The sequence below is a fragment of the Zootoca vivipara genome, chromosome 11 (genome assembly GCF_963506605.1).
Source record: "Zootoca vivipara chromosome 11, rZooViv1.1, whole genome shotgun sequence".
Taxonomy (NCBI): domain Eukaryota; kingdom Metazoa; phylum Chordata; class Lepidosauria; order Squamata; family Lacertidae; genus Zootoca; species Zootoca vivipara.
In genome coordinates, this window is record NC_083286.1 from 63,125,150 (window position 1) to 63,407,899 (window position 282,750).

Below are 282,750 nucleotides of genomic sequence, written 5' to 3' on the forward strand. Positions count from 1 at the left end.
GCATCCTGCCACCTCCTGAGGGAGCTTAGCAACCATCTGCACTGCAGCCTTATTCCTCCATGTGTGTGCCTGGTCCTCCCTTTTAAAGCCATCTCAGCTGGGGATCGTTGCCACAGCCAGTGGCAGCAATTTTGTAAGCTACCTGTGTTCCGTGTGAAGAAGTCTGCTGTCGCCTGGCGAGTCATTCCCTCGGCACTTGTCCCCAGCTTCCTCACCGGGGGTGCAGGGGTGGGATCCTGCTGCCTGCCTCCTGGTGGTTTCTTGGCAATTGCTCCTTGCTAGGTCAAAGTGTTGGTTTTCAGGAATTGGCCGGGTGCCTTGTCTATGCAACGGCTGCCAAGAGACTTCCTTCTTGTCATGAAATTCCACTCAATATTGATCCAGAGCAGATTCCAACATATAGTTAGCAGAGTGAAAACTTAAAGATGTTGCAGGATTCCAAAAAAAAAAAAAAAAAGACCAGAGGCAATTAATATTTCCTCCAGCAGAACTTTACTGCTCCTGAAGGCAAATGAGCATCATGTTCACAAATCCAATACATTCAGGATTGGCCCTGTCCATAAAAATCCAGTTGCAGCACGTAAATAAAATTTACAAACTTGTAATAAGACTAAACCTTAACACTACAGTATACAGAACTCTGTATTCTCTGAAGGAATAACCCAAACTTCAGGAACCTGCTTGTTTCTTTCATGTGGAGAAGCTTCCAGAACTCTCTTGAATTAAGTAGAATAGGAAAGATCTCTACACACCAGATCAATACTTTCTGCACTACGAAATGCAAACACTTCTTTCAGGGGGCCAGGAGATGCAGGGCCGAACCCTGAGGGAGGAGGGGTCGGTCTAGCTGAGCTTTAAAAAGAAAGATCCTGGAGGACTTAGTCCTGTGACAAAGAAAGCAAAATCTGTATTGCTGGCACCAGTGGGGAAAATAGTGTGTTTAGTGTGTCTGGTTTTTCTGAATGGGAGGCTTGAGAGGAGCTGTGAGAGCCCCACACACACACACACTCAGGGGGGGAATTCAGCAGACACGGGGCAGACTGGATATTCTCACCTGCTGAGCATGTCATGAATTTCAGAGGAAGCTCAAGACCATTTAAGGTGCTAGCATCTTCCATCAAAAGCAGGATTCTTGCATAGATGGACTACTTTTGGAGCATCTCTGATTGAGTTCAGGCTGAACCACTTTATTATTTAAACAGCACAATTTAAAATAATGTGGTGCTTTAGAGAGTAACAGCCAAAGAAAAACAAGAGAAGCCTCGCGGTGTGATTTCTGTCTGGAGGCAGACTTGAAGGTCGCCACAAAGAGGCCAGGAGAACCTTTCTTGCCTTGACAGGCAGCTCTCCGGGAGCCGTGTGGGCGGCTGGGCTTCGGTCTATTCTTGCTGGCTACACCAGAGAGCCGCCGCTTGCCCACCTCTTCCTGTGGGAGTGCTGATCGACTTCTGCAATGCTGCCTCCTCCCTGTTGCCTTGCAGTCAGGAAAGAAGCTAAGGAGGTGAAGTTTTCTCCAGTTGGAGGAACTGAGAGCCTCTCTTGGTGAGTGCCTGGATCTCCGGGGGGCTGAGCTGTTCCTTGGACAGTAACATTCAATGCAGAGGACTCCTGTCTCCAACAGAAGGTGGTCAGCTCTTCTCCACCTGTTTAGAAGCCAGAAGGAACAGAGCGTTCTGAAACCGATTAACTATTTCAGCCTCTTTCAAGATGCCCAGATGTAGCATTTCCACTGCCTTTCTGTTGCGAAGGAGGCCACAGGATGAGATGTCCTGGAAACTTAATTGCCTTGAAGCATGAACACTCAGAGCATCAGTTTGTGTAGACAGAAGCAATGTGGTTGAGCTCAGGCTCTCGGTTGCTTTGGAGCAAGGCAAGAGAAGTTGGCTGGAGGTTTTCCGGAGACATTGGGAAGAAAAAGCTGCTGGTGGTGAAAGACTCCTACCATGACAGCCGGGAAGGTTACAGGCCCTTGTCGCCCATGAAGGGGGAGCAGGAAAAAACTTAAAACATGTAGCAGAGTTTCCAAAGGCAATAGTACTTCATCCAGCAGCGCTTTTACTGATACTGAAGGGAAATGAGCATAATGGTCACAAATCCAAAACATTCAGGATTGGCACAGTCCATAAAAATCCAGTTGCAGCACGTAAATAAAACCTACAAACTTGTAATAAGACTAAACCTTAACACTACAGAACAAAGAAAAGAGAAAGTGAGCGAGAGCCAGGCTCCTCCTGGCCTGACTAGAATAGTATGACCTTGACAAAAAGGACAACAAAACCAGTTTAAACCAGCTGTACTCAGCTTCCCAGAAGAAATACAAGCCAAACAACAGAAACCTTCCTGTTTCTTTCACGTAGAAAGAAACCTCCTAGAGTCCTCGTCAATTTATCAGAATAGGAAAGATCTCTACACATCAGATCAATACTTTCTGTACTAAGAAATGCAAACCCAGATGAAGGTGTGCAGGTAGTGGAACAGGTGAGGATGGGGTTGCAAACCATTCCCTCCAGGGATCCTGTGCTGGCTCTGGCACCTCTTAAGCCCTCTGCATTGCAGGGGAGTTGGGTGAAACGACCCTTTGGGTCTCTTCCAACTTTACAATCCACATTGCTTGCTGTGACTGAGCTGCACATGCCGCCGTTCATCTCGCCCACTCTCTGCAATATTTGCAAATTCTCCGAGTGCAAGCCAAATGCTTGCAGGGGGCTTTGGGGGGCTGAGCCTACGTGTCACAGATACCAGCTGGGGCTGCAAAAGGCTGTGAGCTGCTGCCGCCTCGCTGCTGCCAGGGGCACTGCAAAATGGCAATGGCTTCTGCAACACCTCCTGCCTATTTCTCCTCCCACCCCCCAATCCACCCCCGCCTGGGGCCCTGTTTTTAGAACACCAGGATTTCCCCACCAGCTCTTGCTTCTGCCTGGCCTTGCAGTTCTCCAAAGTTTTGATGTGCTCACTTCCTCTCCGAAACGTGTGATCTGTTTCCCACAAGTCCAATACGATGCAATGGCAAAGAACCTTCCCATTTCTCAATTCCCTCTCCAGATATCAACAGCCTGCCTGAAGCAGCCGTTTGAGAGAAACAGATCTCTTTTTATTGATTCCAGACGGACAGATTCTGGGGCACTTGGCAGCAAGAGCAGTGTGTGAAACACGATTAACTCTGGCTGTGCCCTCATAAGAACATAAGGAGCCTTTACTTACAGGATCTAGAAGCGGCTATTACAGCAACAAAATGAAGGCAGGGCTATAACTGTTGTCTAAGTTGCAAAAGGACAAAATGTAAGTTCACAAATGGCGTCTGAGCTGCAGAGATCGGGCCTGTCCATGCAGTCAGCTTGAAAGCATGGCGAAGAAAGACAAACAAAGTCATCTCACAGAGTTCTCTCTAGAAAATGTGACAGGAAAGCTCTGTGAGCCTCAGACCCTTCATGTTCCCATCTGCCAAAGCATGACATGTTGGTTTGAGTGCAATAATGCCCCTCCAGTATTCTGAAGCATCGCTGTGGAGTTAGAGCAGAACCCTCCTGGCTAGTAGCCATCGAGGGCCCTCTCCTCCTCCGTGAATTTGTCAATCCCTCTTTTGAAGCCACCCAAGTTGTTGGCCAACCCTTCCTGCAGTGGGAGGGAGTTCCATAGTTTAACCCTGCGAAGAAGGACTTTCTCCAGACACTTCCACATGCTACTCCTATCCAGGCTTAAGGAAGCTCATGACACGTGGAAGCTTGCTGCTTTACCAGCCCCCTCCTCTGGACCGGCCCTCCTTTTCGTCCACTGGCTTTTGGCAGAGGATCCGATGAATGCACTCTGGTGCTCGCCCCAGCTCAGCCCCTCTCACTTGCGCACCCAGCCGCCAAGAGGGGTGTGAGCTTTTCCCAGGGCTGCAGCCGAGGGACCTCTGAGCAACAGCCCTCGGCTCAGTGGCAAGTCCAACGATCAAAGGCCTCTATTTGCTCAGTGCTGCTCTGTGCCATCTCCCGCCCTCAGGTGCAGGAAGTTGGTGAATCCTCCCCGCTCTCTCTGCCGCCAAGGTGCTCCTGAGCTGTGCTGCTGCTGCCAGGATCACGGCAGGCACTACTGGGGTCTCCTGGGCAGGGTTGCTGTGCACTTGGGGGCATTAACGGATTCTCAACAGGACTTCCGGCTGCACCCATTGGGAGCTGCATGCATGCCTGAGTTTCAAAGGAATGGTTATATGGTTGCAGCCAGGAATCGTCTTGTGCTTTTCTGTCGGACGACTACGGAGGAAAACAGAAGTGCCTGTGAGCCGCCAGGTAAGTCTGGTCCCCTGATGGCCTCTGGAGGGGGAGGGGGCCTCAGTGCCCATTGGCCTGTCCTGGCCACCCAATAATCCCCTGTTCTTCTTTCTCACCTGGAGCCTCCCCTGATGGTGTGCGGACTCACACGCCAGGCTGGTTCAGGGGCTCATTCAGCTCCTCTTTACACATTGCAGGGTTCACACCTGGCCTTGCAACAGGTGCAGGGGCCGGTCCCCAGCACCCACTAAGCCTGGATTCCCTCACTTTTCTTCTCCCTTCCCCTGCAACAAGTAGAAAAAGATGGTGAAAGGGAATAAGAAGGCGAAGACAGTTGAGGTTTGTTCCCTCAGGCCTTCTGATCAAATGAGCAAAGGAGGAAGCGAGGAGGGTCAGTGGGGCATCATTTGTCTTCCATCCGTTGCAAAGACCCTCCTATTCCCAGGCCAGTGAGGCTTGGCACCATTCCCCCCCCCCCCATGGCTTCCTTTTCTTTATTGAACATGATGTTTACATTCCATCTTTGCATTGAACAAGACAATAAAAAGGTTGAATTCATTTCAACAAAAATAACAACACTGGAACCACACCAGCAGCAAATAAAAGCAGCAGAAGGAATCTGCCCCCAAACCCGAGGTGCAATAAAGATAACTCCCACTAAAGATAAAAATCAAGTAGCAGCATAAAACAGGGCTGGTTTATGGTTCAAGGCATGTGTAAAAAAAATGGTGCTCATACCCCGGCACCTGAAACTAAGCAGAGCGGGTGGCAGGTGAACTTTTCTGGTGAAGGTGTCACCACAGAAAAGCCCCTGCGTTGGCTTGAGACCAGCCGCTCCACTGTGGGTGGGGTTTGCAAAGAAAGGAGTCCGCTGCCAATGGCCTCAACCTCCAGGAAGGTTCCTATGGGAGCAGGTGGTTGGTCTCATTACCAGGATGGCCTAAGCCAGCTCTTTCCATTGTGCCTGGAAGCACAGCTCTCAGGCTGACGGAGCGTCATTCATGCGATGCACCACAGCTCTGAGCTTCTGCAGCCAACACCGCCTCTGGCTGGTGAACTGTTGCGCTGCTGCACCCTGTGGGCGTCCGCCCTGCGCTTGAGGTTTCTTCTGGAGCTGAGCTTGTGACCAAGGTGGTTTTCTTGCCAGTTCCACTTTGTAGGAGCTCCCTGCTTTTGCTCCTGCTACTCCTCTTCCTCCTTTGTTACGCAAAGCTTCACAAGGACGGAGGAGCCCCCATCTCCCCCACCCCCTGCTCTTCAGCTCCGAAGGCTCGTGACCAGTTCCAGGCAACTGTCTCTCCTACATCTTGCTCCCGTTTTTCAGAGCTGCTTCTTTCTCCGCAGGAGCACCATCTCTTTGATTTATGCCTCCTTTATCTCCTGCCACTCTTCCAGGAAGCTCAAGGTGGTGGGCCTGGCTCTTGCCCTCACCATTATCACACACACACACACACACCCCCGCAGGGTAGGCAGTGACTGGCCTAAAGGCCACCCGGTGAGCTTCATGGCTGAGTGAGGATTTGAACCCAGCTCTCCCAGGTCCTAGTCTGACACTCTCCCTCCTGCACCACACTGGCCCTCGTCTTACAGATTCTTCTAGCGAAGGCTTCCTAGGGACTCAGGCAAGGGCCTCCTTTGTCCTCACAGGTGATGGCATTTGCCAGCTTAAAAGTTTCCTGGCCCCCAAGTGACCCTGGCAGAATACGATGCCAACACTCCGCTGCTCAACCCTCCTGACCCTCCTGAGTGGCGCACAAAGCCAGATTGAATGACAAGGCTGAAACTCTTCCAGTAGTGGAATTGGGTTGCCTTTGGGGCTCTCGCTCTCTCCCAGGCACCGGAATATTGCCTGGTGCTGACTTATGGGGGGTCTGAGGTGTGCAGGAGATCGTGGGGAGCCTCAGGCTATGAAGGAAGCCAGACGAAGGGGAGCGCAAGCAGCTCAAGCCTAGCCCTGAAGCCGACCGGGTGCTGCTTAGAGCATGTAATCGGGCCTCTCCCCCCCTCCCATGCGGCAGTGACACAGGCTGTGAAGAAGGCTCCTTCCGCACCTGGCATGGCACCTCCTGGTGGTCAATGGGTGCAAAAGGCACCTGGCGCCTGGCTAATTTTGAACACTGGGGGAGAGCTCCCTGCGCCCTCCCTGCCTCGCCATTGATCTGAGAGGGAAGGGTGGGCCGGGAGGAGCCTCTGGTCTGGCCAGGGATTTGAGCTTGGCCTCCAGTTCCCCCCCCCCCTTGCTCCTCTTCCATGCGCCCAAATGCCACCTGGGAATAAGGTTCAAACGCAGGTATCCTGTAGGGCAGGGCTGGGGAACTTTTTCAGCTAGGGGGCCACATTTGCTTCTGGGCAACCTTCTAGGGTCCAGGTGAAAAGCGAGTGTAAAAATGAACATGGATTTTACTCTCACACAATAGGCTTATTCCAATTCACATTTGCGTCTCTCTCCTCCTCCTGGCAATCTCTAGGCAGCAAACACACTCGAGGAGGGTGCCAAGCAGGGCTGGTGTGGCATGGGAATCCCAAGGGCCAGAGAGCAATGCCTTGAGGGCCACACTGAGTTCTCATCCTTGCCCTAGAGGAGCCTGAGGAGAGGACACGACTCCTGCATTTTTGCATCATTCCAGAAAACACCTAACTGGGCTGGAGGAAGGAGGCCAGTTCCCGTCTGGCAAGAGGGAAGAGGCAGGGCTGCCTGGGGGCTGTGCCACCCATCCTGCACACGCTGCCAGCAGGCATCCTGGCTCCACCTGCTGCTTCCACAGAGCTCTTGATTATCCGCGCTGCTTTAACAAGCTCCACTGTGCTGTTCTTGTCTCTCAGGCTTGAGTAGCCGTGATGATATTCCCTCGCGAGGCTCCCCTGAGGATCGCCAGAAAATGTGCTTTGGCAGGCTGGGCTGCATCTTGGCTCCTCTGTCATCTCAGGGAGCCCAGCAGGTGCCTCCAATAAAGCGATGGAGGGGGCTGGTCTGGGGGGGGATTTTTCCCAGGCTCCTCGTGAGGCTTCAGGGGTGCCAGGGAGAAGCCTAGCCCAGCAGCAAGACCCAGGGGAGGGAGACAGGCAGCCAGACCCAGCACAGGGCATAAGGAGAGTCGGCTGCATCACACCAACGGCCACTCAGTCCAGCATCCTGTTCTCACAGGGCCAAGCAGATGCCTCAATAGGAAACCCATGGGCAGGATCTGAGCCCAAGAGCAACTCCCCTTCCTACATTTTCAGAAGCATTTCTGCCTCCAGCTACGGAGGCGAAACAGAGCCATCCTGGCTAAGAGCCATTGATCGCCTTCTCCTCTTCCTATTTTAAGGCCGCCTGAGTTTGTGGCCATCTCTGCCTCCTGCGGCAAAGCCTCCAACATTTCTCCAATGAAATTAGGGACGTCCCATTCCATAATGATGATTGGGGCCGCCTTAAACATATCCGGCGCTGTGGTGCAAAGCTCCCTCCGGCGGTGCCCCCCGTTTCCCAGAGTTTTTTTAGGAAGGACGGTGCTGCCGGCGGGGCTGAAGGAGGGAGGCAGTGGCTGGAGGACAGCTCCTCCGGCAGGAAAGAGGTGGAGGCTGGACACGGCACCTCCCGGCTCAGCTGGCTGCTTCATGCCACGGTGGCCACGGCAGACAGAGGCTCCAGGTGTGGCGCTGCTTTGGCGCGGCATGGCGGAGGCGGGTGATGGCAGCAAGCTGATACTGGGGGACGCCGCGTCCAGCCTCCGCCTCTTCCTTGGGCGCCCTTCAGAACTTGGCGCCCTAGCGCCCTGTGCCACTAGCCTCTATGGGTAAGACGCCCCTGATGATGATTTTACTCTTTAAACCCCACATATCTTACTGGGTTGCCCCATCCACTCTGGGCAGCTTCCAACATATATATATATATATATATATATATATATATATATATATATATATATAAAATTAACAATTAAAAAAAACCTTCCCTTGCCTTCCAGCGGCTCGGGGGCCAAATAACTCCATACCCTCCAACATTTCTCCAATGAAAATAGGGACATCCTAAGAAAAAGCAGGACATTCTGGGCTCAAATCAGAAACCGGGACGGCTTCTCTAAATCAGGGACACCCCTAGAAAATAGGGACCCTGGGAGGGTCTGCTGCGGGAGGGAGTTTCGCAGTTTATCCATGCTGAATTTCCAAACCTTCCGCTTCATCGGAAGCCCTCGAGTTGTAGTGTTAGGAGAGGTGGAGAAGGTTTCTCTGTCCCCTTTCTCAAGGCCAGTCTTCAATATATAAACTTCCATCATGTCGCCTTTCCGCCTTTTCTCTAAACAGAAAAGTCCCAGATGCTGCCCCTTTTCCATTTGGGGAGCCTCTCCATCCCCTGGCTCATTTCAGTGGCTCTTTTCAGAAGGGGGCAGTTGCTTCCCAGAGTGGCGGCTGGCTCGTTTGGATGCCCTTCCTGCTCCCCACACCTTGGCATCAGCTCCCTCTTGGTCCTTCTGCTCCAGGCTCCTGGCCTGCAGGGTCTCTGCCTCTGCCTCAAAGCCTGCTGGCTGCTTTAAGGAAACAAGCACCCTTTCCCTATCTACAGGAAGCGGCGGGGGGGGGGGGCTGACAGAAGCCTTTGGGCCTGAGGCCAAGACCACAAAGTGGAGCAAAGAGGAGGAGGAAACGGCAGAGCCCAACTCCTCTGCTTGGGACCTGGAAGAGCTGGCCAGGCTTTGCCTGGCTCTGAGCCCCTCCAATTGGCAGGTCTTGGGGGTGCCTCCTGTTCCCCATAGCTGTGCCCCCCTCTGCTCCCCTCCCCATAACTGGCTCCACGCTGCGCAGAGTCGGGGTTGGACTAGGGAGGGGTGAAGCGGCTGACACATCTGGAACTTGGAAAGGGCCCATGGAGGCGGAGGAAGTGAGCAGCCCGGCTGCAGGGAGGCGACGCCTTGCAGGGTAAGATGGGAGCTCCTGGGGCGACTTGTTTGCCTTCCTGTCAGCCCCAGATGTGACCCAGCTGCTGTCTGAGAAGAGGAGGAGGAGGAGGAGTCGCTGCTTGGGCAACTCTCTTCCCACGCCTACTTTCCAGGAGAGAAAGTCAGAGCCTGAGCAAATCTGGGAGCTTTGCTGGGGGGCCAGACTGCGGAGCTGTGTCCCCTGCTTCCTTTGCAGAAGCCCCTCTCTGCTCTGGGGCAAAGGAAATGCCACGGGGCATGTTTGGGCTCCTGCAGAGGGTTTTGGCGTCAAGGCAAAGGAGCAGCAGGGAAGCCCATCCTCCGGCGGAGAGCAGGGTATGTTGGTCCAAGGCAGGCTGGAGGCGCAGCCAGGTTCCTGGCCTGGGTTCAGCTGGGCGCGTGGTGGCAGCGAGGCCCCTCCTGAGCCCTTGGGAGGTTTCCTTGCTTGGAACTGCAAAGGAGTTTTTACAAGCAGGATCCACTGACAGTCTAGCGCTGATGTCACAGAAATGTGAGTTGGGCTTTTGCTGGCTGTCGTGGGTGCCGCTCTGCTCCCCTTGATTTTGCTCTTGCTAAGTGGCCAGGATCCTGGATCGTCCCTGGCATGAAGAGCAGGGGGAGGGTGGAGGAGGGAGACGGCCGAATGGAACGGAGGGAGACATTTGGGGAGCCTTGTGGGGGCCCTGGATCAGGAGGCCTGCCTGGGGGGGATACCCTGGGGTCGGGACAAAGGTCCTGGACGAAGGTTCCACTTGGCAGTTCCAGACAGCAAGGGGAGCTACCCCCCCTTCCCAAATTACACTTCTAGGTTGACAAGGCAGTGGAGCTTTGGCCAAGTTGGGGAAGAGAAATGTGGCTAAAAGCTCAAAGCTGGGGGACTGGATAAAAGGCAGAGCCTTGCTTTAATCCCAGGCCTCCTCAGATCAGACATTTTTGTGTGTGTGTGTGTTTCTTTTTTCTGCACCTGCCTCCTGGCTAGTGAAGCCAAGTCCGCTCGTTTCAGTCATTTGCCTTTGATCTGACGGACTGACGATGCGAGTTTGCATGTTAGCCAAATGCTTTACTATTTCTGGGACCGCAAGGGGGAATCATCGAGTCATAGAGTCGAAAGGGACCTCTGAGGGTCATCTAGCCCAACTGCCTGCAATGCAGGAAACGTCCCTGACAGGTGACCTCTACCTAAAAACTTCCAAGGAAGGAGAGTCCGCCCCCTTTCACCGTCAAACAGAAAGTTACTCGGAATGCAGGAGGCAACTTCCTATCAAATAGGCAAAAGCTCCTGGTTGGAAGGGAGAGCCTTTCTCCTCTCTCTGGCAGCCACATGGCAGAACCAAAATAGCCTCTCCAAGTCAGAAAGTGAAGGGGACTCATTTTCTCTCTCGACTCCTTTCCCTTTTGCACTGTCTGATGATTCCCAGGCAGCCCAAAGCAACGCTTGTCGCCTCCTCCTTCCAGGCTTATTATTCCTTGACGGCTTCCTGCTTGTGGGATGATGGAAGCTGTTCCCAAGAAGGCTCACCTGGTGCTTTCGTTATATGTCTTTTAAGGCACCAGGCAAAGACTTCCCTCTATATCCTGGCCTTTGGCCTTTAACTCTCTGTGGCCTTTTAGAAGTGGGTGGGATGTTAAGTCGCTTTGGGTTGCCCTGGGCGAGATGAACAAATTTAAAGAATAATATTTGTTGGCATTTGCCTGTCTTGAAAGACAATGGAGTGCACCTCTGGGGGTGAAGTCAAACCGCTGTGCTGGCAGCACTGGAGTGACCTCCTTGGGGTGCAAGCCCGGGCAGTGTGTCTGGAGGTCCTGGGGCTGCCCAGATGACAAGACTCCCCCCCCCTTGGCCTCCCTCATATGGTCCAAAGAAAAGCAGAGGAAGATGTTGGGCACTAGCTTGGCTGTCAGAGTGGCCAGAAGGAGGCATTCAAGGCACCATCCAACCACCTTAGGGATGCTGCTCCAGATTTGTGTTGGGCTTGCCCCTGAAGCCTTTCTTCTGAAGAAATCCCACAAGGCAGCAGAGGTTTAGGGTCAGAAATGTCCCTGCCTAAAGAAGTGTAACGTGTATCATTTCTCTGGCAGAGATCCCCACAGCTCTAAGCAGCCGGTAGGTCCTGCTTATACAGCCTCCACTCCTACTTATTTTTTAATTGACCTGGATTTCTGGCCTGCTGGGTTTTGGTTCTGCCAAAATTATAGTCTTACCGCAGCAAGCAGAACAGAATATTTGCTGGAGCTGCCGGTGTTCGAAATGCTTGGAAGGACATCTTGGAAAGTGCATGAGAGTCTCCTTTCGGCAAAATGATGTGCAAAACGGAAAATTAAAAATAGATTGGGTGACGCGGCCAAAGCTGGAGCCGACCCTGGACAGTGGTGCAATCTCCAAAAAAGGAGACATTCCACGATGCTCCCAGGCAGATGTCGCTCAACTAGATAATTTATTATTTCTTCATCCTAATACGTATGAGAGATGCAGCAAGGCTATACCAAGGAATGAAACAATTTATCAAAACATTTCAAATGGAGTATTTTTTTTATTTTAAAAAAACCACTGACAGAAGTAGAATCTCTCATTTACTCTATCGAGCATCACAAAAACCGTTCCTGTTCATCGCAGAGACCGTTAACCATTTCCCTCTGAGCTGCTGACTGACTGAGCTCACTTGGGGAATGGCTTGGGCTGGTTTGTGTGAATAAAGGGAATGAGTTTTGTTCTTTGGAATGGAAGATTTAAAATGTAGTTTGGCTCTTAAGCAAATGGATTGTTTTTACACTGCCCAAAGCAGTGGACAAGCCCAAAGCAGTGGACGTCTCATAAAGATATCTAAAATATACCTCCTCTTAATTCAACTACCAATCAAAACTAATCTTCAGACTAAAGACATTTGCTTTGCTTTTCTCTCTTGCAAGAGGCCTTTTTAGTTCAGGGTGTCCTCTCAGGCAATACTTTTCAAATCAACTATACACTGCTAGCCCCCCCCCCCCCGGGTAGCAGGGCATTACCCATTGTGAGAGGCTGTGCAGTCTTTTGTAAGACTTGGGCTTCTTTTCTGATATGCACAAGGCACAACCAAAACTGTTGCCCCTCCCAGCTCATCTCCAACACTCTCAATGCTGCGAGGCTCCTCAGCCCCCCCCTCTCTGCCCCTTTCTTCTAAGAGTCCAGTTTTCTAGGGCTTAAAGCCTGGCTTGATTTTTAATATGCTAAATCCAGTGTCTGGTACCCAGGAATTGGGGGGGGGGTGTCCAAGCAAATTCATAGCAATATTTTTAGCAGGCCTTGGGAAATAGTACTGGCTGCATCCCTCTTGCTACTGTCGGGGGTCAAGGACCAGCTCTCCCCGGGCATCCTTGCACTCTTGCCCTGCTGTTGAAGGTGTGTGTCCTAGCCTGCTTCCCATCATGTGTCCGGAATGTGGTTTGCAATCCCTTCCAGAAGCAGAGCAAAGCAAGACCTTCTGGACAGGTCTGGTGCCGGCCTCTTCACGGTCTCTGGGGGCTTCCCTCCCTCCCTGCTGGAGCTGAGCAGGGCTAGCTAGTTGCCACCACGTCCTCAAGCGCCATTAACGGCAACATCGCGGCCGTTGTGCAAATCTGTTTCAGGCCCCAGCTGCCTATTCTTCCCCCTCTCTCTGTTTCTGCAGAGGAACAATCCCTGCGCACTGGAGGGGAACAGTATGGCCTTTAATTGCTGGGCTCTCCTGTTACTGCAGGCGGTTGTCTCGGAAGGGGTGGCAGACGCCTGGTTGTCTCTGGTTACTTGGCACCTCTCTGGGCAGGTAACAGTATAACAGAGTTAAAACACTAGACGAAGACCTGTAGCTGGAGGGAGGGCGGCTCTTGCAGCCTGGGGCAGGGAGACAGAAGGCTTTGCCCCTGCCCTGGTCCAAAGAACCCTCCCCACCAAGGCTGTTTGCCCCAGGATGGAGGCTAGATCCCATTTGCCTTTAAACTGTTGATGAGGAAGCCTCAGTTTAGCTCTGTCTCCTCCCCCCTCCTCTTGCTGTCTCTGTATCTGAGGGTTGCCTGGTCCATGGGGCCAGATGAGGGGCCCCTGCCCCCCCTTATGGCAGGGGCAAGGAGGGTGGGGGTGGAAGACTAAGAGGAAAGGAGGGGAAGGGAGAGGAGAGGGGCAAAGAATGACTAGCAGCACACATCCCGCCTGGCCTGATGTGGCTGCTTGGTGTTCCTTGAGGGCTAGTAGCTTGCAAGGCAGACTGGACTCCCTCAGAAAGGGTGGGTTCTCCTTCCACTGGAGGATTTCAAGCAGAGGTTGGGTGGTCGTCTGTCAGGGATGCTTGAGCTGAGATTCCTGCCTTGCACGGGGTTGGGCTAGATTGGGGTCCCTTCCAACTCTGCAATTCAAGGATTTCAGGTGCTGCTCAGGAGACTCCTGGCAACCTGAGATTTGGCTTCTCCCTGTGATCTGCAGATGGAGCTCTTCCTTGCAACAGCTGCTTGCCTTGTGGACCACCGACCTCCCTGTTTCCCCCTGGGGGGCAACGGCCTTTCGCCTCTTTCAACTCCCTGAGGATCTCAGGCAGGCATGTGGGGCCGGGTGCTGCTGCAGGAGTTGCAGGGGGCCTTCAGGTGGACTGGGCGCAGGCAGGGTGCTGGCAGCTGCCTCTGCTGCTCCCCTGCTGCTTTCTGGTCCTTCTCCACGAGGAGCTCCCTTGAAACTCCAGCAACAGGCAAAACAATGGGGGCGGCTTCTCTTAGCACCATATTATTGCTTGGAAGGCTTGGAGGGCAGTTGCCTCTCGACCTGTTCACTTTCTTTTATTCATAAAATTTATACACTGTTTGTTTAAAAAAACAACCTCAAATTAGTTTATGAAAAAGACAAAACGCTCAAATTATCATAAGAAGAATTGGCAACAACGATTTCAGACTTCTGAAAAGTTAAAGCAGCAATAGACTAAAAGCAGGTTAAGAATTAGAATCATAGAATCATAGAGTTGGAGGAGACCACAAGGGCCATCCAGTCCAACCCCCTGCTAAGCAGGAAACACCACCAAAGCATTCTTGACAGATGGCTGTCAAGCCTCTGCTTAAAGGCCTCCAAAGAAGGAGACTCCACCACACTCATTGGTAGCAAATTCCACTGCCGAACAGCTCTTACTGTCAGGAAGTTCTTCCTAATGTTTAGGTGGAATCTTACCGCACCAGCCGCACCGGAATTGCCCCGGCCTTCTGAATATCTCAACAGGCTTGCCTAAGCAAACATGTCAAAAAGGGTTCAGTGAAGGCACCGGCTTGATTTCGCTGGGCAGGGAGTTCCTCCATGTTGTTCTCGCCCTCATACTGCTGCTCTGCCCTTTTGGGGAGGTCGGGAGGGTGTCGCTTTGCCCCTCCTGCCTCTCCACGCTGAACACCTGGGCAGGAGGACAGGTGAGCGACGGGCCCCCAGGTGGGCTGCAGCACACAGCCACCTGCTGCAAGGCAAAGTGAGGAGCACAGGTGAGCGGCAGCGAGACGGCCGCCCTCCTCCTCGTGGTGCTGTAACCGTACCTGCCCCTTGAACTGTGTCTGCTTCCTCGGAAACAGGGCTGAGCCGCCTGGCCGGAGAGGCACTGGCGCCCTCGGAGTCAAGGTCCTCCTTTCTCTCCCTCTCCAGGAACTCCAGAGCAGACTGCTGAAAGGACCTGCTGGGATGCCGCTCTTCGGATTGGGGCCTGGCCAGAAGAAGCGGCTGGAAGGTAAGCAAGCTGGACTCTTGCGGTGGACACAGTTCCCTGGCTCTTGCCCGATGCCCTGCAAACTCAGCTGCTGCCTGGCACTCCATCCATCCACCTGCCGGGCGTCTGGTTACAGTTCCCTGGCTGGAGCGCGGAGCCCAGGCCATGTGCAAAGGAGACTGGTTAGGCAGCCCCTTCCCACAAGGAGTGGGGGGGGGCAGGGGGGTTTCTCTCCTGAAGAGATCAGATTTGTGGGTCACAGAGATGTACACGGAACACCGGGCTTGGTCCAGTCGCTTTGGCCTGGGGAAAGAGCTCCTTGCAATTCATGGAATCGTGGAATTGTCGCGTTGGAAGGGATCCTGAGGGTCATCTAGTCCAACCCCCTGCAATGCAGGAATCTGTCCAGACTCCTGTTCTCACGGTGGCCAGCCAGAGGCTCCAATGGGGCACCCCCAAGCAGCCCCTCCTGTAGCTTCCAGCAACTGGGATCCAGAAGCAGGGCTGCCTCTCACTATCAGTGCCTGATTAAACCCTGTGGAGGCCCCTAGGAAGTTAAAATCCCAGGGACCCCCTCCCAAATGATCTCCTCATCTTTAAAATTTTCTTTCAAGACCAAACAATATTGTTTTGATCCGTTGCCGTGGGGCACATCAGCCGGGGCCTCCTCTGCCTGTTTAGTAATCCGGCAGAGCTGAGCCGCCCTGAGAGTGGCCTTGAGTGTGGAAGTGCTGGCTCCGTTCCTGTCCTTCCCTCCGCCCTCCCCGTGTGATGGGGCAGCTTCTGCATGAGCCCAGCAGCCTCCTTGCTGCAGAGGTTTTCTCTTCAGGCTGGGGGGGGGGCAGCAGGAGCCCTGGCCTCCCTGAAGCCCTCGGGCGCTTTGCCGTTCTCCCTCGTGCAGGGAAGCGGGAAGTGGAAGGAGGTTTGTGGCCCAGCCAGAGAGCCTGGCCTCTTTCCCCTTTCACCTCTCACTTCTCCTCTGGCTCTTCAGGGTGGGGAAGTGCAAGGATCACATCCGAGAGGGTGGCTGGACCTTTGGGAAGCGAAGGAGGAGAATCTCTCCCCAGGGCTGCTCTGTGGCTTTGAGGAAAGTGGCTTTCTTGAACTCCGGCAGTGCATTTTAGTTTTTGTGTGTTGGGAGGGGGGGGTGCGGAGGCTGAATTTCTCGTTTTGTGCTCCATGGGCAGCTTAAGCAAGAAGAGAGGAAATTGTGCAACCTAATGCCAGATCATTGCCTGCTGATTCCTCCTCTGGAAGCCTTTGACTTGTCCACGCAACCCCCCCCCCTTCGCTCGCCCTCGCCCTGGCCAAGACGTGCCCCGTTTGGAGATTGGTCTGCCCCTTTCATGCAGGAGGGAAAGTGGGGCTCGGTTGCTCCTGCGAGGCTTATTTCTCGCCCACCCCTCATCTCAAACTTATTTCTTGCAGGAGAGCAGCCCAATAGGAAACCACAACAGCCATCAGTTGCGGGGGGGGGGGGAGTCAAGGCTGCCCACTGATCTTTATTCCGAGGAAAGCTTACCTATATTTCTTTGTGCTGTGGTTTAAAACCGTTTAAACACAAGCAGTTGAGAGCACACATGAACCAGACCTCAAATGGCTTTCAAAACACCCTTATTATGTAACAGTGGCGCTATGGCTAGGTCCCCTGTCTTGCAAGCCCTCTTTTGGGTCCTTCCTTTCTTCCTCTTCCTCTTCCTCCTCCCTCCAACCTCTCCTGGTCTCCCTCTCCTTCCAACTGTCACCAACTGACTTTCCCTTTCTTAGAACTTTCCCAGCGCTCTCTTCCTCAGACCCCTCACCCACATCCTGTCAACTCAGGAGAGGGTGCCTGGCACCCATTCTCCCACAACCCCCACCCCCACCCGCTGGCTGTGGCTGGAGGGAGTGGCTGGGCTGGGCTGAGCTGCCCTCCTAGCGCTGCTGCCAGGCCTACCTGGGGAAACCTCAAATAAATGTATGTTTACGATTTAGGGGGGCTGCGTATGACAGCGTCTGGGGACCCCGGATCTGGGGGATTCGGAGCTGATTCAGCCAGGAGGAAAGATGAGAAGAGCAAATATCCAGAAGGAAAGCGCAGGATGTCAGAGCTGAAGTAGGTCCCCCTCCTCTCACCCTTCCGAAACAATTCCCTCTTTTGAAAAGATCAGAAACCCAAATGCTGCAAAGGATGGGGTGGGGGGTGGAAGCCTCAGGCCAGGCTGGTGGAAAACAGGTTTGGGGTGGGCCTGAGCTCAGCGGGAGTTTGAGCTTTGCATGAAGGGAGGTCCTGGGTTCAGCCAGGAGCATCTTCAGGAAGGGCTTGGAAAGACCCAGGCTGAGACCCTGCCAGGCAGCGGGTGCAGAAGATGGGCTGGCAGCAGCTTCCTCTGCTCCTGGGGTGGGCTAGCAGCTTCCAGAAAAGATCTTCCCTGAGTTCTGGCTCCAAGGAGATGCTGTGAGTTATGAGAAAGAGGCCGAAGTGTGCCTTGTTGTAGCTCCTGAATCGGGAAGCCTCAGGGGGACAGAATCTGAGGCAGAACCACACCAGTCTCTCTGAGGTCCAGCAGCCCAACTAGGGAAGGACCTGCCCAAGGCTGCATGGGGGCTGTGCTGGGCCACATCTGGGGCTCCTTTGGCCTCTGTGACGTGGTGGCCGTAGCATGTGGTGATGGGTCAAGCAGCACACACAGAAGAGCTGAGCCCTGGCTTGCAGCCGAGGAAAGATGAGACTGTAAGAAGAGTCTGTGGACCCGGCCAGTGACCCATCTAGCCTAGCATCCTGTTCTAGATGCCTCTTTGGGAAGCCTGCAAGCAGAATTCAAGCAGAAAAGCCCTCTCTTCTCCTGCCATTTCCAGCAACTGGTATTCTGAAAAAGCATTGCTGCCTCTGATTGTGGAGGCAGAGAAGAGTCACCCTGGCTAGGAGCCATTAATAGCCCTTCTTCAGCTGCCTTGCAAAGACCAAGGTTGGGGGGGGGCTGGCTTCCAGTATAGCAAAGCCCCTTCAGGAGCCCCCTCACCTTTCCTTTTTCTGGCCTTGTTGCTTTGGCGTAGCTGCAAACACATCAATTTATTCCCACATTTGGAGCTGGAAGACGAAAAGGGGCTTGTCCGCTTCCTGGCTGGCCCCCAGCTTGGCCCTCTCTTCCTTGACCGTTTCCTGCTTTTCTTTGCACTTCATGGGAAAAGGTGGACAGAGCAAAGGCTTTCAAAGAGAACAAAGGCCAGCAGAGACATTTACTGGAAAGTCCAAGGATTCCGGTGGAAGATGGAAAACCCCACTTGGCCCTTGTCCAACATAGGAGGAGGAGGAGGAGGAGGAGGAGGGGGAGGAGGAGGAGGAGGAGGAGGAGGAGGAGGAGGAGGAGGAGGAGGAGGAGGAGGAGTCGCTCTCTGTTCCCTTGAGGGCGTGCAAGGAGCAGCCGGTCCCTCCTGGAGGCAGAACGGATAGCAGAAGAGCCTCTTAGCACCACCGCCTTCCTCCTGTCCTCTTTCAGATATGGATATTTAGGAGGGGACTGAGCCTCTTATGGGAACAAGGTGCTGTGGAACTCTGCAAAAGGAGTTTGGATTCTCCTTTGGAGAGATGAACGTGTTGCTTCCCCACCCAACAGCTCTTTGTGTGGATCTAAGCAGGAGAAGAGAAAGCCAAGACCAGCCTGGGGAGGGGGGCGCCTGGGAGCTTCCTCTCAAGGCACCTTTTCTGCTTCCTAGATGAACCCCCCAACCTCGTTCCCTCCAGATGTTCTGGACTCTTCAGGGAGCCTTGGTCAGGCTGGCTGAGACTGAGAGAAGCAGAGTCCAGAACATCTGGAAGGCACCAGCTTGGCCAAGGCTGACCAGAAGCCTGCAGGGGCCGGAGGGGCTGTTTGCATGGCATTTGGGCTTCCAGGAGGAAGGGAAGCAGCTGCTGGTTTTGCTTTCTGCCACAGGAGTGGCAAAGGGCAGAAGAGGAGGAAACTGGAGGGGGAGGAGGGGGAGGAGGAGATGTGCTTCCATAGAAGTGCAGGTGGCGTGGCAGTTGGGGGATGGCAGGGCAGATATTTGAAATCTCACTTTGAAGTAAATCACAGAGAAGCAGGAAATTCCCATGGCCCACCTGCATAAATATTTGCTCAGGGCATGAGAGTGACCCTTCTCCCCCCCCCCCGAGTGAAATGGAATATTTTGTCCTGGGAAAGGGAGGCATTCCCTGGTGGCTCAGATAGAATAAATCTAGTTGCAGCAGCAGCATCAACAGAAAGGCCTCTCCACCCCCCACCCCCCCCAACCCTGCCTCTGTCCTCTGAACTTCTGTGTGGAGCCTCAGGGGCTCGTGGGACTTGTGTGCCATTGGTCTCTTGGGCCAGTGGCTGGAAGGTCTCCTGAGTCCAGCTTTGATGAGGCTCGCCTGGACCAATCCCCATGCTTTGCTCGCAGGAAATCTGCTCCATCCCTTTCCCACTTCCAGAATCATGATGATGGCAAAAGAAGAGATTCCAGGAAAAGTCTGGAGATCATTTCTGGCACACCTTGAGACTTCACCTGCTCCAATTGCAGCAGCTGGTCTAAGAGCTCCAGGGCTTCAGGAGGTCGCCCTCTGCTTTGGCATGGGTGGTGTCGACGGGCACAAGACCTTGGGCTGCCTAGCTGGACCTCTCGCCTTTATACCAGGAGCACCCCTCCTGCCGGGACTTAGCACTTCAGCCTCAAAGGTGCCCTGGAGCTACTCCAAAGGAAAAGCCCACCTGCCTGCAGTTACCTGGCTAGTCGTCTGTGGTCCATCTCTGGCCTCAAAGTGGGTGGGGAAAACACAAATGGCAGATCCCACCCAGCAAGCCACCTTCTATGGAGTCTTGGCCCTGCTCCATCTGACTTGGGAGTGTCTCTGCTGACTGACAGCAGCTGTCAAAGACCTGGGTCGCAGGAAGATCCTTTGGGCAGCCCTACACCACCAGACCTTTTCGATGGGGCTGAATCTGGGACACTGTGCATGCAAAGGGCAAAGGATCCAAGCCCCCCCATCACCCCCAACTCCCAAAGCCTTCTCCTGAGTCCAACCATCAAGTCTGGCATCCTCTGCTCCAAGCCCCAACCAGTATGGCTAGTTGTGAACAGTCCGATGGCACCTGAAGAGCGTCACCTTGGCTATCCTGGCACAAGGGGGTCCTTCCAAGCCCTGCTCCCCAAGACCCCTTTATTAGTAAGGGTGGGGGCTGCACTTGGGACCTAGTGCAGGCAGAAGAGGTTGTCTGTCCCAAAGTCACAGGCTTTTCTGCCTTGAGGTGTGACATCCCTTACCTGAATCACCTGCGGCAGGTGACTTGCTTGTGGCCTCTGCTGGGCTGCTCTCACGGGGAGGGTCCTTCTTGGGTTTGACCTCCCAGTAGGCAGGGAGGTGGGGGGGCACAGTCCCTCCTCTTTATCATTCTGGGGGACCCATCAACTTCCCAGGTAGTTGGCGGGAGTTAGAACCGGGTAGAGGACTTGCAGTAATGTGACCACAATTTTTGCGTGTGAGTGAGTGAATGGATAACGCTTCTGCTGCCCCCTCCTCTCTGCAGGGGACCTCTAGCTCCTTAGTAAGCGAGAGACACCTGCCAATCAATCCCGCCCACAGCGCCATGGAGTTCTCTTGCCTGGACTGATTTCTTCAAAATGGGGTAGATTCTTCCCGCGGTGCCACCAGATGCTGCATTCATGAGTGAGAACGGTGTCCGCCGTCAATATCACCGTTTAGATGCCCTCCTTTCCTGGTCCTCGACAGGTGCGGATAAATAACAGCATTTCTTCTTAGCCCTAAAGTAGACTTGAGTTGGGGCCCCATAGCACCAGCTCACTAACCAGAGGGGTCTGGGATTTGCTGAGGGCGCTGAGAACTGTAGCTCCCTGAGGAGGTCAGCTGCAGCTCCCAGGATTTTGGGGGGGAGGCTAAGCGCTTTAAGTTTGCTCTGCATAGATGGTGTGGCTGTGACTGGCGTCTGCCTGTTTGCTTGACTGACAGTAGCACTTCTCCCAAGTCTCCTAAATGGCACAAAGGGGGTGGAGCGTGAGAGAGTTGTCCCTTTTTATTTATGCCTTTGCTCGTTTCCATTTCTTCCTACTCTTCATTTCTCCACTAAAGTCCATTCAGGGTGGCTTGCAATGAAACATCAGATTGTGAGAAATAATTATAATTATAATTATTTATACCCCACCTTTTTCCCTAATAAGGACTCAAGGCGGCTTAGAGATAAAAATCACAAACACAAAACAGCAAAAGCCAACCACCCCCTGTGGATGACATGGACACTGGCCAGTAGGGCCCTAAGACACACAACCCTCTTCCACACAGTACTTGCAACCTCAATGGCTTTGCTTGCCGGGAGAAAGACCCCCCCACCCCCATTTCCCTAGGGGCTCCTAGGGAGCACCAAGACATTGCGACCCCCAGCAGCCAAGGTGCTTGGTGGATCATGCTTAGCAATTCGGTCCTCCCTCTGGATTCCTTGCACAAAAGCCCTGCTGTCTGGGGAAGCCCTAGGGCAGGCTCTGGCTCCCGTTATCTCTCTTGCTGTTTAATCATTGACCCTCTCGCTGAGGTCAGGCAGCCTTTCTTGGCCCCTGTGCTCTGGAGAAAGCCTCTCTGGATTCCTGCGGATGAATCCAGCCATTATCCGCCAGACTAGAAATGGCTCTGAGGTCTCTGGAGTCCCACCACCTCTCGGGAAGGAGGGCCAAGACTGTGGCTGAGCGGCCAGACCTTGTCCTTTTGGGTGAGTGGGCTGGGGGAGGGGGCCAGGCCTCACAGGCTGCTGGGCTGAAGTGGGGCTGCCCCCAGATCCTTGACTTTGAACCCAGGTGTCCGCCGTGACACTGGTGATGGAGCGAGGAAGAGGGTGTCCCAGGGTGCCTTATCTCTCGCAGCGGAATAAACAAAGCCTGCATTGGAGGAGGTTGGACTAGACGCAACATTTTACCTCCCGGTGAGCATCCTTGAGCACTCATTCCATAGTGTAAGAACAGGATAGATATCTTAAACATATTGTTGTGATAGGACTGGTGTCACAACTCTCCCACCGGCACCTGTGCTATTTTAAGAAGCTCTGGGAAATTAAGAGTTTCATCTCCTCCTTTAGGGATTGCGAGGCTGCTGTGGGAGCATCTTTTGAGAATATGGCTTTTGAAAAGTTTCTGAAGATCTGTGGCCGAAAGAAGGGGGTTCATGCCACCTGCACATAACTTGCTTGCAGAGTGGAGGCGCAATGGCGCAAGTGCTTGCATGCGCCTGTGATCATATGTGCGTTGCGCGCTGCACCAATCTCTGAATGGTGGGGGATTCCAGGGGTTCCAAGCACCGACCCAGAGTTTGCGTTTGCATTTGGGAATGAGGCACAGTGAAGACACAATGGTGTCTTTATGATTGATGGTTTGTTGACTCATCCATGCCACCTGAGCCTGTGAAAGAGAGTTCACAGCACTGAAACCCCAAAAGAGTCTTGCTGCTTCTCCCAGAGATGCAGCCTTGAATTCAAGCATTAGGTCACATCACTCAGTTCAACTCTAAACTCTGGCATTTGTCCTCCTCCTTACCTGTGGGTTAGTTAGCAGGTGGGCCCCACCCATTTGCTGTCTCCAAATGTGATGGCTAAAGACCTGGATGGCTTTAAAAGAGGATTAGACAAATTTGTGGAGGAGGGCTCCTAGCCTTGACAGCTGTGCTCTGCCTCCACACTTGGGGACAGTAATTCTTCTGAATCCTGCTTGCTGGAAACCTCAGGAGCAAAGAGGGTTCTTGTGCTCCAATCCTGCTGGTGGGTTTCCCATTAGACATTGGCTGGCCAGCTGTCATGGATGCTTCAGCTGAGATTCCTGCATTGCAGGCAGTTGGACTAGATGATCCTAGGGGGCCCGTACAACTCTGCAGTTCTTAGATTCAATGACCTCTGGTTGGCCACTGTAAGAACAGGATTCTAGACATCATCATCATCATCATCATCATTTTATTTATACCCCGCCCTTCCCAGTCAAGACTGGGCTCAGGGCGGCTAACTACAAGTATATCAAAGCAAGCATAAAAGAAACAATTCAATTAAAATGCAGATTAAATATAATGTTAAAATTCAATTTTAAAATTAGGAATCTACAAGTGCAACCTCATTTAAATATCTGTAGGATAAAGCCTTAGGGGAGGGTAACACCGGGGTCAGACTCAGTCAGTCCAAGTGGGCCCCCTTTGGCCTGATCCTGCAGGCTCTTCTTACATTCTACGTTGAGGGAGCCAGCTTGGAGTGGATCACAACCGCAGTGGCAACCCTGTGCTGGAGTTGGGTGGGGAGAAGGTTTCGCTGTACTAGGCAGGCCCAACTCAGCCCTGGGCAATTTCCTCCTTTCTTGCACCAGGTGGGCTGTGGTTGCAATCCGTCACACCACAACCCTTGCTGCTGACTTTATGCCCCATTGAGTTTGTATGTTCAGGCAGCAGGAAGTGCCCCCCCCGGCTCCTAGCCCAGATGTCCCACCCACTGTCCAGATGTTGCTCTGTGGCATCTTTCCCAAATCTCACTGCCTGGGGCAGCGGAGAGAAAGGACTCCAGTTTCTGCCGGAGAATCTTGTTTATTTTCCACATTGTGAAATCGGAGGTTGGATGAGTCATTCCCTCCAGTGTACTTTAAAAAAAAACCCAAAAACCCCACTCTTTCCCCACCTCCCTGCCTTTCCTCCCAAATATGTGGGTTGATGTGCATCCCCCGACCCAGCCATGAGTTTCAGTGGGGAATTCAAATCTGGGTCTTCTTGATCTGACAGTCGGGGTGCCTCCTCCTCCTCCTCCTCCTCCTCCTCCTGCCCCATTTCTTAAATGCGAGGGGCAGAGAGACATCCTTTGCAAACCCATTAACTCTGAACCCCAAAATGTGGGATCCTCTCCAAACCTGTGCCTAAGTTTTGTCAGGGTTTGGTTTTTTTTTTTTGCATTTTTCAGTGAAAACTCAATTTCAAACATGGGGTTTGTACTGACCATTAACTACGAACCCCAAACTGCCTGCTCTCAGGCAGCCTATTGGCCATGGGAGATAAATGCCAGGGGGCTCCGCTGGGGCATGGATCCAGATCATAGATTCACCCCAAGAAGGGTGAGCAGTGGTTTTTGGCTGCCACCCTGCAAGTCAGAATCCTCTCCTGGCTTCCCGGCAGCCATTCATACATGAGGCTGCTGGAGTGGAGCCTTTTCTACGGTCCTTGTTGGGAGAGGCAGGCTGGATGGCAGGCAGGTGGCTGGTGCTTTGAGGCATTGACCTCTCCTGGGTCACGAGGTCCACTGTTGACTCTTGGCAGCTTCATGACTCTTGGCTCTGTGGGCAGAAGAATCCTGGGCAGCGATGAAGGTCTGGAAGCCAAGCCTTAGGAGGAACAGTTGAAGGAGTTTAGCCCGTAGAAGGGAGAGCCCTCTGCAAATATCTCCAGGGATGGAGCAAGCTTGTTTTCTGCTGGTCCAGTGTGTAGAACCTGAACTAAGGGGTTCAAATGGCAAGACAGGAGATTCTGACTCCTTCACAGGAGGTTCTGTAGCAGAGGTTGGGTGTCCACCTGTCGGGGTTTTCTTCAACTGTGATTCCTGCATTGCAGGACTAGATGACCTTTGGGGCCTCTTCCAACTCTTCAGTTCTGTGCTGGGTGCCAGAAATCTCCCTGCTCTGCTTTTCTGCCTTCACCCTCCCTGGGGTTCAAGAGCTGCCATGCAGAGGACCCTTCCAGGTTCTCAACACTTTGTGGGTGGGATTCCATCACAGGCTGACAAATTCAGGTTTCTGTCCTCAGCGTTGATTGGTGCTCTTTGGTTCCTCCTCCTTGAGGAAGAGTCCAGAATAGACTGGGAGGGGTAAACAGCAGCAGAAAAGGGGGGGAGGATGGAGGATCAGAAGACGCCCAATGGAACGAGCCCTGATGGCTGCATGCTGCTTCCAGGATCAGAGACAGGATGATGTCTCTGTAGACCAGAGGCTTAGAATGTCGCAGTTGCACCTGGTCCTGCGTTTGAGCTGCCTGTCTGGTTGGCTACTGTGAGAAACAGGTCTCTGGACAGGATGGGCCCCCACATCCAGAGTTTTTCTCATGAGAGGGAGCTAAGATCCTGAGAGTTGTCGCTTGTCCCATTTTATGACTCCTATCTCATCTTCACTCCGCCTTTATCTCCTCCACCCTGAACCTTTGTCCCAGGCGACACACTTGGGTTTGCACAGACCTTATCAGTTCTTAGCCAGGTGTCGGTGGTGCTGGCTCCAGGCAGGTGGCTTGTAAAGCAGGAAGAGGAAGAGTGTTCCTGGGTGTGCATCCCACCTCTAGTCGGGCCCCAGTGGCTGCAGGACCCACAGGCACACCTTGGGGAGGGAGAACATGAGAAGAGCCAGAGGCCCAGCTAGTCTAGCCTCCAGTTCTGCCTGTGGGAAACCAGCAAGCAGGAGTCGAGCACAAGAGAAACGCTCCCCTCCGGTGGCTTCCAGCAACGGGGATTCAGAAGCATTGTCCAGCTGCAGGCACAGGGGAGCTGTTGCAGCTCATAGCCACACTTGTGTTTAAGAACGCGGATAAACAGGTTTTTAAACAGAGCTGGGCCGCCCACTGCCAGGGATTCTCTAGCTGTCATCCCTGTCATTCTAGCTGTCATTGGGACTAGATGACCAAAAGGGTCCCTTCCTGCTCCACAGTTCTATGATTTTCGTGTATCTCCAACAACAACAACAACAACAACAACAACAACAACATTTATACCCCGCCCATCTGGTTGGGTTTCCCCAGCCACTCTAGGCGGCTTCCAGCAAAATATTAAAATAATATAAATAAATAAAAATTCATCAAATATCAAAAGCTTCCCTAAACAAGGCTGCCTTCAGATGTCTTCTAAAAGTCTAGTCGTTGTTTATTTCATTGACATCTGATGGGAGGGCGTTCCACAGGGCAGGCGCCACTACAGAGAAGGCCCTCCCTCTGCCTGGTTCCCTGTAATTTCTTGCAGGGAGGGAACCGCCAGAAGACCCTCGGGAGATGGACACCCCAGTGTCTGGAGTGGAGACGCTCCTTCAGGTATACTGGACCGAGGCCGTTTAGGGCTTTAAAGGTCAGCACCAACACTTTGAATTATGCCTGGAAACGTACTGGGAGCCAATGTAGATCTATGTGTTCTCGACTGCCACTCCCAGTCACCAGTCTAGCTGCCGCATTCTGGATTAGTTGCAGTTTCCGGGTCACCTTCAAAGGTAGCCCCACATAGAGCACATCTCCAAGCAGTGTACAAGTCCCATTTTGTGTCCCTCTGTCCTCCCCCCCCCTGTCTAACTTCTTCTCTCTCCTCCACAGAGCATGAGAGGCACCTTCGCGCCAACGATCGAGCCTTCAACCTCCAGTTTGAATATGCCGTAAGTAACTGGGCGCCAGCAGCTGCATATTCTAGCCAAGCTCAAGCCAAACGGTCGCAGAGCAAGAGCGGCTGCCTGTTTAGAGCTGCCACTTGGAGAGTGTGGGGAGCAGGGATCCTGAGCTCAGGGGGGTTGCTTTGCCGGTGGGGGGGGGCAGCACCTTGGAGTTGCCAGGCACTGGAGTTTTGCACACTGTCAGTTGGAGAGTTGGACTAGGACCTGAGAGACCAGGGTTCAAATCTCCCCACTTGGCCATGATGCTCCCTGAGTGATCCCTCCTGGGGGCGGCTGACGTCTGACCAGCTGGAGCGTCTGGGCGCTTGGATGGCATCTGGGTGTGTTTGTTTTGCTGCGGCTCTTCCAGCTGGCCACGGGGTCTTGCAACCTGCAAAAGTCAGGAAGTCAAGCAAAGCGCCCACTAAACAGATGTTTGCAGGGAGCGGGAAAGGGGGGCAGCCAGAGCATTGCTGAGCTCCGGACAGGACTGCCGGCACCATGGCACTGGGCTTGTCTTCCCAATTGCAGCCCCCCAATGAAGTGCGGGGAGCATTTTCTGGGGGGGGGAAGTGGAGGGGCAGAGGCAAAACTGTTCGGACTTGTGCTTTCTAGGTGCAGGACAAGCAGAAATGTGGGTGAGCCCTCTGTGGAAGCAAAGAGCCCCACTTCACCCCCACAGATGGAGACAGTCTCTGGGGTGTTCTGGATGTGCCCCATGGACAGCCCTTGCGACGCTGGCAATGGCTCACCCCGCGGCTCATGCAGAGTGATACTTGGCAAACCAGTCCCCTTCCGCCTTGTGAGGCATTTTCCTGCCGCAGAGCCTCAGGGCCAGGGAAACCTCCGTTTCCCATGTGAACCTGTCACAGGACTGTCCCTTTTTGTTCCTGCATTAGCTGAGCAGAAGGCTCTGCAGGAGCGAGGAGGAAGGAGGCGTGAGGGAGGAAGCCAAGAAGCCTGACAGCCTTCGCTGAGGACACACACAAAGACATGCCACCTTTTCTGAATCTCACGTTGTCAGTTGCCCTGAGATCCGCCAAGCCTCCTCTCCCTTCCCAAAATAGCGCTGTGGATTCCCACTCCTTGCTGCTAACTGACACCTGAAGCTGCTCCCTTGTGCAGGAAGGCTTGAGTGAGAACAGGAGCCCCCACGCTGGTGAGCAGCCCAGGGGGGCAAAGGCCTGGCAGGAAGAAAGGAAGAAGGTGTGATCGCATTGCAGGCCTGGAAGAAGGAGGAGGAGGAGGAGGAGGAGGAGGAGGAGGAGGAGGAGGAGGAGGAGGAGGAGGAGGAGGAGGAGGAGGAGGGAACAGAACGCAAGACCCTCAGAAGAGCCCTTCTGAATCAGGCCACACAAGAGCCATCTCGCCCCAGCATCCCGTTTTCACTGCTGCCAACCACATTGCCTGTGAGAAGCCCACAAGCAGGGCATGAGCACAAGAGCTCTCTGCCCACCAGCAGCTCCCAGTAGCTGGCATTCGGGGGAAGAATGCCTCTGGCACCGAGAGCCTTTCTCTCCGTGAATTTGCCCAGTCCTTTTATGGGCAGCTTAGGGGGCGGCCATCTACTGAGCCGGCTCTGTGGTCACTCCTCTGTCCAAGGCTGACCGTGTCCAGGCATGGGGCTGGCTGTCTCTGGGGCCAGGAACCCTGATCCAGATCAGGAGACCCACACCTGAGTCCCTCGAGGGATCAGGAGCTGGGATCAGTTTGGGATTTGCATCCCAGGTGCCATTTGTAGGCGCATCCATGTTCCGGACGGGCGTCCCAGGGAAATGGGTTCAGTCCAGCTTCCTGCCTGCACTTTGGACCACCTTATTTAGATTTATGTTCCACCTTTCTGCCCAGTGGCGCCCGAGGCCACCATCCCCGAGGGCTGATGAAGAAGGCCAACTTTGCTCACAGATCTCCTTAGCTGGGTGGAGGAGGAGGGAAACCTGGTCCCTACCCCCCCCTTCTCTCTCTCTCTCTCTCTCTCTGTTTCTGCATATCCGTGCTTGCCGTTTTTGCCCTTTACCAATTGTGGGTTGCATCCTGCTAGGCCCGACCCTGGCATATGATGGGTCAGAACTCTGACCTGGAACAAGGCAGCTTTTAGTATTCCAAAAGGAAAGGGAGAAACCAAATACAGAACAATTAGAGCAGTGAGTGTGGCAGAGAAGGAAGTTGGAGGGAGAGAGGCTCTCTTGGAGAAAAGAAGGGGCCGCTTTGGGGCATCTACAAATGTGACTTATTTTGGAAGCAAAAGCTGCTTTCTGGAAGGGCGCCCTATCTGCTGAAGATGGGCGTATCTCTGAACAAGTGGCTTCCACAGTCTTTTAAAGCAGAGCTTGGCCGGCCGTCTGTCAGGGGTTCTTAAGCTGCGGCTCCTACATTACAGGGGGTTGGACTAGAGGGCGTTTGGGCATCCCTTCCAACTCCACAATTCTAGGATTCTGTGATTTTCCTCCCACTAGAGCCAGTTGGTCAAGGTGGTGGACCCTGGGGCAGAGAGAGAGTCCAGGGCCTTGCATCTCCTGCTTCCCTTTCCCCTTTTCTGCAGGCAACTTCCCAGAAGCTCCTCTGAGGTTAAGGGGGGCTAGGAGCAGAACAATGGGTGGGGGCTGCCTGTCTGGACAGCTTGCGTGTCTGGAGGTGGCCAGGCTGAGGAGGAGGAGAGCAAATGACTTGGAGGAGGAAACGGGCTGGCCGGCAGCCCGGCCTTGGCTGTCAACCAGCGCAGCTGCCCAGGGTGGAGGAAAGAGAACCGGGCGCCTCTCCTGGGGGCAGAGAAAGCACTGATGGGCACAGCAGCCGCAGCTCAGATTGGCTGGCCCTGCCTTGACTGGATGCTCAGGGGCTGGGGATCCTGGCTTGGCCACTGAGCGCTTCCTGGAGAAGGACCAGGTCATAGAATCCTAGAATGGTAGAGATGGAAGAGACTCTGAGGGTCATCCAGTCCAACCCCTGCAAGGCAGGAACATGCAGCTGCCCCATGGGGGGGGGTTGAACCTGCCGCCTTGGTGTTATCAGTAGCGCCAGGCTCTAACCAGCTGCGCTATCATGCAAGCGTCAAGGTTGGCAAGCAGGCAGCTGGGCCAAGGAAGGCAGAAGAGCTCAGGATAGCAGGAGACTCGTGCAGGTGACTCAGTGTGATGGCCTGGGACTCTGGCCGGAGCAATCACAGCCTGTACTGGACCCTCTGCCTGGGTCATCGGCTGAACCAAGTTTGGGGCCTGGTCCTGAGGAGCCGCAGTCCGCTCAACGTCCTCTGCAGCAAGCATCAGCTGAGCTGAGTCTGGGGCCTGATCCTGCCCTGGTTCCAGATGCAGAGGATACCCCGTTGCCACCGGCTGGGTCTTCACTGACATCTGGCCCACTGCTGGCTGGGGCTGAGGTGGCTCCTGGGTCCGGTAACCCACCGGCGTCTTCTGAGCTGCAGAGACTCAGGGCTGATAGAAGCAGGGACCTGAGTACTCGCGGGAGGAGTGCTCGCCTCCAGGCAAGGCGAGGAAGTGAGTTGCCAGGGGATCGAGGCCATCCGTTACCCTGTTCTAGATAAACGCGGCCAAACCCCGCCCCAGGTTTCAGGAGCAAGATTGTTGGTTGCTAGTTCCTGCCTTCGACCTGCCTTGCTTTCCTGCCCGTGCTTCTGATCTGCCTTAGTTCCTGACCTACGTACCTGTTCCTGACCTCACCTGACACCCTGCCCTGCTCCCAGCTTCGGCTACTTTGGACTGTCTCAACCTTGAACCTTTGGACCGGACTTTGACTATGCCTCTTGGGTAACCCTAGGGACCAGCACAATCAGCATCTTTCCTGCCCCAATGGGGAGCAGGGCCATAACCCTCCCGTGCTGATTCTCCCCAGCCACAGGTTTCCAGAGCTAGACTGCCTCTGAACATGGAAGCTCCACTAAAGCTGTTATGACCAGAACCCGCAGCCCGATCTATCTATCCTAAGCAGTTCCCAGGCATAGATCTAGGCCCATGGGCCCCTTGGCTGCTCTTATGAGTCCTGCCTTATGCAGCCGTGGACTTTGGCAGCATGGGAAGAATCCAGTCACCCACCCCTGGATGGGGGATTCAAATGACCAGAAAGGAGATTCTAAACAGAGCTTGGATGAGCGCCTATTGGAGATTCTCTTGCTGTGATTTCTGCATTGCAGGGGGTTGGACTAGATGACCCTTGGTGTTCCTTCCAACTGCACTTCTGTGATTCTATGACATGATGAAGGGCCTCCTACCAAGGCTCACAGATGCAGCCCTCTTGGGACCCCCAGGATGTGGTTTTGTGAAATGGAGACCCCCTGGGAGGAGGAAGTTCCTGCAAGTCCAGGCCAGGTGCGGCTGCTTGTCTTGAGCCCCCAGCAGGATGCCCAAGCCAGTTGCGAGCTGGCATATCACAGCTGACATGGCAGGGAAGCAGGGCTGCAGCCTCTGCCTGCCAGTTCACCCAGAGGTGAATGAGATGCCTTTCCGTGTCGCTCTCACTGACCTCCCAGTAAAGGTCAGGGAGGGCAGTCTGGAAACCAAGCTTTTTGAGAGATGGTTGGAGGAGCTGGGAATGCTTGGCCTGGAGAAGAGAAGACTGATATCTGATATGTTTCAATATCTCAAGGGCTGTCACATGGAAGAGGGAGCAAGCTTGCTTTCTGCTTCTCTGGAGGGTAGGACTCAAACCCATGGCTTCAAGTTACAAGAAAGGAGACTCTGAATAAACATCAGGAATAACTTTCTGATGTCAAGAGCTGTTTAACAGTGGCACAGAGTCCCTCGTGAGGTTACGGACTCTCCTTCCTTGGAGGTTTTTAAGCAGAGGTTGGATGGCCACCTGTCAGGGATGCTTCAGCTGAGTCTCCTGCATTGCAGGGGGTTGGACTAGATGACCCCCGGGGGTCCTTCCCAACTCTCTACAATTCTATGGTGCTATGATTCTCCAGCAGAGTGCTTACACAGGGCAGAGGGGGGTCTCCTTGGGAAGGGAATGTTTCTGTTGCAACTTCACGCAATGGTAGCAATCATGTGGGGGAGGATTCTGGCAGGCGCAGCACGGAAAGTGCTTAATGATGAGCATGTGTCAAGTGCTAATCACCCACTCATCTTCTCTCTGCCACAGTCAGACACAGCCTGTTAAACACAGCGGGAGGACCCAAAACTCTTCCGAAGGAGGTGGAGGCAATGCTCTCCGCTGCAATCTCCACCGTCTCCTAATGACTATATCACCAAAGGCGGCAAGAGCAGGGGGTGCTGAGCCGGTGCAGCTGCTCTCTGGGGCATCTCCCCAAATTTAGGAAGCTCTCTTGCAGCCTGAGCAGCCAAGGGAGAAGCCCAGAACTTGATGGCACCAACTAAGCCCCCAGTTCAGCATCGCCCTGCATGTGAAAGAGTTTGGGCGAGCATTTCTGTGTCTAGAGGCACTCTAGAAATGCGTCTCTCTGCATTTTTTGCAAGCAATTAATCCTGCATCCTATTTATGTATCCGGGAGGACGTTCAGAAACTTTGCAGAATTGGGCATGTGTGAGCTGAGCCTTCTTCCAGAGCTGCTGGGTTTGGCTCAGTTCAGCTAACAAGCTTGGGGTTGGGGGTCCTCCTCCTCCTTTGCCTTCCAGTCCTGGATGCCACAGGATTTAAGTTCAAAAAGAAGGGTATTGACAAGTTGGAAGGGGTGCGGAGGACGGCGATCAAGATGATCAAGAGTTTGGAAGCCCAGCCTTATGAGGAGCGGTTGAGGAATATTTAGCCTAGATATTTAGCCTGGAAAAGAGGAGACCGAGAGGTGATATGAGAGATATCTCAGGGGCTGTCACACAGGAGATGGAGCAAGCTTGTTACCTGCTCCAGAGGGGAGGGCCCAAACCAATTCAAAGCTCAAGAAAGGAGATTCTGACTTAACATTAGCAAGAACTTCCTGATAGGAAGAGCCATTTGACCTCCCTCAGAAGTTGACCTCACTGGAAGTTTTAAAGCAGAGGATGGGTGGCAGTTTGTCAGGGATGCTTTAGCTGCGATTCCTGCACTGCTGGAGGTGGGACTAGATGGCCCCTGGGGGTCCCTTCCAACTCTACAATTCTATGCATCTATATGACCGTGGAGCTCATGGCCCTGACTAGCCACGTCAGGCCCTCGCTCTGCTGCATCCTGAGCTGTCCCTGGTTGGTGCTGCGTCCCACTGGCCCAATCCTGAGGCTCTGTGAGGGTTCGGTGCACCTTCCCGGATCAGGAGATTAAGAGGCGCTTCCGTGCGGAGAGCAGAGATGCAACATTTAACTGCCCCCCCAGGAGGCCCCTAAATGGAACTGCAGAAGTTCCTCTGAGGGAAGGTTGAGCTTCCAAAAAAGCAGCTCCCTGTAAAGTGATGAGGGGTTCTTTTTTTGCACTTTCATGGGGCCAAGAAGGAAACGAGGTTGTTGGATCTGAAAGCGAGGCCCCCATTCTGTCTGCCTCTGTCTGGGGAGCCCCTGATTCCTCGCACCCTCTTCTGAGCCACCAGGTGTCAGGGACGGATGTGCTGAGGTGGGCTGCACTAAGGAGGAATGGTGGGAGCCTCCCTCTCCCCCTGCTCCTGATCAGGATCCTGAATCTTCCCAGGAGCAGGATGACAGTGTAGATTTGGAACAGTGGTTTGCAGAGGGACATAGCTCAGAAGGCAGAAGCTGGGAAATACTGGGTGGGGAGCAACTAGGAGACAAAACACTGGGGGGGGAGTTAACAGACTCCCTTTCGCTGGAGTTCATCCACTCAGCCCAAGGTCAAGCAGAACAGATAAGGTGGCAGAACAGAAAGGACAGTGGTTGCGAGATCAGGTTGCAAGACACGGAAGTGATGTGGGTGATTGGGGGGGAAGCACCTTCATTCCTAGAAATGAATTCTTTGTTCTCTCTCTATGATTATTACAATTTCTAACTGGTAAGAGACTCCTTTCACTTTGTTCTGCTTATCTACTGCCGGGGGTGGGGGGGTGGGGAAGCTGATTCCCCAAAGCTCTTTGTATGTCACGTTAGCTGAGGAAGACTCTGTTTCTCCTGAGGCAGCAAGGAAACTCTTGGGGTGGGGGCAAAGGCCAGGGACAGTGAGGGGCTTCTGCTGACTCACTTTCTCCATTGCTGTGGGGATGAAATGGAGACCCTGCCCCCCATTCCCCCCACCCTTTGTGGTGTCTAGCAGAATTCTCCTCGGTTCCTCCTGCTTCCCCCCCCCATGTTGTCACCTTCTCCCACCCCCACTGCCAGTGGCTCCCAAAGTGCGTGGTACCACCCCAGGGGTTGGAGGATTACCTGGGGGGCGCAAAGAGTCAGGGGAGGCAGGGAGGGCGACGGAGGTGTAAATGACGAGTAGACTTTGCAAAGCTGGTAGCACTGGATCAAGTTTGATACTTTCGTTGGAATAATTAAACCAAATGGTTTTATTGGGATTTTGAATGAATGTGCAATGGATCACTACTCTTTTGAATTTTATTGCTTTATTATCTTTCTGAGTGAGTCGTGGAAGCTGCTGTTCTGAATAATGTTTTTGATAGGTCATGGTGGGGCACAGGGGATGGGTTGATGGAATGGGGGTGGAGTTTGGGGACCTCTTTGCAGCACCCTTGTAGATCAGGCTCTGGACAAGAAGGTTGAGGTGGGTGGGTGAGCCTGGGACCAGGGGGCTGCCTTAGGAGGGTGGTGGGTTGCTGGCGTGCCGCCCTCCTTGTCTGCTGCCAAGGGGTGGGGAGTGGAGCGGGGGCCCCTTTCTCTCCTGGCCTCAATCCCTGCCTTTTCTTCCTACAGAGAAACTCCATCCAAACCTCCAAGTACAATGTCTTCACCTTCCTGCCTCTCAACCTGTTTGAGCAGTTCCAGCGTGTGGCCAACGCTTACTTCCTCTTCCTCCTCATCCTGCAGGTAGGAGTTCCCCAGCTCCTCCTCCTGTCTCTTCCCTCACTGACAGGCAGTGTGCTGAGCCGCTGGCAGGGGAGCGGGGTAAAGCCAGCTGGCGACCCTTTTAATGAACACTTTATAGAGCCCCTCCCAAGGGGGCAGACACTCCCTCCTTGGAGATTTTTGGGGCAGAGGCTGGATGGCCATCTGTCAGGGAATCTTGATCTTTGATTCCTGCATGGCTGGGGGTTGGATTCGATGGCCCTCGGAGCTTCCTTCCAGCCCCGCAATTCTAGGACGACTCTGTCATGGAATTCTACTCAATCCAGAGCAGATTCCAATATATAGTGAGCAGAGGAAAAACTTAAACACGTTGCAGGATTCCCAAAAAGTAGACCAGAGGCAATTGTATTGCATGCAGCAGAGCTTTCCTGCTACTGAAGGCAAATGAGCAGAATGGTCAAATCCCATCCATTCAGGATTGGCATTGTCCATAAGAAGTCCAGTTGCAGCAGACTTCACTTAAACTTACAATAACTTATAATAAGTCTAAACCTTAACACTATATACAGAACCCAGGAAAAGAGACAGAAAGAGGAAGTGAAACCCTTGCCTTGCCCCTTCCGGTCTTATTTTTATAGTCAACATGACCTTGACAGAAAAGAAAGGAATTTAAACCAGTTGTACTCCGCTTCCCAGAAGGAATAACCCAAACACCATGAACCTTCTGCTTGTTTCTTTTACGCAGAGAATTAAGTAGAATAGGAAAGATCTCTACATACCAGATCAATTCTTTCTGCACTAAGAGATGCAAGCTGACAGGCTCTGCCTCTTCTTCCCCCCTGCAGCTCATCCCTGAGATTTCTTCCCTCTCCTGGTTCACCACGGTGGTCCCCCTCATCTTGGTGCTGGCCGTGTCGGCAGCAAAGGACGCCATCGATGACGTGGTAAGATTTTTGAGCCTCCCATGAAGAGCTTGCCCTGTGGCCAACCCCCTTGGGAGCAAGCACCCAGCTTCCTCCTTGCGCCCGGTGGCCGTTCAGCAGTCAACGTGATGTGGAACCGGGAGGGGCTGTTTGGCAAGCGTGCTCTCTGCGGGGAGAGCCCACGGTCTGTCCTGCAAAGTGACATGACTCCCCGTGTGACTGATGGTCCACGTCTCCACGCCATGCAAGAGGAAGGGGGAACAAATCCCTTGGGAAATCCCGACACCCGGTGTCTCTGAAATGGAAAGGCAAAAAGCTGCAAGGATCCAGGAGACCCAGGCCAGACCACCTGGAGGCCATGAGGGGCTTGCAGGGGGGGTTGGTCCCAAGGGGGGGGGGTCCAGACCACCCCAGACCTGCAACCACGTGACTACCCCTCACTGGAGGTTTCTAAGCAGATGGTTGGATGGTCACCTGTCAGCTGTGATTCCTGCATTGCAGGAGGTTGGACTAGAAGACCCTTGTGTGTCCCTTCCAACTCTACAGTTCTATGATTCTCTGTGGCAATAAGCTAGTGAGACTAAACACTGGGTTGCTACTTCCTTGGCCGCCGCCCCTGCTCTCTTTTAGCTGCTGTCTCTGTTTTAACCTCCCTTCTTTAATTGCTTGTTGTGACGTCCCATCGCTGGCTGCCTCGCAAATCAGTCTGCTTACAAGATCAGATAGACATGGTTTAAATGAGAAAGCAGAGCCCAGGTGCTGTGCTCAGGAAGGCCTTACTTTCGGGTTTTTGGCGTTTGGGAACCAAGGCGTTTGAGTACCAAGGTACCACTGTAATTATTTGTACCCTGCGCATCTGACTGGGTTCCTCCAGCAACTCCAGCATAGTATACAAAAACATAATAAAACATAAGGAGGCAACACTGAAGTCTAGAATAAGCTCCCAGAGGGAGAGAGGCTAACTTCTGACTCCCTGTTTTGAGTTCAGGTTCCATCTTTGCCTTCCATGTTTTCTTTCCAGAATCGACATGCAAACGACAAGCAAGTCAACAACCGTCCTGTCAAGGTGCTGATGAATGGCAGGTGAGTAGGGCTCTCTCCCCTTGTGACGGCCTCCTAAGGCTGCCTTCATCTTTGCAGGACAACGTACAGTTCATCCATGGTCCATTCCCCCCCCAGGAAAACTGCTCTTTAGCGCTCTATTGGAACAAATGGCAATTCAGTTTTTTTCCGTTTGCTCTGATTTACCACTAACGAACAGATTTTCTGTTATGTCTTGAGCTTGGATCCCAGAACAACAACAACAACAATTTATTATTTATACCCCGCCCATCTGGCTGGGTTTCCCCAGACACTCTGAGTGGCTTCCAACAGAAAAATGAAATAAAATAATCTATTAAACATTAAAAAGCTTCCCTAAACAGGGCTGCCTTCAGATGTCTTCTAAAAGTCTGGTAGTTGTTTTTCTCTTTGACATCTGATGGGAAGGCGTTCCACAGGGCGGGCCCCACTACCGAGAAGGCCCTCTGCCTAGTTTCCTGAAACGAGGGAACCACCAGAAGGCCCTCGGAGTTGGACCTCAGTGTCCAAGCAGAACGATGGGGGTGGAGACGCTCCTTCAGGTATACTGGACCGAGGCCATTGAGGGCTTTCAAGGTCAGCACCAACACTTTGAATTGTGCTTGGAAACGAACTGGGAGCAAATGTAGATCTATCAAGACTGGTGTTATGTGGTCTTAGCGGCCGCTCCCAGTCACCAGTCTAGCTGCCGCATTCTGGATTAGTCGTAGTTTCCGGGTCACCTTCAAAGGTAGCCCCACGTAGAGCACATTGCAGTAGTCCAAGCGGGAGATAACTAGAGCATGCACCACTCTGGAGAGACAGTCTGCAGGCAGGTAGGGTCTCAACCTGCGTACCAGATGGAGCTGGTAGACAGCTGCCCTGGACACAGAATTGACCTGCTCCTCAATGGACAGCTGTGAGTCCAAAATGACTCCCAGGCTGCGCACCTGGTCCTTCAGACGCACAGTTACCCCATTCAGAACCAGGGAATCCTCCACACCTGCCCGCCTCCTGTCCCCCACAAACAGTACTTCTGTCTTGTCATGATTCAACCTCAATCTGTTAGCCGCCATCCATCCTCCAACCGCCTCCAGACACTCACACAGGACCTTCACCGCCTTCACTGGTTCTGATTTGAAAGAGAGGTAGAGCTGGGTATCATCCGCATACTGATGAACACCCAGCGGTGTTCAGATACTGATGATCTCTCCCAGCGGCTGCATGTAGATGTTAAAAAGCATGGGGGAGAGGACAGAACCCTGAAGCACCCCACAAGTGAGAGCCTAGGGGTCTGAACACTCATCCCCCACCACCACTTTCTGAACACGGCCCAGGAGGAAGGAGCGGGACCACTGTATGAGATTGCCCCCAGCTCCCAACCCCTCTAGACGGTCCAGAAGGATGTTATGGTCGATGGTGTCAAAAGCCGCTGAGAGATCCAGCAGAACTAGGAAATAGCTCTCACCTTTGTCCTTAGCCCGCTGGAGATCAACAACCAGTGTGACCAAGGCAGTTTCAGTCCTATGAATAGGCAGGTAGGATTGTAGAATGCAGTAACTTGATTGGCCCATAGGAGCTGTCCAATCCAGGAGGGGAGTTTGAATCAGCCTATCCCGTGTGACTGATGGTGTCAAAAAAGTATATATAGCCTGGGGGTCTGGGCAGGGCAGCACCAATTCTTACAGGATGACTGACTGTTTTCACTGTGAGTTGAAATAAACACAAGGAAACCGGTGGCTCTACCCTGAGTTTATTTCATTTTCCCTGGAAAAGGAGCAGGGCAAGGGGGAAACCGCTCAGACACAATCTTTCTAGGACAAGTGGAACTGTGGATTAGGCAAGGGACTTGGGTTCAAGTGCAACGGAAAGTGTGTTTGGAAGGTAGCCATGCCCCCTTGCTCCTTCTCCTCTCCCCCCCCCCAAAAAAAAATCCCTGAGCTGGGACCTCAGATCCAAGAAACCCTTTGAGAAAGGCTCCTTTCTGGAAGCCAGATGAGCCCAGCTCCCTTCTGGATGGAGCCAGACTTTCCTTGCCTTTGCTTGCAGCATCACAATCGTGCCCTGGGGTCTGCAGCAGCCATGGCCGCTTAGGGATCCTGGGGGCTTTGCTCTGAAGGTCTAGGCGGCCTCTGTGACGGTGGGGGGGGGGGCTGCTTCATTCTCTTTCCCCAGGCAGAGGAAGCAAAGGCAGAGGATGGGGGTGCAGAGCATGCAGCCCCCCCTTAAGCCACCAGGGAAGGGGGCAAAGCGGCTTGATTCGCTTGCGGGTGTGTCTGTCAACCCCACTGCAAAGCCAGGCCCGCCCCATGGCTGAAGGGCTCATTGTGGGGGCTCTTTTCTCATTACTCTCGTCTTCACCTTCCGTCTATCTTTCCAACAGATTTATTCGTAATCGGCTTATGCGACACATTTTCTCTGATATCCCACCTTCCCTTGAAATTTAAACTGAGGCACCGCGGAGAATTAAGAGCATCAGAGTCCATCAAATGCTAAATAGCCTTTTCAGAATTTGCTAATATAAGAGGCAGGATAAAACAGACGACATTTTTCCCTGATGTTTTAGTGCTTTTACTGATAATTTTATTGTTTCATTCTCTTTGTAAACCACTTTGAGGGTTTTGTTTGTTTGTTTGTTTTACAATCAAGTGGTATGGAAATTTTATGAAATAATCATAATATTGTAAAACAACAACAACTGCACACACCCACACCCTTGGGCTGCTGCTGGGTGCTGATTAAGTGCGGTTTTCTTCCAGCCTGAAGGATGATCTGTGGCTGAATGTTGAAGTTGGGGACATAATCAAGTTGGAGAACAACAACTTTGTGACTGTGAGTACTCCCCCCCCCCTTCACTCCTGGTGCCACAAAGGCGCCTTTGAACTCCTTTGGAGATCCGGTTCCAGAGCTGTGTCTGGCTCAAGGACTCTGTCCTCCCAAGTTGGGTGCCTCAGACCCCTGCAACAGCTCTCCATGATTGCCACAGGCACAGAGGGAGAGGGAGAGGGAGAGGGAGAGGGAGAGGGAGAGAGAGAGAGAGAGAGAGAGAGAGAGAGAGAGAGAGAGAGGTGGAATCTACACAAATTTTTTAAAGTTCTAAAAATTCTTTTCTTCAAAGCATTTTAAAGAATACATTAATTTTCCATAAGGCTCATCATCGCCATCTAGATGTCAAATTGTATATTGCACTTAAAGCACACTTAAAGTGTTTTATTTGCCGCATGTTTAGCTGTATAGTTGAGCCAGACATCTTGGAGAGTGAAGTCAAATGGGCCTTAGAAAGCACTGCTAATAACAAGGCCAGTGGAAGTGATGATATTCCAGCTGAACTATTTAAAATTTTAAAAGATGATGCTGTTAAGGTGCTACACCCAATATGCCAGCAAGTTTGGAAAACTCAGCAATGGCCAGAGGATTGGAGAAGATCAGTCTACATCCCAATTCCAAAGAAGGGCAGTGCCAAAGAATGCTCCAACTACCGCACAATTGCACTCATTTCACACGCTAGCAAGGTTATGCTCAAAATTCTACAAGGCAGGCTTAGGCAGTATGTGGACCGAGAACTCCCAGAAGTGCAAGCTGGATTTCGAAAGGGCAGAGGAACCAGAGACCAAATAGCAAACATGCGCTGGATTATGGAGAAAGCTAGAGAGTTCCAGAAAAACGTCTACTTCTGCTTCATTGACTATGCAAAAGCCTTTGACTGTGTCGACCACAGCAAACTATGGCAAGTTCTTAAAGAAATGGGAGTGCCTGATCACCTCATCTGTCTCCTGATAAATCTCTATGTGGGACAAGAAGCTACAGTTAGAACTGGATATGGAACAACTGATTGGTTCAAAATTGGGAAAGGAGTACGACAAGGTTGTATATTGTCTCCCTGCTTATTTAACTTATATGCAGAATTCATCATGCGAAAGGCTGGACTAGATGAATCCCAAGCCGGAATTAAGATTGCCGGAAGAAATATCAACAACCTCAGATATGCAGATGACACAACCTTGATGGCAGAAAGTGAGGAGGAATTAAAGAACATTTTAATGAGGGTGAAAGAGGAGAGCGCAAAATATGGTCTGAAGCTCAACATCAAAAAAACCAAGATCATGGCCACCGGTCCCATCACCTCCTGGCAAATAGAAGGGGAAGAAATGGAGGCAGTGAGAGATTTTACTTTCTTGGGCTCCTTGATCACTGCAGATGGTGACAGCAGTCACGAAATTAAAAGACGCCTGCTTCTTGGGAGAAAAGCAATGACAAACCTAGACAGCATCTTAAAAAGCAGAGACATCACCTTGCCGACAAAGGTCCGTATAGTTAAAGCTATGGTTTTCCAAGTAGTGATGTATGGAAGTGAGAGCTGGACCATAAAGAAGGCTGATCGCCGAAGAATTGATGCTTTTGAATTATGGTGCTGGAGGAGACTCTTGAGAGTCCCATGGACTGCTAGAAGATCAAACCTATCCATTCTTAAGGAAATCAGCCCTGAGTGCTCACTGGAAGGACAGATCGTGAAGCTGAGGCTCCAATACTTTGGCCACCTCATGAGAAGAGAAGACTCCCTGGAAAAGACCCTGATGTTGGGAAAGATTGAGGGCACTAGGAGAAGGGGACGACAGAGGACAAGATGGTTGGACAGTGTTCTCGAAGCTACGAACATGAGTTTGACCAAACTGCGGGAGGCAGTGCAAGACAGGAGTGCCTGGCGTGCTATGGTCCATGGGGTCACAAAGAGTCGGACACGACTAAACGACTAAACAACAACAACATAGCTGAGTCCAGAGTCCTTCCCATCACTTACTGCTACTTGAACTCCTTTACCAGGAACTGATGGAGACTGGACCTGGGACATTGCGCAAGCAACCCATGAAGGCCCTTTCTCCAGTCGAGCAGGGGAGGTGTGCAGGCGTCAGGCGTCAGCCTCCGGGGATACGCATACCCCTAAACATTTTGTGAATCTAAGTTTGGCCTCATTGAGGGGCACTATTTCAATATGAGTAGGAAAATGAGAGTAGAAAACAATAACTGCCTGTGGCTACAGCTCACCAGAACCATTAATTTGCCGTCTGTAAGGACATAAAAAGAGCCTGCTGGATCAGGCCAAAGGAGGCCCATCTTGTCCAGCATCCTGCTCTCACAGGGGCCAACCATGTCAATCAGGGTCCAAGCACCAGAGCACTCTCACTTCCTGGCATTCAGAAGCCTTGCTGCCTCTGAATCAGGGCTGTCTCAAGCATATGTGGCGCCGGGGTGCAAAGATCTGCTTCCCCCCCCCCCCGGTTGCACGCAGGAGGGCAGAGCTGACCAGCCACCTCAGCATCTCGCTGGTTCGGTTGCCCCCGAATTTGTGGCGCAGAGCCGTCAGCAGCAGAAGAGCCCACTGCGGCACTCCACCCGATGGGTGGGCTCTTACCTGGACTCAACTCTCGATCCCCAGACTCTCGGTCTGGTGCCCCTGAGAGCCTGGCGCCCGGGTGCCCCGCACCCCTAGCGCCTATGGGTAAGACGGCCCTGCTCTGAATGTGGAGGCAGAGCAGAGCCACCCTAGCTAGTAGCCATCAGTAGACTTTCTATCCTCCATTAATTTCTCCAACCCCTTTTTTAAAAGCCGTCTAACTTGGGGGCCATCATGGCCTCCTATGGGAGGGAGTTCCACAGTTCATACGGTAGGAGGCTCTATATGCCCTATGGAATAAGTTGCAAAATCCGGAAGCTTTTTCACGAGGGAAGGAAGCTCTGAGAGGATCACTGGGTGGAGGTTGGTGGTGCCTCTCGCAATGCGCTCTGCCCCAAGAGCCGGGGGGCCCTCTCACTCTTGCTTCTTGGTGTTCTTTCCCTCCAGGCAGACGTGCTGTTGCTCTCCAGCAGTGAGCCCCACAGCCTGACCTACATTGAGACGGCCGAGCTGGATGGGTGAGTCTTGTCGCTCCCTGGAGCAGCTGCTGATGCAAGGACAGTCCTGAATTTGCAAACACAATGGAAGGGGTCTTTTGGGGACCTGAGCTGAGGGTCTGTAGTGCTGTTTGGTTACAGACCAGACCAGATTAAAGTGCTCTGTTGCCCCAGCACAACAAATCCACCTCAAGAAATAAATGGACTTTTTGCAGTTAGGAAAGTGATAAGGAAATGCATTGAAAAGTATTGAAGGAATCAAAAAGAAGGTTCTTTTTACCATATATGGTGGTCTTGTGGTAAGGTTAAAGCTTACTGGGAAATGATATACAATGAATTGAAAAGGATGTTTAAAATAACTTTTTTGGGGAAAACAAAACCAGAAGCTTTTCTTTTGGGAATCATTGGGATAGAACTACCTAAATTGTACAGAAGTTTATTTGTGTGTGCTACTACAGCAGTAAGAATGCTACTTGCCCCAAAGTGGAAAGAAGCAGAAGTCCCAGCAAAGGAAGAATGGATACAAAAACTGATGGGATATGCAGGAATGGTGAAACTTACCAGAACAATAAGAAATTAACAAACATTTTATAAAAGACTGGAAATGGTTTATTGAAAATTTACAGATAAATTGCAAACAGATAAAAACATTGGCAGGATTGTTGTAATAACCTCCAGTTTTATAAGAGTATATATATTTAAAGTAGATAATTAAATGAGCAAAGAAACTGAATTTGGATATGCAGAAGATATTAAAAAATTAATTTAAGGAACCGCAGGAAGGGAGGAAAGAAGTCAAACTTTGCAATGTTAAATCAATTATAAAACTAATGAAATGTATAAACTTGAAAAGTATAAATAAAAACTTTAAAAAAAAGAAAAGTATGGGATGAACAATCAGTAAGGACGGGATACTAACTTCTGTCCAAACTTTGTGCAAAAAAACCAGGATGAATGCTCTATAAAAAGGTTGTCTGGATGATGGCTGGCAGTCAGCAGCCATTGTGGCAAAGCAGGATTGTGCTGGAGACCCTTGTTGCAAGGAGCAGGATGTGGCCAAGGTGGGGGGTGGGGGGCACGACCCACCAGTCAGCTGCAGGAGCTCCAGACTGATGCTGATGAATTGGAAAAATAAAAATGTGTCTCCCTTCTATGATTGGATTGAAGACTTATACAACATATGAACAACTTATCGCAACATATGAACAACTTGCACATAAACGCAGACTTGCCATGGACAAATTTAATGGGACTTGGAATCCATTCTTACAAATACTGTAATAGGTTAAGATCTGGGGAAGTACAAATAACAACCTTGTAAAAAGGAGAGAGTTTTGGGTGCCCCCCTCCCCCTTTGTTTTCCCTTCTCCACGGGTTCTCTTTCTCTTTCTCTCTCTTTTATTTACGTCTCACCATGTTTAGTGCAATATAATTACGCACTTTCTGAACTTTCAATAAAATAAGGGAGAAAAGGGAACTCTAGCGTGGGAAGGAAGGAGAAGCTGGGCCTGGTGTTTTGCATCTGATGCCATTTGTCATTGCAGGGAAACCAACCTGAAAGTGAAGCAAGCCTTGACGGTCACGGCTGAGCTGGGAGAGGACCTGCAGGCCCTGAGCAGCTTCGATGGTGAGTGCACAAGGGAGGAGCTTGGCAGCCCCACAAGCAGGGGGGCTGGGGAGCCCTGGGAGGGGCAGGAGCTGAGCTGCAGGTGAGAGGGGCTCTGGACACTCCAGCCAACAGGGAGTGGCCCTGCTCCTCTTTGATGCCCACAGGGTCAGGGCCGGCTCAAGATGTTTTGGCACCAGAGGCAAACCTCCCCACCAGGGAATTCCTGCATTGCTGGGGGTTGGGCTAGATGACCTTCAGGACCCTTTCCATCTCTACAATTCTATGATTTGAGTCTACCTACATCAGGAATAAGAAGGGGAATAAAATCAACCTTAAACCCACGGTTGAAGTGGGAATCCATCTAGAATTGGAAGGGACCCCAGGGGCCATCTAGTTCGACCCCCTATAATGCAGGAATTGCCGTTGAAGAGTCTCTGGCAGGTGGCCCTCCAACCTCGGCCTAAAAACCTCCAAGGAACCTAAGAAGTGCATCTGCTGGATCAGACCAGCGGCCCATCCAGTCCAGCCTCCTGTTCTCACCTTGGCCGACCAGGTGCCTCTTCTGGGAAACCTGCAAGCAGGATCCGAACCCAAGAGCAACTCTCCCCTCCTGGGTTTCCAGCATTCAAAAGTATTGCTTTTGAGACAGAGTAGAGCCATTGTGTCTGTGTCTTGATAGCCCTCTCTTCCTCCATGCATTTGCCTAATCCTCTTTCAAAGCCATCTAGCTTGGTAGCTCCCCCTGCCTGCCTCCTGCAGGAGCAAAATGGAAAAGAGCCCTCCACCTTCAGAGGTGATGGTCGCTTCCTCCATCCCTCTGTGATACAGAAATCTCAGCTAAAGCACCCAGGACAGGTGGTCTTCCAACCACTGCTGAGAAACCTCCAAGGAAGGAGATTCCACCTCCTCCCAAGGGAGTCTTGCACTCCTGGACAGCTCTTAGCCTCAGAAAGTTCTTCCTGATGTTGAGTCAGAATCTCCCTTCTTCTCGTCCTTTGAATCCATTGGTTTGGCTCCTGTGTGCGCTACAGGGGGGTGAGCCCCCCCACCTCACAGCCCCCCCTGGGGTCTCTAGATGTCCTCATGATCCTGAGAACAGCCGGGTTCAAGTGCTTTTGGTCTTCATGGCTGGTGGGTCCTCCTCCTCCTCCTCCTCCTCCTCCTCCTCCTCCTCGGCTCTCACTTCACCTGCTCAGCCCTGGCTGACTCCCCTTTTGACTTTCCTCGAATCATTGGATTGTAGAGTTTGAAGGGGACCAAAGGGGCATCTAGTCCAGCCCCCATTCTGTCCGCACAAACATTTCTACTTGCCGAGTGGAATGATCTCTCCGCACATTGATCAATAAGCGGGGTTTTTGCAGAGACATGGCAGGTGAACTTTCTGAGAAGCCAGGCCATGCTTTGAGTTGAGTCCCATTTTGTTTTTGTTTTAAATAATTTTTATTAAGAATTTTCAACTTAAAACATTTTCCATATCATCATAACATACAATATCCTAAATACAATGCCAAAAAATACCCAACCAAAAAAGAAAAAAAGATAAAAAAAGGGAAAATGGAGAAAAAAGAAAAAAGAAAAATAGAAAAAGAAGAAGAAGAAAAAAAAATTTTTTATAATCACATCTATTATTACTTCACATATTTGCGACCTCCCCGTTCCTTCCTTACCGAGTCCATTTTAAACCCCACTTTGACAGTTTCCTTATTTTCAAATTATTCTTATATCCATTATCTAAATTGTTGCATACTTATTGGTATTCACATTGTATCAAAATTCCCTCAAAAATACATAATCAGATATCTAAACTAAACCCCATAGCCTATATGTTCGCTAAAAAATATTCCCCATTAATTACTTCAAAAGAGAGGAAAAAAATCTCAATTGTTTTATTAACCTCCCCCTTCTTCCCTTGATAGGCAATTCCCAGCGAACCTCGACCATTTCCTTATAACAATCCAGTTTCAAACCATTTGATCCATCCCCTATTGAAAATTCATCATTTTATTTTCACCCCACTCCATCTCTTACCCACTCCATGCCCCCTCCCTCTCTCCGTTCCTCCTTATGTCGATTCAATCTCTTACTCCAGTTCTCTTTCCCCACTGTCATCTCTTTACCCCCCCCCCCCAAAGCCTCCACTTGATCAAGTTTGCAAGCTTTTTCTGGTTGTCCAAGCCCGGATTCTGGGCTCCCTCTCTCACTGAGAGTCCAGCATTCTGGGTCTCTTGGGCTAATGCCGTCTGAGTAAAATCCGTGTCCTTTGCAACCTCTCTCACAGGTTGCTCGGGTTCCTCCATTGTCGACTCTTCTTTGTTCTCTTCCTGTAAGTCTATGGTATCCTTTGGGGAAAGCAATTGTATCTCCTCTTTGAGATTTTGTGTCAGTTTCGTGTATTCATACACGTCCTCTCTTAGTTCATACACTAGATGTAGCAAAAGTTGCATTCTATCTTTATCGAGCTGGAGACTCATTGTTTTGTCTATCCAAGTCTATTGTATTCTCATATTACAATGGCGGGCGCTTTCTATTTTTCTGAAAATGGTGCACAGTTCTTTCCCAGATTTGCTTCGATCCTTTTATCAAATTCTTATCCTTTATTTGCTTATAAAATTAATTGTAAAATCCAACTTTACTGTCCTCTATTTAATTCACTCTCCTCACGAAGTTCTATTAATTCCGTGGCCAATTTAACAAATTAAGAGTTCTTTTTAATACAAAATTCCTTACCGGTGAAATCACGATGGCGGCTGGTCTTTGTTTCCAGGGTCTCGCCCCCCCGGTTTAGAAGGGCTTGTTCCAAGACTTCAAAAAGTTTTGCAGAGATCCAAAACAAAAACCACTCTCCTTCCCTTGGCTCTGCACCACCGGGAAGGGGTCCAACTTAAATTTTTTAGCGGGTTTTCCAGTCCGTTCCAGCGTAGCAGCTGCGGGTCTGGTGCCTGCTCTCTTGTCTCGATAAGGGGGACGACGACCTCCGTTTCCCTTTTAGATTCCCTTCCCCGGACCAAATCTTCTCCAATTGTTTATCCAATAGAATTTAACTCACAAGTCCGATCTTTAATTTTTTCTTTTCTTTAGGGGGTATCCACCGCTCTCCGCTCGCGGCTCAGGGCTTCACTCCGAGAGGGTAAAAATGGCGCTCGATGGCCCGCAACCCCGACTCGCTCCGGAGCTCCCGACAGGGCTCCCGGGGAGTAAAGGGATCGCTTTTTGGGCTCTGCCGAGTAGCTTCGTCTTCAGACAGCCCAGTCTGAAGCTCTTTTGGGGGGTCGCGGTGCCCTCGCGACTCTCCCCTCCCCCTCTCTGAGCCCGTTCCCTCGGAACTCGAGGAGAACGTGCCGCACAGCGCTGGAGGTGGACTGGAAGTCGAGTTGAGTCCCATTTTGGGCCAGCTCAGATTTTGGGGAGCTTTGCTGTCCTGTGGATCTCAGAGCCTAAAGATGAGGAAGGGGAAAGCAACTCTTGCAGCCCAGACTTGTTCTGCTGAGCAAAAAGGAGTTAGGATGGGGCAGGGAGGCCCATGTTGTGGGGGGGGGCTCATCCCAGTGCAAGGCAACTGCCCTGTGCAAGGTCCCCGATTCAGGATTCAGTCCTTGGCAGGAACTGTGCTGGGATCTGGACAGGAGAAGGTGCAGCGCTGGGCAAGGGGGACAGGTGGCCTTGTTTGGCCTAAGGCAGTTTGCATGTTCACACGCCAGAAAAAAGATCAATTCCTGGTGCAGATCCCTCCATCTTCTGGGCCCTGGAGGTTCCCAGGGATATTTCAAAGTCTTTGTTTAGTAGTAGTTCGGTTTTTTAATTTTATTTTATTTTTATTTTTTAAAATATTTTTTATTAAATTTTATATAGCATTTAGAAAACATAACAAATTAACACAACAAAACATCAAAAAACCAAAAAAACACAACAATAAAAACAATAAACACACACATCATCTTATATCATCTTTTTAAATCATTGTCCCTTTTGCTTCCCCAAGTCCCCTCTATCTGATTTTCATTTTAAATTCATCTGTAACAGTTTCTAGTTCATTACTTTTAATTTTCATCATCACATATTTTTCTTAATTCATCTTAATCTCAGTCTTTTATTTATAACTCAATTTCCTGCTTTATAATCTTCTCTCCCCCCCCCCAATGCCTTAACTTCAGTGTTTCCCTAGATATTCAGACTTTCAATTCTCAAAAGTAATTCCCTAAATATATTTTGAATTTTTTCCAATCTTCCTCCATTCTCTCATCCGCTTGATCTCGGAGTCTTCCTGTCAGTTCTGCCAGTTCCATAAAGTCCAACATTTTCATTTGCCATTCCTGTAGAGAGGGCAATTCTTCTTTTTTCCAATATTTCGCAATTAAAATCCTCACAGCTGTGGTGCCGTGTGGCACAGCGGCATTTTAACCACATCAAAATCCCTTGGACATGATGGTCCTCTGGGTCAGTGCCCATAGCCCCCCCCCCAAAAAAAATTCCTGGACTGCTGGCTTGACCCCTCCCTTCCCTGTCCAAGGCTTAAACATTATTGTTGTTGTTGTTTAGTCGTTTAGTCATGTCCGACTCTTCGTGACCCCATGGACCAGAGCACGCCAGGCACTCCTGTCTTGCACCGCCTCCCGCAGTTTGGTCAAACTCATGTTGGTAGCTTCGAGAACACTGTCCAACCATCTTGTCCTCTGTCGTCCCCTTCTCCTAGCGCCCTCAATCTTTCCCAACATCAGGGTCTTTTCCAGGGAGTCTTCTCTTCTCATGATGTGGCCAAAGTATTGGAGCCTCAGCTTCACAATCTGTCCTTCCCGTGAGCACTCAGGACTGATTTCCTTCAGAATGGATAGATTTGATCTTCTAGCAGTCCATGGGACTCTCAAGAGTCTCCTCCAGCACCATAATTCAAAAGCATCAATTCTTTGGCGATCAGCCTTCTTCATGGTCCAGCTCTCACTTCCATACATCACTACTGGGAAAACCATAGCTTTAACTATACGGACCTTTGTCAGCAAGGTGATGTCTCTGCTTTTTAAGATGCTGTTTAGGTTTGTCATTGCTTTTCTCCCAAGAAGCAGGCGTCTTTTAATTTTGTGACTGCTGTCACCATCTGCAGTGATCAAGGAGACCAAGAAAGTAAAATCTCTCACTGCCACAATTATGCAAGCAATTTTCAGAGGCCACATTTTCTCTGGAGTCTGGGAATAAACAACGGGGGTGAGGCCAGGATGGGGTGGGGTGGCCGACCCTTTGCATCCATTTTAATCGCTTTGGAAGTGGAGAGGAAGCAATATTCTGGGGTGGAGGCAGCTCTTCCTTCTCGGCAGGGAATGCTTGGAGGCAGAGAAACACGGATCCCTTTCTGCCCTTGGGGGGGGGCACTCTCCAGCACTGCATTGCCTGAAGCTTATAGGGGTTGTGCCAGAAGGTCAGATCAGCCCACAAACCATTTTTCAATATATATTTTTTAAAAAATTATTTCAGCACATAACATCATACAGATAAATAATGACATATCCCACCCGACCCCAGAAGCTGGTACTTGGACAATGTGTACAAAATAACATCCCAGAAACATAATAAGCTATTATCCCAGACTTCTATCTATAGAGAAGGCAATGAACAGTTTCATAGAATCCTAGAGTTGGAAGAGACCACAAGAGCCATCCAGTCCAACCCCCTGCCAAGCAGGAAACACCATCAAAGCAGTCTTGACAGATAGTTATCAAGCCTCCGCTTAAAGACCTCCAAAGAAGGAGACTCCACCACACTCCTTGGCAGCAAATTCCACTGCCGAACAGCTCTTACTGTCAGGAAGTTCTTCCTAATGTTTAGGTGGAATCTTCTTTCTTGTAGTTTGAATCCATTGCTCCGTGTCTGCTTCTCTGGAGCAGCAGAAAACAATCTTTCTCCCTCCTCTATATGACATCCTTTTATATATTTGAACATGGCTATCATATCACCCCTTAACCTTCTCTTCTCCAGGCTAAACATACCCAGCTCCCTAAAGCAGAAAGTTTTATAGTGTGAGCAGACTCCTCTGCCTCCATTTTAGCCATGCTCATAACCAAGCTGTGCCAATCAGTTACAAAGGAGTCTTTGGGCTTCAAGCCTTGTGCCAATTTTATTTTATTTTTTAATTCTTCCGTAAGTGCTCTTTGACATATTTTATTGTTCCAATTATCAGAGAAGCTCCTTTTGGGGCTCGTCCAGACTTCCGCCTCTTCATTGCTAGAAAGCACAGATCCAGGCAATTGTCCTCCTGCTCTGTGCCTTCGATTCACAGGTCTGAGCTCTTTTGCCTTTGTCCCCCCAGAAAACCTGCTCTTTAAACTGGAGCAAATGCCAATCTGGAGAAAACCCAGTTGCTGTTTGTTCCAATTCAGCGCTGAAACACAGGTTTTCCTGGTGTGCAGGAGTGTGAATGAGCCCTAAGTTCTTCTAGTGTCTTGTCATTATCAGCCTGGCTACAAGCAGAAAGAGAACTTACTAGAGTTTTGAGCTGCAAGTTAATTTTCTCTCCCATGAAAAGATGAAGGAGAGCCAGCTCCGGACATTTTGCCCAGCAGTTGCTTTTTAAATTGGATAAATTCTTCCTCACAGAACCGAGCCACTTTCCCACATGCCACCCCACAGCATTCTGCACCCCCTCCAGCCGTTTGGTGCGCAGGAGGAGCTATAATGGGCTACCATATAGGCGTGCAAGGTGCTATTTTTGCCCTATTTTAAGTGTCACCTCTTTTGCCGAGGCCGATTTAAAAGGAGGCACCCTCCACATTGAGTCCACCCCTCTGCGCTGATAGCAACCTGCCATTCAGCTTCCTTAAACCATCTGCCTTGTGTTGTCTGAAGCTGTTGTGCAGGAATCCTGTACCAGAAAGTCCAAATTAGCCCTTTGGCCATTTTAGTCCTGGACACTTGAGTGATCTCAGCAGTGAACCAGAAAATGTGAACCATTCTGTAGGTTGTCTGAAGCCAGTAGGTTTGGGAGCCTGTGCCCCTCCAGATGGAACTGAATCCACTCCATTCAGCCCTAACCATTAGTCCTGCTGGCTGGGGCTGATGGGACGCAGGGTCCTAGGATGGTGGAGCACTTTGCGTGCCAGGCATGTGGGGGCCAGAAGTCTGCCTAGAATTTCTTATCTCCCCACAGAGATGTCTTGCGCTGCGTGGCACCTTGTCATGTGTTGGCATGGGTGCCTTGGCTTGTCCGCAGGGTGGGGGTGGGGGTGGAGAAGACCCTGCGCTGCTTTCTGTCTGTTTCTTTTCCCCACCCCCACCCCTTTCTCTTTGCAGATCTTTGTCCCCTTTGCTTCTCTTCCGAGTCCTTTCCTGCTTCACTTCACCCCTCTGGGTCCTAGTCCCACTCTGCCCTCTGGCCTCGCTTGCACCCGTCCGTCCGTCCGGCGTTCCTCGGAGGGTGGGTATGTCAGCTGTGCAAGAGGAGGGGCAGGCAGGGCTGGCCGGGTTGAAGAGACGGCAGGCGCGGGGCTCCATTTCCTTGGAGATGGAGAAAGGCTCTGCTGCTGCCTCCCAGGAGGGTCTCCAACCCAGCCCCCTGCCCTGCACACCCCTTAGACAGAGCGAATGTTGTGCTGGCCATGCACCAAACAGGGGCTGCAGAAAAGGTGGGGAGCTACCAAGATGTGAGGCCTGGGGTGCAGAAACACCACTGTGTTTGGATATTGCCATGCTCACACACACACATACACACACACACACACACACCCCGGGCTGCTGTTTGGAGAGGACTCTTACAGAGCCCCCTTCTGGCATGTGGCTAAGGACATACACGCCCTTGTCCCTCGGTGGAGTGTGGGGTGGTCCTGGGCCTCAGAGCCTTTGCTCTCCTGATGTTGATCCTGTGAGCAGGCAGAGCTGTATAGAATCCTAGTGTTGGAAGAGACCCCCGAAGGTCATCTAGCCCAACCCTCTGCAGGAATCACAGCTATTTGCTATGAGAGGGCAAAGAGTGTCTGAGCTCACCTGAGCGCCTTCTGGGCAGCTTCCGTTCCTAATGGGGAGAAGAGGAAACGCATCCGAGAGAGTGCTGGAGGTGGACCACCAAGGCCCGAGTTCAAATCTGTGCCTGGCTATGAAGCTCATTGCCTGGGACTGACCCTCAGCCCTGCAGGGTGGCTGGGAGCGAAAAGGGGGAGGCCCTCCTGCCCCCTGCTGGGAGCTCCTCTCTGCTCCTTTGTTTGCCTCCATCCCAACAGAAAGGGCAGCAGATCTGATGTCGACCCGGATCTCCAGGCTCAGCCTGGGACTCTGGCCAGCGGCGGAAGGGGGGGCCGACTCAGAGCGCCTGTTCTTTGCCTGCAGGCGAGATCAAGTGTGAAGCGCCAAACAACAAGCTGGACAAGTTTCTGGGGACCCTCCTCTTCAAGGGGGAGAAGTACGCCCTGGACAACGAGAAGATGCTGCTAAGGGGCTGCACCATTCGCAACACAGACTGGTGCTTCGGACTGGTCATCTTCGCAGGTAAGAGCAGGGGAACCAAACTTGGTTACGTGAAATGCATCCACAAACACACACAACGTAAGCGGCTGCACATATAAAAAATACTCTTCAATTTATATTTCACAATATCAAAGGTTTTCTCATACAAAATGTAAAGATCGACACAAAGTCAATGAAAGTCCCAATAAACCAGTTCATTCCCAGGATTTCCAGGTGGGCGAAACAGGATGATTATTCCAAAAATCTTTGTCGTGGAACTGCATCAAGCTCCCATTTGGATTCTCTGGGCCTTTTGAATACACAGAGGCATATGTGGATTAGAAACAGCTCTAATTTGGGACTTTATGAATGAACTGGTTTATTGGGACTTTCATTGACTTTGTCGATCTTTACATTTTGTATGAGAAAACCTTTGATATTGTGAAATATACATTGAAGAGTATTATTTATGTGCAGCCGGTTACATTGTGTGTGTTGGTAAGAACAAGTGGGCGAGAGAAGCAGGAGGAAGAGACCAGACTTTTCTGGTGTAACCACGTAAAAGCCCCTCTCACAGGGATTGGGGGTGTGTGGTCTCTAGCTCTGGAAAGGGGTCTTTTGCCCATGGCTTGTAGGCTTGTGGGGGGCACAGAAAAGAGCCTTACTTGTGGGCAGGGCCGGATTGAGGTTTGATGAGTCCCTCAGCTACTGAAGGTAATGGGGCCCTTTCTATGTCCAGCTGTCCTTTGTCAACAACAAATTGTCTCTGTTTTTTTGTGTTAAATATATGCTACATGGTCATTGATGGACCTAATAGGTCCATACACAACACAAAACACTGTTGCTGTATGTAGGTTTTATTTTATTTGTTTTTTATCTTATATTTTGGAAATGTACATCCAGGTGTTTTTTTCCTTTAATTTTTTTGGTGGGGCCCGAAAGAGTGGGGCCCTAAGCTAGAGCTTGTTTAGCTTATACATAAATCCGGCCCTGCTTGTGGGGCTGCCAAGCTACTCCCTCCCCTAGATTCCTGCATTGCGGGGGCTGGTCTAGATGAGCCCCAGGGTCCCTTCCAACTCTGCAAAGCACCTGCATCTCCCACAAGGGCCCAGGATGCCCAGAGCAGATCCCACAGGGTGGCTTTGTGCCCTGGGGTCTTTCTGCCCCTTCTGCATCCTGAAAGGGGGCCGACTCTCCCAGGCGTGTCTGCTGCTCCTTTGGGCAAAATGCTGCCTGCCTTTGGCTTCCCTCAAATCCATGGATGGTTGCCATTTGCCAGGGTCCCGTGCCTGCCAGGAAATTAAAATCCGACTGTGCAACAAAAAATCCGACTTTTGTTTGAACTGCCAGGGCCAGACACCAAGTTGATGCAGAACTGTGGAAGAACCACATTCAAAAGGACAAGCATCGATCGCCTGATGAACTTCTTGGTGCTGGTGGTGAGTGCGAATGGCGGCTTCGCTGCCTCTCTTGTCATTCCAGCTGAGGGGCTTCCTCACAAAAGCAGGGAGGGAGGGGGAGGGGGAGGGGCATGCATGGACTTTATTCGTAAGAGATTTGGAAATAAATTATTTCTTTCCTCCTTCTTTGCAAGGACCAGAGAGCAGCTAAAGTTCCTCACATCAGTAGATGGCAGATTTAGGGAGTGGGGTTGGAAATTTATCGGTGGGATTTACTGACCTTTGGGGGGTGGGAATTATTTCATGGATTAGCTGTCTTTTTTTTTAATAAAAAAAGAAACCATTTTTATTTGATTTTACAAATACAAGGTTACAAGAATCCAGATATAAATCCATATACAGAGATTCCCCGAGTCTCACGACTCCCCCCCCCCCCGCTCCCTGGGGTCCCATTTTAAACATTTACAACTGCATCTTCTTCCATACTCTATCTTTTATATCAATCCATATTGTCCGTGGCATTTTTTAGACTACAAGTAAAATCAAAATCCTGCCAATGTTTTCTTCCATCTGCTTTCAGTGGTCTCCTAAATAACTGATATTTTCCCCCCTTTTTTTAAAAAAGTTTTTGTCTTCTTGGTTTCTGAGTTTTCCAGTCGGTTTTGCCATTTCGGCAGAGTCCATCAGCCTGGTTTCCCGTTCTTCACTGATTGGGACCAGGGCCGGCTCTAGGTGTAGGCTGGGTGGTGCAGGGCGTCAGGGCGCCGGCCTGCGCCCGCCCACCAGCTGCGCCAAGAAACGGGGCGTAGCGGGGGCGCCAGAGCGATCTCCGCACCACGGCGCCAGGGCGCCCGACACGCTTGATTGGCACCTTGCCTTCTTTCCATCTCTGGGCTAGTAACATCCGGGGAGCAGTTGTTCCATACATAAACAGTCTTTTCTGCACCTTTGGAATATCAGTGCCCGTGATTTCTAATAAAAATGCTTCTGTTTTTTTTAACAAAGGTCCTTTTCAGCATTTCCCCCCCCCCCATTTCATTATATATCATCTCCCAGAAAGCTTTTACCGTATTACCTTCCACGGCCACCACATATGATGAAAGATATCTTCTTTTTCTTTGCATTTCCAGCGGATATTTGCTCCTGTCCTATACACTTTTGCTAACCTGCTAGGAGTCAAATACCACCGGTACATCATTTTCATATGGTTTTCTCTCAGTGTACAACATGCCGTATCGTGGATTAGCTATCTTAACAGACTAATCGCTACCAGATGAAGTAGCGAAGAATCTACAGGACCTCCCCTGGGGCTTGTTTTCCATCCTTTGCCCAGGAATGAGAATTGATGGCTCCTCAGGGAGGGGAGGGCTCTTGAGGGCTCCTAGCCAGGATGGCTCTGCTCTGCCTCCACAATTGAAACCACGGCACACTCCCTTGGACTCTCCTTCCTTGGAGGTTTTTAAGCCAAGGTTGGAGGGCCATTGAGCTGAGATTCCTGCCTTGCTTGTGGGAGTTGGACTGGATGACCTTTGGGGTCCTTCCAACTCTAGAGTTCTACGAGTCTATGATTCTATGACTAATGTAGAAAGCTACTGTATTTTTCCCCCTTTAGCACAAACATACACATTCATACAACTGAACATAAAAATAGTAAAGAACAGAAAAAAGAAAAGAAAGGGGGGAAATGGAAAAAAGCAAAACAAGCAACATCAGTACAAAAACTTATACAGAACATGTAATAAACAATGTATATACCATATTTCAGCTCTTCTTTCCTTCCAGTTGACTTCCTTCCTTCATCCTCAACACAGTTCTCTTTTCATTTTTTGGTAAAAACTTTTCTTTCTCCATATTATTTGACTTACTATGAATTTTATTTTATAGAATTATCCTATTTACACACCAAAGCTCAATCAATCTGCCAGTGTATTGATCTTTTGACCATGTTCTTTTCCATAAACTCTGTGGGATATATACCGTACAGGGGGCTAGAGATGTTCTTCTCTTTTCTGCCCTCCCCTCTTGCAGATCTTTGTTCTTCTGGCCGCCATGTGCTCTGTGCTGGCCATTGGCAATAGCCTCTGGGAGTACAGGATGGGCTCTGCCTTCCAGGTCTACCTGCCCTGGCCGCACGACGTCCACTCAGCCTTCTATTCCGCCTTCCTCATGTTCTGGTCCTACGTCATCATCCTCAACACGGTGGTGCCCATCTCCCTCTATGTCAGGTAAGCCCTGTGCCAGCCCCCAAACGGCCCATTTTGCACCGGGGTGTGTGTGTCTTCCCTATTGTCCTTCAGTGAAACGCTTTGGCATTCCAGCCCCAAACATGGAGAGCTCAAGAGTCACAAGCCATCGTGTCCTCCTGCGCCTCTACCCTCATGCGGTCTGGCCTGGTGAGGGGTGGATGTGGCGATGGGGACTCGATGTGCGGCCGCACTCAGGAGCACCAGGAAAGGAATGGGAAACAAGACAGTCAATATCGTAATGCCATTAACAGTGGGACCTCTGGTTACGAAATGGATCCGTTCCAGAGGTCGGTTCGGAAACTGTTCTTATCCTGAGGCGCACTTTCATGAATGGCACCTCCCACTCTGTGCACGCCTCTGCGCGCGATTTCCACTCGCATCCTGGGGCAAAATTTGCAACCAGGAGCACCTACTTCCGGGTTAGCAGAGCTCGTCACATGAAGCTTGGGTAAAGCAGAGGTACCACTGTATGTGAATCAATGCTACGTGTTCAGATTGTATCTGAAGTTACTTCTACCCAGACTCCAAGGGGTCTGCCTGCCTCCTCCCACTCAGCCACCCCACAGCTGGAGGAGAGGCAGCAGGGGAGAGACGCATGGCTCGGGTGCACTGCAGGCCCCACAGTGAGTGCTGCCCAGCATTTTGTCACCCCCCTCAGTGGTGATACCCGGGGTGGACCCCCCCCCCCCCAACATCAATACTTTATTACGGCCATAGGCCCATATCAAGATATCAACACAAAACAATGTACATCGTACAACAGAACAAAACAAAACAAAAGTAAACAAAATCAATTCCATTCATAAAACCCTATCCCTATAAATATTATAAAATTGCAATTACAAGGTAAAAAAAACACCATATCACTTAGTTCATCTGGCCACCACTATAAATCAACCATTAGGGTGAAAAATCAATAATCATAAAGTAACCCATTTTTCCTCTTGTAGGATAGAACTGCAATCAGGTATCTAGCTACAACGAGTGATCTGCTCAGCAACCCCCCCCCCACCGCCCCCTTCCTCCGCCACTGGAGGAAGTTGCCGCATTTGAGATTTTTTAGTTTAAGGAAGAGGCCAGTCAAAGTGTGAGCCGCAATGAGAGGGAGATGTCCCAGCAGGCACTGCTCCTCCAGCCCTACTTTTGGCACCAAGAGGGCCAGCCCCCCATTCTGGCGTGTTTCCTCCTCTTGCCCATCCAGGGAGGGCAGTGTGCTCTGGCAGCCCAACCCTTGGGGTGGGGGAAGGAGGAACCACCCCATTGGCAAGGCTGGTGAGCTTTTCGAAGGAGCTCTGTGACTCTCTCCTTTGACTCCGCAATGATGGCGCTATGCCCAGGCTCCGACTCAGCCACTTCCTTCTCCACAGCGGACGTGACATCGCGCTTACAGTGCTCCCTTGGTTCTCAAACTTAATTTGCCCTGGAAGTCCATTCCAAAACCGAGACGCACTTTCCCATAGAAAGTCATGCAAAATGGATTAATCCATTCCAGACTTTAAAAAACAACAACCCCTAAAACAGCAATTGAACATGAATTTTACTAACGAGACCACTGAGCCATAAAATGACAGTAATAAACAATGTACTGCAGTCACACAATCAATTAATCAGCAGCTGAACTGGGTTCCACACAGACATAAAAACAAAACAAAAAAGCTGCAAAAACAAAAATGCAAATTAAATAGCAAAAACAGACAGACCTTAGCATATCTGAAGAAGTGTGCATGCACCCGAAAGCTCATACCAAGAACAAACTTAGTTGGTCTCTAAGGTGCTACTTGACCATTTTTTAATATTTTTAATATAGACGTTAGCGTAACATTCAAAACGGAGCATGCTCGGCTTCCGAATAAGGTTTGCAAACCGGAACACTTAATTCCGAGTTTGCAGTGTTTGGGTTCCAAGTTGTTTGAGTACCAAGGCGTTTGAGAACCAAGGTACAACTGTACTTCATGGGGCCCAGGGAGGATGCTTGCGACTTATGTGTCAGGGGAAGGTCGGGGGGTGAGGGAGATGGAGCCGAGGTCCCTGGCCAGCCACCTGGGAATGCCTTTTCCTCAAGGGAACACCTGCACAGCGCACAGCCGGTTCCGCCTTCCCAGCATGTGCTTGTGCTGCAGTTTATGGAGTCCATTTCTAGCCCACCCTCCTCCTTCCAAGTTGCTCAAGAGGGTGTGCAGAGTTCTCTCTCCTCTCTTTGGCCCTCACAGCAACCGTGCAAGGTAGGCTGAGAGATGGCGACTGGCCAAAGGTTGTCCAGGGAGCTGCATGGTCAAGTGGTGCCTGGAAAGCTGGCCTCCCAAATCCTAGCATGGCGTTCTAACCACTATGCCACACTGCCTCTCACCTGCCAATTCCTCTCCCCCCCCCCGGAAGTGGCTTCTGCAATGGCCTCTTGTAGCTTGCAAAGGGACCCAAAGGGCCAGGAAGCATTTCCTGCCAAGGGCTCCAGCCCATTCCTTTGTCTTCCCTCCTTCCTCTCGTTCAGCGTAGAGATAATCCGCTTGGGCAACAGCTTCTACATCGACTGGGACCGCAAGATGTACTACCCGGTTAATGACACTCCTGCCCAGGCCCGGACCACCACCCTCAACGAGGAGCTGGGACAGATCAAGTACATCTTCTCCGACAAGACGGGGACCCTCACCCAGAACATCATGGTCTTCAACAAGTGCTGCATCAACGGGAAGATCTATGGTGGGGGCCGCTGCATCCTTTTATCTTTTTGAAGTAATTTTTATTCGATCTTACAGCTGTAAGATTGTAACAATACAAAATACATCTCCCTATTTAGGGTGTTCTCCCAATCTCTGAACCTTCCATTAACTTTTTCAATTGCATATTGTTCCAGAATCCATATTTTATGTCACTCCCTTTTGTCCATAGTATCTGTGTTATTGCAACCCTGCTAATGTTTTCATCTGCTTACAGTGGTCTCCCAGATATTTTGTACTTTTTTCTCATTCTTTATTAAAGCTTTGGTCTTCTTGATTCCTGAGCTTTCTGGTCAATTTTGCCATTTCAGCATAGTCTAACAGCTTAGTTTGCCATTCTTCCCTGCTGGGGACTTTGCCTTCTTTCCATCTCAGGGGCTAATAACATCCGTGTGACTGTCGTCACATACATTAAAAGTCTTTTCTGCTCCTTTGGAATATGGGCCCTTTGCCAGCCTGCTCCCCCTCCCCCTGAGATTTTGTTCATCCATTAGTCCCAGTCAGCATGGGTGCCTTGGGGGAAGGAAAGACAGTTCGGATACTTCAGCTGGTGTAGAATTCAGCGGCCAGGTTGTCTCACCGGAGCAAGACGGCTTGACCATATTATACCAATCCTGGTCCAACTGCACTGGCTACCGATTAGTTCCGTGGCCCAATTCAAAGTGCTGATTTTGACCTATAAAGCCTTAAACGGCTCAGAACCGCAATACCTCTAGGACCGCCTATTTCCATATGAACAAACCTGGACCCTGAGATCATCTTCTGAGGCCCTCCTTTGTGTGCCGCCTTTTCAAGTGGTCCAGAGGGTGGCAACACGAGAACGGGGCCTTCTCTGCAGTGGCTCCTAATCTATAGAATGCTCTCCCTAGTGAAGTTCGACTGGCGCCTTCATTGAACAGCTTTAGGCGCCAGACAAAAACGTTCCTTTTTAACCAGGCCTTTGGTTGATCTGTTTGACATCCCATACCCTTTTAAAATGTGGCTCTTTTCTGGGGGTGGGTGGGGGTGTTACTGGGTTGTTGTTTTTATTCTGATTATTTATATTGTCATCTTTTTCTGTGAACTGCCCTGAGACCTCTGGGTATAGGGCAGTATATAAATTCAATAAATAAATAAATTCAACAAATAAATAAAGTGCCAATACAGGAACCATTTAGACCTTCTGGAGCCCCCCGCCTGCACCTGTTTTTCAATTCACCCAGCTGCTACTTGCCGGCCTGGTGTCAGTTGTAGATCATTGGCCAGGGTCCCAAAGGTGCCCGGGTGCCCCTGTCGTCTCGCTGCCACAAACTGGCCCAGGCCTGGAATTCACAGCCAGGTGTGTGTTTGTTGTCATCTCAACTGGGCTCTGTGCTTCTCACCCACAGGGGATGTCTATGACTTGGAAGGACAACGGGTGGAGATTTCGGAGGTAAGCAGCGGCTGCGAGGGGGACAAAGGGTGGCAGGCAGGGCCAGTGGGCATTATTGTGGTCCCAGCCCTGCCCGGCACTTACCGAGGGTCAGGGGCCAGGCCATTTCAGCCAGGACATGCCCCAGTGTGGCTGCTGAAGTGGACAAAAGGAATTTCGACTTCTTCCCTTGTGCCTTGAGCTTTCCTCCTGGACATTTCCTTCTTCCTTCTTCCTTTCCTGGGAAGGATGAGGAGCCTCTGTGTGGCCGTTCGTGGTCTTTCTTCAGTCAGAAGGAAGGTGGGCAGATGAGCCAAGAGAGGTTCTCATGGTAGCAACCTTTCTCTCCCCCCTCCTCTTTCAGAGTACCCCAAAAGTTGATTTCTCATACAACTCCCTCGCTGACGCCAAGTTCTCTTTCTACGACCAAAGCCTGGTTGAAGAAGTGAAGGCGGGAGATGTCATCACCCACAAGTTTTTCCGCCTTCTTTCTCTCTGCCACACGGTGATGCCAGAAGAGAAGAAGCAAGGTGAGGGGGGGTGTAGCTGTGCCTCCTGCCTTGCAGGGGGTTGGACTAGATGACCCTTGGGGTCCCTTCCAGCTTGACAATTCTGCGATTCTGTGGTGAGACAGCACCTCTGGCTCAGAGCAGCAGTGTGGCCTTTGGGGAGAGGAGGGGACCTTGTCTGGGGGTGCTGTGCTGGGGGGCTCTTGTGAGTTGGACTCTGAAGGTCTCATGAGAACATAAAAAGAGACCTTATGGGTCAGACTCTGTGCCCTGTTCTCACAGGGGCCAAGCAGAAACCCACAAGCAGGATCCGAGCCCAAGAGAAGCACTCTCCCCCTCCTGTGGTTTCCAGCAACAGGGATTCAGAAGAAGCCTTGCTGCCCCCGACTGCGGAGGCAGAAAGCATGGCCATCCTGGCTGGTAGCCACCAATTGTCCTCTTCTCCAACATGAATTTGTCTAACCCTCTTTTAAAGCCATCCAAGTTGGTGGCCATCCCTGCCTGTTGTGGGAGGGAGTTCCACGGGTCAGCTATGGGCTCACTCACACTTCTGCTTGTCCTGCGCCTTCTAAGCGTGGGTTTTGCCTTTGCCCTGGAAAACCTGCTCTTTAGCGCTAAATCGGAACAAATGGCAGCCTGCTGATGACTGTTTGTTCTGATTCAGCAAACCCGACAATTTGTTGTTGACAATGGACAGCTGGACATACAAAGGGCCCCATTACCTTCAGTAGCTTAGGGCCTCCTCAAACCTAAATCCAGCCCCGGTTAGGAGAGAGCAAACCTCTCCCCGCTCCCCTTTGTCCAGGCCAGGCTTCATTTTAGGAACTTAAAGGGTTCTCTCAAGACTCCCAAATCGGTTGCTGTGCTTGGGACTTTACCGCCTCCCTCTTGGAAGTGACGCTCCCTCTCCCCCCCCCTTGCCCTCCCTGGCAGGTGAGCTGGTGTACCAGGCTCAGTCTCCGGACGAGGGAGCCCTGGTGACAGCCGCCCGAAACTTTGGCTTCGTCTTCCGCGCCCGGACCCCAGAGACCATCACTGTGGTGGAAATGGGGAAGACGATCGTCTATAAGCTCCTTGCCATCCTGGATTTCAACAATGTGCGCAAGCGGATGTCTGTCATTGGTGTGTGCCCCCTTCCTCCCCTCCCCCAAACCCTGTGCCTCGCCTGTGATTGGTTCTCTGGAAAATACTCTGCACATGCCCAGGTCTCTTCTTGGTGTCCTGGTTGAGTGGCTCTTGCTGAGTTGTTTCCACCAGCTGGGCAGACTTTATCGATGGGAGTTTTACTGAATTGGTGCAAAGCGATTTCCACTACCTGCTCGCTATGAAAAGGGAACTTCTAGGGGGCTGGACTCTTGCCAGAGCTCCACTTCTGAGACCTTTGAGGGACTGCGTGAGAAAACCCCAGAAAAGAGAGAAATGCCATTCCCTACAGTTAGGAAGCTTCTGCCTCTTGGCACATCTTGACAGGCAGCAGTCGTCCAGGACCTCAGGCAGGGCTCCTCCCCTTCTGCATGCCAAGCAGATGTTATGCCGCTGATCCTCTCTGGCCCTCCCATCTAGGAAGACTAGATCTTTGAAGGAAGGGGGACACACACACCCCAGCCATCTCTGACTCTCTGCCCGTGTGTCATGTGTCTGTCCAGGGTGGGGACCGATTCTGGGCACCATCTCATTTTCTGCCCTTCTTCCCTTCTTTCCAGTGCAGCGCCCCGACGGCAGGGTGACCCTGTACTGCAAGGGGGCGGACACGATCCTGTACGAACTCCTGCACCCTTCCTGTGCACCTCTTAAGGAGGAGACTACCGAGTACCTGGAAGTAAGCTGGCAGCAGAGTTTGCATGCAGAGCCTCCCCAGAGCGATGCCCCCCCCCCCGCGGCTTCATCTTCACCCCAGCCCACCCCCTGGGGGTTTCGTGAGACCCACAAAGAGGGTGCTTTGAGAACAGGAGTCTCTCTGGAGCTCCTTTCCTCTGACCCCTCCTGTGCTCGCTTGCGTCCTTCTAGGAGTTTGCTGGGGAAGGTCTCCGGACCCTGGTCGTGGCCTACAAGGACCTGGAGAGAAAGTCCTTTGCCAACTGGCAGAGGCGTCACCACGAAGCCAGCACAGCCCTGCAGGACCGAGAGGAGAAGCTGTCTGAGCTGTACGAAGAAATCGAGAAAGACCTAATAGTAGGTGGGGGTGCCCAGGAGGGAAGCCGGGCGCTCAAGGCTCAGACACCGAACTGGAACAAATAGGGGTTGGTCAGACAGGGTGAGGGTTAGCTGAGATTGCTGCCTTGCAGGGGGTTGGACTAGATGACCCCTGAGGTCCCTTCCAGCTCTACAATTCTGTGATTCTATCAACCATGCAACTTAAGCAGCTTGGAATGCTGCTGTTACTTGTATTTAAAGGTAAAGGTAAAGGGACCCCTGACCATTAGGTCCAGTCGTGACCGACTCTGGGGTTGCGCGCTCATCTCGCATTATTGGCCGAGGGAGCCGGCATACAGCTTCCAGGTCATGTGGCCAGCATGACAAAGCCGTTTCTGGCAAACCAGAGCAGCACATGGAAACGCCATTTACCTTCCCGCTGTAGCGGTTCCTATTTATCTACTTGCATTTTGACGTGCTTTCGAACTGCTAGATTGGCAGGAGCTGGGACCAAGCAACGGGAGCTCACCCCGTCACAGGGATTCGAACCGCCGACCTTCTGATCAGCAAGCCCTAGGCTCAGTGGTTTAACCACAGCGCCACCTGGGTCCCTTGTTACTTGTATTTAGAGTATTTCTAAACAGTCAACCCATTCCAAAAACGAATCATGGCTGAAATATACTCGGAGTCGAGAGTGAATTTCATGCTCTTTATTCAGCTCATATTCATCAAGGAGAAGAAGAGAAGACGAATGGCTCTTTTCCCAAAACCATCTGCTTATATACATTATTTACACAATGGGCCTTGCGTGATTGGCTACTTCAGGGCTACACCTGTGGGCCAATTATATTGTGGATTGACTTCTGCCTGCAGCCTGATTGGCTGCTCCTACAGGCCAATCAGGTAGCAGATTCACTTCTGCCAGCCGCCTGATTGGCTGCTCCAGCAGGCCAATCAGGTTGCAGATTCACTTCCACCTGGAGTTGGATTGGGTAGCTCCCGCTGATTCTGAATCCTATTGTTCTAGGATTCAGCTCAGTACATAACAATGGCAGTGAACCATAACGTAACAAGCAGGGGTGGTTTCTCCTGCTCTGGAGGGAAGGACCCAAACCAGTGGGTTCGAGGGACAAGAAAGGAGAGCCCCTTGCATTTGGCGCCTTTGTGGCTTTGCCTTTCCTATGCTGCCCCAGTGGAGAGACGTCCCTCCTCTCTTTCATTGTGTGCATCTCTTTTCCCTTTCTGATTTCCCACTCATTAAAAAGCTCTTTGTTGAGACCTGGGGCTGGACTCGCAATGATGCATGGCTCCTTCCTGCTCCTGGGTTTTAAGAGTCTACGTGAGAGCAAATTTTGCAAGCCTCTTGCTGAGCCGCCTTCATCTGGGACGCTTCCCTGGAGCCCCAGAGGCCGGCGGAAGGGAGCCAGCTAGGACTCTCCTGGGCCAGATTGTCTTCTGGGAGGTCATAAGAACATAAGCGAAGCCCCCTGGATTAGGCCAATGGCCCATCCAGTTCGACATCCTCTTCTCATTGTGGCTGAGCAGTTGCCTGTGGAAACCTACTGTTAAAAGAAAAAACTGCTCCTTTTCCCATCATGGGGTACCCAAGAGCCTGTATAGCGTCCTTATGTAAGTTCTCTATCGCTAGGAGAAAATAACAGAGGCCAATCAGAGAAAATTGAGAAGCAAATCAGCTAGTAAGCCTGATCTTTATTAAACTGTTGCAACAGGGTCTCCACTCACCACATGCAGGAGGGAGGGGAGGAACCCAGAACATTGGTGTGCAAGCTCTTATATATACTTTTGAAATTGCCTCTCATGTAGCTCAAGGTAAAGGGTAAAGGGACCCTTGACCATTAGGTCCAGTCGTGACTGACTCTGGGTTTGTGGCGCTCATCTCGCGTTATTGGCCGAGGGAGCCGGCATACAGCTTCCAGGTCATGTGGCCAGCATGACTAAGCCGCTTCTGGTGAACCAGAGCAACACACGGAAACGCCGTTTACCTTCTCGCCAGAGCGGTCCCTATTTATCTACTTGCACTTTGACGTGCTTCGAACTGCTAGGTGGGCAGGAGCTGGGACCGAGCAACAGGAGCTCACCCCGTCGCGGGGATTCGAACCACCAACCTTCTGATCGGCAAGCCCTAAGCTCTGTGGTTTAACCCACAGTGCCACCCGCGTCCTCAAGACCACCACCCAAAAACATCATCCATACATCACAGAAAGAGGTGGTCCCCAGCAGAAATTGGAGTGTGTTGCTTCTCTCCTGTCTGCCAGGATACCTGATAAGGCCTTATCTCAGGGGTCCCCAGACTTACCTGGCTTTGGGCCGGTGCCCACCACGCCAATCGCGCAGCGGGACAGAGGGCAGGAGAGTGCGCGCCTGTGCGCATGCACACACACACTTACTGGTGCGGTGGTGCACTTCCAGGTCGTAAAAATCACCGAAAATCGTTTGTGCGCATGCGTATGGGCCTCCCCCAACCCAGAAGTGCACCGGAAATGACCTCTTCTGGGTCGGGAGAGGCCCATACACATGTGCACAAACGATTTTTGGCGATTTTTTCTGATCTGGAACTGTGCCGCCGCGGCGGCAGCAGGCGGCGGAGGTCATCGCTGGCCGGATTGGGAGGCCAGTTGGACCACATCTGGCCCGCGGGCCGTAGTCTGGGGACCCCTGCCTTATCTGGTTGCCTTTTCTGGGTAGCCTGGCCATTCCTTGGAGATGGTCAATACTATTCATACACAAATATGCCCTTAAGGCAGGATTTGTAAGCAAAAACACAATGGGAAGGCTTTCCCCATTTTCCTCCCTTACTGCAGAGAAATATTTGAGGTCACTGGGAGAGTCAAAATGGCTTCAGGATTGTTCTTCTGTACTATTTCAGACACATGGTTTATATACTTATGTATGTGTTTGCCTTGTACGTTTATTTTATATACTGTATATAGGACCTTAGAATTCCTATAACACTACAAACAGGATCTGAGCCACAGTTTAACTCTGTGCTGCATGACGAAGGATTTTTTTCCATCCATCCTGAATCTTTCAACCTAAGGGCTCACCTGTACTTCCATGTCCCATGTCAGGAGTCTGAGTGGCTTTTTGTTTGCCTCACCACTTTCCCCAGGAAACCTGCTCTCTAGCGTAGAATCGGAACAAATGTCAATCCACAGAAAACGCAGCAGTCATTTGCTCCAATTCAACCCGCTATAGGGTGGGTTTTCCTGGAGGAAAACAGCAGGAGAAGTGAAATTCTGGGTGGGGTGGGCCCCCAGCTTCATTGGGTGTCCATTGGTCACCCCTTTCAGAGCACCCCTTTGTGACTCCCCACCCTCTCTCTGCAGTTACTTGGTGCCACGGCCATTGAGGACAAGTTACAAGACGGTGTCCCACAGACCATTGAGACCTTGGGGAAAGCGCAGATTAAAATCTGGGTGCTCACTGGAGACAAGCAAGGTACTGCCAGAGGGGGAGATGGCACCCTGCTTTCAGCCCCCCTCCTCAAACAGCTGGCGATTGATTCTGCACCCTTCTGGGGTGCATCCCAGAATCCTTTGTGGCATCACAGGGCGGAAAGAACACCACAGCGCACTCTCAGTTCATGGAGGTGGCTGTGGGTCTCCCCTACTCCCTGCGCAGTGGGGCAAAACTCCCTTGATCTGCCCCCTTGGGGAGAAACACCTGGGGGGTGAATCTCAGAGGGGGCAAGGCTGGCCTCCTTGCTCCCACCAGCCTTAAGTCACCCTGGAGTTGTCGCAGCAAAAGGGAGGAGCTGGGAAAGAGAGGTGGGCTTGGAGGGGCCGAATCCTAGGAATGGCAGCGAGTGCCAAGGAAAAGACACTGAGAAAATCAGGATCATAAAAGATCTGAGAGAAGCAGAGTAACGAGGGAGGAGAGCAAAGACAACAGGAGCAAAAGAGAACGAGAGAGAGCACTGGTGGGGGGGGGCTAGATGTGGTTTTAAGCGCAGGCAAGAAAAATGAGATGAACCGCAGAGTAAAGAATCCATTCGAAGCATTGCCAACACACATTTAAAGCCCATCAGCTCCCCCAGAGAATCCTGGGAAATGTAGTTCTTACCTCCCAGAGCCACAGTTCACAGCACCCTTACAAACTACAGTTCCCAGGCTTCTTTGGGGGAAGTCATGAATTTTAGATGCGTGTTTGAAGCATCTCCGGTGTTTTTGGTGGGTTTTCCAAAAGAAGTCCAGCAGGGCCATCTCCAGCTGAGGTGAGAAGGAGAATGAGCAAGAAGCTTCAGGAATCGCTATGCCAATGTCAGGGCGCAGGAGGGGCTCTTGCCTTCTGCCTGGCTGTCCGGGATGGAGGGGGCCCACAGTCAGGTCAGCTGACCCAGCCTGAAGGGTCCATCTCAGGCCGAGGTGTTGCCATGAAAGGGGAGAACGAGCGAGGGAGAGTCTGTCCCCCAAGGGGCCAGGGATGGATCCCTCCTGGCCCTAACGCTTGCCGTGGGCTCCTCATTCCTTGGAGGTTGGGTGGGGCCCTGCCGGGGATTCCTGCCTTGCAGGGGTCTGGACTAGAAGACCCCCTTCCCACCACTCTGCCATTCTGTGATCCTTCTTCAGAGACGGCCGTGAACATCGGCTACTCCTGCAACATGCTCTACGACGACATGAAGGACATCTTCTTCATCCAAGGGGACACCTTTGAGGAAGTGCGCGATGAACTCAGGTAAAGGCCTTCTCCGCCCTGTGGGAATGTTCAGGGAGGCAGGAGAGGATACATAGCTGCCAAGTTATCCCTTTTTTAAAGGGATTTTCCCTTATGCTGAATAGGCTTCCTCGCGAGAAAAGGGAAAACTTGGCAGCTATGAGAGGATATGTTGTTTATTAATATCCTTCCTAACTTGCACTAGCAAGTTCCTTTACTTAGCAGAGTTTCACATTCCCCTTTTAAACGCACAGCGGGTAGCTGGTTGCAGGCTTGTTTAAGCCTCTTAATATTAGATTCCTGGTAAGTTCCCTTATATCCCTCTTAAAAGAACAAACACGCCACAATCTTGTGTGAAGTATATAAAAGAAGTTTACTTACATTCAATTCATGGTTGGATCCCTGAAGGCAGACTTAGTTACAAAGTATATACATGTGGATCTATCCCATATGGGGATAATCCCAGTGTCCTCTGTTGGCTAAGAGACAACAAAGCATCTCTAGCTAAAATGCTGCTCCAACAACGGAGGAAGTCCAAGAGAGAGAGAGAGAGAGAGAGAGAGTGCTGCGTGCCTTGTCCTTTTGTTACCTGGACAGGTGAGGTCACGCCGACCTGGACAGGTGAGGTCATGCAAAGGAAGTATGTCTCAGCAAGGAGGAAACAGAAAGTTTTCTACTGACAGGACCAAACATCCCCCTGCATGTCCACTCTAGGAAAACAAGGAATGTTGTACTTCACTGCTACTTATGTATCACATCCCACACACCCTCCTCCTCCAAGGCTGCCGGGGGCTACTAGCCACGTGGGTTCCTCTCTCCCCCCAGCATGCCCCTGACTCCCAGCTGCTGGAAGCCGCAGGTGGGCAGAGCACTGCTAAGCTCAGGTCCTGCTGGGGGCATCACCCAGGGAGGGCCTGAGATGGTCTGCTTGTCTACTAGTTAGGGGGTGGGAGTCTTGCTTTGCTTGTTGTTTGCATATTGCTAATGTTTTTGTTATTATTCACTTACTTAATTTATTAAATTTATTACTGTTTTGGGGGAACTCCCCGTTGGCTTCTGCAGTGCTTGTTATTGTGGATCTTCTCTTAGGAAAGCGAGGAAGATGATGACGCAGGAGGCCGTCATGGATGACGATGAGCTGGACACCCAAGTCAAGAAGTCCGGCAACTGCAAGGTCTTGCCGGAGGAACAGCCCAACGGGGAATACGGCCTGGTCATTAATGGGCACAGCCTGGTAAGGAGGAGGCAAGGAGCTGATGCAGGAATCTATGTAAAGGTTGAAAGGAGGGTTTGTGCCCCAGCAGACATCATACACACCCCACTACCAAAATCAACACAATCTGTTGCTCACAGATCACAGTTTTTCCTGTCTATTCAAAGGGCCTCTGCTGCACATTCCCAAATGAAACAAATCTATGTACTGGCTCACTGGGAAAACTTCAGAAATTCATATAAAGTAAGGGCTTGGGGATGCTGACACAAAGTCAGCCACGATTTAAAGCAACAGTAGGGAATGTAAGAGAATGGGGTGCTGTGTGTGTGGAAGAGAGAGGGGGGGGAGGGAGGGGGAGAGAGAGGGAGAGAGAGGGAGAAGACCTGTAGCACCAATCTGGCTGTTGATGGGCTAGGAGAGTGTGGCGGCGGCAGCAGCAGCAGTGCCCAGGCCCTGGGATCCGAGCCACCAGAGCTGGGAGCGGTCCAGGAGCGCTTGCAGCCGGCTGCTTCTCCCTCATGGACTGGGCAAGGTGAAGCAGCCGGATCAGGGCTGGCTTGCCCCAAAGAGGAAAGGGGCATAAAGGGGAGGGATGCGCATGAGCATCGGGTTGCCAAGCGCAGCGCACTGCTGCCACGTTTTCCGGGGACATTTAAGTAAATCCGGGGACATTCTGGGGACGCAATTTGTCTGGGGACAGATTTGCAAATCTGGGGACTGTCCCAGGGAAATGGGGGTGTCTGGTAACCCTAAAGCAGGCACGTCCAACTCCCTAGAGACTGTGATGTACTCCCAGTATTAAAAAAAAACTAGCAGTGATCTACCCATTGTCATTGGAGGGAGGAAGAGCGTGGGTGGGGTGGGTGGATTGCCCAGAGTTGTGGAGCTTTTTGGGGGGGAGATATGCACAGTTTTTTTACCCCCCCAATAGCTTTTTGTACATGATAAGGATCCCATGATCTGCCAGGATCAGCCGGCGATCTACCGGTAGATCGCGATCTCCTGGTTGGACACCCCTGCCCTAAAATATGACCCAGCCAGGAAGAAACGGGAAGTTTTTGACTGGCTGGACAAAACATTCCCCTGCATGTCCACTCTAGGAAAGCAAGGAATGTTGTACTTGACTGCTACTTATGTATCACCTCCCACATTGCCTTCTCCTGTCCCGTCCCCCCCACCCTCACTGTGTGTGTCTCCCACCCCCACCCCCTCGCAGGCCTATGCTCAGGAGGGGGAGCTGGAGCTGGAGCTGGTGCGGACGGCCTGCCTCTGCAAGGTGGTGATCTGCTGCCGGGTGACGCCTCTGCAGAAGGCGCAGGTGGTGGAGCTGGTGAAGAAGTACAAGAACGCCGTCACGCTGGCCATTGGGGACGGGGCCAACGACGTCAGCATGATCAAGGGTGAGGGCCCTGCAAGCTCTTTGTGTGAGGGGAGGGGGGGGCACCTGTGCCACTGAAGGCAGGATCCAGCCTCAGGAGTCCCAGGGAGAAGCAGGTTAAGGACTTCATCAGCTCATTGCGCTGCAGAAATCTCCGCAGTCCGCCAGCCTTCGGGCACATCCAATGCTCTCGTTAGTTAAATGTGCGTAATTGGCTGTCAAGTGAGATGCTGTAGTTTCTGAGCAATGTGGGAAATAATGGGATTCTTCAACATAGCTGCCTGGATTAAAAGGACCCCAGGTGCAAAACGAGGGTGGGGTGGGAAGGACACCCAGCCCCCCCAGCCCCAAGAGAGGGGTGCCCCCACAGCAACTTCCCGGGGGTGATGAGCCCCACCTGGGACACCTGGGACTGGGCTAGAAGAGGAATCTGCTACCGGGGGGGGGCTCTATTTGATGAGGAAGGGGGTGACCAGTGGTGTTGGGGCTGTGCTCTCTCTCTGGCCCCGATCCTGGAGATTTAAAAGCGGATTGGACATATCAATGGAGGAGAGGAATATGGGTGGCTCCTAGCCAGGATGGCGATGTTCTACCTCCACAAGTTGACCTTCCTTTGCAAGGCTTTATTTTGAAATCTTTACGATACAATTCCAGTTTCCTGTTAACAGGGTTGCTTTGAATGTATATGGTGTAGCTGGTTTTCTTCTGTAATGTTTTATTTTGGAATGTGCTGTTTGCTGTTTGAATGTAGGTCGTAAAGCGCCTTGAGGTTTTTTCCTTAAAAATTAAAAGCGGTATAGAAACGAAATGAGTACAGAGTAGACCCTCCCCTTCCCCACTTTATTTGTAAGAAAGCAGGTGGTGGGGGAACCTGCATAAGAGAGGTGGGCACAGACTCATGCCAGTTATTGCCACCTTGGATGCCCCTGAGTGCCACTTGCTTGGAAGCACAAGGGCAGAGGCTGCTGCTGCTGTTTGTGGGCTCCTTTCCAGGGGGATGCCTGGTTGGCCCCAGGGACAGCAGGGCGCTGGACCACCACCACCCCCCCTTGACCTGACGCGGCTGCTTCCGGGCTCCCTCTCCTTCTCTTCCAGCCGCCCACATTGGCGTTGGCATCAGCGGCCAGGAGGGCATGCAGGCCGTGCTGTCCAGCGACTTCTCCTTTGCGCAGTTCCGCTACCTGCAGCGGCTGCTGCTGGTCCACGGGCGCTGGTCGTACATCCGCATGTGCAAGTTCCTGGCCTACTTCTTCTACAAGAACTTCGCCTTCACGCTGGTCCACTTCTGGTACGGCTTCTTCTCCGGATTCTCCGCACAGGTGAGCCCTGCCTGCCTGCACGTGGCATGGCGGCCGTTCTGGCAGGCCTCTGCTGCTCTCTGCTGACCGCCGCTTAAAATTGCTGGGAATTGCCAACGTTTCCTCTGACAGGAGCAAACAAGAACTGAGGACCCCAGGACCTCTCCTGAGAGGGGAGCTACTCAGTAAATTTATGTCTTTTTTTAAAAAAGAATAATCATAAAATTTATATACTGTATTGCTTGATTGCCATTAAAAACACACACACCTCCAAGCAGTTTGTGCTCGACTGCCAGGCTTTGCTGGGTCTGTGCAGCCCCAAATACAGACTCTGAGCCTGCGCAGAGTAACCCTTGGGATCTTCTGGAGCTGGGCAATGCTTCGCTGGGCTCCCCACCCTCCAGGGCACCTGCGCTCTGTGGGTCCTGCCCCTCTTTCTGACTGCTGCCCTCCTGCTGATCTTTCCTCTGCCTTTTGTTCTCTCCATCTTCTCTGAGATTTTCACTCCCTCGTTCATTTTTGCATTTCACTTGTTGCCAGGTAGGGGTCTTTTGCAGGAGGGGACAGTTCAGGAAGGGCGGAGGACGCTTCCTGCCTTGGATCATAGCACTGTAGAGCTGGGAGGGGCACCAAGGGTCATCTGGTCCATCCCCCGCCCCGCCCCCCGCAATGCAGGGTGCTCACAACCATTCTTTGCAGGTGCCAAGGGCTCCAGAGAACCCCTGGGACTTTGCACAGAGCTTTGTTCATGGGGAGGAGGTGGGGGGGCGCGGGAGGGGTGCTCCTGCAGTCCTGGGGACCAGTGACACCAGAGGGCTCCTTCCCCAGCCTTTCCAAGGGTCTCCTGCCACCTTGCAGCACCTTGCTTTAGCTGTGACTCCTTCCTGGCAGGGGGTTGGGCCAGGTGGCCTTTGGCACCCCTCCCAGCTCTACAGTTCTAGGACCCTTAATATCGTTGTGAGTTGAGCACCTCCGTCTGCTTGATGCCCTGAGGACCTCCCTGTTTTGGGGCACGGCCGGTGCATCCATTTAGGCGGACTAGGCCATTGCCTAGGGCGCGAAAATGGAGGGGGCACTGCCGAGCCTGCCCCACAAAACCCCTGCACCTCCGCCGCCCTCCCAAGGCGCGCGCCCGCGTTCCTCCCGCCTATGGAGGGGACGCCGAGAGCTCCCCAGCGGCGGTAGGCGGTGGCAAGTGCCCACAGCCGAAGTCTTCAGCTATAGGTGCTGCCGCCGCCGCCGCTCGCTCGCCAAGGAGCCCCCAGCGTCCCCTCCACAGGCGGGAGGAGCGCGAGCCAAAAGGAGAGCTCAGCGCTCTCCCACCCACGGAGGGGACACTGAGCTCCCCAGCGGCTGCAGCGAGCAAGCGGCAGCAGCGCCCGCAGCTGAAGCCTTCAGCTATGGGCGCTACTGCTGCCACCACCGCTCACTCGCTGCCGCTGAGGAGCTCAAAGCGTCCCCTCCACAGGCAGGAGGGCGTCAAGCTCCCCCCTTGGCCCGCGCTCCTCCCGCCAATGGTGGGGATGCAGGGGCATCAGCGGTGTGCGTGTGTGCGTCATGACGCATGCGCCCGGGGGGGGGGCGCCAGAAGGGGGTTTTGTCTAGGGCGCAAAAAGCCCTCGCACCGCTCCTGTTTGGGGGCTCCTCTATCTGTGGGGGTGGAGAGTTCGAGAGCAAGCTTGCCAAAGCAGTCTCTGTAGTTGCACCTGGCACCTCAAGACGCAACTCCAGGACTAAGGCTGATTTCTCACCGATTTGGGGCATGGTGCACACTGAAACCGCCACCACCCCACCACCCCAAAATTCACAGCAATATTTTCACCTCTGTCCTGGCTGACAGAGGAGGCCATTTCCAGACCCCCTCCTCCAATTCACTGCTGGGTCTCCCCACTGAGATGCTTGCCTTCGACCATCCCCTGTGGGCTCCTTATTTCTGCCACTGTCTTTCAACCACAGATTTGCACCCTTGGCTTCCCAGCAGCTGCCTGGGCCTTGGTCTCCTCTCTTGCTAGCCCTCCCTTGGGACACCCACCCGCTTGCACCTGAGGCCACCCGGCGCACCCATGGGCCCTTGTGTCCGGGACTGCGCCTCTGCTCCTCCTCTGTGTGGGGCTTTTCTCATTTCCTCCATCCCTTGGTCTCTGCAGACGGTGTATGACGAATGGTTCATCACTCTTTACAACATGGTGTACACCTCCTTGCCTGTCCTGGGAATGAGCCTCTTTGACCAGGTACGGCCCCTTGATTTGTTTTCTGCCCTCTTAGTTCAATCAGGGGTTTGCCCCACAACTGGGAGCAGAGGGCTCTGTTTTTGGCCCCAGCCAGATAGGCTCCGGCCCTGCCATGGGGTGACTTGCCTCTCTCAGCCTGGGGGCTGGCTGCCCCTCCAACACACAGGCTCTCACCCTGTATTTAGCACACACACAGCACAGGTAGACAGGCATGCACAGCTCAGGAGTGTGCGTTGGGTTCCTCCCTGTCACAGGGCTGGGCTGGGAGGGGAGGAAAGCATCTTCCAAATTGGGAGTATCCAGGGTTGGAAGCCTAAGAGGTCCAGGCTAAGACCAGCAGGTGGAAGTGATTTTGGCCGAGCCTTCCTGGTGAAAGATGGCAGGGGAAGGACCCTCAATGAGAGGCAGGGAAGGGAAGATCTCCTGAGGTGGGACCATGGGGGAAGCAAGAGAAGCTCCCAGGTGAGAGCTGGGAGGGTCCTCCCATTTCTGTGTGATACAAGGCTTAAGATCCACCTTGCATTCTGCTTCTTGCTCTTTCTGTTTTTATTTGGGTTACAGTCGTACCTCGACTTACATATCCCTCTGGATACGCAATCTTTGGGTTACGGCCATAGCAAACCAGAAGTGTATACTTCTGGGTTTTGCCGTGCACGCATGCACAGGAGTGCTCAATCGTGCCACGCGCATGCGCAGAAGTGCGCCTCTATTTACATTTTCCGCCCCCAGGACGTGGATGACCGCTGGAGCCTGCAATTCCCGCAGCTCTACATGCCTGGCCAGCAGAACCTCTATTTCAACAAGAAGGAGTTTGTCAAGTGTGTCCTCTACAGTGTCTACAGCTCCCTGGTGCTCTTCTTCATCCCCTACGGCACCCTCTTTGACTCCCTGAGGAGCGACGGGAAGGCCATTGCGGACTACCAGTCCTTTGCACTCATGGCCCAGACCTGCCTGCTCATTGTGGTCTCTGTCCAGGTAAGGGGTCGCCTGCCACCCATGGGCAAGGCTTGTGTGGGGCCCTGGGGCCTCTGCCCGGCCCATGGGGAGAAGGCAGGCCTTTCTGTCCTCAGCTGATGCCGCAAAATGACCTATCGGGATGGGAAGGGTTCAAGGGGGCTGGGATTTATTCTGGTCCAATGTGGGGGGTAGGAGCTCACACCCTCAGAAACTTCCAAGTGATCCATGGGGTGGCAGGAGATATTGGAGGGGGATAAGCGTTTTGCAAATGAATGGCCTTGCCTGGAGTGAGAGAAGCAAAGGTCAGGGGCTGCCCCTCTTTCTGGGAGGCTGGAGTTCCTTGGGGAGTTTAGGGTGGGATGAAGACCTCTTCAGCATAGTAGAGAGGGGAGGGGAGAGAGGGGGGAGAGAATCAAACTTCGGCTCCCAAACACCTCTGTTTTGGAACGTTTCAACTCCTGAATGCCAAAAACCAAGCAAATGCTCTGGTTTCTGAACGTTTTTCGGAAGCTGAATGTCTGACGCAGCTTTCTCTTGAATGCAAGAGGCTCTTGCAGCCAATTAGAAGCCACACCTAGAATCATAGAGAGTTGAAAGAGACCCCAAGGGCCATCCAGTCCAACCCCCTGCCAAGCAGGAAACACCATCAAAGCATTCTTGACATATGCCTGTCAAGCCTCTGCTTAAAGACCTCCAAAGAAGGAGACTCCACCACACTCCTTGGCAGCAAGTTCCACTGCCGAGCAGCTCTTACTGTCAGGAAGTTCTTCCTAATGTTGAGGTGGAATCTTCTTTCTTGTAGTTTGAATCCATTGCTCCGTGTCCGCTTCTCTGGAGCAGCAGAAAACAACCTTTCTCCCTCCTCTATATGACATCCTTTTATATATTTGAACATGGCTATCATATCACCCCTTAACCTTCTCTTCTCCAGGCTAAACATACCCAGCTCCCTAAGCCGTTCCTCATAAGGCATCGTTTCCAGGCCTTTGACCATTTTGGTTGCCAAAACCTCAGTTGTCGAACATTTCGGAAGCCAAACAGGCTCCTGGAACTGATTACGTTTGACAACCAAGGTTTGACTGCACAGTGACTCCCCTGGGAAGAAAAGCTACAGCGCTGGGGACTTTTCAGTTTAGAGAAAAGGCAGGGAAAAGGGGACATGATAGAGGTTTACAAAATGATGCCTGGCGTGGAGGGAAGGGACGGAGTATTTCTCCCTCTCTCCCTCCCTCTCTCTAGAACTATCTGGGCATCCAGGGAAGCTGAATGTGGGAAGAAGATCCAGGCCAGATAAAAGAAAGGACTTCTTCACACAGCACATAGTTAAACTTTGGAACTCCCTGTCACTGGATGTTGTGATGGCTTTAAAAGAGGATTGGACAAATTCATAGAGGGAGGAGAGGGCTTTCGAGGGCTTCTAGCTAGGATGGCCCTGCTCCACAGCAATGCTTCTGAATGCCACTTCCTGGGAACTGCAGAAAAGGAGAGGGCTGCTTGCCAGTCTCCCCTATGGGGCATCTGTTTGGCCCCTGTGAGAACTGGAGTCTGGAGGGGGCCCTGGCCTGATCACAGGTTCTTCTCTCACGCTCTCCTTGGCGTCCCTCTTGCAGATGGGACTGGACACTGCCTACTGGACGGCCGTCAACCAGCTCTTCATCTGGGGCAGCCTGGCCATGTACTTTGCCATCACCTTCACCATGTACAGCGACGGCACCTACCTCATCTTCACCGGCTCCTTCCCCTTTGTTGGTGGGTATCAGGGGGGCTGGCAGGCAGCCCCCCTTTCTGGCTCGGGGGCCCATAGAGCGGCCTTCTTCCAGGGACAAGGGCAGGGGAAAGCCCCCGCTGAATCCGGGCGTCAGCTCCAAAGAATGGTTCTTGGGCGTGCAAAGGAGCCCTGTGGAGCCCTGAGCGAAGGCAGCTGGGAGACCAGGGGGTGCCAAAGGCTGTAATCGGGGGCAGAGGGTGGCCGGCACCTGCATTGCAGGGGGTTGGGCTAGATGACCTTCGGGACCTATTTCTAACTGCACTTCTGTGGTTCTGTGATGACACATGTGGCCTGAGGCTCCCTGGGCAACGGTGTCCTTCAGAGGTGAAAGGGCGGAAAGGCAGATGTGGAATCACATAACCATGGAAATGTAGAGCCAAAAGGGACCCCCAAGGCTCATCCAGCCCAACCCCATGCTATGCAGGAATCATAGGCAGGAGGGGCCTCCGGAGCAACAGGACCCTGGAGGCTCCTCGTTCCCCCTGCACATCCTGAAAGCGACCCTAAACTTGGGAATAAGTTTCTCCACCAATTGCTGACCCTCCTTGACCTCCAGCCCTGCTCTGTTCTAGCAGCAGCCTGAGCCAGCTGCATTGCCTGCCCGCTTCTTCTTCTTTTCCCTGCCAGGCTCGGCTCGGAACACCTTGAACCAGCCCAATGTCTGGCTTTCCATCTTCCTCTGCGTCACCCTCTGCGTCCTCCCCGTCGTCGGCTTCCGGTTCCTGAAGGTGCAGCTCAAGCCCACCATCAGCGACCAGGTAAGGCCTCCTCCTTCCTGGGCACAGGTGCTTCTTGGAAGGGTGGTGGTGCTGGTTGCTTCTAAGTGGTGGGGCGAGGGGGGGCACACGGAGCTGCCCTCACTTGGCCTCTTATCTGCTTCTGCAATGCTTCCTCCCATCCTGGGGCCAAGTGACCCCGGCCATCTGCGGCTGAGAAGCGAGTGCAGATTATGGACACAGATTAAGAGGAACTGGGGCAGGAGGAGAGGGCTATTTTTAGAAAAAAGTGGGGGGGGGGCACTGCAGCTCAGGGTCTCCTGTGGGCTGTGGCTGGCTGAAGTCCCCACCGCCCCACTGTGAAAGAAATCTGAAATCTCTAGTCAGGATGCAGCTGAGAGCAGGCCCAAATGGGAGTGATTAATGCTGACTTTATTCATTTTATTTCTATATGTTTTATTTATTTATTGGGGGGGAATCTCAAAGTGTTTTAAGCATTAAAACACCAAATAAAACATTATGGAAGCAGATGAAATATAAAATATACATTCGAAGCAACACAACAAACAAAAATAGTCAAATGTTATCTTAAAGATTTCCAAATAAGACATTCCAAATAAGAAAGCCAGGGACAGAATTCACATTCTTGGCCAACAAAGCTGGCCAAGAAAATATATTAACATTGAAAAATACTATTTGAACATTTCAGACACAGAGACTCCTTAAGACCCAGGAAGGCTCCCTTGAGAGCCTCATCTGCCAGGGCTGCCATGGATCTCTGCTGCCCCCTGCTGCTTCCTCTCAGCCTGACAGCCCCAAAGTCTCGTGCCTTGGGGGGGGGCAAAGAGGAGCCAAGCCCTCATCTTCATGGCTGCATCTTGGCCTGGATGGGCTTTGCCTGCAGGGACCCCTTTCCCTCCCCCTGTTCAGCCTCCAAGTTTTGCTGCAATTTTGAGTTGCGGAAACTGCCGTTCCTGGCAGTTAGAAACAGAACATTTCCATTTCTTTTTACGATATCCCTGTTTTAAGCATGGGAATATAGTACAGTGGTACCTCTACTTACGAATGTTTCTACTTACGAACGGAGCTCCGTCCGCCATCTTGGATGCGGTTTAGATAGGATTTTTTCTACTTACGAATTTCTTCTCCCAATGCATTCCTATGGGATTCGACTTACAATTTTTTTCGACTTACAAATGTGCGTTCGGAACGCATTGAATTAGTAAGTAGAGGCACTACTGTAGTTGAAAGCCCAGATTCTCTTCCCCTTTTGCTCCCAGGTTTGTACGAATTCCCTGGGTGTCTTTTCTTTAAAAGGGCGAAAAGAGGGGAGTCTCCTGAGCAGGGCAGGCTGCGGATCCTTGCCCCCACCCTGGGTGTTGTGTTCTGCAGGGAGGCACAAGGTGCTCCAAGGCGGCGGGGGGGGGGGTTGGCTGGGCTGGGGGCTCCTCACTTGCGTAAAGTATATGCAGCATCCACACAACTTTGCCGACATCAAAATGCCAGCCCCTATCTGTAGGGAAATCTGGGCCCTGGCCGGGGGGGGGGAGGGAAGCCTGTTGCCGGTGACCCATTGGTGCCCTGGAGCCAACTCCAAGAGACTGTGGTTGCTTCGACACCCAGATTAATATCTTTGTGGGTTCTGGGGCCCCTCAAAGTCAATGGGAAAGTTGTTGCAGACACCCACAATCTTTGCTGTGAGACGGCACTTATGCGTTGGTGGTATTGAAGGGCCCTTTGGCAATCCTCCTTGTTGCTTTCGTGAATTTCTATCCTCTCCGGGAGGCCCCACACTCTTGGCAGATAGAAATGAGAGGCTGCTGCAGCTTAATCTGCCACAACGTTTCTGAGGCTTAAGGGAGAAAGAGGTCCCTAGAACTGTAGAGTTGGGAGGGACCCCCAGAGGTCTTCTAGCCCAACCCCCTGCAATGCAGGCATCTCAGCTAAAGCATCCCTGACATATGGCCTCTGCTTCAAAGCCTCCAAGAAGGAGAGGCCACCACTTTCCGAGGGAGCCCAGCGACTCCCCTGCCCCTGCTCCCAGCCGACGCTTTCGCCTGCCATTCCTCCTCCCTCCCCGCAGCTTTTCCTCTCTCCTCCTTCCGCCCACAGGTCTTGAACATGGTGAAGCGGCTGCAGAAGGGGCAGCTGCCTCCGTCCCCCAAGCGGCGCCTGCAGCGCAAGGCCTCCCGGCGCTCCGGCTACGCCTTCTCCCACCAGTACGGCTTCGGGGCCCTCATCACCTCAGGAAGGAACATGCACCCCTTCGGCGTCACCAGGTCCTTCTCCCCCAACAGCGAGAAGTACAGGCTGAAGTGAGGCGGAGGGGTGAGGGTGCTCCTTGAACCTTCCCAGGGACAGGCAGAGCTGACAGGACAGCCTGGGTAAAGGGGGCCCTCTTTTTCTGTGGGCCCCAGGCCCCCAGGGGCCAGACTGTTTGGTCCTGGGGAGCGAGAGAGGAGATTGGGCACCACGCGGAGCTCCCTGGAGGAGGAAGGGGGTCCCCAGGGGAGAGAAGGAAGAGGGGACCCCCCCCCCGAGGTCCCTCCATCACAGCCGTTTCCAGGTCCCTTCTCCTCTCGCCATCCACGTTTATCTGGAGACATCCATGGACCCCTGAAGCTCTTCCAGAAGTGGCGGGCCCAATCCGCCCAGAACCACCGGGGGGGGCGGGCTTGGCAGGTAACAGGTGATGGCAGTTCGGTGAGGCCATGGAAGGCTGCCATTTCCAGCGTGGTGACCGGCTGCTCAGCCCCAGAGGATTCCCAGGGGCCATTCTGGGAGCAGGAAGCGTGGATTTGGCAGAGCGTGGAGGGGCCCTATCGGGACGCCCCCCAGAGACTCGAGAGCCCCCCACGGCCGGGAGCCCGGATACAGTTCGGGGTGGAGATTGCTGTCCCATGTGGCTGAATAGGCAAAGCACTGATAGGGCTGGTCTAGTCTTCCCCCTGTGTGGCCAGGATGATGCCCTTCCTCGGTTCCAAGGATGGCATGGGGAAAGGCGCGGCTGGGGCCTCTTGGTGCTCCCCGTGGGTCCCGGCTAGTCTTCCCAAAGCACCTTATCAGTGGGGGCGGGGGGGATGATGCTGCCTGGCCAGGATAAGTCCCCCCCCCCGCCTTGGGACTTTGTGGCTGCCCGGGGCAGGAAGGCCCCTGGCACTGGTGGCCCTTGCCCCATGGCAAAGCGGGGCTCATGCTGGGTGGGTGGGTGGTGCTCAGGGAAGGGCAGAACCGGCCCTGTCCTGGTTGGGTCCCTCACAGGGCTCCAGATTGTGGGGAGGGGGGGTCCCTGGCCACCTTTGCACTGCTCTAGGTGGGAGGGGAACAGGTGAGGCTGTAGGATGCCCCACAGAGTTTGGCCTTCCGTTTGTACAACCCTTTGTAATAAAACAGCAAATGAAAAGGCTCTGTGGTTTTTCAGTGAACGGGGCTCATGGGTTGAAGCGGAGGGGGCAGTAGGGAGCTCTTGGGGGGGGACCCCAGGAGCCTCAGCAAAGGGGGCTTTTCCTCCTGGCCAGACCCACAGAGCTTTTGGGGCTTGGTCTTCTCATTCCAACATGGGCTGAGCTAGCCAGGCTGCAACGTTTGGGCTGAGGGGAGGGGTTCCATTGCAATGGCGCTGGGGGGGGATGAGAATGAGTGGAGACGCTTCTTTGCACCACCAAACCTCCGTTACCTTTTTCCCTTTGGATCATTCAGAGCGGGGGAGAGCAAGGTGCGTGGAGACCCATGGAAGATGCCCCCATCCCCTTGGGAGAGAGAGAATACGGGGGGAGGGCTTGCAAGCTTTCCCAAACGACCCAGAGACAGCACTGCCCAATGGTCACAGCAGCATTCCGCCTCCAGTCTGCTCCTCTTCTTTTGACGCAGTCCAGCCTGGTCAATGTGCCAGTCGAGACCCTCCGCCAGTTTAGGGGGGTGGAGGGTGTCTGGATTTTTCCCTAATCCAAAGAGAAGACCACCCCACTGCAACTCCTGGCCCTCTGCACGTGCTCTGAGGCCCTTTTGCCCTTCTTGCCCTGGCACACTCCCCCCCTCAGCTGATCCCCAATCGAGATCAAGCTAAATTTTGTCCGTGGCTGCAGACAGCGAAAGTGAGTTTTGTTCTGCTCCTGCTCTCTTAAAATGGAAGGACCTCTCACTGACATCACAGATAATTCAGAATAAATAAGAGCTAAGACCATGGCCAGCGCCTGGTCCAACCACTCTCTCCCACTTCATAAGGTCGGCAGTGTGCAGCAGAGAGTGAACAAGGTATTTTTTAAATGTCTAAAGGTTCTTGCTTAGCAGGCAGCTCTTGCGGAAGTCTCCCTTGCAACGCTCTGGCCCCAGGCAGCCTTGGCACCTGGACTGAACTCGGAGTGGGCCCTATAGAGCTGTAGGGTTGGGGCAGGGACTCCCAGGGACCATCTAGTCCAGCCTCTTGTGATGTGGGAATCGCAGCTCCAGGCTTGGCCTTCTGGCTTTTGACAGAAGCCGGATTTCTGCAGTGCCGCTGCCCTGGGAGGAAGGATGGGGTGCAAACTTAATCCGATGATTAATTCTTGCAGCGACAGCAACTGGCTGTCACAAAGCAAACTTCATTTGCAGAACATTTTGAGCCTTTTATAAAGGGTATAAAAATCTAAACAAGTAAAAGGTGGCCAAGTCATTTGAAGACAGAAGTGGGGGCTCTGGACTTAAGCATGGGGGGGGGAGAAGCAGCGGCTGGGGTTTGATCCTGCATCTACAGGAGCCTCCTAAAGGGCTGAGTTCTCCGGCGTCTCTCCAGAGTTTCTCAAGGTGCTAAATTACCCACCGGCCTCTTGGCTCATGTCTGGAAGTGTCCTCCGTTAAACGCAGGTGGGTGGTCTCATCGCATCTGGCTTCAAAATGTAAAATTAGAGGGATTTTTGAAGCTATATGGGGTGTGTGTCTTTTTTTCTCCCTGTGAGGCAGAAGGTTGAACAGATTTTGGGGGGGGGGGGTTGAAAAATATGCAATATTTAATTATTTAATTTAATTTAATTTTGCAGATCAAAAGTCACATTGTTAGTTTTGAAACATAAACAGATAATCCAGAGATGCATTTTAAATAAAAGGACACATTCTACTAATGTAAAAACACGCTGATTCCCGGACCGTCCACGGGCTGGATTTAGAAGGCGATTGGGCCGGATCCAGCCCCTGGGCCTTCGGTTGCCTACCCATGGTCTTGTTAGAGCAAGTGGGATGTGCTGGGCTAGAGATCGTACAATTTCAAAGTGTAATTTTATTGCTTCCCGTATTGCTTTCATCTTGCATTTTATTGAATCACAATTTGAATTCCGTAGAACTGAAATGGTGTCACAAGAAATAAAAGAAGCAGTAAAAACCATTATAAACCAGTGAGGATATTCATAAATATTACTTCCTTTGTTATTTTATATACTGTAATTTATTGTATTTCAATCTGAATTCCATGCAATATATAAGAAATTAAAGGAGCAATTAAAAACAAATGTGAAGATTGAAGATGATAGATGTCCTGTGTTCAACTGCAGATCCACAGGCAGTAAGAGCTGTTTGACCGTGAAACAGACTTCAGCATAAAAGAAGGGAATGTGTCTGCAGCAGCCAACCTCCTAGGAGGTTTGTAAGCAGAGGTTGGATGTCCACCTGTCAGGGATGTTTGAGCCAAGATTCCTGCATTGCAGGGGGTTGGACTAGATGACCCTTGGGATCCCTTCCAATGCAACAAATATGGGATTTTCCTCCCAGAGGGAGCCAATTCATGGGCCACAAACTAAGATAACCCCTTAGCTGTATCACGTGCCCTCTTGCCATGCTCTGGAATTAGTTGGTGCCTCACTTACTTAATGAGGCAATGGAGAGTTTGACTTCTTGTGTGTCTTTATGCAAAATTAACACCAGGGAGACGGCAGCCCCCTCCCTACTTTGTAGCCGCTTTGGTGGGGGGGGGAGTGTCAGCAGCTCATTCTTTTGCCCTAAAATAGCCTTCCTGTCTGGCTCACCCAAGGTCTGGCAGCTCTGCCTGGAGTGTTGTTGTTGTTGTTTAGTCGTTTAGTCGTGTCCGACTCTTCGTGACCCCATGGACCATAGCACGCCAGGCACTCCTGTCTTGCACTGCCTCCCGCAGTTTGGTCAAACTCATGTTCGTAGCTTTGAGAACACTGTCCAAGCATCTCGTCCTCTGTCGTCCCCTTCTCCTAGTGCCCTCAATCTTTCACAACATCAGGGTCTTTTCCAGGGAGTCTTCTCTTCTCATGAGGTGGCCAAAGTATTGGAGCCTCAGCTTCACGATCTGTCCAGTGAGCACTCAGGGCTGATTTCCTTCAGAATGGATAGGTTTGATCTTCTTGCAGTCCATGGGACTCTCAAGAATCTCCTCCAGCACCATAATTCAAAAGCATCAATTCTTCGGCGATCAGCCTTCTTTATGGTCCAGCTCTCACTTCCATACATCACTACTGGGAAAACCATAGCTTTAACTATACGGACCTTTGTCGGCAAGGTGATGTCTCTACTTTTTAAGATGCTGTCTAGGTTTGTCATTGCTTTTCTCCCAAGAAGCAGGCGTCTTTTAATTTCGTGACTGCTGTCACCATCTGCAGTGATCAAGGAGCCCAAGAAAGTAAAATCTCTCACTGCCTCCATTTCTTCCCCTTCTATTTGCCAGGAGGTGATGGGACCAGTGGCCATGATCTTGGTTTTTTTGATGTTGAGCTTCAGACCATATTTTGCGCTCTCCTCTTTCACCCTCATTAAAAGGTTCTTTAATTCCTCCTCGCTTTCTGCCATCAAGGTTGTGTCATCTGCATATCTGAGGTTGTTGATATTTCTTCCGGCAATCTTAATTCCGGCTTGGGATTCATCTAGTCCAGCCTTTCGCATGATGAATTCTGCATATAAGTTAAATAAGCAGGGAGACAATATACAACCTTGTCGTACTCCTTTCCCAATTTTGAACCAATCAGTTGTTCCATATCCAGTTCTAACTGTAGCTTCTTGTCCCACATAGAGATTTCTCAGGAGACAGATGAGGTGATCAGGCACTCCCATTTCTTTAAGAACTTGCCATAGTTTGCTGTGGTCGACACAGTCAAAGGCTTTTGCATAGTCAATGAAGCAGAAGTAGACGTTTTTCTGGAACTCTCTAGCTTTCTCTAGCTTTAAGACCCCCCCCCTTCCAACTGCACCCCCTCGTCCCCCCCTTCCCCTGGATTCTGGCCATCACTGGTGCCTGGGAGTTTGGATGGCACGCATTCTATGCTGCTCTGATACTTGATTCTGATTCTGTGATGTGAGCCACACGGCTCCCTGTTCTACTCCTGGGCCTGAGCGAGACTCACCATCAACAGTCCTGTTTTTATTTCTTGACTCAGTCCACTGCAGCTGTTCCTGAACATGCCACTTTAAGAACATGCAACTTTTTAATTAGCCGGTCAGGTTCATTGCCGCAAGGCCAGAAGCTGATCCAACGAACACTCTTCTTAAAATAGGTTTGTTGGTAACCAACTTTGTCTTCTGTCTAGCTGTGAATTGGCTGCTATTCTTAGGTTTCGATAGGCTCTGTTGATCTTTCGGCATCCCAAATTATGTGTGAGGTGAACAGTTTTAGATATACAGCAGACTCTTTAGGATTGAAAAATTCATTTTGGTGATGCTGTACACTGCTGCCTCGAGCTATAGAGAGGCAGGGTGAAAATGTTTTGAACAAAACACTCTTTTGCTTGCCAAAGGGTAACCTGAAATTAAGCCTGCTCCCAGTCTGATAAATGTCACAAAGGAAGCTACTCAACAGGACAGACTTAAAAACTGGGGCAGGGGCAAAGGGTGGCCTAGCCAAGCACTCCATTCAAAGGAGGCCTTCAGGCATCTGCCAGCCCGCCTCCCAATTTACCCGTAATAGACCTGCAGAGTTGGAAGGGATCCCATGGGTCATCTGGTCCAACCCCCTGCAACATGCTATCTCCATCTGGAAGAGGAGGGTGCCTGTGGGTGCAGAAGTCAAGGGGAAGGCGGGAGGAAGGACAATGCACTTTGCTTCCTCCGTGGGGGTGGGGGTGGGGTGGGGTGACTGCAGAGGCTCTGCCATGCCATGAGGGTCTGGAAGCAGAGCATTCTTGACTTGCTCAGGGAAAAGGCACAACTCCCTGGTGTTGGAGGATCATAGAATCATAGAGTTGGAAGAGACCCCAAAAGCCATCCAGTCCAACGCCCTGCCAAGCAGGAAACACCATCATATGGCTGTCAAGCCTCTGCTTACAGACCTCCAAAGAAGGAGACTCCACCACACTCCTTGGCAGCAAATTCCACTGCCGAACAGCTCTTACTGCCAGGAAGTTCTTCCTAGTGTTAAGGTGGAATCTTCTTTCTTGTAGTTTGAATCCATTGCTCCGTGTCCGCTTCTCTGGAGCAGCAGAAAACAACCTTTCTCCCTCCTCTATATGACATCCTTTTACCATATATTTGAACATGGCTATCATATCACCCCTTAACCTTCTCTTCTCCAGGCTAAACATACCCAGCTCCCTAAGCCGTTCCTCATAAGACATTGTTTCCAGGCCTTTGACCATTTTGGTTGCCCTCCTCTGGACACGTTCCAGCTTGTCAGTATGCTTCTTGAACTGCGGTGCCCAGAACTGGACACAGTACTCCAGGTGAGGTCTGACCAGAGCAGAATACAGTGGTACTATTACTTCCCTTGATCTAGGGAATTCTAAGGTCTCATATATATAAATCATATATTCATAAATTTACAAGGCAAACACATACCGGTACATAAGTATATAAACTACTGTATGTGTCTGAAATAGTATAGGAGAGCAATCCTGAAAGCATTTTGACTCTCCCAAATTGACCTCAAATGTTTCTCTGCAAGGAGGAAGGAAATGGGAAAGCCTTCCCATTGTGTTGTTGCTTACAAATCCTGTCTTAAGGGCGTTTCTGTGTATGAATAGGGTGAGCCTGTGACCTGGATTCAGGAACTGAGTATTTACCATCACAAAAGAATGGCCAGGATGCCCAGGTAAAAGCAATCAGTGACCATTATCGGGTATCCTGGCAGACATCAATGATGTATGTATGATGTTTTTTTTTGGGGGGGGGGGTTATATTTTTCTTCTAACACTGGGCTGCCTGCCCTGCCTGTGGGAGCAGCTCTGCTTGATGGGCCGGGACAACACTTGGCACAAGTTGATTGGGGCCTGCAGGCCAGGCTTGTGGTTCTATGGTCGCCATGACAACCATGGTGTGGCCCAGTTCCATCCCAGCAAGAGGAAGGAAGCATTTGCTCTCCTGGCACATTTCAGCCAAGAAGAGGCTTTTTGTCTTTTCCGGCCCAAAGGCTGCCTGGGAGCCTCTCCAGATCCTCTTCCAGCATCTCTGAGGCCTCTCCAGACTCTCTGGCTCACAAGAGCATAAAAGAGCCTGCAGGATCCGGCCAGTGGCCCATCTAGTCCAGCCTCCTGCTCTCGCAGCGGCCAACCAAATGCCCCAATGGGAAACATGCAATCAGGATTCAAACACAAGATCCCTCTCTCTTCCCACAGTTTCCAGCAACTGGGATTCTGAAGCAGAGCTGCCTCCCTTCCTGGCTTGTAGCCGAAAGGGCTGGTACCGCCTTCTTTTATGGCAAATATTTGGATGGTTTTAATAGATTTTGAGTGGTTTTTCATTTTTATCTGTAAGTTGCCTTGAGCCCTGTAATGCAATAATGCAAACACATTGGCATTTGGCAATAACAAAAGCTCATTTAGAAACACAATTTACAAAGACTCATCATCTCGTCTCTAGAAACTTGCTATAATGTGAAATAATAATTGGTGTAAATATATAATGCAATAGCTTTATTAATATGAAATTTTAAGTGTTATAACCTGTACAATGCAATTGTAGTTAATACAACGCATTTTCATATAATATCAGTATCACCATAGTACTCCACCCTACCCACACAATTTTTTCAGGGCCCCCCCCCCCAAGGGAGTGGGGCCCTAAGCTGTAGCATGTTTAGCTTATACGCAAATCCGGCACTGGGCCAGGTGGAGAAGGAAAGGCTGATGCCATCTGACAGAAGGGCTGCAGGTGGACAGGGTCTTAGGCGCCGTGCAAATCCGTTGTTTCTGGCCTCTTGCTTCATTTCGTGGGGCGACTGTGAGCTCCAGGATATGATAGGAGGAGCGAGGGGGAAATTCTCTCTCTCCACAGCGTGCCTAATTTTAGGAGACCCAGCAGCCACGTCTCCAAAGGATTATGCAGCCAAACAAAACGGCTGGCGTTGGAAGCGCAGCCGGGCCGTCGGCTGCCTGTCTGCGCCGCGCTCCGAAGCTGCCTGCGCGCTGCCTGCAGCCGCCGGGGAGTGTCTTGTTTTGATGCTCCCCGTCGATGCGCCTCCTCGCTCGCTGCCGCCGGGGCCGGGCGAGGCTGCCGTCATCTTTCGGGCAGGCATAGCATGCATTGCTGGCATTCCAGGGCGCAGCGCTGCGCTCGCTGCCTGCCGCGCCCGCCCGCCCGCCCAGGAAAGCCATCGGAGGCTGGAGGGAGCCCTTCTCGGGGCCGAATCGCGGTGGGTCGCCGGGCAGGACGGAGGTTGACGCCGGGTGAGTCAGTGGCCGTGGGGGAGCCTGGAGTCCTGGGGCGGAGGGAGGTGGCCCTTGCTTGCCTTGCTCAGCATTTCCACGGCGCTGCTGCGGCTGCCCACGTGCGCGGAGCGTGGACTAATAAGCGCAGCGAAAGGAAAGCGTCACGAGTCTCGCAGGTGGAGGCGCGCACCTTCCTACAGGATGGCGATTGGCTGTGCGCAAGGGCCCTTTACGGATCTGTATGGAGGGGGGAGGCCATGTTTGTTTCTCTTCTTCCCCCCCCCCCCAACCCGCCCCCAATTATAAAACGAGGCTGCCTTCCATTAAATGGTTTTTAAATCTTTAAAAAGTCAGCAGAATGGCGGAGGCCGTAGCGTAGTGTTTCAGGGAGGGCAGGTAGGTAGGAGCCGTTTGTTTGTTTGTCTGTCTGTCTGTCTGTCTATCTCCCACTTTTTTCTCAAAGGAGCTCAAGGTGGTGTACATGGTTCTATCTCTGTCTCTTTTTTTTCTGTCTCTCCTTATTTAATCCCCACAAAAACCCTAGAATCATAGTCGGAAGGTACTCCCAAAGGTCCTCAAGTCCATCCCCCTGCAGTGCAGGAATATCAACTAAAGCAGGGATGTCCAACAGGTGGATCGCGATCTACTGGTTGATTGCAGTGGGTCTGTGGTAGATCACAGTCAATTGCGAGATCCTTCCCCCACCCCCACCCCCACCCCAAGAAAGCTCAATAACTTTGGGTCCGTAAAAAAAAAAAGCTCCACAACTTTTGTCAATCCAATGGCTTGAGTGGGGATTTGAACCCTGGTCTCTCCCACTGATCAGTGCACAGGCCCTGAGATCCACACCAGGGATGTGCCACCCAGGAATCCTGGTAGCCGGTGCGTCCGAAGGAAGGTTTGCCGTTTTCACAGGCACTAAATATTGCGGCCTGAGCACTGGGGGAACCTGTTAGTTAGGCCGACAATAGGAGGAGGTTGTGTCACCCGAAGAGAAGTGTGGGCGATGAGCAATAAGCACATGCGCATTTGCTACCAAACAGACTTTCATGTATGATGGATTTATCAGCGGCTATGGCGCCTCTGTGTTCAGGGGCAGTCTACCTGAAGCCAGGAGCAGACTGGTAGATTTCTGAGTTTCTGGAATCCGGCAAGGAAGGGCCTCAGCTCTGTGGAAGGGGGTCCTCTTGGCAGGCAGAAGTTGCCAGGTTCCATCTCCAGCATCTTGAGGCAGCCCCTGGAAAGATTTTGGTCTGTGGACTAAACAGTTCCTCCATCTGACTCAGCAGAGCTAGTTATACCGTAGGGAGTCGGCAAGAGGAAGTGACTCAGGCCAGAGCTGGGATTGACTCGGGATGTTTTGCCCTATGAAGGGCTTAGCCCTGGAGCAGGTGAGGTCAGTACTGAGAGTGTGTTTCTGAGCAAGTGCAGAGTGCCATTTCCTCTCCGGTCTTCTGGCATGCAAGCCTGACCAGGTCTGCCTGGGAAAGTCAAGATGTGGGGTGAGTAAAGCCCAGGGCCGGATTGAGGTTTGATGATGCCCTCAGCTCCTGAAGGTAATGGGGCCCCTTATATGTCAAGCTGTCCTTTGTCAACAACAAATTGTTGCTGCTTTTTGTATTGAATACAGTGGACACTCCAGATACGAATTTAATTTGTTCCAGGGGGTCTGTGCGCACCCTGAAAATTTTGTAAGAAGAGCCGCTGCTTCTGCACACATGCACGGCATGATAGAGCGCTTCTGCGCATGTGTGCACAGCGAAACCCGGAAGTATACACTTCTGGGTTTGCCGCGTTCGCAACCCGAAAGTTATGTTACCCTAAGGTAACGTAAGCTGAGGGTCGGTCCACTGTATATGCTATATGGTAATTTATGGACCTAATAGGTATATAACCATTTGCACATAACAAAATATGTATTTTATCAAAGTAATTGTTGAACTGAAATACAATTAAGAAGTAGTATATTAATAGTGAGATACAATTAAGAAGAAGTATATATTAATAGTGAAATAATGATTAAGCTCTAACTGTATGTAGGTTTTATTGTGTTTGTTTTTTATCTTCTATTTTGGAAGTGTACATCCAGGGGTTTTTTTCCTTCAAAAAATTTTTGGGGCCCCCAAGAGAGTGGGGCCCTAAGCTATAGCTTGTTTAGCTTATATGTAAATCCGGCACTGGTAAAGCCAGAGGCACTGGAGTCCAGTGGCAAGAAAGGAGAGTCCGACTAAATTTCAGGAATAAGTTTTGGAGGGTGAGAGGCATTTGACCGTGCAATGGATTCCCTCGGGATGTGGTCGACTGCCCTTCTTTGGAGGTTTTTAAGCAGAGGTTGGCTGGCCATCTGTCATGGATGCTCTAGCTGAGATTCCTGCATTGCTGGGGGTTGGACCAGAGGACCTCTGGGGGTCCCTTCCAACTCTGCAATTCTAGGATTCTATGAAATGTCTTCCAGTTTTTGTCAGAGAGATGCAGCGATGGCTCTTCTGGCTGGCTGAGCTTTGCATAGCTCCTGCTAGTCCGGCGGGTCCAGCCAGCCACGATCACATGTGGCTGGCCTGGGAAGGCGGCCTGCTTTCACGCTGGCCGAGTTCCTCCCCTGTGCTTCTTCTGCCTGAGCTGCTCAGCTGAGTCAGAGCTTTGCAGATGTGCATCAGCTGGAGCTGGCTGGAGAGCTAGAGGCGAAAAATGGGATGCCATGGCAACGCCTTGCTCCCCACTCGCCCCCTCCAGTGGCAAAGCCATGGAAACGAGGCTCATGCCATTCTTGTCTACCGGCTTCTGGCTGCTTCTACAGAGGTTGATTTGCCTTTTGGAAACTACATAACCCAGCGTGCAATGGGGCACACGCATGAGCAGGGAGTGTTGTTTTGATTCCTCCAAAGCACTGCATGCTGGGCACTGTAGTTTCATCCCGCCAGGGCACCCTGCCTTGGCCTTACGCAGCCGTCGAAAGGATGTTGCTCCCCCCAAGGAAGGGAGGCTCCCTGGAGGACGGAGGGAAAGAGCAAAAAGAATGAACTGAGGCAGGGAACATTTGTCAGCCCAAAGGCTCCAATTCCCCCCTGGGCACCTTGTGGGGAGGGGGAGGGGGGTGCTGGCCTGGGGTGGTCAAGGGCAGAGGCAGAACTGGATGTGATCTTTTTCTATCTATCATCTATCTATTTCTCCCACAAAATTTATACACAGCTTGATTGTAAAAAAAAACCCAAAACAAACCCAAAGCGGTTTGCAAAAAATAAAACAAGGGAAACGTACAACAGTGTTTTAAAACATACAATACAAAGCCTGCAAGACGAAGCACTCGAGGAAACTGCAGAGCAGAGCCAGTGTGAGGTCTGGGCGCCACATTCAGCCCTTGGGATGCCTAAGATTCACCAGCCCTAAGCCAGACCCTCTGCCTACCCACTTCCCCCCAATCTTCATTACTGTTTGATCCTTACCAGAACAGGAAAGGCAAAACAAGCTGGTCATTGTCTGAGGCAATTTGGAAAGGATGCAAACTGGCAGGGCAGCGTGGGGTTAGGTGAGGTCAGGAAACAAGAACCACCGAAGCTCTGCATATAATGATGCCTTGTTCAGGGCCTGTTCCCTCTAGAGTCCCATTCACCCAAATTGTGGGTGAGTCAAGCCTTCCTTCCCTTATTCTTCCCCACTGCTATGGGATGTTTAATGGGCCAGAAAAAATTGGTCCTTATAGGCAGAGTTGTTCCAGTTCCTTGGCCTTGCATAATGGGCTATCCTGAGATGCAGAAGAGTTGCGAACCCACCATTATCTCTCTGTCCCTCCCAAGCACACCATCTCCCCAGCCCCCCCTATCGTCTGGCAACAGACACTCGCCACACCCTCCAAGGCTCCTCTCCTCTTTGACTTCATTCTTCCATTCACCCTTTCCCAGCCTGCCTCGCAGACACCCGCCTCCTTTAGCTTGAATGGGGGCAGGGCGGTGTGAGAAATTTCTGGCAGGAAGAGATGTTCACAGCAGAATGGACTCTCTTGGAAGGTGGTGGAGGATTTTAAGCAGAGGTTGGGTGACTGTTTGCCAGAGATGCTTTAGTTGGGATTTCTGTATTGCAGGGGGTTGGACTAGAGGACCCTTGGGGTCCCTTCCAACTCTACCATGACTGGTGGACTAGGACCCAGAAGAGACCAGAATTCAAACCTCATATTCAGCCATGAAGCTCCCTTGCCTCTTAGCTTAATCTACCTCACAGGGTTGTTGTGGGGATCAAAGATGAAAGGGGATAAGAAAACCATGCATGGCACCCTAAGCTCCTTAGAGAAAAAGGTGGGGTATAACTGTGCCCCTGAAGGACCAGGTGCGCAGCCTGGAAGTCATTTTGGACTCACAGCTGTCCTTGGAGGCACAGGTGAATTCTGTGTCCAGGGCAGCTGTCTACCAGCTCCATCTGGTACGCAGGCTGAGACCCTCCCTGCTCACATACTGTCTCGCCAGAGTGGTGCATGCTCTGGTTATCTCCCGCTTGGAATGCAATGCGCTCTACGTGGGGCTACCTTTGAAGGTGACCTGGAAACTACAACTAATCCAGAATGCGGCAGCTAGACTGGGGACTGGGAACTGGGAACATCCACCGAGCCCACATAACACCGGTCCTGAAAGACCTACATTGGCTGCCCATACGTTTCCGAGCACAATTCAAAGTGTTGGTGCTGACCTTTAAAGCCCTAAACGGCCTCGGTCCAGAAGGAGTGTCTCCACCCCCATTTTTCAGCCTGGACACTGAGGTCCAGCGCTGAGGGCCTTCTGGCAGTTCCCTCAGTGCGAGAAGTGAGGTTACAGGGAACCAGGCAGAGGGCCTTCTCGGTAGTGGCACCCGCCCTGTGGAACGCCCTTCCATCAGATGTCAAAGAAATAAACAACTATCTGACTTTTAGAAGACATCTGAAGGCAGCCCTGTTTAGGGAAGCTTTTACCTTTTGATGAATCATTGTATTTTAATAATAAACGGCGTTTCCATGTGCTGCTCTGGATCGCCAGAAGCAGTTTTGTCATGCTGGCCACATGACTCGGAAGCTGTCTGCAGACAAACGCCGGCTCCCTCGGCCTATAGAGCGAGATGAGCACCGCAACCCCAGTCAGATATGACTGGACCTGATGGTCAAGGGCCCCTTTACCTTTACCTTTATTCTTTCTTTACCGTTTTAGGGTGACTTCCTCGAATCCCCCCGTCTGCAGTTCATTGTAATTCATCTTTAGTAACTTCTAACTCCTCACTATGAATCATTTTTCAAATCTCCTTATCATAATTTCTACTTATTCACCCTTTAGAATCTTATCTTCATATTGTCTTTAAACTCTTAACATAACCTTACATCACAACCTATAACTTCTTCCAAGTCTATATTAAAACCTCAAATATTACAATGTTTCTTTAAATATTCTTTAAATTTCATCCAATCTTTTTTCCACCGACTCTTCTCCCTGGTCGCGGAGTCTCCCGGTCAGTTCAGCCAGCTCCATGTAGTCCATCATTTTCATCTGCCATTCTCCAACTGTTGGTATTTCTTGTGTCTTCCAATTCTTGGCTATCAAAATTCTCGCTGCTGTTGTGGCATACAAAAAGAAAATAACATCTTCTTTGGGACAGCCAGGGGAATGGTCTTGCCAAAGGTGGTGCTTTGCCAGCTGGCGGATTCAGTGCAAGCGTGCAGAGCAGATCTGGCCCTTTCTCTCCCCTGTGATTGTGACCCAAGCTGTGTCTGTGCCAGGCCCCTCCTTGGAGCTCTTATTTGCACGGACACTGGGCCTTTTCATTCAGCAGCCCAGGCTTTGCTCCCTGGGGGGGGGGGAGCAGCTCTCTCCACCTTCCCAGCAGAAAAGAGGAAAGCTGGCTGCAGAACCTTGCATAGCAGCCGCCAGGATCTGGCCCCTGGCTCGATGGCCTTCCCTTGGTTGTATCTGGTCTGCTCCTCTGAACCAAGCAGAACACGCCCCCCTCACTCACCCCCCAAGGTGCTTCTGTGGGAGCAGTGGCAAAGGTCAGGCAGGTGGCAGCTGGAGGCTCTTGTGGGGCAAGGACTGAGGGCTCCCTCAGGAGGGCAGGAGTGATGTGTGGCATCTGGAAAGCATGTGCTGCCTTCTGTCACTTATACCATAAAGGATATTCTTAGTGTGTCTCGAGGAGAGGCGCCCTGGTCAAGTTTTCCTCTTTCCATTCAGACCCAGACTCTCCATCCTTTGCATTTGCTGGTTTGCTCTTCCTCTGGCGAGGTGGCATCTCCAAGGCCCTTGAAGGTTTCATAAACAACATGCCACGTTAGGAGAATTGGTGCCTGATACGACTTCTCTTGCCTGCTTGATATCAACTGTCTGGTAGGCTGGCAGATTGAAAAACCAGGTAACAATCTTGGCTGGTCCGCAGGTTGCAAAGCCCCCATGTGTAAAAGATGATCTCTCTGTGTCAGGAGGAGCTGTTTTCTCACTGTGATTTGCTCAGGGGGAGCTACTAGTCCTGGGGGCTGCATGTCATCTCCGCTCTCAGTGTCTGCTTGCCTCTGAATGCCTGCTGATGCAAGAGGGCAGAGGACTCTTTGTTTTGCTCCTTTTCGCCTGTAGGATTCCCAAGACGGGCACCTGGCTGGCCGTGGCCAGATCACGATGCCAAGCCAGATGGGCCCCCTTTGGCCTGATCCACCTGTTGCTTCAGAGCTCTGCTCACATCCTTACTGTTTGATTGATATTTTGAGAGGTTTCGGTGCTTTGTTGCTCGTTTCCTTGGCGACAACTCCCCTGGATTATGGAATTCATTACAGGAATTTTAGGACTCAGCCAGTACTTGTCACATGTGAGCAAACTCTTGTTTATCAATAATTATTATTATTATTATTATTATTATTATTATTATTATTTATTTTTATCCCGCCCATCTGGCTGGGTTTTCCCAGCCACTCTGGCTGGCTTCCAACAAAAATTTAAAATTCATTAAAATGTCACACATTAAAAACTCCCCTGAACAGTTACAGGTAGGTAGCCGTGTTGGTCTGACGTAGTTGAAACAAAATAAAAAAATTCCTTCCAGCAGCACCTTAGAGACCAGCTAAGGGACCCAGGTGGCGCTGTGGTTAAACCACTGAGCCTAGGGCTTGCTGATCAGAAGGTCGGCGGTTCGAATCCCTGTGACGGGGTGAGCTCCCGTTGCTTGGTCCCAGCTCCTGCCAACCTAGCAGTTCGAAAGCACGTCAAAATGCAAGTAGATAAATAGGAACCGCTACAGCGGGAAGGTAAACGGCGTTTCCATGTGCTGCTCTGGTTCTCCAGAAGCAGCTTTGTCATGCTGGCCACATGACCTGGAAGCTATATGCCGGCTCCCTCGGCCAATAATGCGAGATGAGCGCGCAACCCCAGAGTCGGTCACGACTGGACCTAATGGTCAGGGGTCCCTTTACCTTTACCTTTAAGTTTGTATTGGTATGAGCTTTCATGTATCTGAAGAAGTGTGCATGCACACGAAAGCTCATACCAATGACAAACTTAGTTGGTCTCTAAGGTGCTGCTGGAAGGAATTTTTTTATTTTGTTTCCCTGAACAGGGCTGCCTTCATCCGACCTTGATAGTGTTTGGCACCTCCGACACAGGAGGTGGTTCACTCTTCTTCCCATCGTAAGAGAGAGCCTCTGCGGTTGCCAGAAAATGCAGGAGCGGAGAGGACTCCTGTGCCCAAATCCTGCTTGTGGGCTTCGCTTTGTGGAATCTGGTTGCCCACTGTGAGGCGAGGGGGGGTGGGCCATTGGCCTGATCCAACAGGCTCTTCTTTGGTGGGGTGTCTGCACATTTCAGTGTCGTGGACCCAGATTCCCAAGACTCACTCCTAGCTCTTCATCCCCTGAACCACACTGGATCTCAGCCCATCACGCTCCGGAAGGCTGTATGTGTGCCATGGTCAGTGAGGACCGCTCCATTAGGCACTGCCCCGCTGACCTTAGCCAGCCCTCACCAGCCTGCCCTCTTCCTTACAACCAGCCAGCAAGGGCCCACCAGCTTCCTCCTTAATTCCAGGGTTGTCCTTGTGCACCTTAGCAGGGAAGAGGACGATAGGGGCAAAACTAGAATTAGTTGCCTCTGGGTGGCAGGGCTGCAGGGCAGTCTCGAGCAGGTCGGGTGCCCTGGTACTGAGGCGTAGAGATTGCTCCCGCACCCGCGCAGCAGCGCAGCACCCAGCCTGCCGGCCCGGCGCCCTAGCACCCCTAGAGCCGGCATCGGCAGGGCTGGCCATAGGAGCCAACTCCAAGGGAGCAAAGGGTTCTTGGGCACCCAGAAAAATAGAATTGTGGGAGCTGGGCAGCCACAAAGTCAATGAAAAAAGCTGGCAGGCAGCAGCAGTACAGCTCTGCCCTCCACAGCGGGGGGGGGGGGCTCAGACACAGAGCCAGAGTGTCTCTTTGCTCTGAGTCTGAGCCTCTCCCCACAGAAAAGGGTTCCTCGCTGGCTGCCCCAATGCACCTCAGGCAGTAGAACCCTCAGGGGCAGCAAATCTGGATGTAGATATTTACTCCCCCCCTGGTTCCTGATGTAGATTTTCACTCACCCCTTAGGCATCACATACTCATGCTAATTCACTTCAATGGGCCTACTCTGCGTCAAACTTATTTGAATGCCACCCTCTGGCTCCCCCTGCTGTTGGCCTCCCTCCCTCCCTCCCTCCTTCCACCCTCTCAATGGGCACCAGCTGGCACAGCATCCATCCCCCCTCTCAAAAGTTCCGGTTTGCTCTCCCTCCTAGCAGCTCAGTTGTTTCAATCCTGCGGCACAGTTTTTGACTGTCCCCTGGAAACTTCCCCTGATGGCCCCTCCCAGCCCCTCCCCTGTGCTTTTTGGGGGGATTCAAAACTGCTGGGGGTGGGGGTGGTCTGCTCTGCGGTGTATTGGGAAGCTGTCATGTTTTTATATGTGTTGGAAGCTGTCCAGAGTGGCTGAGGCAACCCAGTCAGATGGGCAGGGTACAAAAATAGTAAAAATTTTGTTTTTATTATTTTCTTCCTCCCACCCCCAGTGATTGCACCAGGGCATAAATAGGACGTGCCACACCAGGCTATTTTCATTCCCTGAATGCAACAGACATTCACATGTGAGGGAGTGTTAAAAATAACCCCTTGGAGATCTGTTGCCACCCCTCCCCTCCCAAGGCCACCATTGCCCACAGCCCTGGGGCTGGAGAGAGCTTCCTGGGGGCTCCTCCTCTTGAAGCTGACCCCTCCTGGTGCTCACCCCTATGTGCCCGCTTACACATTTGCCCCCACCCCTCCCAGTCGAGGCTGCTGGGGGAGCCCTGTGGGGAGTGGATCAGGCCACCTCCTGGGTAGCAGAGGGCCTTCTTGGTAGTGGAATGCCTTCCCATCTGATGGCAAGGAAATGAACAACTATCTGACTTTTAGAAGACATCTGAAGGCAGCCCTGTTTAGGGAGGTTTTTAATGTTTGATGTTTTATCGTGTTTTTAATATTCTGTTGGGAGCTGCCCAGAGTGGCTGGGGATTGTCATTATCCTTATCATTAGTATTACTAGCAAATGGCCTTGCTTGGTCCTTTCTAGTGGGGCCCTCCTCTCGCGGTTCTTTATGCACCATCTATAAACAACCGGCCAGTCCTGCAGCTGGATAATTGTTGTTGTTGTTGTTGTTGTTGTTGTTGTTGTTGTTGTTGTTGTTATCATTATTTATTTGTACCCCGCCCATCCAGCTGGGTCTCCCCAGGCACTCTGGGTGGCTTCCAGCAAAGATTAAAATACAATGAAATGCACTGCAGGGGGGTTAGACTGGATGACCTTTGGGGTCCCTTCCAGCTGGACAGTCTATGTTCCTTTTTGCTCAAATCCCCTTTTGCCCAAATCCTGCTTGCTGGTTGCCCCCTACGAGGTGAGGATGCCAGACTAGGGGGGCCCTTGGTCTGACCCGGCGGGCGCTTCTTGACTTCTGGTGGAACCACCAGCTCCAGGAGCAGTCTATCGAGATGCCTAGGGTCGGGATATTTGGCCCCTTTGACAGCAGGAGGCTGCGCTGGAGGGGCCTCATCCGGCAGACACTAAGTTCTGACACTAAGTTCTGCCTGATGGGACGCGCGACGGCTGGGGTGCGGTGGGGGCCCTCCTCCCCGCGGCCCCCCAGGTGACCCAAAGGGAATCTTCTCCCGCGCTGGCACCAGCCACTTCTCGCTTTCCCAGGCGACGGCGCGCGCCCGGCAGGGCAGGAGCCAGGAGCGCGCCTCGCCCCGTTGAGCAGGCGGTGGGGGCGGGTGGCGACTCCTCGCCCGGGCTGTGCACCACCCCCTGCCCTCCGGCTGCCGCCCCGTCTCGTCCCGTGGGGCCTGCGCGGTGCCCCGCGCGCGAGGATCTGAGCCGCGGACCGCGGTCCCGAGCGCGACGTCACGGGCGCGGAAGGCGGAGCGGGCATTGCGCAGCGCCGCCGCATTGCCAGGGATGCAGCGCGGAGCCCGGCGGCGGCGGCGGCGGCGATAGCAGCACCACGGACGACGCCCGCCTTCTACCCACCCAGGAGCGGGGCCCCAGGTGAGCCGGGCAGCGCGGGGGGTCCCCGGGGGCGCAGGTGGCCCGTGCCACGTCCTCACTCGGCCCGCGGGGCCACCGGAGCCGGCCTGGGCCGCTCTCCCTCCTCCGGGCACCAGGCTTGCCTTACACACAGACTCTTCCCCCCCCCCCCCGGACCCAGGCGTCCTGCCGCTTGGCCGCCCGGAGCCCCGGGGGTCGTGGCGACGGGCATCCTCGCCTTTGTGCGCCGCCGCCGCTCGGGGTGTGGCTGCTGCTGCTGCTGCTGCAATCGGCGGGGGGAGGGGGGGTTATTTCGTGAGCGGGGGGGGGCTTTTTTGCTTTGGAGGGCTCGTGCCTGGCGGTTTTGCCCTCCCTGCTCCGGACCAGGCTCACCTGCAAAGGGAGCGGCGCTGCCGCCAGACAAAGCGAGCGAGTGATGCTGCCTGGAAGGGGGGGGGGGCGGAGACAATGGAGGCAAAGAAGGATGCAGGCTAGGGATGGAGGGCGAGGATGGAGGGACCACCGCCGCCTCCTCCTCCGCCTCCTCCTGGAGCCACTACCTGCTGCAGCCCCCCGACCCCCACCCCGTGCCTGGAGTTTTGACAGCTGCTTCGCAGCGCAGCCTGAGAGATCCCCTCCTCCACCCACCCCGGGGCAGCTGGAGATCCACCCGTCCCCAGGGACCGCGCCGGGCCGGCCGGGATCTGGCGGCGGGCGGGTGTCCTGCTGCTTCTTCAGCAGGTGCATTGCAGCTCCTCCTCGGCCTCCCCGAGGCATCCTCGCCAGTCAGGAGGCGGCCCGCCCGGCCGGGGGAAGGAAGGGGAGGCGGCGGCCGCTCGCTGTCCTTGCAGGCACCATTTTCTTCTCGCAAATTCCGGGAGCGCGGCCTGGGAAGAGCGGGGGGGGGGCTGACAGTGGGGGCGCGCAGGCTGGAGCTGGACGCGGGAGGGGAGGGGAGGGGGCGCTTTGGCCAAGGGGTCTCTCTCTCCGGTGCGTCTTTTTTTTTCTTCTCGAGAGTGGGGCGCGCGCATCATGATGGAGGGGGAAGGAAATATGGGGCTGGGGAGAGGGAGGCAGGCCTGGGAGCCACAGCCAGCCGTGGGGAGGGAGAGCCTCTTCCCAGGGTGCCTGCCCGGGTTGTAGCGAGGGGGTCCGGTGATGCCCTCCTTCCGGTGGCTGTTATTGCCTCCTCCCGGCAGGGGATGGTCTCGGTGGGCAGGAGGAGAGGGGGAACAGGGGCAGGCTGGCCTGGGGGGGGGGGCTTCCAAGCCCCGGCAGGTTCCTCCGTAGCCGGGAAAGGCTCCTACCCCTCCTACGGGGGCGAGCGTGGAGCCGGGCTCTGTTAGCATCTTACTTTCCAAAAATGTGCAGCTCTGTAAAAGTTAGTGATGATTTGCTTCTTTCCCGATGGGGTTTCATGCTGTGTTTGTTCTTTCCCACCCTGAGATTTTATGCTAAGGCGCCGGTAGAGAAACGTTTTTGTGAATTAAAAAGAACGTCCTTGACCCTGGAAAGAGGGTGGCAAAGAGCAGTGGCCTTGGCCTGGAAGGAAGCCCTCTTGCAGCAAGAACTCCGAGGGGGGGGGGTGTCTCTGTCTGAGAAATGGACATAATAGAGAGGCCTATTATTCAGGACCCCTGAGGGTTTGCCTGGCACTTGGGCAAGTCGAAAAGCCTCTGTTTATTATTGATGAAGGCTTCTCCTTCAGTTTCCTTCTCAGCCCAGGTCACTTTTTGCAGAAGCAACAGTCTCCTTTTAGGTCTCGCATTTTGCAGATGTTCACAGTTGTTTGATGCCAGAGAGCTGAGCTCAGCCATTTCCATAGCAAGGAGCTGATTTCCTTCATCGCCGTCATCATTTTATTATTTGTACCCCGCCCATCTGAGTGAGTTGCCCCAGCCACTCTGGGCAGCTTCCAACATATATAAAAACTTAAGAAAACATTAAATATTTAAAAGCCCTACGCAGGGCTGCCTTCAGATGTCTTCTAAAGGTTGCATAGTTACCAGTACTTATCTCCTTGCTATCGGATGGGAGGATATTTTACGGGGCGGGCGCCACCACCCAGAAGGCCCTCTGCCTGGTTCTTTTATATCCCCCCCTTTTTTCTCCCAGGCATCCGTGGTTCTCTCCCTCCTCATTTACTCCCCACAACAGCCCTGCGAGAGAGCTTGGGCTGAGAGGCAGTGACAGCCCCCAGTGGGGATGTGAACCCTCTGGCAGGACCTACTGGGGATGATGTCTTGACCGCTCCCCCTAGCACCCAGCACCACTCCGGGATTCCAGCAGCAATCCTGCTCTCGCCATGTAAGAACGCAAGACAAGCCTGCAGCTGCATCAGGCCAGTGGTAGCCCATCGAGTCCAGGATCCTGTTCTCACAGTGGCCAACCAAATGCCCCAATGGGAAACCTGCAAGCAAGCAGGATCCAACCACCAGAGCTCTCTCCCCTCCTGCAGTTTCCAGCAACGGGGGTTCAGAAGCACCTCTGCCTCCAACTCTGGACGGCAGAGTCACCAATAGCCCTCTCTTCCTCCATCCAGGTGGGTGGCCATCGCTGCCTCCTGTGGGAGGGAGTTCCGCAGTTTAACTGTGCTCCGTGGAGAAGTCCAGCTTCACTGGATGCTGCCAGCCTTCTCCTTGCACTCATGGACAGGCTTACCTGGCAGCTGCTTGACTCCAGGTGAACCTGCTTGTGTGTAGCAAGGCTGGCAGCTGTGCTGGCACAGTCATTGGCAGGAGGCAGATGTTGTCTACACTGACTGGCAGCAGCTCTCTTGAGCTGGGGGGGTTGAACCTGGGGATATTGGCATGCAGAGCAGGTGAGCTACCCCTGACCCAGGGCCTACTCCCTTGGATTCGGTTGAGGAACAGAGTTTGCCCTTTTTGTGGCTGAGGTGCCAAGTTCCTTTCTGCTTTCTCTCACAGAGACACTGCCAGTCAGAGCCAGCAGCACTAGGCTAGCTGGGCCAGTGGTCTCAGCAGCAGCTGGACTGCATGTCTAGAGGCTGCCATTCTCCAGGGGAAGTATGGTGTGTTGGATTGGGCATAGCTGCCCTAGGGAGCTAGGGCAGGTAGTGGCATCTCCTGGTCTCATACCTCTTCACAACAGCCCTGCGAGGCTGTTTCACAGAGGGGGAGACAGCAGCTTGGGGAATCTGTGATTCAGGCCAGGTGCCCTCTGCTCCCAGTTCCCATGTTAGATGAGGGGCAGGCCTGCTTAGGGTGGGGGGTGCCAGGCAGATGTGGCATTTTGGGTGCCAGCTGGAGACTTTCTCTGTTAATGGGTCAGTGTGTCTGGCTCTTAACCAGAAGGCTGGTGGTTTGAGCCCATCCAGGGATGGCTGTTGGCAGACAGAGCTGTAGGTACAGGGCGGGGGGAGCTGGCTGGTTTTATTATTATTTTTCCCAGGTGAAGCCTCCAGAGGGGCCCCATTGATGCTGCCAGCCTGTGGTGTATGCAAATGTGTGGGGGTTGTTGGTTTGTTTTTTGAAACTGGGTCTTTGACCTGCGTGAAATAAAGCCTCGTTTCGCCCTTGCAGCAGAATTCCTAAATGTAGACTCTTCCAACTCTACAATCCTAGGATTCCTCTTTCCTCTCAGGTGTGTTGGGTGTTTTTAGGTGCTCCTGGTAGGTTTTACTGCTTTTGGGGTTTTTTGAATGATTTAATTTACATGTGTTACATTAGTTTTGGTGTGTTTTGAAATTCTGCACCTTAGGAGGACAGAGGCTGGAGCCTGTCCAAGGATGTGTTCCATCCTTCCTCCCATAGAAATGCAAAGCCTTCTGCCCCTGGGGTAAGTTTCGGGGTCCCCCTGGCACCCTGATCCTTGACTTGAGATTTGCTGGGGCTCCAAGGCCAACCATTTCTCCCCAAATCCCCGGCTGGCCTCCTTGAGAGTTCCTGCAGCCTGAGGCCTGGCCTTTTCCTTGCTGCAAACAGGTCGCCCATGTGCCTCCGGCTCTTATGAATATCTTTGCTGCATTTCTGTTCTCCCCCTCCTCATTTCATCCCCACGACAACAGCCCTGTGAGGCAGGCTAGGCTGAGAGGCAGTGGGTTGAGCTCAAGACCACCCTCGTGAGTTTCATGGCCAAGGAGGGATTTGAACCCTGGTCCCCCAGGTCCGAGTCTGACACTTTTAACAGCTGCACCGCACTGACTCATCTTGCATGACCCTGTGATCTTTTTAAATGTGATCTTTTTAAATGGGGGCATTTTGCACAGGCTGTTCCCCCCTCCCCTCTTGCTGCCATTGCTCCCCATACCAGAAGCAGGAACCCCCTCCGGAGGCGGCACCCCTCTTCCGAAGCCCCTGAATACCCTTCCCCCACCTCCCTGCTTCTGAGCATACAGCCCCCCTGCTGCCACTCTGGGATTGGCAGAGCCTCTGGCGCCGAGGACGAGAGCTTTTTGCAGCGACCGTCAAGGGCGATGGTGGCTGCTCTGGGAACGGCCGCTTGGAGAGGCACCGCTGTCAAGGCAAGGAAGCTGCTGGAAGGGAGCGTGCCAGCAGCCCACACAGAGACACTCTTCTGTGCCATCCATGCGCACATGCATCCATCCATGCGCAGTTGGAGGCTGGGCTTCCCTCCAGCAGCCGTCGGGGGAGGTTTGGATCAGCCTCGCCTGAGCGGCAGCTGCAACCTTAACAGCTCGGTGCTGCTGCTGCTGCAGCATCTGTGGCCTGTTGATCCTTCCTCCCCCCCCCTTCTCCTGGCCCCAAGTGCGCAGAGCACACAGGCGAGACATGCGCAAAGTGCATTCCCCAGCCTGCCTGCCTGCTCTCTTCACTGAACCCAGCCTTCAACGGTTGCTCTGCCTTCTGAAGGCCCCAGTGACATTTAAATACATGCATTCAGTCGCAGGGATGGGGGATTTCTTGCTTCACCCAATCGCTGGCTTCTCTGCGAAATCACCCTCTCCTGTTGGGGGTGGGATTCTGAGCCAAACGTCCCACCAAAGTGCTCCTGGAGGAGTACTGTTTTTGGAGGGGAGCGGGGGAGTGAATGATACCTGCTCAGAATTGTGTAACACTGTTAAAGGCAAAGGTAAAGGTAGAATCATAGAATCATAGAGTTGGAAGAGACCACAAGGGCCATCCAGTCCAACCCCCTGCCAAGCAGGAAACACCATCAAAGCATTCCTGACAGATGGCTGTCAAGCCTCTGCTTAAAGACCTCCAAAGAAGGAGACTCCACCACACTCCTTGGCAGCAAATTCCACTGCCGAACAGCTCTTACTGTCAGGAAGTTCTTCCTAATGTTTAGGTGGAATTTTCTTTCTTGTAGTTTGAATCCGTTGCTCCATGTCCGCTTCTCTGGAGCAGCAGAAAACAACCTTTCTCCCTCCTCTATATGACATCCTTTTATATATTTGAACATGGTTATCATATCACCCCTTAACCTTCTCTTCTCCAGGCTAAACATACCCAGCTCCCTAAGCCGTTCCTCATAAGGTATCGTTTCCAGGCCTTTGACCATTTTGGTTGCCCTCTTCTGGACACGTTCCAGCTTATCAGTATCCTTCTTGAAAGGGACCCCTGACCATTAGGTCCAGTCGCGGACGACTCTGGGGTTGCAGCACTCATTTCACTTTAGTGGCCAAGTAGTACAGCTTCCGGGTCATGTGGCCAGAGCAGCGCATGGAAATGCTGTTTACCTTCCCACCGGAGCAGTACCTATTTATCTACTTGCACTTTGATGTGCCTTCGAACTGCTAGGTTGGCAGGAGCAGGGACCGAACAACGGGAGCTCACCCCATCGCGGGGATTCAAACCGTCGACCTTCTGATCGGCAAGCCCTAGGCTCTGTGGTTTAACCCACAGTGCCACCCACGTCCCTGTGTAACACTGTTAACTGTCCCTTAATCATAAAATCATAGATTGGGAGGGAATCTCAAAGGCCCTCTAGTTCACTCCCTGCAATGCAGGAATCTCCGCTGAGGAATCCATGATGGATGGCCACCCAACCTCTGCTTAAAAACCTCCAAGGAAGGAGAGGCCACCACCTCCCAGTCCGTTCCACTGTCAAACAGCTCTTACTGTCAGAAAGGTCTTCCTGATGTTGAGTCGGAATCTCCTTAACTTCTGCACAGTGACAGATGCTGAGCATTGCTAAAAATGAAAATTTCACTTGCTCACCCTTTTTTTCCCTAGTGGGGCAACTAGCAGATAGCTTTCAGGCCTGTGCTTCTGAGTTTTGTATTGGCAAAAATTTGTCTGTCTGTGTGTGTGTGTGTGTGTGTGTGTGTGTGTGTGTGTGAGAGAGAGAGAGAGAGAGAGAGAGAGAGAGAGAGAGAGAGAGAGAGAGAGAGAGAGAGAGGTGTGTGTATTGTTCAGTTTGATTGTGTACTTTTTGATGTTTTATTGGTTTGTGACTGCTTTTGTTACCTTTGTAATTATCCAATATTTTTCTGTGTTGTAAGCCACCTTGAGCATGGTTTTAACTAGGGAAAGGTGGCATGCAAACAAAATGATCTATGTATGCAGGGCTTTTTTCCAGCCAGAACTCACCAGAACTCCATTCTGGCCCCCCTCAGGTGGGCACCATGGCCATTCTAAAAGAACAAAGGAGGAGTTCAGGGTGAGTTCCAGAACCTCTTTTTCTAGCAAAATAGCACTGTCTATCTCCACCAATTATTATTTTTTTAGGCAGCAGTTTAGGGGTGATTTGGTGGAGAGCTCACCACTTCATTCATCTGGTTGGCCCCCAATCCCTGTTTATGGATTCTGATTTGTCACCCTACTGGTTGCAAATTCAGAGCCTGGTGGTTGCTTAGCTGTGGGATAGGGTTGCTCCGAGGGTCTTGAAAGCGGTGCATGATCTTGCAGGTTGGCCAAACCCTCTCCTGCCTGCCCTCTGGCCGCCAAAGTTCATTCCCATTTTCCTTGCTGCCTGTGAGACAACAGATTCTGTTTTTTTATGCAGTGCCCTTGGTGTAGTAGCTAGCGCTTCGGAGGCAGTGTGGTGCAGTGGTTAGAGTGTGGACTCAACCTGGGGGCAGCCACATGAAGCCCACTGGGTGACCTTCGGGGGGGGAGCCACCGTCTCTTAGCCTGACCTACCTTGCAAGGCCGTTGTGAGGGAAAGTATATGTGCCACCTTGAACTCCTCGAAGGAAAGTCGGGGTGCAAATTTAATAAATAACTAGCATAAGCAAGGAGGACCCTCTTGTGTGTCGTGATCAGCTGCAGAGGCCAACCTTTGGGCTCCCTTACCTGCGGAGATGGTGATGGGGGGAAGTGGCCATTTTGGGGGTGGGCAGCACATGGCCTAGGTGCCTTCTGCTCACAGGGACAAACGTGGATTACTTTTGGGGTGAAAAGGTGTCCCACACGTTCCACTGCTCTTGGTCTCTAGCTGCATTTTAATTGAATTTTTACCCATTTTGCTTTTTCACCTGCCACGGTGAGTCGCCATTTGGTCCTGCTGCAGCAAAGGCTTCTTGGCTGCGTGCGCATGATTTCGATGCATCGCTAGTCAGGGATAGAGAGGAGGGGGCAGAGTAGTGTCTTTGGGCTAACCTTTGGCTGGACTCCGCCGGTGTCCAATGAGGCAGGGCCAGATCATCATCATCATCATCATCATTTAATTTGTATGCCACCTTTCCATAGTTGAAACAAGGCTCAAGGCGGCTTACAACATAACAAGATTTACATAATTACCAACATAACAAAAGTCATAAACAATAAATAAAACACATCAAAAGGCACACAACCAAATGGGGGGGAAATTCCACATGAATCATAAAATCTAAAACTAAAAAGACAACATTAATATCAATTACAATTTAAAATGACATAAATAAAAAATAAAAACAGTTTTCAAAAGGAGCCCCCTCTGTTGAGCAGCAGAAGCAGTCCTTTCTGGAGCCTGTCCACCACCCCCACCACCCCCCACAGACAATGGCTCTTCTGGGCTTCATGACATCATCCTGCTAGGGGTGAGTCAGCCCTGGGCAGGGCTGTCCCGTCCCCCCGTCCCCCCCGCCGGGCCACCACCCAGCCATGGATGCTTTGGCTGAGATTCCTAAAGCCACAAATCACCATTTTTTCTTCTTTAAATGCCTATCAGAGATGCCCGTGGGGTGTTTGACCCAGGCCAAGGGGTTCCCCACACCTCAGCTGAGAGTTTGATCCATCCCTCCCAAACTGACATGTGGTGAACCACAGACTAGGAGACAGTTCTAAGCACGGGGCTAGAGCCTATGAATTTCCAAGCAGAGGCAGGAATAATTTATCAAATGCTCTTTATTAGGAAAGCAAGGACAAGGCAGCCTGTGGACAGCTGCTGCCTCGGGGTTTCCTTCAAGAGGGGACACAGTTCCTCCCCCATTTCCCAAGGGCACAAGGCTCTCGCTGGTTCCCTTGCGTCACGTGGTCTTGCTAGGTTCCCACGGCATCCCATTAACCTAATTTCTGGTGGGGGCAGGAGGTCATCGCGCAGGTAGGCATCTTCCCTAATGGAGGGGACGCAATTTCAGCTTGTTCCAGGAAGGTCCGTTTGCCAAGGGGTCCGGCTGTGAGACGGGCACTCAGAAATGCTCTGACAAGAGGCCAGGAGTCTGGCGGTTGGCAGGAGTAGCAGGCAAAGAGCCTCCAGGCTGGGCTTCTCCAGGAAAACGCTCTTTGCTTCAGTTGCCTCTGGAGACGGTCCATGCGAGGGAGCAGCTTCTGGCTCTTGGGGGTCGGAAGCAGATCCGTGGCCTTGACAGGAAAAGGGTGGTTTTGGTGCAGAAGCACACGGGGTGGGGGGGGGGGACATCGACTCAGCTGTTGTCATGGGATGCTGCAGGTTCCAGGAAGGCAAAGGGGAAAGACACCCAAAGGCCTTGGGGTGACGTGAGTAGGGACTGGAGAACTGGAGGGGTGGGGGGGGGGGCTGTTTTGTGCTCTGTGCATGCAGGGAAAGAAGGTGTGACCAAGTGCAGATACGGCTGAGGTGCAGGTGGGGGGAGGGTGAATGACCCCAAGATCCTCTTCAGGAGCAACAAATTTACTTTCTCTTTTAATTATTTGCTCTAGTTTCTTTTAGTGTAGTGGTTTTCAACCAGTGTGCCGTGGCACCCTGGGGTGCCTTGAATGAAGGTCACGGATGCCACAGAAAACACTAGCCTCCGTCCCTCTTTCCTTGCCTCCCTCTTTGCATGCTCTCTTGCACGGCTGTCGCAGCAGCCCTGGCTACAAGCTCCCCGGGGGAATGGTGCCTCTGGGGTTGGCCAGGGGGTGCTGGGTGCTGAGGCAGCATCAGAGTAAGCAAGCAAGCAGGCGGGCAAGGGAGCCCAGCCAACCAGTCTGCCAGCCCTTGCTGTTGGGAAGGGAGAGAGAAGTGGGAGGCCAGGCAGGCAGACAAGGGCCACAGCTGGCCTTTCTTGGGCTTGCGGTGTGCAAGGCTTGCCTGGGAGCTGAGTGCCCGGTGCTGAAGGGGAGCCTGGCAGCGCCCACTGCTGCCACCCAAGGCAAGGCGTTGGCCTCACCTTCACCTTTGGCCTGTCTCCATTGGACCGCTGAGACTGGGGACATCCTCTTCCCAGGCCCCTGGGGGGGGCAGTGTGAGGAGGCACCTCTCCTTGGGGCAGGGGGCAGCTCAGAGATGAGGGGCAGTAGCAGCGCCTGCCCAGAGGACTCCCAAGGAAAGGGGAGAGGAGGCTGAGGGGGTTCGAAAAGGGGTGGGGGCTGCCAGCTCTGCAGGCAAGGGGGGGACCTCACTGGGCTCCTGGTCAAGGGAAGCATGGACTCAAAAAGGTTGAAAACCCCTGTTTTAGTGTCTATAGGTTTTTAGTACTTTACTGAGGACTGTTCTGAGAAAGACTGATTTACCAGTGATGGTGATGGTCTCTCTGTTGTAGTGCTGAGCCACTTTCCTCCCCTGGGGGCTCACTAAGTCTCTTGCTGAGTCCCAGGGGCTCATCAAGAGTTCTGAGCAGGGGGCACCCGAGGTGGTCCAGGCCAGGAGCCAGCAGGGGGGCCCTCCTTTGTTTCCAGGCTGCTGACTGCTTGCTGTTTGTCTCCCTCCAGGTGCTCCTTGGATGCTTGGATGAGATGCGCTTCTGCAGTCCCTCCTCACCGGAATCCTTCCATGGGTAGCCTGGGGACCGCGGGGGTCCTGGAGAGTGAGGGTGATGGATAGCCCCCCCAAGCTGGCCGGCGAGACGCTGATTGTCCACCACATTCCCCTGGTGCACTGCCAGGTCCCCGACCGGCCGTGCTGCGGCACCACCAGCAAACGGGCCAACCCCTTTGGGCAGGCCGACTCGGGGGCCCTGCGAACCGGCTCCCTCCCAGAGCGGGACCTCTCACAGGCCGACTCCCTGCTCTACAGCACCTTGCTCCAGGCTCCAGAAGCAACCCTGGCCCCAGGGGAGACGCCCGAAGAGAAGGAGGCCCAGCGCAGGGACCTGCCTGCCCCCGGTGCCAACAAGCGACAGAACCCCTTCCTGCTGGGTGGCAGCGAGACCCAGGACCTCTGCGAGGATGAGCTGGGCAAGGCCTCCTTCCACCTCCACGAGCTGGCCCTGCCACCCTTCCGCCTGCATGAGCTGGCCCTGCCACCCTTCCGCCTGCACGACACCAGCCCCGTCGTGAAACCCTGGAGCGGCAGCCCCCGTGCGGACGTGGTGGAGGGGCAGGAGGAGGAGGAGGAGCTCTCCCGCGAAGATGCCCGCAAGAGGAGCCGCCTGGCGCCTGAGCTGATGGAGCTGGATGAGTACGGCTGCCACCGCGCCGAACCCTCCAGCTTCTCCTTCGAGCAGGAGTGGGCCAGCGACGGTGAGGAGCTGGCGCACAGCCGGGACGCTCCCCGCAGCCGGACGTGCAGCTGCTCCAGCGCAGAGCTGCAGCGCTGCTGCTGCTACAGCCTCTCCAGCCAGTCAGAGGCCCCAGACCAGCCAATGGGATACGTCAGCGACTCCTCCTGCAACAGCTCCGACGGCGTCCTGGTCAATTTCAGCGCCCTCTACAACAAGATGAACGGGCACACGCACCCCAACCTCAACTCGGGGGCCCACTCCTGCGACGACTCCTCCTCCGGAAGCCACTCGGACTCGGGGGCCTTCTACCTGGACTTGCACTCCTCACCCAGCGAGCCAAAGGCCCCCGGTGAGCCGCACCAGGCCTGCGGGTGCCACCACGCCTCCTCCCCGGTCTTGGACGCCAACTGCAACTCCTACCCCGCCCTGTGTGAGCCCTGCGCCTCGGAGGCCTCCGACCTCACGGCCTGCTTCCAGAGCCAGGCCCGGCTGGTGGTGGCCACCCAAAACTACTACAAGCTGGTGACCTGCGACCTGTCCTCCCAGTCCTCGCCCAGCCCGGCCGGCTCGTCCATCACCAGCTGCTCGGAGGAGCACCCGCGGGGCAGCCCCCTGCAGCCCACCGAGTACTACCTGTTCCAGAGGCCCGATGCGGCTGACAGTGACACGGACTGCTCGCGGGCGGAGTCGCAGGGGGAGGCCGAGAAGGGCGCCATCGAGGGGCAGGTGTACATCAATGTCTCGCCGCCCACCCTGGCCGGCCCACGGAGGCAGCGGTCCCGCAGCTATGACCGCAGCCTGGACCGCAGCCCCACCGGGCGCTTGGGCTCCCTGGAGCGCATGATGAGCTGCCCGGTCAAGCTGAGCGACGGCCCTGCGCTGCCCTCCCAGGGCTCCCCGCCCAAGCGAGTCACGTCCTTTGCGGAGCTGGCCAAGGGCCGCAAGAAGACGGGCTCCTCTCCCCCGCTGCGCACCAGCAGGGACTCTTCCCTGGAGTTCTCCCCGATCCCCGAGTACCAGAGGGACGGCCAGGCGGGGCACAGCCAGAGCCTCCCATCCCACGCCCTCAACCGCAGCTGCGAAGGCTACTGTGGCGCCGAGAGGGGGCTGAGCACCCCCAGGAAGGGCATGGGCTCCAGGGAGATGCCTTCCTGCGGGCAGGAGGGGCCTGGGCAGCCCTTCTTCTCCGCTTTGATGGAGCCGGGGTCTGCCAGCGGCCTTGGCCAGAAAGACATTCGTGCCCGAGCTGATGGTAAGCCTCTGCCCTGGGTGACTGGCCTGCTGCTTCTCCCTCGCAGCCGGTGGATTGTGCGTGTTTGTCTGAGGGCCAGAATGTTGGAGGGGCAGTCAGCTCAATGTCTCCTCCTCCTGGAGTTAGGCTAGATGGCCCTTGGGGTCCCTTCCAGCTCAACAATTCTAGGATTCTGCGAGGTTTTTAAAGAGAGGTTGGGTGGCCCCCTGTCAGGGATGCTTAAGTTGTAATTCCTGTGTTGCAGGGACTAGATGGCCCTTGGGGGCCCCTTCCAACTCTAGAATTCTGTGGTTCTGTAAACATGGCTTCCCCCAAAGGGCGATGATGGGCAAGATGACCAGCCCTCGGGGCAAGCAGGGGACATTTCCTCCCAGGCCAGAACATCCTTGGGGGTGAACTGGGGATCCTGATCTGGACTGGAGCCACTTCTTGTCTGATGGGGGGTCTGGGAGGGGCAGCGCGGCACGTTTGTGGCTCCCCAAATGGGTCGGCCGGCCACCCAGGAAGGCTCAATGCTGAGGGGAAGACTTTGCCTGCAGTGGGGCTGGACCATGTGGGGAGCTGTGGGTGCACCCCACTGTCCCTGATGATGCCCTAGAGGTGAGACCAGCCGTGAGGCAGCAGCTGCAGGCATTTGGTCCAAATTAAAGGGCCTTGTATTCTTAGGTACTGAGAGGTTTGTGTGGTGGTTTGGGGAGGGGAGGGGTCCCTGGGGACGATGGCCAGAATGGCGTTTTCATTAGAACAAATGAAGAGCCTGCTGGATCAGGCCTGTAGCCCCTTTAGTTCTCACAGTGGCCGACAAGAGGCAAACAGGATTGAGGACAAGAGAGCTTTCCTCTCTGGCTATTCCAGCATTGCGGCCTCTGACTGGGGAGGCCAAGGGTCGCCCTGGACAGCCCTCTTGCCCATGAAGGTGTGGCTTGGGCACTTGGCAGGCTGTGTGTTGGCCCGGGATGCTGTGGGAGACCCTGCTTGGTCTGGGGCTCAGCGTTGGAACAAGGAGGAGATTCCTAGCAGGGCTTGGCTTTCTTTTGACATCCCCCTGCCCAAAGAAACAACTTCCAGAGGTTTGCAATGAAACCTTTCTCCTGATTTCTGTGGCCTGCTTGATGCCACCGCACGACGTAGTTTGCTGAGGATCTGAAATGTGCCCACAAGGGCCGGGTCCCTGGTTGGTCTTGCAGTCTAACGGCAGGTGAGCAGAGAAGGAAGGGAGGTGGTAGCTCTGGGGGTGCAAAGAGCCTCCTTGGGAGAGGAAGAGAGAGGGGCAGGCTTTGCTCGGAAGCCGCACAGCACCCTCCTGCGGCAGAAACGGGCCCAGATCCCAAAGCCTGCCCAGCATTTGTTTTACGACTCCTCTCAAATCCTTTACTCTCGAGAAGGTGGCTTGTCCAATCCCCCTGCCCCCTGCCAGGGTGATCCATGTTCAGGAACACTTAGACCAGAGTCTCCTCCACCAGCCCTTTCATCCCCAAGGGATGCATGGACATTCCCTAGATCAGGAAGGCTCCCAGCCACAGGCTCTCGAGGCTCCCTGGTCCTTCCTGGCCCCAAGGGCAATTTCACCTTCGCTCTTCTCTGCCCGCACTCCCTTCAGTTTGGGGCCTTGGCACCCCCCCCCCAAGTCTGCTTGCTTTTTCTTTTTCTTTTAAAAAAGTTTTCATTAGGGTTTATAAAGAAGAATACAAAGATTATTGTCAAATATTATTTTTCCCCCATTTGGCCAAACTAAAACATCTGAAGGCAAAAAAGAGAGAAGAGGAGGAAGGAAGGAGGGAGGGAGGGATAAAGAAAATGGAATAGAAAAAGATTTAGAAGAGAGAGAGAGAGGTTAAGAAGCTAAAGAACTATATATAAACATTATTTTCTTCATTCACTCCAGCATAACACCTAATACCCCCCCCCCTTAGTCTCCTTTTGGCCGCCACCCAGTTTCCTAGGGGGAGGCTGCTAGTGGGACTCCCCAATTCCCTACCTTCCGGGGGCTCCTGGCATGGACCAGAGACCCTGCTTGGAGGCAGGAGTGGTCCACCTTGGAGAGAGATCTGTCCAAAGCGAAGCAGCTCAGAGTCGCCTCCCAAGTGGGAGCAGCTGGCCTGGAGGAGAAGAGCTGAAAGAGGAGAAGCTGGTCTTGTGCTCAGGGGGAGGGGGCAGCTACAGGAGGAGGAGACCCTCGTGTTGTGCAGCTGGGCTCCCATTTCAGGGAGGGGCCAAGGCAGTTGCTCTCCTCCTTCCTCTCCCAGGGAAGCAAAAACACCTCCGTCTGCAGCTGCGGTGAGCACCAGCCCAGGACATCCCAAGTTAAATAAAAAGGTCTGGAGGAATTCGGGGGTCTTGTGGGCTGGGGGAGCCCCTTTTGCATGAGGAGGAGGAGGAGGAGGAGGAGGAGGAGGAGGAGGAGGAGGAGGAGGAGGAGGAGGAGGAGGAGGAGGAGGAGGAGGCAAACATGCCTGGCCACCAGAGGGGCAGAGTCCGCCCTTGCAGCCCCCATCGAAGGGTGTGGGGTTCTCTCGCTGGCCCTTGCTAGTTCATATGGACCCTCTTCCAAGAGGGTCCAGGGCAGAGGCTAAAACCCCCATAGCCCCCCCCTACACATAGATGGTTCAAAGGGGGAAGTGGGCTGTGAATCGGGGTGGGTGGGGGAAGGGAGGGCCCTGGTCCTGCCTCCCCTCCCCCCCAGCTGACTCCTACTCGCCCACCCATGGGACCCTTTTTGAGCCTCCCTGCTCCATCCTTCCAGCTTGACACGGTTTTTCCAATGCCTTGTCCAGCCCAACCTCGGAGAAGCTCTTCTCCCCGTTTCAGATGCTTGTATGAAGGACCTGGTGATGTTAGCAGGATGCGCCTGATTGCTTTGTCCAGGGGCAGAACTGGGCTGACTCCTGGTTTCTCTTCAGGAGGGTTCCCCCTCCCTTTCAACCACAGATTGGTCTCAAAAAGGCCCTCAAATATTCCCATTAGCAGCACTAATGAACTTGCCCAGCACTTTCTGAGAGGTCTGACTGCTTGGCACACATGGCGGCAGCCTTGAAACCTCTACAACGGCCCTGCCAGGTTGGCCTGCCCCATTCTCTGAGGCTGAGCAAGGCTTGTTTGCCCAGGCAGATGCCAAAGTCCTCCCGGGGGCGGCCAGACTTGTGGCTCCCACAGGAGCTGCCGGTTGAGCCCTCATCCTGCTTTGCCTGGGATATTAAGCAGCCTCTGTTGCCTTTTTGGCACCTGCTGAAGCCCTTCCTCTTCCAACGAGCCTTTTAAGCGGAGATCTTTCCTGCTCTCCATCTGCTTTGAAGTTGTTTGTAAGATGCTTTGATTGCTTTCTCACTTCGTAGGCTCATCTGGGAGAAAGGATGGGATGTACATTTATAATAAACTAGCTGGCCCTGCAGGCGTTGCTGTGTGTTAGTCTGTCAAATGGAGGGTAATGGCCCCCCTTCAGATCCCCCTGAGTCTCAGGGTCCCCCTGTTTTACAGGATCTCGTGGCGGAGGCGGGGTTTGTGGGTGTGGGGTAGACTCCATGGGGAGGGAGGAGGAGGTGGAGGAGGAGCTGTGGGAATAACGTCACTTGAGGGCGCTGTTTTAGTTTGTGGAAAAGCAGGTTTTTACCTGCGCAGGTATGAGATGTGAGCAATCCGAGGTTGTGCAAACACCCGGGTAGTGGCATGAACCGTTGTGTCCAAATTCCAGGACAATCGGTCAAGCGGTTTCGGAGAAAAGTGGAGCCCACAGTTGCACCCTTTTTTACATTTATATTGTTGTTGTTGTTTAGTCGTTTAGTCGTGTCCGACTCTTCGTGACCCCATGGACCATAGCACGCCAGGCACTCCTGTCTTCCACTGCCTCCCGCAGTTTGGTCAAACTCATGTTGGTAGCTTCGAGAACACTGTTCAACCATCTTGTCCTCTGACGTCCCCTTCTCCTAGTGCCCTCAATCTTTCCCAACATCAGGGTCTTTTCCAAGGATTCTTCTCTTCTCATGAGGTGGCCAAAGTATTGGAGCCTCAGCTTCACGATCTGTCCTTCCAGGGAGCACTCAGGGCTGATTTCCTTAAGAATGGATAGGTTTGATCTTCTTGCAGTCCATGGGACTCTCAAGAGTCTCCTCCAGCACCATAATTCAAAAGCATCAATTCTTCGGCGATCAGCCTTCTTTATGGTCCAACTCTCACTTCCATACATCACTACTGGGAAAACCATAGCTTTAACTATACGGACCTTTGTCGGCAAGGTGATGTCTCTGCTTTTTAAGATGCTGTCTAGGTTTGTCATTGCTTTTCTCCCAAGAAGCAGGCGTCTTTTAATTTCGTGACTGCTGTCACCATCTGCAGTGATCAAGGAGCCCAAGAAAGTAAAATCTCTCACTGCTCCATTTCTTCCCCTTCTATTTGCCAGGAGGTGATGGGACCAGTGGCCATGATCTTGGTTTTTTTGATGTTGAGCTTCAGACCATATTTTGCGCTCTCCTCTTTCACCCTCATTAAAAGGTTCTTTAATTCCTCCTCGCTTTCTGCCATCAAGGTTGTGTCATCTGCATATCTGAGGTTGTTGATATTTCTTCCGGCAATCTTAATTCCGGCTTGGGATTCATCTAGTCCAGCCTTTCGCATGATGAATTCTGCATATAAGTTAAATAAGCAGGGAGACAATATACAACCTTGTCGTACTCCTTTCCCAATTTTGAACCACTCAGTTGTTCCATATCCAGTTCTAACTGTAGCTTCTTGTCCCACATAGAGATTTCTCAGGAGACAGATGAGGTGATCAGGCACTCCCATTTCTTTAAGAACTTGCCATAGTTTGCTGTGGTCGACACAGTCAAAGGCTTTTGCATAGTCAATGAAGCAGAAGTAGACGTTTTTCTGGAACTCTCTAGCTTTCTCCATAATCCAGCGCATGTTTGCTATTTGGTCTCTGGTTCCTCTGCCCTTTCGAAATCCAGCTTGCACTTCTGGGAGTTCTCGGTCCACATACTGCTTAAGCCTGCCTTGTAGAATTTTAAGCATAACCTTGCTAGCGTGTGAAATGAGCGCAATTGTGCGGTAGTTGGAGCATTCTTTGGCACTGCCCTTCTTTGGAATTGGGATGTAGACTGATCTTCTCCAATCCTCTGGCCATTGCTGAGTTTTCCAAACTTGCTGGCATATTGGGTGTAGCACCTTAACAGCATCATCTTTTAAAATTTTAAATAGTTCAGCTGGAATATCATCACTTCCACTGGCCTTGTTATTACATTTATATATCTATATATAGATAAACTGGGAAGGTTCAGCCATGCCTTCAACTGAATGAAAGCCAGCACTGTGTCCCGGTTTGTTGCCCTGCTGGTTTTCATTAATGGGGCAGCTGGGTGATCCCTCCTGGGCTTGGCGCTGGCCTGGCCTGGGGGGTGGGGACTGTTGCTAGGGGCTGTCCCCGTGTAATTCTCGACCTGTGCTGTGCTGCCCTGGGGCAAGGAGCTAGTCCTGGCTGAGGTGCCAGCTCCACGTCAAGGCAGGGCATGCAGTGCCAGGAGGGACCTCTTGCCCACATTGCTGGGGCAGAGCAGGTGTCAGTGGGCCCTGAAGAGGAATAGAGGGGAGGGGGGAGATTTTGCTTGCTCTGCTGAAAGTGTGGGCTTAGCGGAGGGATGATCTTCTTTCCCAGAGTTGGGTGCTGGGGTGCGGCTGCCCCTGAGCCAGAGGACCAGGCAGGGCTCTGCCCCCACATCCCTAGGAGGGCTGGAGGAAATATGGAGGATTTCAAGGCAGGGGCAGGAGAGGTCAACTGAATTGCAGGGGGTTGAACTAGATGACCCATGGGGCCTTCCAGCTCTCCAAGTGAATGTGAAGATCCAAAATGTTCCTGGAATCAAGAGGGAGGTGGGTTGCTTCCTTGTCCAGTTTGAGGTATGAGGTACAGTGGTTCCTTGGTTGTCAAACTTAATCCACTCCAGGAGTCCATTCGACCCCCCTGAATGATTCAAAAACCAAGGTGCAGCTTCCAGTTGGCTGCAGGAACTTCCTGTACTCAGTCGGAAGCCTCGGGAGCCGTGACGGACGTTTGGCTTCCGAAAAACATTCACAAAGGTTCAGCCCGGACACTGAGATCCAGCGCCGAGGGCCTTCTGGCGGTTCCCTCACTGCGAGAAGCAAAGCTACAGGGAACCAGGCAGAGGGCCTTCTCGGTAGTGGCTCCCGCCCTGTGGAACGCCCTCCCATCGGAGGTCAGGGAGATGAACAACTACCTGCCATTTAGAAAACATCTAAAGGCAGCCCTGTTTAGGGAAGTTTTTAATCTGTGATATTTTAATGTATGTTGGCAATTGTTGGAAGCCGCCTAGAGTAGCGGGGAAAACCCAGCCAGGTGGGCGGGGTATAAATACAACAACAACAACAACAACAACAACAACAAACTGGAACACTCACTTCTGGGTTTTTGGTGTTTGAGAGCCAAAATGTTTGAGTCGCAAGGCGTTCGACAACCAAGGTACGGCTGTACAGAAAAGGCGGCATGAGCTGGGCTTTAAGGAACTTCTCAGAGCTGTTAAGGATAATGTTGTGGGTTGGAAGAGGCTTCTCTGGGGTGCCAAGGAGCCTCTTTCCCTGGACCAAGGAAAGGAGAGTCCAGCCTAGCTGAAGGGGCCAGTCGGCCTTGGCAAGAGGACTGGCTTGACCCATCCGGGGGGGAGGCCCCTTTCTTTCTGCCCTGCCCTTCTCCGCTTCCCTTTGGCTCCAAGGGGCACAGTGACCCAGAGGCTTCGAAAGGGGCTGCCTGTGCCAGTCACACAGCAGAGGGTCACACCAACCTCAGGGAGATGCCCAGAGCCAGCACCTGCCAGGCTGCCTCTGACTCGGATTCCCAGATTGATGGAGGCACCTAGATAGCGTCTGTGTTGGGCATCATTTCACAGACATTTATGCCAAAGACGGAGCCTTTCACTGCAAAAAGTAACACAAACACAGGGGCACCAACTTGAATAAAATATGGGGGGGGGGCTCAGGTAAGCCCTGACCCGCATAATCGATCACATGGCATGGCGCGCACACACCACATGAATGGCAATGCCCAACAACTGGGGGGGGGGGGCTGGCTCCCTCAAATACTATTGGGGGGTTGAAGAGCCCTTGACCCCATGGAGTTGGCTCCTATGCGCAGTAATGTAAATGAATAGCTTTTTATTTTATTTTTGCTTTTTTGCGATTGTCTTTTTGTATGTATAGATCTTTAGAGTGTGTTGGTTTTTGTTTGTAACAGTGTACATACCGTGTTTCTCCAAAAATAAGACACCGTCCGGGAATCAGCATGTTTTTACATGAGTAGAATGTGTCCTTTTATTTAAAATGCATCTCTGGGTTATTTGTGGGGCATAGGAATTCGTTCATATTTTTTTCCCCAAAATAAAGTCTGGCCCCCCACAAGGTCTGAGGGACAATGGACCGGCTCCCAGCTGAAAAAGTTTGCTGACCCCTGCTCTTAAGGAACTTCCAGCTCCAGAGGCAGTCTATCTGCAGTCCAGTTTTCTATGGGGCATTTGGGCGCTGGGAGAAGAGAAGCCTGGCATGGGTCCCCTGGTTGTCCTTTCACGCTCTCTCTCTCCCTCTGCAGGCGGCGCAGCGGACAGCAAGTCGGTGGTGCGCTACAGCAAGGCCCAGCGCCCGACCACCCTGCCCATCCAGCCCTTTGTGTTCCAGCACCACTTTGCCAAGCAGCCCAAGGCAGCGCGGGCCTTGCACAGCCACTTTGCCGCCAGCCTCTCCCAGCTCTACAGCCGCTCGGCCGCCAGCCAGACTCTCTCCTCCGCCTCCCAGTCCTCGGCCTCCGCCACCTCGGCTGAGATGGTGGTCCAGGCCACGGCCCCGGGGCACGGCCAGCGCTCGGCGGACGGGGCGGCCTCCCGGGGGGACGGCTGTGCCAGGAAGCCCGTGCCAGAGACCACCCGCCCGTCCCCGCTGGGCAGCTACTCCCCCGTACGAAGCAACGTGCCTTTTTTCCAGAGTGCGGACTCCTCCTCTTCCTCCTCCTCCTCCTGCTCGCCGGGCAACGAGAACCATCCGCCCCGGAGCAGGTCTTGCCCAGTCTCCGCCAACCTCCTGCCCACCGGGACTTCCCCTCCCTCAGGAAGCCAGGCTGCCAAGCTCAGCAGCAACGCCAACGGCGGCGCCCTGCTGGCCAAGAAGGAGAGCCCCCCACCCGCGCCCACAAAGGGTCCCGTGCTGCTGCCGGAAGTGGATGCCCCTGCACCCGAGTGCCAGCTCCACCGCAGCACCGCCCTGCCTCCCCTGATGCCCCCCGGGCTGATCCTGGCCAGGCCAGGGGACCATGGGGAGCCCCAGTGGCCCCTCGCCTGCAGCGAGGCTCTGGGCGCAGGATCGCTGGGACCTCGGCCTCTCAATGGTAGGTATCTGGTCCAGAGATGATCATGCAGCAGAGTGTTGGGGTGTTAGGGTGTTGGGGAAAGATCTGGGAGTGTGCATGGTTTTGGGGGGGGCTATGTCATTTTCCTTCATTGCAGGGCCCCCCAAAACACTGGTTGTTGGGGGGAGATATAGGCGGCCGTTAACAGGCTGCCAGCCCCAGCCTGGATGGGTCCTGCTTTTGGGGAACCCATGTCAAGGCACCATCTCTAGGCCAAGGGCCCCACTGCCTGGAAGTGAGGGTACCCCTCTGCCTCCCCACCCCCACCGCGGGAGGGCAGGGGATGGATGTGCCTGGCTCCAATTCTGGGGGTGCACTGACTCCTGTCCTTTCACGCCTCTCAACCCCCCCCCCCCCCGGGAAAGCCAGGCTGCGCCGGAACTGAGACACATCCTGCATTGCAGGGGGTGGGCTAGATGACTCTAGGGGACACCTTCCAACTCCACAGTTCTAGGATTCTGCAGAATATGCCTGTGTGCATGTGTGCGAAAGGCCTCTGAAGACTCAGATGGTCAGGGGTCCCTGCAGCCTCCTCTGCCCAGCTGCCTCCTGCCCCACCTGCCCCGCTCAGGTGTATCCTCCAGGTGTGTTTCCCCTGCACCTTGTTTTGGGCTCCACCGCATGACCACCCCAATGCTGCTGCTGCTGCTACTAACTGCCTGTCTCTGTTCCTGCCTCCTCCCCTTTGCTCCCCCTGCTTTTCTGTCCCTCTCCTTCTCCCCCACCTCTCCTTCCGGATGCCCCCTGCCTCGTCCCGGGTGCCCCCCCCCCAGCCAACCACCTCTCTCCGCAAGCCCTCAAGTGGCGGGAGTACCGGCGGAAGAACCCCCTGGGCCTGGAGCGCATTTCGGGGCTGGCCGGCAGCCTGGACTGGAAGCAGCCGGAGGGCAGGCTGCCCTGGAAGAACCCCATCTTCGAGCTCCCCTTGAGCACGGGCCGCGCCAGCTGCAGACTCAACGGTGGGCCCCCTCCTCCCGCGAGTGGCTCTCCTCTCCTCTTCCCTCTGGGTGGGGACGGAGGGCTTAAAGGGGGCCTTGGAGGCACAGGACCCCGGGACCCCCTAGAATGGCAGGATGGAAGAGGAGGACTCAGCGGTGGGCCATGGATGCCAACCCCCCCGTCTCTGAGATCATCTATTTATTCCACGTATATCCCACCTTTTTCTCCAGGGATCTCAAGCTGGCAGGCATGGCTCTCCCCACTCCTCATTTAATGCCCCCAACAACCCTGCAAGGTAGGTTAGGCTAGCCCAAGATGACAGCCAGGGAGCTTTGTGGCCGACCCAAAGTGCAAGGGAAGCCAGGGGGCCTTCGGGATGCCCTTGTGTGCCCAGCCCTTTACCTTTGCAGGGGGTTGGACTAGATCAGGCATGTCCAGCCGGTCGAGCGCCAACCTCCGGTCGATCGCAGGGCGTGACCCCCGCCCCCCTTGCTATATCCCCTTGCTGCCGCCAGCGCTTTTGTGATTGCCTTATTTTCCTGCATCTGTAGGATGGTCTCTCCACCTAAAGAAAGCTCAACAGCCATGTGCAATGACAAGGGGTAGATCACGCCCTGCTTTATTATACTAGGAGGAGATCGTGGTCTCTATAGAGTTGGACGTGCCTGGACTAGATGGAGAGACAGGGTGGCAGCCTCAGTTGGAACAGCAACTTATTCTGATTTAAGGCATTCCTAGCTTAGTCTTTACCCAACAGTCGGCTGCGATGAGGACAGAGCCGACGAAATGCCAGTTTGGTCCCACAGGGCAGAGTCAGGAGCTGTGCAGCGCCAGGCGAAATCCACCTGGCCCCTGGTATCGCCTGAGGTTGTTGCTGCAGGGAAATGTCCCTCAATGTTGCTCAGGAGAGACCCCTCCCAGTTTCAGCAGGTCCCCCTCTGTCCCCCTCCCCTTTTCTGTGGGGAAACTGAGGCTGGAGGTGAAGGCTGGCTGACAACAGCCCCCTCCAGCCCCAGATCCAACACTTGTTCCTTCAGCGCAGTGTTAAACTATGGAACTCCCTGCCACAGGAGGCAGGGGTGGCCACCCACTCAGGTGGATTTGAAAGAGAATTTGACAAATTCATGACTCTCTCCCAGTGGCTACTAGCTATAAAGACCGGACTCTGCCGACAGTCAGGATCCCAGTGACTGGAAACCCTAGGAGGGGAGAGTTGCTCTTGGGTCAAATCCTGCTTGCGAGTTTCCCATGGGGGCATCTGGTTAGCCACCGTGGGAACAGGATGCTGGATTAAATGGGCCCCCTTTGGCCTGATCCAGATATAATAATAATAATAATAATAATAATAATAATAATAATAATAATAATATCCTGCCCATCTGGCTGTTTAGGGAAGCTTTTAATGTTTGATTGATTTCTGTATTTTAATATTTTGTTGGAAGCCGCCCAGAGTGGCTGGGGGAACCCAGCCAGATGGGCGGGGTATAAATAATAAATTATTATTATTATTATTAGCCATTTCACGTGTCACAGAATAGCCGGATCTGACCCTGCCCGTCTCTTTCTCCTTCTCCTCCTCTGTCCCTGCAGGACATTCCCTGAAGCAGCCGCAGCTCAACTACTCCGACTTCTTCCCGGACTATTTCTCCTTGGCGGAAAAGCCCCCGGCCGAATTCTGCCTCTCTCCGGACGGCAACACAGAGTCCATCTCCATTGATCTGCTGCAGAAGAAGGGTGAGGTCCTGGCAGCGTCTGTGGGGTGCGAGGCAGGGAAGTGGGGCTCTCTGCTCTTCCCCCCCCCCTGCCCTGCCCTTCAGCCAGACACAGCTGAGCAAAGGGCTTGGGGGCTCTAGGAGGGCATCAGTTTGAGTGGCGATTTACAGACCACACCCCCAAAGTGCCCCCAAAGTGCATGAGGAGCCCAGATAAAGGAAGGAGAGTGTGGGGAGGAGGGTGCTATCAGTTGGGTGTCATATCGGGGGCTGGGGGGCTCCTCCTGCATGCAATTTTTATCTGTGTCCCAGCAACAAGGACATGGAAGAGACCCGGGTTCGAATCCCCTCTCAGCCACATGATGCTCCCTGGGCAACCTTGGGCCAGTTGCTGCCTCTCTCAGCCCAACCTACCTCTCAGGGTTGTTGCTGAGGAGGGGAAGTATTGCCTTGAGCTCCTGGGAGAAAGAGATGAGATAGAGCGGTAGGAAATATACCTGAAGGAGCGTCTTCACCCCCATCGCCAGTGCCGAGGGCCTTCTGGTGGTTCCCTCCCTGCGAGAAGCAAAGCTACAGGGAACCAGGCAGAGGGCCTTCTCGGTGGTGGCCCCCGCCCTGTGGAACGCCCTCCCACCAGATGTCAAAGAGAAAAACATCTGGGAGACTTTTAGAAGACATCTGAAGGCAGCCCTGTTTAGGGAAGCTTTTTTATTATTATTATTATTATTATTATTATTATTATTATTATTATTGAATGAGTAACATTACAATCTCTCCCCCCGGCCTCCCACTTCAGCTACCAGCAGTTGTGGGGAGATGGCCTATGTGGGGAGAGTCAGCGCCCCAGCACATGGGCCAGATCCAGTCGCTTCCTCCCCTCCCAGCACAGAAAGAGTCTTTGGAAAATCCGGTCCTGTCTAGTTTATCTGAGTGGCCCAGCTTTGCATGTTCGAGATTGCAGCAGCCTTGAAGCTCTTGAACACGTTTAAGGCTGAGCCAGCCTTGCCCCCAATCTGGGCTCTCTGTCTCTCTCTCTCTCCTAAACCCTCTTCCATTGCAACTGGGCAGGAATTCCTGCTTGCTCCTGGAACCAGGATTCTCCCAGAATTCTCCAAGATAATAGAGGCAGCAAGATTCCACCTGCCAATCTCCAAGTTTCCTGCATTGCAGGGGGTGGGAGACCAGATGGAATTTTATTAGCCAAGAAGGAAACTTCTGGAGATGGATTTCCTAGGATTTTCTCTGCAGCTTGGGGCAGGCAAGGGAAGCATGGCAGGGGCCCTCACCCACCCACCCTCTTTTTCCGCCCCAGGTCTCGTCAAGGCAATCAACATGGCTGTGGACTTGATTGTGGCGCATTTTGGGACCAGCAGGGATCCTGGGGTCAAGGTGAGCAAAGGGCTTCCTTTTCTCCCTCCTGAGTCTTCCAACTCTCATCAGCTTCGTTAATGATCAGGAGAGCAGTGGGCAAGCAGGGAGACCAGGCCAGGTCCCAGGTCAGCTCCCAAAGAGGAGCCCTTTGTGGCTCAGGATCCGGACCCCCACCCTCTCTCTCCCTGAGGAGAAGAAGCCTTTCTTGCAGCAGTCCTAGGAAAACCTGGCAGGAGAGTAGGAGCCCAAGCCTATTGAATCCCAGGCTGTGGGTGCAAGGGGACTCTTCAGAATCTTGAAAAAGAATACTGTAGCTCCCTCAGGGAGCTGGAGATGTTTAGTGTGGGGAAGGGGAGACTGAAGGTGGGTCTACAGACGGGGGGGGGGGGGAATGCTATAAATTAATCAGAAATTAGATCGTTCAACTAAAGGGGGGGAAAAACCTATGGAAAAACACGTATAATTTTTTTCCTGCTCTCTGGCGCCTTCTGGTGTTGCCTGTTTATAGCGCGTTCAAACCATTGTGTCTTTGCTAATGTAGCTGAGTCCTGTGAGGAGATATCAGGGGCTGTCACAGGGAAGATGGAGCCAGCTTCTCTTCTCCTGCTCTGTATGGTAGCACCAGAACCAAAGTGGTGGCCCCTCCTTCACTGGAGGTTTTTAAAACAGAGCGTGACTGGCCATCTGTCAGAGATGCTTCAGCCGCCATTCCTGCACCGCAGGGGGTTGGATTTGAGGACCAGATAGATCAGTTCAATAGAGCATGAGACTTAATCTCAGGGTCACAGGTTCGAGTTCCCCCTTGGCCCAAAGATTCCTGCGATGCAGAGGTTGGGCTCGATGACCCCTGGGGCCCTTCCAGTTCTGCAATTCTATTATTCTATGACCGGCACCTTCTGCCAGTGGGAAATGTGTCTTGCAGCGGGAGCGTTTTGTTTTCCAGAGACGGGCGTGTTTGACAAGGAGCCTCGCGTGTTCCTGGAAAGGCTGAGACGTCTGCAGCCGCGTGACCCTGCCCTGTTCCTCAAACTCCCTCCCGGCTCCAGCTGCCCCCCCCCCCCAGGGTTTATGTTTCCTTATTTATAGTAATCCTGAGGATTTGCGGCCAGGACAGGTCACAGCCTTGAGGCTTCTGCAGTTTGGTCTGGGCCGAGTTCAAGTCTGGTTTCTCCTTAATCTTGCTGCTCTAATCCCGCCTTATCTGGTGGGGGTGGAAACGCTGACCTGGGGGAGCTTGCAAGGAGAAGCAAGGAATCGAGCACCCTGACCAAACCGGCTGGGCGGGAGGCGTTGCTGAGAGTCCCAGCTCCAGATCCCCCTCCACTCATTGCGTGGCCTTGGCCAAGTCACTTCTCAAAGTGTCCGCTTGCCAAAGGGAAAGGATGGTGGCCTCCTCTGCAGGGGTGTTGTGCGCCATCAGCCTGGGGGAAAGTGCTCTGGGGTGCATCGTTAGAGAGCGTCAAACAGGATGAATCTGAGCCTAGGGCAGGAACACTTTGTCTCTCTGACGCTTTCTCACCTTTAAACCAGAGATCAGAGAATCAGAGAATTGGGAGGGACCCTAATTCATTTACGTAATTAAAAATCATTTAATTATAAAATCATTAAAATTAGTTATTGTCCAGCAATAATGTCTTACTTGTAAAGACATTATGGCTGGACAGTAACTAATTTTAATGATTTTATACTTAAATATTTTTTAAATCCTGCTAATGTATTAACCTGTGTACATTGCTTCTGTAGATTTGCAATAAAGTTCTTCCAATCTTCTTTAAATTCATTGTCATCTCTTCCTCTTAATTTCAAAGTCAATTTTGCTATTTCAGCAATGCCATTTATTTCACTTGCCCATCTTCTTTAGCTAGGACACCTTCTTCTTGCCAACATTTCCCAGTAAGCTTTAACCTTACTACAAGACCACCCCATATGGTAAAAAGAACCTTCTTTCTCTGCAGTCCTCTGATTCTCTCCCCTGCTCCTCCTTTCTCAGGCCAAACTGGGGAACAGCTCCGTCAGCCCCAATGTGGGGCACCTCATCCTGAAGTACCTGTGCCCGGCCATCCGGGACGTGCTGAGCGATGGGCTCAAGGGCTACGTGCTGGACGTCATCATCGGCCAGAGGAGGAACATCCCCTGGAGCGTGGTGGAGGCCTCCACCCAGCTGGGTACGCAGCATGGGGGTCCCGGGGGGGGCAGTGGCATAGCAAGGTCAAGTGGTACCCGGTGCAGAAAATTTCTTGTGACCACCCCCCACGTTGAATTTTTTTTTTTTTTTTGGCCTCCAGAAATGGTTTGACTTTATTTCATATTTTCTTACAAATAAACGTGGGTTTGGGGCATCTGATAACAAGGAGGCAACTGTGGACAGATACTTAAATCTACAGGATGGATTGTGTTTTGGCTTGTGTTATTTTATTTATAGCAGGCATGTCCCAAGAGACTGCGATCTACTCCCCCCACTCCCACTGCAATCTACTCCCTGTTGGGTCTCCCCGGGGTGCCAGCTCTTCCCCTGGGTGCTGGGCCGGGTTCCCTTGCAGGCTGGGTGCTCTGCCCGATCCACAGCTGACTGTATCTTGGGGATGTTGTGTTGTGATTCCTGCCTTGCAGGGGGTTGGACGAGATGACCCATGGGGTCCCCTCCAGTGCTACACTTCTGTGATTCTCCCCTTCTTCCACAGGCCCCTCCACCAAGGTCCTGCACGGCCTCTGCAGCAAAGTCAGCCAATACCCGGAGCTCACCAGCCACTCCATGCGCTTCAACGCCTTCATCCTTGGCCTCCTCAAGTAAGCGCTGCTTCTGCCTTCTCACGCCAGCCCTTGGGGGGGGCAATGGGGGGCGGGGGGGGAATGTGAAGGAAAGGAGCAAATCTCCAGGGCGCCACCTCCCACAATAAACCTAAACACTACCAAAGTTTATTGTTTACCTGTGGTTTCTGCATTGCAGAGGTTGGGCCAGGTGACCCCTGGGAGTCCCTTGCAACTCCACAATTCTGTGATTCCAAGGGAGGAAGGCGAGGGGTTCCATGGAGCCCCCGCCCACCCCTCCACCCCTTGGCCGGTGCCTCATAGGAGACTTTTGTGCTTTAAAGCCAAGCCTGGAGACTTGGGGGAATCCGGAACTTGGGTCTGATTCTAACATAACTTTCTGGCCAGCCAAAACTCACATGGGGGCCTTTCCCCACAGCTCTGGTCCCCACACAGCAGCGGGACTTTCCTTGGGGGCTCCTGTGATGCCAGAAACTCCTGGCGCCAGCCTGCCTCGCTTCTGAGTTTGGAAGTTGGGGTGTAGTTGGTGACGCAGCCCTTCCTCCCAGGCTCACACTCGCGGGTCCTGGACACGAGACTGACTGACTCTGAGCCTCTCTCCCTGTGCTTTCTCCTCCAACAGCATCCGGTCCCTGGAGTTCTGGTTTAACCACCTCTACAACCACGAAGGTAAGAAGAGGCGGCTGGGAGGTGGGGGGGGCAGGTGACCTGCATCCGAATGTAGTGGTTGGTATCTTGGCCACTGGTCAGATTCTGTAGAGCTGCCCACATCGAGTTGAGCACCTTGCCGGGGGAAGGGGGAGAACGTCCCGGCCAGGTCCGAGACATGGGGCAAGATGGGCCACGGAGAATCAGCCTCATTCTGGCCTTGTGAAGGGTGCTTTGAGCATTTTGGGGGGGAGGGAGCCAGGCCCTCGTTCTCCGCATCTCTCCCAGAAGGTAGGGATGGCCACCAACTTGGATGCGTTTCAAAGAGGATCCGACCTGTTAGTGGAGGCAGTGGTGTAGCATGGGTTGCCAGGGACCGGGGCCGGGAAGCCACCGATGCTGCAGGAGTGCCCCCCGCAGAGCCAAGCACCCACCTGCCTGTGCCGTGCCCCCCCCCCTTTCTCTCTTGGAATGTCTGATGCCATAATAGCTAAGAGAAAGGCTTCAGGTTTTTTGATAAACGTTAATTTGAAAATCTTTTTTAATTCATGGTATATTGGTTCCCAAAAGCTCTTTATTTATTTTTTGCAACTCCACCACATGTGGATTGAATGACCCGATGAAAACCCGGAGTTCTCCCTTTCGTCTCCCTCTCCCTGCAGACATTGTCCAAGTGCACTACCAGCCGGTGGGCTTCCTCTCGCTGTCGCACAGCGTGTGCCAGGGCCTCTTTGAAGAGCTGCTCCTCCTCCTCCAGCCCCTGTCGCTGCTCCCCTTCAGCCTGGACCTCCTCTTTGAGCACCACCTCCTGCAGATGGGCAAGGAGCAGCAGCAGCAGAAGGAGATGCTCCGCGTCCAGCAGGGCCTGGTCCTCTCGGCCCACTCCACCCTCCAGCTAATGAGGAGCCGGGGGCCAGGAGCAGTCATGGGGGCCGGAGCCACCGGCAGCAGCAGCAGCAGCCTGGAGAGGAGCGTCGGCAGCTGGGGCGTGACGGAGCAGGACCGCGGCCGGGAGAGCCATGGGGGACCCCCGGCAAAGGCAGCAGAAGAAAGAGTCAAAGGCGTGGGGGCCCCATCGGTGCGCCCAGAGAGGGAAGCAGAGTCTGGGCGCTGGAAGGAGCCCCCGGAGCCCAAGAAAGACAAGCAGGCCAGCTGGTGGTACCAGCTAATGCAGAGCTCCCAGGTCTACATCGAAGGGTCGGCGGAAGGGGCTCGCTTTGCCCGCTATGAGCGCAGGAAGAAGGGTGGGGCGGGGGTGACACCCCGGCCGGTCGAGCCCAAGAAGGGGCCTCCTCTGCGAGAGGGGGTGGTGGAAGGGGCCGAGGCCTGCCCCATCGCAGAGGTGCCCCTCCCAGACAGAGCCCCGGCGGACGTGGCGGCGGCAGGGACTGAGCCTCGGTGGAAGGCGGAGACCCCCTCCGCCCGGGAGGCAGCGAAGGAGAAGACCCTCCGGCCGTTCTGGATGGGCAGCCCCCCGGACTCGGTGCTGACTGAGCTGAAGCAGTCCAGTGAGAAGGAGGCGGTGCCAGCCCCAAAGCAGGGGGGTCCCCAGGAGGACCATGGCACCCCCAAGTGGGGGCACCTCTTTGGTTCCCGAAAGGCGCCCAAGGAGCCCAAGCAGGCCAACAGGTAGGCGGGTGGGGTGGGTGGGAGGCAGCAACCGGGGGGTGCAGGAGGAGGGTGTAGGCATAGGCAACCTTGGCTCTCCAGGTGTTTTGGAACTACAACTCCCATGATCCCTAGCTAACAGGGCCAGTGGTCAGAGATCATGGGAGTTGTAATTCCAAAACATCTGCAGAGCCAAGGTTGCCTATGCCTGCCTTAGAGTGTCCAGGGATGGGCAGAAGCCCCAAAGACTGGGAGGAGGAGGGGGGGTCTTGGTGGCACTTTGACCTCAAGCTTTTTGCCACCAGAGGTCTTTGAGTTGACAGTACAGTAGTACCTTGGTTCTCAAACTTAATCCATTCCGGAAGTCCCTTCCAAAACCAAAGGGTTCCAAAACCAAAGCGCGCTTTCCCATAGAAAGTAATGCAAAATGGATTAATCCGTTCCAGACTTTTAAAAACCCCATGACCCTAAAACAGCAATTTAACATGAATTTTACTATCTAATGAGACCATTGATCCATAAAATGAAAGCAATATTCAATGTACCCGTACTATAAAATAAATAAGACAGTATTGTAGATGATAAAAATCAAAATTAATTTTTTCCCCCTTACCTGCACTGATAAGTAATTGTTTGGATGGGGGGCTTTTATCCATTTCCGCAGTCACACAATCAATCAATCAATCAATCAGTAGCTGGACTGGGTTTCACACAGACAAAAACAAATTAACCTAAAAATCCTCAAAAACAAAAACACAAAATAAATAGCAAAAACAAAAGCACCAAACTCAATTCGTTCCGGAAGTCCATTTTACTTCTGAAATGTTTGAAAACCAAGGCGCAGCTTCTGATTGGTGCAGGTGCCCCGGAAACAATAGCCAACAGCCGCGTTAGACATTCGGCTTCCCAAAAATGTTTGGGTACTTCTGGGTTTTGGGCGTTTGGGTACCAAGGCGTTTGAGAACCAAGGTACCACTGTACAGCAACTGTGACCATTAATGTTGAAAATCCAGTACTGGGGAATTTCTGTGGTGCCCCCCTTCCTTTGATGCCCCAACCACAAGCTTATTTTGCTGAATGGTTAACCCAGCCCTGCTGTCAAGGCCGAACCCACAGGGTATGGGGTGCTGAACCCCAATCTTTCCCCAACAGCTGCCTCTCCCCCCTTTTTCTGTCGCTCTCGTTCTCTGATCCGCCCACTGGTCTTGACTTCCTTCTCCCCTTCCAGGCTGCCCTCTGGCTGGCTGAGCCTGGACCGCTCCGTGCTGCAGCTGATGGCACAGACAGTGGGGGCCACGGTGTGGAGAGAGGCTTCCTCGGAGCCTGAGCGGCTGGCGCTAGACCCTCCGCCCGCACATCCCAAGCAGCCACTGCCGGACAGGAGAGGCTCCCCTGAGACACCCTGGTGAGGGACACTGCGGGGCAACAGGGGGGCGCAGATGGGGGGCCAGGGTCTGTCTCAAGGATGCGCAAGCTGGAAGGCTTTTCGGGGGCGGGGGTTCCCAGAGGCCCAGGACCTCCCTCTTCTGGGACTCCTCAGGCTTGTGTCCTAGCAACCAGTCGAAGGGGGTCTCATGGAAAGGCCTGCAGGGGTGAGAACTGAGCCCCTGCCTGGATCCCCGGGGGGGGGGGCGGAGTGAGAGAGGGCTGGGGGGGATCAGAGCAGGGCTGGGCTCAAAGGCAATGGAAGAGCATCTGTGGCCCTCAGGGTGCTGATAGTCTCCCCCCCCCCTCCATGAAGCCAGGAGTGTGGTGAGAGACATGGGAGGAGGCACTTGAGGTTGCTCAAGCCCATTGCTGTAAGAAAAAAACTGGTCCTTTTCCCATCATGGGGTACCCAAGAAGAAGAAGAGTTTGGATTTGATATCCCGCTTTTTCACTACCCGAAGGAGTCTCAAAGCGGCTAACATTCTCCTTTCCCTTCCTCCCCCACAACAAACACTCTGTGAGGTGAGTGGGGCTGAGAGACTTTAAAGAAGTGTGACTAGCCCAAGGTCACCCAGCAGCTGCATATGGAGGAGCGGGGAAGTGAACCCGGTTCCCCAGATTACGAGTCCACCGCTCTTAACCACTACACCACACTGGCTCGTATAGAGTCCTTAAGTAGGTTCTCTATCGGTAGAAGAAAATAACAGAGGCCAATCCTAGAATATTGAGAAGCAAAGCGGCTAGTAAGCCTGATCTTTATTAAACTGTTGCAACAGGGTCCCCCGCTCACCCCACACAGGGAGGGAGGAGAGGAACCCAGAACATTGGTGTGCAAGTTCTTATATAGACTTTTGAAATTGCCCACCCTGTAGCTCAAGACCACCCCTCAAAACATCATCCATACATCACAGAAAGAGGTGGTCCCCAGCAGAAATGTGAGAGTGTTGCTTCTCTCCCGTCTGCTTCTCTCCTATCATTATCAGGATACCTGATAAGGCCTTATCTGATTGCCTTTTCTGGGTATCCTGGCCATTCCTTGGAGATGGTCAGTACTTAGTTCCTGAATCTCTTACGCATATTGATAGTGTGCTCAGCTGAACTTGGGCAGACTGCATTTACAGGGAGGTGTGAGCCCCTACAGGCCAAAGACCACTGGAAAGCTTTTCCCATTTCCTTCCTCCTTGCAGAGAAATAGTTGAGGTCCATTTGGGAGAGTCAAAATAGCTTCAGGATTGCTCTCCTGTACTATTTCAGACATGTGGGTTATAGACTTATGTATGTGTTTGCCTTGTGCATTTATGAATATATATATATATATATATATATATATATATATATATATATATATGACCTTAGAATTCCTATAACACCATCATAGTTCTTCTCTCTCTGACAAGCTTCCTTTATAGTTTGCCCCCAGAACCTGGTGGCCAGTGGAAATGGCCCCAAGAGGCAGCTGGTGGCCACTGTGCCCTGTGGGAGAGTAGGACCCCCTTGCAGCCCCATCCTGGGACTTGAAGGAATGTCTGTGGAGAAGACCCTCCCTCATGCTGCCCCTCCTCCAGCAGCCTGTGGTGACCATGCAATCCTGGACTGCTGCAGTTGGAAGGGAGCCCCGGGGAACATCTAGTCCAGCCCCCTGCCATGCAGAAATCACAGCTTAAAGAATAATAGAGCCACCCAACCTCTCCTGAGAGGCTTCCACTGAAGGAGAGAGTCTTTGGGGGGGGAGCAGCTGCCCTTTCTCCTCCCCCATAGCACCCCAGATCTCCTGCCTGCCAGGGTCTTTGAGGTGGACTCTCCTTCACTGGCAGCGTCAGCAGAGATTGGGTGGCCGTCTTTGTCTGTGATTCCTGCCATGGCAGGGGGTGGGATTAGATGGCCCTTGGGAAGCCCTTCCATCTACGGTTATAGGATTCTAGGATTCATTGGAGGTTTCCCAAAAGCGGTTGGGTGTCTTTCCCTCAGGGATCCTTGAGCTGGGATTCCTACGTTTCATGGGGTTGGACTAGAGGACCCTGGGGTGTCCCGCCCATCCCACCTGCAGCGCTGTGATTCTACAAATGACTTGTCTGGGCAGGGAGGGGCTCCCCCGGTGCCCTCAGGAGGGCTCTGAACCCCTACCTGCCTTGTTTAGGGAAGTTTATAATGTTTTAAGCTTTATTGTATTTTTTTATTTTTTTGAATGCAATTATACTAATTTTCTAATTACAAAAGCATCACAAAAATTCAAACCATAATTCTTAGCTCACCTATTTGTACAAATCCGCCATCCCTTGGGATTTCAAAAATCTCTTGAATTCCCTCCACTCCCCCCCCCCCACTCCCCAGGTCCATTACTTTTTCCTTATTCATGCACGTCTATGGCACCTTATACTCTTAACAATCCAATTTTCAAACCTTATTCATCTTACTACAAGTGACCTTTAAAAGTTCTACTAATGTAGAAATCTATACACAAAGGTTTTTGTTGAAAAAAGCCTTAACATTTCCCTTATGGATTTCAAATCATGCAAATTGTCCTACAGAATTCACTGCATTATTTTGCCAATCTTCTCTCCCTTCTTTGGCAGTGGCTTCTTCCTTCTGCGTATTTTTCATAGTATTTTGTTGGGAGCTGCCCAGAGCGGCTGGGGTAAAACCCAGCCAGATGGGTGGGGTATAAATAATCGACTCTTGTTGTTGTTCTTCCTCCTCCCTGACGACTCCCTCCTTCCTTCCCTCCGCAGCAGCAGCGAGGTCAAGGCCCTCTGCCACCACATTGCCACGGAGGCTGGGCAGCTGAGCTTCAAGAAGGGCGACGTCCTGCGTGTGGTGGGCAAGGTGGACGCTGACTGGCTGCGCTGCCGGCGAGGAGCAGAGAGCGGCCTGGTGCCCATCATGTACGTCACCCACATGGAGGACGAGGACTACTGATGGGGGCCGGGGGCGGCCGGGGAAGCCCAGAGAAGCACAGACCCACGGAGCCCGGCTGTGCCCCCCCCCCCCAGCAAGACAGTGTCGGGTGCAGAGGCGCCTCCTCCTCCTCCTGATCCCGTCTCCTGATCTCCTCGCTGTGACGGAAACTCAGAAATCACCGCTGCTCTCCGCCTTTGCCCCCCCCTCCTGCTTGGGGGCTGCCCCATCTCTCTTGCCAGGGGTCTCCTGTTGCCAAGTGTCATTGCTGTGCATGCTCCTCTCTTCTCTCACCCCCTTCCTCCCCCACCAAGGAACTCTCGTCCTGCCATTCGCCTGCTTCGACTCCAGGGCTCGTCTGGCGTAGACCTTCGGCCCCCAGGACTGCCGCTTAAGTGTTGCAGGGGGTGGGCTGGATGGCCCTTGGGGTCCCCTTCCTAGATAGGGCAGCGCAGCCTGTGCCCAACCGACCCCCAGCATGCATTGCTGTGTCTCCATCTTCGGGGGGGGGGGCTCTCCTGCAAGCTGCTCCCGGTGGCCGCAGGTGGAATTGCAGGCGACCCTGCCCTAGACCCCCCCCCCTCCCCTCTCTAGAACTGTGTGCTAACATATATTAACACCCCATTGCGTCTAGTGGCCCCCGCCACACCGCAGGGGCAGCCGGTGGGAACCAACCTGTGCCCCGGGGAGGGGGCATCTAGCTTCAGAGGGAGGGTGGGAGGGAGGGGGAGGGGGTTCCCCCCCCCAAGGGAAAGTATTCCTGTCTGTGTGTCTGTGTAGTGGTTTGGTAGGGGTCCACGGCCGTTCTGTGTTAGAAGTAGGCTCGACGGTGGGCAATGCCCACAAAGGGGGATCAAGGTTGGGGGGCAGAGGGCAGCCCTTCCAGCCACAAGGGCCTGCCCCCCCCACAGGGTCCAGGGTCCTGACCCAGCAGCAGAAGGCCACTGCTGGGGTCCCCAGAGGACATCAAGGTGAAAGTCCAAGACAGTTGGTGAAACTCTCTGCCTGCGTCTGTAACAGGGGGGGGCGGGAGAAGGGTTTTCTCTGGGGTTAGGAACTCCCCGCCATTCTCCCTATCCGTTGGGGGACGGGGCGGGATGGGGGTCCTGGTCTCCCGTGTGTCATTCCCCCCCCCCCCCGCCCACGTAGCCGGAGGGCAGTGTTATTGCCAAGACCAGCTAGTTGGTCAGTCAGTATTGAGGGGCTGGGCTGGGGGGGGGGGTCCCCCGCCTTGCCCTCCCTCCAAGGGGTGGCTGCTGTTGCAAAGTCAGAGGCTCCTGCGGAAAAGGCGCCATGTTTAATTTGTACTTCCGGCGTTAGAACAGGGTGTCTCGCCTTTATTTATTTCTTTATTTATGACGCATATTAATAAAAAAAGGTGCTGATTAAAGAGCTCCTCTCCGCTGCAGAGATGGTTGAGTCCACACCCCCACTTCCTGCCCAGGGACCTCAGGATTAGGACCCCCAGCCCCCCCTCCCCACCCCGATGGATGCTGAAGCCAGGAGTGGAGGAAATCTGTGGGGTGGCTCCTCCACCTTGCATAGCCTGCAGGGAAGTTCTGGATTTTGCCGGCCTTGACGCAACTCCTTGAGGTGGTAGAATAAAAGATTAATTGGAGATCTATTGGAGGATAGAGAAAAAGAAGGTTGAAGAAAAAGGCAGGAACAAAGTGGGCTGGGGTGGTGGGTGCAGCTGCCCTTTGCCCAGCACCCAAGTGATGCCCTTGGCATAGAATCGTAGAGTTGGAGGGAATATCAAAGGTCCTCTAGCCCAACCCCCTGCAAGGCAGGAATCTCAACTCAAGCATCCATGATGACGCAACCTCTGCTTAAAAACCTCCAAGGAAGGAGAGTCCCCCACCTTCCGAAAGAGACTCTTCCACTGTCAAACAGAAAGTAAGAGGGGGAAAGGAAGTCTTCCTCCCTTTTGGGGGGCAAAACCAACGCTTCTTGCCCCCGTCCCGAATTGTGGAAGAAGCAACTCTTGACAAGTGCTTAAAAAGCAGACTTCTATAATAGTAACAACAACAACAACAACAACAAATAAATAAATAAATTTTTATTTATACCCCGCCCTCCCCAGCCAAGGCCAGGCTCAGAGCGGCTAACACTAGATATAAAACAACTGATTAAACTACAACTTAAGAACAAGACTAAATACATTAAAATTAAAATTTCTATAAGGCAAGGAGAATCGGAGAGACTTTTGCTGTGATTTCTGTGTTGCAGGAGGCTTGGGCTACATAACCCTTCCATCTTTCGGATCCCATGGTTCTGTGATTCTCCCGTCCCCTTCCCCTCTCCCTCCGGAGAAGGCCTCGGGGCTTGAACCCGGGGTTTCTTTCCCATGACAGGCAGGGTCTTCACTGAGCTCTGGCTTCCCTTCAAATGGCTGCGGTACAGTTTTTGCCCCTGGCTGCAGAAGGTGGCGCTACTGCCTACTGCATCCCAAAGTTACAGAAGACTCTGCTAAAGAGAAGGAAGGGCAGGTGGGTGCAGGTAGGAGAGAACTGATCTCAGGTGGGCCCTCATCATCTCATGGGGCCATGATTCCCCACCCCACCCCACTTGGCACTGGCATTCCCCCATCTACTTAATTTCAGTCATCTGGGGTCGTATCCCAGCAGTAGCTGCGACTTTCTCTTACCTATCTTTCAAATGGAGCTACCTGGAAGCCCAGAGGTGAAAAGTGGGGTGAATTTGGGATGTTTTCTGCAGAGGCTGATTTCAAAGTAGTTCTGCTCATTCCTAGCAAGTGGCAACTAAATCCTGACCATGGCTGGAAAATGTGTAGCTAAAATTAGAGACGTTTTGTGCATTTCCCGGCCCAAAAAAATAGCCCACCAGTATCCTGAATTATATGCCTGTTGTCTTTGTCCATGGAGTTTCCTTGGCAGGGATACTGGAGTGGCTTGCCAGTTCCTTCTCCAGGTGGATCCCGTTTAGTCAAAACTCTCCACTATGACCTGTCCATCTTGGGTGGCCCTGCATGGCATAGCTCATAGCTTCTCTGAGTTATTCAAGCCCCTTCGCCACGACAAGGCATTGATCCATGGGGTCACAAAGAGTCGGACATGACTAAACAACAATCCTGAATTAAGGGATTTTCTTGTCACTTTTAAGTCCCTCCTGTTTTGCGGGAGGTTTGACATGTGCAGCTCCCACATCCCAAAGTGAAGCAAAAAGCGGAGACAGTTTCCTCTTGTTTTCAGGTTAAACATGCCCTGGTTGATATTCTTTAAATGTTGTGGGTCCCTACAGGCCTCTGGCCCCACATGCCACATTCCCCTCTCCCAAACTGTGCAGGAGGGACCCTCTTCTCAAGATCCGACCTGCTGCCTTGCACCCACTCATTTCAGGCTGCCTGCCCCAAGGGTGGTCCTCTCCCGGCCTCCAGCTGAGCCTCCAGCAAGAGGAAGGCTGACGGGGCGGGGAAAAGGCTTCTTCTCCTGCTGCCCTTCTCCAAAGGGTGCCTCTGGGCTTCCCAGAACATGGCTGAACCCTCTGGGACCTTCCCCGCCCTGAAAGAGCCACCCTCCTGAGAAACAGACCCCATAGATTCAAAGAGCTGGGGGAACTAGAAGGCTATCCGGTCCACCCCCAAAGTCCAGAACAGGGAGCTGCCCATCCTCCAGCACCCTTTCATCCCCCCCACCCACCCAAAAAAGGTCCTTTGTTTGAGAAAGAGGGGCAGTTGAAGGGCGTCCTCTTCCTTTCTGGCTGCTGGTTTTCCTTCCTTACACCACACACACAACAAGGGGGCAGACGTGGCTCCTGGGGGAGGGGGGCATCATGGCTCCCTATCCAGCACCTGCTTCTCCAGGGTGCTCTGGCCCAGGGCGTCAAAGGTGAGCTGGCCATAGGTGTGGCCAAACTGGAACTTGTAACCTGCAAGGAGACACACAAAGGCCTGAATGGAGATAGGGGGCGCCTTCACTGGGCTAGATGAGCTTTGGGGGTCCCTTCCAACTCTGCAACCCAACTCTGCCATGCCCGCTGCTGCCGCCGCCTCTTCCAGACCAGGGCAGTGGCATTTGAGGAAGAGCTGCAAGGGCTTTCAGGAAGGCAGAGCAGCAGGGGAGCCCCCCCCCCCGAGCCTCCAATATTTCTCCAATGAAAATAGGGACGTCCCATTCCATAATGATAATTTGGCTATATATACCCCACCCATCTGGCTGGGTTGTCCCAGCCACTCTGGGCAGCTTCCAGCATATATAAAAACATAACAAAACATTAAACATTTTCCAAAACCTGCCCTATACAGGATTGCCTTCAGATGGCTCGGGGGTTGGAGAACTCCATACGCCCCAAACATTTCTCCAATGAAAATGGGGACGTCCCAAGGAAAAGCGGGACATTCCAGGATCAAATCGGAAACCGGGACAGCTTCTCTAAATGAGGGATGTCCCTGGAAAATAGGGACACTTGGAGGGTCTGGAGCCCTCTTTCTAGCTGGCTCTAGGGGACCCCCAATGGGAGAGATTGGTTTCCTTCGCTCCAGAAGCTAAAGGATTTCTATGGCTGCCCAGTTGTCCTTCCTGGCAAGCAGAAAGCCCAGGTGGGGGTGGCAGGAGTAGCTGATGATCTGCCAGGGCTTGAAAGGAGAGGTGCAATCGTGCAATCCCTTCGTGCAAATATACCTGCACAATTCTCTGCGTCAGTTGCTCTTCCAGAAAGAGTGCAATGCCTGAGAAATGTGGTCTGGTCTTGGAAGACTCTGATCTGGGTGCTGAGGCCACAGCCCAGCCATGCCAGGGCCCACGTCTAGCCTGGGGCTCCATGGCGAAGGTGGTGGCCCCACCCAAACATTGTCATACAGCCGTGGGACAGCCAGCTGGCCTAGAATCTGATCAACCCCCCATTTCGGGCACCTCATCACAACTTTGAAAGGTCTATAAAGTTTACCTCTCCCTGCAATGAGCATATTTTGAAGAAGATTCCACACACACACACCCCAAAAAAATCCCAGCAGATGTGAGGTGTCATAAGAACATAAGGAGAGCCTGCAGGATCCGGCCAACAGCCCATCCAATCCAGCCTCCTGTTCTCACAGGGGCCAACCAGATGCCGCTTATGGGAAACCCACAAGCAGGATTCGAGCCCAAGAGCAGCTCTCTTCTGCTCGGTGGAGGCAAGAGCCTAGTCCTCATGGCTAGCAGCCCTGGAAGAACTTTTCCTCCCTGGACTGGTCCAAGCCACTTTTAAAGCCTTTGTGGCAGCTCCTCTTCCGCAGGTGTCTCCACGGTCGAGCCAGGTCTCCGTGGGTTGCAGCACCCAGAGAGGAGAAGAGCGCAAACAGGTGGGGCAGCCCCCCAACTCACCTGGAACGTAGCCCCTGTAGTGGGGCAGGAGGCCCGTGTCTGTGGGGTAGGTCTTTGTCAGTGGAGGGAGGGCATCACCACCTTTCTGGGCATCACGGCCGCTCCCAGAAGGCCCTTGCCTCTGCCTCCATTGCATCCGGTCAAACTCTGCCAGAGCCCGGCGGGTGATGACTGGGTAGCTTGCCCCAATCAGATACTGGGCACGAGGGATGAAGCCAGTGAAGCCTATGTTGCAGGAGTAGAGAGAGTTAGACCAGGGGTCAGCAAACTTTTTCAGCAGGGGGCCGGTCCACTGTCCCTCAAACCTTGTGGGGGGCCGGACTATATTTTGAAAAAATATATAAACGAATTTCTCTGCCCCACAAATAACCCAGAGATGCATTTTAAATAAAAGGACACATTCTACTCATGTAAAATAAAAAAATTCCTTCAGTAGCACCTTAAAGACCAACTAAGTTTTTATTTTGGTATGAGCTTTCGTGTGCATGCACACTTCTTCAGATACAGTGAAATGGGAGTCCCCAGGCACTTGTGATCCCCCCTCCCCATCCCCACCCCTCCCCACCCCTTCTCTACATAAGTGCCTGGGGACTCCCATTTCACTGTATCTGAAGAAGTGTGCATGCACACGAAAGCTCATACCAAAATAAAAACTTAGTTGGTCTTTAAGGTGCTACTGAAGGAATTTTTTTATTTTACTTCGACCCAGACCAACACGGCTACCTACCTGTACTCATGTAAAAACATGCTGATTCCCAGACCGTCCGCGGGCCGGATTTAGAAGGCGATTGGGCCGCATCCGGCCCCCGGGACTTAGTTTGGGGAGCCCTGAGTTAGACCCACCACAGAAGCTCTCCCCCCCAAGCTGGTGCGGTGCATCATCATCATCATTCATCATAAAAACACAAAATACGTAACTTAATACCAAAAAGACTACACCTCTCCAGTCCTGTTTAAAAGGCCATGGATTGTTTAATCAGCCCAAGGCCTTGCTCTAGAGAGGGGAGTTTTCACCTGGTATCTAAAGATCTGTAAGGAAGGCACCTGGGGAGAGCATCCCACAAACGGAGCCCAATGTGATCTCAGGTGTGCAACCTCCTGGTTGCCAAGGATCAACTGAGGGGCTTGAAGGCTCCTTGGCAAGGAGAGAGCCTTTCAAATTGGGCACCAGATGCCCGCCCCATGGGGTTTGCTTCCACTTGAGAGCTGCCAGTCAGAGGTCCCAAGAGGAGCCAATCCCTGCCCAGGGCAGCAGGGTTTTTGTTTGTTTGTTCTTTGCCACTCAGTCCGTCTTCTCTCCCTCCAACCTCCTTCGTGAAAAGGAGGCAGAACGGTCATCAATAACAGGCAGCAGCTGCAAAATGCTCCCTTTGCGCTCAGGAGAGAACACTTGCAACTCCTCCTTGTGGTTCGCGCAGCCAATCACTTTCGAGTACACTTCTCTCGTTACAAACTATAGAAATGTTCCCTGAAAGTAGAGTCTTAAGGCATCGGGTTTTGAACTCCGAACCTTTGGGAAGTGCCCTTCCTTTGCAGCCCAGCCCAGCCATCCAGCTGGAGGTTTGCAGGCCAAGAGAGATTCTGATCCAAGGGCTAAACATGACCCTAAAGGCATTGTTCCATTTCCTGTACAGGGGCATGTGCTGTTTTTTGAAGGATACAAATAGCAAAGAGGTGGGGGGTGGAGGAGAATGAGCAAGGTATGGTACACCTGGAGGGGGAAGGTAGCCCCAACTCGCCCCGCCCTCCACATCTGCCAGGGGTGCTCCTTGCATTGGGAGAAGGTCCCTCAGCCTGGATGGGGGGCGGGGCAGGTGAGCCTCACCTGAGATGAAGTGCCTCTGTGGGTTGCTGTCCTCCAGAGAGTAGGGAGACCCCTGGGGCCGGAAGGCGTAGCGAGACACGTATGGAGCGGCAGCTTTTGACACGGCGGCCAGGGGGGTCTTGCACTTGGGGGTGAGGCTCTGTGGGCACCAGGAGGGTCAGAGTCAGGCCCTTTGCAGCCACCTTCCATTTCAAAGAAACACCAAGGAATTGGAGACAGGGAAGGGGGGACTTTAAGGCCCCTCCCCATATATTTAGAATGATAGATTAGATATAGATAGATAGATAGATAGATAGATAGATAGATAGATAGATAGATAGATAGATAGATAGATAGATAGATTCAAGAGGGGCCTGGGGGGCCCAGACCCTGCTACCCACTTATTTATTCACTTACTAATTTTTTAAAAAAACATTATATACTGCTTGATCGTAAAGAAGAAACCCTCAAAGCAGTTTATGAACAGACAAGCCAAGAAAATGGGGAGGGGGGAATGCAACAATACTTTTTAAAAAGTTAAAATGCTAAAAACAGATTAACATTCACACCAACTTTCTAAGCATCTGGATAGGCTTGTCTAAACAAGAATGTGCTCAGCGGATGCCTAACAGGAGCCAGCCAAGGCGCCTGCTTGGTATCGAGGCAGGGAGTTCCAAAGTGCAGGTGTCAAGTTCTTACAAATATGGAACGGGCATTATTTGGCACCTGCGGTGGTGCCCGTTCCGCCAATCAAAGGGGCCGAGTCTATACCCTCCAGCATTTCTCCAATGAAAATAGGGACATCCTAAGAAAAAGAGGGACATTACGGGAACAAATCAGAAACTGGGATGGCTTCTCTAAATGAGGGACGTCCCTGTGAAAGAGGGACACTTGGGGGGGTGTCTGTGATTGATTGATTGATTGATTGATTGATTGATTGATTGAATTTATATATCGCACTATATCTGGTGGTCTCAGTGTGGTTCACAGAAAAGATCACATTATATAAAATCAAAATAAGAACAATAACCCAGTAAGACACCCCCCCAAAAAAGAGCCACATTTTATCGTGCACGTGGGGGGGAGGCAACCTCATAGGTAAACTGGTCCCCAGTTGCTAATGAGATCCACATTCTGGATACCAGCCAGCAGCCCCCTGACTCAGCCAAGGCCCCGTCCCTAAGTAGGACTGGAAATGCCCCCCATCCCCGTTGGAGACCCTGGAGAGGTGATGCCAGTCAGTCTAGGCCAGAGGGTGCCCACCTGGTGCCCTCAAGATGTGTGGGGCTGGTGGGGTTCAAAACATCAGTGATGGTGGCTTATTTCTAAATTTGTACCTGCATAAAAGAATTGGCACATGCAAAGCTTGCGCAGGTTTTTGGGTGACCTGTAAATGGCCCCCCTGGCTGCCACACTGGCCCACGATAGGTGCTTGACCCTCAGGCCTGCCACGTACGTGAGACTCCGGCTCCGTGTCCTTCGGAGACTCCCCTCCGGCCGTCTTCCAGGCCTGCCGCTGTCTGGTTCCCCTCAGCAGCTGCCGGGCAAACTCGCTCCTGGCCTCCTTGCAGATCTCGCTGTAGGTCTTGGCAAAGTGGTTTTGGGCCCGAGGGATGAATCCTGCCAGGACACAAGACGCATTTGAACAGCCCAGGCAGCATGGGGGGGAGGGAGAGGGTGTCCCAGAGGGATAGCCAAGGCTGCAAGCTATGGGGGGGGGGGCAAGGGTGTGGGTGAGGTGGAAAGCGTAATGTTGGTGGTCAACAAAAGAGGTTAAAGGCTCTCTCAAGGCAAATCTAAAAAATGTAGCATAAACACCGACAACCGGGAAACACTGGCCTGTGAGTGCTCCAGTTGGAGAACAGCCTTTACCAAAGGTGTCATGGGCTTTGAAGACACTCGATCTCAGGACACAAGGGAGAAAAGTGCTAAGAGGAAGGCACGCTTGGCAAATCCACACCGTGATCAACTCCCGCCTGGAAACCAATGTCCCCACTGTGGAAGGACGTGTGGATCCAGAATTGGCCTCCACAGTCACTTATGGACCCATTGTTAAAACGGTGTTTATGGAAGACAATCTTACTCGGCTACGAGGGATCGCCAAAGAAGAGGAGGAGGTGTAAAAGGAGGGGCTTTGGTCAGGTGTGGAGGAAGGGCAAAGCGGCTGGCAGGGTTGGCGAGCAGAGTAAGGGAGGCAGCCCCTAGCATTTAATCTTAATGTCTCCTGAGATAGACGGACGCTCACACTGAGACCTGCACATTAAGGGCAAGATACAAGGACTCCGGCTCCCTTGGCCAATAACGTGAGATGAGGGCCGCAACCCGAGTCAGTCACGACTGGAACTAATGGTCAGGGGTCCCTTTACCTTACAAGTAGCCTCAAGAGCTGTTCAAGACAGTAAGAGCTGTTCGACAGTGGAATTTGCTGCCAAGGAGTGTGGTGGAGTCTCCTTCTTTGGAGGTCTTTAAGCAGAGGCTTGACAGGCATATGTCAAGAATGCTTTGATGGTGTTTCCTGCTTGGCAGGGGGTTGGACTGGATGGCCCTTGGGGTCTCTTCCAACTCTATGATTAAGAAAAATATGCAGCCTCCTCGTGAGCAAGAGATCTCCACACCTTCCCCGTGAGAAAGGAAGCTCTTGGGTGTTCCTGCCGCGTTTTCCTGGTCTTGGGGAGTGTTCTGGGTGGGACCAGAGCATGTGCCTACGGTAGGGGCGAACGAAGGCGTCGTGACACCCGGGGCGGGGCGTCGCTACGTAGGGTGTATGTGCAGCGACGCCGCACATGCACTGTACATAGTGGTTTGCCTGCGGCGGCGCTCCAGCGCCATACGGACAGTGCCGGGACCCTCTGCTCTCGGCTGCAGCCGCGAACGGAGGCTCCTCCACATGTGGCTGTGGCGGCAATGGCTGCTCAAGCCGCTGTGACGGGGAGAGCCCCCTGGGGTGCCTTCTTGTCACCCCCCCAGACATGGCAACCGGGGCGCACCTCTGCCCCCCGCCACCCCGTTGCAACGCCACTGCGTGTGCCCCATTCTCTGCTTTGCTTTTCCTTGGAATATGTGCGAGGGACTGACTTCTGACCAAGGCTTCAGCCTGAGCCATGGGGCGGGAAGAGTCTCAGCAGTCCCAGCTGGCACCTCTGACCCTTGTCTCTCTCTAGCCTTTGGGCTGCTTATTTCATAAAATTTGCACACGCTTGATTGTATAAAGAAGCAACCTCAAAAGGGCTTACAAAAAAGATAAAGCAATAAAATAATCAATAAGAAAAATTAACGACGGAATTACAAAGGACTAAAAACAGATTAAGGACTCGGCTACATTAGTGAGGAAACAGGTACAGTATTTGAATGCGCTATATACATGCAACACCAGATGGTGCCAGAGAGCAGGAAATTTCAAAACACAGTTTTCCATAGAATTTTTTTCTTTTGTTAAAACGATCAATTTTCTGACTTATAGTGTTTTCCTCCTGTGTTTAGATCCACCCTAAGACTCTCATCAACTTTCTAAACACCTTGCTAGGCTCCTCTCAGGGCTTCTTCCCACTTAACTTTTGCCCCGCTCTTATCAGAGAGATTTCTGCGCTTTAAAGCTCCGTATCCAAGCATGTTCTTTGTCCCCCATTGGTTGTGCTTTTTAGCAGAAGCACAACCAATGGAAATTTGGGGTTTGCACTCCTTAACCCTTGCTCTGATTCAGTGGTACTGTAAATGGTTTTCGAAGGGAAAGTGCAGAGGAGAGTTAAGTGTGCATAAGCCCTAAACAAAAATTGTTTTTAGCAGGAGTAAAAAAACAGAGAAGACCAGGATGGCAATCCGGGGCCTGCCCTCCATCCCCTCGGGGGCCACAGCCGTCTGCCTCTGGCCCCTTTCAGCCCCTGCCTGTCCTGCCCGCAGCCCAGACCTGACTGAGGAGACCTCCTGCTCTCCCCCCCCCCCCCGAGTTTACCTGTGTAACCTGGGACGGTGCTGCAGCCAAGCAGGGGGAGCTTTCCTCCGCTCTCGTTCTGCTCCAGAGGCTCCTCTGTGTTTCTGGGGGAGCAGTTGGGCTGCAGGAGCAGCCGGCCAGAGTGATCCGCCTGGGGGCTAGTGAGCAGCTGCGAGGTCAGTTTCCCATAAGTCTGGCCCAGCATGAACTTGTAACGGGGGCAGTGCCCACCGTAGCTGCAAGGGGGGCAGGAGAGCATCAGGGGCAAGGGAACATAGCAATCATATAACAAAAGATCCGTAGCTGGATCAGGCCAAGGCCCCATTTAGCCCTGCATCCTGTTCTCACAGTGGCCAACCAGATGCCCTGATGGGAAACCCACCAACAGGATCCAGGACCCAAAGCCCTCTCCCCTCCTCTGGCCCCCAGGAACTGGAAGAAGCATTGGTGCTTCTGGCAAGAAGCCTAGCCATCCAGGCAAGTAGCCATTGACAGCCCGCTAAGAGCCACCAGGTGGCTTGGTTCCATGTGTGCCCCGACTAGGCCTGCCATCCAAATGGGGGCTTTCTGGTCCTGGTCCTCTGTATTCTATTTGATCAAAGAGCACAGAGCCACTGGAGGAAGGAACCCTGCCGGTCAAGAGGAGAAATTCACCCCAGGAGATGCTCCAACTGGCCAGCGACTTGGAACGGATGCACTGCAGGTGAAAAGGACTTTGCAAACTGCTAGCACTGGGTCAAATTCACCAGTGTTGTTGAATTAATTCAACTGCATCATTTAAATTAGATTTTGAAGAAATGTGCAATGGATTGGTGATGCTTTGAATTTTACTGTGTTGCTCTCTTCCTTAGTGGGGTGTGCATTTTTACAGAGTAGGGGGCACTGAGGATGAGTTTATGCAAACAAGAGGGGGTGGCTCCAAAAGGGGTGTGAACCGCTGAGTTAAATGAGGAGAAAGTAGGCTTTAAGATGGAGGCAATGAAGTGACCCAGCCAAAATCCACAGTTCCCAGGAACCGTTCAACCGTGGACTCTCCTTCCTGGGAGGTTTCTAAGCAGAGGTTGGATGGCCATCTGTCATGGATGCTTCAGCTGAGATTCCTGCATTGAAGGGGGCTGGACTAGATGACCCCTGGGGTTCCCTTCCAAAACCACCATTATATGATTTCATGAATCTTTTCCCTGCTTTGAGTATCCTTTCAGACGGCCCTCTCTGGCCACAGCCCAGCCCACTTTCCATTCTCACCAGAGTTCTGTAGTTCAGGGTGCTAGACTGGCTTGTCTTATTATGTTCTGACGACCTCAGCGCTATGGCTTGCAATGAGCTTTTCTTTCACGGATTTGCAACCCAGACACCCTCAACCTTTCCAGCTCCAGCTTCGGATCCAACACCAGTCACACAGAACAGTTTGTTTTGTTGCAGAAAGATCTGAATGATTTGTTATTCATCCAACACTTTTCTTAAGCAGCAACAACAGCAACAAAGAGGCACACAAGATAAAAAGTAGAAAAGTCACGGTTGCTCATCTGTCTTTGGCAATCTGGGTTTTGCTCCGGTGTCTTGGAAATGGTAGCTCAAAGCAAGCAGGCAGAACGCACCGGGATGTTCGCTTCCCAGAGGCTCAGCCCCCTCATCTTTGCAGGGCTGGGAGCTGCCTGGCCAGTTCTTGCCCCCTTCAGACCCCTATCCTGGCTTGCAGGTGCTTCTCCTTTTTGCAGTGACCTCACAGCCACCCACAGCCCTTTCGGTTCCTGGGTGACACTCCCCTCCCCTCCCCTCCCGAGGTTTCTTGCCGGTTGCTATGGCGGCTGCTGTACACAGAGACGGTAGCGAGAGAAGGGCAGCCTGGAACGGGGTGGGGGTAGGGGGAGAGAAAGGCCAGCTCTCCCCCCCCCCCGGCATTGTGATTCCTGCCCCCACCTACCAGAATTCCTGCCAAAGGGGACCCTTCCCCTCTGCTGGTGTCAGGAAGAAGCCGAGAGAGCTCAGCACACCTGCACACCGATTCCACACACCTACACATAGGTGCCAACTCCCTGGGTGCCCAAGCACCCACAAAACTCCCCATGAAGGGGCCGGGCACCCATAAATTTCAGGGCCAGGGCCATGCGCGCTTCATGGCGCCCCCATCACCCACGGTCGCAGTGCCAAGTTGGCACCTCTGCACCCCCACAGACCCTCAAGGGTGTGCAGAGACACAGGGATATAGCCTGATCCTCATGCGCAGGAAGAGAGCCTGCTGGAGAAAGGACCGTCCCCCGACTCCCGGGGCTCCCAGGAAGTTCTTCTGTCCTGGGCTGCCTGCTGGCTGCAACCTCTGCGCTTACCCAGGGATGTAGTGTGGCTCCGGGGTCATCAGAATCTGGCTAGCCTTGGGGGCAAAAGTTGTAGCCATGACCGTGTCTGCTCTCGGGAAGGTGCTGGCTGTGTGGTCTGGAAGGGCAGGAACCCAAGAGGTGGAGCCTGTGCCCAGGGAAACTTGAAGCGCAGAGAAACACAGCCGGCCTGCCAGGCAGAGGGACAAGTTAGTATATGCAAGTAATTGCATAAACATGTGCTATTTTGATTTCCATGTAATCATTATTTGCATATACTGTTCCTTACTGTTATCCACATACAGTATACATGAATATATGAATATTCTTTCCCAATATTCATGTATATATAATCTGTTGTTGATTTCTGTTTGGTATTAATATGCTCACATCTTTTTTGAACTAATTTGCCTACATAGGTCTTCGGCTGATGTATTTAAACTAAATCTTTCCAAATGGATTTTAGTCTCTGTTTGGTTGGCCCCGTCTGGCCACGGGGGCACAGTAAGATCCTTCCTTTCAGCATCTAGAAGAGATTTCTGTGCGGAGAACAACTTCTTGGAGTGACTTTGGAGCAACTGGTTATAAAAGGAGATTGGGGCTCTGTAACTTTGGGGAGAGGGTTCAAATGCTCACTTCGGGATACAACCTTTTCAGATCCTTTAGGGGGGCTGGAAAAATCACGGCGTGCTTTTAGGCACCATCATCTCATTTTCACAGGTTGGCAGCCAGCCTTTAGGTACTCCTCCTAGAGCTAGAGAAATGGCTTAAAGCTGCCATTTAGCAACGTTTGACCTCTAGCTGCCCATATTTACATGTTTATTTCCTTACATATAGCCTCCTGGAGCCCAAGGTAGCGTACATGCACATGCGGTTCTCAGGCAGTCTCCCACCCAGCACTAACCAGACCTAGACCTGCTCAGCTTCCCAAAGGTCGTGGCATCATGTTCCTTCTGGCCCTACCCTGGGAGTAGATCAAACAGTGAATCATTTCATTGTACGCACTGATTTCCTGACAAATTAGATCCGGGCTTTTGAGCTTCATTTGCCTGCCTAGCTAACTCCCAATTTGCCCTTCCTTACTCAGAGGTATCAGAGAAGGTGAGACAGAGTTTGGTTGGCCTGCTTATATATTCTGATTGTTTTTACTGAAAAAAGAAAGAAAGAAAGAATTTCATGGATAATAATTTTAACAGCTTAACCCAACTGACAGTGAGTCCAACTTGTGCTCTCTGCTCTCATTATTTTTTTTTTAAAAAAAATTTGTCAGACCCAGGAATGATTCCCGTTTGTGTGAAAACGTGTTCTCTGTCTTGGCCTTTAGAAGTAGAAGATAGTGCCATGTCAAGAAAAATAGGTCCCTTGAAGGTAGATGAATTTTCTATGACTAATTTTCTTCAGCTACAAGCAGTTCTTTTGTTCAGGCAGATTATTCAATAGAATTGTTGCCGCCCGCTCACTCCTTGGGTGCTGGCTGGGTCCTTCAAATCCAGAGAGAAGCTGGGGCTATGCCAAAGCAGCCACCCCACATTGATACGCAGTGAATTACATACTATAGGATGTTCCAGCCCTGAATGACAGAAGGGAACTTGCCTTGTGAAGAGTCTAGGAACAAGGCAGCAAAAAGGTTTTGCTTGGACTCCTCTCTGGTGCTCTCCCTGGTCATTGGTTCTGTGTTGTGCTTGTTCCCTGTTCTAGCCACTGAAACATGGCTTGGAATGTTGTTGTTGTTTAGTCGTTTAGTCGTGTCCGACTCTTCGTGACCCCATGGACCATAGAATGCCAGGCACTCCTGTCTTCCACTGTCTCCCGCAGTTTGGTCAAAGACTTGGAATAAGACTTGTGAACTTCATGATTGTCAAAGAAATGGTAGGGAGGAGCATAAGCTAATTGCACATGGAATTATAAAACTTTATTAAGTGGCTGCTGCTTGATTCTCTTTTTCTCCTGCCCTGCCTCTCCTTGCAGAAGAATGCCTGCGTCTTGCCTGAGGATTTAAAGAATTTCTAGATGATGACAAATGGCTTCCACATGACTTGGAGTGTGAAGTTTGACGGTAAGAATAAGCCTTCCCCACTTGGGACCAGTTTACTCACAAGGTTGCCTTCCCCACTCAGCCACTTTGATCTGTGGAACCAACACCGTTCCAAACGCCCCATAATACTCATTCTGCATACTGTTGTTGTTTAGTCGTTTAGTTGTGTCCGACTCTTCGTGACCCCATGGACCAGAGCACGCCAGGCACTCCTGTCTTGCACTGCCTCCCGCAGTTTGGTCAAACTCATGTTCGTAGCTTCGAGAACGCTGTCCAACCATCTTGTCCTCTGTCGTCCCCTTCTCCTAGTGCCCTCCATCTTTCCCAACATCAGGGTCTTTCCCAGGGAGTCTTCTCTTCTCATGAGGTGGCCAAAGTATTGGAGCCTCAGCTTCATGATCTGTCCTTCCAGGGAGCACTCAGGGCTGATTTCCTTAAGAATGGATAGGTTTGATCTTCTTGCAGTCCATGGGACTCTCAAGAGTCTCCTCCAGCACCATAATTCAAAAGCATCAATTCTTCGGCGATCAGCCTTCTTTATGGTCCAGCTCTCACTTCCATACATCACTACTGGGAAAACCATAGCTTTAACTATACGGACCTTTGTCGGCAAGGTGATGTCTGCTTTTTAAGATGCTGTCTAGGTTTGTCATTGCTTTTCTTCCAAGAAGCAGGCGTCTTTTAATTTCGTGACTGCTGTCACCATCTGCAGTGATCAAGGAGCCCAAGAAAGTAAAATCTATCACTGCCTCCATTTCTTCCCCTTCTATTTGCCAGGAGGTGATGGGACCAGTGGCCATGATCTTGGGTTTTTTGATGTTGAGCTTCAGACCATATTTTGCGCTCTCCTCTTTCACCCTCATTAAAAGGTTCTTTAATTCCTCCTCGCTTTCTGCCATCAAGGTTGTGTCATCTGCATATCTGAGGTTGTTGATATTTCTTCCGGCAATCTTAATTCCGGCTTGGGATTCATCTAGTCCAGCCTTTCGCATGATGAATTCTGCATATAAGTTAAATAAGCAGGGAGACAATATACAACCTATACTCCTTTCCCAATTTTGAACCAATCAGTTGTTCCATATCCAGTTCTAACTGTAGCTTCTTGTCCCACATAGAGATTTCTCAGGAGACAGATGAGATGATCAGGCACTCCCATTTCTTTAAGAACTTGCCATAGTTTGCTGTGGTCGACACAGTCAAAGGCTTTTGCGTAGTCGATGAAGCAGAAGTAGACGTTTTTCTGGAACTCTCTAGCTTTCTCCATAATCCAGCACATGTTTGCTATTTGGTCTCTGGTTCCTCTGCCCTTTCGAAATCCAGCTTGCACTTCTGGGAGTTCTTGGTCCACATACTGCCTAAGCCTGCCTTGTAGAATTTTAAGCATAACCTTGCTAGCGTGTGAAATGAGCGCAATTGTGCGGTAGTTGGAGATTTCTTTGGCACTGCCCTTCTTTGGAATTGGGATGTAGACTGATCTTCTCCAATCCTCTGGCCATTGCTGAGTTTTCCAAACTTGCTGGCATATTGGGTGTAGCACCTTAACAGCATCATCTTTTAAAATTTTAAATAGTTCAGCTGGAATATCATCACTTCCACTGGCCTTGTTATTAGCAATGCTTTCTAAGGCTATGAGCTTTATGCCATGCAGGGCCACCCAAGATGGACAGGTCATAGTGGAGAGTTTTGACTAAACGTGATCCACCTGGAGAAGGAACTGGCAAGCCACTCCAGTATCCCTGCCAAGAAAACTCCATGGACAAAGACAACAGGCATTCTGCATACAGCATGCAAGAAATCAATATTTTAGTGCAGCAGCGCCCACACTTTAGAACTCCCTGCTTATTGACAACAGGCAGGTGCCTTCGCTGTGCTCGTTTCGGAGCCTGCTAAAAACATTATTGTTCTGGCTAGCCTATCCAGTAACCAAAAAGTATGGCATGTATTTTAATCCGGTTTTTAGCTTACTGGTTTCAATGAATGGAGAGGATGTCATTGGTTTATCAATACCCGCTCTGAGAGTTTTTCTCACAGTCAAACAGTATATAAATGCTATGAAATGCACACAAAATAAATACATTATTCTCTGATCAACAATTGCATCCACACCCATTTCCTCTGCTTAAGTTGTGTTCTTTCATTAATCTGTGGGTTAATTAAGTGGGGCAATGAAACGGGAGCTGTTCAGCAGCAGAAAGATTCCCATTTCAGCAGCAATACTCCTTGTGCTGCCAATCCCATCTTTGCAAAAAGCAAGCAAGCAAGCAAGCAAGCTGAGATTCTTCTTCAGAGGGCACCATGTTCTGTGAGCCTTCTGTGCTCCTACAGAATGGTGCCATTCATGCCAGCAACCTAGAAATGTCTGCCTTTCTTCCAGACAACCCGATGCCCCTTGGCTCCATGACCGTCAACAGCATCTCCTAGCTAAACTGAGTCAGAGCGTCACCCGTCTACGCCTTACCCAATGCCCCCACACTGGCTGACTTGGAGGACACCGACAATGAAGGAGGTACTGCCCCACCTCACCCCTTTGTCCATGGAAGACCTCTATCCCCTCCGCCCCACCTGCTACCCCACCGATAGTTTTTGTGACCTTATACCCAGCTTCCCGAGCTCTGCATGGCTTGAGTATTCCTTGCCCTGCACCCGACGGATGAGAATGCCTGCCTGCCTCACTCAGCCTTTTCTTTCTCCCCAAAGGTAACGGGGGTCAGCCAGAGAAACCTCACTTGGACTCGTGGAGCCTGGTGTTTGAGCTGGACCCGTGCAGAGGGAATGGGAAGGTCTGCCTTGTGTACAAGAACACCAAGCCAGGTATGTTGTGTGATATCAGCAGCCCAAGAGCTGTCTTCCCTAATCGACCCCATCTGCAAGCCCCAGTTGCCTTTTGTCTTTGTGGGAGATGTTCCTAGCAACATACCATTGTGCTGGCTGAGAGTGATGGGCTTTGTAGTTCAGAACATCTGGAGGGCACCAGGTTGAAAAAGGCTGTCATTTATGATGGCCTGTGATGAAGTTTTCCTGAAGCAAGCTATGCTTTGTTGTTGCTGTTGCTGTTGTTGTTGTTAATATTATTATTGACATTTGTATACTGCCCTTTATCCACAGATCTCAGGGCGGTTCACCACATAAAATTACTATATCTAGATATCTATGTCTATTCTATATATATATACATAATAAAAACAAGAAGAAAAGCAAAAATCCCCCTCACCCAGCACATTTAGAAAGGTATCGGAGATCAGGCTTGGTTGAAGGGGAACGTTTTCACCTGGCACCTAAAGACAGGTAGCGAAGGTGCCAGGCGAGCCTTCCTGGGGAGGGCCTTTCACAAACAGGGAGCCACTGCAGAAAAGGCCTGTTCTCATGTGCCCCACCCTCCGGACCTCTCGTGGAGGAGGCACCTGTAGAAGGGCTTCAGAGGATCAATTTCCCTTGGAAATGCCTTTACCCATTGTAAAAAGCACTGAGGCCCAGATTGTCACCCATAGGCCTCAAGAATTCTGTAAGGGGCAAAGCGTACAGAGAGCCCCCTCCCATCCTGAGGAGCAGCTCCTCCACCAGCAGTAGTGCCAGCGGGGAGGGGGAAGAGTCAAGTGAGGAAAGAGAAAGGAGGAGACGGGGCTCTGGCAGCATAGGAGAGCCCCTGCTACACGTGGGAGAGGAAGAGAGCGAGGGGGGAAAGGGGGAGAAGGAAAACAGGGAAAGGAGGCGTCTCTGGTGCCAGCTGATGGACGGGTCGTGGCGCGCTAGCCAGCTCATGCCGAGCACTATGGGGGGGGGGGTCTGAGAGGGTGGTGATGTTGAACGCCAGCGTCTCTGAGTGCCTCCCCACCGTCATTCTCATGGGGGGCGTTTGGATTTAGGCAGATTCCTGTTACTCTAGAGTAGTCACAACGCACATCCTGTGACAAGTTCCTTATTAAAAAACCCTGAGAGGTGTGGGGGGGGGGGTCCGTTCTTCTCATCCTGCGGCACTAATAGGTCTCTCTTCTCACTTCCAGTTGTCACCCCGGATTCCGAGATCTGGCTTCCGGACTGAGCTCTCGACTGGCATTTCCTTACCAAAACCCTTCACCGCTTACTACCGGCTCCTGATCACCCACCTGGGACTGCCACATTGGCAGTATGCCTTCACCAACTATGGCATCAGCCCCCAGGCTAAGGTGAGAGAACAACAAACGGCCCGTCCCTTTTCCTAGGGTCTGCCGCTCCTCCCCATTCTGCCTTCACAATAGCCCTGCGAGGGAGGTCAGGCTGAGAGTGAGTGATTGGCCCAAGGCCACCCAGTGAGCTTCATGGCCAAACGGGAATTTGAACCCCAGCCTCCCAGGCCCTAGACCGACATTCTAATCCATTGTGTCTCAAACTTGGGTCCCCAGCTGTTGTCTGGACCCAAGTTTGAGAAACACTGCTCTTACCACTATGCCCCACCACCTCTGCACTGACTGGCTGCTGCTCTCCAGAGCTTCAGGTGGCATGGTGGGGGTCTCTCCCAGCCCTCCTTGGAGATACCGGTGGGGAATTGCATGCAACATAAATGCTCTCGCCTCTGAACGAATCCTTTTGACCCGGGGCTGACGTTCTTCCATTCCTTTCCTCTGTTCTGCATCACTTCCACTTTCCCAGAGAGGCATTTGGATACTGACTCTCCAGGATTTGGGGGGCAGCAGCTGTTCTCAGCCCCAGGAATTGAACTCTGCACCCAAAGCACACACACTGACACTGAAGCACGATTCTTCCCTCATGGGCTTACGATATTACCATGCTGCTCGCCCCAAGGAGGAAATACAGCTGAGTGGTTAGCCCAAGCAAGAGGTGGGCGAACTTGCTCTCCACTATATCTACAGCCTCAGGTAGCGATAGCAGGAAGCACAAAACGTTGGTAGCCTGGAGGGTCAAGGACAGGAGAACAGCATTCAGGCCAAGATCTCCCAGACCCAAGTTTGTCTGGACCCAAGTTTGAGAAACACTTCTCTTACCACTATGCCGCACCACCTCCACACTGACTGACTGCTGCTCTCCAGAGCTTCAGGTGGCATGGTGGGGGTCTCTCCCAGCCCTCCTTGGAGATACCAGTGGGGATTTGCATGCAACATAAATGCTCTCGCCTCTGAACGAATCCTTTTGACCCGGGGCTGACGTTCTTCCATTCCCTTGCTCTGTTCTGCATCACTTCCACTTTCCCAGAGAGGCATTTGGATCCTGACTCTCCAGGATTTGGGGGGCAGCAGCTGTTCTCAGCCCCACTTGGAGATCCCCAGGAATTGAACTCTGCACCCAACGCACACACTCTGACACAGAAGCACGATTCTTCCCTCATGAGCTTAGGATATTACTGTGCTGTGGTGTGATATCTCTTCTGCAGCTCTGTGCCAAGAAGGCCTTGCAAAGGGTAATAATAATAATAATTTAGCAGGTCATCCAGGAATTGAATTAGGGACCTGCTCCATCCAAGCAGACCCCCTTTTGTCCCTCAGCCCATCTAGTGGGATTCCTGTGTGAGGCCTCCGGTCCCACGGCCGGCAGATACTGTAACAAGCCAGGAGCCAGGCCTTGAGAGGCCCTCACCCTTCCATCGCTCACCTTCCTTCTCTGCCATGTGCAGCATTACTTTTATCGCCATTTTTGATAGTTATCAGACGGGCAATTTGACAGACAGGCCAAGGAGCCTAAAGTCCTCTGTGTCAGGACAGCCTTTGTGTTCCAGAGCTATGCGTGTTTGGGATCCTCCGAGTTCCCTGGTTTACCTTTCTTTTACCTGTCCTGCATCTCCCACAAGAGACTCTTTCCACTTCCTCTGTGCCATGCCAGACTTCATAAACTTCTATCGTGCTGCCTCTTACTTGCCTTTTCTCCTCACCAAAAAGTCCTCACCCCAGCCACCTTCCTTCCTAGGGGATTGGCTCCATCCCCTTGATAATTTTGGTTGCCCTTTTCTGAACTTTTTCCAACATCCTTTTCGAGACGAGGCGGCCAGAACCACACGCCTGCCGTTTGCTGCTCCTCACTTTCCCTTCTCCTTTTCCAGCAAAGGTTCAACATGTACAAGCCCGTCCACTGTCAACACAGAGCAGCTCTCTGAGGAGGCCGATTCCTTCGTGAAGAAGCTGGAGCCAAACAAGGTCTTCCTGACATTGCACAGCAGCACCTCAAAGCCCTGTGGGCCCCTCCCCCCTTGCTTATTCCAGTATCCCTCTGGTCAAGACCAGACCCGGAGGCAGGAATAGTCTTCAAACAACGACCAAACCTGCCTCCTTGGTAATGACATGGTCTGGACTTAGCGTAACTCCTGCTGCTGCCCGTGATCCCTGAGATCGGATGTCCCAGGACACACACACGCACACACACACACCCTGTGGAACATGCTCCAGCCATTCTGTTGGTGGAGCCAACTCCTGGGCAGCCCTGACCCTCTCCCCTTAAGAACAGAACGATACAAAACTCTACCTGTGCACAACCCAACACCCACCCACCCCCAAGAGAGAAAGAAACACACAAACAAAAGAACATGCCAAAAAAGGACAATTTAATAATAATAAATTTTTATTTATACCCCGCCCTCCCCAGTCAAAACCAGGCTCAAGGCATCTCACACCAACAAAATTACAATAAAACATAAAAACAATTAATTCAAATACAGATAAAATACAGTATAAAAATTTAAAATGCAACCTCAATTCAAATTTAAAATATAAAAGATAACATATAATTTATAAACTATTAAATTAAATATAATTATAAACTATCTTATTCAAAACTTGGTTCAATGAATTTATCAAACCAACAAGATCAACATAAATCAACAGAAAAGGGACACCACCATGTTCAAAATATCAACAAGGATTCAGTCCAAAATCAATGAAGTGTTCATGAAGTAATTCTTGTGGAGATAAGTCAATTCAAAAGTACTTTCGAAGCAGAAATAATATTAGAATTCCACAAGAGGAGGTGTACATCAGGTGTAGAGGTGACAACAATCTATCCAATTGGCAAACAGGCGTGGCAAGCCAATGTCCATAGACAAGGTTCCCGGGTTACGTCCCTTATTTCGCCCCAGTTAGGCTTGCAAAGATAGAAACATCAACTCAAAGCTCTAGGTGTAATGCCAAATGAAGGCACCCCCAAACTGCGGCCCTCCAGATGTTTTGGACTACAATTCCCATCATCCCTGACCACTGGTCCTGTTAGCTAGGGACCACGGGAGTTGTAGGCCTGTTTGCCAATTGGATAGATTGTTGTCACCTCTACACCTGATGTACACCTCCTCTTGTGGAATTCTAATATTATTTCTGCTTCGAAAGTACTTTTGAATTGACTTATCTCCACATGAATTACTTCATGAACGCTTCATTGATTTTGGACTGAATCCTTGTTGATATTTTGAACATGGGGGTGTCCCTTTTCTGTTGATTTATGTTGATCCTGTTGGTTTGATAAATTCATTGAACCAAGTTTTGAACAAGTTTTTGTATATTCTGTTATAACAGCCAGTTACGCATGTCTACATAGCAGTCCATGTGAAGCCTGTCAGTGGAAAGAGGCAGGGCAGGGCCCTCAGGCTCCCGGCAGGCAGTCCTGAGTCGCCGTAGCAGCAGCGGAGGGATGCCTCTGTCACCGGAGCCATGGCTGGAGGACCTGCTGGCGGTAAGAGATTGGAGGCGGGGGCACATTATTAATATTATTATTATTATTATTATTATTACATTTTTATTTATACCCCACCCTCCCTGGCCAGGGCTGGGCTCAGGGCAGCTAACATCAAATATAAATTACAATAAAATGTAATGGAAAACAACAACAAACAAACAGTTAATTAAAAGGGGCTCTACAGGCCAAATGGTGTGGCATAGTGGGGGCTACTGGGGGGATTGCCCCAGGCACAAAAAGCTTGAGGGGCGCATCTCTGTTTTAATACAGGCAACCCTCGTTTTGCATGGGAATTATGTTCCAGACCCCCCCACGTGTTGGTGGGGGCCGCCTAAAGCATTCCACCCCACCCTTGTCCCACTCTGCCGTACCCCACCCCCACTCGACTCTTGCTCTGCCCTTTTAGTGACATCTTAATGATGTTTTGGTGACGTTCCCGGGTCACTTCCAGTGTGCACGGTGCACCAATTGCAACAAACCAGTCACTGCCTGTATTTAAAAGTGGTAAGCCATCCTGGGACCTTGGGGCATGGGGCAGGTAAACAACAACAACAACAGCAACTTTGTTTTCAATTACCAGTTAAAAGGGCCGCTGCCTCCCGATGTCCTGCTTTTGTGAATCAGAGCAGCTCCCGCAGCTCCCGGAGGATCCCCGGCAGCTTCTGGGTGTACCTAGACCTTTGGGGACGGGAAAGGCAGAAAGGCAACCCAGGTGCCAGATTAGTCTTTTGTAAAACTCCAGCTTCTTAACGCCTACAACTCCCATGATCCCTAGCTAGCAGGACCAGTGGTCAGGGATGGTGGGAATTGTCGTCTCAAAACACCTGGAGGGCCGAGTTTGGGGAAGCCTGCCCTAGGTGTTGGGGGCTGCCTGAGGAGGCTGGTGGGGCAGGGCCCCACTGGCCCAAATGGACGAACCTCTGCTATCTGGGAGCTGGCTGCGGTCTTAGCAAGAGAGAGTCCCAAAAGCCACACCTACCTGGGCCACTTTCCCGATGTCCTGGAGGTAGATGGAGGGGCCAGAGTTAAAATAATCATCCCTGGCCCATTTCACTATGTGGCCCTTCCGTTGTTCTTCCCTCCTCTTCACTTCCTTGCCTAAGAAGAGGGTCATACAAAAGAACACAGCATTAGTGCTCCCTGCTCAAAACCTCCAGTTTCCCACTGGGACCAACAAAAATATTGTTGTAGTAAATCGAGGGCCCAGGGATGAAGAAATCCTCTCTGGCCCATTTTCCCACGTGGCCCTTCCAAATGTTCTCCCTCATCTGCACTTTGTTACCTAAGCGGGGTCGGGTTTGGCGATATGCATGCCAAAGAACACTGCATTGCTTGTTGTTGTTTTCCATTACTTTTTATTGTAATTTATATTTGGTGTTAGCTGCCCGGAGCCCAGGCCTGGCCAGGGAGGGAGGGGTATAAATTAAAATGTAAGAATAAGAATATGTACCCCCCCCCCCGTCCCCAATCTCTTACCGCCAGGGGGTCCTCCAGCAGGCAATGGGAGAGCAGGCTCCTCCTCCTCCTCCCTTTCTCCCCCCCCCCGCCCGTTCCGAGTCCTCCCCATTGGCCAGCTCCTCCTCCTCCTCCCTTTCTCCCCCCCCCCGCCCGTTCCGAGTCCTCCCCATTGGCCAGCTCCTCCTCCTCCTCCCTTTCTCCCCCCCCCGCCCGTTCCGAGTCCTCCCCATTGGCCGGCTCCTCCTCCTCCTCCCTTTCTCCCCCCCCCCGCCCGTTCCGAGTCCTCCCCATTGGCCAGCTCCTCCTCCTCCTCCCTTTCTCCCCCCCCCGCCCGTTCCGAGTCCTCCCCATTGGCCGGCTCCTCCTCCTCCTCCCTTTCTCCCCCCCCGCCCGTTCCGAGTCCTCCCCATTGGCCGGCTCCTCCTCCTCCTCCCTTTCTCCCCCCGCCCATTCTGAGTCCTTCCCATTGGCCAGCTCCTCCTCCTCCTCCCTTTCTCCCCCCCGCCCGTTCCGAGTCCTCCCCATTGGCCGGCTCCTCCTCCTCCTCCCTTTCTCCCCCCGCCCGTTCCGAGTCCTCCCCATTGGCCGGCTCCTCCTCCTCCTCCCTTTCTCCCCCCCCCGCCCGTTCCGAGTCCTCCCCATTGGCCGGCTCCTCCTCCTCCTCCCTTTCCCCCCCCGCCCGTTTCGAGTCCTCCCCATTGGCCGGCGCCTCCTCCTCCTCCCTTTCTCCCCCCCCCGCCCGTTCCGAGTCCTCCCCATTGGCCGGCTCCTCCGACTCCGTTTCTGGGCAAAGCACAGGCCCCGTCAGCCAATGGGCGCCGAGAGTTGGGCGCGGGGGGCGTGGCCGGGCGGAGAGACGTTGGAGTTGGCGGTTGGCGGTTAGTTCAAGATGGCGAGCGGGGCTGCTGGCTGGAGTAAGGCCCATCTCTTTACCTCAGGACTTGGGAGGATGAACGAGGGCCAAGGCTGGCGTGGTTCCTGAGCATGTGCAGAGAGCCGCCTCCGTTGCCTCAGGAGCCAGGACCCCCCCTCTCCTGTCTCTCTCTCGCCCTCAGGGCTGTGCGGAGGGTCCGGGGAGCGGGGCTTCTTCCTGTTCTCGTCCCAGGGCTGCTGCCCGTCTGCTCCTCCCTTCCCCAGAAGGCTCCCTCGGAACGGAGACTGGAACTCGGGGCTTCCCGGCTTGGGGGTCTGTCGTCCGGGGAAGACGCCTCTTGCCTGGCCCTCGGCCATTCTCGTCGGCCTCCCTAGCCTCTCCCCTTCCCCAAGGGACCCCAGACCCCGAGCCTCGTCCCCAGAAGGAGGGGCCCCCCTCCCTTCTGTGCAGAGCTAGCAATGGAGGCTCAGACCTCCAGGCTTGGAGAGACTTCCCACCATCCCAGTTCTGCTCTGATTAACAATTGCATCCACACACCCATTTCCTCTGCTTAAGTTGTGTTCATTAATCTGGGAAGTGGGGCAATGAAACGGGAGCTGTTCAGCAGCAGAAAGATTCCTATTTCAGCAGCAATACTCATAGAATCATAGAGTTGGAAGAGACCACAAGGGCCATCCAGTCCAACCCCCTGCCAAGCAGGAAACACCATCAAAGCATTCCTGACAGATGGCTGTCAAGCCTCTGCTTAAAGACCTCCAAAGAAGGAGACTCCACCACACTCCTTGGCAGCTAATTCCACTGCCGAACCGCTCTTACTGTCAGGAAGTTCTTCCTAATGTTTAGGTGGAATCTTCTTTCTTGTAGTTTGAATCCGTTGCTCCGTGTCCGCTTCTCTGGAGCAGCAGAAAACAACCTTTCTCCCTCCTCTTTATGACATCCTTTTATATATTTGAACATGGCTATCATATCACCCCTTAACCTTCTCTTCTCCAGGCTAAACATACCCAGCTCCCTAAGCCGTTCCTCATAAGGCATCGTTTCCAGGCCTTTGACCATTTTGGTTGCCCTCTTCTGGACACGTTCCAGCTTGTCAGTATCCTTCTTGAACTGTGGTACCCAGAACTGGACACAGTACTCCAGGTGAGGTCTGACCAGAGCAGAATACAGTGGTACTATTACTTCCCTTGATCTAGATGCTATACTCCTATTGATGCAGCCCAGAATTGCATTGGCTTTTTTAGCTGCTGCATCACACTGCTGACTCATGTCAAGTTTGTGGTCTACCAAGACTCCTAGATCCTTTTCACATGTACTGCTCTCAAGCCAGGTGTCTCCCATCCTGTATTTGTGCCTTTCATTTTTTTTGCCCAAGTGTAGTACTTTACATTTCTCCTTGTTGAAATTTATCTTGTTTGCTTTGGCCCAGTTGTCTAATCTGTTAAGGTCATTCTGAAGTGTGATCCTGTCCTCTGGGGTATTAGCCACCCCTCCCAATTTGGTGTCATCTGCAAACTTGCTCAGGATGCCCTCAAGCCCATCATCCAAGTCATTGATAAAGATGTTGAATAAGACTGGGCCCAAGACAACCCTGTGGCACCCCACTAGTCACTACTCTCCAGGATGAGGAGGAGCCATTGATGAGCACCCTTTGGGTTCGGTCAGTAAGCCAGTTACAAATCCACTGAATGGTAGCATTGTCTAGCCCGCATTTTACCAGCTTCTTTACAAGAATATCATGGGGCACCTTGTCAAAGGCCTTGCTGAAATCAAGATAGGCTACATCCACAGCGTTCCCTTCATCTACCAGGCTTGTAATTCTGTCAAAAAATGAGATCAGATTAGTCTGACATGACTTATTTTTCAGAAACCCATGCTGACTTTTAGTGATCACAGAGTTTCTTTCTAGGTGCTCACAGACTGTTTGCTTAATGATCTGCTCTAGAATCTTTCCTGGTATTGATGTCAGGCTGACTGGGCGGTAATTGTTTGGGTCCTCTCTTTTCCCCTTTTTGAAAATAGGGGAAACATTTGCCCTCCTCCAGTCTGCTGGAACTTTGCCTGTTCTCCAGGAATTTTCAAAGATTATTGCCAGTGGTTCTGAAATCACCTCTGCCAGTTCTTTTAATACTCTTGGATGTAGTTCATCTGGCCCTGGAGACTTGAATACATCTAAACTAGCCAAGTATTCTTGTACTACCTCCTTACTTATTCTGGGCTGTGTGTCCCCTGCTGAATCATCTGCTCCATATTCTTCAGGTCGGGCATTGTTTTCTTTTTTGGAGAAGACTGAGGCAAAGAAGGCATTGAGGAGTTCTGCCCTTTCTCTGTCCCCTGTTTGCATTTCACCATCTTCTCCTCTAAGTGACCCCACTGTTTCCTTGTTCTTCCTTTTGCTACGGACATACCCATAAAAGCCCTTTTTGTTGCTTTTAACCTCTCTGGCGAGCCTGAGTTCATTCTGTGCTTTAGCTTTTCTGACTTTGTCTCTACACATGCTGGCTATATGTTTGAATTCCTCTCTGGAGATTTCCCCCCTTTTCCATTTTTTGTACATATCCCTTTTAAATCTTAACTCAGTCAAAAGTTCTTTAGATAGCCACCCTGGCTTCTTTAGGCACCTTCCATGTTTCCGTCTCATTGGCGGAACTCCTTGTGCTGCCAATCCTATCTTTGTTGCCGTGACAGATAGGCGCTTGCTTCTTGCAAAAAGCAAGTAAGCAAGCTGAGATTCTTCTTCAGAGGGCACCATGTTCTGTGAGCCTTCTGTGCTCCTACAGAATGGTGCCATTCATGCCAGCAACCTAGAAATGTCTGCCTTTCTTCCAGACAACCCGATGCCCCTTGGCTCCATGACCGTCAACAGCATCTCCTAGCTAAACTGAGTCAGAGCGTCACCCGTCTACGCCTTACCCAATGCCCCCACACTGGCTGACTTGGAGGACACCGACAATGAAGGAGGTACTGCCCCACCTCACCCCTTTGTCCATGGAAGACCTCTATCCCCTCCGCCCCACCTGCTACCCCACCGATAGTTTTTGTGACCTTATACCCAGCTTCCCGAGCTCTGCATGGCTTGAGTATTCCTTGCCCTGCACCCGACGGATGAGAATGCCTGCCTGCCTCACTCAGCCTTTTCTTTCTCCCCAAAGGTAACGGGGGTCAGCCAGAGAAACCTCACTTGGACTCGTGGAGCCTGGTGTTTGAGCTGGACCCGTGCAGAGGGAATGGGAAGGTCTGCCTTGTGTACAAGAACACCAAGCCAGGTATGTTGTGTGATATCAGCAGCCCAAGAGCTGTCTTCCCTAATCGACCCCATCTGCAAGCCCCAGTTGCCTTTTGTCTTTGTGGGAGATGTTCCTAGCAACATACCATTGTGCTGGCTGAGAGTGATGGGCTTTGTAGTTCAGAACATCTGGAGGGCACCAGGTTGAAAAAGGCTGTCATTTATGATGGCCTGTGATGAAGTTTTCCTGAAGCAAGCTATGCTTTGTTGTTGCTGTTGCTGTTGTTGTTGTTAATATTATTATTGACATTTGTATACTGCCCTTTATCCACAGATCTCAGGGCGGTTCACCACATAAAATTACTATATCTTTATATCTATATCTATTGTATATATATGCATAATAAAAACAAGAAGAAAAGCAAAAATCCCCCTCACCCAGCGCATTTAGAAAGGTAGAGATCAGGCTTGGTTGAAGGGGAACATTTTCACCTGGCACCTAAAGATAGGTAGTGAAGGTGCCAAGCGAGCCTTCCTGGGGAGGGCCTTTCACAAACAGGGAGCCACTGAAGAAAAGGCCTGTTCTCATGTGGCCACCTTCCGGACCTCTCGTGGAGGAGGCACCTGAAGAAGGGCCTCAGAGGATCAATTTCCCTTGGAAATGCCTTTATCCATTGTGAAAAGCACCGAGGCCCAGATCGTCATCCATAGGCCTCAAGAGTTCCTTATTAAAAACCCCTGAGAGGTGGGGGGGTCCGTTCTTCTCATCCTGTGGCACTAATAGTCTCTCTTCTCACTTCCAGTTGTCACCCCGGATTCCGAGATCTGGCTTCTGGACTGAGCTCTCGACTGGCATTTCCTCACCAAAACCCTTCACTGCTTACTACCGGCTCCTGATCACCCACCTGGGACTGCCACATTGGCAGTATGCCTTCACCAGCTGTGACATCAACCCCCAGGCTAAGGTGAGAGAACAACAAACGGCCCGTCCCTTTTCCTAGGGTCTGCCGCTCCTCCCCATTCTGCCTTCACAAAAGCCCTGCGAGGGAGGTCAGGCTGAGAGTGAGTGATTGGCCCAAGGCCACCCAGTGAGCTTCATGGCCAAACGGGAATTTGAACCCCAGCCTCCCAGGCCCTAGACCGACATTCTAATCCATTGTGTCTCAAACTTGGGTCCCCAGCTGTTGTCTGGACCCAAGTTTGAGAAACACTGCTCTTACCACTATGCCACAGCACCTCTGCACTGACTGGCTGCTGCTCTCCAGAGCTTCAGGTGGCATGGTGGGGGTCTCTCCCAGCCCTCCTTGGAGATACCGGTGGGGATTTTCATGCAACATAAATGCTCTCGCCTCTGAACGAATCCTTTTGACCCGGGGCTGACGTTCTTCCATTCCCTTGCTCTGTTCTGCATCACTTCCACTTTCCCAGAGAGGCATTTGGATCCTGACTCTCCAGGATTTGGGGAGCAGCAGCTGTTCTCAGCCCCACTTGGAGGTCCCCAGGAATTGAACTCTGCACCCAACGCACACACTCTGACACAGAAGCACGATTCTTCCCTCATGAGCTTAGGACAGGCATCTCCAAACTACGGCCCGGGGGCCGGATGCGGCCCAATTGGCTTCCCAATCCGGCCCGCGAAAGGTCTGGGGATCGGCATGGTCATTAAGCACTTTTTAAAAAATTTCCCAGCGGGAGCCATTTTACCCCCCTGCGTCGCCTCTTCCTCGCCGCCAGGAGCCTGCGCCTGTCCTGAGCGCAGCAGCAGCGCCAAGGAAGGGAAGCATAGCACAGGCTCCTCCTGGGCGCCGCCTGTGGCCGCTCCTCCTCACGCTGCTCCTCCACGCAGGCCCTTCTTAGCCATAGGCTAGTGGCACAGCGTCTCTCTCCTTCTCCGAGGACTCCGCGCCGCACCTCCTTCTCCTTTCCCCGTGCTGGGTTCCGCTCAGTCGTGCTTCACCCACCAGCGGGCGCACAGCTCTTGCTGGTCCTGCGGTGCGTGCGCTGATGGCGAAGCTTGACTGAGCGGAACCCAGGGCTGGGGAAAGAAAAAGGAGGCGCGGTGCAGAGTCCTCGAAGAAGAAGAGAGACGCAGCGCAGCTTCTCAGCCCGGAGGAGAAACCTTCCCTCCTCCGCAGCTCGCTTTAAAGCAGCGAAGCTGGGCAGGAGCCGGGCTGCTCGTTCCTCCCCGCCCCTTTGCTGCCTCCCCCAACTGCGGCTCCTGTGCCTGCACTTGCGAGAGGCAGCAGCAGGACAGGAGCCTTTTCGGGCTTGCAAGAGCAGGCAGAGGAGCCCAGGGGGTGCCCAGGAAGGTGGTGGGAAAAAGCGGCGCTGCGCCTTTAAGAGGCTCTGAACGGAGCTCCTGCTCGCCCCGCCTGCCTCCGCTTGGCTGCTTCCGCTCGCTTGGCTGCTTCAGTCGGCTCCTCAGCCCCAGAGCCGAGTCCAAAAGGCAGCTCCACTGACTTTTCTCCTCCTGGCTCCGCAGCCCTGGCCAGCAACTGACAAAGGAGACCTGCCTAATCTGCCCTAGGACCCCAAAATATCAATCTCCCGCTTTTTGTGTGTTTTTTCATCCCGGTGTTTATCTCATTCATCTCTTAAGGCAGCTGGGTCTCCCCCCTCTCTCAGTGCCAGGCTAAGAGCTCAGTTACTTTGCAGTAAGTTCAACGGGAATCAGGTAGGGCTGCCCATGAAACGTGGCTAAAGCCATTTGTCTCTTCCAATGTTTTTTATGATGATGAAATTCAGTTTTAAACTTTCAGATACAAAGTTCCCCCTTCCCCTCTCCAGACGCCAAAGACCAGTACAGTTATAGTTTTTTGCCATCTGTTTTTAGAGCAATACTGTATTATAAAGAATTAATGGTGTCACTTTGGACTGCTTTGAATGAATGTGGCAGCATCTCCCTCCCTGACCCCACACCCCCAGTCTTCGCTCAGTGAAGGCAGCATCTCCCTCCTTGACCCCACACCCGAGGGAGAGGTGTGCCCGTGGGAGGCTGAGACGCCTCTTAACAACTCTGGAAAATGGAGTCTCTGTCCCTCCGGACTCTCTCTCTCTGCTGCCCACCCTGAGAGAAACATGGGGTGGGGTGGGGCGCAGCAGGGGTCCTTGCGCCAAAAAATATATATAGTCCGGCCCAGCACAGGGTCTGGGGGCGGTGGACCGGCCCCCGGCTGAAAAAGTTTGGGGACCCCTGGCTTAGGATATTACTGTGCTGTGGTGTGATATCTCTTCTGCAGCTCTGTGCCAAGAAGGCCTTGCAAAGGGTAATAATAATAATAATTTAGCAGGTCATCCAGGAATTGAATTAGGGACCTGCTCCATCCAAGCAGACCCCCTTTTGTCCCTCAGCCCATCTAGCGGGATTCCTGTGTGAGGCCTCCGGTCCCACGGCCGGCAGATACTGTAACAAGCCAGGAGCCAGGCCTTGAGAGGCCCTCACCCTTCCATCGCTCACCTTCCTTCTCTGCCATGTGCAGCATTACTTTTATCGCCATTTTTGATAGTTATCAGACGGGCAATTTGACAGACAGGCCAAGGAGCCTAAAGTCCTCTGTGTCAGGACAGCCTTTGTGTTCCAGAGCTATGCGTGTTTGGGATCCTCTGAGTTCCCTGGTTTACCTTTCTTTTACCTGTCCTGCATCTCCCACAAGAGACTCTTTCCACTTCCTCTGTGCCATGCCAAACTTCATAAACTTCTATCGTGCTGCCTCTTACTTGCCTTTTCTCCTCACCAAAAAGTCCTCACCTCAGCCACCTTCCTTCCTAGGGGATTCGCTCCATCCCCTTTGTTAGGGATTTTATAGGGGGGGCACCCAAACGCGGCTTCATTTGGGAATCAAGATTGGCACAAATGCCCTCAAGGGACCCCGTCTGATCCTACAACACCACTCTAGTATCGCACCAACATGAACACCTCGATCGAACCCCTCAAGATCAAGCCCTGTGTAATAAAGGCTCCTTTTCCTACCCTTTCTCTGTTGCCTGAGACTCTATGTAACCATATTTCTTTATGAATGAATACCGTGTATCTGTATTTCTAAATGAAACCCCCTTTTGCTACTCTGGCCAAGGGCTCTCAGGGATGCAGGGAACAGCCATAATCCTTTAAGCGAGAGGTCACGTAGCCAGGGTTGTGCTCCTCTGCATATCCATAATCCATTCAGGTACCATCTCCTACCACTCCCGACCCTCTGAAGCCAGAGGCAATACACACACCTGGACCCATTGTTTTTCCCCACCAGGTACTCAAGGATCCTCTCCCAGATACTTACTGGTACTTGCTTATCAATGTCCTGGGACATCGTGCATTGTTACCTTATGTTTACCTGTATGCTAATGCCCCTTGCACCTTCCCCTTTTCTGTCGTTTTACCCTGTCACAAGTGATATATGTATGATGCTTTCGATGTGCATTATGGGATGGTGGTGGGAACTTTTAAAAGTTCCTGTAGCCCTGTTCACGGTGTTCAGTCTGGCATTGAACCTGCTGCGCAGTAATAAACCTTGCTGTTTGCTCCGGATCGTGGCTGGACGCCTTCCTTTTATACTCCGCAACGACCACAGGCCCTTGCCTCTTGAGCTGGGTGGCTGAGCATTCTCACACCCAGAATTTTGCCCTAACACCCTTGATAATTTTGGTTGCCCTTTTCTGAACTTTTTCCAACATCCTTTTCGAGACGAGGCGGCCAGAACCACACGCCTGCCGTTTGCTGCTCCTCACTTTCCCTTCTCCTTTTCCAGCAAAGGTTCAACATGTACAAGCCCGTCCACTGTCAACACGGAGCAGCTCTCTGAGGAGGCCGATTCCTTCGTGAAGAAGCTGGAGCCAAACAAGGTCTTCCTGACATTGCACAGCAGCACCTCAAAGCCCTGTGGGCCCCTCCCCCCTTGCTTATTCCAGTATCCCTCTGGTCAAGACCAGACCCGGAGGCAGGAATAGTCTTCAAACAACGACCAAACCCGCCTCCTTGGTAATGACATGGTCTGGACTTAGCGTAACTCCTGCTGCTGCCCGTGATCACTGAGATCGGATGTCCCAGGACACACACACGCACACACACCCTGTGGAACATGCTCCAGCCATTCTGTTGGTGGAGCCAACTCCTGGGCAGCCCTGACCCTCTCCCCTTAAGAACAGAATGATACAAAACTCTACCTGTGCACAACCCAACACCCACCCCCAAGAGAGAAAGAAACACACAAACAAAAGAACATGCCAAAAAAGGACAATTTAATATATAAAATATAAAAGATAACATATAATTTATAAACTATTAAATATAATTTATAAACTATTAAATTAATAAACTATTAAAAAGAGGAGCCCCCTCTGCCGAGTATCAGCCGCAGTCCATGTGAATCGTATACATACATACAACAAAAACCTCCGTTACGAACAAAATTTACCTATGTAAACATGCGTAACTGGCTGTTATAACAGAATATACAAAAACCTACAAGATCAACATAAATTCAAAAGTACTTTCGAAGCAGAAATAATATTAGAATTCCACAAGAGGAGGTGTACATCAGGTGTAGAGGTGACAACAATCTCTCCAATTGGCAAACAGGCGTGGCAAGCCAATGTCCATAGACAAGGTTCCCGGGTTACGTCCCTTGTTTCGCCCCAGTTAGGCTTGCAAAGATAGAAACATCAACTCAAAGCTCTAGGTGTAATGCCAAATGAAGGCATCCCCAAACTGCGGCCCTCCAGATGTTTTGGACTACAATTCCCATCATCCCTGACCACTGGTCCTGTTAGCTAGGGATCATGGGAGTTGTAGTCCAAAACATCTGGAGGGCCGCAGTTTGGGGATGCCTGACCTAGAGCTTTGAGTTGATGTTTCTATCTTTGCAAGCCTAACTGGGGCGAAATAAGGGACGTAACCCGGGAACCTTGTCTATGGACATTGGCTTGCCACGCCTGTTTGCCAATTGGATAGATTGTTGTCACCTCTACACCTGATGTACACCTCCTCTTGTGGAATTCTAATATTATTTCTGCTTCGAAAGTACTTTGGAATTGACTTATCTCCACAAGAATTACTTCATGAACACTTCATTCATTTTGGACTGAATCCTTGTTGATATTTTGAACATGGGGGTGTCCCTTTTCTGTTGATTTATGTTGATCCTGTTGGTTTGATAAATTCATTGAACCAAGTTTTGAACAAGTTTTTGTATATTCTGTTATAACAGCCAGTTACGCATGTTTACATAGCAGTCCATGTGAAGCCTGTCAGTGGAAAGAGGCAGGGCAGGGCCCTCAGGCTCCCGGCAGGCAGTCCTGAGTCGCCGTAGCAGCAGCGGAGGGATGCCTCTGTCACCGGAGCCATGGCTGGAGGACCTGCTGGCGGTAAGAGTTTGGAGGCGGGGGCACATTATTAATATTATTATTATTATTACATTTTTATTCATACCCAACCCTCCCTGGCCAAGAACATTCTTGTTGAGACCAGCCTACCCAGATGATTCGAAAGCTGGTGCAAATGTTCATCTGGTTAGTTTTTCTCATCGCTCTTTTCATCTCTTGGAAGTTTGTTTGTTTTATTACAATCAAACAGCATATACATTTCATGAAATCAAGAGTAAGTTGATCCCCATTTCCCAGAAAGCAGGCCTCCCCTGCCAGCCCTTTTCACCAACTTACCTTATCAAAAGATGAAGGCCTTTGAAGAAGCCTTCTGGACTGGAAAGCATCTCCCAGCACCTTTCCTCCCCCAAAGCGCTGTATTCTTTGATGTAGCCACCAGACCGGATGAGGTTTTTCAGGGCCTGCACAGTGGTCCTGAATCAAGGGAAAGAATGAAGAAGATTCTATTTATTCATTTATCCATTAAAAAAACTGTATCCTGCCGTCACCCGTAGATCTCAGGGCAAACACAAGATAAAAAGCACCAAAGAAATCATAGAAGCCGGAACAAAGCCGAGCAATGGAAAGGGCGTCAGGTGTTAATCCGCCCATGGCCGGACTGAAGAGGAACCTTTTTGCCTGGCATCTAAAGGTATCTAAGGAAGGCACCAGGCAAGCCTCCCTGGGGAAGAGCGTCCCACTCATGGGGAGCCACCACAGAAAAGGCCCCACCCGCCGGACGCACATGAAGAGGGGCCTCCGATGATGGGTAGCTTCACCTGGGGAGTTGGAGGTCCTTGGCAGCTTGCAGTCTTGAGCTGCTTGGCCTGATGGATCCAGCCACAACCCCCAGCTCCCGCAGCCTCCCTCCCACATCTTTCCAGCACGTGATGGAGACTTCAGGTTCCATGGCACCCCAATCAGCCCATCCATCGTGCGGGCGGGAGAGTCTCCAACATCCCTTCCCATCCTAGTGTCCTTCCGATGTTTTGGACTACAACAACTCGCATCTTCAGCCCAGTTGCGCTGGCTGGGGCTGGTGGGAGTTGTGCTCCAAAAGGACTGAAGAGCACAGGGCTTGGGGAAGCAGGGCCTCCATCTCCAAATGAAGCCTATCTCTTTGGTGAGGGCTGAGCCATGACGGCCACGGGTCACGCTTGCAAGCGCCCAGAGAGAGAAGGGAGGGAGGGCCACCCCAAATGTATTAGCAGGTCCCTTACGCCAGCGGGTCGAGGCGGGGGCCGGTGATGAGGCTTGGTGCCCCCCTCGAAAATCTTCTGCTCGCCCCAAGGAGGAAGTATAGTTGGGTGGCCAGGGCAAGCAGGAGGTGGCCGAACTTGTCCTCCACTATATGTACAGCCTCAGGTAGTTTGAGAAGGAAGTGCAAAACGTTGGTAGCCTGGAGGGAAAAGGACAGGAGAACAGCGTTCAGGCCAAGATCTCCCAGACCCCTGCTCCATCTCTCCGTATTGTCTACGCTGACTAGCAGTGGCTGTCCAGGGTTTCAGGCGAGGGACACCCCGGCGTGGAGATGCATGAGGGGGCTGGGGGCCACCATCCACTCAATCAAGTTCTCCATTATATACTGGAGGCTGAACAGGCGGCCGATTGCCGGGTGAAAAAGGAGCTGAGAAAGAAAACACTTGATGGTGTGCAAGGCCAAAGAAAGTGCCGCGAAAAGCAAAGTTCACTACCCTATACCCTCCAAGTGTCCACATCTGCACTTTGTTACCTAAGTAGGGTTGGGTTTGGGGATATTCATGTCAAAGAATGTTTTTGGCCTACAACTCCCATGATCCCTAGCTAGCAGGACCAGTGGTCAGGGATGGTGGGAATTGTCGTCTCAAAACACCTGAAGGGTGTTTTGAGACGACAAAAACCTCCAGTTCCCCACTGGGACCAACAAAACCTCCAGTTTCCCACTGGGACCAACAAAAATATTATCAATTTCACCTCAAAAATTATAATTCGGAACTGGGAAAAGTTCGGAAGGGGGCAACCAAAAGGACTGGGATGGTTATGAAGCTCTATGGTCGCAGCATTTGGGGGCTTTCAGTTTAGAAAAACGGCGAGGAAGTGGAGGTGCAATGTATGGCAAGGAGAAAGTGGAGAGAGAGACATATCTTTGAAAGGAAACAAATGTGTGCTTTGCACAAGCATTCCTAGCAGAACAGAGGGTTAGGATTCTTCTCCTGTGCTGCAGTCATGGGATTGTTTATATCCCTTGTTGGTGTATGTTTTCATTCCACACTGTGGGAAGTGACAGGATGTTTGTATTACTGTGTTTCTGTGATGTGGGACGTTTGTCCTTTGCTCTTTCTCTTTGCTGTCTGATGCTGAAGAGGAAGGAGCTGAGTTACAATGCTCCGAATGTATATATGTAAATAAACGTTGTTTAGCCAAATGCTGCTGTGCTATTGAGTCTGTACACTGACTACCTATACTCTGCTGATCCTGAAGTGTGCTGATGTCTCTAAGGTATCAGTCACCGTGTTCAGGCTGGAGAAAGATTTTGAATCTCCCAAACAACCGACCAGGTCTCCTACTCGTGTGTAGGACTTCCTGACACAGAGGCCCCTTTCACCATCAACAGCCACAACCAGTGAGTTGGCCACAGATGCCCCCTGGGCAATCATTTCGAGAGGGTCTGTCCTCCGGCATGCTTCCCCCGGCTCTGACATCTTGGGGGCTCCCTTACCACTAATATATCCTGCAGCGTCTCCAGAGGGGGGGCCTCCGACAACAAGCTGGTGAGAATGTTGAGGCAGGTGTTGATGGTCTCTCAGTAATAGTCCTGAAAGGAGAGAAGCAATGGATTCAAACGACAAGAAAGAAGATTTCACCTAAACATTAGGAAGAACTTCCTGACAGTAAGAGCTGTTCGGCAGTGGAATTTGCTACCAAGGAGTGTGGTGGAGTCTCCTTCTTTGGAGGTCTTTAAGCAGAGGCTTAACAGCCATATGTCAAGAATGCTTTGATGGTGTTTCCTGCTTGGCAGGGGGTTGGACTGGATGGCCCTTGTGGTCTCTTCCAACTCTATGATTCTATTCTATGAGTGAACCAATGGTCACCTCTAATCAGGCGTTATTTTGCTCCGGTGATCTGACTGCCGCACCATCTAACCTCACTGGCAGCCTTTCCAGCGGTGGACACAGCCAGGTCCGAGTCAGCCTGAAGGTTCAGGAGAGCTGCAACGGAAGAAGGAACATGAGAACGGACTTCCGGAATGGATTAAGTTTGAGAAGCAAGGTAATACCCAATTTGGTCCTAGGTGTGGAGTCAGTATACCCCCCAGGCTCCAACCCTTCGGTGAAGCCAGAAACTCTGCCCTAGGGCACAGTCTGGAGGCATGTGGTGCTAGGACCCTGGCGGAGCTCAGGAGGTCTGCTCAGTGCCAGGATGGGGACCACTTGGGATTGGGAAACAGTGGCACACCTCCTGGAGTCGTATGACAGGAGAAAGGCAGGATGTGCTGGATTTTTCCGTGCATACGATGGGGAATTCCAAATTAAGAAAACTGAGGGAACTTGCCCAGAGTTGCTGAGCTTTTTTAGGGGGGGGATTTCCAAAAATCGCTCACCCGCCGGACCTACGCTGCCACTCGTCCGCGTCGCAAAGCCCACCTATTGTCTGCCTGTCCCCTCGCTGGCAGAAGCCACCAATCGGCCACCCAATTGCTGTAGTGACAGCCGATCAACACCAGCCCTCTTTTAGTTCCTAAAAGATGTGAGCATAATAATACCAAAGAGAAATCAACAAAAATTATATATACAGTAAATGGCTCTCAGGGAAGAGGACAGTCTAGGCGAAAAATAAGAGAAAGGAACAGTATATGCAGATAACGACTGCATGGAAAACAAAATAGGACATGATTCAGGTAGGTAGCTGTGTTGGTCTGAGGCAGTCAAAATAGATAAATAATAATAATAATAAATTGCCCAGTAGCACCTTAGAGACCAACTAAGCTTTCGTGTGAAGGCACACTTCTTCAGATACACGTTCCTGCAATTACTTGCCTACAGTATACTGTTCCTTATATGGCAAACTGCTTTTCCTCACGATGCATTTATATATAATATGCTGCTGATTTCTCTTGGATATCTTATGCTCACATTGTTCATGAACTCAAATCCCCTCCTGAGGTAAAGAGACGGGCCTTACTCGCCATCTTGAAGTAACCGCCAACCGCCAACTCAAACGTCTCTCCGCCCGGCCACGCCCCCCACGTCCCACTCTCGGCTCCCATTGGTTGACGGGGCCCGCGCTTTGCCCAGATACGGGGGGGGAGGAGCCAGCCAATGGGGAGGACTCGGAACGGGCGGGGGGAGACTGGGAGGAGGAGGAGGAGCCGGTTCTCCCATTGCCTTCTGGGAGTCGTAGTGCCTGCTCTCCATTCCTCCCCACTACAGAACGGACTGACAACGTAGTGCAGGCAGAGGCAGCCTCCAGATGTTTTTTGACCTACAACTCCCATCATCCCTAGCTAACAGGACCAGTGCTCAGGGATGATGGGAATTGTAGTCCAAAACATCTGGAGGGCCGAGGTTTGGGGATGCCTGACGCATTTCTCCCTCACAACAGCCCTGCGAGGTAGGCCAGGCTGAGAGGCGGAGACTGCCAGCACATCGCCCTGATCTTTCCCTTTCTCTCTCTCACAACAGCCCTGCGAGGTAGGCCAGGCTGAGAGGCAGAGACTGCCAGCACATCACCCTTATCTTTTCCTATATATATACAGTATATATATCATCACAGCACATCGCCCTGATTTTTTCCTATATTTATCATCACAACAGCCCTGCGAGGTAGGCCAGGCTGAGAGGCGGAGAGACTGCCAGCACATCGCCCTGATCTTTCCCTTTTTCTCTCTCACAACAGCCCTGCGAGGGAGGCCAGGCTCAGAGGCAGAGACTGCCAGCCTACCACCCCAAATTTCTAAATTCCTTTATATGTCTTTCCAGGTTTCCCCATAATTAACGTATCTTTAAATATATTAACACTCTTAGTTCTCCCTTCCAGCTCTATGATTCCATGATCTAGAGCTGCAGTTTTCAGTCGTTTAGTTGACTGAAAGAGTGCCTTGTGAACCTGAGGCACTTTTGAAAGATTGCATTGTTTTAAAGTGAAGTCCTTCTGAAAGAGCCTGAGTGGTCGATGCTCCTGGAGAGATCCTGTCTCTCGCCTTCTTTCTACAAAGGAGTGTGCAGAAGCTCCACCCTAAAAGAACCTTTCCCTTCTCCCCTTCCCAGAATGATTCTTGAACCAGTTAACTAAGCAATAAATCAGCAATCCTACCACTAGGCACGCTGACCTCAGAGTAATCGTCACTGAACATAACAGGGCAGCCCAGGGCCAGAGTAGGAATTGAGCCTAGGAATTGTGCCATGAGCTGGGAGCCCTCTCTGCTCTGCACCCTTAAATCACCTTTGAAGGTGACTCGGAAACTACAACTAATCCAGAATGCGGCAGCCACACTGGTGACTGGGAGCGGCCGCCGAGACCACATAAAACCGGTCCTGAAAGACCTGCATTGGCTCCCAGGACGTTTCTGAGCACAATTCAAAGTGTTGGTGCTGACCTTTAAAGCCCTAAATGGCCTCGGTCCTGTATACCTGGAGGAGCGTCTCCACCCCCATCGTTCGGCCCGGACACTGAGGTCCAGCGCCGAGGGCCTTCTGACGGTTCCCTCAGTGTGAGAAGCGATGTTACAGGGAAGCAGGCAGAGCCTTCTCGGTAGTGGCGCCTCCCCTGTGGGAGTGGGACGCCCTCCCATCAGATTTCAAGGAAATAAACAACCATATCACTTTTAGTAGACACCTGAAGGCAACCCTGTTTGAAGTTTTTAATGTTTGATGTTTTATAATATTTTTAATATTCTGCTGGGAGCCGCCCAGAGTGGCTGGGGAAACCCAGCCAGATGGGTGGGGTATGTATGTATGTATGAATACATTAAATAAATAAATTATTATTATTATTATTATTCCCAACAACGGGCAAGGAGAAGTATTGCAGGTGGCAGGTGGTGGCCCCCCAGATCTTGGTCTGAGGCTCCTGGCTGGCTGGCCGGCTGGCTGGCTGGGTCTTAGGTGGGCAAGCAGGGCATGGGGAAGAGGGAGGGAGGCCAGGGGACCCTCTGCAGAGGGAAGGTGGGCTCCTCCTTCCAGATGATCCAGGCCCTTCGGAGGATCCACTGTGATGAGGCTCTCCCAGAGAGACAGCACCCAAGGGTCCCTGTCGAGTTTGCATGCTGCCCAACTGAGCCCAGTCTGCTGGTGCCCTCAAAGGTCCCGGAATGACCCTGAGACTGGTCCTGGTTGGAAATGTATAATGAGATAAGGATTCTAAAAAAAACCTCCAAAACATTGGTCCGCAGCTCCCCCCCAAAAGCTCAACAACTCTGGGCACTTTGTGATAAATAAGGGGTGCTTGGTTTGGTTTGGTTAAATAATTAATTTTTGGTTTATTAAATACAGTTATATATTACAATTAATACATTTTTATTATTTAAACTATAAATATCATGAAATTATAGGTTTTTTCTCAAAGTGACACACCACCCGAGTGATGCTTGGTTTTTTGGCGAATTTTGACACACCGAGCTCAAAAAGTTGCCCATCACTGCCTTAGGATGTCCCTATTTCCATTGGAGAAATGTTGGAGGGTATGGAGTTATCTGAGCCGTCTGAAGGCAATTCTATATAGGCATGGTTTTTAACGTTTAATGTTTTATTATGGTTTTATGTATGTTGGAAGCTGCCCAAAGTGCTTGGGGCAACCCAGTAGGATGGGTGGGATATAAATAGTAAAATTATCATTATGGAATGGGACGTCCCAATTTTCCTGCATGCGCCCATGGCACTCCCTGCCCCCCTTGGCAGATTTACACCAAAGCTTCCTGGGCAGGCCAGGGCCTCCGTGGCTCCGCCCAGCAGGAAGCTTTGGCGTATCTGCCGAAGGGGGCGGGGAGTGCTGTGTGCGCATGCAGGAGCCAGCCGTGACTTGCTAGAGGGGCGGAAAGCGCTGCTAACGAAAGGAACCCACTCAGCAGCTGATTGCAAGAGATCTGGGAGGGAGATAAGAGAGCTAGCTCCCTTCCCAGCCCCTCCCGGCCTCTTGCCTAGACCTCAATTGTTGTCTGCAGAGGGAGACATGTGACTGGCTGATTAGATTATCTGTCTGGAAACTGTAGAAATGGGTCCCTTTCCTTTCCTATAGAAGAAGCTGCAGAACTGTCAGTTGAACTCCATAAAAACAGGATTTTTTTTCTCTTTGCAAGGAAACTCAGCAACTTTGAGCTGATCCTAAAAAATGGAGCTTTCCCCCTTTGCAAAAAAAGATGCACAACTCTGAACTGACACTCCCCCCCCCCAAAAAACGGGCTTTTCCCATTTGCAAAAAAAGCTGCACAACTTTGAGCTGATCCTTAAAAAATGGAGCTCTCCCCCTTTGCAAAATAAGCTTCCTCAAATATTTAATTGGGGGGGAGGCACCTAGGCCTCTAGGAGTTGGCTGCTATGCCTAGGACAAGTCAAGAAAGCAATTTCCCCCTGTTATGTACTGAGCTGAATCCTAGAACAATAGGATTCAGAATCAGCGGGAGCTACCCAATCCAACTCCAGGTGGAAGTGAATCCGCAACCTGATTGGCCTGCTGGAGCAGCCAATCAGGCGGCTGGCAGAAGTGAATCTGCTACCTGATTGGCCTGTAGGAGCAGCCAATCAGGCTGCAGGCAGAAGTCAATCCACAATATAATTGGCCCACAGGTGTAGCCCTGAAGTAGCCAATCACGCAAGGCCCATTGTGTAAATAATGTATATAAGCAGATGGTTTTGGGAAAAGAGCCATTCGTCTTCTCTTCTTCTCCTTGATGAATATGAGCTGAATAAAGAGCATGAAATTCACTCTCGACTCCGAGTATATTTCACTGGCGACGAAGGTGGGATCCTGCTGAGCTGACTGCCACCACGCACTGCACCGCAGCACCGCCACCTGCTGCACCGCTGCATCGCACCGTGCATCCAGGCTTCAGCTCCAGGACCCAAGGAACCCAGAATGGCAATCGACAGCAGCTTCTCGCCATTCAAACCAGCATCAGGAGACTGGGAAGGGTACGCCGCCCGTTTCAACTTCCTCCTGCAAGCGAAAGAAGTCACCAACGATGCCATGAAGAGGGCGACATTCTTCAGCGTCTGTGGAGAGGAGACGTTTGAAATCGCCTGGGCTCTCCTTGCACCTAGAGATGTCGCTACCGTCTCTTACAAAACAATAATGGAACGGCTGAAGGAGCACTTTTCACCACAGCCCTCGGTGGTAGCTTGCCGAAATGCCTTCTACGCAAAGCGGCAAGCCCCGGGGGAAACCATAACTGGGTTTGTGACCTCCCTCCGCCAAGCCGCCCGGTTATGCAACTTCTCAGAGTTGGAGAACATGCTTCGTGACCGCCTCATCGGTGGCCTGAGGGACGAGATGTTGCAACGACGCCTCTACGCCAAAAAAGACCTCACGTTCCAGATTGCTCTGGAGGAAGCCCTGGCAACCGAAGCCGCTGAGAGGTCAACGCAAGAGGCACGACCGGCCCCGCCATCCCAACCGAGGGTCTACCACGAAGACCTCACCGACGAATCCGAATCTGACAGGGAGGAAGTACACCGAGTACAGCGGCGCACTCAAGCAGCACACACACCACAGCAGCCTCGACGAGAAGGAGGGAACTGTGCAAGCTGCGGGGAGAACCACGAGAGGAGGACCTGTCGTTTCCGCAACGCAGAGTGCAGGCAGTGCAGAAAATTGGGACACATCGCCCGGGTGTGTCGGGCTCGACTCACCCGTCGACAAGCATCAGATGACCGACCCAGGAGCCCCAGGTCACACGGCACCATGCACCAAGGCAACTCGACGGAGATCACGGACTACCAGGTATTCCAGTTGCCCCATCCCAGCACAGAGAAAATTTATATAGAGGTACAGATAGAGGGAGCCCCATGCCGCATGGAGCTGGACACGGGTTCAACTCTATCCATAATCTCGGCCCGAACATTAAGGGAACTGTGCCCTAATGGGGGTCCCAAACTAAGGCCGGCCCCATTCACCCTCCGGGACTTCCAGAAACGTAAGGTCCCTACAATGGGGGTGGGGACCTTCAGGGTGCAATATCGAGGGCGAAAGCAACAATTGGACTTGCTGGTAGTTAAGGGCCCCTACGTTAGCTTACTGGGACTGGCATGGTTTGGACCTCTGGGGCTAGCCGTTACTGGGGTGATCCGCACTAGCTTACAAGTGGACGTGGACGCCATATGCAAAGAGTTTCCAGGGGTTTTCGATGGGGCATTGGGACGATATACAGGACCCCCCATTGCCCTACAGCTAGACCCCGCTGTACGACCCATCAGGCACAAGGCCCGCCGGGTCCCGTTCGCCCTGAAACCCCGCATAGACGAGGAATTGGACCGGCTCGTGGAGCAAGGAGTGCTGGAGCCGGTGCCCAACACCCCCTGGGAAACTCCAATTGTCACACCCGTCAAGCCTAACGGTTCGGTCCGCATCTGTGCAGACTACAAATGCACCATAAACAAGGCTCTCACGGCCCATGCATACCCAGTGCCAGTGGTCAGCCATGTCCTCGCCACCCTGGCTGGGTCAAAAATCTTTGGCAAACTGGACTTGGCCCAAGCATATCAACAGTTGCCTGTGGACGAAGCCACAGCAGAGGCTCAGACGATTGTGACGCACAGAGGGGCATTCAGAGTAAAGCGGCTGCAATTTGGCGTTAGCGTGGCACCAGGCATATTCCAGAATCTAATGGACTCTCTCCTTAAAGGGATTCCTGGCGTCACCCCCTTCTTCGATGATGTACTGATCGCCGGGCCCACACCAGAGGAATTTGAGGACCGCCTCCGCTCCGTCCTGCACCGTTTCCAGACGGCGGGCCTCAAGGTGAAGCGGGAAAAGTGTTTACTGGGAGTGCCGCAGGTGGACTTTCTGGGATTTAAGGTGGACGCAGAAGGGGTCCATCCAACCGGTGACAAGGTACGGGCCATTTGTGAGGCCCCAGCGCCCAAGAGCAAGCCCGAACTTCAGTCATTATTGGGACTATTGAACTTTTACCATGCCTTCCTTCCCCATAAGGCAGCGGTAGCGGAGCCCCTACACAGACTCCTAGATAAAAGGGCCCCTTGGGTGTGGGGCCAGCGACAAAGGGCCGCATTCCAGGCAGTCAAGGACTTGCTCGTCTCGAACTCGGTCTTGGCACACTTCGACGAGAGGCTGCCAGTGGTGCTGGCATGCGACGCCTCTCCCTATGGCATCGGCGCTGTCCTGGGACACCAACTCCCGGATGGAAGAGAGGTGCCGGTGGCATACTTCTCCCAGACGCTTGCTGCAGCCGAACGAAACTACTCACAGATTGACAAGGAGGGTCTGGCAATCGTGAAGGGCATAAAAAAAATTCCATGATTTCTTGTACGGGCGGCCCTTTACCATAGTGACTGACCACAAGCCGTTGCTTGGCCTGTTTGCCCCCGAGAAGCAGACCCCCCAAGTGTTGTCTCCACGTGTCCTCAGGTGGTCAATTTTCCTTGCCGGCTACCAGTATGCACTAATCCACCGCCCTGGGAAGGCGATGGGCCACGCAGACGCACTCAGCAGGCTACCACTACCAGAAACAGGCCCCGACCCAGCGCCTGCGCAAGAGGTTATGACCCTGGAGCTGCTTCCCGACCGACCCATTCAGGCACAAGAAGTTGCGCACCATTCCACAAAAGATAGGGTCATCTCCCGGGTCCTGGACTGGGTGTGGCGAGGATGGCCCAGCAGCAGCCCCGGGCCAGAATTCGCTGGCTACACAAACCGCAAACATGAACTGTCGGCCCACAAGGGGTGCCTGTTATGGGGAAGCAGGGTTGTTGTTCCCCAGCCCCTCCGCAAAAGGGTCCTCACAGCCCTACACGAGACACACCCAGGGGTAGTGAGGATGAAGGCCCTTGCCAGGAGTTATGTGTGGTGGCCGGGGATTGACAGAGAGATAGAGGCCTAGGTCCAACACTGCCAGACCTGCCAAGAATCCCGCCCGGATCCCCCAAGGGCCCCAGTCCAGCCCTGGGAGTCCGCCCGACATCCATGGTCACGCTTGCACGTGGACTTCGCTGGCCCCTTCCAGGGAAAAACATTCTTCATAGTGGTGGATTCCTACACCAAATGGCTGGAGGTCGCACTGGTACCGTCCACTTCTACGGCGGCAGCCATCCGGGTACTACGTAAGCTGTTTGCAACCCACGGGCTCCCTGACACCCTCGTCTCAGACAATGGAACCGCATTCACGTCAGAGGAGTTCCAGACCTTCACAGCGCAGAACGCCATCCGCCACATCCGCTCAGCACCATTCCACCCTGCCACCAATGGCCAAGCGGAGCGCATGGTGCGGACCACCAAGGACAGCCTCCGCCGCATAACACAAGGGGACTGGGAATACCGCCTTGCCGCATTTCTTCTAGCACAGCACAGCACCCCAAGTACAACGACGGGCCGGAGCCCAGCTGAACTACTCATGGGCCGGCGCCTTGCAACTAGACTGGACCGACTTCACCCCGACAGAGCTCAGGATGAGGTAGTGGTGGGGAAAGGCAGGAACCCCCGGACATTTGTGGCCCAGGACCCAGTGTATGCAAAGAATTTTGGGGCAGGCCCAGCATGGGTACCCGCCACAGTCACCAAGGTGACCGGTCCCGTGTCGTACGAGGTACTAACGGAAGGGGGGCAATGTTGGCGCCGCCACTGCGACCAGCTACGGCGACGATTCCCAGGAGGAACCCGGGAGGAGAGCGGGACAGAGGGATCCCAAGGGGACAGCAGGGCAGTGAGGCCTGTAGAGCGAGAGGGGTGGGCAGTGGAAGCAGAAGCAGTAGGCACAGAGGGGCGCCCCGAGGCTGGAAGGACACCGGAACCAGAGTCACAACCTAGTGGTTCAGTGGCGCCAGACCAGACAGCCCCGGCACAGCCAGCAGCCTCGGAACACGAGCCAGAACCAGAACCCCTGACCAAGGAACACCCCAGGCCACAACGCACACGGAGGCGGCCAGCAGACCTTGGGGACTACGAATGCAACTTCCCGGGCAGGACTGGAACTTAGAGGGGAGGGGTGTTATGTACTGAGCTGAATCCTAGAACAATAGGATTCAGAATCAGCGGGAGCTACCCAATCCAACTCCAGGTGGAAGTGAATCCGCAACCTGATTGGCCTGCTGGAGCAGCCAATCAGGCGGCTGGCAGAAGTGAATCTGCTACCTGATTGGCCTGTAGGAGCAGCCAATCAGGCTGCAGGCAGAAGTCAATCCACAATATAATTGGCCCACAGGTGTAGCCCTGAAGTAGCCAATCACGCAAGGCCCATTGTGTAAATAATGTATATAAGCAGATGGTTTTGGGAAAAGAGCCATTCGTCTTCTCTTCTTCTCCTTGATGAATATGAGCTGAATAAAGAGCATGAAATTCACTCTCGACTCCGAGTATATTTCACCCCCCCTTGTTTTCCTCCTCTAAAGACTAGGTGTGTCCCATGGAGCGAAAAAGACGGTATTTGTTATTCATCCAACACTTTTCTTAAGCAACAACAACAGCAACAAAGAGGCACATAAGATAAAAAGTAGACAAGTCATGGTTGCTCATCTGTCTTTTCGCAATCTGAGTTTTTCACCCTCAAGGGTGTGCAGAGACACAGGCATATAGCCTGATCCTCAGGCGCAGGAAGAGAGCCTGCTGGAGAAAGGACCGTCCCCCGACTCCCGGGGCTCCCAGGAAGTTCTTCTGTCCTGGGCTGCCTGCTGGCTGCTACCTCTGCGCTTACCCAGGGATGTAGTGTGGCTCCGGGGTCATCAGAATCCGGCTAGCCTTGGGGGCCAAAGTTGTAGCCATGACCTGTGTCTGCTCTCGTGAAGGTGCTGGCTGTGTGGTCTGGAAGGGCAGGAACCCAAGAGGTGGAGCCTGTGCCCAGGGAAACTTGAAGCCGGCCTGCCAGGCAGGGGGACAAAAGCAAGCAACACCCGCTCTCCTCCAGCTTGGGAGGAGGAGGAAGCGAAGCAGGGGAGTCTCATTGGCCCCTTGGTCTTTGTGTCATTTCAGCTCAGGCGCAGCAACTACTGAAGGGGAATGGGTGGTGGCACACAGTGGGCAAGGTGCCAGGCAGGCATCCCAGTGCCCACCACCCCAGCCATCTGAGCCCTGGACTCCTCCTATTGTAGCAGGGGCCCAAAGGGCCCCAATTAAGTTAATAATGTAATTCCCTATAAATTATGGAATATGCTTATATTAGTGAATTATGGTAACCTGTTGCTTTAAAGAAACTGATGATTCAGCAAGAAGCCGTCCCTACTGGGATAGAAGGTCAGCTAATACGTAAATCACAAAGAAGCAATTCATAAACTAGAACATAAATTGTTACATCCACACGTAACACAGGTTCCCATACATGCAAACTAACAATATGTAACAGATAACAGTAAGAATCAAAGTTTAGTTAGCAACGCTTATTGCGCATGCGTATTAGATTAGGTAATGACGTACGTATTAAATATGAAATGAGGTGATGAATATTAAATATTAAATGATGAAATGATTTATGTGATTGGTTAAATTGAAATCCTTTGTCTGAAATGTTATAAATACCCCTGCCTGGCCTTTGGGCGGGGTTCCAGTATTCCGAAATGATTCGACTGTAACCTTATTGCTTGGCAATAAACATAATGGACTCCTAACTCCTCTTGTCTCTGAGTTTTATTGGCTAACTCAGAAGATAAGCCATTTTTGGCTTGCAACACTATGGCCCTGGGCAGAATGTCCTCTGTTCTCACGCTGATCTTTTCCAAGGGAAAAGTGGCAGTGCCAGGGAGCCACCTCTGAACAGCAAATCGCCTGGCTTCATCCTGGCCGAGTGGCAGGATTGGAACCCTGCTCTCTCCCAGGTCCTGGGCCCCACACTCTGTCTAACCACTACAGAGGCAGGAGATGACCCTTCCCCTTCTCTCTCTCTCCCTCAACTCCCCCCCAGGACCAGTCTCAGGGTCATTCCGGGACCTTTTAGGGCACCAGCAGACTGGGCTCAGTTGGGCAGCGTGCAAACTCGACAGGGACCCTTGGGTGCTGTCTCTCTGGGAGAGCCTCATCACAGTGGATCCTCCGAAGGGCCTGGATCATCTGGAAGGAGGGGCCCACCTTCCCTCTGCAGAGGGTCCCCTGGCCTCCCTCCCTCTTCCCCATGCCCTGCTTGCCCACCTAAGACCCAGCCAGCCAGCCGGCCAGCCAGCCAGGAGCCTCAGACCAAGATCTGGGCCCCCAGACGGGGGCCACCACCGGCTACCTGCAATACTTCTCCTTGCCCATTGTTGGAATAATAATAATAATAATAATAATAATAATAATGATATATTTATTTATTTAATTTATACATACATACATAGATACATAAGATAAGATAAGATATCTTTATTGTCATTGTCCCCTTGCGGGAACAACGAAATTACTCGGTTGCTACATCCACTCAGATAAAGCATTCCGCATAATCCAAAATTACAAAAGCTAATTAAAAACAGTAAATATAATACAAAATAACAAGTAAAATAAGATGACTTCAAAGTCCAGGCTTTCCATTTAAGGCCAAAATTGCTCTAGAGAAGAAACTGTTCCTGAGACGGCTCGTTCTTGCCTGCATTGTTCTATATCTCCGTCCCGATGGCAGGAGCTGAAAGAAATGGTGGCCAGGGTGCGTTGGATCTCTTGATATATCTAGTGCTTTTCTATGGCACCTGGTGGTGTAAATTTGTTCTAAGGTGGTGAGTGAGCAGCCAATAATGCTCTCTGCTGTTTTAATAATTCTACACAGCCCTGCTCTGTCCTGGGAAGTACAGCTTCCGTACCACACACATAAACCGTACGTGAGCACGCTCTGTATGGCACAGTGATAGAAGGCAAGCAGCAGCTTTTGTGGAAGATGGTTTTTCCTTAAAATTCTCAAAAAATACAGTCTCTGCTGCGCCTTCTTCACAAGCCCCCTTGTATTAACACTCCAGGACAGATCCTCCTGTAACTCAATGCCTAGAAATCTAAACGTTGTTACCCTCTCCACACAAATTCCGTCAATCAAGAGTGGCTGGACCTCGTTCTTCTGTCTCCTAAAGTCCACCACAAGCTCCTTAGTTTTCTTTGTGTTTATGAGCAAGTTGTTGACTCTGCACCACTCTGTCAGCCGCTCCACCTCATCTCTATACTCAGTTTCACCCTCCTTATCAGAGATGAGCCCGATCACGGTTGTGTCATCTGCAAATTTGACAACCCTATTTCTAGGGTGGGCAGCGACACAATCATATGTATAAAGAGTATAAAGGAGCGGACTAAGCACGCATCCTTGTGGTGTTCCTGTGTTAGTCCTAAGCATGTTAGACATATAAGGGCCCAACCGGACCCTCTGGGAGCGATCTGAGAGAAAGTCCAGTATCCACCCACAGAGTGATAGCGGGAGCCCCAGATTTCCCAATTTAGTTATCAGACGTCGCGGTAGAATGGTATTGAATGCCGAGCTGAAATCTACAAAAAGCAGTCTGGCGTAGCTCCCCCGCTGCTCCAAATGTGCAAGAACAGCTTGGAGGGCAATTGCCACGGCATCCTCTGTTGATCTTTTCGTTTTGTAGGCAAATTGGAATGTGTCCAATCCCTCTGGTAGGCAGGCAATGACATAATTTCGTACCAGCTTTTCAAAGCACTTCATAATTATGGGTGTAAGTGCTACTGGACGAAAGTCATTCGGATTCTCCGGATTGGATTTTTTTGGTACTGGAACAATAATAGAGGACTTCAGGCAAGATGGGACAGTAGCCTGGGCTAGGGATCGATTTAAAATCCCAGTGAAGACTCCTGCTAGTTGGTCTGCGCAGTCTCTCAAGACTCTTCCAGCTACTCCATCTGGCCCTGTAGCCTTCCTTGAGTTGATTCTCTTCAGCACCTTCCTCATCTCTCCTTCCTCCACTTTGAATACCACATTCCTTTGCACCGATGATGGCGACGGTGGTGATGGTGGCCTAGACTCCACAGGTGTTGCTGCAGATGTTGCTTCAAAGCGGGCAAAAAAGACATTCAACTCCTCTGCGAGGGATGCCCCTCCCTCGTCCACCAAGGAATCTTTGGATTTTTGCCCCGTCAGTTCCTGTACACCTTGCCACACCTGCCTGGTGTTATTACTCTGTAGGTGATCCCCCAGCCGCTGTCTGTACGCCTCTTTGGCCACCCGGATACCTCTCTTTAAATCTGCTCTGGCTGAGCTGTACAGCATCCTGTTTCCACTTCTAAAAGCAGTATTTCTTGCCTTTAGCAGCCCCTGTACCTCCCTTGTCATCCAGGGCTTCCTATTTGGATAGATCTTTATCCGGCGCCTCTGTGTTACATTGTCAGTGCAGAACCTGATGTAATCCAGCACTTCCTCAGTAAAAGTCTCTATGTCCTGTTGGTTAAACACCGCCCAGTCTGTGTCATGAAAACAGTCCTGTAGCTGTTGAGATGCTTCAGCCGGCCATATTGTTATACTCCTCTTTGTTGTTGGAATCCGTTTCCTCAGTGGAATGTATACAGGAGTCAGGAGCAGGGACATCCCCAGCCACTCTGGGCAGCTCCCAACAGAATATTGAAAATATTATAAAACATCAAACATTAACAACTTCCCTAAACAGGGTTGCCTTCAGGTGTCTACTAAAAGTGATATGGTTGTTTATTTCCTTGAAATAGGGGAGGCGCCACTACCAATAAGGCTCTCTGCCTGCTTCCCTGTAACCTCACTTCTTGCAGGGAGGGAACCGCCAGAACTAGGCCCTCGGCGCTGGACCTCAGTGTCCGGGCCGAACGATGGGGGTGGAGACGCTCCTTCAGTATACTGGGCCGAGGCCGTTTGGGGCTTTCAAGGTCAGCACCAACACTTTGAATTGTGCTCAGAAACGTCCTGGGAGCCAATGCAGGTCTTTCAGGACCGGTGTTATGTGGTCTCGGCGGCCGCTCCCAGTCACCAGTGTGGCTGCCGCATTCTGGATTAGTTGTAGTTTCCGAGTCACCTTCAAAGGTGATTTAAGGGTGCAGAGCAGAGAGGGCTCCCAGCTCATGGCACAATTCCTAGGCTCAATTCCTACTCTGGCCCTGGGCTGCCCTGTTATGTTCAGTGAGGATTACTCTGAGGTCAGCGTGCCTAGTGGTAGGATTGCTGAGTTATTGCTTAGTTAACTGGTTCAAGAATCATTCTGGGAAGGGGAGAAGGGAAAGGTTCTTTTAGGGTGGAGCTTCTGCACACTCCTTTGTAGAAAGAAGGCGAGAGACAGGATCTCTCCAGGAGCATCGACCACTCAGGCTCTTTCAGAAGGACTTCACTTTAAAATAATGCAATCTTTCAAAAGTGCCTCAGGTTAACAAGGCACTCTTTCAGTCAACTAAACGACCGAAAACTGCAGCTCTAGATCATGGAATAATAGAGCTGGAAGGGAAAACTAAGAGTGTTAATATATTTAAAGATACGTTAATTATGGGGAAACCTGGAAAGACATATAAAGGAATTTAGAAATTTGGGGTGGTAGGCTGGCAGTCTCTGCCTCTGAGCCTGGCCTCCCTCGCAGGGCTGTTGTGAGAGAGAAAAAGGGAAAGATCAGGGCGATGTGCTGGCAGTCTCTGCCTCTCAGCCTGGCCTCGCAGGGCTGTTGTGATGATAAATATAGGAAAAAATCAGGGCGATGTTGTGAGGAAGACTAAAACAGGACGTGCCTCAAACTCAGTGGAAAATTCCAGGGTGCCCTGTCAGCTGAGTTAGAGGGTGCCATAGAGATAAGGAAGCATAGCCCCTGCTTCCTGATAAGGTTAAACGTTAGAATAGGGAGTGTAGCTCGGTTAATGTATAGAAATGTGTTTGACTCTGATAGTTAGATTGTAAGCCAAGCCTCTGAAGGGAGGGGCGGCAGCAGTAGGGAGAGATATAAGCTTAAGCCTGTACATTGCTCTTGGCTCTTCGTACCACCCAGGTCGTGGAGCCCGCCTTTGCAAACGCGTTACAATAAAGAGGAACCGGTAAGACTTACTTCGGTGTCTCCTTGTCTGATTGCAAGTCCACGTAAGGGACTTCTCACAATTTTGGCGCCCAACGTGGGGCCCTCGACGGTCTGCACGACGGGAATCTCGGAAGAGGGTCGGCCGGCACTCTGTTCTTTTCAGAGAGACCCACTGTCCGGACCCTGTGGTGACAGATCCCGAGGGCTGAACGACGGAGAACCGATTTAAGTGTGTTTAAGGGAAATAAGAGAAAGGAAGCGGTCAGGGACCGTTGCAGTCAGGGACTGCCTTGCCCTGCAGGGACGCCTGCCAGTTCACTAGTCACCGGGAAGGAGGCACTGGACTGAAAGGGGTGAGTATTGTGTGATTTCCTGAGAAGGGAAAGACAGGGGAGAAGAAGTCAGAGGAACTGACAGAAAATAAGGAACAGAGAATAAGGGACCCCGCAGCAGAGGTAGGGGCAAGAGGCCTGATCAGCCTCGTGGAAGTGGTCTAGTAGACACGCAGTAGAGGTAAGACGTGACCGAACTATCCTTCCATAGGGTAAAGGTAAAACGTGTAAGGTAAAAATAAAATAAAATAAAATAAAAATGGGAAGGTAAAAGGGAACCAGGTTAGGTTGGGAGGCTGTTTGTGTGAGGCGCCTATATGCATGGAGTGTGAAAGAGTGGGGGACCGTAGAGGAAACCCAAAACTGAGTGTGGGTCTCTGCCTTGGCAGAGACCGGACTGGGCAGTAGTGCGTTTCCTGCGTGTGGGCGACCACCCAGGCCACGAAACCCAGGTGCGAGTGTGTTTGTTAAGTATATGTGAGTCTGTTCTTTGTGTCTCTGTCAAAAGGCCAGACAGAAACCCATAAATAATTAGAGAAAAATCCAGCCTGAGAGTCTGTATGTTAGAGATCTCTGTTTTTCTTGAAGTAAATAAGAGCTGTACTCAAGACTGAAAATGTTCAAGGGATTTGTTTAAATTTGGCCATAATATCCACAGATAGTTATAATTGCAAGCTTGCTCTAAAAATTTTTAGTTTAAAGAAGCCATGTTGGACCTGATCAATCTTAAACATGGAAATGTAAGAATGAGGTGTGCAAATGTTTTGTCAAAAGAAGGGCTCCAAAATAGAGTCTTCCTCTAAGTGGTAGAAAGGAAAGGAAAGAATTCCTGTACGTGTTAAATTGTGTTCTGAGAGGGGGATTGCCCCCCCCCTTGCAATTAAAGAGGAAAGAAATTTGGAACTTATGGGGAATGTTTAGTTGGAATTGAGTTATGAGAGAGCTAATCTACCGTCATGTTCTATTCTACTTTGAAATGTGCTGTGAATTTAGCCCAATGTTTTAATACGGCGTGCCTTCTAGGAAAATATTATTAAAGGTAGAGGCTCCATAGCCAGCAATTGTCTACCTGAGTCCAGTTTTAGCTTTGGTTCAGTTGGGCAGAAGGGCTCCTACAGTTTCTGTGAGAGCAGCCAGGATTTACTAATAAGTAAACTTACTCCCAAGTAAGCTTCCTTTCATGGGAAAGCTGAAAGGAAGGGGGAAAGTATTGCTAGGAACTCCATTTGGTGTGAAAAGTACTCACCCCTTCTCAGTTTCTGTATGTGCTTATTTAACCCTTAGTTACTCCTATCCTTTGCGTTAGGCGTACCATGCAAATGAGGATGATTTTTCTCTAGAAAATTCACCCAACTTGGGTATCTTATAACTCTATGGTAGTTACCTCTGCAAAGCAAGTTTTTGAACAAAATGTGGGGTAGCTCCTAATAAGCAATGGATTTTAGGGATACCAAAAAAAAAAAAAAAACAGACTAGGGCTGGGTGATAGCTGGTTTTCAACATCATGGTATATCAGCAGCTTAGCATCATGATATCCTGATAAACCATGATGTGTGCCCCCCCCCAAATATGGACCAGGCAGTGATGAACTGGGACAGAGCTTGCATTTCCCCAGCTGAGCAGCCGCGATCCCACACCTGCTTGCGTGCAGAGGGACTCAGGAGGCAGCAGTTTCACCCATGATACACTGCTGAGTGAAGCCGTAGTTGCAGTCTGTCCCTCATGCTGGTCCTGGGCAATGTATCAGCCAGGCCTAGTGGGGTTGAGGGAAGGAGCAGCCACAGAGGTCGGATGAGGGGGGAGAAAGCAGAGTCACTTCCACCGCATGGTTTGAGTGGAAGGGGATGAGGGGGTACCGGTACTTCAAGCCGCCATCAGCAGGGCAGCGAGCGGTGGCAGCCAGTGAAGATGCATGCCCACTGTGGCTGCTGCTGCTGCTTTTCTTGCTGATTAAGAAAGGCTGCTTTGCCTCAGTGAGAAGGGAAGGTAGTGCCATGGTGCCTTGAAGTGAGGATGATCTGTCAGTGTGAGGGGAAGGCAGGGTTTCACAATCGGCTGCCCTGTTTTCCCTCAGCCTGAGGAGTGAAACATTGCTATGTATTGGCAGGTCAATATATATATATATATATATATATATATATATATATATATTTATTTATTGCGATGGATTTCAAAACTGATTCTGGCCAATCTATTAAAAAACCACACAGCGATATAACAGACCATAAAATTTGTGCTATTACCATGCAAAAATGACAAAAATTAGTTGGGGGGAGGCAAGGGATGGGGCCGTGTACCACATGAGTGTACTCCGTGGACCCCTAATTGGGAACCATTGTTTTAGAGGGTCAGATTGGATGACCTTAGGTCCCTTCCAATTCTGTTACTTTATGGCTAGGTGGAAGGCAACGTGTCTGCAAGCCTACAAATTTCTTGCTGAGTAGGGGAGTTAAATGGTGGATTGTATGTTGTATGTGCAGTGAAGGTGCTAGGTAGGTAGAAGGAGAAAGAGAGAATTTAGTCTGCCCATGGCTGTAATTATTAAATATATGAATTCTGGTCATTTCACTCGTACATAAGGGAGTGGATGATTTTCTGTTAATAACCAGAAATAGAGCACACAAATAATAATAATCCACATTTGTGTAATTTTGGAATAGGAATCTGTACCCCAAAACTTGTAGAAAAAGGAGGCAAAATAAATCCCCATTTCCTTTGCCTGAGGTATATGTCTGTTTGGTGCAAGAAACAAGAAATAGTGTAGCAAATTATATTAGGACTCCAAACTGGGAAAATGGATTTAAACTGGTTTTGGAATTTTTTTGCTAGGTTTCTGGTTTTTTTGTTTGAAATCTAACCCTATTTTTAAATCTATTCCTCACCCTTCCCTTCCTTTATTCAAAGGATGATTTAGCCAAGAGCATTTTAAATGGTACAATAGATTTGCTGAAATATGAACTCTATACATGCACAGAGGCTATGTCAGCTTGAAGAGAAAGAGAAAGGAGCAAAATGAAGTTTTAATTAAGAGGTTGCCAAGTTCCAAAATCTAACATGCCAAATTCTTTCCACAGGTATAAATATCAGAGTACTCCTACTATAAGTCTGTCTAATAATATTCCCTTTCAAACAGGATGAATGAAGGGGAAAAATACAGGATGGGTGATGCCTGGCTTGAGAGCAGTGCATGTGAAAAGGATCTGGGAGTCTTGGTGGACCACAGACTTGACATGGGTCAGCAGTGTGGTGCAGCAGCTAAAAAGGGGGCTGATGCAATTCTGAGCTGCATAAATAGGAGTATAGCATCTAGATCAGGGGAAGTAATGGTGCCACTGTATTCTGCTCTGGTCAAACATCACCTGGGGTGCTTTGTCTGGTTCTGGGCACCACAGTTCGGGAGGGATACTGACAAGCTAGAACGTGTCCGGAGGAGGGCAGCCAAAGTGGTCAAAGGCCTGGAAACGATGCCTTATGAGGAACGGCTTGAGGAGCTGGGTGTGTTTGGCCTGGAGAAGAGAGGGTAGGGGGTGATATGATAGCCATGTTCAAATATATAAAGGGGATGTCGTGTGGAGGAGGGAGAGAGGTTTTATTAAGGCAGATGGGAAACAGATTGAGCCCGTAGCCTTGTTGGAACGGTTGCTAGAATCACTAACGGGACCACGGAAAGTAGGGATTGTGCATATTTCAGCTCATACCAAAGGGCATAGTCCAGAGGAGCAGGGAAATGCATGGGCTGACCTCCTAGCGCGAGAAGCAGCTGAGGGAGAGCCCAGAGACGAAGTAATTAGGCAATGTGTCCTACAGGTTCCGGTGATAGATCCGCAGGACTTGAAAAATTTAGTATTTACTCAAAAGGAAAAGGAATATATGGAAAAGGAGGGGTGGGAAAAGAAAGGAGATGATTGGGAAACCCCAGAGAGACAGATGGTCCTTCCTAAATCGGTGATGCTAAATATTTTAGAGAAAATACATGCGGGGAGCCACTTGGGCACTGAGGGAATGATTAATCTGGTGAAATCCCTGTATTGGAGCAGGGACATGTGGCCCATGACGCACGCTATTGCATGGAAATGTTTAATATGTCAGAAGGTTAATAAGGCCCGAGCCAGAAAGACAGAAAGGGGCGGGCGACCATTAGCGGTGTGGCCATTCCAAAGAATACAAGTAGATTTTACTGAGTTACCAGAAAGAGGGGGGCAAAAGTATTTGTTGGTGTTTAAGGATCATCTCACAGGATGGGTTGAGGCCTTTCCCAGCCGCAGAGCCACGGCTCAAGTGGTTGGGAAAGCCATTCTGGAGCACATTCTTCCTCGCTATGGGATAACGGAAGCAATAGACTCAGATAGGGGGACCCATTTCACCCAATTGGCAATGCAAGAGGTGATGAGGGCGGTGGGAATCACATGGAACTTTCACACCCCCTGGCATCCTGAGAGTAGTGGGAAAGTGGAACGGGCAAATGGAGAAATCAAGAAACACTTGACCAAGCTGTATCTAGAGAATGGGTTGCCCTGGACAAAGAATCTCCCCCTGGCCTTATTAAGGATGAGGGTGGCTCCCCGGAAGGACACTGGACTGTCCCCATTTGAAATGATGATGGGCCACCCCTATCTAGCTCCCCTAGGAAACCCTCAGATTGAATTTAGGGATCAGTTCACCCGGAAATATCTGCAGTCACTGTCCCAGTCTTTGTTATCCTTTCACAGGCAAGGCGTACTAGCACAGAGACCCCCACTCTTGGAACAACAGCACAGCTTCCAACCTGGAGACCTGGTCCTGATAAAAGCGTGGCGGTCGGAGAAACTCACCCCGAGTTGGGAGGGCCCATACCAAGTCCTACTCACCACTGAGTCAGCAGTACGGACCAGAGAGCATGGATGGACCCACTACCACCGGGTGAAGAAAGCCCCGCCGGAGAGTTGGACGGCAACGGCCAGTCCAGATAACCCGCTAAGAGTGACTCTTACAAAATCAGGAACCAGAATCCAGCAGAGCACTCCTAGACTGTAAATGTGTCTGTTCTGCACGTGTGAGTGTTTCTTTGAATGCTGTTGCTGTGCGCATTGTGAGGGGTGTGTGCTGTGTGTGCATTGTACTGAAGAGTGTAATATAGTTTTCATAGAGGAGGTTATAATCCAGCATTGTAGGATCAAATACAGCCGGGGAAAGAACAAACATGTTCCAGATAGCCCAAAACAGGCAGGGATACATAGCACATAACACCACAAGGGGAGCCGGGAAGGTTATGGTCTGCTTTGATGCCTGTCTAGCAATAAACAAAGGCCAAGGACCAAATGGGAACGCCGGAATTGGGTGTGGAAATCACGGATGGGAACGATCCTATTTACAAGACAGAAAATATCTTTTCAAACATATTAAAGGAGAAAACGTGGGCGCTGGGAGTGGAATTTACAATTATTGATACACGGAAGGGGTTAAAATGCAGCTTAGTTACAAAGGGCCAGAAGGAATCAATTTAACACAAGGAGCAGCTTCCACCGACTGCTCGGCCGGACATTGCAACCCGGTTTGTTTATGGGCAAAAGAAATGCCCTCCACTAAACCAAAAATCATTCATGTGGGTTTAGGGATAGATGGGACACGAGTTATTATGTGAGTTTGAGACAAGATACAAAAAAGAGGGGGGATTGTGAGGAAGACTAAAACAGGACGTGCCTCAAACTCAGTGGAAAATTCCAGGGTGCCCTGTCAGCTGAGTTAGAGGGTGCCATAGAGATAAGGAAGCATAGCCCCTGCTTCCTGATAAGGTTAAACGTTAGAATAGGGAGTGTAGCTCGGTTAATGTATAGAAATGTGTTTGACTCTGATAGTTAGATTGTAAGCCAAGCCTCTGAAGGGAGGGGCGGCAGCAGTAGGGAGAGATATAAGCTTAAGCCTGTACATTGCTCTTGGCTCTTCGTACCACCCAGGTCGTGGAGCCCGCCTTTGCAAACGCGTTACAATAAAGAGGAACCGGTAAGACTTACTTCGGTGTCTCCTTGTCTGATTGCAAGTCCACGTAAGGGACTTCTCACAATGTGCTGTGATGATATATATATATATATATAGGAAAAGATAAGGGTGATGTGCTGGCAGTCTCCGCCTCTCAGCCTGGCCTACCTCGCAGGGCTGTTGTGAGGGAGAAAAAGGGAAAGATCAGGGCAATGTGCTGGCAGTCTCTGCCTCTCAGCCTGGTCTACCTCACAGGGCTGTTGTGATGATAAATATAGGAAAAAATCAGGGCGATGTGCTGGCAGTCTCCGCCTCTCAGCCTGGCCTACCTCGCAGGGCTGTTGTGAGGGAGAAATACGTCAGGCATCCCCAAACTTCGGCCCTCCAGATGTTTTGGACTACAATTCCCATCATCCCTGAGCACTGGTCCTGTTAGCTAGGGATGATGGGAGTTGTAGGTCAAAAAACATCTGGAGGCTGCCTCTGCCTGCACTACGTTGTCAGTCCGTTCTGTAGTGGGGAGGAATGGAGAGCAGGCACTACGACTCCCAGAAGGCAATGGGAGAACCGGCTCCTCCTCCTCCTCCTCCTCCTCCCAGTCTCCCCCCGCCCGTTCCGAGTCCTCCCCATTGGCTGGCTCCTCCCCCCCCCGTATCTGGGCAAAGCGCGGGCCCCGTCAACCAATGGGAGCCGAGAGTGGGACGTGGGGGGCGTGGCCGGGCGGAGAGACGTTTGAGTTGGCGGTTGGCGGTTACTTCAAGATGGCGAGTAAGGCCCGTCTCTTTACCTCAGGAGGGGATTTGAGTTCATGAACAATGTGAGCATAAGATATCCAAGAGAAATCAGCAGCATATTATATATAAATGCATCGTGAGGAAAAGCAGTTTGCCATATAAGGAACAGTATACTGTAGGCAAGTAATTGCAGGAACGTGTATCTGAAGAAGTGTGCCTTCACACGAAAGCTTAGTTGGTCTCTAAGGTGCTACTGGGCAATTTATTATTATTATTATTTATCTATTTTGACTGCCTCAGACCAACACAGCTACCTACCTGAATCATGTCCTATTTTGTTTTCCATGCAGTCGTTATCTGCATATACTGTTCCTTTCTCTCATTATTCGCCTAGACTGTCCTCTTCCCTGAGAGCCATTTACTGTATATATAATTTTTGTTGATTTCCCTTTGGTATTATTATGCTCACATCTTTTAGGAACTAAAAGAGGGCTGGTGTTGATCGCTGCAGCAATTGGGTGGGCGATTGGTGGCTTCTGCCAGCGAGGGGACAGGCAGACAATAGGTGGGCTTTGCGACGCGGACGAGTGGCAGCGTAGGTCCGGCGGGTGAGCGATTTTTGGAAACCCCCCCCCTAAAAAAGCTCAGCAACTCTGGGCAAGTTCCCTCCGTTTTCTTAATTTGGAATTCCCCATCTTATACACGGAAAAATCCAGCACATCCTGCCTTTCTCCTGTCATAGGACTCCAGGAGGTGTGCCACTGTTTCCCAATCCCAAGTGGTCCCCATCCTGGCACTGAGCAGACCTCCTGAGCTCCGCCAGGGTCCTAGCACCACATGCCTCCAGACTGTGCCCTAGGGCAGAGTCTCTGGCTTCACCGAAGGGTTGGAGCCTGGGGGGTATACTGACTCCACTTGTTGTTGTTTAGTCGTGTCCGACTCCTAGGTGACTCCACACCTAGGACCAAATTGGGTATTACAGCGGTACCTTGCTTCTCAAACTTAATCCATTCCGGAAGTCCGTTCTCATGTTCCTTCTTCCATTGCAGCTCTCCTGAACCTTCAGGCTGACTCGGACCTGGCTGTATCCACCGCTGGAAAGGCTGCCAGTGAGGTTAGATGGCGCGGCAGTCAGATCACCGGAGCAAAATAATGCCTGATTAGAGGTGACCATTGGTTGCTGTTTAATCATTTAGTTGTGTCCAACTCTTCGTGACCCCATGGACCAGAGCACGCCAGGCACTCCTGTCTTGCACTGCCTCCCTTCTAGTCTCCCTACAGCTTGTCACTGCCCCACCTATTCCTGGCACCTTCCTTGCCCTACCCTGAAATTGTGCCCCTTGGCCAGGCCCTTCTTTCTCTTTCCTCTTCAGTACATTTAGACCACCTATCAACAATCTACTTCGGGCTGAGGTAGTGAAGAAAAGCATAAAGAAGGTGTTTTCACTGCCCTCCTTAAAGCTGACAAAGCTCAAAGCTGGGACTCCCATGCAAGGAACACAGAGCCAGGTGACTGGACCTTCTACTTCTATTTGTAAGCTACAAATAATGCTGCCAGGCTTTAACACTTGACCAGGCTTCCTCAAACTCGGCCCTCCAGATGTTTTTGGCCTACAACTCCCATGATCCCTAGTTAGCAGGACCAGTGGTCAGGGATGATGGGAATTACCGGTACAGTCTCAAAACATCTGGAGGGCTGAGTTTGAGGAAGCTTGCGACTTGACCCATCACAATGATGTAACCAGAGACTTTGGGTGTATATTTTTTATGTTAATCATGTTTCCATATTTATTGCATTTAACCCTTGGCTAGAATGCATCCACGGATGATTCCTGCATGCCTGCATTTTGCGACTCTCATGCCTCCCTCCTACGCTGCATTTAATTTTGTTTGCTTGTTTCTTTATATGCTGCCCATCAGACTGGGTTACTCCAGCCACTCTGGGCGGCTTCCAACAAATTAAAACACAGCAAGACATCCAATATTTAAAACTTCCCTATGCAGGGCTGCCTTCAGATGTCTTCAGAAGGAAGTATAAGTATGTATCTATCTGACATCTGATAGGAGGGTGTTCCACAGGGTGGGCCCCACCACCGAGAAGGCCCTCTGCCTGCTTCCCTGTAACCTCCCTTCTTGCAGTGAGGCAGCTGCCACAAGGCCTTCTCAATAAACAACAACAACAGCCCCCACTGAAGATTTGATTGCTATGGCAATGGAGGTTAAAGTACGAGAGTTAGGGCCAAATGGTTTGGGACACCCCAAGGAAGTTGAGCCTAGTGTGGAGTCCTGTATCTTTATATCCCATGACCTGTAACCTTTCTTGGTGTATGTCAAAGAACATTTGATGTTTATGACTCTTTGTGTGCTGTGTTTGAAGACCTGCATAAGCTTTGTTACGAATTTGCTGAGCAGCTGGTGCCCAAGGCTGCCCTATTGCAATAGCCCTAATATACTGGGTCCCTAGCTGGATCTGCTAAAGCTTGCTGTGATTCTCTTGATTCTGTGTGCCATTTAAAAGGTGTTCCCTCACCTGGTATAGAAATAGAAAGAAAGACTTTTTGAAAAGAAATACAGTTGGAGAATGTGTGTTTCTCCAGATGGGCTGCCATTGGCCCCAGTCAGCATGGCCACGAGTCAGGAGTGGTTGGAGTCCAAGGACCAGGCATAGGGAACCCGAGGTGCTCCAGAAGCAGAACCATAGAATCGTGACAGGTGGCTATCCAACCTCTGCTTAAAAACCTCCAAGGAAGGAGGGTGCTGTTGAGCTCACGTCTTGCTTGCGGGTTTTCCACTGGGTCACCTGGTTGGCCACTGTGGAAAGGGGATGCTGGACTCCAAGGCTGCAGAGCACATGGGATTTCCATAGGGGTCTTCAGATTTTAACTGTTTTGGCTTCTCTCCTTTCAGGACTATCACCGAGAGACTATGAATACCTGCCTCAGATTCCATAAATCAGAAAATCGAGAGGCAGTGACCATATTAACAGGTTATTGAAAACAAAGTTGTTGTTATTGTTGTTGTTTACCTGCCCCATGCCCCAAGGTCCCAGGGTGGGTTACCACTTTTAAATACAGGCAGTGATTGGTTTGTTGCGATTGGTGCACCCTGTGCACTGGAAGTGACCCGGAAAAGTCACCAAAACATCATTAAGATGTCACTAAAAGGGCAGAGCAAGGGTCAAATGGAGGTGGGGTACGACAGGGCGGAACAAGGGTGGGGTGGAATGCTTTAGGCGGCCCCCACCAACGCGGTGGGGGGGGGGTCTGGAACATAACTCCCACACAAAACGAGGATTGCCTGTATTAAAACAGATGCGCCCCTGAAGCTTTTTGTGCCCGGGGCAATCCCCCCAGTAGCCCCCACTACACCACACCATTTGCCCTGCAAGAAATCCTGGAGAGCCCCTGTTAGGCAGTGTAGACAGTCCTGAGCTGGATAGAGCAATGCTTTGACCCAGCATCAGTCAGCTTCCTAAGTTCCTACCATTAAACCAGCAAATGGTTAAAGTGATCCAGAAGTTGTTAGCCCCTCCCCCCCCTATAGAGTACCAACAGCCTCTGGGCCTCTGGTCTTATGAATGGTTTTAGTTGGACAAAGTATCAAATGCAGGAACTGATCATTTACTATTGATCTGCCTAGGGTTCAATGCAAAATACATGGAGCCCATGGTGGAGACCACCAAACAAATTGACGCCATTCATCGGGGTGAGTAAGGATCAAAGCGGCTCTTTTCCTTGCAGGGATCCTTTCGTCAAAGGTGTTTTTTCCAAAAGCAGTTTTTTCTGCTGCTTCTTCAGACATAGACTTACCATGCTAAATGTTGTTCAGTCCCAAAAACAACAGATTTAATTCCTCACACCCAAAAACATATATTAAAGACCTTTCACTGGAGCCCAGCTCACTTCCCAGGCTGCTTTTCTTTGCCATTGCAACCCCGCTGTTTTGCAATTCTCCTGTCCTGTACATCAGCCCCCTCTTGGTGTTGTTGGACTACAACTCCCATCAGCCAAAGCCAGCAGAGCCAATGGTAAGGGGGAGGTCCAAATTCTCCTCATTTCCACATCAATGTAGCCCCTAGAAACAAAAAACGGCCAGTCCTGCCTTCTCTAGCTTAATCCTAGAAACCTCTTCCACGTAAATAATCGTGAGCTCAGCAACCGAATGGGCCTAACTCTGTTCCTGGCAGCTCCTTCTGTCCTTCTCATGAGAGGCATTTGCTCCTGACAAGACATATCCCTGTCCCTCCTTTGAATTTATCTCTTTAAAGATCTATACACTATGTGATTTATAACCGTGTTCTTAGGGCAGCTTACAAGAGGAGGGAGCGATAGCCACCAATTTGGATGGCTTGAAGAGAGGATTGGAGGAGAGGCTGGCAATGGCTCCTGGCCACAATGGCTCGGCTTCTGAGCACCAGTTGCGGGAAACCAGAGGAGGGAACTGGGCTCTGGTGCTTGGGTCCCACTTCTGGGTTTCCGGTTGGCGCATCTGGTTGTCCATTGTGAGAACAGGACGCAAGACATTGCCCTGATCCAGGAGGACTCTGCTGTGGTTCTCATGTTCCTTCTTCCGTTGCAGCTCTCCTGAACCTTCAGGGTGACTCAGACGTGGCTGTATCCACCGCTGAAAAGGCTGCCAGTGAGCTTAGATGGTGCGGCAGTCAGATCACCGGAGCAAAATAATGCCTGATTAGAGGTGACCATTTGTTGTTGTTTAGTCGTTTAGTCGTGTCCAACTCTTCGTGACCCCATGGACCATGGCACGTCAGGCACTCCTGTCTTGCACTGCCTCCCGCAATTTGGTCAAACTCATGTTAGTAGCCTCGAGAACACTGTCCAACCATCTCATCCTCTATCGTCCCCTTCTCCTTGTGCCCTCAATCTTTCCCAACACCAGGGTCTTTTCCAGGGAGTCTTCTTTTCTCATGAGGTGGCCAAAGTATTGGAGCCTCAGCTTCAGGATCTATCCTTCCAGGGAGCACTCAGGGCTGATTTCCTTCAGAATGGATAGGTTTGATCTTCTTGCAGTCCATGGGACTCTCAAGAGAACTCCATAATTCAAAAGCATCAAAGACAGCCTTGTCGTACTCCTTTCCCAATTTGGGGTCATTCAGTTGTTTCATGTCCAGTTCTAACTGTTGCTTCTTGTCCCACATAGAGATTTCTCAGGGGACAGATAAGGTGGTCAGGCACTCATAGAATCATAGAGTTGGAAGAGACCCCAAGGGCCATTCAGTCCAACCCCCTGCCAAGCAGGAAACACCATCAAAGCATTCTTGACATATGGCTGTTAAGCCTCTGCTTAAAGACCTCCAAAGAAGGAGACTCCACCACACTCCTTGGTAGCAAATTCCACTGCCGAACAGCTCTTACTGTCAGGAAGTTCTTCCTAATGTTTAGGTGAAATCTTCTTTCTTGTCGTTTGAATCCATTGCTTCTCTCCTTTCAGGACTATTACTGTTCTTTCTCCTGTGTGAGTTAATCAGTCCAGCCTCCCCATAAATCTTCTTGGTCTGGAGCGTCCCTGTTGCGTCGGTCTTTCAACACGAAGCAGCGCCATCTTAGAAAACTCAAATCTGTTTCGTTTTCTTCTCATAACTATGTAGATTAACGATCTTTATGAAATTTACAGCTTTTCCAGGCAGAAGATCCAGCTATCACATTCTGCATAGACTCTTGATAAATTAGTGGCTCTCCTTGCCCTATAGCTGAACTTAGCTTCAGGTCGCTGCTCAAATTCAAAGTGCGTCACATCTCATAAATCCTCCGAACGCTTTCCAGGCACTCCTCCCATCCAGCTAGAGGGGGGCTTCTCTCGTCCGCAACTCCACATCTTCAAAAAATATACACAGTATCAGCAGTTTATAAAGTTCAACTCACACAGGAGAAAGAACATATCTTAAAATCTTGTTTGATATTTATCTCAGCAGCTGGGAAAAGATCAGTGAAAGAGGAAAACATCTATGTGACTGTAAGGGAAAGATCGGGACTATCATAGACTTTGAGTGATGATTTGGACTTTAGAAAAAAGACGGCAGTGGGCAGTTGCGAGGAATCCCCAATTTCTTGAAGCATGGTGTCAGAGGGCCTGGTATGGCTACTCTAGAGTAACGACTCCAGCATGGTCTTTTAAGGCTTTTATTGAGTGCTGATTATTTACAGTGTTCAGAGCAGTAAAAATGCATCCTTAAGGTGAGGTGTCAGAACTCCCAAATGGCGAATGGAACGTTTTCTTCCAGCACCACAGCTTTGGCAGACCCAACCTCTTCCCCCTACGTTTGCGTCGCAATTCGGGAGTTGGGGGGATTGGCCTCCCCCCCCCGTGCGTCCAACTTCCTGTCCCACCTGCGGCCTGGGCTCCACAACCTTGCCTGAGCCTCGGACACCACTTCCTGACTCTCCGCTGGAGGCAGAGCTCTCCTTACTCTCTCCAGCGCTTGGGGATGGGCTGGAACTTAAGATGGGAGGGACTTCCCTGTATCCCTTGTCCCTCACATCCACCCCCCTCCCAGGCTCCTCTCCCCCCCTCCCCAGTGGCTCTCTGCTTGCTGGGGACGAGTGGAACCCCAAGAAGTCTGTGGCATCCGAGCCTGTGGGTGTAAAATTTTTCCCCCAATCCTGCGATCTTTCTCCTTCCCCCTGAGAAGACGGGAATCCCAAGAAGTCAGTGGCGTCAGAGCTGGTGGGAGTAAAAATGTTCTGCCAGTCCTCTCCTGCCTCTGACGTCGTCGACCTCGGTGAAACCCACACCTCTTCTTCCGTGTCCTCAAATTCCGCTTCCCATCTCCATGGAGAGCTGCTGCCTGCTATCCCTTCCTCCTGCCCCTCCCCCTCTCCCTCCCTTTCCATGTGCCAGGGTTTGGGCCTGTGGGGGAACAGGGCGTGGAACTCTTCCACTAAAAATTCCTCAGGTACTTCCGTGGCTGGTATCCACTCATTGTGGGACGGCGGAGTGTCCTCCCATGCTATCAGGTACTCCAGCCCTCTCACCCCTCTCCTTGAGTCTAAAATCTCAGTTGCCTCATTGAGCTGTCGGGCGTCTCCCGTCTCCCCCCCTCCCTCTGGAGGCTGATCGCTGTCCCTGAACCTGGTACTTTCCCTGTACGGCGACAGCAGTGATCTATGAAACACTGGGTGCACTCTCATGTCCTCCGGCAGTGCTAGCCTGAAGGCTACCGGGTTGACCTGTTGCGTGACCGTGAAGGGGCCCAGCCTCCTGGGTGCTAACTTTTTGCATCGCCCCCTGGTGGGAAGACCTTCCGAGGATAACCAAACCTTGTCCCCCACCCTGATGACCTCTCCCGGTCGCCTGTGGCGATCTGCCCCCTTCTTGTACGCTTCCTTGGCCCTCTCCAAGTGTTCTCTGAGCTGCTGGTGCACCGTCTCCAGGTCCTCTGCCCAATCCTCTGCCTGTGGGCCCTCTTCCTCCTCCTCCCCCTCCCTCTCCGGGAAAGATCTGAGGTCGCGCCCGTAGTTGGCCTTAAAGGGCGACACCCCTGTGGAGACGTGCACCGCATTGTTGTAGGCAAATTCTGCCAGTGGCAGGCGATCCACCCAGTCCGTTTGCCTCTGGCTGACGTAACATCTCAGGTACTGCTGCAGAATGGCGTTGACCCGCTCCGCCTGTCCATTGGTCTGCGGGTGCCGAGCCGTAGACAAACTGACCTCCACCTGCAGGAGGTTCATTAGCCGCCGCCAGAACCTGGAAACAAATTGGCGGCCACGATCCGAAATAACTCTTAAAGGCAATCCATGCAGTCTGAATACGTGGTCAACAAACAGTTTGGCCGTCTCTTCTGCCGAGACCGCCCTGGCACACGGTATAAAGTGGCACATTTTGGATATGAGGTCCACCACCACCAACACTGCGGTCTTGCCCCTGGACGACGGCAAGTCTGTGATGAAGTCCATGGACACTACTTCCCACGGCCTGTGCGGTGTGGCTAATGGCTCCAGCAAACCTGCTGGTGGCGCTCTGACCACCTTTGCTCGCTGGCAGGTGTCACATCCCCTTACATAATCCCGAACATCCTCCCGCACCCCTGGCCACCAGAAGTGTCTCATGACTAGGTGAGTGGTTTTGTCCCTGCCGAAATGACCCGCCGTTGGGTTGTCGTGCATCTGCTTGAGGGCCTTACCTCTCAGCTGTTTGGTTGGCAGGTACAGGGCTCCCCTGTAAAAAAGCAAACCCCTCCTTTCCTCAAAGTCTTTAGCCTGCTCCCTCCCCCCTCTCAGTTCTCTGAAGAGGCGGGTGGCAAATTCATCAGCTGCTGTCAGTGCTGTGAGTTCTGCCTCGCTCACCACTGCTGCTCCGCATGACCATGCTGATGGGGGGAAAATGTGCCTGGGTGCTGGTGGCAACTCCTCCTCCATGTACTCTGGCTTGCGGGAGAGGGCATCCGCCCTGACATTCTGCTCCCCCGGGATGTAGTGGATGGAGAAGTTGAAGTTCGAGAATAACTCTGCCCACCGTATCTGCCGCTGGTTGAGCACCCTGGCAGTTCTCCAGAACTCCAGGTTCTTGTGGTCTGTGCACACCTGGATGGGGTGCTTGGCGCCCACCAGGAAGTGTCGCCAGTGCTGGAACGCAGCGTGGATCGCGAGAAGTTCCCTATCAAACACTGTGTAGTTGCGTTCTGGCTGGGTCAGCTTCCTGGAGAAGAAGGCACAGGGTCTCCACTCTCTGTTGGCGTCCAGTTGCAACAGAATCGCTCCCAGAGCCTTGTCTGAAGCATCTGTCTCCAGGCGTAGGGGCGCATCCTGCACCACGTGGAACAGGTGCTGGTCTGAAGCGAATACCCTCTTGAGGCTTTCGAACGCTGCTTGCGACTCTGGTGTCCACCGGAACTTCTGCTTGCCTCTCAGGCAGTCGGTGATAGGAGCCGTGACACGAGAGAAGTTCTTGATGAACTTCCTGTAGAAGTTAGCGAAGCCTAGTAGGCGTTGGGCATCTTTGCGCGTCCTGGGGCTGTGCCAGTCCAGGATGGCCTGCACCTTGTCCTTGTCCATCGCCAGCCCCTTGTCTGACAGCTTGTAGCCCAGGAAGTCCACCTCTTTGGTGTGAAACTTGCACTTCTCCAGCTTCACATACAGGTGGTTGTCCTTCAGGCGCTGCAACACCTCCCTGACATCCTTCACATGCTGCACTGGGTCATTGGAATAGATAAGGATGTCATCTAGGAAGACCAAGCAGTTCTTGAAGAGGAGGGACCCCAGGACGTGGTGCATGAAGGCCTGGAAGCATGCTGAGCCCCCTTGCAAACCGAAGGGCATCACCAGATATTCAAAAGAGCCCAGAGGCGTGAACATCGTGGTTTTCCATTCATCACCTTCCCGGATCCTGATCAAGTTGTACGCCCCTCTTAGGTCTAGCTTGGTGAAAATCTTGCCCCTGCGTGCCGCTGTCAGGAGATCATCCACTCTGGGCATGGGGAAAGCCACTGGCTCTGTCACTGAATTCAGTCGTCTAAAATCCACCACAAGACGGCGCTGTTGCGTGTCTTTCTTGTCCACCCAGAAGACCGGGCTGCCCCCTGCTGCCTTGCTTTCTCTGATGAACCCCCGCTTGAGGTTCTTGTCGATGAAAGCGCGCAGATCCTCCAGTTCCTGATCTGACATGGCGTACAGCTTGGCTGGGGGTATCGTCGCCCCTGGCACCAGGTTGATCTGGCAGTCAAAAGGCCTGTGCGGGGGTAGGTGGTCGGACTCCGCTTCGCTGAAGACCTCCTGCAGGTCCCAGTACGGCTTGTGTATCGCCTCACCCCCTTTGACATGCATGGTGGCCACCGTGGCTATCGGAGGCCCCTCCCCTGGTTGGTGCTGCATGCAATGTTCCAGACAAAAGTCCGACCCAAACGTGATGCATCTCTGGTGCCAACTTATGGAGGGGTCGTGGCGCGCCAGCCAGCTCATTCCCAAAACGATGGGGGGGTCTGAGATGGTTGTAATGTTGAAAGCCAGTGTCTCTGAGTGCCTTCCCACCATCATTCTCATGGGGGGGGGTTTGATGAGTGATGGCCCCTCCCAGCAACTCTCTGCCGTCAATGGTGGCTACGTGCAGGGGAAAATCCAGCTGCAGAAGTTGGATCTGGTGCTCTTCTGCAAAGTTTCTCGAGAAGAAGTTGGCTGAGGCACCACTGTCAATTAAGGCAAGGACTGTCAGGGGATAGCCATTTGGGAGCGTTAGCGTGACTTCTAGAACCACTCCTGCTCTGGGAGGGGTGGGCTGGCTCTGCTCCTCTCTGTGCGGGTGGGCGGGCTGGGGCTGTTGTCTGCTGACTGTGCCTGGCTGCTGCCCCTTGTCTCCTGCAGCCAGGCTGTCTCGTTTCCCTGCTGTGGTGCTGCGTCAGTGGGGGAAGGTACAACCGTTCCCGCCTTTCCTTGCCACTCTCTGCGATGAGGGCAGTCTCTGACGCGATGCCGGGGGGAGTTGCAGAGAAAGCAATTCCCGCCTCTTCCCTCCTTGCGTCTTGGCGCCGCCGGGTTTTGAAAAGCCCGCGCGCGCGCTCCACCGATCTCCATCGGTTCCGGCTCTGGGCTTGGTCTGGGCGGGTCTGGGGGCGGGCCCTGGGGTGGGGTTTGGTGATGTGGTCTGTCCTGGGAGCGTGGGAACCAAGGTTTTGCTGCGCGCGTCGCTTGTTTGTCATACCATCTGGATTCCTGTCTCACCCCCACCGCTAGCGCCGCTTTGCTTAACTGATCCATAGTCTGCGGTCTAGGACCTCTTGCCAGCTCATCCTTAACGTCTGCGTGCAAACCCAGGTAGAAGGCTGATTTCACTGGCTCACTTTGCAGATCCCACCCCAGTTTGTGCACCAGCATGGTGAATCTCGCCCAGTAGTCCCTAACTGTCGATTTTCCTTGTGTTAAGTTATGAAGCTCCTGTTTGGTGGCCTCCATTTCACTGTCGCTAGCGTACATTATTTTTAAGGCTTCTAGAAATAATTTTGCGTTCTTCATGCAAGGATTTTTTTTGCGCGATGAGCGGTCTTACCCATTCCCGGGCGGCCCCCGTCAAATGCTCTATGATAAAGGAGACTCTGTGCGCGTCATCTGGGAATTCTGCTGCATGCAATTCCAGCGCATAATTTATTTCTGTCTCGAATCCTAGGTACTCCCTAGGGTCGCCGCTGAACTTGGTGACTAGGCTCTGTCCCCTTCTCACTTGGACTAGCTGCGGCTGGGGCGCCCCCCCACCTCTAGCGACTTTCTCCTCTTCCAACTTTTTCTGCAGGTCCAATACCATCACCCTTAGCTGTTTCTCAGTCTCCTCTTTTGTCCTCACCTGGTCCACCAGCTTGTTCAGCTCCTCCTGCGCCCCTCGCGCTTCCTCCTGAGCGGCATGCAATTGCTGCTGTGCCTGCGCTGTGAGGTTCCGCAGCTCCTGCTTCGCTGCTTCGGCCTCCAGCCTCCAATGCTCAGCCTCTTGAGCGCTCATCGCTGCACTCCAAAGTAGCCAAAAAAAGATTCGGGAGTTGCTGTCAGAGGGCCTGGTATGGCTACTCTAGAGTAACGACTCCAGCATGGTCTTTTGAGGCTTTTATTAAGTGCTGATTATTTACAGTGTTCAGAGCAGTAAAAATGCATCCTTAAGGTGAGGTGTCAGAACTCCCGAATGGCAATTGGCGCGTTTTCTTCCAGCACCACAGCTTTGGCAGACCCAACCTCTTCCCCCTACGTTTGCGTCGCAATTCGGGAGTTGGGGGGATTGGCCTCCCCCCCGTGTGTCCAACTTCCTGTCCCACCTGCGGCCTGGGCTCCACAACCTTGCCTGAGCCTCGGACACCACTTCCTGACTCTCCGCTGGAGGCAGAGCTCTCCTTACTCTCTCCAGCGCTTGGGGATGGGCTGGAACTTAAGATGGGAGGGACTTCCCTGTATCCCTTGTCCCTCACACATGGGAACCCCGAAAATTTTAGATGATTTGGCATAACATTCGGTTTGATTGATATGTATTTGTATAATTTGACATAATGGATGTGAAATAATTGTTTTTAATTGGAAAATTAATAAAAATATATTATAAAAAGGACTATTACTGAGAGACCATCAACACCTGCCTCAACATTCTCACCAGCTTGTTGTCGGAGGCCCCCCCTCTGGAGACGCTGCAGGATATATTAGTGGTAAGGGAGCCCCCAAGATGTCAGAGCCGGGGGAAGCATGCCGGAGGACAGACCCTCTCGAAATGATTGCCCAGGGGGCATCTGTGGCCAACTCACTGGTTGTGGCTGTTGATGGTGAAAGGGGCCTCTGTGTCAGGAAGTCCTACACACGAGTAGGAGACCTGGTCGGTTGTTTGGGAGATTCAAAATCTTTCTCCAGCCTGAACACGGTGACTGATACCTTAGAGACATCAGCACACTTCAGGATCAGCAGAGTATAGGTAGTCAGTGTACAGACTCAATAGCACAGCAGCATTTGGCTAAACAACGTTTATTTACATATATACATTCGGAGCATTGTAACTCAGCTCCTTCCTCTTCAGCATCAGACAGCAAAGAGAAAGAGCAAAGGACAAACGTCCCACATCACAGAAACACAGTAATACAAACATCCTGTCACTTCCCACAGTGTGGAATGAAAACATACACCAACAAGGGATATAAACAATCCCATGACTGCAGCACAGGAGAAGAATCCTAACCCTCTGTTCTGCTAGGAATGCTTGTGCAAAGCACACATTTGTTTCCTTTCAAAGATATGTCTCTCTCTCCACTTTCTCCTTGCCATACATTGCATCTCCTCTTCCTCGCCGTTTTTCTAAACTGAAACCCCCCAAATGCTGCGACCATAGAGCTTCATAACAATCCCAGTCCTTTTGGTTGCCCCCTTCCGAACTTTTCCCAGTTCCGAATTATAATTTTTGAGGTGAAATTGATAATATTTTTGTTGGTCCCAGTGGGAAACTGGAGGTTTTGTTGGTCCCAGTGGGGAACTGGAGGTTTTTGTCATCTCAAAACACCCTCCAGGTGTTTTGAGACGACAATTCCCACCATCCCTGACCACTGGTCCTGCTAGCTAGGGATCATGGGAGTTGTAGGCCAAAAACATTCTTTGACATGAATATCCCCAAACCCAACCCTACTTAGGTAACAAAGTGCAGATGTGGACACTTGGAGGGTATAGGGTAGTGAACTTTGCTTTTCGCGGCACTTTCTTTGGCCTTGCACACCATCAAGTGTTTTCTTTCTCAGCTCCTTTTTCACCCGGCAATCGGCCGCCTGTTCAGCCTCCAGTATATAATGGAGAACTTGATTGAGTGGATGGTGGCCCCCAGCCCCCTCATGCATCTCCACGCCGGGGTGTCCCTCGCCTGAAACCCTGGACAGCCACTGCTAGTCAGCGTAGACAATACGGAGAGAGATGGAGCAGGGGTCTGGGAGATCTTGGCCTGAACGCTGTTCTCCTGTCCTTGTCCCTCCAGGCGACCAACGTTTTGCGCTTGCTGCTATCGCTACCTGAGGCTGGAGCTATAGTGGAGGGCAAGTTCGTCCACCTCCTGCTTGCCCTGGCCACACAGCTATACTTCCTCCTTGGGGCGAGCAGAAGATTTTCGAGTGGGGCACCAAGCCTCATCACCGGCCCCCGCCTCGACCCGCTGGCGTAAGGGACCTGCTAATGCATTTGGGGTGGCCCTCCCTCCCTTCTCTCTCTGGGCGCTTGCAAGCGTGACCCGTGGCCGTCATGGCTCAGCCCTCACCAAAGAGATAGGCTTCATTTGGAGATGGAGGCCCTGCTTCCCCAAGCCCTGTGCTCTTCAGTCCTTTTGGAGCACAACTCCCACCAGCCCCAGCCAGCGCAACTGGGCTGAAGATGCGAGTTGTTGTAGTCCAAAACATCGGAAGGACACTAGGATGGGAAGGGATGTTGGAGACTCTCCCGCCCGCACGATGGATGGGCTGATTGGGGTGCCATGGAACCTGAAGTCTCCATCACGTGCTGGAAAGATGTGGGAGGGAGGCTGCGGGAGCTGGGGGTTGTGGCTGGATCCATCAGGCCAAGCAGCTCAAGACTGCAAGCTGCCAAGGACCTCCAACTCCCCAGGTGAAGCTACCCATCATCGGAGGCCCCTCTTCATGTGCGTCCGGCGGGTGGGGCCTTTTCTGTGGTGGCTCCCCATGAGTGGGACGCTCTTCCCCAGGGAGGCTTGCCTGGTGCCTTCCTTAGATACCTTTAGATGCCAGGCAAAAAGGTTCCTCTTCAGTCCGGCCATGGGCGGATTAACACCTGACGCCCTTTCCATTGCTCGGCTTTGTTCCGGCTTCTATGATTTCTTTGGTGCTTTTTATCTTGTGTTTGCCCTGAGATCTACGGGTGACGGCAGGATACAGTTTTTTTAATGGATAAATGAATAAATAGAATCTTCTTCATTCTTTCCCTTGATTCAGGACCACTGTGCAGGCCCTGAAAAACCTCATCCGGTCTGGTGGCTACATCAAAGAATACAGCGCTTTGGGGGAGGAAAGGTGCTGGGAGATGCTTTCCAGTCCAGAAGGCTTTTTCAAAGGCCTTCGTCTTTTGATAAGGTAAGTTGGTGAAAAGGGCTGGCAGGGGAGGCCTGCTTTCTGGGAAATGGGGATCAACTTACTCTTGATTTCATGAAATGTATATGCTGTTTGATTGTAATAAAACAAACAAACTTCCAAGAGATGAAAAGAGCGATGAGAAAAACTAACCAGATGAACATTTGCACCAGCTTTCGAATCATCTGGGTAGGCTGGTCTCAACAAGAATGTTCTTGGCCAGGGAGGGTTGGGTATGAATAAAAATGTAATAATAATAATAATATTAATATTATTAATATTATTATTATTATTATTATTACTGTTTGTTTGTTGTTGTTTTCCATTACATTTTATTGTAATTTATATTTGATGTTAGCTGCCCTGAGCCCAGCCCTGGCCAGGGAGGGTGGGGTATAAATAAAAATGTAATAATAATAATAATAATAATATTAATAATGTGCCCCCGCCTCCAATCTCTTACCGCCAGCAGGTCCTCCAGCCATGGCTCCGGTGACAGAGGCATCCCTCCGCTGCTGCTACGGCGACTCAGGACTGCCTGCCGGGAGCCTGAGGGCCCTGCCCTGCCTCTTTCCACTGACAGGCCTCACATGGACTGCTATGTAAACATGCGTAACTGGCTGTTATAACAGAATATACAAAAACTTGTTCAAAACTTGGTTCAAAGAATTTATCAAACCAACAGGATCAACATAAATCAACAGAAAAGGGACACCCCCATGTTCAAAATATCAACAAGGATTCAGTCCAAAATGAATGAAGTGTTCATGAAGTAATTCTTGTGGAGATAAGTCAATTCAAAAGTACTTTCGAAGCAGAAATAATATTAGAATTCCACAAGAGGAGGTGTACATCAGGTGTAGAGGTGACAACAATCTCTCCAATTGGCAAACAGGCATGGCAAGCCAATGTCCATAGACAAGGTTCCCGGGTCACGTCCCTTATTTCGCCCCAGTTAGGCTTGCAAAGATAGAAACATCGACTCAAAGCTCTAGGTGTAATGCCAAATGAAGGCATCCCCAAACTGCGGCCCTCCAGATGTTTTGGACTACAATTCCCATCATCCCTGACCACTGGTCCTGTTAGCTAGGGATCATAGGAGTTGTAGTCCAAAACATCTGGAGGGCCGCAGTTTGGGGATGCCTGACCTAGAGCTTTGAGTCGATGTTTCTATCTTTGCAAGCCTAACTGGGGCGAAATAAGGGACGTAACCCGGGAACCTTGTCTATGGACATTGGCTTGCCACGCCTGTTTGCCAATTGGATAGATTGTTGTCACCTCTACACCTGATGTACACCTCCTCTTGTGGAATTCTAATATTATTTCTGCTTCGAAAGTACTTTTGAATTTATGTTGATCTTGTAGGTTTTTGTATATTCTGTTATAACAGCCAGTTACGCATGTTTACATAGGTAAATTTTGTTCGTAACGGAGGTTTTTGTTGTATGTATGTATACGATTCACATGGACTGCGGCTGATACTCGGCAGAGGGGGCTCCTCTTTTTAATAGTTTATTAATTTAATAGTTTATAAATTATATTTAATAGTTTATAAATTATATGTTATCTTTTATATTTTATATATTAAATTGTCCTTTTTTGGCATGTTCTTTTGTTTGTGTGTTTCTTTCTCTCTTGGGGGTGGGTGTTGGGTTGTGCACAGGTAGAGTTTTGTATCGTTCTGTTCTTAAGGGGAGAGGGTCAGGGCTGCCCAGGAGTTGGCTCCACCAACAGAATGGCTGGAGCATGTTCCACAGGGTGTGTGTGCGTGTGTGTGTCCTGGGACATCCGATCTCAGTGATCACGGGCAGCAGCAGGAGTTACGCTAAGTCCAGACCATGTCATTACCAAGGAGGCGGGTTTGGTCGTTGTTTGAAGACTATTCCTGCCTCCGGGTCTGGTCTTGACCAGAGGGATACTGGAATAAGCAAGGGGGGAGGGGCCCACAGGGCTTTGAGGTGCTGCTGTGCAATGTCAGGAAGACCTTGTTTGGCTCCAGCTTCTTCACGAAGGAATCGGCCTCCTCAGAGAGCTGCTCCGTGTTGACAGTGGACGGGCTTGTACATGTTGAACCTTTGCTGGAAAAGGAGAAGGGAAAGTGAGGAGCAGCAAACGGCAGGCGTGTGGTTCTGGCCGCCTCGTCTCGAAAAGGATGTTGGAAAAAGTTCAGAAAAGGGCAACCAAAATTATCAAGGGTGTTAGGGCAAAATTCTGGGTGTGAGAATGCTCAGCCACCCAGCTCAAGAGGCAAGGGCCTGTGGTCGTTGCGGAGTATAAAAGGAAGGCGTCCAGCCACGATCCGGAGCAAACAGCAAGGTTTATTACTGCGCAGCAGGTTCAATGCCAGACTGAACACCGTGAACAGGGCTACAGGAACTTTTAAAAGTTCCCACCACCATCCCATAATGCACATCGAAAGCATCATACATATATCACTTGTGACAGGGTAAAACGACAGAAAAGGGGAAGGTGCAAGGGGCATTAGCATACAGGTAAACATAAGGTAACAATGCACGATGTCCCAGGACATTGATAAGCAAGTACCAGTAAGTATCTGGGAGAGGATCCTTGAGTACCTGGTGGGGAAAAACAATGGGTCCAGGTGTGTGTATTGCCTCTGGCTTCAGAGGGTCGGGAGTGGTAGGAGATGGTACCTGAATGGATTATGGATATGCAGAGGAGCACAACCCTGGCTACGTGACCTCTCGCTTAAAGGATTATGGCTGTTCCCTGCATCCCTGAGAGCCCTTGGCCAGAGTAGCAAAAGGGGGTTTCATTTAGAAATACAGATACACGGTATTCATTCATAAAGAAATATGGTTACATAGAGTCTCAGGCAACAGAGAAAGGGTAGGAAAAGGAGCCTTTATTACACAGGGCTTGATCTTGAGGGGTTCGATCGAGGTGTTCATGTTGGTGCGATACTAGAGTGGTGTTGTAGGATCAGACGGGGTCCCTTGAGGGCATTTGTGCCAATCTTGATTCCCAAATGAAGCCGCGTTTGGGTGCCCCCCCTATAAAATCCCTAACAAAGGGGATGGAGCGAATCCCCTAGGAAGGAAGGTGGCTGAGGTGAGGACTTTTTGGTGAGGAGAAAAGGCAAGTAAGAGGCAGCACGATAGAAGTTTATGAAGTTTGGCATGGCACAGAGGAAGTGGAAAGAGTCTCTTGTGGGAGATGCAGGACAGGTAAAAGAAAGGTAAACCAGGGAACTCAGAGGATCCCAAACACGCATAGCTCTGGAACACAAAGGCTGTCCTGACACAGAGGACTTTAGGCTCCTTGGCCTGTCTGTCAAATTGCCCGTCTGATAACTATCAAAAATGGCGATAAAAGTAATGCTGCACATGGCAGAGAAGGAAGGTGAGCGATGGAAGGGTGAGGGCCTCTCAAGGCCTGGCTCCTGGCTTGTTACAGTATCTGCCGGCCGTGGGACCGGAGGCCTCACACAGGAATCCCGCTAGATGGGCTGAGGGACAAAAGGGGGTCTGCTTGGATGGAGCAGGTCCCTAATTCAATTCCTGGATGACCTGCTAAATTATTATTATTATTACCCTTTGCAAGGCCTTCTTGGCACAGAGCTGCAGAAGAGATATCACACCACAGCACAGTAATATCCTAAGCTCATGAGGGAAGAATCGTGCTTCTGTGTCAGAGTGTGTGCGTTGGGTGCAGAGTTCAATTCCTGGGGATCTCCAAGTGGGGCTGAGAACAGCTGCTGCCCCCCAAATCCTGGAGAGTCAGTGTCCAAATGCCTCTCTGGGAAAGTGGAAGTGATGCAGAACAAAGGAATGGAAAAACTTCAGCCCCGGGTCAAAAGGATTCGTTCAGAGGCGAGAGCATTTATGTTGCATGAAAATCCCCACTGGTATCTCCAAGGAGGGCTGGGAGAGACCCCCACCATGCCACCTGAAGCTCTGGAGAGCAGCAGCCAGTCAGTGCAGAGGTGGTGGGGCATAGTGGTAAGAGCAGTGTTTCTCAAACTTGGGTCCAGACAACAGCTGGGGACCCAAGTTTGAGACATAATGGATTACAATGTCGGTCTAGGGCCTGGGAGGCTGGGGTTCAAATTCCCATTTGGCCATGAAGCTCACTGGGTGGCCTTGGGCCAATCACTCACTCTCAGCCTGACCTCCCTCGCAGGGCTTTTGTGAAGGCAGAATGGGGAGGAGCGGCAGACCCTAGGAAAAGGGACGGGCCGTTTGTTGTTCTCTCACCTTAGCCTGGGGGCTGATGCCATAGCTGGTGAAGGCATACTGCCAATGTGGCAGTCCCAGGTGGGTGATCAGGAGCCGGTAGTAAGCGGTGAAGGGTTTTGGTAGGGAAATGCCAGTCGAGAGCTCAGTCCGGAAGCCAGATCTCGGAATCCGGGGTGACAACTGGAAGTGAGAAGAGAGACCTATTAGTGCCGCAGGATGAGAAGAACGGACCCCCCCACACACACCTCTCAGGGGTTTTTTAATAAGGAACTTGTCACAGGATGTGCGTTGTGACTACTCTAGAGTAACGAGTAGAGTAACAGGAATCTGCCTAAATCCAAACGCCCCCCATGAGAATGACGGTGGGGAGGCACTCAGAGACGCTGGCGTTCAACATCACCACCCTCTCAGACCCCCCCCCCCATAGTGCTCGGCATGAGCTGGCTAGCGCGCCACGACCCGTCCATCAGCTGGCACCAGAGACGCCTCCTTTCCCTGTTTTCCTTCTCCCCCTTTTCCCCCTCGCTCTCTTCCTCTCCCACGTGTAGCAGGGGCTCTCCTATGCTGCCAGAGCCCCGTCTCCTCCTTTCTCTTTCCTCACTTGACTCTTTCCCCTCCCCGCTGGCACTACTGCTGGTGGAGGAGCTGCTCCTCAGAATGGGAGAGGGCTCTCTGTACGCTTTGCCCCTTACAGAATTCTTGAGGCCTACGGATGACAATCTGGGCCTCGGTGCTTTTTACAATGGGTAAAGGCATTTCCAAGGGAAATTGATCCTCTGAGGCCCTTCTACAGATGCCTCCTCCACGAGAGGTCCGGAGGGTGGCTACATGAGAACAGGCCTTTTCTTCAGTGGCTCCCTGTTCGTGAAAGGCCCTCCCCAGGAAGGCTCGCCTGGCACCTTTGCTACCTATCTTTAGGTGCCAGGTGAAACCGTTCCCCTTCAACCAAGCCTGATCTTCGATACCTTTCTAAATGTGCTGGGTGAGGGGGATGCTTGCTTTTCTTCTTGTTTTTATTATGCATATATATGTTGTTGTTTAGTCGTTTAGTCGTGTCCGACTCTTCGTGACCCCATGGACCAGAGCACGCCAGGCACTCCTGTCTTGCACTGCCTCCCGCAGTTTGGTCAAACTCATGTTCGTAGCTTCGAGAACACTGTCCAACCATCTCGTCCTCTGTCTTCCCCTTCTCCTTGTGCCCTCCATCTTTCCCAACATCAGGGTCTTTTCCAAGGATTATTCTCTTCTCATGAGGTGGCCAAAGTATTGGAGCCTCAGCTTCACGATCTGTCCTTCCAGGGAGCACTCAGGGCTGATTTCCTTCAGAATGGATAGGTTTGATCTTCTAGCAGTCCATGGGACTCTCAAGAGTCTCCTCCAGCACCATAATTCAAAAGCATCAATTCTTCGGCGATCAGCCTTCTTGATGGTCCAGCTCTCACTTCCATACATCACTACTGGGAAAACCATAGCTTTCACTATACAGACCGTTGTCGGCAAGGTGATGTCTCTGCTTTTTAAGATGCTGTCTAGGTTTGTCATTGCTTTTCTCCCAAGAAGCAGGCGTCTTTTAATTTCGTGACTGCTGTCACCATCTGCAGTGATCAAGGAGCCCAAGAAAGTAAAATCTCTCACTGCCTCCATTTCTTCCCCTTCTATTTGCCAGGAGGTGATGGGACCAGTGGCCATGATCTTGGTTTTTTTGATGTTGAGCAGACCATATTTTGCGCTCTCCTCTTTCACCCTCATTAAAAGGTTCTTTAATTCCTCCTCGCTTTCTGCCATCAAGGTTGTGTCATCTGCATATCTGAGGTTGTTGATATTTCTTCCGGCAATCTTAATTCCGGCTTGGGATTCATCTAGTCCAGCCTTTCGCATGATGAATTCTGCATATAAGTTAAATAAGCAGGGAGACAATATACAACCTTGTCGTACTCCTTTCCCAATTTTGAACCAATCAGTTGTTCCATATCCAGTTCTAACTGTAGCTTCTTGTCCCACATAGAGATTTCTCAGGAGACAGATGAGGTGATCAGGCACTCCCATTTCTTTAAGAGCTTGCCATAGTTTGCTGTGGACGACGCAGTCAAAGGCTTTTGCATAGTCAATGAAGCAGAAGTAGACGTTTTTCTGGAACTCTCTAGCTTTCTCCATAATCCAGCGCATGCTTGCTATTTGGTCTCTGGTTCCTCTGCCCTTTCGAAATCCAGCTTGCACTTCTGGGAGTTCTCGGTCCACATGCTGCCTAAGCCTGCCTTGTAGAATTTGAAGCATAACCTTGCTAGCGTGTGAAATGAGCGCAATTGTGCGGTAGTTGGAGCATTCTTTGGCACTGCCCTTCTTTGGAATTGGGATGTAGACTGATCTTCTCCAATCCTCTGGCCATTGCTGAGTTTTCCAAACTTGCTGGCATATTGGGTGTAGCACCTTAATAGCATCATCTTTTAAAATTTTAAATAGTTCAGCTGGAATATCATCACTTCCACTGGCTTTGTTATTAGCAGTGCTTTCTAAGGCCCATTTGACTTCACTCTCCAAGATGTCTGGCTCAAGGTCAGCAACCACACTACCTGGGGTGTACGAGACCTCCATATCTTTCTGGTATAATTCCTCTGTGTATTCCTGCCACCTCTTCTTGATGTCTTCTGCTTCTGTTAGGTCCTTACCACTTTTGTCCTTTATTATGGTAATCTTTGTACGAAATGTTCCTTTCATATCTCCAATTTTCTTGAACAGATCTCTGGTTTTACCCATTCTATTGTTTTCCTCCATTTCTTTGCATTGCTCATTTAAGAAGACCCTCTTGTCTCTCCTTGCTGTTTTTTGGAAATCTGCATTCAGTTTCCTGTATCTTTCCCTATCTCCCTTGCATTTTGCTTGCCTCCTCTCCTCCGCTATTTGTAAGGCCTCGTTGGATAGCCATTTTGCTTTCTTGCATTTCCTTTTCCTTGGGATGGTTTTCGTTGCTGCCTCCTGTATAATGTTACGAGCCTCCATCCATAGTTCTTCAGGCACTCTGTCCACCAAATCTAAATCCTTAAACCTGTTCCTCACTTCCACTGTGTATTCATAAGGGATTTGATTCAGATTGTATCTTACTGGCCCAGTGGTTTTTCCTACTTTCTTCAGTTTAAGCTGGAATTTTGCTATAAGAAGCTGATGATCTGAGTTACAGTCAGCTCCAGGTCTTGTTTTTGCTGACTGTATAGAGCTTCTCCATCTTTGGCTGCAGAGAATATAATCAATCTGATTTCGATGCTGCCCATTTGGTGATATCCATGTGTAGAGTCGTCTCTTGTGTTGTTGGAAGAGAGTGTTTGTGATGACCAGCTTGTTCTCTTGACAGAACTCTATTAGCCTTTGCCCTGCTTCATTTTGAACTCCAAGGCCAAACTTGCCAGTTGTTCCTTTTATCTCTTGATTCCCTACTTTAGCATTCCAATCCCCTGTAATGAGAAGAACATCCTTCTTTGGTGTCATTTCTAGAAGGTGTTGTAGGTCTTCATAGAATTGGTCAATTTCACTTTCTTCAGCACCGGTAGTTGGTGCATAAACTTGGATTACTGTGATGTTAAAAGGTCTGCCTTGGATTCGTATCGAGATCATTCTGTCATTTTTGAGATTGCATCCCATTACAGCTTTTGCCACTCTTTTGTTGACTATGAGGGCCACTCCATTTCTGCTACAGGATTCTTGCCCACAGTAGTAGATATGATAGTCATCCGAACTGAATTCGCCCATTCCCTTCCATTTTAGTTCACTGATGCCCAGGATGTCGATATTTATTCTTGTCATCTCATTTTTGACCACATCCAGCTTACCTCCACTCATGGTTCTTACATTCCAGGTTCCTATGCAATATTTTTCTTTACAGCATCGGACTTTCCTTTCGCTTCCAGGCATATCCGCAACTGAGCGTCCTTTCGGCTTTGGCCCAGCCGCTTCATCAGCTCTGAATCTACTTGTACTTGTCCTCCGCTCTTCCTCAGTAGCATGTTGGACGCCTTCCGACCTGAGGGGCTCATCTTCCAGCGTCATAACTTTTATATGCCTGTTGTCTTTGTCCATGGAGTTTTCTTGGCAGGGATACTGGAGTGGCTTGCCAGTTCCTTCTCCAGGTGGATCACGTTTAGTCAAAACTCTCCACTATGACCTGTCCATCTTGGGTGGCCCTGCATGGCATAGCTCATAGCTTCTCTGAGTTATTCAAGCCCCTTCGCCACGACAAGGCATTGATCCATGAAGGGGATGCATATATATAGAATACGTTCCCCTTCAACCAAGCCTGATCTCTGATACCTTTCTAAATGTGCTGGGTGAGGGGGATTTTTGCTTTTCTTCTTGTTTTTATTATGCATATATATACAATAGACATAGATATCTAGATATAGTAATTTTATGTGGTGAACCGCCCTGAGATCTGTGGATGAAGGGCGGTATACAAATTTCAAAACTATTAACAACAACAACAACAAAGCATAGTTGCTTCAGGAAAACTTCATCACAGGCCATCATAGATGACAGCCTTTTTCAACCTGGTGCCCTCCAGATGTTCTGAACTACAAAGCCCATCACTCTCAGCCAGCACAATGGTATGTTGCTAGGAACAGTAGTCCAAAACATCTCCCCCAAAGACAAAAGGCAACTGGGGTTTGCAGATGGGGTTGATTAAGGAAGACAGCTCTTGGGCTGCTGGTATCACGCAACATACCCGGCTTGGTGTTCTTGTACACAAGGCAGACCTTCCCATTCCCTCTGCACGGGTCCAGCTCAAACACCAGGCTCCACGAATCCAAGTGAGGTTTCTCTGGCTGACCCCTGTTAGCTTTGGGGAGAAAGAAAAGGCTGAGTGAGGCAGGCAGGCATTCTTGTTGGGTGCAGGGCAAGGAATACTCAAGCCATGCAGAGCTCGGGAAGCTGGGTATAAGGACACAGAAACTATCGGTGGGGTAGCAGGTGGGGCGGAGGGGATACAGGTCTCCCATGGACAAAGGGGTGAGGTGGGGCAGTACCTCCTTCATTGTCGGTGTCCTCCAAGTCAGCCAGTGTGGGGGCATTGGGTAAGGCGTAGACGGGTGACGCTCTGACTCAGTGTAGCTAGGAGATGCTGTTGACGGTCATGGAGCCAAGGGGCATCGGGTTGTCTGGAAGAAAGGCAGCCATTACTAGGTTGCTGGCATGAATGGCACCATTCTGTAGGAGCACAGAAGGCTCACAGAACATGGTGCCCTCTGAAGAAGAATCTCAGCTTGCTTGCTTGCTTTTTGCAAAAAGCAAGCGCCTATCTGTCCCGGCAACAAAGATAGGATTGGCAGCACAAGGAGTATTACTGCTGAAATAGGAATCTTTCTTCAGCTGAACAGCTCCCGTTTCATTGCCCACAAAGAACACAACTTAAGCAGAGGAAATGGGTGTGTGGATGCAATTGTTGATCAGAGAATAACGTATTTATTTTGTGTGCATTTCATAGCATTTATATACTGTTTGATTGTGAGAAAAACTCTCAGAGCGGGTATCGATAAACCAATGACATCCTCTCCATTCATTAAAACCGGTAAGCTAAAAACCGGATTAAAATACATGCCATACATTTTTGTTACTGGATAGGGTGCCTGAACAATAATGTTTTTAGCAGGCTCCGAAACGAGCACAGCGAAGGTACCTGCCTGTTGTCAATGAGCAGGGAGTTCTAAAGTGTGGGTGCTGCTGCACTAAAATATTGATTTATTACATATGCAGAATGAGTATTATGGGGTGTTTGTTATGGTGTCAGTTCCGCAGATCAGAACTGTCTTCTGCAATCCCCACTCCAACCAAGTCATTATAGAACTTCAATGTACACCAAGGAAGAAAGAGGTACGGTAGTACCTGAATGGGCTTGTTTTTCCTCCTCTCTCCCCATTTCTATCTATTGACTGAAAGCCTTTGTTGCCATTTTATTCTTGTTCACTGCACTAGTACTTAGCCAAATAAAAAGGTTGAAATGCAAGGCACAGAGTCCAGGTCTGTTGTCAGTGCAGGGCAGTAGTCTCTGCTAAAGACCCCGTTGGGGGAAGGTGGGGCAGGAAGAGAGATGTGCCCCCAGAATATGGTCCTATGGAGTTACTGTAAACTGCTCATCCAGCTCTTTTAAGCTGGAGAAGCCCTGAAGATGTTAGAATCACAGAAGTGCAGAGCTGGAAGGAATCCTAAGGGTCATCTAGCCCAGCCCCCTGAACTGCAGGTGGCCCTGAGGAGGATCAAGCCTGCAAGCTTGGCATTCTCAGCTCTAAGCCACCGAGCTCCCTAGTGCAGACCTGGGATGGCGGGAAGTCTCTCCAAGCCTGGAGGTCTGAGCCTCCATTGCTAGCTCTGCACAGAAGGGAGTCTGGGGTCTGGGGGTCCCTGGGGGAAGGGGAGAGAGAGGCTAGGGAGGCCGAGGAGAATGACCGAGGGCCTGGCGGACAGCAGACCCCCAAGCCGGGAAGCCCCGAGTTCCAGTCTCCGTTCCGAGGGAGCCTTTTGGGGAAGGAAGGAGCAGACGGGCAGCAGCCCTGGGACGAGAAGAGGAAGCAGCCCCGCTCCCTGGACGGAGGCGGCTCTCTGCACATGCTCAGGAACCAGGGCAGCCTTGGCCTTTGTTCATCCTCCCTCCTGAGGTAAAGAGACGGGCCTTACTCCAGCCAGCAGCCCTGGGACTCAGAGAGGAAGCTGCCCCGCTCCCCGGACGGAGGCGGCTCTCTGCACATGCTCAAGAACCAGGGCAGCCTTGCTGGAGTAAGGCCCGTCTCTTTACCTCAGGAGGGAGGATGAACGAGGGCCAAGGCTGGCGTGGTTCCTGAGCATGTGCAGAGAGCCGCCTCCGTCCGGGGAGCGGGGCTGTTTCCTCTTCGAGTCCCAGGGCTGCCTCCATTGCTAGGTCTGCACAGAAGGGAGTCTGGGGTCTGGGGGTCCCTGGGGAAAGGGGAGAGAGAGGCTAGGGAGGCCGACGAGAATGACCGAGGGCCAGGCGGACAGCAGACCCCCAAGCCGGGAAGCCCCGAGTTCCAGTCTCCGTTCCGAGGGAGCCTTCTGGGGAAGGGAGGAGCAGACGGGCAGCAGCCCTGGGACGAGAAGAGGAAGCAGCCCCGCTCCCCGGAGACCGCGCAGCCCTGAGGGCGAGAGAGAGGGGGGAGTGGGAAGGCCTTACTCCGCCATCTTGAAGCAACCTCCAACCGCCAACTCCAACGTCTCTCCGCCCGGCCACGCCCCCCGCGCCCCACTCTCGGCTCCCATTGGCCAACAGGTCCGGGCCTTTGCCCAGATACGGAGTGGTAGGAGCCGGCCAATGGGGAGGACTCGGAACGGGCGGGGGGGGAAGGGAAGAGGAGGAGGAGGAGGAGGAGGAGGAGGAGGATTAGCCGGCTCCCCCATTGCCTTCTGGGAGTCGTAGTGCCTGCTCTCCATTGCGCCCCGTACAGAACGGCCACCGAATAAAACAGAGTACTGCGTTTCCCGCGGCGTGGCTTCTGAGCTACGGGTCGTGAGAAGAGGCAAAAGACGTTCACCTGGCTGGAGAAGGCCCTGCGCGACGTGGCAGCCCCAGCAGCAGCAAGCCCCATCTGGAGAAGCTCACCCTGGGGGTGACTGGCAACCTGGGTAAGGTGTAGGTGTAGGTGGCATCCCTGGTTGGCATGGAAACGGCCAAGGGATGGAGCCGCAAAGAGCCTTCTTCCCTCTTTGTTCATTGCATGGCGCTTCCCCCTCACAACAGCCCTGTGAGGTAGGCCAGGCTGAGAGGCAGAGACTGCCAGCACATCGCCCTGATCTTTCCCTTTCTCTCTCTCACAACAGCCCTGCGAGGGAGGCCAGGCTGAGATGCAGAGACTGCCAGCACATCGCCCTGATCTTTTCCTATGGTTATCATCACAGCAGCCCTTTGAGGTAGGCCAGGCTAAGAGGGAGAGACTGCCAAGAGGGAGAGACTGCCAGTACATCGCCCTGATCTTTTCCTATATTTATCATCACAACAGCCCTGTGAGGTAGGCCCGGCTGACTGACTGCCTCTCCCAAGGTCTCACCCTGTGGAATCCATGGCCAGGTGTGTTTTTATTTGTTTGTCGGGGACTCAGATAGAAATAAGAGCGGCTGAAGACCGACAGGGAGTGAGGAATGGGACAATCCATTGTCCAGGAATGGCCCTACTGCAGCTAGCGAACCAGACAAAGCTGGTGAAAGGCACTGCTAGCTGTGTGACACTTTCCCATAGCTCTTGCTAACATTGGATGAATTTGCAAGTCACAATAAAGTCCCTCGCAGGGCTGTTGTGAGAGAGAAAAAGGGAAAGATCAGGGCGATGTGCTGGCAGTCTCTGCCTCTCAGCCTGGCCTCCCTTGCAGGGCTGTTGTGATGATAAATATAGGAAAAGATCAGGGCGATGTGCTGGCATTCTCTGCCGCTCAGCCTGGCCTACCTCACAGGGCTGTTGCAATACACTGGCACTAGTTCGCCTGTCTTCCCAAGTGATGTGTAAAAATGTTCGGAGACACCGTTGATGGAATCTTTCGAGGAGTTGGCGTTTATAAGTGGTCCATGTTTCACAAGCACACAGTAAGGTTGGTAGTACAATAGCTTTGTAAACAAGCATTTTGGTTTCCCTGCGAATGTCCCGGTCCTCAAACACTCTGCACTTCATTCGGGAGAAAGCCTCACTTGCAGAGCTCAGGCGATGCTGGATTTGGGCATCAATGTTGTCCCTTGTGGAAGGACAACTGCACATGTAGGAGAAGCTGGGGCGGAGCAAGCAGGGAGCGGAAGGGCGGCCTTGGAGGGGGTGTCACTCGGGGGCGCGCCCCTCGCCCCTCCATGGCAGCCTGGGTGGGGGGGGGACAAAAAAAGCTGCAGACGCGCCGGCCGAGCAATTGCGAGCCGCACAGGTGCCTGCTGGAGGGGGAGGTGGCACTCGGGGCTGCGCCCCCGCCCCAAGATCGGCGCCTGAGCCTGGACGCTCCGTTTAGAAGTTGCGGGGGGGGGGGGCGATCCCCCTCTACCTAGCACACGTGTGCAGCGGCTTCTAAATGGAGGCTAAACGGAGCACCCAGGCTCCAGGCAGGTAGCCCACTGGTGTGGCGGGTGCGCTTGTGCCAGTGGGCTATCTACCTGGAGCCTGGATGCTCCTTTTAGGCTCTGTTTTGAAGTTGCGGGGCCCGCTCATGCATCATTATGTAGCGACGACGCGTCCCCAGGGGCATGGCAATTTGCCGCCCTGGGTGTCGCGGCGCCTCGCTACGCCCCTGAGGATAAGTGATTGACATTTCCCAACGTTACACCGTTGAGTTGAATTTGTGGCGCTGCAGAGGGGTTATTTTGTACTTGTTGGTGCAGCACTTTGGTTTTTGGGATGTTGAGCGATAGGCCATGCTTTTTGTAATCTTCTGCAAAGATATTTAGGATGGTTTGGAGGTCATCCTCTGAGCATGCATATTACTACGTTGTGCTTCATTGACTACGCAGAAGCCTTTGACTGTGTGGACCACAGCAAACTATGGCAAGTTCTTCAAGAAATGGGAGTGCCTGACCACCTTATCTGTCCCCTGAGAAATGTCTATGTGGGACAAGAAGCAACAGTTAGAACTGGACATGAAACAACTGATTGGCCCGAAATTGGGAAAGGAGTACGACAGGGCTGTCTTTGATGCTTTTGAATTATGGTGCTGGAGGAAACCCTTGAGAGTCCCACGGACTGCAAGAAGATCAAACCTATCCATTCTTAAGGAAATCAGCCCTGAGTGCTCACTGGAAGGACAGATCCTGAAGCTGAGGCTCCAATACTTTGGCCACCTCATATACATCGTATGATGCAGGCCTTGCCAAGGGGGACCCACAAGGGACCTGCTCCTGCCTACTCACCTGGGAACGCTGGTGCAGAAGGCAACAAGGGCCGCTGCACCAAGGGTGGCAAGACCACCGGGGGGGCCTGCCTCCTTGTCTGCGCCTCCGCAGAAGGGAGCACCAGCATGGGCAGGTGCTGATGCGGAAGGGAGCACCAGGAAGGTCAGCTGGAAGGGGCTGCTTTCCCCACAGGGCCGCCTCTCCTGCTGTGCCCCACAGAGGACCTGATGCTCTGCAAGAGCCCGGCCCCAGGGAGATCCGGCTGGCCTCCCCCAGAGCCAGGGCCTTTCCGGCCAGGGGAAGACTCTCCCCCAAGAGACAGAGCAGCTCCGCCAGGCCGTGGGGCCGGACCCAGGTGGGCTTTCTTTCCTTTGGACCTTATCAGGAAAGACTCTGGCTCTGGTGGAGGCCAGCCGGATCTCCCTGGGGCCGGGCTCTTGCAGAGCGTCAGGCTTTCAAGAGGGAAAGCAGCCCCTTCCAGCTGACTTTCCTGCCCTCCAGGCCCCTCCCTGGGTTCCATCCGCACAGACTTGGAGTCAAAGGACACAGGTTAGACCGGGTTCAAACGCCTCCGGAAATGGCCTAGATTTCAATGTCTAACTTCAGGCCATTTCCTTTCTTGCAGGATCCCTTTTGGGTTCCCCTTGGCAAGGCCTGCATCCTACGAGGCCAGGGTCTCCCCCCTACCCTACCCCTCCTTTGGAAGAGGCGTGTCACATGGAGCAGGGACTTCCGGGTGGCTGCCCCTGTTCTGCATTGCTGCGGGTCAAACTTTAGGCCTTTTCACTTTCCATTGACTTAGGCGAGCCGTTTCCCTCCTTTCTTGCAATTTAAACCCAAATCTTCCTTCGTTCCACCTAATTCCAACCCATCTATCACACTGTTCCACCAATTGGGGCTCCGTGATCTAGACCAGGCTTCCTCAACCTCGGCCCTCCCGATGTTTTTGGCCTACAACTCCCATGATCCCTAGCTAGCAGGACCTAACTAGCAGGACCAGTGGTCAGGGATGATGGGAATTGTAGTCTCAAAACATCGGGAGGGCCAAGGTTGAGGAAGCCTGATCTAGACAAAGTTGAAAAGAGGGGCCCTAGGGTACGTTCCCAATCCCTCATAGGTATGTTATGCCCAAGGTCCTGTGCCCAACGAATCATAACTGCTTTGACCTCCTCTTCTTTCACTTCCCAATCGAGGAGGAGATTGTACATGTTGGATATAAATTTTCCTTTTGCAATTAGTAATTTCTCTTCCAGTTTGGATATTTATTTAGACAATCCCTTTTGTCTATCCTTACCCAAACATTCATTAATTTGAAAGTATTCGAACCAATCATTTACATACATTTGGATGTCTTCATTTTTTTTAGTTTAATTTGTCCTCTTCTTTTAATAATATTTTGTATGTTGCCCAATGGTTTTCCATATTTTTGTTCCTTTCCACTCATGGCTTCTACTGGTGAGGTCCACCCGGGAGTTTTGGGTTCTAACAGGTCTTTATATTCAACCCATATTTTGTACAATGGTTTTCGAGAGTCAGCAACGCGGGCAGTGTGCCTTAATTGGGAAAACACTCTCATTTCTAGTAGACATGTTCTTTTCCCCCTCCCTGTAATTATTAAAGAATCTAACTGGTCAGACATCCCTTTCGTTGGATCTTCTTATTTACTGCCATGTGGAAGGAAGCCGATTCCCCGAAGTTTGACAGATGATGATGATGACGATGGGAGGGACGAATGGCAATGTGGGGAGGGAGTCTTCACAGTGAGCCCTTGTGAGCCAATTGCAGGCACACAGAATTTGGATATGAATGGCCCACCCAGGTGGGAGGAGAACATCTCTGAGTGGACACAGCCATCACAGCAAGGGGGGCACCAACTTGGCACCAACTCGTCCCTCAGCTTGAGAAGGCACAACTGCAGGGGAAGGGGACTTTTCCAGAGCCGGGAGATGCTGGGGGGTTGAGCCAGGAATTATTTGCATGCAGAGCATCTCTTTGGTGCCTCAGCTTTCGGCCTTTGCCAACCACATTCTCCATGGAGATGCAGCCCATCCCCTTCCTACAAACACCCCAGGGCATCCCTAGAGGAAGCAGGTGCAATGCTGCAGGCATTCCTGGAGGATTCAGGGGGGGATTTCTGTTTCCAAGAGGGACCCGACCCCGCAGATTCTGCATCCTCTTCCAGCTGCACAGCACAGAGACTCAGCTGGGCCAGGAAGATGGAGGAGTCTCTCTGGGCAACTTCTAGCATCCTTCTCCCCAAATGTCAGCGACCTGCCATGTGTGTTAGTGTGGAACCGCCCTGTTCCTCCTCTGGATGGCAGCTGTCAAGGAGATCCATCTTCCCCAAATATCACACGGAAGGCTGGAGAGGAAGTCTTGGCCATTGGTCCTGCTTCTGGTCAAAGGTCTGGACTTTTGCTCCCGACTGCCATTGTTACTTTGCTCTGCGCATAGGAATCATTCTTTTTGTCAGCCAGATAGCAGCATGCAGCTTTTGAAGTGTTTATGTCCATCGAAAATCGGTGTTAAATCTTTGAGCGGGGGGGGGGGGAGAGGGAATTCAGAAGGAGGCGGCTAAGTAATAAGGAGCCAGAATTAGCAATGCAAATACTATGCAAAGAAGGAGCAAATCTTCCCAAACTGAAGGCCCATGAGATACAAGGTGGTCTTTATCAGGTAACCATATACTGCACCGGTACTGTATCCAGCGCTTCAGAGAAAGTGCTTGCTGTTTGATATCGCGCTGCCCCCCTAGTGGACTTCTCTAGATTTTAATGCTATGTTTTTGACCTGGATTTGCTGGCTGCAGAAGTGAGAGAACTTTATGCCATATAAAGCACAGACAAGTTCCTGCAAATCTTATACACATACACTAGACACGGAAATGAGGAGGAATTCACATGTAAAGGAGAACCTGCCCCATCCACCGTCTTGGAAACAAAATGCAAAGCAGAGCACAGCCGTCCTTCAAAATTCACACTTCTTAGAATTTCATATGGTAACTTTCCAGCCAATTAATGCCCTACAAAAATGCATAGGCCAGGCTGACTTGTGCACAGAAATGTATATAGTAGTGGAACTAATGTACACAAATGTGTTGTCTTGGGGAAAGATGCTTTGCAAAAGTGTGTGTATTTGGAGAAATTCACACTACAATGCTGATGAACTTCCCCGAGGACTTAAAAGAGAGCCAGTGTGGTGTAGTGGTTAAGAGCGGTAGACTCGTACCACATGCAGCTGCTGATTGACCTTGGGCTAGTCACACTTCTCTGAAGTCTCTCAGCCCCACTCACCTCACAGGGTGTCTGTTTTGGGGGAGGAAGGGAAAAGGAGAATGTTAGCCGCTTTGAGACTCCTTCGGGTAGTGATAAAGCAGGATATCAAATCCAAAATCATCTTCTCTTCTTAAAAAGAAAACACCACGTGTCGGAAAGTGATGGATTCAAATTACACAAATAGAGATTCTAGCTAAACCTTAGGAAGGATTTTCTGACAGTCAAAGATGTTTTCCCATAGAACGAACCCACTTCGAAGGCGGTGGACTCTCCTTGGTTGGAGCTTTGGAAGCAGAGGCTGGATGGCCATTTGTCAGGGAATCTCAGCTGCATAGATGACCCTTTGAGGTCACGTCCAACTCTACCAATCTATGAATCTAGAATAATAATAATAATAATAATAATAATTTATTATTTATACCCCGCCCATCTGGCTGGGTCTCACCAGCCACTCTGGGCGGCTTCCAACAGAAAATGAAATAAAATAATCTATTAAACATTAAAAGCCTCCCTAAACAGGGCTGCCTTCAGATGTCTTCTAAAAATCTGGTAGCTGTTTTTCTCTTTGACATTTGGTGGGAGGGCGTTCCACAGGGCGGGTGCCACCACTGAGAAGGCCCTCTGCCTGGTTCTTTGCAACTTGGCTTCTCGCAATGAGGGAATTGCCAGAAGGCCCTCGGTAGTGGACCTCAGAGTCCAGGCAGAACAATGGGGGTAGAGACGCTCCTTCAGGTACCTGCTGGCTCAGACCATTGGCCCGGCAAGTCCAGCATCTTCTTTTCCCAGTGGCCAACCGGATGCCTCTCTGGGAAGCCTGCAGGCAGGACATGAGCAGAACAGCACTCTGTCCACCTGCCCTTTCCAGCAACTGTTATTCAGAGGTATTGACACCTGTACCTGTGCCCAGCCAAGCTTGCTCTAAGATTTCCACCACCAGGCAGCTGACTGGGCTCCCCAGGGTCAGGGAAGCCCCCCGGGACCAGTCCTGTTGATGTCCCTCTTAGAATTTTGAAGTGTCAGGCATAGCTCTAGTGGCTTTAGCCCAAACGTAGCAGAGTTTTCATGCACAGCACAGAAGCTAGTTGAGGTGGAAATGACCAGTCGGCTAGACGTAGAATAACTATTTACAGGATTTATTAAAAGAAAAGAAAAGCAATCAGAGAGTAGTTTCCAGGCCAGGCAGACCTTGGCTTTCTGCCAAGAGTAAATTGACACTGCCTTGAGTTAACTGTGTGAAGCAAGAATCTGTAAGTTTCTCATGAGAACCAATTGACAGAAACTGAACACCCCCTCACAGATTCTGCTGGACAATTAACATCAATTAACACCTGTGTAGGAACTTTTACTGTTTACTCATTTTTCCAGCAAACCAAAACCCTTGCACATTTGCTTGTTCTTTATCTTTGCCAATGGTTTTGTTAATACATCTGCCACATTTTCTTAACTTGATACAGAGGTACATGCGATTACATTTTATTGTACACCGCAACACACATTTTGGTATTTTACAGCGATATGTTTTGAGCGTGACTTGAAACCCTCTGTTTTACTTAAGGTTATACAAGCCTGATTATCAATGTAAACTTGTACTGGTTCTCCACAATTTACATTTAAATCTGCTAATAAACGCTTTAAATAAACCACCTCGTTGCATAATTCACTCAATGCGGCGTACTCGGATTCCGTTGATGACACACTTACAACGTTCTGCTTGTGCGATCGCCAGCTGATTAAAGCTCCACCGAACATTATGACTAATCCTGTGACAGATTTTCTATCTGGCAAATTTCCCCAGTCACTATCACAGTAGCAACTCAACATTTCATCCTCTGAAAAATTTAGTTGTAACATATAGCCAATTGTCTGTTTGAGGTATCTCAGAACTTGCTTTACCCCTTTCCAGCCATTTAGTGTGGGTTTTGAGACCAATCTACAGTGGTGCCTCGCTAGACGAATTTAATTCGTTCCACGGGTCTTTTCTTATAACGAAAAATTAGTCTAGCGAATCCCATAGGAATGCATTTAATGTTTTTTTTTTAAATTAACCATAGGAACGCATTAATTGAATTTCAATGCATTCCTATGGGAAACCGCGATTCGCTAGACGATTTTTTCACAAAACGAATTCGTCTAGCGAGGCAACCTCCGTGTCAGGGGTATGGGCAGGAGTCAGGCTCTGGGGCCTGCAGTGCTTTGCAGGACTGGGGCCTGCCTCAGCTTGTGCTGGAGAAGCAAGGAGTGGCCACACAGGCGAAGACCTCAGCTTGTGCTGGAGAGGCAAGGAGTGGTCACTCAGGTGAGGCCACTTGATACCTCACTGCACCTGGTGGCAGGAGCTGGGAGGGATAAAAGCCCAGCATTTCCCTCCAGCTCTTGGCCACAGCAACGCTATCCCTGCCTGGTTGCATCTGGCCTCTTGATCCTTGCTCAGTGGACTCTTGCCTTGCCGACGTCTTGATCCTCGACCCTTGGACCTTCGCCTTGCTTCTTGTTCCTTGGACCTTCGCCTTGCTTCTTGTTCCTTGGGCCTTCGCCTTGCTTCTTGTTCCTTGAGCCTTCGCCTTGCTCCTTGCTCCTTGGACCTTCGCCTTGCCAACGCCTTGCTCTTTGACTCCCAGACCTTCGCCTCTGCCTTGCTCCTTGACCCTGCGACTGCCTGCTGCTGGACCCTCAGCCCTGCACCTGTTCCTGCTTCTACACCACCATCTTGCCTCTGGTCCTGACGCCCGCCGACCGGACCGTGACACTCCGCTAGAAAAAAACCTTTCGTTAAGCGGAAATTTCGTTAAGCAGGGCATTCGTTAAGAGAGGCACCACTGTACTTAGTATGCCTACCGCATAGCTAATATCAGGTGTGGACCATTGTGCTAGATACAATAGACTTCCAATTACAGAATGATATACATCTGGATGTTCAAATACAGGACTCTCATCTGTATGAAGTGTTTTTATGAAACCTGGATCCATAGGTACCGCTGCCCCTTTGCAATCCTTCATCCTGTACGTAGTCAGTAGCTGTTTGATTTTGTTCTGCTGACTAATTAGGCAGCTGCCATCTTGGGCCCAGCACACGTCCAACCCTAGATATGCCCGAACAGGGCCTAAGTCCTTCACTTTGAACTTACTTGACAATTGCTTGGCAAACCTTTTAGTTTGTTTATCTGTTTTGCAAGCATACAATACGTCATCTACAAAGATCAGACAGAACTCTTGATCACTGCCTGTACCACGTACATAAACACAATTGTCAGCTGTACTCTGCTTGAAGCCAAATGACACTAAGGCCTCATGAAAACACTTGTTCCAAGATCTTGCAGCCTGTTTGAGACCATATAGAGCTTTGTTTAATTTCAGCACTCTATTGGAACCTGTCTCATAACCAGGCGGTTCAGCTAGATACAGGTCTTCTGATAATGATGCATGTAAATATGCAGCCTGGATATCAAAATGGTTTAACTGGAGTTTTCTCTTTGCTCCAAGCGTTAGAATTAGCCTTACACTGTCCCCTTTAGCGGTAGGGGCAAAAGTCTCGTCATAATCATTTCCAGGCCTCTGAGAGTATCCCTGAGCCACTAAACGAGCTTTGTATTTGTACCCTCCTGTCACCAGTGGTTTAAGTTTGTACACCCACCTGCAGCCTACAACTTTAGCCCCCTCAGGTGCTGCTACTGGTGTAAAAACCTTGTGCTCATTCAGAGAGGACATCTCTTCCCCCATTGCCTGTTTCCAAAGCTCTGCCTCCTCTTTTGGTAACTTTAACACCTCCTGAAAACTCTTGGACTCTGCAGTTACACTAAACACATTTGAAGTATCTGGAGAAAAACGTTCCGGAGGCACTCCTTTGTTTTGTCTTTTAGATCTTCTGGGAGAAAATTTTTCTTCTGACCCACTTTCCTCCTCACAACTATGACCTCTCTTCTGTTGCTTAGCAACTGGTCTCTGGCTAATTGCACTTTCTTGAGAGCTCTTATCTGAACTTTCCTCCCCCTCAGACTCTGATTCTCTATGTTTACCTTCAGAGTCACGAAGCCCCTGGGAAGGTTCAAACCAAACCTCAGTATTGGCATGTAGTCTCTCCCAGCCACTATGTTCACAAAAACTGGCATTCCTGGAGATCACAATGCCATTTGTCCCTTCAGCAAAGCGGAAACCTTTTCCTAGCTCCTGGTAGCCCAGAAACACTAACTGTTTGGTCTTAGGATCTCCCTTCTTTCTCATTTGTTTTGAAATCAATACCCAGGCTTTTGACCCAAACACATGCAAGTGGTCAATTTTGGGTTTTTTCTGAAACAATTTAAAGTACAGAGTTGTACCTATTGTTTGATGAAAGAGTCTGTTCTGGAGATAACAGGCTGTCAACATACTTTCCCCCCAATAAGACATGGGCAAATCAGCATCATCAAGCATGGCAAACATCATATTTTGTAAAGATCTGTGTTTTCGCTCCGCAACGCCGTTCTCTTCCGGGGGAAAAGCGTTCGTTTTTCTATGCCCAATGCCACGCTTCTGTAACCAATCTCTAAACGCATTTGACATAAATTCCCCACCTCTGTCCGTCTGAATCCTTCTGAGTTTAAGGGACAGAAACCTTTCCACAGATGCCACCCAGCGTTTAAATTTAGTGAACACGTCACCCTTATTCTTCATGGGAAGAACCCAAGAGTAACGCGTCGCATCATCAACAATTGTAGTAGCCTACAATTGCTTAGAAATGCCAGCCTTGAAATAGGTTGTTAGAGAAACCAGAAGCCTTTTTACAGGGAATACAGCAGTAGGGGAGGAAATCCCCCCAAGGGACACTACATTCTTTCTGTATGCCGCAACTGCTGCGAGGCTACTACTTGCGAAGAATTGGAAGAGTCAAGACATAGCATAGAATCATAGAATAGAATGATAGAATCCTAGAGTTGGAAGAGACCACAAGGGCCATCCAGTCCAACCCCCTGCCAAGCAGGAAACACCATCAAAGCATTCCTGACAGATGGCTGTCAAGCCTCCGCTTAAAGACCTCCAAAGAAGGAGACTCCACCACACTCCTTGGCAGCAAATTCCACCGTCGAACAGCTCTTACTGTCAGGAAGTTCTTCCTAATGTTTAGGTGGAATCTTCTTTCTTGTAGTTTGAATCCATTGCTCTGTGTCCGCTTCTCCGGAGCAGCAGAAAACAATCTTTCTCCCTCCTCCATATGACATCCTTTTATATATTTGAACATGGCTATCGTATCACCCCTTAACCTTCTCTTCTCCAGGCTAAACATACCCAGCTCCCTAAGCCGTTCCTCATAAGGCATCATTTCCAGGCCTTTGACCATTTTTGTTGCCCTCTTCTGGACACATTCCAGCTTGTCAGTATCCTTCTTGAACTGTGGTGCCCAGAACTGGACACAGTACTCCAGGTGAGGTCTGACCACAGCAGAATACAGTGGTACTATTACTTTCCTTGATCTAGATGCTATACTCCTATTGATGCAGCTTCTTCTTTCCATCTTTGGGCTAACAATATCCCGCCGGCCGTCGTACGTACATAAACAAATTCCTCTGTTCTTTGGCAATCTCCGGACTGACAATTCCCAATAGAAAAACATTTTGTTTCTTTAATAAAGGTTACTTTAAACATTTTTTCCATTTCCCAGAAGTTTTTAACAACCTTACATTTCCACCAGATATGATAAAAGGTACCTTCTGTTTCCTTGCATTTCCAACACCTATTTGTTCTTATTCTCTATATTTTTGCTAATTTGGCCGGGGTTCATCATTTTCATATCTATATCTACTATATTTTCCCCCAAATCCCCCACATCTAACCCTGCAACCCCCTCCCCTTATACCCTGATGGCCGTGTGACTTCCTTCACCCGCATGTCAAGAATGCTTTGATGGTGTTTCCAGCTTGGCAGGGGGTTTGACTGGATGGCCGTTGTGGTCTCTTCCGACTCTAGGATTCTATGATTCACATGCGTGATATCCAACTTATTACTTAATAAAAACCTCTCCTTTCAATAATGTACATGCTGTAAATTTCAGGTCTTTTATCCAAAGCCTTTCCCAGTAGCATTTGAATATTATGCCCCACATTTTTTGCCCATTTGATCATAAACGATTTTCTTTGGTATCCCACTCCAGGAGCAGATTGTGCATTTTTTGCAGTAATTTAGTATTGTCTTCTAGTATCTCTCTCTGAACCTTTGACACTTTGTAACTAAATCCTTTCTTTTTGTCATTTAAAAAAATTCAATTTAACTGAAAGGATTGCAACCAATCTGTAACCATTTCTCGAACTTCTTCAAACTCCTTTCACTGGTTGTCTACTTCTGTTAACAGCTCTCTAGATGATGGCCAACTGATCCTCATACAGTGGTGTCTCAGGTTACGTTGCCTTCGGGCAATGCAACCTTTGGTTTGTGGCCATGGCAAACCCGGAACGGGTTACTTCCGGGTTTTGCCATTCGTGCAGAAGTTTCCTGTTGCGAATGGGCCTCTGGAAGGGATCCCGTCCGTAACACGAGGTTCCACTGTATTCCCTCCCCCCAGATATTGCTTCTAATGGGGAAAGCCACCAAGGTGTTTTTTGTTCTAATAGGTCTTTCCTCTAATCCACGGGTGTCAAAGTCAAGGCCCGCGGGCCAAATGCGGCCCGCCAGACCTTGTGATGTGGCCCGCCGCTCACCCGCGATCGGTGCCACAGACCAAGGCTTCTCCTGCGCAGCCCGGGCAGGGAAGGCGAGGGAAGGCGGGAAGGGAAATGAGATCAAGTCCGCTCTGCCTCCGATGCGCTCCCTCCGCTGTGCCGGCCGCGCTTCTCTTTGCGCAGCGGAAACCCGCCTCCCTCGCTCTTTCTCCGGCGGCGCCTCCTCCTCCTCCTCGTCCCGCCTCCCTCTCGCGTCCTTCTTCTTCCCGCTTTTGTAATGTGTTTCTCCAGAGGGCGTTACTTCCCAGCTTCCCTCGCCTTCCCTGCCCGGGCTGCGCAGGAGAAGCCTCGGTCTGTGGCGCCAATCGCGGATAAGGGGCCGCGCGGCGCTCCCGGAGCCGGAGAGTCCAGCGCGAGTCCACTGGCTGCGTCCCGGGGCGCGCTCGGCAGCCCCCTCGCCTTCTCTCCAAAGGCGCATGCGTTTGGCCAACCCCCCCCAAAAAAAATCCTAGGTAGGTGCAACGGCAAAAGAGCAAATCTGCAAAACAGTCCGCACGGGTTTGAGCTACAAATTGCTAAAATCCCGGGCCGTCATTGCATAATTCTGTAAATGCCTAGGAAGGCGAAACATCCTGGAGAAAAAGGGAAGAGAGCGGTGCTTCTCCCCCGACCCGCTGCCTTGCAAACTGCTTGGATTAACCTCGCAGATGCTAAAATTCTAAGTAGGCGGTAAAAAGAAAGAAAGGAGGATAGCAAAGCAGCAACCCTTTATTCCAGGGGTTGCAAACTAAACAGGTGGTTGTGAGAAAGCCCTACTCCGGTGTAGCCAGCCCACAGGATCCGGCCTTCTCTCCCCCCTCCCCGCCCCCAGTCCAGCTTGGAATTATTGCCCAGGCTGGAATTTATGTTCCCTAGGGAACGCTTTCCTCAGAATCAAAAAATTCCTTCAGTAGCACCTTAAAGACCAACTAAGTTTTTATTTTGGTATGAGCTTTCGTGTGCATGCACACTTCGTCAGATACACTGAAACAGAATCAACCAGACCCTTATTTATATTCAGAAGGTGGGGGGTGGGAATGGGTGATGGGCTGATAGGAGTGGTGAACCTGTTGATGGCTGTTAACGACTGCTGATGACTGCAATAGGTCCTGCGGGGGGGGGGGAGCTTTCCTCAGAGATAAACTGAAAAAGCACTTCTCAGGGTTGTACAGGGCTAGTGGACGTCCCTAAAGAAATAGTTTTTTAGCAGGTACAGAAAGGAGTTCAGAGAAGGCAGCTGTGCAGTGTCAACAGGCAGGGAGTTCCAAAGTGTATGCTGCTGCTACACTAAAAGATCGGTTTCTTGCAAATGCGGAACGGGTGTTCTGTGGCACAGCATAACACGTCTGCCAGGTCTGCAATTCGAAGCTGTCAAGGGGATAACCTGGCCCCAAGTCATCAAGGGCTTTATATTCTAATACAGTAGTCAGTGTTGGAAACTCAGATTTATAAGCTAGGCGCCAAATGGCTTCTTAAACCAGGGTTACAGTCACCAAAACAGAATGCCTTGTTTTCATTTTTGAGCAAGATGGCTTGATAGTTGTATTCTTCAATACGACCTTCTGTTTCCTGAAATTCATTCGGCGGAGCCCTTCGTCTCATTGGTTCGCAGGCGCGCCCTTCGATTTTCAGTGGCGCGTGAGGCGAAGGTTCAGCGTTATAGCTTCTCCGCGCGCCCACCTCCCCCCAACTGCTGCTCACCCCCTAAGGAAGGGTTTTCTTTTCTTTTTTTATATATATTTTTTATTAGACGTTTTATCAACACACATACAACAACACAAATACAAATACACATACAAATACAAAAAATAAACATCAAAATACAAAAATACAAAAATATAACAGAAAAAAAAATATTTCAACTCCAATCCATTTTAGTATTCATTGTCCTCTGGCTTCCCCAATTCCCTACTATCTGGTTTTCATACTTATAAACTTCTGTAGCAGTTTCTAACTCATCTTTCTTACCCATCATATAGTCACATTAACACTTCAAAAATTTCATCTTTATAACATATATCATACTTTCTCCCTTTCAATCTTCTATTATTTCCCTATTGCCTTAACTTCTTTATTTTCCTGGATATTCAAAATCTAATTATCAAATATATTCCCTATGTATATTTTAAATTTCTTCCAATCTTTTAAAACTTTGTCATTTGTTTGGTCCCGGAGTCTTCCTGTCAATTCTGCCAATTCCATATAATCCATCATTTTCATTTGCCATTCCTGCATTGAAGGCAGTTCCTCTTTTTTCCAATATTGCGCTATTAAGATCCTAGCAGCTGTGGTGGCATACATAAACAAATTAACATCGTCCTTGGGGATTTCTTCCCCAATTATTCCAAGCAAAAAGGCTTCCGTTTTTTTCAAAAATGTGTTTTTAAACATCTTTTTCAATTCATTATAAATCATTTCCCAAAAGCCTTTTATCTTAGGGCATGTCCACCACATATGGTAGAATGAGCCAACATCCTGCTTACATTTCCAACATTTGTTGTCGCTTTTGTGGTACATTTTAGCCAGCTTGACCGGCGTCAAATACCATCTATACATCATTTTCATCAAATTTTCCTTCAACACAGTACAAGCCGTAAATTTCATACCCTTCTTCCACAATTTTTCCCACTCCGACATCATCACATTATGACCCAAGTCCTTGGCCCATTCAATCATCACTGATTTTGTTTGCTCATCTTTCAAATGCCATTCTAGCAGCAAATTATACATTCTAGACAAATTCTTGTAGTCTGTCTCTAATAACTCCGTTTCTAGTTTCGACTTTTCAGTCTGGAATCCTATTTTTTTATCTGACTTGAATGCTTCATTTATCTGCACGTACTGAAACCAGTCACTCAACCTATCTTTCAGTTGTTCATATGGCCTTAACTCAAGGTGGTTTCCCACTTCCATCAAGATATCTTTATATTTCAACCTATTCTCATCCATATTTGTCCTTTTAGGTTTCTTTGCCTCAAGTGGTGAAATCCACCTAGGAGTTTTTCTTTCCAATAAATCTTTGTATCTAATCCAAACATTAAACAATGATTTCCTAATTATATGGCTTTTAAAACCTTTATGCAATTTTACTTTATCGTACCATAAGTAAGCATGCCAACCAAACGCATTATCATGGCCCTCCAAATCCAACAAGTCATCATTGTCTAACAAAAACCATTCCTTCAACCAACAAAAAGCCGCGGCTTCAAAATAAATCTTTATGTCTGGCAAGGAGAATCCTCCTCTTTCTTTTACATCAGTCAAAAGCTTATATTTAATCCTAGGTTTCTTCCCCTGCCAGACAAATTTAGACAATGTCTTCTGCCACTCTTGAAAACATTTCATCTTGTCGACTATCGGTAGGGCCTGAAATAAAAACAACATTCTCGGCAATACATTCATTTTAACAGTTGCTATTCTTCCCATTAAAGACAATTTCAACCTTGTCCATACTTCTAAATCTCTTTGGATTTCTTTCCATAATTTCTCATAATTGTCTTTATACAAATTCAAATTTTTTGACGTCATATTAACTCCTAAGTATTTCACCTTTTTTACACATTTCAATCCTGTGCAGTCCTCTATGTTCTGTCTCTCTTGCATTGTCAAATTCTTTTCTAATACTTTAGTTTTCCCTTTATTTAACTTAAAGCCAGCCACACTGCCAAACTCTTGAATTACCGTGTTTCCCCTTTTTTAAGACACCGTCTTATAACTTTTTTCCCTCAAAAAAACACACGGTGTCTTATTTTCAGGGGATGTCTTGTTTTTATTATATTTTTATGGTACCTATGGTTCCGGGCAGTGGGGCGGCAGGCCTCCTTGGCCGGGCCAGGAAGAGTTCGGGTTACGAAATCTTTCTCCCATCCCCCCCCGCCAACCGCTCCAAGGTTCCTGCTGCTTTATTTGGGAGGGGGGTGTTTCGCGAAATACCGTAAATGCATAAAGATGAGCAGGGCTGAGGGATCCCCCGCCCGGCCTTAGACAGGCCACCCGCGCGCCGTCCACCCACCGCATGAGGCCGGCCGAGCTTGGCGAGGCGGAAGGCCTCCAGGGAATGCGGGGCCCGGGCAAGGCAGCACCGAGAGCCCCCACGGCCGCCAGGAGAGCGCTGCTGGGCGCTCTGAGGGCTCGGCGCTGCGGCGCGCTCTGCTCCGCAGCCGCCGGTTCCGGGTGCTGGGGCGGCAGGCCTCCTCGCCGTGCGGTCCGGCGGCGCAGAAGGGGCCAGCAGCGCTCCCGCCGCCGCCTGTCGCCCCGGTGGCGCGGAAGGGGCCGCGGGCCTCCCGCCGCCGCTCTGCCTTGGGCCATGCGGCCCCAGAACGTTTCGGCGGCGCGGCTCCTGCCGCCGCCTGTCACCCGCCGCCGCTCTGCCTTGGGCCATGCGGCCCCAGAACGTTTCGGCGGCGCGGCTCCTGCCGCCGCCTGTCACCCGCCTGCTCTGCTTCGGGCCATGCGGCCCCAGAACGTTTCGGCGGCGCGGCTCCTGCCGCCGCCTGTCACCCGCCGCCGCTCTGCCTTGGGCCATGCGGCCCCAGAACGTTTCGGCGGCGCAGCTCCTGCCGCCGCCTGTCACCCGCCTGCTCTGCTTCGGGCCATGCGGCCCCAGAACGTTTCGGCGGCGCGGCTCCTGCCGCCGCCTGTCACCCGCCGTCGCTCTGCTTCGGGCCATGCGGCCCCAGAACGTTTCGGCGGCGCGGCTCCTGCCGCCGCCTGTCACCCGCCGCCGCTCTGCCTTGGGCCATGCGGCCCCAGAACGTTTCGGCGGCGCGGCTCCTGCCGCCGCCTGTCACCCGCCGCCGCTCTGCCTTGGGCCATGCGGCCCCAGAACTTTTCGGCGGCGCGGCTCCTGCCGCCGCCTGTCACCCGCCGCCGCTCTGCCTTGGGCCATGCGGCCCCAGAACGTTTCGGCGGCACGGCTCCTGCCGCCGCCTGTCACCCGCCGCCGCTCTGCTTCGGGCCATGCGGCCCCAGAACGTTTCGGCGGCGCGGCTCCTGCCGCCGCCTGTCACCCGCCGCCGCTCTGCCTTGGGCCATGCGGCCCCAGAACGTTTCGGCGGCGCAGCTCCTGCCGCCGCTTGTCACCCGCCGCCGCTCTGCCTTGGGCCATGTGGCCCCAGAACGTTTCGGCGGCGCGGCTCCTGCCGCCGCCTGTCACCCGCCGCCACTCTGCCTTGGGCCATGCGGCCCCAGAACGTTTCGGCGGCGCGGCTCCTGCCGCCGCTTGTCACCCGCCGCTGCTCTGCTTCGGGCCATGCGGCCCCACAACATTCCGGCAGCGCGGAAGGGGCCAGCAGGGCTCCCGACACCGAGGGGTTTCCCCGTCCAGGCGCTCGAGTGTAAAAAAGTTCTGGGAAGAGTGGGGAGGCTCCCAGCGCGGCTCGCCTGGCGACGCCGAAAGAGGGCCGAGCGTGCGGTGCTTGTGCCTCCTCCTGCTTCTCCCCCCCCACCCGTGTGTGAGGGAGAAATTAGCAGTTGGGGGCGAGGACGGATAGAGAGCTGCACGGCGCTTCAGCAGCAGCAACAGCTGCAACCAGTTCCAGGTGGCTCGGGGTATGGCTTATTTTCGGGGTATGGCTTAATTCCGCAAAAGTGTAAAAATCCTGCTATGTCTTATAAAATGACTACGTCTTAAAATAGGGGAAACACGGTATCTGTAGTACTCTCACCGCACTCTGTTCAGGGTTCTGCAAGGTCAGTACTAAATCATCTGCAAAGGCTTTCAACTTATATTGTTTTGCACCCACTGTGATTCCTTTAACACCGTCATCGTTCCTTATCATGTTCAACAAAACCTCCAGAACAGAAATAAATAGCAGGGGGGAGAGTGGGCACCCTTGTCTTGTTCCTTTCTCAATTCTTATCTCTTCTGAGACCACATTATTTACAATAATCTTAGCTCTTTGCTCAGAATAAATACCATTAATCCCATTAACAAAATTTTGGCCAACCTCCATTTTTGCAAAATTTCTTTTCATAAAATTCCAAGAAATATTATCAAAAGCTTTTTCGGCATCTACAAAAATTAACATTGCTTTGGTGTTTATTTTCACTTCCAGTCTCTCAAGAATATCTATTATAATTCTCACATTGTCTTTCATATGTCTACCAGGCAGAAATCCTGCCTGATCTTTATGAATTAAGTCTTTCAACACCCTTTTCAATCTTGATGCCAAGATGCTAGCAAATATCTTATAATCCACATTTAATAAGGAGATTGGTCTATAATTTTTAACCTGAGTCTTATCCACGTCCGGTTTTGGTATCAGAGAGATAAAAGCTTCTTTCCAAGTCTCTGGTGCTTTGCCCCCCCCTAAAATCTCATTTGCGACCTCCATTAATGGTTGTATCAACCAGTTTTTTAATGTTTTGTAGTACTTGGAGGTAAGTCCATCCGGTCCTGGTGCTTTGTCATTTTTCAATTCTTGAATTGCTGTTTCAACCTCCTGTCTTGTAATCAGTCCATTCAGTAGGTTTTTTTGTTGTACTGGAATTTTCTGCAGTCCATTTTCTTTTATAAACTTCTCGATTCCATCTAAATCTTCTTTTTCCCTTTTATATAACTGCTTATAATATTTTGTAAAGCATTTCCGTATCTCTGCAGGGTTCTCAATAGATTTTCCTTCATCCATAATCCTTATAATTGTATTCTCTTTTTGTCTTTTCTTCAATTGCCAGGCCAACAATTTCCCACATTTATTAGCTGACTCGAAAGATCTTTGCTTCATTCTTCTAATTTTCCATTCAATTTCTTCATTTATTATTTGGGAATACTGCACCTGCAAAGCTTTTATCTCTTTTTGGATTTCCTGACTTTTTGGATTATCTCTCAGTTTTTTTTCCTTTTCTTTCAATTTGTCCAAAATCTTTTCCTTCTTTTCATTCCTCCTCTTCTTCCAAATTGTATTCTGTTGAATCAAAAATCCTCTCATTACTGCTTTGCTGGCATCCCAAACCATTGTAATATCCTGTCCTTTATTCAAATTTAATTCAAAATAATCTTTCAGCATCTTCTGGGCCTTATTATTTATCTGCTCATTTCTCAATAAAGAGTCATTCATCCTCCATCTAAAAGAACCCTGCAGGTACTGTTTTAACTCCATTAAAACTGCGTTGTGGTCTGAATAAGTTCTAGGGCATATCTCGCTTTTTGTCACTTTTGGACATAAGTCCTTTGTAATCCAAATGTAGTCCAGTCTACTTCCTGACTTTTGCGAGTCCGAAAAAAAAGTGAACTCTTTTTCTAATGGGTTTTTTAGCCTCCAAACATCTACTAAATCAAAATTCTCCACCAAATCAAAGAATGTTTTTGGAAGCTTACCATCATTAGATATTTTTTGTCTTTGTTCTGTCCATCATAGTCGATACAGCCCCATTAAAATCTCCCATCATTATGATCTTGTAATCCAAATATTCCAACAGCGCAGTATGAATGTTCTTAAAAAAGTCTGATTTAGCTTCATTTGGTGCATAAATTCCAAGTATCAAACATTTTTCGCCTTGCAGAGATATTTCCACTGCAATATATCTCCCTGCTTCATCCTTAAACAACAGTTTAGGGTTATATTTTTCCTTTACGTAGATGACTACCCCTCTTTTCTTAACTTTATCAGAAGATATAAATTCTTGGCCCAATAACTTATTTTGTAAAATTCTTCTATGAGTCCTAATTACATGGGTCTCTTGTAAACAGATAATGTCCAAATTCTGTTTTTTGACTACGTGATAAATCTTCCTTCTTTTAATGCTTGAATTTAGTCCATTCACGTTCCACGAAAGTACTCTTAACGCCATCTTGTCTTGCTTTATAATTTAATCTTCATCTCCTGGTCCAGCACCTATCCCCGCTCCTACTCCTGCCAGCAGTTCTAAATCGAATGCTCCTGGTCCAGCTCCTGCTCCCAAACCTTGGCCTCCTCCAGTTGGTGATTTAAAATCCTCTGTGTGACTTTCCAGAAATCTTCTTTTATCTTCAACCGATCGGATCTTATATTCTTTTTGTTTGTATTTAAATGCCAGGCCTTCTGGAAATTTCCACTTAAAGAAAATATTTTTCCTTGTCAAAATCGTTGTCAGGTCTAAATATTTATTTCTTTTAGCCAAAAAGAATTTAGGAATTTCTTTAAACAAAATTATCGTGTGCTGGAGAACTTCCAATTTTTCTGGTAGTGGTGGCCTAGTATCTTATCTCTTTACTCCTTTGTTTGGAAGACCACTATACAATCATTCAAAAAATTGGAGTCCTTTTTCTTTTTTGGGCCTACTCTGTAGGCCCTCGAAATAGTGGCTTTTATCTCTTCTTTGTCCAGGCCCCACCAATCAGAAAATTCTTGTGCGATTAAATCTCCCAAATCTCCTTTTCCCTTCTCCAGCTCCGGCAAATTCCTAAGTCTTAATTGATTCTCCTTATCCCGTAATTCAATAAAAGCAAGCCTAATTTGTGTTTCTTCCTGCAACTTTTCTAAGTCTGTTAGCTTAGTTGTTTCGATATCTGTTACTCTCACATTTAAACCAGAGACCTGTGTTTTAACTTCCTGAAGATCTTTTTTCATCACACCAAATTCTTCTTTAAATTCCTGGAGACACTTTGTAGTAGCTTTTACCTCTTTAGTTAAACTTTGTAGACTCTGCTTATTTTCTTTCATAAATTCCAAAATTTGCTCTTGAAAAGCTTGATCTTTGGAATCCCTTCTCAATTGCATTTTTTTGTCGGTACCCGACATCTTTTATTTATATATTCCACCTTTGTGATTGCCAAATAATTTATAATCCGCCAGGCAGCTAATGTGCCTTTCCAAGCCAGAAAACTGTAATCCACAATGCAATTATTATGTCTCTAATTCCAGAGAAATGCCTTCTTTGCAAAGTCCCCAATTTTATAATCCACTTAGCAGCTAGCGTGCTAGACCAGTAGAATTGTTTTGTAATCCGCACAGCAGCCAACGTGCTGGAAATCACATAAATTCTTCCACAACCAAACCAGAAATCATTTGTAATCCACACAGCAGCTGATGTGCTGGAACACACTTTCTTTTTCTCCAAAACCCAAAATATTTTGTAATCCACACAGCAGCCGACGTGCTGGAATTTACTTTCGTTTCCTCTTAGTTCGAAGCACCCCTGTATTACCAACAGAGGCTGCAATGCTGGAAAACACTCACTTTCCCCCAGCTGGCTCCCAAGGTCATCAAATCTTCATGTAACCCAAACAACTGGGTTGTTGTTGTTTGTTGTTTAGTCGTTTAGTCGTGTCCGACTCTTCGTGACCCCATGGACCATAGCACGCCAGGCACTCCTGTCTTGCACTGCCTCCCGCAGTTTGGTCAAACTCATGTTCGTAGCTTCGAGAACACTGTCCAACCATCTTGTCCTCTGTCGTCCCCTTCTCCTAGTGCCCTCAATCTTTCCCAACATCAGGGTCTTTTCCAAGGATTCTTCTCTTCTCATGAGGTGGCCAAAGTATTGGAGCCTCAGCTTCACGATCTGTCCTTCCAGGGAGCACTCAGGGCTGATTTCCTGAAGAATGGATAGGTTTGATCTTCTTGCAGTCCATGGGACTCTCAAGAGTCTCCTCCAGCACCATAATTCAAAAGCATCAATTCTTCGGCGATCAGCCTTCTTTATGGTCCAGCTCTCACTTCCATACATCACTACTGGGAAAACCATAGCTTTAACTATACGGACCTTTGTCGGCAAGGTGATGTCTCTGCTTTTTAAGATGCTGTCTAGGTTTGTCATTGCTTTTCTCCCAAGAAGCAGGCGTCTTTTAATTTCGTGACTGCTGTCACCATCTGCAGTGATCAAGGAGCCCAAGAAAGTAAAATCTCTCACTGTCTCCATTTCTTCCCCTTCTATTTGCCAGGAGGTGATGGGACCAGTGGCCATGATCTTGGTTTTTTTGATGTTGAGCTTCAGACCATATTTTGCGCTCTTCTCTTTCACCCTCATTAAAAGGTTCCTTAATTCCTCCTCGCTTTCTGCCATCAAGGTTGTGTCATCTGCATATCTGAGGTTGTTGATATTTCTTCCGGCAATCTTAATTCCGGCTTGGGATTCATCTAGTCCAGCCTTTCGCATGATGAATTCTGCATATAAGTTAAATAAGCAGGGAGACAATATACAACCTTGTCGTACTCCTTTCCCAATTTTGAACCAATCAGTTGTTCCATATCCAGTTCTAACTGTAGCTTCTTGTCCCACATAGAGATTTCTCAGGAGACAGATGAGGTGATCAGGCACTCCCATTTCTTTAAGAACTTGCCATAGTTTGCTGTGGTCGACACAGTCAAAGGCTTTTGCATAGTCAATGAAGCAGAAGTAGACGTTTTTCTGGAACTCTCTAGCTTTCTCCATAATCCAGCGCATGTTTGCTATTTGGTCTCTGGTTCCTCTGCCCTTTCGAAATCCAGCTTGCACTTCTGGGAGTTCTCGATCCACATACTGCCTAAGCCTGCCTTGTACAATTTTAAGCATAACCTTGCTAGTGTGTGAAATGAGCGCAATTGTGCGGTAGTTGGAGCATTCTTTGGCACTGCCCTTCTTTGGAATTGGGATGTAGACTGATCTTCTCCAATCCTCTGGCCATTGCTGAGTTTTCCAAACTTGCTGGCATATTGGGTGTAGCACCTTAATAGCATCATCTTTTAAAATTTTAAACAGTTCAGCTGGAATATCATCACTTCCACTGGCCTTGTTATTAGCAGTGCTTTCTAAGGCCCATTTGACTTCACTCTCCAAGATGTCTGGCTCAAGGTCAGCAACCACACTACCTGGGGTGTACGAGACCTCCATATCTTTCTGGTATAATTCCTCTGTGTATTCTTGCCACCTCTTCTTGATGTCTTCTGCTTCTGTTAGGTCCTTACCACTTTTGTCCTTGATTATGGTAATCTTTGTACAAAATGTTCCTTTCATATCTCCAATTTTCTTGAACAGATCTCTGGTTTTCCCCATTCTATTGTTTTCCTCTATTTCTTTGCATTGTTCATTTAAGAAGACCCTCTTGTCTCTCCTTGCTGTTTTTTGGAAATCTGCATTCAGTTTCCTGTATCTTTCCCTATCTCCCTTGCATTTTGCTTGCCTCCTCTCCTCCGCTATTTGTAAGGCCTCGTTGGACAGCCATTTTGCTTTCTTGCATTTCCTTTTCCTTGGGATGGTTTTCGTTGCTGCCTCCTGTATAATGTTACGAGCCTCCATCCATAGTTCTTCAGGCACTCTGTCCACCAAATCTAAATCCTTAAACCTGTTCCTCACTTCCACTGTGTATTCATAAGGGATTTGATTCAGATTGTATCTTACTGGCCCAGTGGTTTTTCCTACTTTCTTCAGTTTAAGCTGGAATTTTGCTATAAGAAGCTGATGATCTGAGTTACAGTCAGCTCCAGGTCTTGTTTTTGCTGACTGTATAGAGCTTCTCCATCTTTGGCTGCAGAGAATATAATCAATCTGATTTCGATGCTGCCCATTTGGTGATATCCATGTGTAGAGTCGTCTCTTGTGTTGTTGGAAGAGAGTGTTTGTGATGACCAGCTTGTTCTCTTGACAGAACTCTATTAGCCTTTGCCCTGCTTCATTTTGAACTCCAAGGCCAAACTTGCCAGTTGTTCCTTTTATCTCTTGATTCCCTACTTTAGCATTCCAATCCCCTGTAATGAGAAGAACATCCTTCTTTGGTGTCATTTCTAGAAGTTGTTGTAGGTCTTCATAGAATTGGTCAATTTCACTTTCTTCAGCACCGGTAGTTGGTGCATAAACTTGGATTACTGTGATGTTAAAAGGTCTGCTGGATCAATGCCTTGTCGTGGCGAAGGGGCTTGAATAACTCAGAGAAGCTATGAGCTATGCCATGCAGGGCCACCCAAGATGGACAGGTCATAGTGGAGAGTTTTGACTAAATGTGATCCACCTGGAGAAGGAACTGGCAAGCCACTCCAGTATCCCTGCCAAGAAAACTCCAAACAACTGGGTAGGTGCTGGAAATCAGGCTCCTTTCTCACAGGCGGCAAGTACTTTCTTTCTGTCCATAGGGGTATAGTCAAAATCCAACAAAATCTATTGCAGTCTTCTTAATGTAACTTAGTTCCAACAATGTGGCAAGTCCTTAACTCCCAAATAACACTGTCTCCAAGTTTCAAATAGTTAAAAAGAGGCAGACTTCAACAGTTCTTTTTCAATTCTTTTGAGGCTTTGTTACACTAACAAAGCCTCTATTCTCTGGCTGAGCTGACAGGTCCTTAAGGAAGGGTTTTCTCTCAGCATGGCTTCTGCTTCCAAAGGGGGGAGGAAGAGTCCTGCTCGGGCCGCGTCAGCAGCATCGCGGGTCTCGGCCCTGGAGGAAGAAGTGCAGGGCCTGACGGAGGAGCTGAGCCAGTGCCAGGTGGGTCCCGGGGTGGCGGAGGAGGAAGGGGCGCAGGGCCTCAGGGGCCGGGGGAGAGGAGGGCTTCCCTCACTCCGCAAGGCCCATCGTCCACTCGGGAGGCAGGCAGCAGGGGAAAATATCGCAGCTTTGTGTGGAGTGGGGAGGGGACCCCCAGAGGTCATCCAGTCAAACCCCCCCACCAGACAGGAGTCTCAGCTAAAGCATCCCTGATAGACGGGCATACATCCTCTGCTTTAAAACCCCAAGGAAGGAGAGTCACGGAATCATAGCGTTCTGAAGTGGGAAGGGGTCCCTCAGGGGTCATCCAGTCGAACCCACCCCTGCAAGGCAGCAGGAGTCTCAGCTAAAGCATCCCTGATAGACGTACATCCAACCTTTGAATTTGTTCGTTCCAGACTGGAGTATATATGACGACAACAACAACAACAATAACAATTTATTATTTATACTCCCCCCATCTGGCTGGGTTTCTCCAGCCACTCTGGGCGGCTCCCAACAGAATTAAAAGCACAATAAAACATCAAACATTAAAAAACTTCCCAATACAGGGATGCCTTCAGGTGTCTTCTAAAAGTCAGATAGTTGTTTATTTGTTGACATCAGATGCTGTTTTGCGGATTGCTACAGCACAAGACCTAACGCCAGACATCGATGGACTGACCTCAGGAAAACGATGTCAGCCATCTAGTCAGAAAAGTTTTTTAAAAAAGTTAATGCCTTGTGTTTGCCATATGTGTAATAAACAGTGTTTGGCAATATTTGTATGTTTTAAAAAAATAATTACTGTCTGTTACCAAAAAACATTTTTCAATAAATTGTACAATAATTGTACATTTGAATATCTACTTGCCATTATTCTGATTATGTTTCTGCTTTCGGAGCTAGTTATTACTTACATTATTACAAAAAATAGTAACAATTGAATGCAGTGACAATAATTTATGATAATAAAGAGTGGACACATAGTCCTACAGATATAACCGGCCCTTTGAGGGTGACCAAACTGCTGATGCGGCCCCCGATGAATTTGAGTTTGACACCCCTGCTGTGCTGTTCCGTTCTCACTCCGTCTTTATATCTTTATATTTCTCCCAAACTTTAAAAATTGAATTTCTTATTATATGATTCTGAAAACTTTGATGTACCTTTGCCTTAAAGGTAAAGGGGCCCCTGACCATCAGGTCCAGTCGTGTCCGACTCTGGGATTGCGGCGCTCATCTCGCTCTATAGGCGAGGGAGCCGGCGTTTGTCCGCAGACAGCTTCTGGGTCATGTGGCCAGCATGGCAAAGATGCTTCTGCTGAACCACAGCAGCGCACGGAAACGCTGTTTACCTTCCCGCCAGAGTGGTCCCTATTTATCTACTTCCACTTTGATGTGCTTTCGAACTGCTAGGTGGGCAGGAGCTGGGACCGAGCAACGGGAGCTCACCCCATTGCAGGGATTCGAACCGCCGACCTTCTGATCAGCAAGCCCTAGACTCTGTGGTTTAACCCACAGCGCCACCTGGGTCCTTTGCCTTATGATATCATAAATATGCATGCCAACCAAATGTATTGTCATGACCTTCTAAATCTAACAAATCTGCCTCTTTTTTAACTAATCCAATCCCAGATCCAGCAAATGCAAGATGCTTCATAATATAATCTTAAATCCAGCACAGAGCCCCAACCACCGCCACCACCCCCCGCCAGTGCACTCAACTAGACAGGTGCAATGTGTGAACTATGTGCAACAATTGTGGGAAGATGCAGGAGGATTTCTAGGCTTGGCTATGACGTCCAACCAGGCAGAAGACTCCTGGCTGCATCTGCCTGCTCTCCGGCTTAAGGAGAAGCACTGCCGTAAGACACAGAAACACCCTCTTCCTTTGACTACCATTTCACTCTTCTTCCTTCTTACTTTTACAGTGGATTTTTATTCTTTATTCTAAACCAGTGATCCCCAGACTACGGTCCCCGGGCCGGATGCGGCCCAATTGGCCTCCCAATCCGGCCCGCGACGACCCCCGTCGCCTGCTGCTGCCACCCGCTCTTACGGCGCGTGACGCGGCGTCGATCTTCAAAATCGGAAAAAAATCGCCGAAAATCCTTTGTGCGCATGCGTATGGGCCTCTCCCGACCCAGAAGAGGTCATTTCCGGTGCACTTCCGGGTCGGGGGAGGCCCATACGCATGCGCACAAGCAATTTTCGGTGATTTTTTCCGACCGTGTGCGTGTGCGCATGCGCACGGGCGCGCACTCCCCCGCCCTCCGGCCCGCCGCGCGGTCGGCGTGGCGGGCACCGGCCCGAAGCCAGGTAAGTCTGGGGACCCCTGTTCTAAACCAATTTCCCTCAATATATTTGCCCTTCTACTCCTCCCCTTCTCATTGACGATTAACTCAACAAATTTATTCAGGCCAGCCAGGTTCTCAGTTAACTATTTCAGCAATTTATTTCATTTATAGGGAGTCCATCTTCTTCTTCATGTTTTGTCCATTGGCTTCACTCCACCTCTGTTCTCCGTTATTTGTACTCTTGGGTTCAAGCAGGGTCGGCTTTATAAGTTTTGAAGTGCAATATGAGTTTCATTCCACCTTATTTTCACATAGTAGTTCCACCATTGAACAACTGCATCAAGGTCGAGCCCTTCAGGTGTCCCTTGTTGTTGTAGTTTTAAATCTGTTGCTGCTTTCCCCTTTCCCTTGCTCCTTGCTTTTCCCTGGGCTGCAGTCCGTCAATGTATTCCCTTATTTTGCGGAGTAGACCAGCGCTGGCCGTTTGGGTTTCAAGGTGTTTTCAGGCGAGAGCGCTTGTTTTCTGTATGTTTTATAATCCAAATTTTAAGGAGGGGAAATCTCTTTTTAATTAAAAACCCAGGCAGTGAAACAGTAAAACAAAATATCAAAATGCTACAAACACAATTTTCTATGTTTCTGAGTCAATAAATATATTATATTATAACTTTTATATTATTTTATATATTATAACTTTTATATAACTTTATATTATAGCTTTTCTATATTACTATAATTTTATATAATTCTATATTATTTTGTATTAGGGGTTGGCAATGTACGGCCCATGGACCGGATGCGGCCCACAAAGACCGTTTTACCGGCTTCTGGTTTTATCGCGGGTCGCAGTCGGGTGAGCTCCGGGAGCAGCTGAGCACTTGGGGTGTCCAGTGGGCAAAAAGGGGCAGTGGGAGGCTACCTGCACCCCAGGAAGAAGGCCCGGAAGGCAATTTCAATAAAAAAATAGAAAAAAATAATTATCTCCTAATAATAGTTTCTTTAGTTACTTGTACTCCCAATATCCTTCCCTCTTCATCTTTAAATTTACATTCCGCCTCTAATTGTGGATTTATATACATGACAACCCCCTTTTTTAAAACTTTGTCTGAGGCTATATATTCTTCCCCCAATCTTTTGTTAATTAAAATTCTTTCATGTTTCTGTGCGATATGTGTCTCTTGTAGACATATCACATCCCATTTTTTCTTTTTAAATATATGTTCTATTTTATTCCTTTTTTTCTTATCATTCAGGCCATTTACATTCCAGGATATTATATTGAGCTCCATTTATTTTACTTACTAAAATTAGAAATACTTGATCACTTTATTTATTATCTTACCGAATTGTCAGCAAAAAAATTAATACAAAAAGGCAAATTTAATTATGGAATGCTCCAAATGGAAATCAAGGATCTTTCTTTAGGAAATTGCAAAAGAAATTAGCTGATTATAATAATGATTTGATTTTGATGGGAGATTGGAATGCAGTGATTTCAGCAGAGTGGGATAGATTCCCCCCAAAAAATGCTAGACCCAAATCGGGAAGGCTACCAGCAACCTTCTTTCAATTGGTTGATAATTTGGGATTGGAAGATGCAGGGAGGGCGAAAAATGACAAACTGTGACAGTATACATTTTATTCGGATGCCAATAAATCGTGTAGTAGAATCGATGCCATATGGGTTTCAAAACATTTAATGACAAAAATATTTAAAATAGAAATTATGGCAAAATCAATCACAGATCATAACCCAATAAAGATGGAATTAAAAGGGAATACTAAAAGGAACAAGAGCTGGAGGATGAACGAACGAGAGGTTATTAAATGATGATAAGATAGTAAAAGAGGCACAAAAGTTGATGGGGGAATATTTCAAAATTAATATGACCAAAGATATGGATATAAGAACAGTATGGGATGCTGGAAAAGCATATATAAGGGGTTTATATATCCAACAGAATATAATACGGAAAAGAGCAAGAGAGTCTAAATTGAAACAAAGACAGAAAGAAATAGAACAAAATGAAAGGCTGCTAAGTAACAAACCAAAGGATAAAGAATTAAAGAATAAAGCTAAGCTATTGCAATCCCAATTGTCTACATTAATGTCTGAGGAGATAGAGAATAAATTAAAATGGATGAAGCAAAAATCATTTGAGTTCGGGAACAAGCCAGGAAAGCTATTAGCCTGGCAAATCAAGAAAAAGCAGAAGGAAAGATATGTGAATAAAACAGTATATAAAGGACAAGTATTAGATACCGGTACAGAGGAGAAAATTAAAGGAGGTTTCTTAAAGTTTTTTATGGAATTATATAGTAAAGGCCAGGAAACAGAACAGGATGTAATGAATTATTTACAAGGGAAGAAAATCCCCATGGTAAGTCAAGAAAAAATGAAGTATCTAAATGAATCGATAACAATGATGGAAATACACCAGGCAATTGCTAAGATGAAGATAGGAAAGGCACCTGGCCCAGATGGGCTAGCAGCAATACATTATAAAAAAGTGGAGGATTCCCTAGCGGCACCATTCAAAATGTTAATAAATCAAATTATGAAAGAAGGTTCAGTTCCAAAGTCATGGCAGGAAGCGAGTATTACACTAATACATAAACCAGGAACTGATGGAGAATCAGTGAGCAATTACAGGCCCATCTCCCTGTTAAATAACGATTATAAAATCTTCGCGGGAATCCTGGCTAACAGATTAAAAATAGCAATGAAAGAGATAATACATGAAGATCAGTCAGGATTTCTACCAGACAGATATATAAAAACCAATGTGCAAATTGTTATTGACTTAATAGAATAGAATGAAAACCAAGTAAAAGGGCAGGATTTATATTGGTGGATGAGGAAAAAGCATTCGACAGCCTATCAAGATGCTTCCTGCATAAAATATTAGAGATGGCATCGCTAGGAGAAGACTATTGTAGAGGAATTAAAGCAATATATGAAAAGCAAGTTGCCAATTTAATCATAAATGGGGACAAAACAGATTGGTTTTCAGTTGAAAGGGGAACTAGGCAGGGGTGCTTGCTTTCACCGCTGCTGTTTATATTGCCATTAGAAATATTATTGAATGAAATAAGGGAAGATGAGGAAATTACGGGAATTACATTGGGAAAGTTTAAAGTGAGAGCCTTTGCGGATGATATATTAATAACTACAGAAAACCCAGAGAAAAGTACAGTGGTACCTCGGTTTATGAACACAATTGGTTCCGGAAGTCTGTTCATGAACCGAAGCGTTCATAAACTGAAGCGAACTTTCCCATTGAAAGTAATGGAAAATGGATTAATCCGTTCCAGACAATGAAAAACACCCCCTAAAGCAGCAATTTAACACATATTTTACTGTCTACCAAGACCATTGATACATAAAATGAAGGCAATAATCAATGTATTGTACTATAAAATAATTAAGACAGTATTGTAGATGAAAAAATAATAATATTTTTTTTCTTATCTGGACTGATAGTCATTGTTTGGATGGGGGCATAGCTGCCAAGTTATCCCTTTTTTAAAGGGATTTTCCCTTAAGCTGAATAGGCTTCCTCGCGAGAAAAGGGAAAACTTGGCAGCTATGGATGGGGGCTCAGGGTTCTCTTCGCTTCTGTGGCAGTGGCAGCGGGGGTAGTTCGGCGATGGGGCAGCTGGGCTAGGGCCTCCTCCTTACACCCCGCACCCCGCATTTGCCCCTGGCCACCCTCCGGCTCCAGATCTCCGAGAGGCCAGGCAATCCCGGCGCGGCGGCGCAGCAGCAGTGGGTGTGGTGGTCAACGGGTCCGAGGCTCCTTTCTCGGAGGGACTCCTCCCCCTCTTCAGATTGAGTGTGGCGGCGGCGGCAGCAGAAAGGTCGGGTCCGAGGCCTCGGCGCTCCACGAGGTGGGAGATCCCAGGCCTCTGGCCCCTGGGGCTCTGCCTGATCGGCGGCTGGGCGCCCTCGATTTCGGGGTGTTGCGCTTGCCGGGGGAGGGGCGACCTCTCGGCCGGTCCACCGGGCACCCCCGGCACCCACACGGTGTCAGCGGTGTCGGAGTCAGCGGCTCAGGAGCTGCTCGGGCAGCGCAAACATGCTTGCTGCCCTCAGGAGCTCCGCGGACTGGGCCGAAGGCACGGAAGGCACGGAAGCGCTCCGATGCCTTTGGCCCAGTCCGCAGAACTCCTGAGGGCAGTCAGCGTGTTCGCGCGGCCTGAGCGGCTCCTGAGCTGCTGACACCGCCGTCGCCGGGCACCCCCGGCACCCACACAGCGTCAGCGGCTCAGGAGCCGCTCGGGCCGCGCGAACGTGTTCGCTGCCCTCAGGAGCTCCGTGGACTGGGCCGAAGGCATCGGAATGCTGCTATGCCTGCGGCCAGGTCCACGGAGCTCCTGAGGGCAGTCAGTGTGTTCGCGCGGCCCGAGCGGCTCCTGAGCTGCTGAGACCGCCGTCGCCGGACACCCCCGGAACCCACACGGTGTCAGCGGCTCAGGAGCCGCTCGAACGTGTTCGCTGCCCTCAGGAGCTCCGTGGACTGGGCCGAAGGCATCGGAATGCTGCTATGCCTTCGGCCAGGTCCACGGAGCTCCTGACGGCAGTCAGTGTGTTCGCGCGGCCCGAGCGGCTCCTGAGCTGCTGAGACCGCCGTCGCCGGACACCCCCGGAACCCACACGGTGTCAGCGGCTCAGGAGCCGCTCGAACGTGTTCGCTGCCCTCAGGAGCTCCGTGGACTGGGCCGAAGGCATCGGAATGCTGCTATGCCTTCGGCCAGGTCCACGGAGCTCCTGAGGGCAGTCAGTGTGTTCGCGCGGCCCGAGCGGCTCCTGAGCTACTGAGACCGCCGTCGCCGGGCACCCCCGGCACCCACACGGCATCGGCTCCTGAGGGCAGGCAGCATGTTCGTGCGGCCCGAGCAGCTCCTGAGCCACTGACTCTGACGATGCCATGTGGGTTCCGGGGCTGCCCGGCGACGGCGGTCTCAGCAGCTCAGGAGCCGCTCGGGCCGCGCGAACACGCTGACTGCCCTCAGGAGCTCCGCGGACTGGGCCAAAGGCAGCGGAGCGCTTCCGTGCCTTCCGTGCCTTTGACCCAGTCCGCGGAGCTTCTGAGGGCAGCCAGCATGTTCGCGCTGCCCGAGTGGATCCTGAGCCGCTGACTCCAACACCGCCGACGCCGGGCTGTTGCACTCGCCGGGGGAGGGGCGACCTCTCGGCCTGTCCACCGGGCACCCCCAGCTCCCACACGGCATCGGCGGTGTCGGAGTCAGTGGCTCAGGAGCCACTCGGGCAGCGCGAACATGCTGGCTGCCCTCAGAAGCTCCACGGACTGGGCCGAAGGCATGGAAGGCACGGAAGCGCTCCGATGTCTTCGGCCCAGTCCGCAGAGCTCCTGAGGGCAGTCAGCGTGTTCGCACGGCCCAAGCGGCTCCTGAGCTGCTGAGACCGCCATCAGCGGGCACCCCTGGGACTCACATGGTGTCGTCGGAGTCAGCGGCTCAGGAGCTGCTCGGGCCACGCGAACGTGCTGCCTGCCCTAAGGAGCTCCGCGGACTGGGCCGAAGGCATGGAAGGCACGGAAGCGCTCCGATGTCTTCGGCCCAGTCCGCGGAGCTCCTGAGGGCAGCCAGCATGTTCGCGCTGCCCAAGTGGCTCCTGAGACGCCGACGCCGTGTGGGTGCCGGGGGTGCCCGGTGGACAGGCCGAGAGGTCGCCCCTCCCCCGGCGAGCGCAACAGCCCGAAATTGAGGGTGCCCAGCCACTGACCAGCCGCTGACCAGGCAGAGCCCCAGGGGCCAGAGGCCTGGGATTTCCTGCCTCGCGGAGCACCGAGGCCTCAGACCCGACCTTTCTGCCGCCGCCGCCGCGCTCAATCCGAAGAGGGAGAGGAGTCCCTCTGAGAAAGGAGCCTCGGACCCATCGATCACGCCCGCAAGCTGCTGCTGCGCCGCCGCGCCGGGATCGCCCGGCCACCCGGAGATCCAGGGCAGGAGGGTCCCTGGGGCAAAAGGGAGGTAAGGAGGGGTAAGGAGGAGGCCCTGGCCTAGCTGCTCTGTGAAGGCATTGGAGCGCTTTCGCAGATGCTCCGATGCCTCAGCGGAGGCCTCAGTAGGCCTTGGAAACCTTGGAAACCTCGGGTTACTTACTTCCGGGTTATGATTGTTCGTAAACCGAAAGTTCGTAACCCGAGGTGTTCGTAAACCGAGGTTCCACTGTATCAGTAAAGCATTAGAGGTAATTAAAAAATTTGGCGAACTATCGGGATTTAAATTGAATAAAGAAAAAACTAAATTATTAATTAAAAACATACAAGAAAAAGATCAAAAGAAATTAGAAGATGGGGTGGGGTTAAAAATTGTAAATAAGGCCAAATACCTAGGTATAGATATTACCATGAAAAATATTAATCTATTCAAAAATAATTATGAGAAAATGTGGAATGAAATAAAAAAGGATTTTGAAAGGTGGAGTAAATTGCAATTATCATTGTGGGGTAGTGTTTCAATAATTAAAATGAATGTTCTACCAAAAATGTTATACCTTTTCCAAACAATACCAATCATAATAAAAGAGAATTGCTTTGATATTTAGAGGAAAGATATAATCAAATTCATCTGGCAAGGGAAAAAACCACGCATAAAATTTAAATTATTGATGCAAAAGAAGGAAAAAGGAAGTCTATCATTACCAAATTTGAAATTATATTATGAGGCAGAATGCTTGATATGGGTAAGGGATTGGATAAAATTGGAGAAAACAAAAAGTTTAGATCTGGAAAGTTTCAATTGTAGCTTTGGTTGGCATGCCTATCTAAATTATAAAAAAGCCAAAATAAATAAAGAATTTTCCAATCATATATGAAGAGGCACATTATATAAAGTATGGGTTAGGTATAAAAGGTATGCAGAAATGCAAACGCTGTGGTGGATCTCACCAATAGACGCTCATGCCATTAAAAAATTAAATACCACATATTGGCCCACATATAAACAATTGGTAGAAGAATATCAAGGTGATTATAAATTAAAGATACATGAGGATTTAGACAGATCAGATCCGGAATTAGACAGATCAGTAAATAAAGGAAGAAAGAGAAAATAAATTACCCAAAAATACTTTGAAATGGTGGAAAATTTAGAATTGATTGATTCTTGGAGGTATAAATACCCAGTACAAAAATATTATACAGTACTTATTTTTCATTGTTGCACCAGTCGGCAAGCAGAATCGATGGGATATGCATATCAAAAGATTTAAGTACAAGAATAAGGGAAATATTGCCCCAAACCTTGGCAGACCATAATCCAGTAACATTAATCTTAAATGAAAAGGACCAAAAAGTCAATAAGAATCAGAGAATGAATGTCTTTTTATTAATGAATGAAAAAATAGTACAAGGAGCATATAAGTTAATGAAAGAATATTTGGAATTAAATGATAATGGTGAAGTGGATTCTAAGATAGTTTGGGAAACTGGGAAAGCAGTAGCAAGAGGTTACTTCATTCAGCAGAATGCGATACTTAGGAAAGCAAGAGAACAGGGGAAAAAGGATCTATTGGAGGAAATAAAAAAGAAGAAGAAAATATTATATACAACAAACAAATTGGTCAGGAAATCAGTATTTTAAGGGCGGAATATGAGAGTATAACAGATCAAGATATGGAAAAACAAATTCAATTTTAGAAATATAAAAATTTTGAGTGGGCAAGTAAGCCGGGAATTTTTTTAGTGTGGCAGTTAAAAAAAGGAAAAATGAGAGATTAATAAATAAATGAAGAATAGAAGGGGAAATCATAGATAAACCAAAAGAAATGATAACTTTTTGAAAATTATTCTACAGCATTCTATAAAAAAGAAGAAATTAGAGAACAGGAATTAGAGGAATATATTTTAAAAATCATCCATTGCCAAAAATACCTGCAGAGAAAATCAAATTATTGAATGAGACAGTAAATATAACAGAAATCAAAGAAGTGCTCCAAAAAATGAAAAAAGGGAAGGCGCTTGGACCGGATGGGATCCCAATAGAAGAATAAGATCAAAATTTAGAAGAAATATTAATAATACCTCTAAAAGATCTGATAAATGATATTTTTTTAAAAAGGAATCATGCCAGATACATTGGGGGGGGGGAGCTTTGATAACGTTATTACGAAAACAAAATATGGATTTAGAATTACCATCGCATTATAGGCCCATTTCTTTCTTAAATTGTGATTATAAATTTTTTGCAGGGGTATTAGAATAAATTTAATATGGAAAGATGTAATTCATGGAAATCAGGCCGGATTTGAAGGTGGTGCAGTCTGTCACCAAGGCACTGGGCATCAGATGGGATCGCCACACCCCTTCCCACCCTCCCTCATTGGGGGGGGGGCAAACCCAGCGTCTGAATGGACTTCGAAAATTGCAACGAGGGAATTCTGTAAAGCAACAGGACTGCAGTGGATCAATGCCCTTCCCTCAGTCCTGCATAATATACGAAGCCAGCCAAGGGGACCCGCCACGTTATCCCCGTAGGAACTGGGGGGGGGGCTTGCCCCCCTCCACTGCTTCAGGCTGCAGGGCAGCATTTGGGTTTGTCTTGACTGAGCCCTGAGACGAACCTTCTTTGTCCAGCGGTTTCCCAAAAAGCGCTCTTGCCTTGAAAGCCGAACGGCCAGCGCTGGTCTACTCCGCCAAAGCAGGAAATCAATGGACGGACTGCAGCCCGGGAGGAAGAAAGGGAAAGGGGAAGGGAAAGGGAAAGGGGAAAGCAGCAAGAGATGGCCAAAGAAGAAGAGCAACCCGAGGGATGCAGTTCTTCAAGCGCGGAACTCTTCTATGGAAAGCGGGTGGAATGAGATGCCCTTCCGTGGCCCCAGGCTCAGAGACTTCCTGGCCGAAGGAGGAGGCACAACAGCCGGCAGGTGCTGAAGAGAAGAAGCTGCGGAGGAAAAAGGAGAGGAAAAGCCAAGTCAGAAGAGCAAGAAGAGCAGGTCTTCCGACCCCACAGGGACGCCTCCTTAGAGTTCCTTGGAGAATTCAGCATGCAGGGCAGTTCCTAAGTACCTATTGGTACCTATTGCGGCCCCCACAGGCAGGTCCTTCAACAACTTCAATCCTAAAAAAAGGTCAACAACTTTGGTTGGCCCTCATGCATGTTCACTTCATCAAATCTGGCCCTCTTTGAAAAGGGTTTGGACACTAAAGGAATCCGGGGCGGGGGGGGGGGTTCCTGTCCGAAGCCCGGGGGAGGCTAGGGCCATGGCACGACCCTGATCAGTGACCCTGGGGGAGCTCTGAGTTGATGGGCATCTACAGGGCTCCCCCTCCTGGTGGCTAACCCTTCTGAGACTCCCGGTAGGCAGGCAGGAGTCAGATCTAGTCAGGTCGGTCCCAATGCCTAAGTCAGCCACCCCCAAACTTGGCCCTCCAGATGTTTTGGGACTACAATTCCCATCACCCCTGAGTTTGGGGGTGCCTGGCCTAAGCCAAGACCACTCCTCTTCTGTAACCAATCAAGGGGTGTCCTTTTTTAGCCCATTCTTCCCCTAAAATGCTGGTGTCAGGTGTCCTTATTCCAAATGTGGAGGGTAACAAAGGCAGAGGAAGCAGAAATAGATGGCTTTCTAGATATCTTAGCCTAGCACACTCAGAAGGAAGTCCAAGGCTGCAACCTTTTACTGTACATTCACCAGATATTAACAGCAACCACAAGAACAACAACTTATTTGTACCCCACCCATCTGGCTGGGTTTCCCCAGCCACTCTGGGCGGCTTCCAACAAAGATTAAAAATGCCTGCCTAACATATTACCCTTTGGCGGTTCAGGCTCAGACAGACACTGCTTTTGGATGTGCTAAACGTCTCTACTTTAAGTTCTGATCAACCATGGAAGCTTTCAAAATTATTAAATCTCCCCCTTTTCCTAAATGGGGAGGTAAAAGTCGGGTGGGATGACAGGCTGAGCAACAAGCCAACAAGGTGCAAAAGACGAACCTTGCAAATGCCATCTGAATATGCCCCTTTCCCAAAGAAGGGAGCTTCAGCAGCAGGAGGACTCCCAGCAAAGGAAATTCCTGGAAATTCAAGAAGGTCTCTGGAGAGAATCGAATCCAACTGCTTCTCTTTGTGGAAGCAAAGACAAAATCTGTCAGCCCCAAAGCCCAGTGAGTTCTCAGACTTCCAGGTACAGTAGGGAATTATGCAGTCAAAACACACCTAGGTTGGTGTAAGGAGAACAAAGGTACATTCTTCCTAGAGGGCATTCCTGCAGAAACCCCACAGTCTTGCTGTAGATGAAAAAGACCCTTTCTCTTGCTGCTGCCTGCTTTTCACAGAGATATTTTTCTCTGCTCCGATCACAGACTAGGGACCATGTGCTTCCTCCTATGCCACCATTGCCACCATTGCCAGCCCATCCCCCCCAGACGTGCCCAATGCTGTTATAGCCTTGCCCACCAGCATAGCGGCCACAACCTTAAAATAACGAAAAGTCATGTTTAATAAAGGTAAAGGGACCCCTGACCATTAGGTCCAGTCGTGACCGACTCTGGTGTTGCGGCGCTCATCTCGCTCTATTGGCCGAGGGAGCCAGTGTACAGCTTCCAGGTCATGTGGCCAGCATGACAAAGCCGCTTCTGACAAACCAGAGCAGCGCATGGAAACCCCATTTACCTTCCCGCTTGGCGCGGTATCTATTTATCTACTTGCACTTTGACATGCTTTCGAACTGCTAGGTTGGCAGGAGCTGGGACCGAGCAACGGGAGCTCACCCCGTCGCGGGGATTCGAAGCGCCGACCTTCTGATTGGCAAGCCCTATGCTCTGTGGTCTTTTCCAGGGAGTCTTCTCTTCTCATTAAGTGGCCAAAGTATTGGAGCCTCAGCTTCAGGATCTGTCCTTCCAGTGAGCACTCAGGGCTGATTTTCTTCAGAATGGATAGGTCTGATCTTCTTCCAGTCCATGGGACTCTCAAGAGTCTCCTCCGGCACCATAATTCAAAAGCATCAATTCTTCGGCGATCCGCCTTCTTTATGGTCCAGCTCTCACTTCCATACATCACTACTGGGAAAACCATAGCTTTAACTATACGGACCTTTGTGGGCAAGGTGATGTCTCTGCTTTTTAAGATGCTGTCTAGGTTTGTCATTGCTTTTCTCCCAAGAAGCAGGCGTCTTTTAATTTTGTGACTGCTGTCACCATCTGCAGTGATCATAGAACCCAAGAAAGGAAAATCTCTCACTGCCTCCATTTCTTCCCCTTCTATTTGCCAGGAGGTGATGGAACCAGTGGTCATGATCTGAGTTTTTTTGATGTTGAGCTTCAGACCACATTTTGCGCTCTCCTCTTTCACCCTCATTAAAAGGTTCTTTAATTCCTCCTCACTTTCTGCCATCAAGGTTGTGTCATTTGCATATCTGAGGCTGTTGATATTTCTTCTGGCAATCTTAATTCCGGCTTGGGATTCATCTAGTCCAGCCTTTCGTGTGATGAATTCTGCATACAAGTTGGACAGCCACTTTGCTTTCTTGCATTTCCTTTTCCTTGGGATGGTTTTCGTTGCTGCCTCCTGTATAATGTTACGAGCCTCCAGCCATAGTTCTTCAGGCACTCTGTCCACCAAATCTAAATCCTTAAGAACCTGTTCCTCACTTCCACTGTGTATTCATAAGGGATTTGATTTAGATTGTGTCTTACTGGCCCAGTGGTTTTTCCTACTTTCTTCAGTTTAAGCTGGAATTTTGCTATAAGAAGCTGATGATCTGAACCACAATCTGCTCCAGGTCTTGTTTTTGCTGACTGTATAGAGCTTCTCCATCTTTGGCTGCAGAGAATATAATCAATCTGATTTCGATGCTGCCCATTTGGTGATATCCATGTGTAGAGTCGTCTCTTGTGTTGTTGGAAGAGAGTGTTTGTGATGACCAGCTTGTTCTCTTGACAGAACTCTATTAGCCTTTGCCCTGCTTCATTTTGAACTCCAAGGCCAAACTTGCCAGTTGTTCCTTTTATCTCTTGACTCCCTACTTTAGCATTCCAATCCCCTGTAATGAGAAGAACATCCTTCTTTGGTGTCATTTCTGGAAGGTGTTCTAGGTCAGTTTCTTCGGCTCCGTTAGTTGGTGCATAAACTTGGATTACTGTCTGCCAAGGTCTGCCTTGGATTCGTATTGAGATCATTCTATCATTTATGGCAGGCATCCCCAAACTGTGGCCCTCCAGATGTTTTGGCCTACAACTCCCATGATCCCTAGTTTACAGGACCAGTGGTCAGGGATGGTGGGAATAGTAGTCCAAAACATCTGGAGGGCCGAAGTTTGAGGATGCCTGATTTATGAGATCATAATACAGCTTTCGCCACACTTTTGTTGACTATGAGGGTCACTCCATTTCTTCTATGGGATTCTTGCCCACAGTAGTAGATATGAACTGAATTTGCCCATTCCCTTCCATTTTAGTTCACTGATGCCCAGGATGTCAATATTTATTCTTGTCATCTCATTTTTGACCACATCCAGCTTACCTCCATCCATGGTTCTTACATTCCAGGTTCCTATGCAATATTTTTCTTTACAGCATCAGACTTTCCTTTCGCTTCTAGGCATATCCGCAACCGAGCGACCTTTCGGCTTTGGCCCAGCCGCTTCATCAGCTCTGAATCTACTTGTACTTGTCCTCCACTCTTCCTCAGTAGCATGTTGGACGCCTTCCGACCTGAGGGGCTCATCTTCGAACGTCATAACTTTCATATACCTGTTGTCTTTGTCCATGGAGTTTTCTTGGCAGGGATACTGGAGTGGCTTGCCAGTTCCTGCTCCAGCACATTTTAAGGAAGTGTGCAAGAAAGTTCAATCAATGCCCGATAATGAAATATATGACCAGGGCAAAAGTGGGTTGCGTCCGTTTGCAACATAAACCACCTTTAGGAAGTTAACAGTTAGCAACCAAGGGTGCAAAAGTGTTAACGGAAAAATCTGAGGGCTCCCTTGGACCAAACAAGACTCCAGCCAAGACTAACAGAGCAAAACAGCAGCCAGTAGGCTTGGTCTTTAATAAAGAAAATACTGTCGTGACAGGGCCCCACCTGCAACAAGGTGAAGCACGATGGAGACCCCGAACAAAAGGGGTCTTCCCTTTTTATGTGTTCCCCATCACCAAGATACACCCCTAATGCTACGTCACTAAAATGTCACTAATACATCATCAGTACATCACAAAAAGGAGGGGTCCAGAGGTAGTAGTAATTCGAGCACCTGGCCAGGTGTTCCTGGCTCCTTCTCACCCCCTCCCTTCTATATTTCCTCAGGTCAAAGGGAGGTTCACAGTCATCAGGAGGGTGATGGTTGTCCATTGACTTGGGCTTGGTCCGAATCCACATGGAGAGGAAAATCCATTGTATAGGAGATGGTCGGCTGTTTGGCACAATTGGAGGTGGAATTTCCTTGTTTGGGAGGAGGCTGTGTACGAGTCGTCTCGCTCACCAGATTATGGCAGCTTCTCCTCCCAGGATCCCCCCTTTGATACAGTTTTATATACAGACTAAAATAAACATGGAATAAAAATAAGTCTGAGTCGTGACTGATTCCTTAGAAGTATGGAAATAATAAAAATAAATTTTTATTTATACCCCGCCCTCCCCAGTCAAAACCGGGCTCAGGGCAGCTCACACCAATAAAATTACAATAAAACATAAAAAGCAATTAATTAAAATACAGATTAAAATTTAATATTAAAATTTAAAATGCAGCCTCATTTTAAGTCCATAAATCCAAGCCATGAGGGAGGAAAACACAGGGGTCAGACTAAGTCCAACCCAAAGGCCAGGCAGAACAGATCTCTCTTGCAGGCCCTGCGGAAAGATGACAAATCCCGCAGGGCCCTGGTCTCCCCACCAAGTTGGGGCCAGTACTGAAAAGGCCCTGGCCCTAGTAGAGGCCAATCTAGCCACCTTATGGATCGGTGCTTGTGGGACTGTGTGAATCTATATTTTATGTAGAAAGATTGGGAGGGGGGTATTTCTACAACAGTTCCCCCCTTTGGAGATAGGATCGTGAAGGTGGGTAGCGCACGATCCCTTTCTCCACACAAACGAACGAAATTGACACTTATATGCAAAAATCCACAACCTGTTGTGTACTTAAAGGTCTCATTTCTACGTATTCAGAATGATCACCCCAAGGTTGTGGTTCCCGGACTGGATGAAATGGGGGACGATTGTGAGGGGTAGGGAGACAGGTACCACATGCGTGACAACACAAGGGGAAGAAATTAATAGCACAGCAAAATAGAGCGACGCATGCAACAACAGTGGTCAGTATAATAAGACCATTGCCCAGAAGTTGTTTCACCCAGGCTGACCCAGGTCAAAGAGGTGGGAGTCTGAGAGACCTTCGTGTTGGATTTCCTTCAGTCCCTCCGTTAGTTGGTGTGAGGGACAGGGGATATCGCAAAGTCCCTCCCCTCCTGAGTTCAAGCCCATCCCCGAGCGCAGGGGAAAGCAGGGAGAGTTCCGATTCCAGTGGGGAAGCAGGAAGTCGTGTCCGAGGCTCAGACAAGGTAGCGGAGCCAGGGTCCCAGGTGGGACAGGAAGGCGCAAGCAAGCAAGGGGGGCAGACCCATCCCCCCAACTCCGGAATTGCGCAGAAAGCGGAGAGGGAAGAGGATGGGTCTACCAAAGTTGTTATGTTGGAGATAAACGCGCCAAACGCCATTCGGAGGTTCTGATTCAAGCTGAGAAGATGTGTCCTTGTAAATAGCATTGCCTTCAGCACTGTAAATACGCAGCACCAATAAAAGATAAAATGCAGAGCTGTGTAGAGTCGTTACTCTGAAGTAGCCCGCTCCGGCCACTGTGACAGCAACCTCCGAATCTTTTTTTGGGCTACTTTGGAGTTGCCGGGATGAGCGCGCCAGAAGCGGAGAAATGGCGGCAGATCGCAGAGAAAGCCCAGCAGGACCTGCAGCAACTGGTGTTGCAGGCACAGGGAGAATTAAAGGCAGCTAAAGAAGAGACGCAGAAGGTCCAGGAGGACAGGCAACACCTTGCGGAACAGGTGAGAGCGCTACAGGAGAAAGAGCAGCAGTTAAGGGCGGTAGCGGTGGACCTCCAGAACAAGCTGGATGCAGAGAAAAACAAGGGAGGAGGGGGAGCCCAACTCCAAGTGCTGCCAGGAAGGAGAGCAGGGACCCTAGTAAGCAAGTTCAATGGAGACCCGAGGGAATATCATGGCTTTGAGACTGAGATCGTGTATGCTCTTGAGCTGCACCATGATGAGTTCCCTGATGATGGGCACAGAGTAGCGTTTATAGTGGAACACCTTACCGGGGCAGCCAGGGAGTGGCTTAGATCATTAATCGCGACAAAAAATCCTTGCATGAAGGATGTCAAACTATTTTTAGGGGCTTTAAAAACAATGTATGCGTCTGATAGCCATATGGACCAGACCAAAGAGGAACTGCATAATTTACGACAAGGAAAAATGACAGTTCGCGAATATTGATCAAGATTCACCATGCTGGTGCACAGACTGGGGTGGGAACTGCACTCGCCTCCGATGGAAGCGGCGTTCTACCTGGGGTTGCATGAGGATGTGAAAGATGAGCTCTCGAGAGGTCCAAAGCCCAGTAATAAGGATCAGCTCAGCAAAGCGGCTCTGGCGGTGGGGGTGAGACAGGAATCCCGATGGAACGACAAGCAGCCAATGTGCGCAAAGCGAGCTTGGTTCCCACGGTCGCAGGAGAAGCCACTCCCCCAACAGCCATCTCAGGCCATGCCAGGGGCCAGCCAAGACCAGGAACCCATGCAAATTGATAGCGCGCGCGGGGGGGCTTTTCAAACCCCAGCGGCGCCAAGACGCAAGGAGGGAAGAGGCGGGAATTGCTTTCTCTGCAACTCCCCTCAGCATCTCGTCAGAGACTGCCCACATCGCAGGGAATGGCAAGGAAAGGCGGGAACGGTTGTGCCCTCCCCCACTGACGCAGCACCACAGCAGGGAAACGAGACAGCCTGGCTGCAGGAGACAAGGGGCAGCAGCCAGGCGCAATCGGCAAACAACAGCCCCAGCCCACCCACCCGCACAGCGAGGAGCAGCGCCAGCCCACCCCCACCCCCAGAGCAGGGGTAGTTCTAGAAGTGACGCTAACGCTCCCTAATGGGTATCCCCTGACGGTCCTCGCGTTAATCGACTCAGGTGCCTCTGCCAACTTCTTTTCGAGAAACTTTGCAGAAGCGCACCAGATCCAACTTCTGCAGCTGGATTTTCCCCTGCAAGTCTCCACCATTGACGGCAGGGAGTTGCTGGGAGGGGCCATCACCCACCAGACCCCTCCCCATGAGAATGACGGTGGGACGACACTCAGAGACACTGGCATTCAACGTCACCACCATCTCAGACCCCCCCATCGTCTTGGGCATGAGCTGGCTGGCGCGCCATGACCCCTCCATCAGTTGGCACCAGAGATGCATCACGTTTGGATCGGACTTTTGTCTGGAACATTGCATGCAGCACCAACCAGGGGAGGGGCCTCCAATAGCCACGGTGGCCACCATGCACGTCAAGGGGGGTGAGGCGATACCCAAGCCGTACTGGGACCTGCAGGAGGTCTTCAGTGAAGCGGAATCCGACCACCTACCCCCGCACAGGTCGTTTGACTGCCAGATCAACCTGGTGCCGGGGGCCACGCTACCCCCAGCCAAGCTGTACTCCATGTCAGATCAGGAGCTGGAGGATCTGCGTGCGTTTATAGACAAGAACCTCAAGAGGGGGTTCATCAGAGAAAGCAAGGCAGCGGGGGGCAGCCCGGTCTTCTGGGTGGACAAGAAGGACACGCAACAGCGCCGTCTTGTGGTGGATTTTAGACGGCTGAACAACATGACAGAACCGGTGGCTTTCCCAATGCCCAGAGTGGACGATCTGCTGACAGCGGCACGCAGGGGCAAGATCTTCACCAAGCTCGACCTGAGGGGGGCGTACAACTTGATCAGAATCCGGGAAGGCGATGAGTGGAAGACCACGATGTTCATGCCTCTGGGCTCTTTTGAATATCTGGTGATGCCCTTCGGTTTGCAAGGGGGCTCAGCATGCTTCCAGGCCTTCATGCACCACGTCCTGGGGTCCCTCCTCTTCAAGAACTGCTGGGTCTTCCTAGATGACATCCTTATATACTCCAATGACCCAGTGCAGCATGTAAAGGATGTCAGGGAGGTGTTGCAGCGCCTGAAGGAGCACCACCTGTATGTGAAGCTGGAGAAGTGTAAGTTTCACACCAAAGAGGTGGACTTCCTGGGCTACAAACTGTCAGACAAGGGGCTAGCGATGGACAAGGACAAGGTGCAGGCCATCCTGGACTGGCACAGCCCCAGGACGCGCAAAGATGCCCAACGCCTACTAGGCTTCGCCAACTTCTACAGGAAGTTCATCAAGAACTTCTCGCGGGTTATGGCTCCCATCACTGACTGCCTGAGAGGCAAGCAGAAGTTCAGGTGGACACAGGAGGCGCAAGCAGCGTTCAAAAGCCTCAAGAGGGTGTTCGCTTCAGACCAGAACCTGTTCCACGTGGTGCAGGATGCGCCCCTACGCGTGGAAACCGACGCTTCAGACAGAGAATTGGGAGCGATCCTGTTGCAACTGGATGCCAACAGAGAGTGGAGACCCTGTGCCTTTTTCTCCAGAAAGCTGACACAGCCAGAACGCAACTACACGGTGTTTGATAAGGAACTTCTCGCGATCCATTCTGCGTTTAAACACTGGAGACATTTCCTGGTGGGCGCCAAGCACCCCATTCAGGTGTGCACAGACCACAAAAACCTGGAGTTCTGGAGAACAGCCAGGGTGCTCAACCAGCGGCAGATACGGTGGGCAGAGTTCTTCTCGCACTTCAACTTCTCCATCCACTACATACCGGGGGAGCAGAACGTCAGGGCGGATGCCCTCTCCCGCAAGCCGGAGTACATGGAGGAGGAGTTGCCACCAGCACCCCGGCACATTTTCCCCCCATCAGCATGGTCCTGCGGAGCAGCAGTGGTGAGCGAGGCAGAACTCACAGCACTGACGGCAGCAGATGAGTTTGCCACCCGCATCTTCAGAGAGCTGCGAGGGGGGAGGGAGCAAGCAAAAGACTTTGAGGAAAGGAGGGGGTTGCTTTTTTACAGGGGAGCCCTGTACCTGCCCACCAACCAGCTCAGAGGTAAGGTCCTCAAGCAGATGCACGACAACCCGACGGCGGGTCATTTTGGAAGGGACAAAACCACTCACCTAGTCATGAGACACTTCTGGTGGCCAGGGGTGCGGGAGGATGTTCGGGACTATGTAAGGGGCTGTGACACCTGCCAGCGAGCAAAGGTGGTCAGGGCAGCACCAGCAGGGTTGCTGGAGCCATTAGCCACACCGCACAGGCCGTGGGAAGTAGTGCCCATGGACTTCATCACAGACCTGCCGTCGTCCTGGGGCAAGACCGCAGTGTTGGTGGTGGTGGACCTCATGTCCAAAATGTGCCATTTTATACCGTGTGCCAGGGCGGTCTCTGCAGAAGAGACAGCCAAACTGTTTGTTGACCACGTATTCAGACTGCATGGATTACCTTTAAGAGTTATTTCGGATCGAGGCCGCCAATTTGTTTCCAGGTTCTGGAGGCGACTCATGAACCTCCTGCAGGTGGAGGTCAGCTTGTCGACGGCTCGGCACCCGCAGACCAATGGACAGGCGGAGAGGATCAACGCCATTCTGCAGCAGTACCTGAGATGCTACGTCAGCCAGAGGCAAACGGACTGGGTGGATCGCCTGCCACTGGCAGAATTTGCCTACAACAATGCAGTGCACGTCTCCACAGGGGTGTCGCCCTTTAAGGCCAACTACGGGCGCGACCTCAGATCTTTCCCGGAGAGGGAGGGGGAGGGGGAGGAGGAGGGCCCACAGGCAGAGGATTGGGCAGAGGAACTGGAGACGGTGCACCAGCAGCTCAGAGAACACTTGGAGAGAGCCAAGGAAGCGTACAAGAAGGGGGCAGATCGCCACAGGCGACAAGGGGAGGTCATCAGGGTGGGGGACAAGGTTTGGTTGTCCTCGGAGGGCCTTCCCACCAGAGGGAGGTGCAAAAAGCTGGCACCCAGACGGCTGGGCCCCTTCACGGTCACGCAACAGGTTAACCCGGTTGCCTTCAGGCTGGCACTGCCAGAGGACATGAGGGTGCATCCAGTATTTCATAGATCGCTGCTGTTGCCGTACAGGGAAAGCAGCAGGCTCCGAGACAGCAAACAGACCCCCGAGGGAGGGGGGAAGAGGGGAGGCAGGGAGCAACTCAATGAGGCCACGACCATCCTTGATTCAAGGAGAGGGGTGGGGGGCCTGGAGTACCTCATGGCATGGGAGGATGCCCCGCCTTCCCAGAATGAATGGGTCCCGGCCACTCAGATACAGGAGGAATTCTTGGTGGAAGAATTTCACGCCCTCTTCCCACACAGACCCAAGCCCTGGCACATGGAAAGGGAGGGGGAGGGGGAGGGGGAGGAAGTAGGGGAGAGCAGTTCACCATGGGGATGGGAAGCGGAGTTTGAGGACCAGGAGGAAGAAGTATGGGTGTCTCCGAGGTCCACCCTGTCAGAGGAAGAGGCAGACTGGCAGCGTATTTTTACCCCCACCAGCTCTGACGCCACGGACTTTTTGGGATTTCAGTCCTCCCAGGCGGAAGGAGGGAGCTCGCAGGACTGGGGGAAAGTACAGAGTTTTTAGGCTTTCAGTCGTCACCGACACCCGGGGAGCCCCCTGGGAGGGGAGAAGGGGAGCTTGGGAGGGGGATGGATGTGAGGGACAGGGGATATCGCAAAGTCCCTCCCCTTCTGAGTTCAAGCCCATCCCCGAGCGCAGGGGAAAGCAGGGAGAGTTCCGATTCCTGTGGGGAAGCAGGAAGTCGTGTCCGAGGCTCAGACAAGGTAGCGGAGCCAGGGTCCCAGGTGGGACAGGAAGGGGCAAGCAAGGGGGGCAGACCCATCCCCCCAACTCCGGAATTGCGCAGAAAGCGGAGAGGGAAGAGGATGGGTCTACCAAAGTTGTTATGTTGGAGAAAAACGCGCCAAACGCCATTCGGAGGTTCTGATTCAAGCTGAGAAGATGTGTCCTTGTAAATAGCATTGCCTTCAGCACTGTAAATACGCAGCACCAATAAAAGATAAAATGCAGAGCTGTGTAGAGTCGTTACTCTGAAGTAGCCCGCTCCGGCCACTGTGACAGTTGGTGTATATTGTTCAAATGCCCAGTGATATTCAGGGTCTGGTCAGAGACTTGGGTGCAGCACTCTGTCCCGACAAGAGCACATAGGCCTCCGGTCGATGCTAATATAAAGTCCAAAGCTAATTTATTCTGCAAAGCCACCTGTCTCACCTCCGTGAGTTCCATAAGAATAGATTGTGTGGCCGCATTGGACTCTTCCATGAAGTTTAGTAATATGTCAGTCAGTTTAAGGATATCCACATGGTTGGAGCCTGCTCCGTAGGTGGGAAACAAAGCCCTACCATATGTTTCTCCATTTGCTGACACTTTTGACAACTTAGAGAGGTCCTTTCCCCTCCTGTTTCGTCTCCTACCTGAGGGTAGTTCGGGGGTCACTCTAATCCCTAGTAGGACTAGCCCAAGGTAGCAAGAACCATGAGAATGTGGACTAGCCCACACGTAACCACGATGCCCGCACACCCAGAACAGACCTTGGAGGCAGGAGTCAATACGCCCCATAATAAATGTTTGGGGAAAACAGCGGGCGATAGGGGTGGGGGTCCAGGAGTCAGGTAGTCCCATTATTTGTTTCCAAGCGGATGCTAAGTCTGGGTGGGGGAAAATGGCATCCCTATGTGATACAGTTATTCGGCCTGACAGGGAGATGTCAATGGTGTACTTACATGAGCTGTCTCCGATCATCCTATCTTCGCCACTGAATTTGCGGCATAAGTCCCCGTTGGTAGGTCCGGACAAATGAATGTATTGGTGGGTGAGGTTTACTGCGGTAAGGTTCCAAGATGATATGTCGGCAGAAAGGTGCTGTTGCAGCAAAGGGGGAACTCCAAGAAAGGGGATACCACTTTGGAGATGGGCTGGGGTATGCGCGCAAACCCAGCAGTTGTCCGTAGTTGCTTGTCCTGCTATTTCAGAGATGAGGCGTACATAAGAGTTGGAGTGCCAGAGGGAGAGGAGATCATTGTTAGAGGGGAAGGTTGGAGACAACAATTCCCCCCTTTGGTGAGGAGCGGTGCCCACAGGATGTAGTGGGTCTTGGCGAGTGAGGAGGGTTAGATTGGTGGACAAACCTCCACACCTTTGTGGACCAGTTGTGTCCCGTTTAGAGTCTGTGAGGCCGGCGGTGGGGTGGGACCAGCCTTCTATATACATTTTCCCCACCCACGAAGAAGCCTTCCCGATGTCCCAGACACAGCAGAACTGTTGCAAACAAATTCCCTGTAAAATGGTGGGTTTCGGTGAAGTGTCCACGCACTGACAATAGAATCCATAAAGTAGCCGGTCAGTGGGATGGTGTTGGTCGGTGTAAACTATTTCTGAAGTGTCACCATCCATTGAGGTCCAGTTCAAGGGTTTAAGGATTCTTCCATCCTCAAAGAGAGTATAAGAACCATTAAAACAGTGAGCTCGTTTCCAGGTTTCATCGAGGGTCAAGAGTAATTTCCCTACACGCATGTAATTAGGGGAACGGATGAAAAGTTCCCATGCGCTTTGTGGTGTCAAAATGGGGAGAATGGCATGTCGTCGTAGGATACGGGTCTTGGGTAAGCAGAAGTCGAAGTCTCCTAAACGGTCCGGGGTTCCCTCCTTTACCATATCCACGACCCCGTAATCCAAATATTGTTGTTTGGTTTGTAGTCCTGGACACCATGTATCCTTACTTGCCGTGTAAGGGTTGGCGGTGTTGAGGAGGAAAAGAAAGAAGAAAGGGTGTGGAATGGATGATGACATGCGGAGAAGGTTTAAACTACACATAAAAGGAGCTGTCAGACGAAGCGGGAAATGGAGCGGAGAGACAAGCTGTCAGATGAAGGTGGCTCTCTCCGGAGACGTAGGCGGATGGGTGGTTGATCCTGAGTGTCGGGTCCCAGGAGGATTTCGGAGGTCCAACAGGTCTCAGGTGAAAGTGCAGCTGGTCCGGTCTGTTGGGCCCGATTCGTGCCCCGAGCTGGTCCGGTCTGTTGGTCCTCTATGTCGTCTCTGTCATCCTCCTCTAGCTGTGGTGGTGTGGCAAAAGCTGGGAGGTCTCCGTCTGGGTCTGGTGGGTCAGTAGGTGGGGGCGCAGACTTGCAGCGAGTGCAATGAAGCCAGGAGGATTTCTCTGCAACTTTAAGAGAGGTGGGGGTAGTCAATAATGCCTTTTACTTTCCAACTAAGCCCACCTCTATGTTAGGCCTGAAATAACTAAGGTCTAACACACTTAATAGAGCATATGTTAAGCTATCGTTTTCCATATAAGACAGGAACTGAACTTGAAGTACTTACTATATTACTGCTGAATATGAAGAATGAACGATATGAGTATATATATATATATAAAATAAAAGGCACACATTTGCAAGATGAACATTTGGAGCAATTCTTCAGCCATGATTCAGAACGATGATACAAACCCAGGACTAATACACAAGACTTTGGCCAAGTCAAAGTATTCATGCAGCAGAGTGCAAGAAAGAAGGGGGGATAGAGGGTATTTATGCAACTGCTGGAGACATTCAGTACCAAGCTATACAGCATCCCATACGAGCCTTCTTCTGCAGAACGTAAATTGATATGACCAGCTAAATATGGAGATCTAAATGAATTAATGCTGCATATTCTCTGCACTTTGGCGAACAAAGATGCCACAGTGTTCAGAAGTTTGTTAGCCAATTATTCCAGGAGAATAGAAACAGTAGGCAAGCTTGCCAAAGAAGAGCTTGCCAGTCACTACCAGTTTTCTGCTGCTGGATGCAGCTACAGGAAAGTGTGCATGTGTTCTTGGGAGGGGCCCTCAATTCCTGCAGCTCGATGGTGGGATCTAAGAGGATTGGTAAGTAGCAATGCATGCTAAGCAGGAGCGCCAGAACATGCCAGAGTCTGCAGCAGCGTGAAGCAATTGCTCAGCAGGTGTCAATGTGGAAACGGTATCCTGGAAAGCCGGAAAACCACCAATTTGAAAGTTTAGATGGCTCATACTCCACCATGCCCCAAATACTTGTACACAAGAGACTGATCCTGACTGATCCTATTTGCAACTGGAAAGGTTTTAAACGTAGCTTATCTTATCAGTATTTGGAAAGCACAAAAATGCCATGTGTCGAAAAGCAGAGCAACAAAATACATCAGCATGTGAAACACAGAGTACTCTAAGAAAGAAATATGTATTTTTGAAAATAAAAGAAATGTACTTACCACACTAAGACGGATAGGGGATGCACACATTAAAATATGTTGATTTTGGTACCTTGTGGTGGGTTTTTGTATTAGTCTAATATATTTGGAAGAAAGACTGTTATTTAGATCAGCCATTTCCCCATTTGTTTTTGAGGAATGACATTCAGCAGATGGGAAAACGTACCAAACACTTTAACCAGCTTTCAAAAGGAGTAACACATAAAATAAGGAATTTGGCAGTTTCAGTCAATCTTCATTTTGTTACAACTGGGGTCGTGTTCACGTCGTACATCATTTTTCTCTAAAGGCATGTTTTTCTAAGGAAAAGTGGCCAGATTAGTTTGGAGACATTTTTTCACAAAAAAGGAATTGTCCAGCCCATCCATTTTGGATGAGATCCTTGTAGACATGCATAATATTCCATGCAGGCACTGAGGCTCCCATCCCCGGGGGGAGGGGGATGCTCTTGAAGCTCAGGGGACCCTTCCGAGCAGGACTGAGAAGGTACAAAGAGTTGAAACATATGGGAACACATAGGGGGTACATAGGTAGGAGACATATGGGGAAACCTTGCCGTTCAAAGCACAGTTGGACAGCAAAAAAACCAACTCCTTCTTTGGAGGTCTTTAAGCAGAGGCTTGACAGGCATATGTCAAGAATGCTTTGATGGTGTTTCCTGCTCGGCAGGGGGCTGGACTGGATGGCCCTTGGGGTCTCTTCCAACTCTAGGATTCTATGATTCTATGAACTCCGTTGGCATTTCAGTCCTAAACGAAGCAGAGCTACTGCTTGAGGCTGCACACTTAGAAAGCACTGCTAATAACAAGGCCAGTGGAAGTGATGATATTCCAGCTGAACTATTTAAAATTTTAAAAGATGATGCTGTTAAGGTGCTACACCCAATATGCCAGCAAGTTTGGAAAACTCAGCAATGGCCAGAGGATTGGAGAAGATCAGTCTACATCCCAATTCCAAAGAAGGGCAGTGCCAAAGAATGCTCCAACTACCACACAATTGCGCTCATTTCACACGCTAGCAAGGTTATGCTTAAAATTCTACAAGGCAGGCTTAGGCAGTATGTGGACCGGGAACTCCCAGAAGTGCAAGCTGGATTTCGAAGGGGCAGAGGAACCAGAGACCAAATAGCAAACATGCGCTGGATTATGGAGAAAGCTAGAGAGTTCCAGAAAAACGTCTACTTCTGCTTCATTGACTACGCAAAAGCCTTTGACTGTGTCGACCACAGCAAACTATGGCAAGTTCTTAAAGAAATGGGAGTGCCTGATCACCTCATCTGTCTCCTGAGAAATCTCTATGTGGGACAAGAAGCTACAGTTAGAACTGGATATGGAACAACTGATTGGTTCAAAATTGGGAAAGGAGTACGACAAGGTTGTATATTGTCTCCCTGCTTATTTAACTTATATGCAGAATTCATCATGCGAAAGGCTGGACTAGATGAATCCCAAGCCGGAATTAAGATTGCCGGAAGAAATATCAACAACCTCAGATATGCAGATGACACAACCTTGATGGCAGAAAGCGAGGAGGAATTAAAGAACCTTTTAATGAGGGTGAAAGAGGAGAGCACAAAATATGGTCTGAAGCTCAACATCAAAAAAACCAAGATCATGGCCACTGGTCCCATCACCTCCTGGCAAATAGAAGGGGAAGAAATGGAGGCAGTGAGAGATTTTACTTTCTTGGGCTCCTTGATCACTGCAGATGGTGACAGCAGTCACGAAATTAAAAGACGCCTGCTTCTTGGGAGAAAAGCAATGACAAACCTAGACAGCATCTTAAAAAGCAGAGACATCACCTTGCCGACAAAGGTCCATATAGTTAAAGCTATGGTTTTCCCAGTAGTGATGTATGGAAGTGAGAGCTGGACCATAAAGAAGGCTGATCGCCGAAGAATTGATGCTTTTGAATTATGGTGCTGGAGGAGACTCTTGAGAGTCCCGTGGACTGCAAGAAGATCAAACCTATCCATTCTTCAGGAAATCAGCCCTGAGTGCTCCCTGGAAGGACAGATCGTGAAGCTGAGGCTCCAATACCTTGGCCACCTCATGAGAAGAGAAGAATCCTTGGAAAAGACCCTGATGTTGGGAAAGATTGAGGGCACTAGGAGAAGGGGACGACAGAGGACAAGATGGTTGGACAGTGTTCTCGAAGCTACGAACATGAGTTTGACCAAACTGCGGGAGGCAGTGCAAGACAGGAGTGCCTGGCGTGCTATGGTCCATGGGGTCACGAAGAGTCGGACACAACTAAACGACTAAACAACAACAACAACAATGAACTCCGTTGGCATTTCAGTCCTAAACGAAGCAGAGCTACTGCTTGATGCTGCACACCAAGCGAGCCTGGACTCCATCTCCACCTGTGGAAGTGGGAGAGAGCTCCACCCACTAGCCCAGAGAGAGAAAGAGAGAGAATTGGCCATGATGGGAAGAGATTGCATTTGCTCCCCTGAACTTAGGCTCAAATGTAGGCATACACTGTTATCAACGTGTTTCCCAACTATGTGCTCTGACCAATTTTCGGATTTGTTTCATTTTCAAGTATTTTAATGTCCTTTTGAGCGAAAGGAAGAGGCTATCTTTCCTCAAAACATGATGGTTAACTTTAAAAGCGCTCTCTCTTTCCATGTTCTGGTGGGAGCATTTCTGACCTCGTACAAAGAGACAAAGGACTTGGATGTATGTACCTATTTCAATGCCATCCATGGGGACGCGAATGGTGTAGGGACCAACTGCTCCTGGAGGAGTATGGGGAGCCCAGGACGTTCCCTCATGGCTGACTCTCCTCAAGATGTTTTCACTTGGTCTGGGGAGGAAAGAAAGGAGACTGAAATGACCACCCACCACCCACGGCTTGGATATCAATTCAGGTTGCCAGCTTTATGCCAACAACAACAACAACAACAACAATTTATTATTTGTATACCCCGCCCATCTGGCTGGGTCTCCCCAGCCACTCTGGGCGGCTTCCAACAAAGATTAAAATACATTAAAAACTTCCATAAACAGGGAAAATCTAGTACTGTATCTTTATTTCTCTTTACATGCAAGCTTGTTTGATGTAAAACAGTCTTGGCTATGAAGTAAGAATAGAACACCCATGAAATTATTTTTAAGAAGAAAGAAAGAACACAAACGCAAAAGCAAAGCAATCCTGCCTTCGCATCAAAACATTGCAACCAACTGTGCACCTTTCTCAAAGAGCAGCATTCCACCACCCTCCAACGTTGAAAACTAAGGGGAGTTTCAAAAATGGTTTTGTGAGATGGCGTGCAGGTTGCCATATTTTTTTTTTAAAAAAACTTACTCCACCAAGTGCATAGGTACTCCCGAACAAACCTATAGCAATTTGCTCCTGGTTTCATTCTGACAAAATGCAGTGTTTAGAAAAGAGCCACCAAAGATTAAAAGGCGAAAATAAATTCAAATGCAGAAGGAACTAACCACTCAGTTTCAAAAACAGCTTTACCCCAAGCATAAGGCAAGTACAAGAAAAGGGTATTTTAACTTCAACACTGAGTTCTACACAAAGCTGTATGCGCAAGCAGAAGACCAGAACTTTATCCCCTTTCACTTGCAGTTTGGGGAGGGGAATCCTCCTTCAATATAAGCCCATATGAAATCACATGAAGTCCATTTTAAAAATTATAGAGAATATAATGTTAAATGTTACATTTTCACAAAATTATTACCTCTTAGGTATTGGTGCTCTGGTAGAATGTTCCCAAACTAACCAAGTCCAGGGCAGGTTTAGAGCTGGTGTCAGGGAGAATGTGTGAAAGCAGGCTGTGAAGGAGTTTGGGCACTCCTGAAGAACAGCTTCTGGACAATTCGGTGGCTGAGTGAGATATCCTTGAGGGTCGTTGTCCAACTTTATCATACAGTGATCGACTCCTTCGAGAAAATGAAACCAACAAAACATGAGCAACTCTCAGGGAGTATCAAGTAAGATGCGCGAATACAGAAAAAGACAACGCTTTGCCAAGAATGTCACCAGACATATCAAGATTGAAAAGCATCCTTTGGCCTGTCCTATATATACGGTAATATATTCTCCTCTCTGTGTGTGTGTGTGTGTGCAAATAAATATATAAAATATCTCTTCATTGAAGGGCTATTTCGGACAGTTTCCCCCCCAAAAGCTGCAAAGCAAGCAAAACAACATTTCTAGGTGAAATGTCCGGAATTTGCCGGAAATGCCCGGGATTCCAAAGGTGAAATCACCAGCCAGTGCTCGGAGACATCCCCTGGTTTCTAAAAAGAACAGAGGGTTGTGCTGAAATGATGACTCCCCACTCAAAAGTGCAAAAGGGTGAGGGGCGCACATGTCAACAACCTTAATGAAGTAGATTATAGAAGAGGAAGAGAAAAGGACAGCAGGGTGTGGCGGTGAGTTGTAGGCCAAGGTGGCAGCAATGAAGAGAGAACTCCGTAGGAGCAGGACTGTTGAGGATGTTCCTGCAATCGCCTTCCTTGGTATAATGTCTAAAATGTAGGTACTTTATAGGTTTAGCCTTTCTGGATAGGAAAGCAGAAAAGTCAAATGTTCTTCTAGGCTAGGGCAATTGGCCCTTGGAATTAAAGGATGGGACCTAATGGAAAACCGGAGGCATTAGTCAGGAGTCACTAAATGTCATCTGCTGGGGAAAGAATGAGCTACCAAAATGGTTCCTCTTTTGGTCAAGGCTGCTGTACCTGTGTGAAAGGTGAATGTCGATGTTTCACCCTACTGTACCGCTTTTGAACGGTTAAAAAAAATATGTAAAAAGAATTTTCAGTACCTGATCTAAACAATTTAGCAAGTCACAAAGGCAAGCCCATTGCAGAGCTGGTGTCGGGCAGAATGTGTGAAAACAGGCTGCGAAGGAGTTTGGGCACTCCTGAAGAACAGCTTCTGGACAATTCGGTGGCTGAGTGAGATATCCTTGGGGGTCGTTGTCCAACTTTATCATACAGTGATCGACTCCTTCAGATACTTTTTTTCTTAGTAAGGTCCTAGTCTTCCCAGTGCAGTCTGCCAGCTTGCTAGTTTCTTCAACAATGGCTTTCCTACTAGCTGGAAAGAGAAAGACGGTCACTAACAGAATGGCAAACAATAAACCAATCAGATAATTTGACTCTCCTTCCTTGGGATGGTTGTAAGCAGAGGTTGGACGATGCTGGGGTAAGATCGAGTTGAGATTCTTGCATTTCAGAGAATTGGACTAGATAACCCCAGAATCCCTTCCAACTCTCCAAGTCGATGGTTCTACGATTCTATGACTTCAGAAGTCGGGGGGAGGGGGATAGATTCTCAGGCTGAGTGTTGCACTGACATCTTACCTGGATGAGGTGGTCTCGTGTGGTAAGTCACTGGGTACAGGACCCGGGGCTTGGATGAATCATGTTCTGAAGAAGAGGAGGAGGAGGAGGAGTATGAATGTTATATCCTGCTCTATCACTACCCGAAGGAGTCTCAAAGTGGCTCACAATCGCCTTTCCCTTCCTCCCCCGCAACAAACCCTCTGTGAGGTGAGTGGGGCTGAGAGACTTCAGAGAAGCGTGACTGACTAGCCCAAGGTGCAGCTGCATGAGGAGGAGCGGGGACGCAAAGGAAAAAGCAAGGGGTGAGATAAGAATCCAATGTCTTTGTTCAGACCAGGTCTCTCCATGGTTGCATCTTTAGCCATCTCACCCCTTGCTTTTCCCTGTAAGGCCAATTGCAGTCGTCAACAGTTGTTTAGGTTTACCACACCTATCAGTCAAACCCCCATTCCCACCACCCTTCTGAGTAATACCCCTCCCCTCCCTCTCACTATATACAGTGGTACCTCGACTTACGGGTGCCTTGACCTACAAAGGTTTCGACTTCCAAAGTCCGCTAACCCGGAAGTATTTTCGCCGCATGCACAAAGCGCAAAATGGATGCTTCGACTTCCAAAGGTTTCGACTTCCAAAGAGCGCCTCGGAACGGATCGCCTTCGCAAGTCAAAGTACCACTGTATAAGGGTCTGGTGACTTCTGTTTCAGTGAATCTGAAGAAGTGTGCATGCACATGAAAGCTCATACCAATGACAAACTTAGTTGGTCCCTAAGGTGCTAGGTAGGTACTTTATAGGTTTAGCCTTTCTGGATAGGAAAGCAGAAAAGTAAAATGTTCTTCTAGGCTAGGGCAATTGGCCCTTGGAATTAAAGGATGGGACCTAATGGAAAACTGTAGGCCACCATCATACTCGCTTCGAGAAAATGAAACCAACAAAACAGGAACAACTCTCAGGGAGTATCAAGTAAGATGTGCGAATACAGAAAAAGACAACGCTTTGCCAATAATGTCACCAGACATATCAAGATTGAAAAGCATCCTTTGGCCTGTCCTATATATACGGTAATATATTCTCCTCTCTCTCTCTCTCTCTCTGTGTGTGTGTGTGTGTGTGTGTGCAAATAAATATATAAAATATCTCTTCATTGAAGGGCTATTTCGGACAGTTTCCCCCCCAAAAAGCTGCAAAGCAAGCAAAACAACATTTCTGGGTGAAATGTCCGGAATTTGCTGGAAATGCCCGGGATTCCAAAGGTGAAATCACCAGCCAGTGCTCGGAGACATCCCCTAGTTTCTAAAAAGAACAGAGGGTTGTGCTGAAATGATGACTCCCCACTCAAAAGTGCAAAAGGGTGAGGGGCGCACATGTCAACAACCTTAATGAAGTAGATTATAGAAGAGGAAGAGAAAAGGACAGCAGGGTGTGGCGGTGAGTTGTAGGCCAAGGTGGCAGCAATGAAGAGAGAACTCCGTAGGAGCAGGACTGTTGAGGATGTTCCTGCAATCGCCTTCCTTGGTATAATGTCTAAAATGTAGGTACTTTATAGGTTTAGCCTTTCTGGATAGGAAAGCAGAAAAGTCAAATGTTCTTCTAGGCTAGGGCAATTGGCCGTTGGAATTAAAGGATGGGACCTAATGGAAAACTGGAGGCATTAGTCAGGAGTCACTAAATGTCGTCTGCTGGGGAAAGAATGAGCTACCAAAATGCTTCCTCTTTTGGTCAAGGCTGCTGTACCTGTGTGAAAGGTGAATGTCGATGTTTCACCCTACTGTACCGCTTTTGAACTGTTAAAAAAAAATATGTAAAAAGAATTTTCAGTACCTGATCTAAACAATTTAGCAAGTCACAAAGGCAAGCCCATTGCAGAGCTGGTGTCGGGCAGAATGTGTGAAAACAGGCTGCGAAGGAGTTTGGGCACTCCTGAAGAACAGCTTCTGGACAATTCGGTGGCTGAGTGAGATATCCTTGGGGGTCGTTGTCCAACTTTATCATACAGTGATCGACTCCTTCAGATACTTTTTTTCTTAGTAAGGTCCTAGTCTTCCCAGTGCAGTCTGCCAGCTTGCTAGTTTCTTCAACAATGGCTTTCCTAGTAGCTGGAAAGAGAAAGACGGTCACTAACAAAATGGCAAACAATAAACCAATCAGATAATTTGACTCTCCTTCCTTGGGATGGTTGTAAGCAGAGGTTGGACGATGCTGGGGTAAGATCGAGTTGAGATTCTTGCATTTCAGAGAATTGGACTAGATAACCCCAGAATCCCTTCCAACTCTCCAAGTCGATGGTTCTACGATTCTATGACTTCAGAAGTCGGGGGGAGGGGGATAGATTCTCAGGCTGAGTGTTGCACTGACACATGTTCAACCCTCGGGGGGGGGGGGGGCTGCATGTCAAAGTAGGTATGACTAAAAAGTGGGTCCATTAAGGAGAATATGTTTTGGATCGAGGAGATTCTAAAAGGTTTTGGCTTCACAGAAAAATAGCAGGGTACTCGTGGGAGTGATCAGGATTATTTTTAGACGGATCGGCCGCAGGGCTGTGCAAACTGAGGCTACCTGGGGGAGTCACTTTGCCGCTTCTTGGGGGCTTCCAAGGGGCAGGTGAAGTATTGATACACTGCTTGCTGTTTTGGAACACAATCGTTCATCTTCTCACTCAGCTGCGTATTTGGTATTGCTTCTGAATCCCCTTTTAAAAGAAGCACCTTGCCTTTGGCAAAACAACCACCCAGCAGGTGACCCACAGAAGTGGTGTTTTTTAAATATAAAAATGACAAATTTGGGGGTTGGGGGGAGACTAAAAATCCTTCAGGGCTAGTCATCCCTGGATTCCTCTTTGGAGATTACCTTTCTTTCTAATGCAAACTGTTGCACCATTTATGGTATTTCTTTTAATGTGCAAAAACTGAATAAGTGAAGATGTCATGAGCAAACATTCACACTACTGTATTGAAACTCACTATCACAAACGGATCCTGAATAAGGAGAATCCCGGCCTTGTTGCAAGGTATTCTTACCGTCTACACAGCAAGAGCCCTGTGTCAAAGGTCTTTAGCAGCTCGCAGCACAGCACTCACGACAGAAAGTGCTCTGCTACAATTTCTATCTTCTTCCTTGGCTTTACTTAAGAGTTGTGACTGTAGGTCACTATCATACTCGCTTCTGCGCGAATACAGAAAAAGACAACGCTTTTCCAACAATGTCACCAGACATATCAAGACTGAAAAGCATCCTTTGGCCTGTCCTATATATACGGGAATATATTCTTCTCTCTCTCTCCCTCTCCCTCTCTGCGTGTGTGTGCAAATAAATATATAAAATATCTCTTCATGAAGGGCTATTTCGGACAGTTTCCCCCCGAAAGCTGCAATGCAAGCAAAACAACATTTCTAAGTGAACTGTCCGGAATTTCCCGGAAATGCCCGAGATTCCAAAGGTGAAATCACCAGCCGGGCGGATTTTTGAAAACTTTGGAAAATGTTTGGGATTTTTGTGTGTGTGTGCTCTATGAATCGAGTTTGGATCTGGAATACTTGATGCCGGTTTAGTTTTCAGCAATCTTGCTTGGCACCAGCTTCTCGGGGATAAGATTGCTCCCTAAAATGTTAATCAGCAAATAATTTAGTCTTCAAAGCCGGGGTTGCAAACCTTTGGCCTGTGAGCCAAATTTAGGCTAGCACAGGTCTCAATTTGACATGTGTAAGGCTCTTTCCTCCAAACCACACCCACCTGTCCCATAATATACGACATCAAGTGTGGGGCACCCAGAGACGTGGCTCCTACGGAAAGCAGGGTTGAAATCACCATCCATCACATGCGGAGCGGTAAAGTTCAACTCCGAGGTATTGACTGCAAGATCACAATGTGGTGATCCAAAAATGTGTTGTCCCTCCTACCAGGCAAAAGTGGCCGAGCCAATTGAGGTCCCAACCCCCCGATACATATCCCACGTTCCACGTTCTTTGGCTTTTACATGAACAGGGCAAACACATGATGAAACATAACACAACGGCTGCCATCATGTCCATAGTTTAGCCCTCAAACACCTCTGGGTCGGTTCCCATTCTCTTGACCATATGCAGCATGATGCCCAAAATGACTTACTTTCACGAAACGAGCATCTTACCTGGATGAGGTGGTCTCGTGTGGTACGTCACTGGGTACAGGACCCGGGGCTTGGATGAATCATGTTCTGAAGAAGAGGAGGAGGAGGAGGAGTATGAATGTGATATCCTGCTCTATCACTACCCGAAGGAGTCTCAAAGTGGCTCACAATCGCCTTTCCCTTCCTCCCCCGCAACAAACCCTCTGTGAGGTGAGTGGGGCTGAGAGACTTCAGAGAAGCGTGACTGACTAGCCCAAGGTGCAGCTGCATGAGGAGGAGCGGGGACGCAAAGGAAAAAGCAAGGGGTGAGATAAGAATCCAATGTCTTTGTTCAGACCAGGTCTCTCCATGGTTGCATCTTTAGCCATCTCACCCCTTGCTTTTCCCTGTAAGGCCAATTGCAGTCGTCAACAGTCATTTAGGTTTACCACACCTATCAGTCAAACCCCCATTCCCACCACCCTTCTGAGTAATACCCCTCCCCTCCCTCTCACTATATACAGTGGTACCTCGACTTACGGGTGCCTTGACCTACAAAGGTTTCGACTTCCAAAGTCCGCTAACCCGGAAGTATTTTCGCCGCATGCACAAAGCGCAAAATGGATGCTTCGACTTCCAAAGGTTTCGACTTCCAAAGAGCGCCTCGGAACGGATCGCCTTCGCAAGTCAAAGTACCACTGTATAAGGGCCTGGTGACTTCTGTTTCAGTGAATCTGAAGAAGTGTGCATGCACATGAAAGCTCATACCAATGACAAACTTAGTTGGTCCCTAAGGTGCTAGGTAGGTACTTTATAGGTTTAGCCTTTCTGGATAGGAAAGGAGAAAAGTCAAATGTTCTTCTAGGCTAGGGCAATTGGCCGTTGGAATTAAAGGATGGGACCTAATGGAAAACTGGAGGCATTAGTCAGGAGTCACTAAATGTCGTCTGCTGGGGAAAGAATGAGCTACCAAAATGCTTCCTCTTTTGGTCAAGGCTGCTGTACCTGTGTGAAAGGTGAATGTCGATGTTTCACCCTACTGTACCGCTTTTGAACTGTTAAAAAAAAATATGTAAAAAGAATTTTCAGTACCTGATCTAAACAATTTAGCAAGTCACAAAGGCAAGCTCATTGCAGAGCTGGTGTCGGGCAGAATGTGTGAAAACAGGCTGCGAAGGAGTTTGGGCACTCCTGAAGAACAGCTTCTGGACAATTCGGTGGCTGAGTGAGATATCCTTGGGGGTCGTTGTCCAACTTTATCATACAGTGATCGACTCCTTCAGATACTTTTTTTCTTTGTAAGGTCCTAGTCTTCCCAGTGCAGTCTGCCAGCTTGCTAGTTTCTTCAACAATGGCTTTCCTAGTAGCTGGAAAGAGAAAGACGGTCACTAACAGAATGGCAAACAATAAACCAATCAGATAATTTGACTCTCCTTCCTTGGGATGTTTTTAAGCAGAGGTTGGACGATGGTTGGGTAAGATTGAGTTGAGATTCTTGCATTTCAGAGAATTGGACTAGATAACCCCAGAATCCCTTCCAACTCTACAAGTCGATGGTTCTACGATTCTATGACTTCAGAAGTCGGGGAGAGGGGGATAGATTCTCAGGCTGAGTGTTGCACTGACATCTTACCTGGATGAGGTGGTCTCGTGTGGTACGTCACTGGGTACAGGACCCGGGGCTTGGATGAATCATGTTCTGAAGAAGAGGAAGAGGAGGAGGAGTATGAATGTGATATCCTGCTCTATCACTACCCGAAGGAGTCTCAAAGTGGCTCACAATCGCCTTTCCCTTCCTCCCCCACAACAAACCCTCTGTGAGGTGAGTGGGGCTGAGAGACTTCAGAGAAGCGTGACTGACTAGCCCAAGGTGCAGCTGCATGAGGACGAGCGGGGACGCAAAGGAAAAAGCAAGGGGTGAGATAAGAATCCAATGTCTTTGTTCAGACCAGGTCTCTCCATGGTTGCATCTTTAGCCATCTCACCCCTTGCTTTTCCCTGTAAGGCCAATTGCAGTCGTCAACAGTCGTTTAGGTTTACCACACCTATCAGTCAAACCCCCATTCCCACCACCCTTCTGAGTAATACCCCTCCCCTCCCTCTCACTATATACAGTGGTACCTCGACTTACGGGTGCCTTGACCTACAAAGGTTTCGACTTCCAAAGTCCGCTAACCCGGAAGTATTTTCGCCGCATGCACAAAGCGCAAAATGGATGCTTCGACTTCCAAAGGTTTTGACTTCCAAAGAGCGCCTCGGAATGGATCGCCTTCGCAAGTCAAAGTACCACTGTATAAGGGTCTGGTGACTTCTGTTTCAGTGTATCTGAAGAAGTGTGCATGCACATGAAAGCTCATACCAATGACAAACTTAGTTGGTCCCTAAGGTGCTAGGTAGGACTTTATAGGTTTAGCCTTTCTGGATAGGAAAGCAGAAAAGTAAAATGTTCTTCTAGGCTAGGGCAATTGGCCGTTGGAATTAAAGGATGGGACCTAATGGAAAACTGGAGGCATTAGTCAGGAGTCACTAAATGTCGTCTGCTGGGGAAAGAATGAGCTACCAAAATGCTTCCTCTTTTGGTCAAGGCTGCTGTACCTGTGTGAAAGGTGAATGTCGATGTTTCACCCTACTGTACCGCTTTTGAACTGTTAAAAAAAAATATGTAAAAAGAATTTTCAGTACCTGATCTAAACAATTTAGCAAGTCACAAAGGCAAGCCCATTGCAGAGCTGGTGTCGGGCAGAATGTGTGAAAACAGGCTGCGAAGGAGTTTGGGCACTCCTGAAGAACAGCTTCTGGACAATTCGGTGGCTGAGTGAGATATCCTTGGGGGTCGTTGTCCAACTTTATCATACAGTGATCGACTCCTTCAGATACTTTTTTTCTTAGTAAGGTCCTAGTCTTCCCAGTGCAGTCTGCCAGCTTGCTAGTTTCTTCAACAATGGCTTTCCTAGTAGCTGGAAAGAGAAAGACGGTCACTAACAAAATGGCAAACAATAAACCAATCAGATAATTTGACTCTCCTTCCTTGGGATGTTTTTAAGCAGAGGTTGGACGATGGTTGGGTAAGATTGAGTTGAGATTCTTGCATTTCAGAGAATTGGACTAGATAACCCCAGAATCCCTTCCAACTCTACAAGTCGATGGTTCTACGATTCTATGACTTCAGAAGTCGGGGAGAGGGGGATAGATTCTCAGGCTGAGTGTTGCACTGACATCTTACCTGGATGAGGTGGTCTCGTGTGGTACGTCACTGGGTACAGGACCCGGGGCTTGGATGAATCATGTTCTGAAGAAGAGGAGGAGGAGGAGGAGGAGGAGTATGAATATGATATCCTGCTCTATCACTACCCGAAGGAGTCTCAAAGTGGCTCACAATCGCCTTTCCCTTCCTCCCCCACAACAAACCCTCTGTGAGGTGAGTGGGGCTGAGAGACTTCAGAGAAGCGTGACTGACTAGCCCAAGGTGCAGCTGCATGAGGACGAGCGGGGACGCAAAGGAAAAAGCAAGGGGTGAGATAAGAATCCAATGTCTTTGTTCAGACCAGGTCTCTCCATGGTTGCATCTTTAGCCATCTCACCCCTTGCTTTTCCCTGTAAGGCCAATTGCAGTCGTCAACAGTCGTTTAGGTTTACCACACCTATCAGTCAAACCCCCATTCCCACCACCCTTCTGAGTAATACCCCTCCCCTCCCTCTCACTATATACAGTGGTACCTCGACTTACGGGTGCCTTGACCTACAAAGGTTTCGACTTCCAAAGTCCGCTAACCCGGAAGTATTTTCGCCGCATGCACAAAGCGCAAAATGGATGCTTCGACTTCCAAAGGTTTCGACTTCCAAAGAGCGCCTCGGAACGGATCGCCTTCGCAAGTCAAAGTACCACTGTATAAGGGTCTGGTGACTTCTGTTTCAGTGTATCTGAAGAAGTGTGCATGCACATGAAAGCTCATACCAATGACAAACTTAGTTGGTCCCTAAGGTGCTAGGTAGGTACTTTATAGGTTTAGCCTTTCTGGATAGGAAAGCAGAAACGTCAAATGTTCTTCTAGGCTAGGGCAATTGGCCCTTGGAATTAAAGGATGGGACCTAATGGAAAACTGGAGGCATTAGTCAGGAGTCACTAAATGTCGTCTGCTGGGGAAAGAATGAGCTACCAAAATGCTTCCTCTTTTGGTCAAGGCTGCTGTACCTGTGTGAAAGGTGAATGTCGATGTTTCACCCTACTGTACCGCTTTTGAACTGTTAAAAAAAAATATGTAAAAAGAATTTTCAGTACCTGATCTAAACAATTTAGCAAGTCACAAAGGCAAGCTCATTGCAGAGCTGGTGTCGGGCAGAATGTGTGAAAACAGGCTGCGAAGGAGTTTGGGCACTCCTGAAGAACAGCTTCTGGACAATTCGGTGGCTGAGTGAGAGATCCTTGGGGGTCGTTGTCCAACTTTATCATACAGTGATCGACTCCTTCAGATACTTTTTTTCTTAGTAAGGTCCTAGTCTTCCCAGTGCAGTCTGCCAGCTTGCTAGTTTCTTCAACAATGGCTTTCCTAGTAGCTGGAAAGAGAAAGACGGTCACTAACAAAATGGCAAACAATAAACCAATCAGATAATTTGACTCTCCTTCCTTGGGATGTTTTTAAGCAGAGGTTGGACGATGGTTGGGTAAGATTGAGTTGAGATTCTTGCATTTCAGAGAATTGGACTAGATAACCCCAGAATCCCTTCCAACTCTACAAGTCGATGGTTCTACGATTCTATGACTTCAGAAGTCGGGGAGAGGGGGATAGATTCTCAGGCTGAGTGTTGCACTGACATCTTACCTGGATGAGGTGGTCTCGTGTGGTACGTCACTGGGTACAGGACCCGGGGCTTGGATGAATCATGTTCTGAAGAAGAGGAAGAGGAGGAGGAGTATGAATGTGATATCCTGCTCTATCACTACCCGAAGGAGTCTCAAAGTGGCTCACAATCGCCTTTCCCTTCCTCCCCCACAACAAACCCTCTGTGAGGTGAGTGGGGCTGAGAGACTTCAGAGAAGCGTGACTGACTAGCCCAAGGTGCAGCTGCATGAGGACGAGCGGGGACGCAAAGGAAAAAGCAAGGGGTGAGATAAGAATCCAATGTCTTTGTTCAGACCAGGTCTCTCCATGGTTGCATCTTTAGCCATCTCACCCCTTGCTTTTCCCTGTAAGGCCAATTGCAGTCGTCAACAGTCGTTTAGGTTTACCACACCTATCAGTCAAACCCCCATTCCCACCACCCTTCTGAGTAATACCCCTCCCCTCCCTCTCACTATATACAGTGGTACCTCGACTTACGGGTGCCTTGACCTACAAAGGTTTCGACTTCCAAAGTCCGCTAACCCGGAAGTATTTTCGCCGCATGCACAAAGCGCAAAATGGATGCTTCGACTTCCAAAG

General features: G+C 50.9%; 3 protein-coding genes, 3 long non-coding RNA genes, 1 other non-coding gene and 2 pseudogenes across 26 annotated transcripts; 4 read left to right on the forward strand and 5 right to left on the reverse strand.

The window, feature by feature from the left end:
* Positions 1–3,914: 3,914 nt before the first annotated feature.
* Positions 3,915–79,946, forward strand: LOC118077095 (phospholipid-transporting ATPase ID). Of its 12 annotated transcripts, none has more exons than XM_035100444.2 (30): positions 4,215–4,271; positions 14,763–14,844; positions 16,798–16,918; positions 20,349–20,551; positions 26,120–26,178; positions 33,921–34,034; positions 34,859–34,957; positions 35,958–36,019; positions 38,755–38,827; positions 41,835–41,905; positions 43,429–43,511; positions 51,798–51,956; positions 53,265–53,353; positions 55,343–55,539; positions 58,049–58,257; positions 59,642–59,685; positions 60,029–60,194; positions 61,107–61,295; positions 61,877–61,992; positions 62,181–62,345; positions 65,654–65,765; positions 66,896–67,001; positions 68,070–68,214; positions 69,410–69,593; positions 70,667–70,890; positions 73,017–73,100; positions 73,830–74,075; positions 75,668–75,806; positions 76,453–76,583; positions 78,654–79,946. In XM_035100444.2, exons 4-30 carry the CDS (start codon positions 20,485–20,487, stop codon positions 78,858–78,860), a joined length of 3,540 nt encoding a protein of 1,179 aa, XP_034956335.1. In that variant the 5' UTR covers positions 4,215–4,271; positions 14,763–14,844; positions 16,798–16,918; positions 20,349–20,484; the 3' UTR covers positions 78,861–79,946. The 12 variants fall into 12 exon arrangements, with proteins under 12 accessions (XP_034956331.1, XP_034956335.1, XP_034956336.1 ...); XM_060280418.1 differs by lacking the exon at positions 4,215–4,271 and adding an exon at positions 9,158–9,484; XM_060280419.1 differs by lacking the exon at positions 4,215–4,271 and adding an exon at positions 12,905–12,924.
* A 6,936-nt stretch (positions 79,947–86,882) lies between these two features.
* On the forward strand, positions 86,883–133,446 carry RUSC2 (RUN and SH3 domain containing 2). Of its 5 annotated transcripts, none has more exons than XM_035100752.2 (12): positions 86,883–87,124; positions 107,628–109,610; positions 117,196–117,984; positions 118,779–118,964; positions 120,535–120,678; positions 121,969–122,045; positions 124,018–124,192; positions 124,709–124,814; positions 125,419–125,465; positions 126,107–127,073; positions 128,281–128,457; positions 131,210–133,446. In XM_035100752.2, the coding sequence occupies exons 2-12, from the start codon at positions 107,732–107,734 to the stop codon at positions 131,394–131,396; spliced, it is 4,734 nt and encodes a 1,577-aa protein (XP_034956643.2). In that variant the 5' UTR covers positions 86,883–87,124; positions 107,628–107,731; the 3' UTR covers positions 131,397–133,446. The 5 variants fall into 5 exon arrangements, with proteins under 5 accessions (XP_034956643.2, XP_034956647.2, XP_034956648.2 ...); XM_035100756.2 differs by having other exon boundaries at positions 131,213–133,446; XM_035100753.2 differs by lacking the exon at positions 86,883–87,124 and adding an exon at positions 92,807–93,466.
* A 4-nt stretch (positions 133,447–133,450) lies between these two features.
* On the reverse strand, positions 133,451–150,214 carry CIMIP2B (ciliary microtubule inner protein 2B). 3 transcript variants are annotated; one of them, XM_035100960.2, is made up of 6 exons: positions 144,756–145,036; positions 142,450–142,664; positions 139,957–140,120; positions 138,522–138,660; positions 136,697–136,921; positions 133,451–135,263 (listed from the first exon to the last, which is right to left on the reverse strand). In XM_035100960.2, the coding sequence occupies exons 1-6, from the start codon at positions 144,980–144,982 to the stop codon at positions 135,166–135,168; spliced, it is 1,068 nt and encodes a 355-aa protein (XP_034956851.2). In that variant the 5' UTR covers positions 144,983–145,036; the 3' UTR covers positions 133,451–135,165. The 3 variants fall into 3 exon arrangements, with proteins under 3 accessions (XP_034956851.2, XP_060136407.1, XP_060136406.1); XM_060280424.1 differs by lacking the exon at positions 133,451–135,263 and adding an exon at positions 149,696–150,214 and having other exon boundaries at positions 136,304–136,921; positions 144,756–144,933; XM_060280423.1 differs by lacking the exon at positions 133,451–135,263 and having other exon boundaries at positions 136,304–136,921; positions 144,756–145,044.
* Positions 137,974–138,180, reverse strand: LOC118077379 (small nucleolar RNA U3). Its single transcript, XR_004691633.1, has one exon. It is a non-coding gene; the product is annotated as a small nucleolar RNA U3 (small nucleolar RNA).
* On the forward strand, positions 149,209–165,517 carry LOC118077141 (tubulin polyglutamylase complex subunit 2-like; annotated as a pseudogene).
* On the reverse strand, positions 153,302–155,945 carry LOC132592819 (uncharacterized). Its single transcript, XR_009558342.1, has 4 exons — positions 155,902–155,945; positions 155,405–155,523; positions 155,003–155,103; positions 153,302–154,413 (listed from the first exon to the last, which is right to left on the reverse strand). It is a non-coding gene; the product is annotated as an uncharacterized LOC132592819 (long non-coding RNA).
* Positions 165,518–166,981: 1,464 nt separating the features above from the next.
* Positions 166,982–170,545, reverse strand: LOC118077693 (uncharacterized). 3 transcript variants are annotated; one of them, XR_004691670.2, is made up of 4 exons: positions 170,496–170,545; positions 169,406–169,522; positions 169,033–169,128; positions 166,982–167,733 (listed from the first exon to the last, which is right to left on the reverse strand). It is a non-coding gene; the product is annotated as an uncharacterized LOC118077693 (long non-coding RNA). The 3 variants fall into 3 exon arrangements; XR_009558344.1 differs by having other exon boundaries at positions 170,447–170,535; XR_009558343.1 differs by having other exon boundaries at positions 169,915–170,535.
* A 20,860-nt stretch (positions 170,546–191,405) lies between these two features.
* On the forward strand, positions 191,406–192,961 carry LOC132592818 (uncharacterized). The gene is made up of 3 exons (XR_009558341.1): positions 191,406–192,019; positions 192,461–192,577; positions 192,785–192,961. It is a non-coding gene; the product is annotated as an uncharacterized LOC132592818 (long non-coding RNA).
* A 13,909-nt stretch (positions 192,962–206,870) lies between these two features.
* Positions 206,871–215,984, reverse strand: LOC132592817 (tubulin polyglutamylase complex subunit 2-like; annotated as a pseudogene).
* Between the last annotated feature and the right edge of the window lie 66,766 nt (positions 215,985–282,750).

Bases quoted from the DNA above. Each gene is read 5' to 3' on its own strand.
- LOC118077095 (XM_060280416.1), top strand. From the start codon at position 12,823: ATGGCCTTTAATTGCTGGGCTCTCCTGTTACTGCAGGCGGTTGTCTCG. The intron at 51,957-53,264 runs GTAAGAGCAGGG...TTGAACTGCCAG, and splicing joins CGGACTGGTCATCTTCGCAG to GGCCAGACACCAAGTTGATG. The intron at 69,594-70,666 runs GTGAGGGCCCTG...CTTCTCTTCCAG, and splicing joins CGACGTCAGCATGATCAAGG to CCGCCCACATTGGCGTTGGC.
- RUSC2 (XM_035100752.2), top strand. From the start codon at position 107,732: ATGGATAGCCCCCCCAAGCTGGCCGGCGAGACGCTGATTGTCCACCAC. The intron at 120,679-121,968 runs GTGAGGTCCTGG...TTTCCGCCCCAG, and splicing joins TGATCTGCTGCAGAAGAAGG to GTCTCGTCAAGGCAATCAAC. The intron at 124,193-124,708 runs GTACGCAGCATG...CTTCTTCCACAG, and splicing joins GGAGGCCTCCACCCAGCTGG to GCCCCTCCACCAAGGTCCTG.
- CIMIP2B (XM_060280423.1), bottom strand. From the start codon at position 144,982: ATGTTTATGCAATTACTTGCATATACTAACTTGTCCCTCTGCCTGGCA. The intron at 142,665-144,755 runs GTAAGCGCAGAG...CCCCCCTTGCAG, and splicing joins GAGCCACACTACATCCCTGG to CTACGGTGGGCACTGCCCCC. The intron at 140,121-142,449 runs GTAAACTCGGGG...GTGTCCTGGCAG, and splicing joins CACCGTCCCAGGTTACACAG to GATTCATCCCTCGGGCCCAA.